Source organism: Patagioenas fasciata, chromosome 2 (assembly GCF_037038585.1).
Source record: "Patagioenas fasciata isolate bPatFas1 chromosome 2, bPatFas1.hap1, whole genome shotgun sequence".
NCBI classification, from domain to species: Eukaryota; Metazoa; Chordata; class Aves; order Columbiformes; family Columbidae; genus Patagioenas; species Patagioenas fasciata.
In genome coordinates this window covers 45,580,844-45,869,201 of record NC_092521.1, presented here as the reverse complement: position 1 = coordinate 45,869,201, position 288,358 = coordinate 45,580,844, and the positions used below count along the sequence as shown (strand labels likewise).

The window sequence follows — 288,358 nt, the reverse complement described above, 5'->3', positions numbered from 1 at the left end:
ATCCAAGTCCCTTGGCTGATCAGTGCAAATAGCTAGTGAATACATGTATAGCCTCTCCTGATTATCATGCAGCTGTACTGTGCAGTAGCTTTCCTCCATTTACTTTGTCATTGCCTGTTCAATGTTCCTCTATCTGCCTCCTTCCAAAAAGGAAATCTTCTTGACCTCAATCAGTGTTTCTTCAAACTCCTTCCTCCCCTGCCCCTATCAAGTTCGTGCTTCTCCAACAGCCTTTAATGCTCATTCACTAGGGCAGATTGTCTTTAATCACCTTCAGTCACTCCCCCATCCTGTCTTCCTATGGTGGGACATTTGCTGTGTCAACATACCAAGCTAATCATCAAGACTGACATCTTATATTCAGGCTAGTAGTCTTAAGTGAGAGCAAGTATTTGCTTTCAGAAGGTGGCCAGAGATGCCAGGATAGTTACTGCCTTCCTGTGATTTAATGCAACAAAGTTTTACACTGGCCTTGAACTCTGACATTCGATTTTCTGTTGTAAAAATGAATGTGTGATGGGGGAAGGTGGGGAGAAAGAGTTACCAGGAAGCATCTGATTGGTTTGTTTTTTCCTGAGATAGCATTTTCTGCTTGGGATCTCTACTTCCCACACAGAGTTGCATGAACCATCACAGGGAACAGCAGATACAGTGAGTAGATCTCCACTTTCTCAGGTTAGTCAAAGGCAAAAAGAGCCCCTCCATTAACACAGAGAAAAGTTCCCTGCTTCCATCTTGCGCCTTAACAACACCTCTGCTGCAGAAAACATCAAACTTTTGAAAACCAGCCTTGCACTACACCATGCAGGCTGTGCTGTTAATAAAGAAAACATGCTTCCTTCAACCAAAGAGGCTTTGGGCACATAGGTGAGAGCTGTGTGGGGTTTTGGATAAACAGTCCTTATGATACTGAAGGGTACTATTTGTGTAAGGGTGGAGAGCTTGAAAAAAATAATATATTTGGTGTTTGCTCTGTGGGGCATGCCTGGAGGGCACTTCTGTAAGTATAGATGTTGCCCAGAATGCTTCCAGAGCAATTAAGAAGACATGCAAGAGGTGTCACAGTGTCACACAAAAAGGGCACAAGGACCTCTGGGCTCACTTTTTGGCAACTTCAGAGTTTCAGAACACTGCAGCTTAGACAGATGCAAGACTCCTTCACCACAAACACACCACAACTCAGTGCTAATGAAGGCATCTTTATTAACTTTGCCAGCATAAGAAGGAAAGGGAATGGCTCTTCTGGAGGCTGGAATTGTACACAGCTGTACATAGCACACAAATTTGCAGAGTGTATGTTGTCCTTTGTGCTACTGTAAAACAGAGCTTCTGCTCTTGCAGTGATGTATCTGGCCAGGCAGTTTCTGATAGGGAAGATCAAAGAACTCAAGACTATATATGCCTGAAGTTACCAATAGCTGAACTGTACTGCAGCCGTAGTAACTTTAAACTCAAAAGTGTGAATGAAGAGCTTTTCTTCTTTGCTGTCAACACACATATTCATTTCATCAGTCGTATTCTCCCCACCCCTTCCAGCACTCATTCACAAGGCACGGGGGCAGAAGTGCCCAGACCCAGACAAGGAGATTTTGTGCTTACTGCCATCTCCTGCTTCAGCTTTATAACCTCATTCTTCTGCAGAGACCAAACTGAGTTTCACCCTTTTCAATATCCCAAATTTCTAAGCATCTTGAAATAGTTATGTCCTATTAGAAAAGCAAACATCACCTTATATTATTCACTGATTACCCCATTGCAAAGCCCCTAGTTAAACAGAACTGAGCTCTCTCTTCCTATGAACTTGTCATTAACCTCCCACTCCCCTGCCACAGCCCAACAAGTCCCCTGTCACTGAATTGGTTTACCCAGCCCACAGTCAAGGATGTCCGGGGAAGTTAACAGTGTTTCCCATTTCCTTCAGCTCCCTTGCTGGCACGGCAGGATCCCCGCACCCTCTCACGCCACTTGTTCTTGTGCCAAAACTGCTCTTTAGCTTTTCCCTTCCTGCTTTGAACTCTTCTGAATTACTTATGAAGAACGATCATATAAGCTCTACAGCCTTTTGCTGAGCTAATTACTCTTGTGTGTATTCCCTCATAGGAGAGTGACTGCCCCCAGCCATCACCTTTGCCTTTGCTCCAGGCTGGCCACATCATTCCTGACTGAGAGTGACTGGTGTTGAGGGATGAGATCTCTCCGGAGATTTCTGTGATAGCATTAATAAGTCTTGCTCTCTCTTGTCTAACAGATTTTGTGGTCACCTTTTTTTCTTCACAGCCAACACATCTCAGTGGCTCATCACCTTGTAAGTAATAAAACCAAGACTTACTCCTCCTCTGTCGTTCCCAGCTGATGAACTCCAAGAAATTTCCATGATCTGTCCTGAAACATGGAGATTATTATTTTGCTGTTAGGTAAATTTCCATTTGTAGCCCACTAGTCCTCATGCTTGTTCATTAGGTCTTCATATAATATTCAAGCTCTTACTCTGTTGGCAGTGCCTCCCCGTCTGGTGTCAACAGTGGCCCGCTTTACCTTCCTTCTTGTGCTTCTACCACTAAAGCACAACAAGGGCAGCGTTAAGTCTAATCCCAGAGCAACTCCATCACTCATTTCCTTCCTTGCTGATAGTTTCTTCTCCAAGAGCACACACGGCCATCACCCTCTCTGGAGCCAGGGGAACAACTGGCCCCAAAACCACAAACCTTCTTCTCTCTCAGACACAATAGCATGAACATGACATATTCTGTAGGTGAAAAAAATTGGCAAATGCCAGATGAGGTGCTCAGGCTTCCCCAGCTGAATTCCAGGCCTGGCTTGACACTTGCCCTGCCTGGTGCTGTCAATAGACATGGCCCTGCCTGCCATGGCCAGACCTTGTGGGCCTGCACCCCATTGCTGAGGGCACAGCTTGGGCTGTGGTTGCCCTCATCTCCCAGCTTGTCCTCATCATGGAGCCACCAGCCCTTGCTGTGCCCTGGCCACTCTGCCAGGAGCTGGGTGTGCTGCTCCTCAGCTTTGAAATACACATGGCATCGCGAGAACCTGAGGCTAGCTTGGTGCCATCTTCTACTTCACCTGCCTTCCTTCTTATAGACAGAAAAGAGGGATCAAAGATTTTGTCTCAGCCACAGTAAATTAATCCCTTGGTTTAAAAGAGTGTTTTTCAGTGATATGAAGAATATCTTTCAAGCAGCCAAGTGAGAAGTCTGTATGAGCATCCACATTTCGAAAGCATCAGTTACATTAGATGTTGGGAGAGCGAGTAGGTTAACTGTCAGATAAGCTTAACACTAAATAAACATTTTATAAATGTATTGGTGTTGAGCATTACTGCAAATTTTTCTGCAGCTTGCTTTCTTTAGTTTGTCCGTAGTAGAAGCATCTCCCATTTTAAGTATATCACAATAATTTGTGATAACTGAGTGCAAATCTTACTCCCTCATTGTCCGTGAAGCTAGAACAAATATTTCTGTGCATTTTTGCATTTTGTATTTGCACACTACTTTGCAGTGGTGTCTTTCCTTGCTCTGTTTAAACTGTCTAGCAGCTTACTCAGACTATTGTTTTTCCCCCTACCCTGTGTTATTTCAAGGTTGACATGATGACAAAAGCCACTTAAGGATGGCAGTTAATAAGACATCTGCTTTCCCCTAGTGAGGGACGGCTTGCAAGGCAGCCGTCAGATGAGGATTGGTAATAGGATGCATTACCTCTTGATTCAGGGTCACTGCTTCACCTCTGATCCTTGTCAAAAGCAACCATAAGTTGTTATCTGGCTGTAAATCACTAACCTAGGAAAAGGAGTTGATGCTTTTGCTTTAAGTCCTGCTGACAACTATCTATACCACAATTCGGCAAAGTAGACAAGATAGAAGGGAGTGAGCTGCCTTGTCAGCCCATGATAGGGGTCCAGTGGGACCAGTGGCCAGGCAGAATCACTGCTTCCAGAGATCGTGTCAGTGTCCAGCACCACCAGTTCCACAGGCACGAGCCACATTTTGATATCAATAAAAACAGCAGTAAAGCAAGGCAAATCTGCACAGGGTTTCACTTTCCTGTTGTTTTCTGGAGTGCTGCTAATAAGAGACATCAGTGCCCATTTAGTAGAGTACACTTTAAGTAAGTGTGGCCTAAAGAAACTGTAGAATAAAATACAGAAATTTTCAGGGATCTTGGAGTCACAGCATAAAGTGATGGTTCACTGTTTGTCTGCAATGTATGCAGCCCTGGGATTTGTGCTGAGTTTGCCTGCTTTGTGATGTGTCTGCAGATACATCATGCCAAAAATACCAGCCAGCTGTGTTATATTTGCAATATAAAACATTATATATTTCATTCTTACTTTCTCTATGCCATTTGTCTCTTAATATAGGGCACAGGTAAGATTTAAGTCAGCAGGAGTTTTAATAACTAGTGCTGTTAATCAGTGAAATGTGCAAAGTTATCAGGAGGTCAACATTAGCCATTTTCACTACATATAATTATCAATATCTTTCTTGATTTGAAACCATCACAATTGCAAGATTATTCATATAGATCACTGGGGTGTTTTTGAAGTCTTTATGGATGTCAAAATGTAACCAGAACTTGATCTCAGTAAAAGGGCATATTGAAACCCTTCATTTGTGGTGATTAAATCACACATTAACCTAAAAGGATAGAAGGTCTGACATCACTACCAGGTAGTTAATGATTATGCTTCCTATTGTCTCCTAATATTATCTTGAAAACAGCCATGTCAGGAGGCCTAGAAATCACTCAGAGCACTTATGCCTTTTTATTTTCAAGTGTCCAATTGTAGTATATGATCAGAGGCACAGAAATATGAATTAATTAAATGATCTATTAAATGTAAAAAATGAAGTAAGAAATCTGCATTTTTAAAGTCAGTTCTCAGGCAAATCCCCAAATACTTCCAGGGCGATCATTTGCTGGATAAATTATTTCAGAGCAAAGCATGAGCAAACAGACAGAAATATCCCACAACTAGTAAAAAGGTATTTATTGCAGGAAGGTATCTCCTGGGCTCTGGTGGGAAGAGCATAGGGACAGCTGATCAGGCTTCCCACTGCTCCTTGCCCTCATCGGGTCACAGCAGATGCTTCGGGGGCAGTACCAGCAAGGGGCAAACACAGCAGGAGTGTTTCTGCTCCCTTAGTGACTGGCAAACTAAGGCCTCCAGGAGAAAAGGCATCTGTAGTCAGCTTACAGATGAATGTTTTTCAATCTTACTGGTGCTACAGGAAAAGATGTGGGGTTTTTTTTTGCCCACACCTGATTGGTGTAGTGACTATTGTTCAGGTGCTGGCCATCTGCATGTGCCTGTCCATGCCATAGCCCAGCTCCTTGGGGCTTTATACGAACAACAGGCTTATGCAGATGCTTCACTAGTCGTGGAGATGGTAAAGGCTGAGGGCCTGAAAACTTGGGTCTTAAGGCTTTGCCCATCAGCCAAGACGTTTACAGGGAAACTGGGAGAATTGTGTGCTACCCACCTGACTAAGGCTATTTGTAAGAATGAGCAGAAACGGTGTTTTGAAGCTTTTATGGGCTGGGAGTTTTGTGCTTGGGAATCAATCTGTTTTCTTAAAAAAAAAAAAAAAAAAAGGTAGTTCTTTTAGTCATGACTCCAAGACATATTCATTTTTGTGAGAAACTCTTGCGAGGGGTGCATGGTTAGCTGCTGGGTGCCCTGGATGCAGCAAGGCTCTGCTGGGGTGCGGGAGTGCACCAGGAGCCCTCCCTGTCCTGGGGGCATGCCCACAGTGTCAAATAAAGCCAGCAGGGTGGCTGGGGGGCTTGGGCCTTGGAGCACTCATAATGCGATGCAGTGGGGCCAGGCAGCCATTGGCACAGGGTGGGGAGGATTGGACGGAGGCAGGGGAAAGAGCATCAGAGAAAGTGTTCCCTGGGACCAAGCTGCTTCCCCTCCTCTCCCTCCAGATGATTTTACAAATAATATGGGAGTGAGGATAACGGGGAGCTGCAGATGCTGCCTAGCCTCGAACGTCTCCTCTTTAACCTGAGCAGCCTGCCCTAATTTCACTGTGTGCCGAGTCCCATCTGTACCCACTGCCTCACACACAGGCGTGCATGGGTGTTACGACATTGCACATACATTACACAGGAATATCTATTTTATACCTGTACACAAAATGAATTATGCCAATTGACAACTAGGTGTACCTGCTCCAAAATAAGAGTGTCTACTCAGGAAATTAATTGAAGGTAGTTAATTGTGGACAACTCCCAGTGCAGCAAAGCCCTTAGCATAGAAGTGGGCATGAAGCTACCTGCTGTGCTCCCGCCTCTGGCTCCTCTGTGGAGAGTGTGTGAGAATTTGTTCTCAGGCTCCCAGGGAAGAGAAGACATCACCACATCACTGTGGCTCATCTTTGGTTTGGCCACTTGTACAGAATTTAAGCTGTTGTTTAATCAAGGTGTTTAAAAAAATGGATATCATTTGATAAAGGGATGATTAATCTTCATTACACTCCTCTGTGATCATCACAGCAAAGAGCTGCACTTGTGTGTCTGCTTATCATCTCTTCTGAAAATTTTACTGGTAAAGACTTGATTGGAGATTAGATTTTGTCATCAAATCCCATTTTTGTTCACATGCAGAAAAAGAAAAAAAAAAAAAGAAGGACTTGCTTTTGAGGGAAAACGGAAGTAAAAGGAAAGCACAAGCACTGGGCAGTTATCCCTGACATTCATGTAATGTTGTGTATGTCCTTGTGAGACACTTACGCAAGAGAAAAAGAAAGGCGTTGATTGAAAAAGGTTACAGGAGTTCTTCAGGCATGAAGCCATCTCCAGGCAGCAGAATTGCTGCAGTGTATGAACAGGTTCTGCTCTCACTCGTCTGTGTTCGCAGGCTTAGGGCACCATTTAACCTATTTGCTTGCTGACACTTTAATTCCCAGCTTTGATTTTCCTTTCTAACAATAGCACAAAACTAGAAAATTAGACCAACTGCTGGGTTCAGGAAAGATGTTTACAGTCACTGCCCTTGCCATTCAGTCTTTCACAGAGGAGAAGGGCACTGCGCTGAGGAGGTGGGCATTGGCTTTGGGAACTTTGCCTCTGTTTGCTGGGAAAGCATGGCTGGCACTCACGAGGGGCCTTCTCTCATCCCTGGGCATGACCTTCTGCAAAACTAGGAAGTCAGACAGATGGACAGAGGATGCAGAGGCAGGCAGAACTGGCAGGATAAGGACCACTGCTTGAATTCTGTTCCAGTTTTAACTCCATGAAGAAGAAAATCCAAAGCCTTACCTCAAAAAAACCCACCCACACACCCAAGAAAACAACCAACCAACCAAAAAAAACCCATAAAACCATTGCATCATCTATGTCAGCAGCAACCACTTTGCTTTCAGTTTATCTCTGGTTTCTAAGCACTGGGATTGGCGCAGGGCATGTCTTCAGGGTCCTTTTTCTACAGGCTGGGCACCTACAATATTATTTCCATTCAGCTCAGAGCATATCATCCTGCAAAAATGTGTGCAGACATCCTCACAGTCCCTAGGTCTGGCAGATCTTGCACAGCCATGGTTTCTGAAGATTGAAGTCCACATACAGAAACATAGCCAAAGAGCTGTGGAAGAACTGGCATTATATTGATGTGAAATTGCAGCAGAGAGTTGGAGGTGTCTCTTGTTTCCCTGCCCTTGCAGTGCTAACTTGCCTGAGGTGGCCTGGGGCATCAGGTGATCCCACTTCATGGCTTGCAGTGGAAAACTGCTATTGTTTAGAGAACACAACACTCCTGAGCAAGGGTGGCCATGTAGCAGGGTTGGAGCTGCTCCTGCAATTTCTGGGCATTGGCATGAGCTTGCCAAGAGCACAAAAGGTCTGGGAGTGAAGCCGCCTCCTCTTTGTACTCATAGGCATAGTCTGTCCTGTAATTCTTGCAGACGAAATTGTCTCTGTCACAAGATATTAAAGATGCATGATAACATTAGCATCTTTCAGCATATTGAGCTGATTATGAATCTAAAAAAAATGGTAACCATGTAAACACAGTCTGGATGCTTTTACAAGGCACATAGGCAATATAGAGACAACTTACTCGCCAGGGAAGGTAGCAATGAAATGCAGTTGTTGTGGGCTCATGAAGTTGTCTAATATTACTTTGCAGCATGTGATGAAGCATTACTTGACCAGAGTAACCACTGTCCTGCCTGCACATGTGGGAGCATTGCCATCCATAACATCTTTCCTCTCAGAGAGAGTGTCTTCTGTGCAATTTTATTATAGTTAGAATCTAGAATAAGAAAAGCTTTATATCCCTCACACCTGAAAAGAAAATAATATACTGTGCATTGTGTAAAGCTGCGTTTAATTACAGTTGTATGACATAGCATTGGCTACTGCAGAGAGCAGCACAAGTATTTGTTGCTGCATTGCTATTTGAACCCAGCTGTTCTCACATTTTTATTGGAAATCTTATTTATTTCCTCCTGCAGTGTTTTTTTTCCATGATCTTTCAAAAGCATTCCTATTTCTCTGTCTTTCATTCCTGAACTGAGCACATTACCTTCCACTTGCTGAAACTAAAGATGTGTAACACTTCTCGCACACTCTGGGCAGCCTACTCCTGTCTTCTTTAATTCCAGGAATTTCTTTAAAAAGAAAGCACCCAGGTTCCAGGGAAATTCTTTGTGAAACTCAGGATTATGAGCAAGCATGGCAGGACTGTGTCTAATGACTCACAGGTGCAAAAAATGTACAGCCACTTAAGAACGGCTTAAAAGCCACTTGTGCGTGTGTGAGAAAGTCTTAAGCTAAACGCTCATCTGACTCTGCAGCTAAGAGCTTTGCGGGTCTGAGGAGAGGTTTAAGAAAAGCTCCGGGGTATGTGCAGATATCTGCTCCCTCTCCTGGTAAAAAAGGCAAAGCACCGGGGGCGGGAATCCCTTCGCGCCCGCCTCAGCCCGGGGGGTCCTGCTCTCCTGCCTCCTCCTGCGAGGCTTCGTGGTGGAAGATGAAGGTGAGAGAAGCAGAGATGAGAGGGTTCGGGTTAAGACTCAAGGGGTATCGCTGCAAAGCGGCGGCACTGAGCTGTGCTGGGCTCCTGAGGGATGGAGGGCAGGCGGCGCGGCAGGAGAAAGGGGTTTGTGCGGCTGCTGGGAATGCACGCTGAGGTAAGTGGGAACCAGGAATTAATGTTTCAGGTATTCTTCTTTATCTCTCGTAAAAGAGATCAGTCGGAGCTAGTAGTGGAATGATATTTCACCCTTAATGTGCACAGATAGGTGTCAAAGAATTTCCTTTTTCCTGGGTTTCCCCCTAGCAGAGACTCAGATATACATTTCAGAAATTCTTCTAAAATAAATAGTTTATTTGCAAAGTACAGCGTTGTGCAGCTTGAGCTGTGTGCCTCCTGGAGAGGGACCCTCAGCAGAAAAAACCTCAGACCATTATATTCCTCCAATCCAAGTCTCCACCCCCTGTGCATCACTCCAGGACAATTGCAGAATTACAACCTGGGATCACTCCGTTCTTCCTCTTTCTTTACAAAGCTTTCTTCTTACAGGACTTTTGGAGGCTTCTGAGTTTGGGAGCCTAGCCTGGCTAGGTGTCTGCACACAAGATCTCATGTGTCTCAGGAGCTGATTGAATCAATTTAATGTCCTACATGTGATAAGCCCGCATCAGCTGATCACTGGGAGAATAATTCCATGTATATGTAAACATCAGAGGTACAACTTTTACAGTGATTTCCAGAGCACCTACTGCTTTAGCATATGAATTTGAGGAGGGAACTAGCAACTAGACAACAATTTATTACCACAAATTCTAAAGGATAATTTAGATAAATTCCAAAAATTAATCAAAGCTGGGAAGACAAAAGTAACTGCAGGAACTACAAGGAAATGTTCAGTACTGTATCTGTAATGCTGGAATTCATACAAAGATTCAAGTTACATGAATGAGAAACCACACTCTAAAAATAATAATTAAACCCAAACATTAAAGGGATATATTTTGGGGAAGATACACTTGGCTGGATAAAACTTCTGGTCAGTGCCACAGCAGTCATCAGGAGATTTTGTGGTGAGCCCCTGTGCTTCTCAGACATGCTCACACCCTCAGACACCTAGTTGGCATCTCTCATGTAACATCACCTTCTGCATGCATGGGCAAGACATCTGTCTGGGAGTCTGTGTGCCCTCTCTTCACGGGCTGCCTGACTCCTAGTCGGAGCTTCATTGGAAACACACAAGTGAAAGAAGTCCGGGGAAATAGAGGCATGTTTAATATAAAAATAAGTATAGCTGATTTTCAGAAATACCACTCAAAGATTATTCTTATTCATGAATTTCAGTATAGGAGGCTGAGTTCTGTCTTGGTTGTTATGTGTTAAAGATGATATGACTGACTTGGTACCATAACAGTGTGTCAAAATATGTTATCGTGGTAAGAAACAGAAAATGATTTATTGTTGAGACCAATGTTCAGCAGTCTAGCTGCATTTGGCAAAGTGCTTAAATGTTTGTTTAAAATTAGATTTATGTCCTACTGATTTCAGTGGGACTGAAATAAAACCCAAATGCTTCACTTTGCTGAGAATTCAGGCTCAGTCTCATAAGCATTCTCCATCGCTACTGAATTCAGTAAAAGCTGAGGGAGCTTGTCAGCCAGTAGAAAAGAAATAGCATTTTACAAGGTATGAACTCAATGCAAAAAATGATATACCTTTTCCAACATGAGTGAAAGGGAGAAGCACAAAGCCATACTATGTTTAGCTGAATACAAGAAAGGCACACTGGAACACAGGGGTTGTATTAGGAAGGCCTCCAAATGTTTTATATCACTAATATACAACATTATTGTAAGATGTAATTTCTGGAGGTTGGGAACTGATCTAAGTTAAAAGAGGAAAATGAATAAACAGAGCAAAGAAAGCACCAATGTTGGTTTGGTATATTATATTTAGTAGTAGTTGCATGTTACGCAATACATAAATTCAGAAACAATTCAGGAACAGCTATATTTCAGAGAGCTAAGGGACTGGAAGTCTAACACTCCTATTTGTTCACTGGCTTAGCCGGCTGCAGACAGCTGTAGAATGTGTATTCACCTTACAGGTGACCTTCTTTTTAATTGGGGTTAACCATTGTGCTTGTTCAACCCTGGTCATTTCCTCCACAGGGCCTGGTTCTGCTGGACAGTTTTTGCACTTACGTCTGGAAGAAACTCAGCTGAAACCGCAGTTCTTATTATATTGAGAGTGTCGAGCTGGACAGGAACCATGACACCAGTGTTAGCCCTACAGCCATCCTGAGGCACTTACTTTCTATTTCGGACTGACCTGTTATGACTATGCCTATGCCCTCCCCAGTGTGGAAAGGAGAATTTAATGTGCCAAGATATCAGGAAGATATTCTGAGTGTGATCCCACTGCTAAGCATTTCTATTGCCTGAATTTTTATCATTACGGACCATAGTTTTAGCTCATGTGTGAAAGATACATTGTGAAACTGCATAAATTATTGATTTGAGGAATATTAACTGCTCACCTCTACAGATCACTAGGTAAAGGTAACCAATGGGAAGGAAACCAGCAAGACTCTACTCAGGGTTTGGCTGGGGGGGGAGTGTGTGTTTGTTTTTATTGCTTGTTGTTTTGTTTTGGATTTTTATGTTTCTTGTGGATGGAAGTTATATGCCAGTTTATAGTTGGGGTACTGCCTTGTTTCTGTTCCTGTTGCCTTATAAAATTAATTAAAAACATCACCTGGATGGAGCATCCCAGGTGAGTCCCAGACCATAAAATGAGTCTGTGTCCTGAGGAAGAGAAGGGAGGTTCAGGTGCTTGTGAGTTTCTGTGAAATGAGCTATTACCTACTCAGGTCCCTAGGAATCTAGATTTATATAAGGTAAAACTACCATTGAGACTGGCCTTTAATGACTAGCTTGATTTTGCTAGTTGGTTGAACAGGTGGAGGTATAAAGGAGTGTCATGAGTTACATTCCACATGGTGCTTTCACTTTTAACAACAGAAAACTTTGGCTCCCCTTTTGTGCTTTGGGCAGGATGATCCTCCCTGCAGCCATCCAGGACTCACCAGCCTAAAACCTGCCCTGGGTCTGCTGAGCTGGAGGAGAAGGGTGACCAAAGGGGGCTTTAGCCTGTACATTAGCAACACCTGATACAGTATATCTCTTCTGGGGCAGGATGGAGAAGATGCCACAGAGCGTGACCATCACAGCTGTATCCAGCTGCATCCAGCTGTATCCATCCAACAAACCCCAGTGAAGAGCAGGGCTGCAGAGAAACACAAATCCTTCAGCAACCTGAGACACACATTTTCTGAGCACAGTCCCTGAGCACTTCATTTCCCAATGCTCTTGGTCACAAAAGTTGTCATCCTGATTTAAGAAACTGCTATCTATGGCTATATATAGGCTGTTCTGTGTGTGGTTCAACACTGAGCTCTTCACATACATTAATATCTCATGGTGTCATGCAGGAAATGTTATCATTACCCATGGGTAATCCAGCACACAAGTTAGGGCCACAGCCCTGCAAACAATGCTACACCTGCTTCACTGCCTTAGAAAAACAGTCTCACAAAATCAGTAGGACTTGTCACAGTTATATCCCCAAGGGCCACTGCATTCACAGGACTGCAGCATTTGCGCCTTGCCGGGAGGACCCGTCATGCTGCAGGCAGGGACAAACTGCAGTTGCCAACAGAGGGGAACTGGATGAAGCTTGGGTGTGTTTTTTGTGAATGAAGGTTATGTCCTGGTGACCCTCTCTAGCAGAGGGGCAGTGTTGCTAAACGTGCAGTCCCAGAGGTGAGCAGAGTGCAAACTCATCTCTCCCCACAGAACACACATGCGCAGAGCGGCCCGGAGAGCACCAGACGCTGCTTGTTAAAAACTGGCACCTCTTCAACACAGCTACCAGTGATTTTTCCATAAAACACATTAAGATTCAGTATAAATGCCTTTATGGATTTCACACCACATTAAAAGGAGTTAGTGATTGACTACATTCCCAGTAGCTTATTTTTCATCCTTTGACAGCTGTTAACCAGACAGAAGCATTATTAGTTCAGTTTCTCATGCTGTAAAATATTTGGATATAGGACTTTGGCCAAATTTTTCCTTCTTGTTTCTGGTTTCCTATCAGAGTTGGTTAGATTGTTTTGACAAATCTAGAGTGTAACTGACACAGCATCTTAACAAGAATGCTGGGTTTAGAGCCAAGCCTCCAGGTTTGCTAAGCAGATTTGAACCTCAAAGTAAAGAGCCACAAGCTCTAATTTTAGCACTCCTGAGCAAAGTTTCAGGGTCACCAGGACCTGAATTTGGTTTTGCTCTTCAGAAAAATAAGAGCTGCTTGCAGAATGTGGGTATCTGATTCAAAAGTAGGATTGTCCCTGCCACGGTCAATAGATGGCATATGAAAAATAGATTTTATGCTAATGCTGAGGCAAATCTGTTTTTTCCTGATGTAGAATACAGACAGGACAATATCCTTCCTGTTCATCAGTCTTTATTATTAATTGCTTTGGAAAACTTCAGTGCTATCTGTGTGTCTCCTGGAATTTGCAGTCTTCAAAAGCAAACTCTCTTGCAACCAGGTATCAAAGTTCTTTAAGTTTTAAGTGTTAAGTATAGAAATAAAATAATTTTCCAGATGCCTCAATAGCACTGGCAGAGTTGACAGTGTCTGCTGTGGCACCCAAGGAATTTACATTACTCAGGCATTATTCACAATTTCAAGCAAAATGATTGCACAAAATCAGCAAGGGGACGATTGCACAGAACCCAGTCATGCTCTTAGTCAGTCAGAGGCCATGCAAGGCAAGAGCATCAAAGTCAATGAGTTGCTCTGCATTTAATTCAGAGGAACCAACAGCAGAGCCTGAGCGTTTCCGAGACGTTCAGGTGTTAAAACAGTGACAGTTCCCTCCTGGGGGCTCTGGGTTCCACCAGCCCTGCAATGGTAAGTGGAGGGGCTTGCTAAACCCAGCTGTGTCTGAAAGAATTTCTTGTGGTGTGGGAAGCAAACACCTGAACCCTTCTATTGTATTTGTCTGACTATGAATTACACAGGCTTGTCAAGCATGCAGAAAGTTTTGGACTGAACACAGAAGCAATTTTAACACTTACTTTCCTGGAATATGGTCATTTTCAAATCAAGTCTGACTTTTGAAATATAAATGTTACTAGTCATAGCTAAATTACAAAGTAAGTTCTGTTTTTCAAATGCTTAAATGCCTTTTTTTTTAATAGGCACACTGGAAATAGGCATACTGCAGGAGCATAAAGCATTCACTGGTGAACAGCATAAAATAACTATTGCAACTATTATATTAAGTATGCAATTTTAGCATTCTTAAACAATACTAAGTACTCATTTCTTGTTCCAACTAAATATTTGTGATTTTATATGCAGATATATAATGTTCTAAGTAAGCTAGTGGCAAATAAACTGTACATTTACCTTCCCCTCTTAGAGCCAAGGTAAGCTTATAAGATTCACGTGTTTGTTTTCCATGCCATGGGAAGGAGTGTCAATAAGGAAGTTCTTCCTGTAGCTAAAAATCCTGGTGAGGCCTCGTAAAATGAGCAAACAACAACCAATCAAGGACAAAACAAAGCTGTCATGTCCGTGTCAATCACAAAGAACGTTAGCTCTGCATTCGCATTTCCATTTGCTGGAATGTCTCAGACTCCGAGGCTCCCCACCCTGTGCCCCCCACACCCATTTCCCCCTGTCCTCAAAAGCAGCAGAAACTTCTGGACTGATGGACCACTGTGGTCATGTACAAGTCCCTTGGCTGACAGACAGGGCCCTTGACCAATGAAACTCCTTGGCTGTGAAGTTTCTGGACCACTACCATAAATGACCACAGGTCAGATTTAACTGGGGTATAAATGGAGCCCAGTGGAGATCACATTGTGAGCTGGTCTTCCTTGGAGCAGTGGATCTGCAGTGGAAGACTCCTCCTTAGACTGGCCACCTAGGGAAAGTTCCTTGAGGACTGAATCACTTTGTCTTATTGGTAAGCGGTTCTCTGGGTACCCTTGAGAGTCTTCACTTTTTAGCGTGGGAAGATGCACATTTTGAATCATCATTCTAGAGCTTCGGGATCCCTTGAGTCTGTATCTGCTCTGTAGTAATTAAACTCCTAACCAGTACCTGAATCTGTGCTTTATATTGATGTAGTCAGAGTGCTGAATGATTTTTCAATAAGCCTCGTTTCTAGTTGGGTCTCTGCTAAACAGTTCTGGTTAGAATAAAGTCTGTTGGGAGCTTATCACCTGCATAAATTGATTTTTGGGTTGTCTTTGTGACACTCCTCACTTGTCCAAAGGCTTTCTGCCAGGCTCTGGTGTGTGTGGGACACAGCGACACCAGGCAGAGCAGGGCAGATGTCCCCCAACAATCACCTAATGAGTGAGCCCTGAGCAGAAAGCGAGGTGGCAGCGTTAGAGCACTAAGCCCAGTCTAACTGACTCTTGCAAAGCCAGGCTCAATTAACCCCAGAGCAGCACTGCACGAAGAGGGTGACGTGAGGCCAGGACCTGAGGGGGTACCTGTGCCCACCACAGCCCTGGTCCCTCCACGGCGCTCGGCAGGAGCTGGTTGATCATCACATCATGCACATCACACTCGTGTCTCTCCTCCCTGTGCAACTCAGTGTCTTCCCTGCAGCTGTCCCCGCTGGGATGGGACAGTATGGGGTGGTGGAGGTCACACAGCAAAGTGACCGCTGGTGAGATCCACGTATGAGGCATTAGCGCCCATTACTCACACGAATTAAGAGAGAAATCTATTTTTGTTTTCCTAGGCTTATTCATATAATTAATTAATATCTCAATAAGCCAAGAACAGGCAAAGACATAACAGTATTTCAGTGTGTTCCTTGGGGAAACACTACACAGAGGCAGCACAATTAATTTAGACAAGATCAATTTAGATAGCAAGTTCATTTTAATGGATAGAAGCAGAGACAGGAGCACCATTTTTCAGAAAACTATGAGAAAGTAAAATTTCCTTTCCCCTTACCTGTTGTCTGCCTCCATCAAACATATATTTTGTTTCAAGGCAAAGATATGCATAAAGCACGGCAAAACCTCTGTTGAAATTCTGCAGATTTCTGGGACATTCAAGCCAGGTAACAGTGATAACTGAACAACTCATTGGTGCTTTACTGTGTAAGGAAATTTTTCCCCCAGCTCATCTACACATTGAAATTGCATCAAAGCCTGAAATAACATGTCTGGCTTAACAATTTTAAAATCAGTTCTTTAAAGTTTTGTTGACATTAGAAATACAGCTTCCCAGAGAGAAGCCAATTAATTAATAAATTATTTTGCATGCCTTGCAATTACCTGACTGAAGACAGGAAGGAAAAAAAAGTGGCAAATAATCCTCATCCAATTTATAAGCAAAGTAGGTTACTGTAAAGTTGTCCTTGTCACCGAGTGCCAAAGTGCAGTATGCAGTTCTCGCCTCCTTGTGGGTTGCCATCTGCCATTGCATCTCCCTCTCCTTCCTCTGTCACCCTGTTGGGGTAAAGTTGGACCGTCAGGGGCTTTGGCAGGCAGTGGAAAAAAAGAGAAACAACACTGAGTTTCCTATAGGCCAGTGCAGTCTGCTTCTAATAGTGTTTCAGCCTCTGCCTGCAGGAAATAAAGTTAAACACACCTTGTGCTGCTCCTGGGCTCAGTCCCCAAATTGCTGTAAAACAAGTGCATCTCTGTTCAGCCTGGGAGATTGCATTTTTGCAGTGAAATATTCTGCATTCTCGCACAGCACTGCAACATTCAGTGACCACACCACATTGTAGAGAAACAGGGCTTTTGAAGTTTGAATAATGCATCTTCGGGGATTTAAAATTTGCTTCCAGTGTTTGTTTTCAACAGACTGCATCTCTTAACAGCTCATGGGAGGCTATTTATTGCAGTGTGAAATTCTGCCTGTGTTTTTTTTACAGTTTAGGCTCCACTCAAGGAGAATTTCACTTCAAAATCGTAAGGCAAAATGTAATCCACTGATTGCCATGCAACAACCATCATGTCAGATACGGAGAAATATCTGCTTTCTGCCTCAAGAGTTTACTTGCATCCCGGGCTGGTTTTGCAGCACACACTACAAGAAAGTCCCAAGTGTTACTGACCAAGATCATGCATTCTCTGAAATACAGAGCAGATTTTAACAACTGTTATAGCTATAGGGTTTCAAGGAGAGGAAAACCGACTGATCATGAATAAAGAGCAGATCCATGTTTGCCCAGGAAAAATCTCCTGTAGCTATTTTAAACCCTCTTTGCATCCAGATGGGTATTTGCATTCCTGGCTTTTTAGGAAAATTAAGCAGGACATCGTGTAGACTTACTAGTTTATGAAGTGTTAGTTATAATGTATTTTTGTGCTCATACAAGACAAAGCTTGAACCTTTTGGACAGACTATTCTGTGAAGACCATGACATCATTAATGTCAAATATAAGGCCTGAATACTGGGCAAAGGGAATGTTCAGGAGAGGGTCTTTTATACATGTGATTCCGTATCTGCCATAATTTCTTTCTCACATCACATTATAACATGGGGGAATGAAGTCTAATGAGTTTTTAGGCAACTCTTGCTGTAACCTATATTTTATTCTATTTTAAGTCTGTGAAAACGTAAGTATAAATGAAATAGCCATGTCTGGCTCTTTGGAGTTAAGTAGGCAATTAATAGAAACCAGTGCAATCTAAGCACCCTGACTCACGCTCCCTGAGGCGAAGAGCTGCTGTGGTTTAGGATGCTCTGTTTTGCAGATTAGCTCTCTCACAGCAGTGTCAGCAGTAAAATGTTTGCACCTCAGCCGCTGCAATGCCAGAGCAGATGTATCGCTGTAAATTCATCTTCATCAGAGGTTTAAACCAGTATGCCCATGCCAGACCATGAACAAATGTTTTCTTCTTCCAACTCCTCTACAGAAGTGCTGTTTCTAGGTGCTGGGGCAAGGCTGATATCTGGGGATGACAGGACTGGATTTGCCAGAGCTTCTCTGGGTGCTGTGCAGTCAGTGGGTGCAGGACTGCGTGTCATTATCCATGGCAGGATGTTTCTGCTGGAACCTGGCTCGATATTTTTGGCAAAGCAGGGATTAGCAAAAGGACAGGTTTTTCTCTGCAGTCCACTAAACAACTGCCCATCTTTTCCACGCAAAAGCCACTTAGCCCCATTGGTGCACTGAAAGGGAATATCCTTGCATCACCCCTCCCACAAAAGTGGCTTATTTTACATGAGATGTAAAAAAAATTCACACTGAGATGAATTAACAATTTTTTGCCATGATGTGATGCAGCAGCCTTCCCCTTTCAGTCATTCATGCAGTTTTACCCAGGACAGCATATATAGATCTATCTGTCCAATGGCCTTAAGATTTCACACAAATCTGCTAGGCATTCAGCTCTAATACCCTTCACATGAGGTTACTGGTTCAGCTTGTATCTATTGCTTAATCAATGACTAATAAAAATCTAGCCACCACCAAACTGCTGCTTCAGCTAATAAAGGCTTAGTCTGCTTTGCCTGAGTATCCTAATTAATAATAATGAAATAATGTAAGTAGATCTGATATATTTGGAAGTAGTTTTTTTTTTTTTTCTTTTACCAAAATGGGAACTCAGTAATGCCTGGAGTTTTATTCGTCACTAGATTACTTGTTAATTGGAACTGATTGCCTGAGCCGCTATTTGTAACTGCAGCTCTCCCTCTGCCCAGTTTAGGAAAAAACCTTCAACATCACCACCAACAGGGTTGAAATGTTTGCTGTAGTAGACAGATTTCAGTGAGATACTGAAATCTGTCCTGGGTAGAAACAGATTTAATATCCTTCCTCTTGCCCTAGTGGGTTAGAAACACTGACTGACAGTGTCGTGCCTTCTGCAGACCGATAAAGATAATAGCAGCAGGCTTGGTTTGTGCCAGTAGCAGGCTGTAAAGGGAGCCAGCAGCCTTACAAACACAACACCAAATAACAAATACCAGTAATTTGCTGTGTATTTCTGTTGCCTGTACCTCTGCCCCACGGAGAGTGCTGAGCTGCTGCATGCTGTGGAAATCTCTGCCTGGGTTGTAAAAAGTCAGTGGACCTTAGCACACAATAGGAAGATTAACAGAGACAATTTTGGGAATCTACTCTGTAACAGCTAGATTCCTGTCTCCTATGGGCCCAAGGATTAAATGGCTACTGGACAACCAGAAATGCTGGAGGTCTGTTGAGACAGGTAAGTGTACTTCTACCTGCCCTGCAAGCAGTGGTTTCTAAATGAGTTTCCAGAAGGGTTTAGATGGAAAGGACTGCAGTGACACAGAGGTAAGGGCTCTTACAGAAACATTGCTCTGTGGCCAAAGGGAACAGATTGATCTCCCAATGATCTAGCAGTGAAAGATCTTATGTTGCCTGATGTTTCCATGGTTTGAAAATACGCAAGAAGCTATAATGCCTTATGACAAAAACAAATTACTCAGAGTAACACCCTTGATAGTTATAGTGTAGGAAATGTATTTACTAGAATTTTCCTGCATTGGTCCCTAGAACAGTTTTATCCTGCTGCCTTTCTGGGAAGAGATCTGTCTGCAGTATGTAAAACATGCACGTCTTTTAAAAAGCCTGATAGGAACCCTTGTAATTGGTAGCTGAGTTGTATCCTTTCTAATATGGTATGCAAATGTTAGGATACTTTTCAAGTGACTTCTAGTCATGCTCATTAGAACAACTTTATTCAGGAATGCCTGTTTCTTCCTCTGCAGAGATCTGTTGTTCTCTTGCCAATGGGGTAAATGAAGAAAAAGTTAGAAAAAGTGCATATGTGGCATATATGCAGGTCAAGGGTGATCTTTTTCCAGATTGTGTTTTTCACAGAATACAGTAGCAGAATGAGTCTCAGTCATGCACTCAAGTGCTCTCTCTACTATCTTTCTTGTGCATATGAAACTCCACTGAGTTATAAAAATTGCTGACAGTACTTCCTATTATTTTAGATTTTCTTTTCCTCCTAAAGGTTATGTAAGCTGCACAAACCAAACTGACCTGATGTATAAAAAGGGCATTTGGCTGGAGGTTCACTGCTTGGGTATGGCCTGCTCAAACTGATATTTCAAGCCCAAGCAGAGGAAGCAGGCAGAAAAAGAGCAGCCTGGAAAACCTCCCCGATACATGTTTCTGAAGGTTCAAACACAAATGAGGCCATATTCCCATCCTGAGCTCTCACACATGAAGAGGCATGGCCAGCTCTAGGCAAAGGGAGCTGTTGCTAGTGATTGCAAAATACATGTGAACTACAGGCTTTGGACCTGGTGCAGGTGCAGCTAGGGGAGGCAGAAGGATGCCTGAGGCAGTAGTTACTGCTTGAGATATAAAGGGAGGGGAGAGGATAAACCCAGAAGCTGCTCTATCCTTCCCCCTACCCCACATGCTGCATTTTGATCACGGTCCTTCCCCGTTTTCTTTTTGAGGAGGGTGCTGGCCAAGGCAAACTGTCACTTTCCAGCCCCGAGCTGATAAATTCAGTTTGGCCCGTTCTGCTGGGAAACCTTGAGTTTGCTCTATAAGGAAACCTTCCATTCTCCTGGTAACATTTGATGGAATCACCTTAAATTCCTCAAACTTTGCTCCTACATACTTCCCCTGCATTCTGTTTCCCTTCTTTTCTTGTTCTTCTATGCTATTCTGGCTATGGCACAGTTCAGTTCTCCTTTTTCCCCCTAATCAGCTAAGTAGCTTTAATATCAAGTCTTCTTTCAGGATGGATTAGGACTTTCCTGAACAGTAAGAGACCAAATAAAATTTGCAGTGCAGCTCCATTACCACAAAGTTAAAAGGTATTCATGGTTATATATCAAAGGAGAGGATTATAGGTAAATCTTGAGTTAAGATGATTATGCATGGTTTGGGTAGGAGCCACACCTGGAATTATGAGCAGTTCCAAGTCAGACAGTAAAAATCTGTGCACCCATAAAAAAGAACACCCCAAAAATAAAGTCCATGGCAACATAAATTATTTTAGACCTCAAAAATAAGTTGTACTACATGGTAAAACTATAACGTAAATTTTGTATTGTCTAGTGTAGTGAAAACTCAAGAGAGAAACAAGCAGGATTTGTAAATACTATCAAGCCAACAGCATAAATGAAAGAAGGGAATTACTTAGTCTCAGAAAATAACAGGTCAAGAAGAAAGGGCCTCAAGCTAAGAACAGGAGATCTTAGATTACAAAAAGCTCTTCATGGAGCAATTAGATGGTTATATATGTACCTAAAAAATAGTTGGGAAAGATGTGTTTCCATTTTTAAAAAGTTCCTATTAAAGTAACAATATCAAAGCAAAGCTCCACTGAAAATTGACTGCACTAGCGTAGAATGGGTCTTGCTCTTAGTTCACTGAATGAATAAAGGCAGCTAATTGGGAAATACCTCTGGTGCCCACATCAGCCTGTACTTGCTATACTACACCTCTTGCAAAGTAGGTATAAAATGATAATATACAGTCAGAATAAAATGCTGCAGTGAGCTGCATGCTTATTCTACTGATTTGTAAATTTCTGCATATGGCAATAGCAAATCCTCTTCTCTTGCTATAGATGTTTAAGTACAATTTAAAGAAATCAGTCAGAAAAATTGTCTTTTTCAGAAGGCAAGACTGTCCTTTAAATATAAGGGAAAAGGCTGAGTGACCTCAGTTATGACACTGTTATCTATTCTTTCAAGCACCTAATTCCTCTTCCCAGTAAAATCAATAGGAATAATGTTTTCTCCTTCTACTCTTTGTATGGACAATGTGCCAAAAGCATATGATGAGGTTTACTTTGAGGTTTTCATGATTATCTGCAATGTAATCAGTAAAGTCAACAGTAGTCTGGAAATAGGATGTGCAGACTCATTTAAACGTCTTTAGTCATCAACAAAATAAAGAATTTGACTGGATTCTCATTTGTTAATTTGTTTTCTCCACATGGATAGCACATCTCTTTGTGACAGCGCTTCAAAAAGAATGCATTTAAGTGGTTACTCTGTTAGAGTTTATTCTATTTTCTTTCAGAGAGAAAGTAGCAGATATTCTTTAAAAAAAAAAAAAAGGAAAAAGGAGGTTAGAACATTATTTTAAAATGAAAACCACATTTCTTGCCATAGCAAAATATTTTTAAGGCAGGTCAAGTTTTGAGTTTAAACTAATTGGTAATATTCCTTCAAATTAGTTACAGATTGTCACAGTCAAAAGCTGTTTCTTTACAATAGCATGACATTTTCTATCCCTTAAGTTCTCAAAGGAACATGTAAATTCTGTTGACAGTTTTTCACAAAATCTGTAAAATACATACCTGAACAGGTCAGAAATGTGGATATAACCTTAAACTATTTATCAGAAATAGAAAATAAAAAATGTCAAATTAGGCCATTGACTTTAAGCTAGCAGTGCCAATTGGAAAAAAAAGGCATTCCAAGAGCTTTGGAACTGGGAATTATAAGGATTGATTAACCTAATTGGCTCCAGAAATCTCCTGAAGGCTTTCATATGTTTCTTATGTGAAAGAAATAAAACACTTGCAACTAACCCTACTATGCTACGTTTGTTAAATATGTCTAGAGTCCCTTCTGCTCTGGAAATGTTTCTAGAGAGTGTATTCTACAGATGGAAACATAAAGTACCTGATACTGCACTTACTCCAAGTTGATGCTGATATGAATAAAACCTTAGAGAACCTCCTTAGCATAAAGCCTGTCTAAATGAAACCTGGAATAGAGCCTCAAGAAAGTCATTCTTCCCATGTAACCTACTAGGACAATTCTCTATTAGCATTCAGTTCAGATTAGTCAGTGTATTGTTCTAATAACTTATTTCTTAATTGCACTCATTAAAAATCATCACAACTTTACAACATTGTATGAAAGACTGAAAGTTAATACATATTTGAGTCACATGGAGTTCAAAAATAAGAACATCCTAGAGACACTCTAGGCATCCATCAAATGAGTGAAGAAAGATAAATGATGCCATGTAACATTATCCACTTAAGCGCCACTACCCCACCTGTAAACTAATGAGAATTCATTACAAAGATACCAGAGAAAAGCAGATTACCTTGGATTTATGGCACGGTAAATCTGGTTTTGCTTATTGTCTGTTTGTTGTTTTCAAAGTTCTCACAAAACAGCTATTACCTTATTTGTTGTGCTTTTATAGTTTTTCTCTCTCCCTGAAGCTGAAAAGCTTAGTATTAAAAGCCTGATTCATATCTGATCCAGTTTATCAGTCTGCTTTTTGAAACACCTGAGCTTGAAGCAGGGATGCTTCTTCATCTGCATTTTCACACCACCTCTTGCAAGCATCAACTGGTCACACAGGCGAAGATTTTAAAAAGTGACAACTGATTATATATTTCCTTTAAAATTTACGATTTTTCAGGAAGTATTTAGCACTGACCTGCAAATGGTAAAGAAGAGCTGGAAGAGACTGTGGACAACTGGACAACCAGGAGTGATAGTCTGGGGAAGGAGAGGAGGAGGAAAACATATGGCAGCTTGGGAAGAGATGAAAGAAGAGGTGAGTTAAGAGTCTAGTGTAAGATGGTATAGAATCATTTTGGTTGGAAGAGACCCTCAAGATCATCAAGTCCAACCATTAACCATGCATCAACCAGGACAGACAGCTCACAAACAGATTAACATTGGAAAAAAAATCATTAACCACAGGACAGAAAAAATGGGGTGTTAACTATTTTGGGTTAGAATTCCACCTTCAGTAAGCAGCTTCAAGAAGCCTCTTCCTAAATAACTGTGCCCTTGCCCACCAGTTAATGCATATAGTACCAGCACTTCTCAGACCAGGCTAAATAACGAGTAGTTTCACAGTGAAAATTCCAAGTCTCCATTTGATCACGTATTGGAAAAGTACAAATAAATGTATAACATAAGGATGTGGGAGAAAGTGTGTGAGTGAAGAGGGGAGATGTAAGGAAAAGTATTTCCATCTTTTTCCTGCCCCCTCAAGGCTCACATATTTACGTTAATCATTGTAATGAAAAATTAGTTTCTTTTCAGAGAGATTGTTTGAAGTCTTTATGGCTTGTTTTGGTGGCTCAGGCCAGGAAGAGGAGTGTGATGTCCTCTGAGGCACATTGCTGGATGTGTTTCTATGGGAAACTGCCAGCCTACAGACGATGTTTGAAGTCAGAAAGCTTGACTGCTGACCTCTGTGCTGGTAAGGCATATGTAGGTTGTGTGTCCACACAAGAGCTCCCTGTCAGACAGGAGCTCCTTACTCTTGTCGGCATTCTACCACTTAGATGCTATAAGGTGTCCATCAAGGTCTTTCAGAGTAAAGCTCATTTCAGTAATCCCTGTGGATGCACAGTTAAGAACTTTAAAGCAATGCCGTAAAATGCAGTGGTCTGGCAGCTGCTGTAAATTGTATCTAAGTTGGGCTGGATCAATAAGATGCAAAGTCTTCTCATATTCTGCTCTTCCTTACACCAGGAAGAGGCTCTAATACATTTTATTATTCTTCTGTCTTAAACAAAGATATATCATGGCACAGAGAAATAGGACATTATTCCTTCCACATAAAGCATGGAAACCCTTACCCACAGCATAATTATCCAGTCAAGTCTAAGCCTGTAAATGTTCCCTGCTTGGTGATGACTGCAGCCAGTCCCCTCATCTCCAACCCACACTGAGGTGTCCTGTTAAGAAAGAGCAGTTTAAGTTCTCACTGATGAATAGAAATCTAGCTGTTCCCTAAGGTTTATAGTACATGAGGAATAAATTCTCTTGCCTGTAATATTCTGGCAAGGAGTACTTTTTGGAGATTGATGAAATGCTTCAGCTTTGCTCAGTCTATTAATCTCAGCAGCCATTTATTGCTTCGTATACTACAGTGCATTGGGGATTATCCCTTAAGCATTGTGTGTAGGAAGCATGTAGCAGTGAGATACAAATCTTGTGCCTTGGAAATGCTTCTCTGGAAATGAAGAAAAGGAGCTGTCAGTAAAAGCCAGGATAGTCTATACTGGGACTGGATGCCTCAACCTTTTTTCATCAGTACGGCAAGCTCCCATTTTCCTACATCAAATAAGTGATACTAACTCAGAACCTGTGGTGTAACCTAGTGTACCACTGCTGCTACACCCTTACTTGTCTGATAACTCCTGGTGATACCTGAGCCAGTGGAAACAGGATTGAAAACACTGCAGGTTTCTTAGAACAATATGAGCAATTGCTGCTGCATATTGGCTGGAACATTCAGCCTCTTAACCCAGGGAACTGTTACCAGCACCTGCAAATTTTGCAGGTATTATTATTCTGCATATTAAGCATATACTTAAAGGTATTATAATACGTGCATCCTAGTGGACTAAGCAAACGTATATTAACTACGGTAGCACTGAGACTACCAACATGAATAAACCAAACCATAAGAAGCCTCTTACTGTGTCTTTGACTACTTATTTTTTCCTTCGTCTTGCAAAAATTGATGTTTAGCTGACAACATTAGTTTCAGTGGAGCTATGCTGGTCTGCAGTAGCAGAGGGGTGGACTCTTTGCTTCTCAGCCTCTGTTGCTGACTTTGAGAAATCATCTCAGGACTGTCACTATCTAAATCCTTTACTTGGTTGGCTGCTTAATACTGGATTGTCTTTCATGTCAATCAAAATAGGCATAATGCATCAGGAATTAATTCCCTCTGCACTGAGTTTACAGTATAGTTAACCAGGTTGTATTCACCTTTCCAGTTATTTGGATGAGTTTTTACAGTACTTGTTTGAGAGAGCTTGATAGTGAGCAACGAGGCACGTGAACAGAGAGAGAAAAAACAATGTGACCAGAGCCTTTTGATGTTCCTTGCTTTCTGTCTTCTGTTTATCCTGCTCTAACATGTTGGCTTTTAGATGTTCCTGTCTATTTATGCTCATCTGTTCTCCCTTTGTATGCTCCTAAATCTTTGAATCATTGCCCTGCTAGCCCACCAGAGTGTTTTGCCCACCCTGCTTCTAGACCATGCTTCTGACGGGACACATCTTCCAGACTTGAACCCTCTTGACTTAAGGGAAAAGGTGATGTAGAAGACAGAATAATTCTGAAGCACGAGAAGGATGATTTACAGGCCTGTATGAAGTAATTGGATTTGAAGTCCCCTGGAAATTGCACAGATAAGACCAGCAGTTCTCAGGGCACCTGGACAGGCTACAGAGGTAGTTTCCTGACGTGCTACCCTGGCAGTGACATGGCAAGAGTTTGGGACATTAAGGAGACTGTGATGCCTTCCAAGAGCACATAGAGGAATTCTCTGTCTCACAGGTGACCTGCTTTCCTCTCACACCAACCTGGCACTCAGCCCTACATCTCTGCTGCCTGAACATTCAGGTCACCAAAAGCCCAGACAAGGGTTCTGTTTCTCCCCAGTTCCTTGCCATCCACATGTTACTGCATCCCTTCGAGTCTTCAAAATGCTTCTTGACTTCAATCAAGAAAATCCCTGCTTTGCTTCTGTTTCCCTGACCAAATAAGCCCCAAATCCATATTCAATCACATATGTATTTGCCACTCAGCTGGCTTCTCTTTTTCAATAGTGAAGGCTGCCCTTGATCTCAGTCCCTGATTCTGGTCCTCATTGTATGAAATTATTTTCTAGGCTCCTTAACTAAAATTCAAGTTTATCAAGAACAACTCATGTATGATTATCCAATGTATGATTTGATGAGGAGAGTATTGATGCCAAAAATTAGTGCTGGATTCTTACATCATTGTGTTAATTTTGAGTAATGTTTTGGGAGCGATTTTATAGCAACAGAAATCAGTCTTCCATTTTATTATCATTAATTTTCTTTTTTTACACCCATTAGTTCAGTGATGACAAAGGGTTCAATTTAAGTTTTTTAGCAGCTTTCTTTCTTGTACCAAATTTATGATTGCATTTGTTTTAAAAATGGTTTTGTTCTTTTATTTGAGAACAGCCAAAATGATTTTTTTTCCTTCCTTTTCCTTTCTTAGATGAGCAGGAGTCTTCAGCAGCTGGTGGTTTCTGCAGTAGCCAAGCCTTCACCAGTGCATTTTAGAGTTTCATGTTGTGGTCACATCCAAAACAGAAGCAACCAATACACTGCACAAGTGCAAAGCACCAACCTCCCATGATCATTCCCAAGAGCAAAACAGACAGAGTGACACATCAAAGAGCAAGTGCTGCAGTGAAGTTCCTCATGGAGGGCTAGGGTCACATTTTCCCTGTTCACATACCAGTGACCCAGCACACATCTCAGTAGTTCTATGGGTCAGAGAAGAGTATCTGTGCTAAGAAACCTCAGACAGAAGCTGGAGAAAGACATATCTCCAAAATTTCCCAAGATTTCACGCAGCACCACAGGTCATTGAAAATTAAGGGACAAAACCAAACACACAAACAAACAAAACCACACATGAACCAGGCTTTTAGTTTTGCCAGTTCAGCACCCGTGACATCCCTCAGAGGCATCAGGCTTAACCATCACACTGTTTTCGTTTAACTGAAAAGTAAAAAGTGAAACAAAATTCAGATATCTCATTGGAGTCTCCAGCTCGCTGACACACAGAGAGTTTCTCAGACTAGAGAAAGTGAAGGACAAGTAAAAGTGATAAGAACAAAGAAAGGAATGTGTAGAAGTGCTAGAGAAAGAAAGAAGATTTCAATCTGACCTGGCAGCTACCAAAAAACAGCCTCAAGATAACAGAGCACAGTCTGGCCATAACAGAGAGGGCTAGTAGTGGCCATTGAGACAGTGTGGCAGTGCAGGGCATTATCAGTAAGCCATTATCACTATTGTAAAGAAGAGCCCACCTAAGCTGCCATCTCTTTGCCTCCCTTTACCTCTTTGAGATATATCACAAAAGTTTGTAAGCCCAGATCCTACTAGTCCCTGGTACTTACGCTACCAGGAAAACGCGGTTGGCTACCCTGAGCTACAACATAGCTCAGTCTGTCAGAGACCAAACTGCTCCCAAAGATGCTCTGAATCTGATACAGACCCTCAATATATAGGTGATCCCCAATAAGAAAGACTGTTCACCAAGACCCTAAGCATTCCCACAAAAAGTTCTTGCATTAAATTTAAACTCATCTTTAACTGCAACACTGTATTCCTACCACTTACCCCCTTAATTTCCCTCTGCATAGTTCAAAATGGTCTCAAAAATGTGTGTATGCACATTTGGCGATATTTGTTTTGATGCACATCAAGGACTACGGAGTGTTATTTTATTTACTTAGTGAAACCACATCTTGTTTACTGATTAAGCATCTTATACTTTATTCTCATCATCTGTTTCTAAAATTCACAACAAATCTATATAGTTAATGAAGCTGCTAATTCTGAAAGGCAAAGTATTCACACCGAGTATGCAGCTTGAAATAAAAATGTAAAATCTTACTGAGGGAAACATTTTGGACAATGCACAGAAAACCTTACTGGAGTTGTCAGCGAAGGCTCTCACATAGATCATCCACTCTGTGCTACAGGTAAATAACGATCAACATTTATGAACACACACACACACACACACATAGGCTGCAAAACGGTGCCTCCCACCCATCACACAGACCCCCTGGCGCCTGGTGGGCTGGTATGCGCTGTCCCGTTTTAACACTCGCATGGATATGCAGAGCACGCAAAAGGAATGCTTCACAACTTCAGATTTCCAAGCAGTATTTCAAAACCACCAATGTGTTCCCTCTCCAGAGCAGGTGCGCCAGGCATTTCAGGTTACCTGCTGCTGGCAGCTCTTGTTAAGGAGAGGAGCTTGTGGGCTCTTCAGCCCATCCCAAAATTTTCAAAACCTCTGTTGGGTGACCTCAAGCTCTAACCATTGATCTCAGTGTTATGCAGGGCACAGCACCCAATTATAATTCCTAAAGAGAAAGCCTACTGTCATGCTGCAGATGCTTCAATAATTGTGACACAGGGGTTATTTTTTTTCTATCCAAGGGAAGGTTTCGTCAGCCATGACTCTAGATGGATAAGAAGACAAATGCTAATAGCATTTATCTGCAGACTAGTAACCACACTGGAAAACTTTTTGGGTTTTTGGGTTCTTTTAGTTTCCATTAGGGAAAATAGATTGCAGTTTATTAATATTCACTCACAGTCTTTCACAAACAGATCCACATTGCTGTTGCTATCAGACACAAGAGTTAGCAGAGAAATATTCATTTTGTTTCTAACCTCAGTGGGTTGGTATGGAGACAAACAGTATGTACTGAAAGCATGGAACAGCATTTTCGCAGAGCTGTCTCTAACTCCCCATAGCTGGACAACCCTTACGATGGGCAGAGAAGATACCTCTTCATGGCAGCATGCAACACAGCCACAGTGGTCCATTCAGCATCAATCTCTTTGTAATTAATTAGAAGCAGCTAGACATTGTGAGTTTCCCATGTGCATGTTTCCAGGAAAATATCCTTTGACAGTCTGAAATAATTCAGCCATCACTGGTTGTCCCAATTCTGCTGCAAAATCCCTTCCGACCAATCTTCACTTCTGCCTGCACAAGCTAAATTAGTAGAAACTAAGATAATGAATACATTTAACAGACATAAAGCCAAAATATGTCACACTGGGAAAAGGCTGAGATGCTTATTACAAATGGAATTTTTACAAGTTTATTAGGACCTGTTTAGAAATCAATGAACATATAAATAAGTGATTTATTTGATATAGTGTACTTTGCCAAAGTTTCAATAAGCTTCTCAAAGAAGCTAAGCCTCTTGAGAAGGGAGAAGGTGTCCTAATAGACTGTCACACACACACATAGCCCAGTTAATAGATGGGAAATAAGAGACAGGAATAAATGGCCAGGTTTTGCAGCAGAGGTTTGTTCCCAGATACTACCATGGAAATCTATGCTAGGGCTTGTGCTATACCAGATGTTTACAAGTTATATAGCAAAAGAGTTAAGGGTGAAGTTGCAATGTCTTCAGATGGTACAGATGTTCAGAGCGAAGCTGACTGCAAAGATGTGCAAAAAGAATTCTTGCTGTATTTTATTAACTGGTGGCAAAATAGCAGATGAAATTCAGTGTGAATACATACAATACATGGGAAAAATAATATTAACTACATGTATGTGTCGATGGAGCATAAATTAGCTATTACCACTCAGGAATGTGGACACGGAACAATTTTTGGTGGTCCAAAAAAGCAAATTGCATATTAAACATTGTTAGGAAAGCAGCAGAGGAAAATAACAGAAAAAATGATCATACCACTGTAAAAGCCTATCATCCATTCCCATCTTGAATCCAGCAGATGTTTCTGATCACCCGCTTTCACAAAGAGCATAGAAACAAAGGAGAAAGCTGTCAAAACCATAAATGCATAGAGTAGCTCCCATATGATGGCAGAATATGTGGGAATCTTCAGCTTCCAAATGCTTTGTAAAAGGTGAGCATGGAACAGTCTTTCACTATTTTTCATTATTCAATAGAGCTTCAGGGCTGTAATTTCAAATAAAGAAAATGAAGGATTTTTTCCATGTAGGCCAGAATGGAATGATGAACCTTAATGGCACAGGACATTATGCCCGTTAAAAGCATCAACAGTTTTTAAAAGGAATTACAAAGGATGCAAAATAGACCTATTGATGTTATGAAGCAAGATGGTCTGAATACAGTCTTCAGGCAATAAATTAATTCTTTTTAAAGTCTTTTTCAACATACGTGCCCCATTTTAGACACAGTATTGAGCCAGCCAGACCTCTAACCTGGCCTACCTGTGCCTAACCTGTGCTTCTGTTCTTGCAATTCCTGATCCTGGAAAGAGCCAGACCCAATGCAGAGCTTTTCAGAGATAAGTGATGCTTCTTGCTCTTCGTTTTCTTTGCTGCTATGGAGTTTTCCCCAGCACAGGTCTCTGAAAGGCTTGAGTCAAGACTGAAATAGGACAGTTGAACCTGGGAGCGAGGGGATTGCTCAGATGAACTTTGAGGTGCTTTCCAGACTTTTGATTTGGTAAACTCCATTGCAGATAAGCTAGGAGATGCTGCTGCTGCTTTCTGACTGCTCAGGAACAGGGTACCTAGAAGAAGTATGTCCACATCAACCACTATTTTATCCTGAGCCACAGATTCACAGTCAGCCAGCAACGAACTCTCGTGGCAAAAGTCAAATCGTGGTATTTTTAAATTTATGTCAGAAGATATAGAAAATGTAGATTTACAATGACCATCAACAAAGTATGCTTCCAGTTCCAGTGGCACAATCTCAAAATACACTGGGTCCCCCATCAGCCCCAAGGAGCACAAAATTCTGAGGGAGTACCTTGAAAGAAATCATGATCACTATGAAACAATGACTTACAGCAAGATAAAAGCCCACTGCTTCTTCAACTCTACCTATTCCAGAGCAGATAGTGTGAACAGTTAAAGAGAAACATCTCATTTCAGTGGAAATCCTCTCATGTGGAGCAGTTCTGAGTGTGAAATTAGCTTGCACTGCTTTTATAATTCCAAAATTTTCCCTATCAGATAGTCCCCCACAAAACTTAAGGCCATCTAATTGCTTTTCTTAACATCACACAGTTAGTATAATATTGAAGAGGCAACTAGAGGCTCCCATTAGAAAATATATCCCCTATGTAGGTGCCAGGACTGTACAAAGCCAAGGTCCATACTGTACTAAACTTGTATGTTAGGAAGACATGAGGCAGAGTTTTTTATCCAGGATGGCAAATCTAGTCAAGTCTTCAAAGACAGACTAATCATACTGCAGCAAAAGGGGACAGGCTACAAAACAGACATCAAATTACTTTGGGGAACTTTCTAACTATTCTTCTGTGTAAGTGAAGTGATTTGCTGTCTTGCTATTCCTCCTCGTATCTCAGCAGATCTCGTGGCTGACAATTACATTTTGTTCTTCATTAAAATGGCATCCCTTTGCTAAAGTCTTTGCTGGGTTAACGAGTTAGGCAGTCAACATTTGGCGGGATTAATCACTCCAGAGTATTCAAAAGCATCTTCGGTATTGCCCAAGGAGGCTGTTTTGGGCTCGGAAAGCAGGACACATGGAGGAAGAATTTGTGCAATCCAAGCTGGAGTCCATCTTTCTGCTGGCATTATCTGAGCTGTTCTGTTATAAACCCCAAGTACTTGGCTAAAGCTACTTACCTCCACACTGTTGTGTTCATGTCCCTCAGGTGACATGGTCATATATATTCATGCCAATAATGCCAATTCAGCAAACCAGCAGGTACTGCTGCCTGTAACTGAAAGCACCTAAACCCCTTATTTACCCATGGGCTCAGTTTTGCTGCCTTAAATCCACCAGGCAATATAATAGCTGCTGCTTTACTGTAAGTGAGACAGTTTAAAAGTGGTTAATTTGATGAATGTGGTACAAACCCGAATAACCTTTTGCCAGTTGTTTACTGCACTTAGTTGTTTAAAGTAATAGCTGATAGAAAGGCTTGGATAGCTGAAGAACAGGGAACCAAAACTGATTTAAGTACGTGCCCTGGTTTTGGCTGGGATAGAGTTAATTTTCTTTGTAGTAGCTGGCATAGAGCTGTGGTTTGGATTTAGTATGAGAATAATGTTGATAATAAATACACTGAAGTTTTGTTTGTTGCTAAGCAATGTTTATATCAAGTCAAGGACTTTTCAGCTTGTTATGTCTTGCCAGTGAGAAGGCTGAAGATGCACAAGGAGCTCAGAGGGGACACAGCCAGGACAGATGACTCAAACTGGCCACAGCGATATTCCATACCATATGACATCATGCTCAGTGTGTAAACTTGGGCAGTTGGCCAGTGGGCAGTGATCACTGCTTGGGAACTGGTTGGGTATCAGGTGATGAGTGCTGAGCAATTGCATTTGCATCACGTGTTTTATATATATTCGTATACATATATATATATATATATATAAAAATTTTTCCCCCTTTCTCTCCTATTAAACTGTCTTTATCTTAACGTATGAGGTTCACCTTTTCTTTCTGTTCTCTCCTCCATCCTGCTCAGGGGGAGGAGTGAGCAAGGAGCTGTGTGGTATTTGGCTGCCTGCTGGGTTAAACCACAACAGCATGTATCTGTACAAAGTAGATGAGTGCATAGACACATTGTCACTACCCTTAGGCTGAGAGCCCGGACAGTAGCACTCTTCTGGCCCCAGCTTTGTCACTTGAAGAAGTTATTGTGTCTCCTCATGTGCGACAACCCACTGGCAGGAGGGTTGCATGCAGCTCATCACGAGGCACAATCAAATACATGAGCACTTCTCAGTCCTCTTTGGTGTAAAATCACCAAGGTTAGGACAGTCCAGCTTCAAAACAGCTGCACACAGACACTTGTGCATGTGTGAATCTGAGGGGACCCTTTGCTAGTTTTGCTGTCAGGTAGAAACCCCCAGCACAGGACTAGTGGTGTCGTGGTGAAGAGAGTCATCTGCAGAGAGAGTGTGGCTGAGCCCTGCCTGCAAATCCTGTGGCCTCCAAAAGATGCAGCAGTGGTGCACTATCTTCATTTAGATAAGAGAGCATTTAGGAGCAGGCAAGCATGACCAAAATGGTGCATTGCATTAATGCAGAAACTGGACAAATCCCTGGAAAACTGTGTGTGCACCAGAAGATTCTCACAGCTTTCCGTGAGGTCTGCCTTTTCTGCCAAGTCTGTCACTCTTGGTTATTCCTGATTTAAGTCAGCAGTGTTTATTCAATTATACAAGAGGTGGATGGGGTGAGGAAGTGTATGCTTTGCATGAATGCTAAATGCAATCTACCTGTACTCAAGAATTAACATTCCTATTTAAGCAGATCAGTCTTTAAATCAGTTTTGTTAGTCTATTCAAGTTCTGATGCTTTAAGAAGCACCTTACTTGTGTCAGCATGTTGAAGACTCTGATAGTTATATTTTTATAGGGAGAACACAGGGTGATGTGACTTAAACAATGTTCTGGAGTCTATGTTCCCATGTAGCTCAACTTACTCAAGTAAGCCATGCTAAGGGTTTGTCGTTGTGTTAATATGATTCTAATAAGAAGTGGACTAATACTATAATAGCTTCGGCCTAATATTATTAAAGCCTGTTATTTCTTTGCTTTTGCTATTACCTAATTTGTAACTCACACTGGGTAGTAACCAAAGTGCCTGCTGGGAGACTTTTTAAGTAGGTTTTCTTTGCAGCCCATTTGCTTTCTTGTAATTGAACAAGGTGGGGCTGAATCTGCCAGTCAATTTTAAAAGGCTTTTTATAAGAATGTTATGAGCTACCACCTCATGTTTAGAGCTGTGATTGCTTTTGAAAAGGACTGTCTTTTCAAAAGAGATCTCACTTCATCAAACAGTGGAAAAGTTTACTTGTTTTCTTGAGATACAATTATCCCTGGGGTCCTAGAAGGGGTAATGGTGAAAAGGCTAAATGAAGCTGAAATAATTTATATCATTTATGTCAATTGATCAACTGACACAAACAGTTGCAGCCTTATTTCACCACATCACAGAATTGAAACTACTGTGCCCAAATTCCTTTGTGATTTCTGATGGGCTGTTATATACTCATTTGTTAAGGTTCCCTAATACGTTTGCTGTCTGTAAGTCTCTGGTTCCATGTTATTAATATTGGACCACTACAGCACTTGGGAAAAGAAAGCTGATGAGGATCAGGGAGGAAATTACATTTCTCCCCAGTTAGCTGGAGCACCCAAAACATGATTCACCCTGATGATGCTATATTCTGCATCTCTGAGTTATTCCTCATCCAGTACCAGCACTACGAGGAGAGTAAATGCCTGATCTGGTATAGAGTCTGAACAAAGTTATCCCTTCAAGATTTCTAGAAGAAATGCAAAGCAGCGAGGTGAGTTGTACTACTTCAGTGCCTCTCATCATTCAGCTGCAGCACTTCAGTTCCTCATGGCAAGGTACCTAAAGCCTCCCGTGATTTCTCTTGGAAGCACAACATAAGACAGTAAGTCCCCGATTATTTAAAATCCATCTGCTTTGCTATTAAACTGATAAACTATCAAGTCTTATCCTGTTGCATATAATCTCCCTCCTTTAGAGCAGTTCAGCAGATGGACCAGGGAGGCTGCCCAGCAGCAAGTTGTCCATGCTCCCACTGTGAAATACAAGATGTGTGTCCTCCCTGACCCACTGCCACCGGGCCTGACCCTGGCTGCCGTGCATGTGTGAATAATACAGGAGTTCACAGACAAGCAGGGCTTTGTAAATAACATAAGGCCACTGCTGCTGGTGATAATGTTCTCCCAGTAGAAGCAAAACTCTGTGCCACAGGTCTGCTATCTCAAGCATTATGTCTCTGTGAGACATGAAAATATCGCAGGGGTTGTTTTATAAGTTTTAGCAAACAGGTTTAAACATTAGCTGGGTCTTACTTTCATGTCATCACTGCCACTAGTAACAGCAGGTATCTCATTAGTGGCATTGTTTTCTAGCTGACACACCAAATATCATGGCATTGCCACAAAACTTATTACTAGTCATGTTTGAACTGACAGCTTGTGGAACCAACATATCTGTAGGTTGAAAACACATAATTATATGAATATCTGAAGATATCCTTCTCCTATGGCACGGTGTTAAGGGTACACGGTGTCTTCTCCCCACAAGAGGCAATGGTCACCATAAAGTGCAGCCTCACCTATTCAATCTGTCCCACAATGGCTTAGGAAAATGAACCCCGATCCAGCTGCAAGGCTGTCAGCACAGTTTACTTACACCTGCCTGCTCTCTTATCACTAAATGGGGTTCTCTCTTTACTTCTCTCCGCTGCAAATAAGACACAGAATAATTAGTGTTCTAACAGTGTCCTGTGAACACCTGAGGGCTGAAATTAAACACATTTTTTTTCTCAGAAATATGCATGGACTGGTGGACAATTTGTCATGTATATGTGTTCTTTTCTTTCTACTAATGCTATTTCCAAGTTTTTTGTTGACATTATTTGCTGATTGTCCTTTTCTTTTAACACCATTACGTGGCTAGGACAGGTGCTAGGACAAGTCCATGGAAGATTTTCCTGTGAGTTTGCTGCTGCACGAACACCCAGATGATACCACCTCAGCACCACAGATGCCAATGTGTAAGACCTTTAGCAACCTAGACACCATTGACGCTATACGGAAACCTTTGACATCTACACATATGCTGCCAACTCTTCATCACCCAAGTACTGTGAGGTTAGGAAAAATCAGAAAATGGAAGAATCCAACCTCTATGTCTTGCTGATAACACCAGATATAACACTGCTGCTTCCAGATCTGTCCTTCACTCTAGCAAGTTCAGCTCAGCTGTCTAGGCAACATCAAAGTGCTGCTATCAAGGAAGAAACATTCTGTGCATTCACTTCTCGTCCTGCTCCCCTGCTATCAAATATCCTGTTTGATTTGTTGTCACTAATTTCTTAAAGTATAATTATTATCTGACTTTATTTCATACTTTGTCATTTCTGTTCAGTTCTCAGAAAAGACTGGCAGTTGAATGTTACGCAACTTTCTGGCCTAAATTATAATTAGAACAAACTCTGCCTTTAGTGACAATTTTTCCACACAGAACGAAAGAACAATAGTCACCGTAATTTGTCACGGGACTGATACAGAGTTCAACAAAATAAATGCGCTATATACTAAGTATTTGAACTAGTTGCTGGGTAATTCAAAAAAATTGGGATATTATAGGCAGTTTTTAAACAGAAATATAACATTCTTCAATTTTGTCAGCTTTTCAAATGTTTCTGTTCCACAAACTGAAGAGCTGAACAGGAAAGAGCTTTCAGATGAAAGGCACAGATACAGCTACAGAAGAGATATAAAAATAATTTATTTGATTCATAGTCTCTTCCTACTTCTTTGTCTTCTAGTAGCTTGAAAAATGCTTGGCTGAGTGAAGTTTTATGGTTCTTTATTTTGAAGAAATACTTATTTTGTTTTAATAAATCAGGGCTTTCCTATTTCCCCTATAAATCAGGGAAGTGAAGCAATCCTATTACTTTTCTTCCACGTACAGTCAGATGACAGAGTCTCTACTTGTCTTAGTGTTACAACTAAAGTCAACAGTATTACCCATGAAAAAGTTGCTCTCTGAGATGAGCCCACAGGCCAGGTCGCTTCTGTGGCCAAGTAGGTGTGCACTCAGGGTCACACAGCATAAAACAGGAGGGGCTGGGATTGCCACTCCAGGGGCAGATGAACACTGACCAGCTCCTGCTGATTAACTAGTTGTTAACCTCTGTGCTTGTTCCTTCTGCTGTCAGGCACTAACACTACCTAGCCCCTGGAGCTCCATTTATCTGTTTTGTCTCTGTTTTCACAAGAGGAAATATAAAATGCCATGCACTTCAGCTGACCTTGACTTTGTAAGATACTGAATGTATCCTTGTGCCCTGCAGCCTGTTCTGTTGTAATCTAAATGTAATTTATTAGAGAAAATGGAGCCTTCTTTCCACTACCTACCTGTACTGCACACCTGGCACTAGCATTAGATGAGGAATACTTTAACCACATCTCAGACCAGATAAAACTATACAGTCTTTCCCCTGGTGAACAGTTCTGTGTCTCCATCAAAAACAATCTTTTCATGAAATTAAATCCACTTTGTTCAGTCGCTGAGCCAACTGCTCTTCAAAGCCAAGTAGCTGTTGATACTAGACTCTGACATCTTACTGCTCTTCTCTTTCTTCTGCAGTTTCAGAATTAAAGTTCAGATGACTTTTCTCTTAGATACTGTATGATTGTAATGGATATAAGGCTTGGTCAGAAGATTGGATAAGCAGATCTACAACAGCACTTACAACCTGTGCTTAGCCAGATTTAACTTTCAAGACTACAGTAAATAAGAAGGTCAGGATTAAAGAAAAGAAGCAGAAGACTGAAGAGGCAGAGGCAGGGTTGAAGATAGCCCCAAGGTACCAACCCCAGGCTGCAGAATGGACTGGGGTGGAGGTTTGCTGTGAAAATATGAGGAGAGACATTAGAAAAGGAAGCTGAGACCTAGGCTCCAAAAGGGCCAGCACCTTGGCCGTCCTTTTTGCTCGTGTCCACACAGCTCCCTCTGACAGCTGCTGTTTCAGGGTTAGAGAAAGGGTGTGTTAAGGTTTAAGGCATTGTGGCTGCAGCAAACTCGGTTCGAATCGAGTCGCAGCACCAATAGAACCTGTCACAGTTTCTCTTATCCCCATACACTCTCTCTCTCTGTATGGTCTTGTTCCCCATATGGTTCTTTTTTCCTGTACGGTCTCGTTTCTCCCCATATGGTCAGTTCTAGTCACCTGTTCCATCTACCACTCCTCAAACACACCCCTCTCTCAACGGAACGTGGGAAAACTTATCAGTCTTTCTTGGCTACCATAGTAATAAATCTAAACACGAGCTTCTTCAGCATTCTGTTGGTCTCTTATCAGCACCAAGTACAGCATCCTGGGAAAAATATGCAGGCTAAAACTCAGAAAAGTACAGTCACCTAGAAAAACTTAGCTGAAAGAAAAATCACTAAAAGAGAACTGGTCTTGTTTTTAACAAAACCAGGACAGGGTGTGAGGTAAAGCCCAGGTTCCTGCAGGATTTTGGGTGACCTGTGGAGCTAACTGCAGGCTTCTGCTCAGAAGGGACTGGTCTTTTCTCATTTGCAGAGCCCTTGTGGCCACTGTCCCAAATCCAACCCCTGCTCCATAAGGCTAGGAGAAACTCAAGCCTGAGCTCTGGGCTCTTTCCAGCCACCCTCATGTTAACGCTCCTTCCCAGTCAGCTTTGTCTGGAGAAGCTGGGTTCTGCTACGCGTCCTTCCCTGAAGTCCAGCCCAGCCCTCCCAGGCTTAGCTGTTCCCCAGACAACAAATTCCACAGCAGAGAACTCTTTTTGCAAGACTCAGCTTCCTTTGGTAGCTGCCTCCCAGCCCCACCTCAACTATCACTCTCTTCCTTGTCTTCTTCTCTAACCCAAATTCTAATCCTACTGCCACAGCCTCTGCCTAGCTCTCCTCACTGAAGGAGGTAGCTCAGTGCTTTTCTCTGCCTGAACCTGGAACCTAAAACCCTAACCCTAGAGTGACCCCTCAGCCAGGTAACTAGCCATGGCCCAGACTACCTCAAAGAATTGATTTTGCAGCTCTCAGTTTCTGTCCCTAAATCTCTTTCTCATGTGCTAAACTTACCCTCAGGAAAGATTCTCAGGTCTTTTCCATCTGAAGCTTCCTCAGTGGAGGAGAAAGGGTAAAAATTAAACTTAAAATGAGAACAAGGCTTCATACTGATCCAACAGAGCAGATTCTCTGGACTTGCCCCTAGCCCAATACTCTGCATAACTGACTGGAAAACTCAAATCTCTGCAGAGGTCTCCAGAGACCTCAAATGTGTCTTGGTACACTCACCCGATCTCCAAAACCAAATAGCTGGCAATAGAAAAAGGAGAAACCAAGCAGTGAATGAAGAAGCAGCATGTCATCGCAGCTTGCACGATTTTACAGGATTTCTTCTACTTTAAAGTCAAGGACTCTGGGAATAGAAGAAGGCAAAACGCTAGAACAGAGTGTACACGTCAAAAATAAATTGCGTCCTTCCGTGATGCTATTATCAGAGCTGCAAAACAGTACTCCAGAGATGCTACAGGCCAGATCCTCAGCTGCTGCAGCCTGAGCGAGTCCTGTACCCAGCAGGGCTGTGCAGAGCAGGGCGAGCTGCCACCCCAGCCCTCCTCGCATGCTCTCGGCACGGCACCGCTCTGCACGGCAGCAGCCAGCACCAGTCATGCAAGTGCAAAAGCAAGTGTTCATAGCATTTCTTTTCACACATGGAGTTGGGTCAAGATTTGGTTTTAGATGGGCTCAATCCACAAATACCGGTGAAAACAAGCCAACGACGAGTTGCACTAAGGGAAGGTTCAAACTGGATATTAGGAAAAATTTCTTCATGAAAAGGGTTGTCAGGCATTGGAACAGGCTGCCCAGGAAGTGGTTGAGTCACCAAGCCTTGAGTTGATTAAAAGACGTGTAGATGAGGCTCTAAGGGACATTGTTTAGTGCTAGAGATAGGTTATGTTGGACTCAATGATCATGAGTGTCTCTTCCAACCAAAATGAGTCTATGATTCTACATATCACCAGGTTGATAAATGTTTTTGCTCTCTGCACACTGGTAATATGTAAAGAAGCCAAATCCTTCAATTTTATACAGATCTGAGTAGCTTTTTTGGCCTGAGTAAAAGTACCATAATTGTACAAAGACATTTGTGAAGATTCTTAGGACTGGGCCCTTTGGTAGAAGAAGCTGTGCCGTAACAAAATACTATGGTATTATAGCTTTTTGGTTCTGTATTGGCTACACACTTTAATATTAAATTGCAGAATTAGATTATTAAGAATTATGTTATCCCTTGTGATTTAAGCTGTTTGTTAGACAAAAATCATGGGTACATAAGGTTGGAAGAAACATAGTTCTGTCTCCTTGGAGAAAGCATCAGTTCTGTGTAGCATATTCCTGAAAGAAATTTGCCTGTCCTTCTAAAACTTTGACAATGGAAATTCTTTAAGAAACCTCTTCAAAAGCTGAGATATGCTGAGAAAAAGATCATCTAACATATATCTCTTGCTGCAAATCAATTCTCACCTTACTTTTTGTTGATATGGAGATGACTTGTTTTTCTTTGCAAGTCTTTTACACAGTTGAAGAATGCTACCAGGTCATCACTCAGTTTCCTTTTTTTTTTCTTGTTTAAATAAATCTCATCACTCCTTTGGCTCTTCTTTGGTCATCCTTGCATTATTTTTTCCTAATAGTGTTCCAAACTGGGCACACAACCCTAGTAATTAGTGCTAAGTAGAGCAGAGTAATTATCGTTATATTCACCAGAATCACATTTGCTTGGCTTGTAGGGCAGTAAAGTCACTGTGGAGGCAAATGGTTTTTTTTAGCAGCAATACACTGTTGACTCATCCTCGGTTCAGGATTCACTGTAGGACCCAGGGTCTTGCCTCCAGTAGCGCTGCCCAGCCAGCTGTTCTCCACTTTGCACCTCTGCACTTGACTTCTTCCCCGCTAAAAGGAGTCCTTTGCATTCTTTATTGAATTCGATCTTATTGATTTCAGAGCATTTCACTGGTGAGGCAAGACTATTTTAAATTCTAATTCTGTTCGCCAAAGCGCTCACAAATCCTTCCATCTTGATGTCATCCACAAATTTTACTCTCTGTTCAAATCATTGCTCTCCTCCAAGTCATTAATGAAAGCACTGAGTAAAACTGACCCCAGACAGACCCTTGTGGGACCTCACTTACAACGTTCCCCTGATTTGACAGTGATTCATTGATAATTACTCTGGACAAGTGGTATTTCAACCACTCATGCACCTACCAGATTGCAGAGTGATTTCAACCTGGTCTCATTTCTGCTTTTTTTTTAGTTCAGCATATAACAACATCATGTGCGACTACATAAAAAGATTTTTAAAAGCCTTACATCTGACGTTTGCAATATACCAGCTAGGCCAGGGTTGCCCAACATACACAGCCTATGGACTGTATCCTCCAAGTTAGTTCATGTAGCCCATGCCCAACTGGCAGGCATCTGCCTTTCCTACATAGGCAGCAAATTACCTTGTCCTAACAACACAGCAGCAGGGCTTCAGCTGACCATTTTCCCCAAACACGGTCAGAGGGTAGGGAGGAATTCACCTGTGTGCAGGATCTTTGTAGTTCTGGCCCATTAAATCCAGCACCCATGGAAAAAGAATCGACTTTTGCAGACATGAAGTGTTTTGTGAGTATGAAGTTTCCCTATGAGGTGGGAAAAGCGACACAGCTCCTGTGTGCCTCCCAGAGACACCATGTCACCAGCAGCACTAGGAATAGGTGCCTATGGCACTAGGCTGCCCTAAAGAAGAGATTAGATTCATTTAATAGGATTTATTCTTCAAAAGCCTTTGTTGCCTGACTGTATTCTACATGCTTAGGAACAAACTGTATTTGTTTTAAAGTGTTTCTCACTGACAGTCCTAGCCTGGCTCCCCTGAAAGTCCCTATTTTCTTCATCTTCTCCTTTTTAATGACAGGTAGTATGTTTATCCACTGGGATTTTTCTTCTAGCAGCTGTCAAAGATTATTGTTAGCACTTCTGAGACTGCTCCAGCGATTTAAATTTGCCAGCATAGACCTCAGCAGACCTGGCTGAATGCAATGTATCTACATTTCTTAGATGTTTAAAATGTATTCTGTCCTTTATTTTGGACTTTTCTATACAACTATTAAAATGAAGTATGCTAAGCTTCTGGGTACCAGCACATTGTTTGTGACGAAAAACCATCGAATAAGTCAACCTTGGCGTCACCTGTTGTTGCCCACTGAGCAGCAGACCTTTGTTCAGCCTTCTGTTTCCATCATCCTTTCAAACTTGCCATTACAATTTGTCTTTGTGTGACTCATTTGGTGCCTTATCCTGTGTCCTTCCCATCCAGGCGCCCTTTTCTCCCTGTATCCCCTTCTGTACAGTTGTTTTTGTGTGATCCCAGCATTATTTACAAGGTGAGCCTGGCAGTGCAGTAGGGTATTTTGATGGTGCCAGGGCTCATTGCAGTCACAAGGACAGAAGGGAGGCTGTGCAGCCACACAGTACATCCCTGTCATGCCACATAGTGTGTACAGAACTGACAAAGCGGCTTTGGCTACTTTAGAGCCAATTCATGGACATGTTATGCTCTCAAGATCTTACAGCTTCATATTCATGTCCTGCACGTGCCTACATTTAAAGTACAGGTCACCATTGTTTTGAGTGTCTGTTCCCTTAAAGAACTTGCCTTTTAACTGTTTTAGATGGTGGGTATGGATACACTTAGTTGCCATAAGGATAACTCCCGTTTTTCCTTTGCAGATCTTCAAGTATTTACAGGGGACCCTATCCTTTCCTTTTGCAGGTGGAAGAACAGGAAGGAAAGGGCTGTGCCACACTCTGCACAGGCTGGGTTAGGAAATTAAACCGGGTTGCCAAATCCCATCCCACATTCCTGCAACAGCATCACGTTATCTCCACAGATAAACAACTGACTTCCCTCGATGTGCATAAAGGTCTTGATGATACACATTTAACTTCGCTTCCTGTTTTAAAATGCTGTATGCTCTCTAGCTGTTTGGCACAGACAGCAGCAATGTGCTAATGAAATTTAAGTCTCTATAAAGTCCTATATTGCTACAAAGCATCATTACAATATCCACCTTCCAAACTCTTTGAAGTTAGAGCTTTTGCATTTGCAAGATGTAGAGCACAACAGTAATACACCATACTCTACATTAATGCAAGTAACAGTCATAAACTTGCATATATCAGCTGACAATAACTGTGTAGCACAATGTTTTCACTCTTTCAAAAGATGACTGCCACTGCTAGAGTTTATTATTTATTGAAGATAAAAACTAAAAGGGAATGAAATATTTTACTGTTGTACCTGACGACCTCTATTGTTTTAATCCTCTCAGACAAGCTGAAATGCGATTGTTTGAAAGAATGCTATCTGGTGACAAAGCACTCTTGCTTCCCCACAGTACATATTTGTCCATCTTTCTCTTTCAAACAGTTGTGTCCCTCTCAGATTCCCTTCAAGCCCATTATTTTCTCTGGTAGCCCGGCTGGACTCCCCTGGCAAAGGTGGGAGCCCACTGGGGCTCAGCTGAGAAGCAGTGACACAATGGCAGCATTAAACCGAGGAAAGGCAGAACCTCTGGGTTTCAGCAAGTACGAGTAAAGACCCATAACACTCGCCGCTAAAAATTTTTAAATTCCTCTTGGAGTAGAATAAGCAATGCTCCCAGAATGTCTGTTGCAATGTATTTCTGGTATGACATGACCTCTCTGGGACTGCCACTGTATTCTGCATAAAACTCATGCAAAACACTTTAAAACAAACCTACTAATTTAGTAAAAGACTTAATCACAATTCTAACTTCCAGGTCACTAAATGAGACCAGAGTCACACGTGCAATCTGGTGCTAAACAGTTGACACAGTTTCCTGCTTCTAAGGAGCAAATAAATAAAATTATTAATAAGAAAATTACAAAACCACAGTGCAGAAGGTGTTTTGTATTTCTCTGCCAGCACATTACCCACTAAAATATTTTCTTTCTATAGAGCAGAGATCCTATTTCTTACTGTGACATTTCAGTGTTAAGCGCTGCATTTTTCCAGATTGAAGTACGGACCTTATTCTCTGCCCTGTAATGAGTGAAGTAAACCACCAACATAACAGTATCAGTATTTTTACTGTTATTATCTGTATCCTGGCACTGACGACAAGTTAAAGATCATAGTAATGATGATGTATCTGAAAGTCCAGTTTGGATAATGTACCCAAATGGAACAAATTCAGTTTATTATTTGATTTCACAGGCACTTAATCATTTAAAACGATGCCTAGTTGGCACAGTGATAGATGAACGAGGGAAAGATTAGATTTGTTAGCAGTGACATTAAGATCAGCACAGTCTGGTGTGATTCCTGCTCTCTTCACATTCTCTTATATATAGGAGGTGTGACCTCTCATTCTTCAGCAACAAGGAGGTGTCAAATTAGGAACCCCAGAAGCTGACACCAAATGGTGGGAGGGCTGCTTGGTCAAAACATGTGGTTATCATGTCTGTCATCTTCATTGTCAGAGAGCCATTTATGTTATCCGAGAGGAAATCAGCTACGTCTGGAAAACTTGAGAGAACTGTCACAGAGTTCATAGGTCTTCATGTTACTAAGTGGAGAATGTAGGAAAGACAGTAAAGGGTTTGTAAACTGCTTCATGAATTGCTGGCTAGAAAGAAGAGCTGGTCAATGTGTGATCGAGCACCTTGCTTAGAAGGTGTGACAGAAAGGTCAGGAACTACTTTGAACTTCAAACAAAACCACAGCTGGCCACACCTGGGACACTTCCTTTGTGCTGGAAGGGAACAAGACAAGGCACATAGTACAGGTGCAAATTAGACTCCTGTTTTTTTAAGGATGAGACATCTTAAAAAACTCAAGGTGAAATATAATAGGACAGCTAAGGAAATGACTCCTGGTCATTCTCATTGTCCAGCCTTGTAATTAGGGGCTTAACCTTATGCCTGAATGGGATGAATCTTGAGTTTGATTAATGTTTGCACTTGACTAGTGTTGGTGACAAGCCTAGGTGAAGCTAACAAATTTCAGAGTATTTTCTATTTTGTGAAATAATCCAAGTGCATCCACATAAAGGGGCATGAAAAGGCAGCTTCTGGAGGAACTGCTCCCAAAGATATGTATAAAGGATCAGCAAATTGTGTTGCTTTGCAGGTACAAGAATTAATGAGGGGACAAGAGTTTTCAGGTGTTTGATTGCAGTAAGAAGCTTGCTTTGGCAGACACACACCGATGCCTCTCCTGCAAGGAACAGATTTCTGAAGGATACCTCACAGTCACAGGCAACACTCACACTGCCCTGTAACAAATCAGGATTTGTATTTGTACCATCAGCATCTCAATGAGACTGGCCAAGAAGTGAGCTTTTCACTTAGCAGAAGCTTCCACTTTCAGTTTGGTTTTCATTTAGTTTTTGTCCATGTTAAGCAAACACAGTGAACACATTGTTTTCCTGCAAACAGGACATTTGAGGGAAACTTCACTTAGAATATGCTGATGTATGGTGTGCCCTAAACAAAATAACCTTCCTGATGTGGTAGCAGCTCAGGCAGGCAGGCACGCTTGTCTGTCCCAAGGCTGCTAACAAGACCTAGAGCAGCAAGAAGACCTGATGTCCCATTCCTGCAGAGCCCTGCCAGGAATCAATGCACTTTTCTATGGGAATTTTTCTTGCAGAATTCTGCCACCTTCTATGTGACAATAGTTTGTTGAAAACTAGCCTGCTAACTCGTGTCTCAGTCCCCCTTGAAAACATTACCTCTCCTGCCATGCAAATAGTGTCACAGCCAGGTCTGTGACCCATAGAGAGGGCAGTCCTTTGGCCACTTAGCCTTGGAAGGGCATGTTCTAGAGAATGAAATGTTATGGTTTATCATGGTGAAACTGCCTCTAAGTGCAAATAATTTAGCACAGAGTTAAAACAGTGTTGAGTTTAGCCCATAATTTCAAGAAATGAAGCAACACTCCCTGACAAAGTCTCAGCAGCTGTAATTTATAGCAGCCTTCCCCATCAGCAGCCCAGAGAGCTATGAACATCCTCAGGCCCATTAATATCTTAACTGGATCCCTACTGCGCATGAAAGTCTCCTGGTATATTCTCTTGTGAGCTGGAAATGGAGTTTTTAAGCACAGGTTCTCCTGTGGTCTGATCTCCATTACGTGTCCTTCAGTAAGGTTACTGTCACTTAAATGTCCCTGTTGAGATGCAAGCCTTCCCTTACCTTGTCATTACAGTGGCAGAATCCCGTGTTGCAGGCTCACTCATTTCATCCTCTGTGACGCTGTCTATTCCCAGCATTTTTTCTACTGCATTCTAGTAATAATAATAAACTTCCATAACTCATCTTCAGACACACAGCCTTCTCTGCTGGCTCTCCATCACCTACCGCACATCATTTCAAGCTCCCATTTCAACCTCCATATCCTCCACAACCTCACACCTTACTTCAGCTGTTTTGTCACCTCTTAGCACTCCATCTTTCTCACATTCCCAGTGTTTCTTACCAAGCCAGAGGGTACTATTGGGCCACTCTCTCTAGTATCTACTATGCTTGAGTCACATTCCTGTCCTCCTCTCACCTTTCCCACTGCTTCAGCAAATAACTGCAAAGTGGTGTAACAGAGCATTTATGTGAGAATCCAGTGTTGTCTGTGCAATGCCCTTCTCCTGTGCTCAACTCCTCAGGCAGCTTTTTAATAAGGATTATCAAATTCCTAAGTATTTGCATGCAGTTGGATAGTGTAATGCTCTAGCTAACAAGGCACATTTTAGCTTCTAGCATGATCAAACCTCCTACCTTTTCACTTTTCTGCTTCTTTCCTCCAGTCAGAGCTGGGGTCTCCTTGTATTGCTTGTGGATTAGTCAAAGCATCAGCACTAACAAGGGACAAATGTAGCAGCACCCCAAAAGCCTTCAGCCCTCCTGACACCATGATGATGAGTGGCATACAGACCTCTAAGCATTATCTGAGCTCAAGGTTAAGTACTGTAGCTAAAAACTTATAAGTACTGCTAATTATTTTCATAAGGATATGGGAAAATCTATGAAAGCTGAACAGAATAAACCCCACCCAATTTCCAAATTGTGTTGCTTTAAAGACTCTACATTGCATTTCTAATGCAGATAGCTGTGGCTGATTTTAGGGTGATACACATGGATGAAAGGAAACACGAGGCTACTTCTCTGGAAGGGGCTGGATTTTCTTCTCCGGTACCAGTGTGTTAAACCTACATGGTTAATCCCTCTGGTTTCCCAGACCATAGTTAGAAAAAAAAAAGTGGGTCACAGAACTTTGGCATTAGATACAATTCAGTTCCTTCACCCAATCTAAATGTGTTGATTTCGAGAACCGCAGGATCAGCAGAAGCTTTTGTTGTCCATCACTTTCTACAGCCGGGCTACCTCTTGCGCACGGAAGGCTTCTTGCACGCTAAACCTCTGCTCTTCAGCAGTGAGCCATGTTAAAGCTGAGCCTGTACACACAGCGTCCGACACCTGCACAGCCCAAACCCAGAGGAAAGGCTTTAACCGCGGCTTAGATAATGTGTTCTCTCCCCAGTACGTCACTGCGCTCTGTGAGATGCTGCGAAAGTTGCGGTCCGCTCTGCGATCTGCCGCCCAGGCGCTGGGCTGGCGGGGACCGAGCGTGGGGGGCTCCCCCCGCCTAAGGGCACCCGGCTCGGGAGAGCTCCCCCGGCTTCGGGATCCTTTCTGCCAGCGGCTGCCCGGCCCGAACGCGCCCGTCGCTGCGGCACGGCCGGAGCGATCGCTCCCCCGCAGCGGGCACGGCGGCGCCCCCCGGCCCGGGCAGCGCGTCTCAAAGTGCGCCAGGTCCGCACCGTGCGAGGTTTAAATCGTGCCGGTCCCGGGGGCTGCCGCGTCGCGCCCCCCTTCTCCCGCCCGCCCCGCCTCTCCAGGGGAAAAGAGGATGACATCATCCCTCTCCCTCGCCCGTCCCGCCGCTCCCCCAGCCGCCCCCACACCCTGGAAGGGAGGAGGGGGTCGCACCCGCAAGCCCTCACGGCACCGCACCCCAGCGGGGTCTGCAGGAGGGCTGCAGGAGGGCTGCAGGAGGGCTGCAGGAGAGCTGCCGCCCCGCCGCCCCGGGCCCCCGCCTGGCTTCGCCCCTGCCCCACACCCCACTACGTCATCCCTCCCGCCGCCCCCTCCCCCCCTGCGTGCGCGGCGGTGCTGGCGGGGAAGCGTCCCCCGAGGGGAGAGCCGGGGCCGGGCAGCGGCTTCGCGGCGGCTTCAGCCACTGCAGGGCGCCGGCGCAGAAGCATCGCGCCGGCGCGGTGGGGCGGCCGCGCATGCGCAGCGTGCGGGGGGCGGGCGCGGCGGCCGGGCGGCGGGGCAGCTCCTGCGCTGACACCTGCAGCATGTGCCAGGAGCTGCAGCGGCAGCGGCCGCCTCTGCCTCTGCGCGGCGCGGCCGCCCCGCTCCGGCGCCGTGCGCGGCGGCGGCGGTGGTGGCAGCGGAGGAGCAGCAGCAACTCCCGCTCCCGGCGTTCCTCCTGCCTGGCACCGTGTGCCGGCGGGTGCACGGTGACCTTACGGAGCGTGCATTACCTCACAGGTAAATATCAGCTGATCCGCCCCACCAGCAGCGGTGGCGGCGGGAGCGCACCGAGCCGTCCGGAGGTAGCGATGCCGGTTGGGGCAGCGGGTGCGTGGTGCCGGGCGGAGCGGGGAGGGGGGCGCGTCGCCTGTTGCCGTCTATCTGTGTGGGGCAGCGGTTGCCCGGGGTTTCCCCCCTCAGCGCCGCGGTGTCCGGGGGCGGGGGGCGGCCTCGGCGAGGTGGGGAGGGCGGGGGGTGCTGGGCCGGGCCACTCCGCCGAGGCCGCCCCCGGTGGGGTCGCACCGCGCTCCTGCTTGTACTCAGGGCTGGTTGGCGCTACCTGCCGAGGTGCTCCCGCCCTGGCAGGTGAGTGTGCTCGGGCATACGGCACGGCCGGGCTGGCTCCCAGTGACCCACCCAGCCACTCCATGCAGCAGGTCCTTCGGTCCCCTGCCCTGGAGAGGGGACTTGGTGGCTTCTTGGCTGTCTCTGCTGGGTTGCTGTCACGTCTTGCGGCAGACTGAGGTAAAAGGGGTGAAAGGATAGCACCCCGTAACACGGCAGCCCTACCTTTACCTGTGTGTTCACCGACTCATTGGAAACTTTGGTGACTGGTGGTGGAAATCTTAGTCATTGCGACCAAGCTAGGTTGTCCTACAGTCCCATGCTGTGCAATAACTACCACCTAAAATGGGATTTTGCTGGTGACTATGATGAATCTCATCCTTGTGCACTGAATCTCATGTTCACTGGATCCACTTGCCAGCATGGGCGATGTTCGAGGTTAAACACATTGGTGGTAATCAGTGTTGTCTGATAATCCTTGATAGTTACTGGTGACTCAGAAGATATTAAAAGGGGAGGTTCACCAAGGAAGAAGCAATATCACAAACTTGGTGCTTGTAGGCTTTAAATGTATTGGTTTGTGTTCAAAGTTTTGTGAGTTACTGTTCACTTCTGAATGCTGTACCTCTGCTCCTCCCCTTGTTGTTGGGACAGAGAAGTAGTTGTATAATATTGGGAGGTAAAGGCACGGATTCTGAGGTTTAATCCTATCATAGCTGTGGAGCTGTTTCCTTAACTTTTACCCAATGCCAGGTTGTCTCTCACACCTATAAATGCACACATGAGTGGGCACCTACTCACTAATCAACGATGGCAACTAGTGAGTAGTGAGTGCTAGATGTTTAAGTCATGCTGGTTTCTGGTTGTCGAAGGGTAAGTGAGCATGAGATAAAAGCCAATGCAATGTCAATTTTAAGTTTGTGTCTTTATGTTGCTCCTCAAAAGGGAATTATCCTTCTGACACATTTTTAGTTTTCACTCTCCTATTGCAGTCACCAGCCAAGTTCCTGTAGGTAATCCAAGTTGGTATTTAATGTGTTAGAGGTTTTTGTGGTCTTCTGTGGATTTTATTTTTTATTTATCACAAGTTAAAATTCGTATAACTGAATGCCTCAACATAAATCTTTCCTTCCTTTAAGAATTCACACATGGAATATTAACACCTGACCAGACCTCTCAATGAGATATAACTGTAGTCAGAATGACGTGCTATAGCCTTGCAGTGGTAGTAGTAAATACAAAATTACACGTGTGCACACTGTGATAATGGGCAAGTGGATAATTCATGCGTGTATTGCCCAGGATACGTGGCTCCCCAATGGTGTGTGATCATTTCCACAAGCAGTTTTTGCTGTGTTACTGGTTGTGTGCACTAGTGCCCACCATGGCTAAACTGTGCAAGCTCAGCCATGGTAGATTCAGCTCTTACTGGGAAGTCCCTCAGGTCCCACTCATGAAAACAAATGTGTGGCTGTGATCTCTGCATGTGAGGGGAACCTACCGATTCCACAATGAGGGGGGAAAAAAAAAAACAAAAACAAAGTACATTATGGTAAGCTGCTGGATAGCAATCTATTAAGGTTTAGAGGAAGGCGAAGGATGGATTTTTTTTGTTTGGCGTATGAAGATTTAGTCCTTTTTTAATGACTTCCTTGATTTCTACAGTTGTATGCTGTTGTATGCTCTCAGAGACTGTAGAATAGATTACCTCCTCCTATCAATTTTGCCTAGCATAAGTCTATTCAGAATTGCCTATAAGGGTCAGCACTGATCTGTCTAACTTCCATGCCAGGCAAATAATCAGATATCATTGCACTGAAATCAATGAATATATACTGACATGAAACTGTGAGAAGAAAATTTGCCTCATGATGTTTTATGTTTGTATAGCTGAAAGCCAAAAATAGCTGTCATAAACACAGTGTGTCCTTTCAGAAGAAATAGTCAATGCCTATCTTACAGTTGTCCAAAAAGTTTCTTTCTTCTACTTTAGCAGCTTTGGGTTAGGAAAGTGAAGGCAGAGATCTTGGAATGAGAACTATTCTGGAGAAACTTTTTGTTCCAGTGGCTAATCTCCTCCTTAATTCTCTGCTGTTAATCTCAGCTCGCACATATTCACACTATTATTGTTGGTCAAGGACTGTTTTCTTAAACAGGGCTCCTTAAGTGTGTTGCCAGGTGTCACAAGGTTAATTCGAATGACTTGTGTTTCAAACTAGTGTTCTTTACATTAATTATATTTGTTTCTATGTCTAGGCATAACAGCAGAATGTAAGTGGTATGGAATGTTCCATTCCAATTAGTTTCACCATGCAAACGGGTATTATAGTTGATGGGTAAGTCTGACATGTACTGCATGACTTGTCATGTTTTTCCTGGAGAAAGGGGAGTCTTGGGACTGAGTCACCATGGAAGAACATAGAGCCCCGAAGGCACAAAACTAGTGCAATGGAGTGATGAGTCAGTCCTCTTATCTTTGAATTGGGTATTATGTGGTATTCATGCACGGGGTGCATTGTGTTCATTGTGCACCTAGCCAAGTAACTAGCAGGCGAAAAACTCACTGAATCAGTCCTCTGACTCTGGGATGCCTTTTCTTTGCAGAGTTGGTCCGGCTTCTATTGAAATGAAAAACTGTTGGTTGGGATCATGTGGGAAATCACAGTGTATTAACTTGCCAAGCAAATCAGGTCTGCCAGGCTGTTCATTTCTTACATTGTTTCAAATCCAATAGTAGTATGACCTAATACATTTTCACTTTCTGCGTTGTAGATTGCACCAGCTTTTTCAGGCTGCTGAAATCAGATAAATAGTAGAAGAGCAAGAGCAGTGTTGCATCTTTATAGGCCCCAATATTTGTCTAAATTGAATTACGTGTGTTGCTGTGGAATGGCAGCATTGTTTCTGATTCCAGGGGAAGCTGATGTTATTGCTAAGCTAATGAAAATAATTGAAATTTCTTAGAGGTGGTAGCCTCAGAAATATGTTAAGCAGTGAGAGTGAAGACTGCTCACTCAGCTGTTTTCAGAAAGAAAACAAAGCCTTACATCAGAGATGTCTTCACTTAGACACTTACTCTGAACTTCTTCGAATAGCAATCATTAATAACACAATCTTCTCAAGCTAATAGAGCATGAAAGTTCCTTGATTTATAACCAGTTGGGAGCAGATGCTTGAAATTCTGTCCACTTTCACAAACAGCACAAGAATGACACATTTTTGAAAATAGCAGGGTGGGATACGCGGGGGGGAAATTGTGTGTGGGGCAATCAGAATAGCCTGGAAGAGTGTAATGCAACGGCTCCCTCTCTTAATTCATTACAAAAGCTACTAGAGGGACTGTTTAGAAAAAAAATACACGAGGTTTTTATTTTAAAGTTGTAGCAGAACATTATTGATCTGTATATTTCTAAATCTCATAAATGTAACTAGTCACCATTTTGTGATCACAAGACATTAATACATGAACAGGAAAGATGTGCCAATTTAGCTGTTAATAATAACAATTCCAATTGAAGCGTAAATGCTTTATTTATTTCTAAGTTAGATACACCTGTTGTATTCTCTAGATGTATAGATATCTAGAATGTCACATGGAGAAATCAACGCTGGGAGGGTTTAGCAGTCTCAGCAACTGAGATGAAATGCCAAGCCACTTGCAAGAACTTGGAAATTTCAATGGTCTTTGTGCCCTGGTGTGGAAATCAACAAATCTCAGACTAGTTGCACTGATAAAGAAAGTGATAACAGAACTAAAAATCTCCAAAGAAACCCATCTCAACTCTAGGCAGATGGAGATCTAAGAAAAACCTTCGAATACCTCTTTGGGTTTAGGTACCGTGGAATTGGAACACCATGAAGTCACAAGTTAATATCAATCCCCCTGGAAATCAATAGCATTTTTTTATTGACTTCAGTAGAGCCACGTTTTTTCCTTGCTTCTTAAGATAACCAGGACTGAAACGTATGAAGCTAAATCCTGTTCTCATTTACAACAACATAAATCCAGTCCTGGTGTATTTTCTTCCTCCCAGCAAAGAGAGAAAGAGATCACAACTGTATTGCCTATCCACGGCATATCCACAACTGCTGCAAGGGAATATAATTATTTTGTGCTGTTTCTGTGTGCTATGCAAAACCTTTACCGTTAACTGTGTGACGTAATCTTCTGCTCCTGTATCCACTATATTTATACTGATTATGTGAGAAGTACCACTGACTGTTCAGACCTGTGCATGTGCCATAAGGACCCAGAGGGAAATCCTGAGCTGCATCTTTTCTTGTACAGAGGCTGCATTTGTGTAAAGGATGCTCTGTATAACCAGAACAGCCTGTAAAGGGAAATACAGAGATTTTTGTAATTTTTCAAAAGAGATTACAACTTCACAGAATTCCATACTATAATGTACAAAGTACAAAAATAAAGGCGCTTTTCAGTTAAATCCTCTACCAGATTGATGCCAAGAAGCAATGCAATATCTCCAATGATTTGGGCTTTTTTAATCTTCTTAGCTGGAAGAGATGTCAGAAGTGCCACGGGTGGAGCTCTACAAAAAAAATGAAGTAGAAGATTCATGTGGAATTTTCTCATGTGGTGGTCTGGATGCCTCTGCTTATTTTGCTTAAAATGAAATGCAAATTTCAGAAGCACACTTGACTTTCTTTTCTCTTAGTGCCGACAAGCTCTGCCTTGGCTTTGTTGTCTCAAGTGGTAACAGCAATTAAAATGTGATGTGACAGTGACTTCTATAAACTGCTTTGTGATGTAAGACTCATAATGTAGGATTTGTCTGACATGATGAAAATTAGCAGGGGAAAGGAAATCCTTCAGTGTTACCCGCGGCTTTTCAAAAATTCAGCTCGAACTTCCTCCTGATCACCAACTCCTCGCAAGTGGGTGTGGGTGAAGGCTCCTTTAACTGCTGAAACTCCTCTATAGTGAAGTTTGACCATCTTGGTTTAAGTGAAAGTCTGCTATAATTTTGCCCTTGGGCCTTCCTGGGGAACAGAGGAGCTGGTGGTTTAGTGCCAAAATTTGCTCGTGATACTGATGGGTGAATAGATCCACTGAGCAGGGAGAGCACGTGGAACTGTTCATCTTGGGTTGTGCGGGAAGGTGGAACCGTGTTGGTACCACACTTTGTACCAGGCAGGATGGCTGAGCTGGTTCCATCCAGAAGGAAGAACCAAGTTGAGTGGCCCCAAAGCAGACTTCTTATGGCTACTGGAGGAAAAGAAAAGCAAAAGACAATGCAACATTTCCTGGAACGTAATTATTACCATTAAAAGATTAAAACCTAAAAGTAAACCATGACCTACCTCTGTCTTCAAGTGATAAAGATGAAATCCAGTGCAAGGAGAAAAGGAAAGAGCAGCTTTAATCAGAAATGTAAGAGGGACCTGTGTGAGCAACATGGTATTATAGCGCGATCTTCTGGAAGAATTTGAGCTGAAGTTCTGATCCATGTTGTTCTGATCTTGCCCCTGGTTCCTGGGCAACTCTAGTTCTTCAGCAAGTCTGCACACGTGTGAAAGGAGCTGCCTTTTGTTGACCATTTGTACATGCCCTTATGCTTTGCAGAATTGCCCTGTATAGTGGCTATTTATGTCTATTGAGCCTTCTCACAGTTGTGCTGTTGTATTTGGTTGATGCCAGAGTTAAAGTTAAATGATGGTTGGCCTGTGCTTAGCCACAGCAGCATTGTCCACAGTAATCACCGCCACAAAGTAGGTCTTGATCACAGTCTGAAGTACCAGTCAGCTCCCCTCTTTTCTTTCCTTCTTTGCTTTGGCATGCCTGTCAATGAGCGTGGCCATGTGGTGTGCAGCACAAACTGGAGTTTGCGCTGGGAGGTTTGCCTCCCTGGAACGAGAAGGGCTCTTGGCTGCCCACCAGAGCCCATCACGGCTTGACAGTTACACTTTGGTGAAACGGACCGACCAACTTCTCGGTGGGCAGAGCGCCAGCCTCACAGATGGGCCTGAATGTGGGCAGCCAGCAAAGCACACACATACGTGTAGACGTAGATAATTATATGTATGGGCATAATAAATAGGGATCTTTGTGATTTGAAAAAAAACTTGCTAAAGCAAAACGCTGAGTACTAAAGCAATGAGGCTGAAGAGGGACTTCTTTTGGAGCAGGGGCATGTCAGCATGCTCAGAGAAAGGATCTGTGCTTTCCTTGTTGCTCTCTCTGCTGGCTGTTTTGCAGATTATATAATAAACAAAGGAGGCTGTTTAGTCTTTTGAATTCAGGCACTCTTGTTACTACAACTGGGAAGGTGGAAAATGACACTTTACTGCAGTGAATCCCCTTAAAAACTGCTTGAAGCTTGCTACCAACTCAGATTCTACCAACATGTTCACTAGTACAGCTTGAATCTCAAGTTTCTCAGTGGAAATACGTGCATGCCACGCTTTTCACTTTGAATTACATTTTGAAGTATGAAATACTTCACTAAGCAAGAGTTGCACAGAAGTCAGTTACCGGTACAGAACATAAAACTTTCTCTACAGGTCGTAGTTTCCAAAGTCTTTGTGTGTAGTTAGCTAGTGAGTAAATGCTCCATGGGTGGCAGTCGGCTAACAGATGCATGTAGACCGTATAATAACTGATAATTAAACACTCTTTAAGTCTTTCGAAGAGCTAAATGTTAGTTGTATCTCTACAGATGGGACACAGGAAAGCTAAATGACTTGCCTGCAGAGGGATTTGATTGGAGAGGCCTATTTCCCTTGAGCCTGTTTCCCTAATTTTATCAATGTGGTGCTGGAGAATTGCCTGGCCTTGCTGTCTCAGGGCACACAAGTATCTTGCTTGAAGGTCCAGCTCTCCTTACAAGGAGAGAGCACTAGTGGATCGCATCACACACCCAGTTAGGAGTTGCCTCGGGCTCCTCTTAAAATTCTGGAAGGTATGTGGACACAGTTTTCCTGGTGCTGATAGGGCAAACCAGCGACCTGTGATTTTTGGCAAAATCTGCAATGACCTCTGGATAACCTCAGTATAAAAGCAGAGATTCAGCTTTCTGTTTCTAGGACCCTTAATTTAGATTAGCAGGAATTACTGGGATAAGAAAAATCTTTTCTCAAATCCTGGAAATAAATTATATTTACCCGATCTAAAGTAGTAATCTCTTTGCGCTTAACCTGAAGACGTGGCAGCTGTGTGACTCCTGAATCAAGCGCTGTGGTCACGGCCTTCCTAAGTGCACACAGTGCATGGGGAAATTTTGTAAACCAGTACTGAATGGGCCGGCAGGCCGAGGGAGTATGTTCCTAGGGAGTACGTTAAAAGGATGAGACCAGGCTTTTGGGGGGGGCTGACTTACCTGGCAAGGTGTCCAAAATGAGTATGACAAAGGGATTATTTTGGAGAGGGGAAATAATGAAGTAATTTCTTGGAGTGTAGATTTCAGAAGACATTTAAAGACTCCTGTAGGTTTCAGAGGCAAGTATTTGCTCCTGTAATGGAAATGACAGGAGTACGCTTGGTGCATTCTGAATTTCGAATAGAAGAAGGTCTTCTGGTCTCAGTATAATGTCTGATGTGCACATGCTTTTATTAACTTTTTATTCTTCTTTTAGTCTTTCAGATGTGTTTACCATGTGAATCTGTTAATTTTTTCACTTCTTAAATAATAATCAGAGCAAACAGTTTAATGGTGGCATGCATTAGTTAATGTGAACTACAGAAATTTAAATCCCCTGTGTGGGAATTCTGCAAGTTTCGACTCATTTAATCCCCATCTCCTTAGCCCACATCTACAACTCCCCTTTGTGCAGGCTAGAGGGAACACAGCCCTTAAGTCTCAAGTGATTTTTATCAGTTCTCTTATCACCTGCATTCAGCTGCTTCTGGTGGGACTATTAGAAAAACACTGGTGCTGTCCTCCAAAGGACTGGGAAAGGGCAAAGTGAAAGAAAAACAGGATGGAGGGAGAAGGGTTGTTAAGAGGGGAAAAGTGTGATGGAGAAAAATAAGCTGGAAAAGGGGAAGTAAAGCAAGGCAAAAGGGAAGGGTAGAAAGAAAATACCTGAAGCCAGTAGAAAAGAAAGAGGGAGAGGAAAAGAGAAAAAAACCCACCAGGTTATCAGATGAAGACTATACTGTCTTAATGAAAATTAGTATGTGCTCCAGCTAAGTTCCTTTTCTCTTAATGTGACAGAGCCAAACTCATTTTGCAACAGTGTCTTTGGGTAAAGGGTCTCATATGACCTTATGGGACTACTTACACGAGGAGCTAACCCCAGGAGGCCTTTATGGGGTAAAGACCAATGTTAGCAGTAGCAGGGTCACGCTGTATTTGTTTATGCCAGCAGACAAGGCACTGATTTCCTTTTTATTACTAATTCTGCTGAGGTAGGAATGTATTTGTTCTCAACTAAGTACTGGCACTGAAGAGGGGAAAGTAGGTTGCTGTGTGTTTTAAGCCTGCAGATGGGCACACTGGATGTTGAACCGAGTCACATTGTGCTCTGTATAACCTTCTGCAAAGTAAGGTGATACATACTGTAATATTAGAGGTATTACTTTTGTAGTCTCTGTTTCTCTAGACAGATACTGAAGATTTAAAAGCAATCAGTGTTCGTGAACACTGCATCAGTTTACCCTACAAGGCACTTTGCTAATTTTTCCTTCCTGACTCCTGTTTAATTTAACCATATTAAGACTGATACTATTATGGACAACTGCATGGAACTTGTTTGCACAGAAGAGATAAACAATAACTGTTGTATAAGATTAGTAACTTAAAACGCAGCTACTAAGTACATTTCTCTGCACCATGGATAGCCAGTCATCCTTCTTAGGTAGAAGAATAGGCAGAATACCTTCACATTTTGGTGAAGGGTCTATTTAATTTGTCTCATTGTAGTGTTCTTTCATATTTCCACGGGGAATGCTTCATTTTTTATACACTAAGAGCTCCAAATTGTCATTGTTATTTGCATTTACACTTAAATGTTGCCATCTTACTTTTAAAAACAAGCTAGCAGAAAGGTAATGATTCCTGTGCAATTTGTGACTTTTTTTTTCTTTTTTTTTTTTTTTTCTGTTAACACATGAAAGTGTGTAGTTGGGCATTATAAAACTCTCTTGATTTGTTGTAGGCATCAGACTTTTCGTGGTGTGCTTGACTATCAGAACAAATGGCCACGACTTCTTTACCATAGGCTCTGTTCCAAAAAATTAATGTAATGTTAGTGGGCTTAGTGAAGCAGTGGGCTATATTACACTGACTGCAAAGCATGGAAACCTACTGTGTCTTTCTGTCATAAAAAGGCCCTGCCTGTGCTGTAGATCCTATGAAGAATTTCTAGAGATACTTGAAAGGATAAAGCACTGTATAAATTCCTAAAGTTCAAAGAGAAAATACCACTCAGGATAAAAAAGGGAGCTTAGCCCAGCAGCAGCTTAACCATATATGACAGATCTAGTGCTAAGTCCTGTGCCATCAATGCAAATGCCTCTGGAGTTCACCAAGTAGCCAGATGGAAGGACTAGAAGAAAGACTTTGAGAATACTGGCCTTGGGGGGGTGGGCAGGGACAAAAGGCATCTGCTTCCCAATAAATGGCTCTCATTCTTTAGGCAGGATATAAAAAGGGAAGGTTTGAGACGTGTACAGCTAGATCTGTCTTGCGTTTCCTTTGAAAACTACTTTTAAAGGCATTAATATGTATTTATCAGTATTACTGTGTGAATATTATGCCATAAATAAAATCAGCAATTACACAAGTTGGCAACCTTGTTATGCTAACAGAGGGGTAGGTTACACCAGGCCTGAACCATGCTTTTGGGAGCTGAGACTTACAAAAATCATTAGGACAAAACTGTCCTTCTTCCTATGGCCTATGATCAGATGAACATTGGATCAAAGTTGATCACCTTCAGGCCATGAGGGTAATCAAAAGTTCAGCAAAAAGGCTGGTTTAGAGGTGATGCTTCCTTGCAAGTAGTTCTCTGTGACATTCAGTCATCTCTACACGTGCCCTGGACCCGACTGCTTGGTTGTCTTGCCATCCCTTAACCTTCCCTGCTCCCCAGAGAGACGTTCCATGGACCAGTCAGCCCCGTGGTGCCTCAAGCTGGCCTCCCTCCCTCCCTCCCCAGCACAGAGCTGCTCTTGTGTGCGCTCTCCCCTCCAAGCCCAAGCGTCTCCTCTCCCTTTCTGCCAGTGGTGCTTGGATTTAAGCAGCTCTGTCTTATCTCAGCCGCTGCTGCTCGTTGACCACGCATGGCGTATGAGCATGCAAATTATCTCACTAAATAATTTGCGCGAGTTGTCACACAGAACAATGCAAACCTTGGTGGCTGTGGCAGGCTGCTGTTGCTGTAGGAGATGTGCAGGGACAGCTTTTACGAGCGCTGGAGGAAAGGAATGACACAACAGCATTTTAGCAGCCGTACTGACACTGGATGCTGTTTCAGGCGCCCTAACCAGTGATCACAGTCTGTGAACATCTGGAATGTAGGAAGTTATGTTGTATTCAGAACGCCCAAATGTTAAATAAAATGAATACAGACACATAGCTGTAAGTGCAGTCCTAGGAAAGTACATGTGAGACTGCGGTCCCTGCTTGTTGGAGGCCATATTGTGGCTTTTTGACCCTTGCTGATGACCACAGGCGTAGAAATTATTTGTGTGGCTTTTATATATAGAAAAAGGAAGAAACATGGAGCTGCATCTCTGTTTTGAAGCTGAAGTATAGATTTAAGCTATTCTCTCCCCCCCCCCCCCTTTTTTTTTCTTTTTTTAGGAGACTGCAGCAATGTATTCTAAGCAGTCACAGGAGCTTTAATGACAGCTGTTTTGCTTGAACGCCTGTATCTGTCAGTGTCTGTAACATGATTTGATGTAATCCTTTGGATTTCCTCATGTTTAAAAAAGCTGCAGAGTCTTCTTTGCCTACCAAAACACATTTAACAGTTGAAATTTTAGCAGGGAATATTTCTCAAATCTACCATTTTGCATATGCTCTGTTTGATGCATATACTCTGTTTTAATGTTTATGTATTTTTAATGCATCTTTCACATTAGTCTAAATATCCAATTAAGGACATGGCTCAGGAAATACAGGAATTTGGACCAAAAAAGAAAAGGTAGAAATAAAATAACACTAGCAGAAACCTTAGTAGTCCCATATCCCTATGCCATTTGCTGTTCAAAACTGAGGAAAAATATTTAAAAACTAAGTTGTCTTTCACAGCAGACTCTATGCCTATGAGTCAATCTCATCTTACTACTCAGCTGTCGAGAAGATTTGTCCTTGAAACCCAGATTTCCCTTACATACACTGACATGTGTTTTGCAAGACCTTGAAATTACACAATGGAAGGAGAGCTGGCAACTGCTGCCAAATGTACGAGGTGGTCACAGAAACCTGGAGCTGACCGGAAGCTTTAGTTTCATGCACTACTAGGGCACTGCAGATGGAAGCCATGTGGTGTCTGCACCTTGGGCCAGGTGGGGAAATGCAGATTTACCGCAGAGGGCAGGATGCAGGTGAACTGTTCCTTTGATAGCAGCAGGCGGGCTGTTGATTTGCTTCTGTTTGATTTGCTCAAAATGCTTTTTCTCAAGCACCGGTGCTGGAAAGGGGAAGGTATGGACTGATGCAGGGGGCCCTGTGGCACGCTGCCTTGCTCAGAATGCAGAGAGTGGGGATACAGAGCCTGATTTTAACATTCCTGAGCGAGCTTTTTGAAACCAAGCAAGCCTGGGCCACTAGAATTTGGTACTGTTTTTTTCCAGGGGACTCTCTTGTGGCCTTAACTAACACAGAGAAATAAGTGGTGGTCGTCCCATTGGCATTACGATTTACATCCCAGTTGATACCAACACGCTTTTGTAAGCTACAAACAAACTTGTTTCATGTGATCCAGTTATCCAAAATAACCAGCATTCAGGTGGATGACTCCCATGGGGCTTTGGGAGGGGGGAAAAGGGTGGGTGTTTTTTCATGGTGGTGTTTTTCCTTTCTTTGCTTTTCTTTCTATCAGCTTCTTTTTACCGAAATACCAGCAGAGCTTGCATGTTGTTGTACTTAGCTCTTCATGCAAATATTTTCATTTAAGGACTACAAGATACTGGGCCAATCTACATTTTTTTCTAGCAGTCTTCAAATGCAGAATTAAGAACAATTTATTGCTTTGTTCGCAAAGCCCCAAACCAAAAGGAGAGGCTTTTTTTTAACGCTTTGGCAGACTCCCAGCAGTGCAACTTCTTGGGCCTCTTGCTGTCTGTGTGGCTGAGTCCAATGAATCTTCTGTTAACAAGGGGTTAAAGATTCAGTAGGAATCTATTTGCTCTTTATGCTTTACCTCATACTTCTAGTGTTTGGGTAGAACATACCAGCGACTGAAACATTAGTTATGAAATGTTGCTAGATGTTGTTAATAGGTTTAAATTGAAGCTCCAGCGTACTCTCATACACAGTCCTTGAGTATCAAAATATTTGTTAGTGTATGTTATGTGAACAGTTAGGCCGGAAGCTCGGACCTTGAGAGGGCCTTTTTTCACAGCTTATTTTTCACAATTGATTCCTTTTCTCTTCTCTCTCTCTTTTTTTTTTTTTTTTTTTTTTCAATAAGACAATCCTCCCCTACCTTGATGTGGCTTTGTTCTGGAAAGTGGTAGCACCCACTTGCATACTATTTGTGAATCATCAATGTTATTAGATATTAAGGTGCTTAGCTGAATTTTGATATATAAGGCCCTGCTCCATGTTGTCTATGCATCTGTATTAACTAGCTTCTTAACTATTGCATTTTTATACTTGGCAAGTATTCTCAGCAGAAGCACCTACAGAAGTTGTTTCTAAAACTGCAGCATTTGTAACTGGTAACTGTAATGTTACCACTGGGTTTTTTTTTTAATATTCTTTTTTTAAATCTCCCCTTTGAAAAGAAAATACATGGAACAGTTATCAAGAAGCACAGCAAAAAAACTACCACAATCCAGAAGCTTTTACAGCAAAATACAAAGCAGCACAGCTAATCTGTGCCTTCTTGTACACAAGAAGTGTGTAATGCACAATGAGAGCAGTAGGTTCCTAGCTCCACTGAAGCCACTTCTGAGGACATCTGTCCTGACTCTGAGTGTCTTCCTTGTGAAGCTATTGATGATGGAGCACCCAGGACATACACCGGAGCAGGATCAAACTACATATGTATCAGGGAAGGGAAATAAATGCCTGAATATATACACACATCAGTGTCTGCAAGGTGGGGTGACTGCATTTCTTAGCTTACTGGGGGAGGGGAGGAAGGAGACAATGATAATGTAAAAAAAAAAAGGTAAGGAATCAATATCCAAGAAGCTTTTTAAAAATTATTTGTACAGTGCATCACAAAACCACAGCAACAAAGAGAAGGTCAAAGTCCATAAGAACATGGATTGCAATGATCAGAGGCCCTTTCAGATGGTGTAGAGTCCATGCCTGTGTTAATCCCAAAGTGACTTGTTTCAGGAAGAAGGAGCATTTTGAACACCAGCAGTCGTTCTTTTCTTCTCAATGACATGACTGAGGATGAACATGTTCCACACTTATAATTAGATTAGTATTAAGTCAGCCCATTTCTCACTTTGGGACTTCATGTCCCAAACAAGTGGGAGTTCATAGATTGTTATATTTACCAGTCATGTAACTTTGTCTCCTTTGATATTTTAACTACTGCACCCCTGATAACACTGGCCACTGCTCAAAGTAATGACTTGGTTTTGTCAGATTTAGATCTATTTAAGAACACCGTCAAATAGCAAATGTTTCTGTCAATAGACCTCCATTATAACTTTTTCAACATAAGTAGGAAGAAATGGCATCACAAAAATTTTTGGAGCTGACACAAGAATTGACTTCCCATGGCAACCTCTGTGTGCAATCCCAGCTGCTTTAGTGTGATCCAAGTGCTATGTTAGTCCCTGGTTGCAGGGGGAAGGCTTCTCAAGGCTGAATGATAATAAGTTATGACCTTCCATGTTTTATACACTTATTTCCTCTTTTATTTTCCTATCTGAGCACTTTGGAGGATGAAAAATAACTGCCAAACATTTTTAGCTTGTTTGTTTTTAAGTAGGCTTTTGAACTGACAAGACATGAAATCCTTAGACCAAAGGACAGCATTTTTCAGTAGTTTACAAATGTCTGAAAGTAGAGACGCTGAATATATTTACCTCAGCCATGATTTTACTGTCATAATAAGATTTTTTTGCTTTGCTGCACACACCAGGACTTTAAGATTACGTTAGCTTATGCGGAGCTAAATCCAGATATGGGATTTGGTTGTAAAATATACAAGGAGAGGTTTGTGGCTGCAGAAAGTCTCTACAATCCCCTTTCCATTAGAAGATATTAGCAGGGTTGAAAGGGTTCCGTTGCCGTAGTGCTTTCATGCAATCCCAGCTGAAGTCATGTTGACCCCCTCGTTCACACCCCTGCCAGGCTCCCGATGGACTTCTTCCAGATAGCAAGGCCCTTGCACAGAATCAGTGAATGTCAGGGATTGGAAGGGACCTCGAAAGATCATGTAGTCCAATCCCCCTGCTGGAGCAGGAACACCTACATGAGGTTACACAGGAATGTGTCCAGGTGAGTTTTGAATGTCTCCAGAGAAGGAGACTCCACAACCTCCCTGGGCAGCCTGTTCCAGTGTTCTGTCACCTTCACTGTGAAGAAGTTTCTTCTCATATTTAAGTGGAACCTCCTGTGTTCCAGTTTGAACCCCTTGCCCCTTGTCCTGTCATTGGTTGTCACCAAGAAGAGCCTGGCTCCATCCTTGTGACATTCACCCTTTACATGTTTATTAACATTAATGAGGTCACCCCTCAGTCTCCTCCAGGCTAAAGAGACCAAGCTCCCTCAGCCTTTCCTCATAAGGGAGATGCTCCACTCCCTTAATCATCTTTGTTGCCCTGTGCTGGACTCTCTCCAGCAGTTCCCGGTCCTTCTGGAACTGAGGGGCCCAGAACGGGACACAATATTCCAGATGTGGTCTGACCAGGGCAGAGTAGAGGGGAAGAAGAACCTCTCTGGACCTACTAACCACCCCCCTTCTAATACACCCCAGGATGCCATTGGCCTTCTTGGCCACAAGGGCACAGTGCTGGCTCATGGTCATCCTGCTGTCCACCAGGACCCCTAGTTCACTTTCCCCTACACCGCTCTCTAACAGGTCATTCACCAACTTATGCTGGAACCGGGGATTTTTCTTGCCCAGATGTAGGACTCTACACTTTCCCTTGTTATATTTAATTAAATTTTCCGCTGCCCAACCCTCCAGCCTGTCCAGGTCTTGTTGGATGGATTTCCAGCGATGGCTTGTCTTGACCAAAAGGACATGAACTCGATGAGTGGTGCTCACCTGCGCTTTGTACAGCCCTCCAGTCCCTGCTCCTGACCTGCAGGAACCGGAATGGGCACCTCCTGAGCGCACACAGCCCCTGCCAAGGGTCGCCCACCCACGCAGTACCAGTGTCTGAGTAAACCCCCGTGCTCCCCCTCAGCAGGATCATCCACAATGGCTGGGGCTTAACTACTATCATTTGATGATTCATTTGCAGTGCTTATTTTTCTAAAAATTGCGTAGAGTGTTCTCAAAAGCGAGGCAAAGAAAAAAGCAGCTGTTATGAAAAGAGAGGAAGAAAAAACCTCACACGTACAAAACACAGAGCTTTAAAGCGCCAAACCCACATTGTTAGGGTAGGGAAAAAAACCCCAACAATTTGCCACATCTTATCTTTGAAAAGATCAGAAATAGAGTTATATTTTAAGGTACTATTCATATTTTAGACAATTAACAGTGACATTTGTGAGTTTAAGAACATACGTATTTGAATTCAGTCCTGACTTGCATTTCTTACTTTTGTGAGGCTTCATAGAAAATTAACCAGGGAATTTTTCCCTCTTGTAAGAAGACATGCTTTTCTATTCAGTACTAGTGAATTTTAGGCATGTAATATTGATACTGAAATAAATACACAGCTTTTTGAGTGTAAGAAGCATCAGAACTAACCAGTCCAAATTTTACTCTGTCTTATCACTGAGTACGAAGATGGACTTTGTTGTGCTTCTCTTTATACTAGCATAGCTTATATAGAATTTTATTCAAAAAGCAGAAAATTGATGTGACTGAAAAAAAATAATTTTTCAGTGCTGTGTAATGTTTTACAAAAAGTATTTGCTCTCTGTAGAAACAACTGACCAATAGAAACTGTAACTGAAACTTCCCATTCAGAAATTTCTTAACATTTTGTTTAAAAATTCATTATTGAAATGAAGCATTTCAGCATCTCCAAATCAGTAGATTTCTTTCACCTCATCCTGAACTTTAATTCTTTTCTTCCTGAGCTACTGCAGCAGTTTGTCCCTTCCCTCGTGTCTCCAGTCAGTCAGGCTGTCCAGCCCAGAGATATTATGATGCATCACCAGTGTGCAGCTTCTGTGTCCGGTGGGGAGGTTGCATTTACTGCCGAGGTGGCGCTTTGCCCAAAAGCAGCCCCATAGACCAGTCCACAAGCACCAAAATTAGGAGACCAGTGAGGCACCCCAGCATCCCACGGAGATGCAGTTTAGTCCCAGAACAAAGCATTCCGTCTGCTTTGGAAGTGATTTTTTTTCTTTCTTCATGACTTAAACTTGGCTTTTAATGAAGTACTTCATTTGGATTTTGCTAATGGAAGATTTCAGTTTTCAGCTCAAGTTAAAGCACTTTCACGCTGAAACGCCCGCTGTTTGGTTTTGTTCTGCTGACCAGTGCTTTTCTGAGATTCTCTTATTCTTTGTTTGTCTGGGTTGTAACTGGGAAGTATCCTTATTGTGAAGCCTTCTCCTGAGACATATTTCCTGTTGTTGCAAGTAGGGAACTATGGAACCAGTGCTCTCTCTGAAAGTGGAAGAGAGACGTCAAGGTCAGATGATAAATTTTATTTCAGACTCATAGACACATTTATGTTGAAGGTCCCGACCAACTTGGAGCCCAGAGAAACACAAAATTCCTGCCTCTGTGTGTGTATTTAAGGAAATAACCCACAGATGAGTCACGAATGCGGCATTAGTAATGACCCGACCCACACCACAGCTGCTGAACCTTCCTGCAAAGAAGAATGAGCTACAGACCTCCCCCAGATGCCAAGAACATCTCATCAGTACTCCCTGGAGCTGACGGTCTCTGACAGGCTTTCAGACCTGGCACCCACCTTCTAGCTTAGGAGCCTGTGCAGAGAATCCCAGAAAAAAGATCTGTTCCCTGCCCCACATGTGAGGTGACCTTCCCACATCCTTTCCATGGCCTTACCTCCTGTGGGATGGAATCTCCCCGCCCCTGGTAGTTGTAGCACTGAATTTACCTTTAAGCCATGAAGCTGCTGGAAAGAATCATGCTGGATGAGTGAATGCATGCAAATAAATGTAAACCCCAGAGAATGTGGTAATTTCTGCAATCTTAATATTCTGGCTATATGTGTATTAGCATTTTCTTTGATGGACTAGCTTTCCTTTGACATAGGACATAATTTATTTTTTAAATGACCTTTGCAAAGGCAATTCATGAAAAAAAGGGTAGAAATAGTGCGGTGTTGTTTCAGAACGGACTAAAAATCCTTTTGTGACTCTTCTTGTTAAGCAAGCAATGTTTCTTCCAGAGCAACACAAAATATGAGTTGAAAGTGGGATGAGAACAATTAAGATCCAATAAAGGGCATGTAGAAGGCTAGGATTAATGCAAGCTGAAAAGCGAAATTTCAGCTGAAGAAGAAAAGACTGATAAATATATTGAAAGCTTTCGATGGCTGCAAAATATATGGAAGGGCTGCTCATTTCATTTTGGATTCTGCTTTTAACTGTCAGTTTACTACAACTGAGTTTTTGTTTTCATTCTAAAGAACGTTTCGCAGAATGGCATTTCTTCTGTTCCTGAGTGTGATCTGCAAAATAAATTTGAAAGATTTGCAGTATGAAGGTGAGTTCTCTCAGTGTTTTCATTAAACCTAGCTTTAATTGATTTTTCTTTTTGAGTTGAGATCTATCATGCTTTTTTCTCCTTTGTATTGTGCTTTTCTGGTTTGCTACTGTTTTGTCTTCTTCTGGACCAGTGCAAGCCTGTGTATTGAAAATAAGCTGTTTTCATAAGAATCAGTGAATGTTAGGGATTGGAAGGGACCTCGAAAGATCATCCAGTCCAATCCCCCTGCCGGAGCAGGAACACCTAGATGAGGTTACACAGGAAGGCGTCCAGGCGGGTTTTGAATGTCTCCAGAGGAGAAGACTCCACAAGCTCCCTGGGCAGCCTGTTCCAGTGTTCTGTCACCCTCACTGAGAAGAAGTTTCTTCTCAAATTTAAGTGCAACCTCTTGTGTTCCAGTTTGAACCCAGTGCCCCTTGTTCTACCATTGGTTGTCACCGAGAAGAGCCTGGCTCCATCCTTGTGACACTCACCCTTTACATATTTATCAACATTATTGAGGCCACCCCTCAGTCTCCTCTTCTCCAGGCTTAAGAGCCCCAGCTCCCTCAGCCTTTCCTCATAAGGGAGATACTCCACTCCCTTAATCACCTTTGTGGCTCTGTGCTGGACTCTTTCCTTCAGTTCCCTGGCACTTCACATTTGGAAGCGCATTCATGAGTCCTGCTGTCTTCTTAAGCTGTGTGCTGTCTTGCAGTGGAGCCAGGGTAAGAGCTTGCTGCTGGATTGCTCCCACTCTCACTGCTACGAGCTATTCATCTCTCTAAACGGGAGGTATGTGAACCTTGCCAAGAGTTGCCTTTCCATGGTTCTTCTTGTGGATACTTGACCTGACAGATGCTTCTTAAGAGTCACTCAGTGTGCTGCTGTGTATTTGGAAACGTGTTTTGTTTTTTGACAAAACTCCTTTGTGTTTGCAGGCTTTAGCAAGCCTTTCTGACTAACAGCCATTCCTACTCTCTTACGGTTTCTTTGATCCCAGGTGCTGTTGCTGGTCTTAAGTTGTAAGAAGAACGGTGATCCTGACTCCAACACAAGTGGTGCCAAGCAGATGGGCTGCTTTTATGCATGGCTCTGTTCCCCTTTCCATTGTCAGTGTCAGCTGTAAGAAAACATACCGCTTCATGTGCTTTAAAGAAGCATCTTCACTGGCTCTTGGTCCTAGACCAGGGGTGTCAAACTCATTTTCTCTGGGGGCCACATCAGCCTCACGGTTGCCCTCAAAGGGCCAAATGTAATTTTAGCATGGTATAAACGTAGGAGTAGTTACATTTATACCATCCTAAAATTACATTTGGCCCTTTGAAAGCAACTACGAGGCTGATGTCGGCCCCAGTGAATATGAGTTTGACACCGCTGTCCTAGACTGTCACCTCAGAGGAATGTCCAGAACGAGAGAGCAGCCACACATCTCACTTGATGTTCCTGGTACCGGAGGAATGTGAGTTGCTGGTGAAGTCTGCTCTCTTGAGTGGCTGGATCCAAAAGCTTTTGACCTTAAAATCAAGGAGAGAGGCTCCGTGGCAGTGCTGGTAACAGTTCCCAGCCTGCTGAGATGTGGTTTGGGGAGGGAATGTGAGGCTTTTCAGGTTCTAGGGAGACCAGCTGGAATAAAAATGGTCCTTTGTTGCACTGCTGCCATGTGAATAAACAGTCTCTGTGAATGTTTTAGTGATGAATTTGGGCTATGAATTCAGAAAGTTTAGGCTTTATTATCTTGCTGGCTTCTCCACAAGGGAGCTGTAGTTCTCAGGCCAGGTTGCAACACTACCAACCCTCACAATACTTGGCTTTTTTTTAGCATAAGACTTCTAGATGGTACAATGCATTCAACTAGATCGTTATCCTTTATGGTATCACAGAAAACCTTGGAAATGAAGTAAAAAAACATAAACATTGAAAACCACCATTTTTGAGCTAGTACTATGATTTCAGGGTGATTTGTGTTGTTATTCTCCATTTTCTTTTGAAAATACAATTAGTATCAAACACATTTTTTATCTGGAATTAGATCAAGCATGAAACAAGTAGCTAATCTAGACTATTTAAGTACTGCTATACCAGAGACCTATTTGAAGTCTAAGGCTTAATAAAGTAATTTTTAGAAGTTAGAAATAGCAGTTTGGATTAGAGTTGCATACGTAGCAGTATCCCTTAATCTGAATTAATTGATTCTAGGAAGTGAAAGTGCACAAATCTACTTTATGAGCAAAGATAATGGATTTTCAGGTGGAGTGTAGGAGTGATTTACATCAGCATACACTTATTGGTATTTTTCATACTTTTGTTGAGGAAATTATTGCATTATTTTATTCCTTCCTCTTCTTCTAGATTGTGTGTCTGAAAATGGGAAACATGTTGGTTTTCAAGGATCACTGGATGTTTGCTGAGCATCTAAAACCAAAAAAGTAATAATTGTATTTTAGAAGGCAAGTGAAAATGACTTCTAATTCTTCACTGTGAGTTGTGTTGAGAATAAGGTAGTTTGCATTGCAGAGAATTATCATAAAGTGTGTTTGGAAAATTTATTCAAGGAAGAAAAGCTGAAAACAGGCTCAGTCAGCTGATGTGTTACGTTTCATTCTACCTTTATCCTTAGCTCCCGCAGCAGAAGAAAGCGTAATTTCTAATTAATGACATTCTTCAGTATTTGACACAATATGAATCTACTGTGCCTTCCAGACTTTGCTGAGGATGGATGAGTTAAAAATATACCATATATTGACAAGGTATCCTAGCAGAGGCTTTCAATTAAAAAAAAAATTCTAATTTCTTTTGGAAATACTTTTAAGAGGTGATAGTTATCATTGTTCTATCAACTGTAATTAATTATATTCATTAAGATAACAGAAATATATACTTGAGGAATGTGAGCAAGACAAACAACCTATGGCAGCAGTAACTTTATGCCAAGAGCCGTGCTGTGCAACCCAGTGGAGTTTCTTGTAGTGTGTGAGGTTCAGTGCATGTGTGTGTCTCCCTGGCTTAGAGCCTGGGATAAATACCTTGATCTTCTCTTTTGGGCACATAAAGTGACACTAAGAAATGGTTTTTGTGACATCCTTCAGGAGAAAATCTAATACCAAATTGTTTCTGCTGTGCTTCATTAGAGGTACTTGCAACTGAATTGCTATTGATTGTGTTTTAAATCTGATTCTGCATTTTAAGAAGTTGTAACAGAAAAATGACAGTGATATATGTGCACCTCAGAAGCCCTCTGTCAGATGTGAACAAAACTGCAGTTTATCAATGACCTGTTAATGGCAGAGAAGCCAATGACTGTTCACAACCCGAAGGCCCTGATCCTACAATCACTTCGGAATTGTGTGTCCTTATTGAAGTAGGGAACTGCGCTGAACATCATGGGATTACTCACATGGATAAACGAAGTGAGTTTGAGGGACCTGGATTCAGCACCTGTGGGAAGCTGTTCATGGAGGAAAAAGCTATGATCAGATAATCAAAATCAGAAATGTAAGTATGAGAAAGGTGCCAGTGCTCGTGATGCTAAAAGGTTCCCTGTGCCTTCCACTCACAACAGCAAAATATGCAAGGTTAATAATGTAGAAATAATACTGTTTGTGGTGTAAATTGATAAGAATTGTTTTGCCACTTTTGTGACCAGCTCATGCAGGTGGCTGAAGTCAGAGGGTTTCGCCACTCAGGTGAGGCTGAGCTTTCGCTCATTTTCACCATTCTGTACTTTGCCTTTGCTTTGCGTGGGCACTGTGTTTTTAGGCATGTGGCATTTCCTTATCTTTAGCACAATAATGACATGAGACACACTATTAGGAAATGCTGAGACATCTTCAGGTCCTGCTACGACAAAGGAATTAAAGGGGTGTTTAGATCTTGTAGAGGCACTTGGCGTCTTGCATAGATGAAGTTGTCCTGAAACGCTTGTGTGTGCAGCAGAATTCCACAGCTCAGTTGGAGATGGGCCTTTAAGGACTCACCGGCTGGTGCGAGAGCCTCTAATAATCCCACCTCCTCATCCTCACCTTCCTTTTCACCCATCCTGCCTCACTCTGCCTTCTTCCTCTTTTCCCCTTCAGGACCACCCTATGGATTTGGTCACCAGCCCAGCAACCCAGGGCACTGGCTCCCTGTGCTGGAGGAAAACAACAAAACACTCTCTTCAGCACTTACTGCCAGTCAGCCATCGCTTTTCTTCTGTGATTAAGGTTTTTCAGAGAGTTTAGCACTCCCTGTTTGCAGGGATAGGACATTAAAAAATGAGGTTTTTAAGTTTGTGTCTTTCCAGACTTTTTCCTTTTTTTTCCCCCTCCATCTTCCTTTATTTTAATTTTACCCCTTCTTCAGTCACAGTAGTTAAAAAGAGGAAAAAGCCACAAGGTATGTTTTGAAGGCAAATATTTTGAAAACTGACAAAAATAAGAACAATTCATACAGTTTTCACTAAAAATAGAAGTATTTTCAGAGAGTAGTAATATTTATAGCTTCATTGACTGTGCTGTGCACACATGTTGAAATGGTCCTTCAAATTATTTTCTCCCAAAGTAGGTAGTTGCATCAAACCTAAATTCTCCATGCCACTGCTTTTTTGTTTTAATTGGATGAAAGACCCAGATCCACTTTGGCCAGTGCCCTGGGTGAGAACTCATTGTGATCTGGAAGCGTTTGAATTATGAATCTGTGTCCACTGATCAAAATGGTTTGAAGGTCCCCTAATGGATTTAATTTCTAAATGTTACTAAACATGAATTTTTTAAGACATGTAAATACAGTCCCATGGCAGTGCTATCCCAACTCTAATGATGTGTCTATTCTCTGTTAATCTCAAAGTAAATTAATAGCTACTCTATTTTCTTTTTGTTTTCCTGGTGACAATATCAAGTGTTTAAAAAAACAAAGAAACAAACAAAAAACCAGCAACAAAAACCCAACTATATAAAAAAAGAGCCAGATGGGATCCGGATCAAGGTGAATTACTTTTTCAGACCTGCCTGCCTAAACTTCTGTCCCACTTTGCATTGAGGTGGATTTCCACCAAAGTTGTAAGAAAGAAAACGTGGGTAAATATCCTTAGTATAGTGGTGATTTTCATGTTTTTTTTTTTCAGTTTTCTTGTGTTACTGCGAGAGCAGAACAAAGGAAAGACTATTATTTAGTTATTATGTGCTTGTATGTGTTTTCCTGTGAGAAAGAAAACAAACAATTTTGTGGTTTATCCTATATTGCATCCACAGCAATGTCTATGCAGCACTATCTAGCTGAATTCAGTACCAGGCTTGAATGTATCATTTTCTGATCATGAAATTGTTTGAACAGTGACACCCAGAAATAGCCTGTCAAAGTGGTTGAAAAATAATACCCCATAGAGACCATAGACTCTTTGGGAAGAAACTTGAAATACAAAATAGCCTGCTGGCAAGGAAAACATATTGTTTCCAAAGCACAACAAGCAGCACTTGTTGCTCCTCTTCTCCTGAGTGTTAAGCTACTTTCTATGATGACATCAGGTATGATGAACCATCCTCAGCCTACTCCGATGACATCATCTTTCAAGAAGCATGGATTTTTTTTCCCAAAACTGGTGAAATGCAAAGCGTAAAATTTTTGAACGTATTGTCCTACTCTCCCTAATTTCTAGACAGTTTGAGGAAAATTACTACCTTTTTCTTTGATATGTTGTTTGCAAATTTGTAGCTGGAGGTGATTGTTTCAGAAAAAAAGCTGAATATACAGCACAGTAAGTTTCACTTTCTATGGTCATTGACAAAAAGCGCCTTTGTTTTGGCCAATCTTGCTTTTCAACAAAATTAAGTCACATCATGTTCAGCTTTATCCAACTTACCATCCTGTATGTAGTTTAAAGTGTTACTTCTACGCTCTTTTGATTTATAAGTACTGCTGTGGGGGTCAGTGTTGAAATACATTGCTTTTATTGTTTAGGGGAGAGGTGACTGTAAGTAAAGCTTCACTACATGAAGTCTCTGTAGGGTTTAGGCAGACACTCTAATAACATGTGTATTAATTGCTTTTTGCATATGAAGAATTGGTTCCTCCAGCCATTACCAACTAGTACCATGTGCAAGTCTGTCTGTTTGCTTTACCATCCATGCACAGAAACTCCAGTGTCAAGCCACTGCGTGCTTGTATGATTCATAGTTGCTAGAAAGAAAGACTTATTAGTCATCTGCTGCATTGCCCTTCCTATATAGAATTATTCTGTATTGCGCTGTACATTTACTACTTTTTTTTTGTTGGTCTTATTTTAAATTATCAGAGTAATGGAGCTCCCACCACTTCCCTCGGGAAAAATGTTCCAGAGCATAACAGATCTACTGTCAAGAAATAGATTAATTTCGTGATATTCGTTTTTCCTTTATTAACAAATTTTCTTTGCACCGGCTACTGTCTTCTGTGCATTTTCCTGTGATCTCACTTCAAAACTTAGGCTTTGCACCCTTCGGATAGGTCTTGTTTATTTTCACCTACTACATGTGCATATGAAGGGGTACAAATTGACCTCCACAAGCTTAGAAATTTGGCCTGTGTTTAGTAGACGTAAACCAATAAAATTGCTAAAAATAATTGGTTCATTTTAGAGCAACACATCTTTGTAACAGCTTCAGAAGTAATTACAAACAATAGGTAAAAAATTCATGTGATCTGAAAGCTGATCTCCTAGGCCACTTTTTAGAAAGGCTAGTTGCAGTATCTAATGTAAGCAGGCAGAGTTAAATTAAGGTAAAACCCTGTGTGGGCGTTGATTTTGATTTGAGTTTTGCAGTGTTATCTAGAGGAGTGGTAGGATACTTCAGACAGCTGAAGAATTTATAGTTTCCCAGCAGAGATACACTCCTGTGTGAGCCTCCCCAGGCTGTTTCAGTGCAAACTTTCATAGAACCATAGAATCATTTCAGTTGGAAGAGACCCTCAGGATCATCAAGTCCAAACATAACCTAACCTAACTCTGGCACTAAATCATGTCCCTAAGAACCTCGTCTAAATGCCTTTTAAACACTTCCAGGGATGGTGACTCCACCACTTCCCTGAAAACCAAAGTCAGTGTTAGCTGGTGGTACCTGTTACTTCTACCCTGAACTGGATGAAGAGTGCTTACTACTCATCACAAATCCATGGCACAAGGTGTTGCTTTAAGATTTGCCTTTCTGCTTTGCATTCAAATGAGCTTTGTTACCTCAGGTAAGGGGCAGTAGCTTAGCACAAGATATGTCAAAATACATCAGATGCTCACCTGACTACACATTAAACCTATTTTGAATGGGTATCAGTTGAACAAAAAAAAATTCTTAAGTGGAAATAAAGCATCAAGTTTGCGTTAGCTGGATTCTGTGTGCAAGAATAGAATCTGACTTAAACAGTGCAACCTTACAACGTCTAGTAAATGCATATGTACTTCAGTGGCTCGACTTGACAGAATGCTGAGCAAGTCTGGTTTCCCTCCTTCTGCTTTGAAATTTGCCATCATGAATTTCTTTTGCAATCTTTAGATTGCATGAATGACTTCCAGGTGGCTTACGTGCTTTTAGCATCCATTTGTTTTCCCTCTGTCCTGGTCTTGGACAAGTTGATTTCGCACTGGTCTTGCCCTAACTGCCAGCCCTTTTTCTGCTGAATTTCCTATGGAATTCCAGGTCACAACAATCGCTCTTCTGCTTTGAACAAAGATTAAGCCATGATGCCGTAGCCTGGATGTGAGCTGGTATAGCAGGTTAGAACAGAGACCTTGTTCCTAAATCTGTAAAGTTCATCTGTTTTATTAAGGATATACCATTCTTTTCACAGGAAGTGACTATGTTTTGTAGGATAATATTTCCTTAGAAAATGCTTACAGTAGAACTCAAGGATTTTGAAAAGGAAATGTTTTCTAACTGAGGTTAAATGTGAGCATGAGCAGAAAGAAAACTTGATTTTACAGAATCTATTCTGTAGTCACAGCATCTGCTTTATGGAGGATGAAATAAATACCTGCAATGCAGAGAATAAGACAGCAGACATGACTCTGCCCTTTGCTCAACAATATCTCCCACTTCTTGAAATATTTGAATCCTAAATGGCCAGCTTATCAGTTGTTTGAAGTCAATGAGAAGACTCCAAATGACATCTCATGTTTTGGTGTATTCAGTGTTCCTGTCTAAATATCCAAGGAAGCCATACCAGGGCAACAAGAGAAGATCATACAGTTAAGAAAAACCGAGCATCCAAACTCCTTCAGTCTTTAACAGGTTACTCGCAAAAGCTGGGTAATAGAAAGGAGACACTGTCTTCTCAGATAACAAATCTTAATGTATGTTTTTAAGCTCCTTTTAAAGAGCCAGTGTGCTGTTTTATTCTGTAAAGTGGAATAAAATGAAAGTCAAAACTGAACTGGTCTTTTGGGTTTTGTCCCAATATTTGCTCTAATTGGCATTGCTGTGAATATATTGCAAAAACTACAATCAAAAGTTGAGTGTTTGAACAGGCTTTTCCATAGCTTAGCTGCTCAGGCTGTCTTTACCTAGAATATGATCTTATTGTCACTGAATGATCAGACTGTCCCTTTTGTTAACTCAAACTTTTTTAAAAGGTAGTTGTTTTTAAATTTTAATTCGATCTGTAGACTTTATCTGATAAAGCTGACTGTGCAACATGCCTGAAACGGCATTGGGGTTATTTTATGTAGTATAACTGACCATGCATAAAATTAATGTAGTAAATTAAGCCCTGACAAATTAGTCTTTATTCTCATTGAAGTCTGGGTGGGCAGAGCATATGGAAATTCCATATATTTAACAGTCTTTACAGGATCGATGCTGAAAAGGTAAAAATACTCATCAGGTATTTTGGGCGTATTTAGTTGTCTCACTCAGATCTGTAGACTTCTTAACCAAGAGGTAGGTCCAGGTTAAATGTCGTTGAAAATACCAGGTATGAAGTAGCTGCTCTGTATGGAAAGCAAATATTAGTACAGAGAAAGTAAGTTTTCTAAGGCCCTATAATACATACGTTTGTTGAAGTGAACCCTTTTGGAATTTTATCAACTGAGGCAAGAAGCAGGAATTGGCTTTGCAAATCCAAATGGAAGCCTTACCTTAAAAAGTAAGTTGGCAGAGAGCAGGCTGGAATCCTGCTCTACTAAGCATTTGCATTCAACTTAAGTCCTGCCGCATACTACCACTGTTGTGGTATATTGTATATTTTGCTATTCAGGTTTAATTATCTATATAATTTTCTATCTGAAAATGGTGACTTTGCAGATTTATATGATGAACTCTGCATTTATGTTGGCAGATGAATGATTTAATAGCTCAGAGAAAACAGCAAGGAGTCAACAAGGGCAGCAGAAATATGTCTGTAAGAGTGTACAGAGCTGCGATGTCTAACCAGGTAATGTAGCTGTTGTGTTCTGATATCATGTCTTGATCCTCGGATAGATCTGGTGGTGAAGTCAAATGATAAAAAATTTGTGACCTCACTGCAGTAAGAAATTAAGATACAGGACAACTGACATCACTGGAGGTGTATGGGAAAGGTTCCTGTTGAGGACAGCAATTGTGAAGACATGTTTATCTACAAACTAAAGTGCAAAATGTTTCAAAGAAAAACTGCTTATAAAGTAATTTGCTCTCTTAGTTTACCACAGGAAAATTCTTCTTAAGATATTGTAGAACAGCTTAGTAGAACAATAAAAGCAATTGCTATCCTGAGTGTATACAGAAAGGCAAGCCTTTTTTAGCAAAGGTAGAAATTAATTCTGTCACATACTAATGAAGTGCCAGATTTTCAGACAGAAAATACAATTTCATTACCTACTCATCTGTCTTTTCTAAACTATTCTGAACTCTTAGTAGTAAGTTAACATACAAGTTCTTGATAGTTGTATGGCAGCGTATAGACCACAGATACAGAGTTTGACAAGCTATTTTAGTTTGACAATTTGGTTATTTTACGTGCAAATAGCCTATACAAGTAAGTGTATGTGACTCCTTCTGCTCGTACTTCTGTCATGTCATCAATGTAGTGACCTTCAACAAATGAGGTTAATGGCTTTTGTGTCCCGATGCTGTTTGTCCAACAGAGATGTAAATCACAGCACTAAAGGGCTGGATTTACAGTGTTCTTTGGCTTGTTCAAAACATTTTTTAAAAAATGGCAGCTAAGAAGGTTTTAGGATATAGGATACAGATAAACCTCTAATTGCCATCTTCATTATCTTTGAAGTGAAAAATACTTGCGTTCTAGTGAAAAGAACCTGGTTTAATCATATGAAAAGTATTTTCAGAGTCATTTAAGGGTAAGTAAATATTTATTACTGGTGAGGAATCGTAGTAAGCCAGAGCAGAATTTTATTAAGAAATGACCTTATACTTAATGATTATGTCATAAACTTGAACTGCAATAATCTACTTTCAAAAGACGGGTCAGTGACTCTTATCACACTGCAGTAAAGGCTGTCACAGAGGAAGATGTGGAGTAGGCTAAAGAGGATGCTCCTGGGACCTGGCAATTAACACCTTCTGAGCACACAGTGTTAACAACAGTGCTTACTCTGCATGTGGCAGAAGCATTAGGAAAACTTGTCTTGTTTCATGGTTGTTTTGTTGGGTTTTTTTTCAGTAACAAAATTCACAGTCACTGAAGTTTAATTTATGTATGGATTAGGTGAAAAAACTCCAGGCATTTGTGCATAAGACTATAGGAAGTACGTTAACCGTTCCTCCTACCCTTAGCGTGAAATTTTCAGAGGGTCACAACTGCTGTGTGACAGATGTGTGCACGGTAAGACTGAGTAGATCACTGACCAAAGGCTAGAAGAGATTTAACACTTCAGGCTGACTCTTCCACCACTGCTTTTCACGATGGAGTCAGGTGCTATTGGGAATGCTGTGTGTTCAGGCCCAAGAACTGCTGTGATCCTTTCACCTCAACCTGCTAAATCTTCCTATACAAGAGCCTCTTTGCAGCTGGCAAACATCTCAGAGTGCTGTGTGAAAGACTGCAGAGAAGTCCCCCTGGGTACCTCCTCTGTCCTTCATACTCCTCCTTTGCACATTCGTCTGCTGCGAAGCGAAGGGCCTTTGTGCTGGAGCTGGGAACCAGGGGGGAATCTCACTTCACCTCTTAATCCAGTAACATTGATGGAAATGGTACACATACATTTCTTGTAGCATTTGCTGTCATTGTTATATGAGTGTTCTATAGAGAAAACCCTTAAATATCAGGGACTGAAGATATTCTTGAATATAAAGCATTCAAATTAAATAAGCTAAACCACCAAATTCCTATACAGATTGTCACCTTCCCCCCTTTTTTGTTTATCCCCAGTTACCTGCATCTCAGATCTGACAATGATTTAAGATATGTAGATAAATATTTTTGTGCATTTTGGAAACTGAACAGTGAGCGCAGGCTCACACATCTTAGGGACCAGCTGAGTAGTCCTGTTAGCTAAGTATTACTTGTGGACAATTTTTTTCCTTCTGCTAGTATTACTGCACTATTTGCTTAAAATGAATTATTGCACAGAGTGAGATGTTAATATGATGCTAAAGATGTTAGTATGACACCTTTAGTCCCTTGGGTTTTTAAAGCTCAGATTAACATTTCCAGTTTTGCAGAGACCTGATTCATGCCCATTGGTTTTGAAAAAGAATTAGTTGTATCAAATAGATGTCAGCAGTATAAGTCATGTCCTGTTCTTTTGCTAGTTCCTGTATGTCTTGAGGTGCAGACTTCCAGTGTCTTGTATGGTAGGAAAGGAGTGAGCAACTGTGGATATTGCTACTACTCTCAACTCATGGGAGAGTCAAAATTAAAAAATAACAACCTGTATTAGGTTTACAGTAAACCTCCTATTAATTGAGGAGCCTTCTCAACAAAATGGACCCAAATGATGCTTGGCTGGCATCACCATGGAAAAGGGCTGCCAACAAGATGGAACTGCAAAGCAGATTATCAGCTCCTGCAACCAAATGGCCTGAGGATTGAAAGGACAGGCATGGGTTTTGGCACTTACACAGTGACTTGCCTCTTGATAAACCTTTTCTCAGGGCAAAATCTGGTATAAGGATCCCAGGCAGAGCTGCAGCCTCAATATAGGAGGGAAGGAGCGAGCCTGCAGTCATGGAGGTTCTATTTTACTGCCCTGTTAAATGCGATGCCTTATTGCTATTTTTAATTCAATGCTTTTGTGAGAGTGGAGGCGATAAAACAAATTGTTTCTATGCTTCATTCACACACCTAATGGAAGAACAGTGCAAGGGAGCTGCAAACTGTAATTTGCATGAGGTACAGCAAGAAGAATTTCCAAATGCACATGCTTGGAGTATGCTGAAAAGCTGACATTTGCTAATGAAGCCACTTTCATCCCCATTTCTTATTGTATCTAATTATAATTTACAACAACGCCTTACATCTTGAACCCCAGGTTCATTTATGCTGTCCCGTGGTTCTCATTGTAAAGTCAAAGAACACTTGACTAAGGATATATGCGTGACCTTGTAGAAGGCTTTTTGCTGTTTCAGCAGAGGTAAGAAAGACCACCAGTGAGATGAAAGATTCTTATCATGGACTAGAAAGAGAGACAAGGAGTTGTGCAAATTGTGGTGCAGTCTACCTGTGGCCATCCAAATAGAAACCTAAGGGATTAAAGAGCTCTGCAAGTTGAGAGCTAAGAACTCGAGTTGCAGGGCCACGGGGAGTGATCAACAGTGTGAGAGAGATTTAATAAGCCAAGCAGAGGACTGATGGATTTTATTTCCCTTCTGATTTTTTCATTGAGAGTAGGAGAAGGAGGCCTGGGTAATGTGAGACTCTGCTGCAAGAGCTGAAGGAGAAGGCAGACTACCAAACTACCAAAAGTATCTGAACCTCTTGATAGGCAATGAAAGAAATTACATATGCTTGTTATGGATGCCCAATATTGTACTTAAGATTGTGTACAAGTGGTATCAGTGAGCCACATGGGTCCTCCACTGCTGTTCCAAGAGAGGAAACTAAGGCAAGAGATAAGTGATCTCTTAATGTAAATTGACCTTTCTACATATTAAGTTTATGTTTGTTCATATAGCCGCCTCATAATTAGTTCTGCCAGGTCTTGGTTTCCATATGTCTTAAGGAATGACAGTATATTCTCAGATTTACTTCTGTTCATATTAATTCAATACAAGTAAACCTGTCTACCCAAAGGACAAATTATAAATCATCTTTTCCTCAGCTCTGTGTTGGACTTCTCTATATTCCTAACTATTAAAGCTGCTTGATTTTGTATATTCTTCTGTCTTACAAACAGTTATGTAAGTTTATAGTTCTGCATAATTTAGCTATGTACTTCTTACATTCAATTCATACGGAGGAAATAATGACAAATAATGTAGGAGGATTTCCAGTTTTTCAAGGCCTGAAGTGATGAAATTGTATAGAGATTTATATTTTTAGTAAGCAAAATCATGGTGTCTCAAGAACGTCTCCCTTGCATATGAGCTTGAATATACATGAAAAAAATCATTATCAAGATTATGTACCTGAATTTCTTCTAAAAAAATTATTATACAGGATTGGAAAATAACATTTAGAACTATAGCTGGAGGAACCTATAGTAGAAAGGTAATACCTGACCATGTGGAAGGTCCTTAAAGCAGACTGTGTCTTGTCCACAGCCAGTGTAAAGGGAAAGGAGAAGCATTTTTCAAGTAAATAAAACAGCTGGGATATCATCCTTAAGAATCTGGAGCGATAGAATTTCTAGTTCTGCGGGATGCTCATTATTAGTAACTGTGCTCTGTGGCTGCATCCCTGTCCTGCTGCACCACATGACTCATGGTTTTATGGGGAAGGCGGAAGGTGTATCAGCCCGCGATCCAGGTTTTGCAGTCAGCAGCAGAGAACACTGAATTATTGTCTTCCTCTCCTTTCCAAACCTATGGACTCAATCAATTTTGTAGTTTCCTGCCATTCCCAGTGAGCAGGGAGAGGGTTCCTGCCAGGGCTCTGCGGGCAAAGAGCTTGTGCAATGATCTATTACCTAACCAGGGGAACTACAAATAAAGTTGCTTTCCTTGTAGCTATACAGATTAATCCAGGGAGGGCTCCCCTGTGGTCAGCCATGGCACAAGAACTCAGTGATAATCCTGAAACATAAAGGAGCCTTCAGGTTCTGAGGGTTATGTGCCCATTTACCTTGTGCCACCGAGGCTTCCAGCTGACTCTGACTAAGTAGATTCCTGCTCAGACACATGTCTTAGCGAGGAACACTGAGCACGTTTTGTAAGTCTAGCTGTAAGGCAGAAGGTAAGAAGCACTATTGCCTGCTCAGTTGTGTCTCTGAAGCAATGATACAGTAGCGAAAATTTAGCAGAGGGGGTTACCGTGCCAGGTACTCCATGACCTCATGGTCCTTCATGCTGAGGAATCCTCAGTTTCTTAGAAGGGTTGTATCTTATTCTACAAAATTGCGTGAATGGTGCTGTAGAAATGAAGTATTTTTAACATACTGTAGCTAGAAAGGGCTTGGCATTGTCACCAATTAGTTTCAGTTACCTCACAACGCAAGGCAAGATGTCCCTGCATGCCTGTGGGGGAGAAACATGGGGCTAGTTTTGCCCTGGATAGGCAGAAATCCAAAAGTCCAAATTAGAAACGCGGGTGAATGTACATTTTAATACCCCCTGCTATCTTTAAAAGAGCTTCACTTTTGCCTCCCTCGTGCCTTTGTAGTCTTACTTCAGTCTCTCCTGGTAGCTCAGTTCCATTCCCAGAGGCATGAAATGAATAAATCCAAACATGCTCTATTTAGACTTCTACCCCATGGCCAGCACACCCGATACGGCATTTTGGAGACGGAGGGAAGTGAGCCACATTTGCTCGTGGAAAAAAAGAACTAACTGCAGCAATACAATGACGTAAGGTTTATCCTCCAGGTTCACCTCAGGTTACAACCGGATCTAATTCAGCATGCGCTTGTCAGTACAGCTTAGTTCAGCTAAACCAAGGAAATACAGTTCAATTCTGCATACAGCTAACTCCCACATAAAGCATCAAAACCTTTCCAAACTCATTTTTTATTGCAGGTGGGTTTTTTTTCTTTCTTTTTTCTTTTTTTTTTTAATTTGAAGGGCTGTTGGGCCTGAATAATGTGGATTTTTTTATCTGTCTGGTACCAAGTTGAAGTAATTCTATGAATTTAAAGAACCATCTCAAAGTAAGCAGGAGAATCACACATTTAAAGAAGATGTTCCCACGCATCAGATGCTAATGGGGTCACCCAGGAGAACGTTGATGTTTGGGGCCTCTGCTCATCCTCGGGGCTCATTTTCTCACTGGGAAAAGGTCCTGCTATGCAATCTTAATCTAGAGCATGTTTTGAAATAGCTCTTTCAGCTAGAGATGTGCTAAACTGCTTCTTTGTTTTCGTCTTAGTAGACTCTGAGAAATGAACTGCATAAATTTCACAGCAGTGAGGTTTTTTTGATATCTGTAATGATTTTACAATTTGACTGTTATATCACAGTGTAGCGGCAAGTTTCATCAGCCAGAAGACCCCTGCAACTCCCAGAACTCGCACACTAGAAGTCCAGTTTGTATTTAACGTGTCAAGCAACTCAAAGAACTGAAATGATGTATCTTGGCCCGAATCTAGGCCAAAGTGGTTTTACACACCAAAACAAGTAGAGTTTGATGTATGCTTGCTGCTTTCATCTTCAAGTGCTGCTAGCTACTGGCAGTCAGAGCAAAAAATGGTTTAAAAAGCAAAGTTTTCTGGTGCACTCCCACGGCTGTAATCTTTTTTTCCTTAAACAAAAGTGTCAGACAGAAATCTCTTGATTGAACTTCAGTGGTAACCAAACATTGGTGTGTTGGATCTGACCCAGCACATTGTTCCTGACAGTGCTCAGGAGCTGGCCAGTCGACAGTTGTGGAATAATGTGACAAAAGGGGGATTTTCTTAATCCTTGGGGATTCCCCTTAAGGGGAATGTCTTAATCCTTGACATTTAATCATTGCTTGTGTCAGGAAGTATAAATGTTTGTCTTCTATTGCTTAAAAAAAAGCAAGGTTCATTAAGGATTATATTAGTTCTTTTTAAAACAAATGAGCTTCTAATGGGAACATGCAGGAATTCATTAACAATCTAATGAATATTTTTTTTATGGTCCTTTTTGGTCCCAATTATATTATGCTGCACACAGCTCCACGGGGTAAACTATGCTTTAAGTTTAAAAGGTAGAACAGAGTTTTCCGTAATCTCTTTTAAATTTGCCTGTCAGTTTTAAACTTCCTGTTTAACTTTTCTTCCATATCTCATTAATTATTTTATCTTTTAGCTGCAATGTATTCTTTTTCTTCTGTTATGAGAAAATAAGTAAAAATGTTTCATTTCTCTTCTTTTTACTATTTATAATTTTCATACAATTATTGTACATAAATCATCTCCTCATTTGCCTCCACCCCGAACAAAAATGGGTCTTTCTTCATACAGCTGATATCCCGAGTCTCCTGGTTGTTTATGTTCCCAGGGTCTGAACCATTTCTGTGGCTGCATTTTACGCAGCCACGTGGCCAGCACTGCCTGTAGCCGTCCCGATTTACAGCTCTTTCGTTTTGTTTGCTTAGGTGGAGGGAGTTTCCACGTACCCCCTTGAATTTTGAGCGATAGGCTTTTGACATTGCCAGTGTCATCAGAAGTGGTACGAGCCGGATTTCAAACAGGTGGCAGCGTTGTGCTGCTGTCACAGGGGATGAGATCATACATCCATTCTGTTGCCATGATGGATTTGTCTAACTCTCTCCAACTCAGGCTGACTTTGATCCCATATAATGAAAAGCCTTAAAATAGAAAGTGGAAGGGAACAGAGAGGAGCTTTAATTATTTACTGGCTAGGTTGAATCCATACCTTTCGTAAAGAGACTTCTTTTGTTGTTTTCTGGTCTATTCAGTTTTCATTAAGCCAAATTTAAATCTTTGTGCTCAGCCTCAATTCAGATTATGGATCTGAATCAAGAGGCTTCTGAAGGAAGATGTGTTTTTTCTTTGACTTAGTTATTTTTTCCGGTTTTCCATTTAGTAAATGGAATAAAAATGTTCCCTAAACACTTTTCAGAATTTTAGCCGCAGTAGTGCTAGGAGGTCCCAGCTCAAAGTATTAGTTGCTCTAAGCACCTTGTGAGGTGACACCCATGATAAAGCCCCTGAAGGCTGGGTAGACAAAACAGATGAGAAGTGAGAAGGAGGAAGTAAATTTGTAAATTCCCAAACTCCCCAAACAAATCTGGGGCAGAGCTGAGACCTGATCACATCTCGTGCCACTAGTAGTGTGGTGTTTAACCACGAGCCCACGCTGCCCCTGGCGTGTTCACCCCTTGGGTACTGCGACTCTCTGCATTTCGGGCCGGTATTCACAGGATGTCGGGGATTGGAAGGGACCTCGACCATCTAGTCTAATCCCTCTGCCGGAGCAGGAACACCTAGATGAGGTTACACAGGAAGGCGTCCAGGCGGGTTTTGAATGTCTCCAGAGAAGGAGACTCCACAACCCCCCTGGGCAGCCTGTTCCAGTGCCCCGTCACCCTCACTGTGAAGAAGTTTCTTCTCATATTTAAGTGGAACCTCCTGTATTCCAGCTTGTACCCGTTGCCCCTTGTCCTATCATTGGTTGTCACCGAGAAGAGCCTTGCTCCATCCTCATGACACTCACCCTTTACATATTTATAAACATTAATGAGGTCACCCCTCAGCCTCCTCTTCTCCAAGCTACAGAGACCCAGCTCCCTCAGCCTTTCCTCAGACTAGAGATGCTTCACTCCCTTAACCATCTTTGTGGCTCCCAGGTACAAAAGCAGGTCCCCATCATCCTTAACATTTTGATAATGCATCTGTGCCGTCCTCTGGAAACACCAGAGGTGTCACCTCCATCATTGCACAGGAGGAGTTAATGCAGGGGTGAGTACAGCTCCTTGGTGAGCCTTGTGCCCTGGCAGGTGGTGCAGAGGGACACCAGGTGCCATCCCAAACCCTTCCCTTTCTCAGGAGGCTGGATTGTGCCTCCCGAGGGCACGAGGAGGGCAGGGCAGACGGGCTTTTGGTGCGCTGCTTCCTTGCATCATTGCACTTGCAACCAGCAGCAACCTTGCAGTTACCTCTGTAGTCTTAAGCAAAAAACCTGCTTGATTTATTTTGGAAGTCAGTGTCTTCATAGTGTGCGTGGCTGGGAAATCTGCATGCTTGAGTTGAAAAGCACGAGGAACCCCAGCGCCTATCAATATCACTGCGTCCACCGCTCCTTCACAGACATAGACAGTAATGTGAAAGATAGTGGTGGTTCAGAGAAATGTCCTTGCTTTATCCTCACCCTCTCAGTGCCTGTGGATACATTACCAGACTACTGTACATAGGGGAAAACATGCCTTTAATAGTTCTGTCTCAGCTGCTGTTAATTTGATTTCCCTCAGGTAGTCAGTGTTTAGTAACAAGGTCCCGGAACAAGACTTTTAGTAGCAAGAAATACAAATAATTTGCACTGTAATGTGCATACGCTGTACTGTATGTGCAGCATACGCTGCTCCTAAAAAAGCAAGGAAATAATTTCTCTTATTTGGGGATAAACGTGATGAATTCAGAGGGATGGGAAGAAGTGCTATAGTAAGGAGCATGTTTATTCAAAGCAGTTTTGTGATATCTGACAGCAAGTAGATTACGCTCAGGCTTGTGCTCAGTCTCTGTGCCACACACATTCTGTATTTGTGGCCTGTTTGTCATGACACTTCACAGGACAATGTCAAAATAATTTGTAATGTTATTGGATTACTACAGATAAAATATTTCTGAATATCTCAGCTTTCCTGTGGAAGTTGTTAGTTTAGTTTATATTTTCAACTCCATTCCAGCTTCTTCCAGGTAAACTGAGCAAGTATGAATTAGGTACATTGTGTCAGTCCTGAGGCCCAACTATATTTGTTTGGATTTATGTAAGTCTACAATAGTGCCTTTGAAAAGATGCCCTAAATCATCAGGTCCCATTGTATTCCTGGAGCAATTTAGGGGTGGGATGTTTCAGCAGGACTCAATACTGCTCTAGCATTCATTCTAATACTACTGTAGTATTGCATGGCCAATGTGGCTTTGCAAAAACTGAAGTTGAACAATTTAGAGCAGAATTAGGTCATGACCAAGTGCATTTGAAAATGCCATGCTAATTGTTCACAACTTGAAAATTACTGAATGAGTTTCTTCCAAGTTTGCTCTGTTCCATAGATCCCATTGACATTTAAATGTAATTCACTTTATCACCATGTTATATCATAAATTCCAGTTTCCGGTATTTTAATTAGCTGGTAGATGTTCTGTAATATAGAAGGAAATTATACTTGGGGCATGGAGGAAAAAAGGGAATGCGGTTACTCTGTTAACATTGCCTTTCTGGAATTGACTGATTAATTTTTTAAATTTTATATTGTATTAGGAAGGTGTTGGGGTTTTTTGTTTGTTTGTTTTCCTAGTAAAAATTGTCTAAACTTCCTGAAATTCTCCAGAAGGTTAAAGATGAGTATATGACTAGTCTTTCAAAGACTTAATGTTGCATTCCAGGCTTTCAGGCTTTCATCACCTCTTTTATTATGGAAAGTGTCCGCTTTTCCTGAAGGTGCTGATTCTCCTCATCATTCCTCCTTATTCTGATGAGTGTGCACTTTCTCAGGGTAAGTGCTTGAGAGAGATTTCTTCCTTTGAGATGTTTTCTACTTTAGTTTGGATTTCCATAAATCAGTGCTAAAAGCAAAATGTGGAGTAACTGAAATATTTCTCTGAAGGTTGCAAAACGCACATTGTAATGTTTGAGCATTTGAAAACTATGCATTTTTCTTGAGGTACAAGTTTTCCTTATGTTCAAATAAATGTTTTCATGGCAGCTGTGAATGTCTCTTGTAGGTGGTACCCAGTGCTGCCAATTTCTCAGCCCTCAGAAATAGCGTACATAGCGTGATTATTAAGTGGAGTTGTGTTTGAGTGGTCATGGCTTAAAAAATCCCCATTCTCTCCAACAATCAGATTGTTAATTCCCACATGATTAATTGACTCCATAAGCTATTTTTACCCTTTCCCCTTCTTTTGCCTGTGTCTTATGTTGTTGAAGTTGAGTGTGTTTTCCCGAGGGTGTTTTCCCTCCCTGGTGCTGCCTGCATTGCCTGCAGCCAGCAGCCCTGCTTGGAGAGCTTCTCGGGCCTTCCTCTGCAGCTCGTCCTGACACTCATCCATCTCATAAGATGAGATCATTATCTAAATACGTGTTACGAAGCGAGACGATCGTGTGCAAGAAGAAGTGTTATTTTTCTGTACCGTTCCGGAAGCGTAAGGATAACACTGATGGGTACAGAGCACAAGAGATTTGATATGTTAAATGCACAAAGGCCCATGTTGTGCCATCTCCTCAGTGTGGTGGTGGTTTATCACTTGCCAGCCTCGACTTCATCACTTTCCCAGGTCCGTCTGGGTCTGTGTTATCTGCAGATCCCTTGCAGAAAGCTGCCATCCATCCCTTATCCCAGCTTCTCGCGCAGACATTTGGGATTTCTCCACAGGATGGGTACAGCAGAGGGAGCAGTAGGACAAGCTTCTCCCAGGCTCTCTCACCCTGTGTACTCTTACCCGCCTGATCTAATCTCCCCTTCTGCCTCTACCCATACCCCCAGCAGCACTGAGACCCCCCAAGCCTGAGGGGTCTGTGTGCCCGTGGGACCAGGACAGAGGGAGAAGGACAGGGGCTGTGTGGCAGAGACGCCCCCAGCCCCTGCAGAGCACTGATGCGTTTGAGAGAGCAAGTCAGACGCTGCTTGCTTTTACATAACTGACCTGGTGGGATTTGTGTTGTTGGCCTATATGCTAATGTTCCAGCTCTCATTAGCAGTTTCTGAGACTTCTAGGCCTCCTGCATTCTTGCTGTTTATTTTTTTCTTAAAGAAAAAAGGAATTCCTGGTTTTTTCCACCAAGGTTTTCATCTGGAGGGTTGAATAAAGTGAGTTTTATTTTAGAGCAGAAGGGTTTTTTGGTGGGACGTGCGATGAATGAAAGGGGACTGTTCCTACCTTTGGCTCAACTGAGCAGAGAATCTATCTTATAGATTATCCTTTTCCAGTTCTGACAAAAGTGTGTGTGTCAGTCCAGCCACATTCATGTCTGCCTGCACGCGAACTTCTGGCACTGCCCAAATTTCCGCGAAAGGCCAGTGGTTCTCTGTCCAGGCAAATATAACTACATAATGTTTGTGGCATATTTATGAAATAACTTACTGTAAACCTTCTTTGGTGCAGAGTAGAACGCTGCAATGAAACCATGGTGTTGGAATGAGACAGGATAACAGAGCCATTTCCATAACAAGAATCTTCAATTCATGTCATAATTTCAGGAATAAGGACATTAATTTCAGGAGAAAATTGTGACAAGACAAATTTTGATGTTGCAGTCTTTATTTTCACAAACATTTCAATTATTCTTTTTGGGAACAGGCTGCAATGAGCTCTCTTAATTAGCAGTCTTTGCTACCTTTTGTATTCTCAGTGAAGCCTTCAAAGCAGTAGAGCAGGGGTGTCCAACTCATTTTCACCAGGAGCCGCATTAGCCTCACGGTTGCCTTCAAAGGGCCGAATGTAATTTTAGGACTGTATAAATGTAACTACTCCTACATTTATACATTTGGCCCTTTGAAGGCCACTGTGAGGCTGATGTGGCTTCTGGTGAAAATGAGTTGGACACCCCTGCAGTAGGGGGTTCTTACCACTGAGAAGACAAAGAGCATCTAATGCTGGAGCAAAGGTTGTGTTGGGAACCTTTGTAGCTGGCATGTGGGGTGTTTGTTTTCTTTCTGAGTTCGGCTTTGTAAGGAACATTATGTTTGTTTGTCTCTCACACTTCTGGCTACAGCCAATAGTTTTGGACTCATCAAACAACTTTTCTGAATTTAATATAGGGAAAGAAATCTCAGCTATACCAATTCTCTTTGACTCTGGGGAAGTGGGATTCCAGGTAGCACCCCAATAAGGATGGGACAGACCATATTCGCACCTTTCAGCAGCTCCCACATGTGCTGGCTGGTCAGTCTGGACCAGTTGCACCACCTGCTCGCTGCTTTTTCCTCAGGCAGGGAGAAAGTACAAACCGGCGTGTGGAAGGGAGCGGGAGTACTGGTTTGCACAGCACCTGGAAGAAGGACAGCCGTGGGGGGCTGGTGAAATTAAAATGATTATTGTGGAGGTGGTGGTGCAGGTTGGTTGTGTGGTACATGAAAGGAAGCTGAAAGTGCAGGTGGGCAACACTCACGTCCTGTGGGGTAGGAGTGGTTGTGCAAGTTGAGAGGAAAGGGGGATTACTGTCATTTGGAACAGTAAATAACAAAGAACAGTAAATCCTTAGGAAAACAATCTTCATTAGATGTACTGCTCACCAGGCAACTTTAATGAACTGTAGCTGTCATTTCAAACCTTTCAAGTTCAGCCTGTTTTCAGATAGGGAACTAACAGTGAATGATACAGCCTTTTTATTTATCTGTGAGCGCCATCAGGCAAGGAAAACCTTCCAGTTTTCAACACTATGTGGGATTAGGTTTACCAGCCTTTTTTTTATTTTTAATTATTTTTAGAAAAAATATTTTTCCTTTCAATGTAGTAAAATTAAACCATTTACCTACAAAACTTAATTTTGCTGGTCAATTTGGACATCTAACAAAAAGAGTAGTCTCTTTCCTGTATTTAGTGTTTGTGTTAAAGATGAATTGAAGCAGAATTGTTCTAATTCTCTTCTAAGGTATTTTTCAAGTAAACTTGAAAATGTATCTGGTAGATAATGATTTGATTTTACAGAGAACAAGGCAAGTGCACAGAGTTCTTCATAAGTTGCTTAATTGCTGATAATTAGTGTTCATACTTTATATGTAGAAAAATAAAGCCAAAGTCTTTATATCCTGGATCTTGTAGATGTCACGTGCTTACATATATAGGGATGAACACCTATTCGAACTATGGGTTTGTCCACAAAACTCTAGCAAACTATAAATACAAGACACACAAAACAGGAAATATAAATGTTTATTTTCTTTATTCAGTGAAATGGGTTGACTGAAAATACGGTTTGTTTCTGAAGCTTAGGTGCATGACCATGGACATTCTCCCTTCTTCCCATGTAGGATGGATCACAGAAACATAGAAAATAAAACCAGAAAAGACAGCACAGAAAATCCTCTGTTGCTGCAAAACTGCTCACCAAGTGTGTACCAAATGCATTCCGCATTTACTTAATGCTTAACAAGAATTCAAGCAATTTGGATATATTTTGCTAATAGTGGAGCTAACCCATCTGAATGTTTTTAGTGACTGAGCTTCCTGCCATTATCCAGCGAGCCTCCTGAAAACAGCAGGAAGATTAGACTCGGCGAGGAGGGTGTTGGAATAAATGTCTCAGGAGCAGTTGGGCTCAGTGTTGGGGGGCCAGGGCAGTGTTTGCTCTGCGTGAGCCCACCTCAGTCCCCTGGGTTTCCTTCCAGAGCAAACATACCCCGCTGTGCTGGAGGCTGCGCTGTGGGGACAGCAGGGCAGGGGATGCTGGGGACTGCAACCAGGAGCCCCCAAACCTGCCAGCTACAGCAGCTGTTCCCAGTCTCTCCCAGGAAAAAAAAAGTGGTAAATGGGAGAGAAGCAACTCGTGGGTCAACGCTTGGACAATCCCTGTCTGTTGGACCATGCTGGAGAGGGCTCGTGGTGTAACCACACAGCTGAGGAGCCATGGCTGGAGGAAGGCTGAGGGGATAACGGGTGTGTAGATTGAGTAATGCTGAATAAAGTCAGTGTGCTGCATCCACTGTGACAGGCGGGAACTGCCTGCCTGCAATGCCTTGGTAGTCTCCAACAAATCCATGCTGAAATCATCTGCAGAGGTTGATGAGATCATTCCTAAGGGCAGGAAAGGCCAATGGCACCTTGGGGTGTATTAGAAGGGGGCTGGTTAGTAGGTCCAGAGAGGTTCTCCTTCCCTTCTACTCTGCCCTGGTGAGACCACATCTGGAATATTGTGTCCAGTTCTGGGCCCCTCAGTTCCAGAAGGACAGGAAACTGCTGGAGAGAGTCCAGCAAAGAGCAACCAAGATGATTAAGGGAGTGGAGCATCTCCCTTATGAGGAAAGGCTGAGGGAGCTGGGTCTCTTTAGCTTGGAGATGAGAAGACTGAGGGGTGACCTCATTAATGTTTATAAATATGTAAAGGATGAGTGTCACAAGCATGGAGCCAGGCTCTTCTCGGTGACAACCAATGATAGGACATGGGGCAATGAGTACAAGCTGGAACACAGGAGGTTCCACTTAAATATGAGAAGAAACTTCTTCACAGTGAGGGTGACGGGGCACTCGAACAGGCTGCCCAGGGCGGGTTGTGGAGTCTCCTTCTCTGGAGACATTCAAAACCCGCCTGGACACCTTCCTGTGTAACCTCATCTGGGTGTTCCTGCTCTGGCAGGGGGATTGGACTGGATGATCTTTCGAGGTCCCTTCCAATCCCTAACATTCTGTGATTCTGTGAAATATTCTGAGTAAGAGCTAGAAGGACTGAGCCCATACCGTAGAAGACATTGCCTGTCCCAGTAAGTCCAAATGTTGAGAATGCCAAGACAGATGAGTTCAAGACACTGACAGACAAGTGAAAACAAAGAGCAAATTCTGTGCGCTTTAAAAATAGCTGAACGTGAAGGGACAGACCATGCCTCTAAGGCACTGGGCTAAATTGGGAATGGGTAGGAAGTCACATGTCCTCAAACATGTTACATATTTACACTTGTCACTGGTACCAAATTACTCTCCCCTCTCCCCTGCTCCCTTCTCCTTTCCACTCTCATGCCAGCTCCACCTCCTCAACAACTTGCTGTTAATACGTATTCATAGATCTCGAATGTAATGCCACACAGGTCCCTGATCTATTACATTTGGTGATCGGTTTTGAACAACAGACCCTGCTGAGAAAGAATAGTATTCCCTCTCACAGCTGTAGTAAATTTCTCTTAGCTGTACACTTTGCATTGCATGTTAGACACTGATACTATAGCACATCTCTTCATCTGAGGAAACTGGACACCTCTCTTCTTTTTTGGCTTGTGTGATCCAGTTTTTGGACATATGACCTCTGGCTGTTCCATTCATGGGAATGGGATCATGCTGCCCATGTTGACATGCAAAGTTACCCAGTAATTTCCAGAATCCTGTTCTCCAAAGCTCCACCCCCCCACTTACTCTTAAATTTATAAATAACCTCCTAAGAGACATGGGGAAGTAAATACTTTAAGTGTTCTTTTAGAGGATCCAAACCCCAGTCTCTTTTTCCCCCATACCTAGTAAGGGAAATACACAAGTTTACATAAAATTGTGGATGTGCTTCTGTGGATTTCCCTGCCTTTGTTTTTCCCCACACTTAAGCACTCTCTAGAGGTAGGCTGGAGTCCTAGAAACAGCTCAGTCTTAATCCTTCCTGTTCATGACTTCACTTCTGAATCACCACATTTGTCCATCACACCTTCTTCCATGGGGAGCTTCTTCCTTCCTTCCTTCCTTGTTGCCCTAATTAAAAAGGAGCCCTCAGCCACAAAAGCACAACTTTTCTTTGTTCTTTTCCTTTTGTTCTCTGAGCAACTCAAACACTGCACTTTTTAAGACCTAATGTTAACACTGGGTCTCTGTTTCTAGTGATTATCTGCCCTTCAAGCCTGACATCATTACAAAACAATTGAAAAAAACCCACATAACAACAACCCGATCTGAGGCATAATATTCTCATTGCATTATATGAAGTTTCTGTACTTGAATGGGAGACACTGTGGCCCAGTGACTTTCTCTGCTTCGAGGGATCTGTAAGCTGGCAGTGTTAGAGGTGGCTCTATTGGGAAGCAGTTCCAGGCAGCCTTCTTGCAGTTCACTGCAGCTCCTAAAACCGAGTAACAAACACGTTCCTTGAACCGCTGTATCAGCAATACAGAGTTTTACGACCTGAGGCAAAGGAGAGGTGAAGTGACTTCTTCCCTGTCTGGTAGGAAATCCATAGCATGTTTTTCTCTTGCTGTAGTTTTTAAAGTGCTCTGGAAGGCAGACATTAAATATACTGAGGTCTGGCTCTGCTAATAGTAGCAAAGGTTTGTGATTCAAAAGAAACCTTTTGACTTTTCAGGAGTTGTCAGCTGGTTTATTCTTCAATATTCGTATCTTTAATATTTGTGTGTTGCTGGCAACTTTTCCAGGTCCACGAACCTGAGCTGACTTCAGGTTAAGAGGAGCTCTTGCCTTCCTGCCTGTGGGACTGACCATGAAAATGGCTGTGGAGTTACTGTTTTTATCAAAGTTTATATATATTTATATTTTTTTAAATGTGTTCCCAAACACTATTTATATGTATGCTATCAAATAGCATCATGAAGAGTAGCTGGCAAGCAGTGAAATGCAGGATTACTCCATGTGCACTGAGACACAGCCCTTTGGATCATTCTTGTATCCCCCTTTAGGCCTTTCCAAGTTTAAGCCATTTCCTATGTTAGCCTGAATTAAATGCATTATTACTTTTACTACTAAACCAGTGCAGCCTCTCAACACTGGAGCTCTAAAAAGTGTAATGCCTCATCAAACAGGGCATTGGCAAGGCATTTATAAACCATGTTTTTAGCTGAAGGATTCTGGGCACAGCTGGACCTGTCCCCCTTCGCCCCCCCTCCATCTCTGGGTACAAACCGCTCTCAGCAGCAGCTCAAAGACTGAAGACTGTAGACCAGAGACATTTACCATGTTATTCTCTTTGAATTGGTGTGACTGTCAATTGATGCTTTCCGTTTTCAGTTGAAAGTGTTCAATAATTCATATGTTTTACATACGGTCTTGTGGCTTGTCCCATTCCCACCCATGTCTGAGATGAGGCAGTCTTGATGGCGAGCAGCTTTCAACTGAATGTGCATTTAGAAATAACAAACAGGGCTGCTTCAAAAGGCTGATATTAGGAGCCAGGTGTTTGTGTCAACCCTAAAAAGACTCCTGAAGTCTCTGGCAGTAATACTGACTTTCTGGGTTACATGGAAGGACTTTTGTTTTTCTCCAATCACCTCAAATGCTGCCATTAATCAGTAGTCTAGTTATTTCAGACTCTGACTTCTGAGCAACAATGCATTGTTATTGTAAGGAGCCACAGATTTATTAAGAGTGGATGCTAAGAAGCTTTGTGTTTAAGATCTGGTAAAATCTTTTTTTTGTTTGTTTGTTTTATATGCCATTCCTCAGTAAAGCCCTCTGCACAAGTGCTGTAAACATCCAAATATGAGTCTCTGTGGAAGCTTGATAGGACAGGTGAAATGCTTCTTTGCTCCTTCCCCCCGCAGCCCTCACTCCTCTCAGGCTGGTTTCCTTTGGACTCCCCCTGTTCCCAAGGTGACTCAGTCGGTGACTCCGGGATTCAGACCCACAGCACTTTGCCTACTTGGGCTCAAGCACTAATTTCGGGTGCCTCGGCACCCACCATCAGCAGTCCCTGCCGGAGCCGTTTGGCCAAGGCGACCGCAACGAGCCGCCCGCAGGGTTCCGGCGGGGACGGGGGGCTGCTGGCGGGGACGGGGGGGCTGCCGGCGGGGACGGGGGGGCTGCCGGGAAGCCGCGGTGGGAAGTCGGTGAAATCCCGCCTGCCAAAGCCTCTGTGTGCGTGTCCGTGGCTGTGCCTGGCAGAGAGGGGAGGTGGGGATGGGGGAGATGGGGGCGGAGTGGCAAGGCTTGAGGGAGAGGGAGGGAGGGAAGTAGAAGGGGAGGGTTCCCGGGTGCCTGCGATTGGTAAAGCTCCGCGAAGGCATCTGCCAGCGGGACTTCAGAGGAATGTGAAACCAAATCATTTACAAGTTAAAGATAGACACAGAACACGCAACGTCTTGAGCCAGGGTTTAAATTCGTCCCTCTCCCCTTGGCTTCTCGCAAAGCTCTGCTTGTCAGCTTGCCTCTGTCTCCTCTTAGCGGCTCTAATATTCCCTTAAAAATAACACCATTCTGGATTCTTTGGAATTACTGAAGTGGCAAAAGAGATCATGGTGCAGACTATAGGGTAAGTAGGAAGCTTGCTTTTGCAGACATTTGCTAGGCTGGTTCCTCTGGGCTTTTTTCTGCTTTCAGGGCACTCGGCAGTTCCTGTAGGATCGGGTAGATGCTCACATAGTGCTTTCCTCTTGTGATTTATACCCTTCTCTTTTCCCCATACGGATTATTTGAACTTGATTCCTCAGTGAAGTGTTAACTCACAAGTTTACTTGTATTGGTGTACCTATGAGTCTTGAGTTTTACCGATCTTATCGTTGCAGTTTTGAGTACTGTTTTCCTGGCAGCTGAATTTTGTTATATACCTTTGCTCTTCATTAGTAGGATAGTACAAAGTCGAAAAGCGAGTTGTTTTTCACATTGGAGAAGATGTAATGGATGTTTTTGCTTGCCTGTTTGGCCATGGTTTCACTCACCTGCTGTTTCCTCATGTGTGAATTTGATTACAGCACAGGGTTAATTAAATTTAGCCTTTTTGTTTGTTTGTTCCCAAATGGTGCTGTTACTTGGTATTTGGTTTTGATTTTTTTTTTAAACCTTTTGACACTTTTTTCCTCTGAACAAAGTCTTTTTAGCAGTAATTAAAACACGTGCACATTCCTCTGATAGTCTTCACTTTAGAACAGTGAGTTTGTGAGTAAAAAGAAGATTCAGGCTGTCATGTTCTTCCTACAACTTAGCAGAAGTAATTTCAATATCTAGAAGATATATCACGTCATTGATCAATGGTATTTTCAAACTCTTTATTATTGCTGGTGAAGTCGTGGTGTTCCTGTGACCAAAAGGATTTTGAAGTATCAGAAACTGAGTGGAAAGTTAGCTGTAATATTTGTGATATAGAGAGAACTTGTATTCGTAGAGTTTTATCTAAATCTGTGCTTTGAATGAGAATTGCCTAAATGCCAGTATCGTTTTTACCATTTATTCTGGGCACACGTGTTTTACGCTCATAGTAGAGGAGCTCCTTATTTTGGATTTGGTGGCAGTTCACCCAGACATGCTCAGAATTCCTGACATGTTAGTACTGCCTGTAATAGCCATAGGAAGTAGGTGCTGTCGGAGGATAACTAAAACGCTTAACATTTTTGGTTATAGATATCAGTGCCGAAGAGACTCGCCTAATGTCAGTCTGTGTGTTGCAAAGTATGTGGAGCTAGATGAACTAAAATAGAAATGTGTCCTCTGTTTGAAGGGAAGATGGTGCATCAGGTGTTTTGTTGCCTTTCTTCCATTTGTTTGAGCTCACCCCTATTGATCAGCTTACCCAAATTGTACAAAACATCTGGTTAAATTTGGGTGTGCAAATCTGCTGTGAAGTGTTTTCTGCGTGTTTAAACGTCAGGGATGGAAAGAAGGAAATATATAACCTTTAAGGTAAATCTGGAGAAAAACAACTACAGGAGTGAGAAATTACATTCAAGCCAATTCTCTTACAGTTTGTACTAGTCGGGTGTTATTTTAATGAGCTCAGACTAGCTAAGCAATTCAGTCCCGTGCTAGATTTCCAGGCCAACAGTTACTTACGTTAAGGTATCACTGTAATATTTGTTTTGATGTTGAAGTGGAAGAGCTTAGAGGATGAAATGTATCACGATGAACAAAAAAATTGCAGAGGGGCTTAGCAGAGCTGGGGTTGGTTTCTGGCTCTCACAAAGGATCCTGTGCAGCTTCAGGCAAGTTGTGTGACCTCTCAGGGGCCCTGCAAACCTGAAGGGGGTGGAAATACCTTTATTACTTTTCTGTGTTAGATAGCAAGATAGCAGTTCCTCCGGCTAGGCATCACCTCTGATAAGGCTTGGTACAATAGGCTTCTGTTTTCAGATGACACTCACCCTCCCCAGGACTACGGCAAAAGGCAGGAGGGAGGAAGAATCCACGGATTTGGAATCAGAGGTTGGCTACACCTTTTATAAGCTTCCTAAACTGAAAGAGAAAAATACACTGATGTTCAGAGGTGAGCAGAAAATAGAATTAATGTTCCATGGGAAATTCCTGAGTCAGTTCAAAGTTAAATTGCATTTCCCTACCACAGTGTATTGCTTTTCAGAAGTTATAGTTCAGGAGCATGATGTTCCCATTTCATTATCTGAGACCTTCTCCCATAATTAAATGTCCAAGAGGCACTGAAGAGCTTTGTCAGAAGGAAACCTGCTTTATATTCTGGGAAGTGAAGCTGCCTGAAAAACCTTGTTCCTGGAGGGGAATGAGCATCTGACCCAGGAGCATGGAGTTCCCAGGGTAAGGAACTACACTGTGGTATTGGAATGACTTTAAAAAAATATATGTTCCGGTGTATCTAATCCACCTGAAATAACATCTTCCAACTGTCCTAGCAGTAAATGGAAAATCTTCAACAAACTGATATTTTAATGCAGAAGACATTGCTGTAGTTGACACAGTTTGTATATTATTATAATGTTGCCATATTTTCTGAAACAAAAAAATCTTTGTCCAGCTGTTAGGGTGAATTTTGCAGTGTTGGTGTGAATATGGTACCACATGGGTTCAGTGATGAGGGTATCACACAGCAGCACAATACTGCTGAGGCTTTGGGTAAAGGTGTGGTAGCTTTGTCAGGGCAGGAGATCTCCCCTCTCCCCTCTCCCCTCTCCCCTCTCCCCTCTCCCCTCTCCCCTCTCCCCTCTCCCCTCTCCCCTCTCCCCTCTCCCCTCTCCCCTCTCCCCTCTCCCCTCTCCCCTCTCCCCTCTCCCCTCTCCCCTCTCCCCTCTCCCCTCCTTTTGTAACAAGGTGTTCCTGGAGGTGGTAACACCCTCTTCTCCTTGATCTCCTGGACTTCTAGCCTCACTGCAGCCTTCCCTTCACTCTCTTGCATTTCCCAGGACCCTCACTAACCCCACACTGCGGGGAGATGGAGAAGTGCTGCTGGGACAGAAGGGATGGAAGGGTGAAAAACACCTACCCCCAGCTCTTGCCTCTTGCTGCTGCAGAGATAAGGAAGCCCTGGTCTTCAGGGAGATCAAGCAGGGGACAGATCAGTGATGAGGGGAGCACAGTCCTACAGCTGAAGCATTGGTGCCCCCTGGTTTTGGGTGCTGTTTGAATGTTTGAGGTGCTGCTCTGCTGCTGGAGCAGTGTCCATCACCAGTGTGCGCCACGCTTTCCTGCCCCAAGGAGCTGACTGTTGGGTGTCGCTTAGGAACAAACCCTGCTTCGTCATGGCTAGTAACACGTCTGCTTCTGGATCAGGCAGGTCACAGTCCCTCCCTTTCCATTACCATTAAGCTGTAAGTGACTTAGTCACAAGAGCTCAGAGGAATCGTGATTTTCAAGGTGAAAATAGGTTTGCAAATTTTTTCCTTTAATAAACCTTGCACTTCTTTCTCTGTAAACTCTGCTAAAACCAGTGGCAGGGATACACATATGGATGTTATAATCCTTTATAGTTAATGAATGTAGTTCTTTCCCTCTTTCCCTCTTTCCCTCTCTTTCTCTCTTTCCCTCTTTCCCTCTCTTTCTCTCTTTTTCTCCTTCTCTCTTTCTCTCTCTCCTTCTCTCTCTCTCCTTCTCTCTTTCTCTCCCTCCCTTCCTTTCTGTCATGATCATTTTTTCCTTTGCAAATCTCTGTTTCTAGCCTCATTTTCAAGCTTTTTGCAGTGATCATTCTGCCAAGAATAAGAAAACGGGGGTGTCATCAGGAACCAGTTGGTAAAGAGTTTAAGGACTGTTTCCCCATGGTTCCCTGACAATGTGCTGGCATTTTTTCTGAGCTCAAAAGAACCTAGAAACAGCTCACGGTGACATGATTTCCTTTGGGTCCTAATGAATCTGCTCCCAGCGACAACAGCTGATTTGTTTTGGCAGAGTATGACAGTCAATGCCTTATACAATACAGCATGCTGTAGAAAGCCTCAAGTCTGTAATTTTGTAATTCTATAATAAAAAGAACCCTCCAAAACACCCACAGCCAAAACTAATGCAATTAAGATGTCCTATGCATTTGTGTTATCAACCCTGAGTCCACCATTGGAAACCCAGGGAAGTTGCCAGTCCGAGCGGTGTCCAACCTCCTGTACTTATTATTGATTCTGGCTCCTGGTGCATCGGGCAACAAAGTACTTCCTGAGCTAATTATTACTGTATGAAGTGACTTTACCTGGAAACACAACGGTACTTCCCACTAATAGGATGCTTAAAAATGCATGTAATTGCAGCTGCGGTAGTTGAGAGAATGCCTGATACCTCATAGTCTCGGGAAAATCATCCTCCCTGCCCAGGGGGTATTGCAGCAAGCCAAGTTTTACGGTATCTTTCCTGTGTCTGAACCAATTGCGTGGCCTCTTGCTGCATTTGGCTACAAAACGTGAATTGGGAATTGTACTCTGAGTAATAAAGAAGAGATCGGAAGGCAGTGGAAATAATGAATCTTTATTTATTAATCTATTTCTTGTCATGGCGGTAGCTGTTTGCTGAACATAACCTTCCCTTGGGAGATGGGGGGAGCAGGTCGGTGTCTGTGCCCATGATCTTTGACAAGCCGTGCAGGGGGCTCTGGTGTCCTTTTCTGAGAGCAGGGATGGCGATACTTGCCCAGTTCTGTGAAGTACTTTGAGATCAAGGGATGAAAAGAGGTACTTAAGTGCTGCATTCTGATTTTTTTTATATGTTCTCTAAGGATAAGACTACTCTGGTTTGAAATAACCTCCTTGTAAATTTGTAAGAACATTTGTACTTGGTGGAACTTAAAGGAACAAAAAAAAGAGAGAAATTAAGCAGAGATGGAAAAGTGTGTGAGCAAGTAGGCTTTAAAAACAATTTATTGACAACTTGTGACTAGTTCTTTTAAACATAATGAAACTAAGTACAGGCAAAGCACAGAATAACATGCTTGGAGTGAAGTTGTCCTTGAGTACTCATTACAGTTGTGGATAGAATTAGTCAGTAGTCTTAGGCTTTCCTGCTACATTTTTAAAATACACCATTCAACAAGAATATATGCTTTCTAATAATTACTACCTTTTCAGTCTATGTGCATTTGTAATGTGGCATTCTTCTTTGAACAAGATCAGGAAATGCCTTTGATTCTTTCCAGATTTATAAAGCAATGATAGTTGGACTATCATATGTTTCTGCCTTCCCCCTCTGTTTTGTACACAGCTCATTTATATTGGATTAAGAGAGCCACTGTATCATTTTAGTGATATGGAAATATAATCCATTCCCTGGTTTTACATTATTCTTTTTTCCTTGTAAATTGAGTCCAGAATCACTAACTTTACATCTAAAAAATGCTTTAAATTGCAAGGACTATACGATGGTTAAAACATTTTTAACTTTTGAGTTGATACTTTTGAAATCTTAGCACTGTTTTAACATGGAGTCCTGACTAATTTGTGTAACTGAAAACTTTTTCACCTGCTTGAAAAATTAAATTTAATCTTGGAGAGCTGGCCAGACTCTTACTGATTAGAATGTAGGGAAAAAGGCACATCATAGATCCAAGTTTGAAAGCGTTTATCATGGTATTTGATGTGTATTTTTAATTACACTTACAAATATTTCACTTTTCTTTGAATGCACACAAACAAAACGTGTTTCCAAACGGATCAAACAGATTTCCAAAAAGATCAAACAAAATGCGAAGTGTTTTATTGTTTTATTTTTGTCCTTAAAAGTTTGATCAATTGCATGTCTTATTAGGGAAAACAAATCACATCAGTTTAATGCAGGTACAAATTGTATTATGCTGCTACAGGAATGCAAGGAGAGCTTAACAGAGCTGAGAGTCAGGCCATGTACTCTGCCAGGCTATTCTGTAAACAGGTCACAGAATCAGAGAATGTCAGGGATTGGAAGGGACCTCAAAAGATCATCCAGTCCAATCCCCCTGCCGGAGCAGGAACACCTAGATGAGGTTACACAGGAAGGCGTCCAGGCGGGTTTTGAATGTCTCCAGAGAAGGAGACTCCACAACCCGCCCTGGGCAGCCTGTTCCAGTGCCCCGTCACCCTCACTGTGAAGAAGTTTCTTCTCATATTTAAGTGGAACCTCCTGTGTTCCAGCTTGTACTCATTGCCCCATGTCCTATCATTGGTTGTCACCGAGAAGAGCCTGGCTCCATCCTCGTGACACTCACCCTTTACATATTTATAAACATTCATGAGGTCACCCCTCAGTCTCCTCCAGGCTTAAGAGCCCCAGCTCCCCCAGCCTTTCCTCATAAGGGAGATACTCCACTCCCTTAGTCATCTAATCAACATGGCTTCACCAAGGGGAAGTCATGCTTAACCAACCTCATAGCCTTTTATAACCAGGTAGATAGATAATGGCAAAGCAGTGGATGTCATGTGTTTCTTTTAAAAAACAAAAAAACATTTCTGGTAAAGCCAACTATCACGTTACTTCCCGTACAACCGATTCTGCATCGTGGCTTCCCACCTCCCTCTGCCACCTGCCAGGCTGTTGGTATTGCTCTTTACCCCAACCTCCAAGTTGTCTTCCCTCTAATTCCGGCCATAGAGTTGGGTGAATTTTTGGCTGACCCATGGAACACACGGTTACAGCGACCAGGGCAGGCTGGCAGCTCACCCAGAAGTGGTGATTCTGCAGAAGTGCTGGCTCCATCTCCTGCATTTGCCCACAGAGTCTCAGCTGGGGAGGAAATTTCTGGAGGAGACACATGTTCAAGTACAAACAATTGCGTGTGGTTTGCAAGCAACCCCCTGAGCACATCTCCCATAGACCCATGTCAAGTCAAAACAGAAGTCATCAGTGAGGTGGAGACCTTTCTGTCCTTTGCCCGCCAGAGCAGTTGCTTCCACTCATAAGCTCTGAAGCTCCCTGTGAACCAGCAGTGGAGGTGGATGAAGTATACCTTTTATTAATAAGTTCAATGGCTGTTTGCCGATAGCAGCAGAAAGATATCACTTGTACTTGCTTGCCAGATTTCAAGGTTTTGTGTGAAAGCATGGGAAAATGAATGCTTTTCAATAAAAGAATGATAAAAGATTTTTTTTAGCACAGGTAAAACTATTTCTTTTCAATAACCTTAGCTTTGAAAATTGCTGAAAATGTTTAAATAATACATTCAGCTTGACTGTAATGTCTGGTATGTAAAATTTCAGGTCAAGCATGAAATTTAGCAGAACAACTGAAAAAAGTTTTATAGTAGGAAGTGGGTGTAAGCGGAGGAAACTTGCTAAGATGATGATGGCAAGAAGGAATTGTGTGAGTCTAGGAGATAGTAAATACAATTTCAGAAATCATACAGCTAAATAAATAAACTAGATAGCTGATGGTTGAAAAGAATCCAGGCAAATATAAGTTCTTCATCTACATTAAATCTGTTGATGTATTCCTAAATAGAATGAAAAGTGTTAGAGTTTAAGCCCTTTTTAAAAAGTAGTTTTCAGGCTTAGGTGAGCTCTTGGCAAGACGATGCATTTTCACTGAAAAGTGAATAAGTGTCTGCTGAGAGTCACACAGTTACTCATAGCTTGGTGGTAACTTGGACTGAATGGGCCTAATCTTTGCTATTACGCCATTTGATATCCATTCACATTGAAACAACGTATTCTCTACAAAAAAAGGCATGAAGTAAGTAGATAGACTGATTATTTTTCAAGCCACTCACTTTTCGTGAAAGTAGAAATAAATGCCTTGTGTACAAAGCCTCGGCTTTTGTAACTGTGCACGTGAAGTACTAAATAAGTCATCCCTGTGTTACGTCCAAGAGAAACCAAGCTTTGCCAGGAAGCAGCCTTAGACTAGTCAGGTCTGGCCATATCTATTTCACAGGTCATTAGTCCTGTCCTTTCTCTGTTGTATACCACTGTAGATGGCTGCTTGGGCTTGTATTAGGCCTGACTACATCTACTGACAGACTCAAAATAGAGCAAGGAAATAAAATTAGATATCTCAGCCTTGGAATAAATAATCTTAATTGTTTTTCCACTCTGCCCCTGGCAGATAGAGCAGGCAAATAAAAAGAAGAGAAGGTTATGTAAATATTGGCCCGGTCCTTGCTGGATTTGCGGTATTTTTCTCTGTGTGCTAATTAAGAACTACACACAACGCGGTGCCTTCCGTGAGGCGGCGTTGCCAGGGCACACCTGGCATGAGCGGTGAGGTGAGCAGTGGTGGTGTGGAGCTCCAGAGGGTTCACCGAGCTGTGGGAACAACTGGTGGGACAGCAACCTTTCAGGAAGGAGTGCGCGCTACGTGGACCTCCAGTTGAACGTGAGTTGGTGATGTTGAGCTGTTGCACAGCAGAAAGGAAACAAAGCAAAGCACAGTACTGGGATGCTTATGGGAGTACAGCGTTCGGGGAGTAATCTCCACGCTGGTGAGCGCTCAGCTGGAGCCCTGTGTTCGGTTTGAAGTGCTGCCGTTCAAGAAAGCCCCATCCACTTTGGAAATGGAGAGGAGGGAAGTCAAAATGACGAGAGATCCAGAGGACATGCCCCCAGGGATAAAACTTGAAGGTTGCTTTGCCTGCAGAAGAGCAGCCTGCTGGGGAGCTGGTGAGAGACAGGCAGATTTTCAAGCACAGGTAGCACTGAACAGGCTGTTGTGAAGAGGAGGTCAGTAATCTCTTTTCTGTGCAATAGACAAAGAGAAACGGGTCTCAAGTGAAGCAAGAAAGATGAGGTGAACCCTGGGAAAATGTTATCCCTGAAATACACTGCCAGTGGATCTTGTGGAGTCTACATCACTGTGGGTGTTAGGAATGGCTTTAATAAACACAAGTGAAGGTTATCTGACTATCTCACCGTGGGAGGTGGACTGCATATCTTTTCTGCCATCCTTAGCATTTGGTGATACTGGTGATAGTGCTGCACATGGAATTATTTTTCTTAATAAAAGATGTGTTGTCTAAATTCTGGTTGGAAAGATCTCTCTGCAGTGTGGGATACATTTTGCTGAGGTGCAGAAGCACTTAATCATCATGTAATTTCCTCATTTTGAAATGTTCCTTAGGTAAGTGGTTAAAGCAAAAACAGCTGGCTTTGCATTTCAGCTCTGATATTGTTGTCCTGAAATACTTGGGGACATCACTCTGTCAGCTGGCACTTGACAGTCCATCCTAAATTTGAAACGCGTAATTGGATTCTTAGGATGAAATCCGAGTCCCCTTTGAAGTCATGGGGTTTTATACGGTAAAAATTTCACACTGAGGACAAGAGAGGCGCCCACTTGTATGTGCTTAGCTTTGCTGTCCTAGGCAGGCCTGTTGTTTTCAGGGTGAGGATATGAGGAGTGGGTTGTAAGAGTGTGTAACCTTTGCTACGGCAAACATTTGCTTGCAGAAGGGGCCTTTGGAGTGGTTGTGTGGGTGAGTGAGAGTTTACAATGGGCATTACGTGAGATGAATTAATTATTTGTTCCTTTTTTCAGATAATGTCAACAAAACTAAGTTACACCATCTGTTCTAAAATAGAGAGAGGCGGTCAGTAAAAAAGCAAGACCTATTTTGGTTTTAAAATTTCATTTTCTAAGACTTTAGGCATTGTGTATTTTCTTTTGTGTAGTATAGTTTTTTCCCTTTCTCTGTTTTGGGGAAGGCAGTTCTCCTATGAAATACATTTTTTTGTTGCCAATGGTCTTTAATTTGCATTGAGTGTTCAGATAGCTAGAACTACAAGTTAAATGTTTCTCTAGCTGCTGGTTAATCCGTATCAATGAAATGCAGGCAGAGAAGTCTCCAGGTGCTGTGAACTGTAATAGTTCCACTGAAAATACTCTGGCTTTGTTTATCCCAGTATTAATTCAAAGCAAGTTCACTGTTCACAGTGTAGCTGCTTTAGATTTAGAGTAGATGATAGTCAGAATTTCGTCCTCAAAAAGAGATCACATTGGTGCAAAAGCTCGATGTCAGTCTCAGAGCTGAGAGTTAAAATTTTGTGCCTCGTAATGTGTTGTTGCATTTCACATCCAGATTTCTTTGCAGGCTTGTCTTACCTGTGCAGTGACGTGCCCTGTGTGGGAACTGCATGCATGTACCCAAGGCTAGAATAAACCCGCAAGGAAGCACGAAGCCCAGAGTTGAGGACCACCAATATATCAGTTGTTAATAACCTTACAAGTTTATTATATCTAACACTAGAAACATAATTAAATTGGAATGATTTGAAACTGCCATTAGGAGGAAGAGGGTGGAGGAAAACAGATTCATCCTCACAACATCATGTCTTCATTGACCTACTTACAGTAGGTAAGAAAATGTGTCCCTTCCCGTTAGAGCGGAATAGGTTTATTCAGCAATTTTATAATGCAACTGCACAAGGGAAGACTGGCTTTCCTAACCACTCCAGGAGGATTTGGAAAGGAGAGTAATGTTATTTCACACACTTAGTACTAAGATGTATAAGTTCCTGTCCAAAGTATAATGTTATCAATCGATTTGGCAGAAAGTGCTATGACTGGAAAAAACAACAAAAAAAAAAAGACGGAAAAATGAGACTTGTGTTCAGAGGTGAGAGGAAGAGGGCTGTGCCTGGGCTGCAGCTGTGCAGAGGAAGCATCTTCATCTTCCCTGATGCTAAGTCCCTGCTGTCCCCGAGACTGCCAGGTCCCCTGCCTGGCATCCCCTGCATCTGAGCAGCCCTGCCGTTGGCACGCTGAAGGGAATGGCCGCAGCCTGCTTTCGCTTCAGCAGGAGTTCCTGGTGTGTTTCGCATCAGACACTTACTGAGGTGCATGAAGGGATGGCAAAGGGCCTGGCCCCGTTGAGCTGCACAAACCAGCACTGACACCGAGCCTCTGGCACCGCACGAGTGTGAGTGTGCAGCCCTCAGGGCTGCCGGGCTGGAAGGCACAGAATCACAGAACGATTGGGGTTGGAAGGGGCCTCTGGAGATCATCTAGTCCAACCCACCTGCTAAAGCAGGTTCACCTAGAGCAGATCACACAGGAATGTTTCCAGGTGGGGTTTGGATGTCTCCAGAGAAGGAGATTCCACAGCCTCTCTGGGCAGCCTGTTCCAGTGCGCTGGCACCCTCACAGTAAAGAAGTTTCTCCTCATATTCAGATGGAACCTCCTGTGCTTCAGTCTGTGCCCATTGTCTCTCATCCTGTCGCCAGGCAGCACTGAAAGGAGTCTGGTCCCATCCTCTTGACACCCACCCTTGAGGTATTTATAAACATTGATTAGATCCCCTCTCAGCCTTCTCTTCTCCGGGCTGAACAGACCCAGCTCTCTCAGTCTCTTCTTATAAGCAAGATGCTCCAGACCTCAGATCATCTTCATAGCCTGCCACTGGACTCCCTCCAGTAATTCCTTTTCCTTCTTGAACTGGGGAGCCCAGAACGAGACACAGTACTCCAGATGTGGCTTCACCAGGGCAGAGAAGAGGGTGAGGATAACCCCCCCTTGACCTGCTGGTCACACTTTTCCTAATGCACCCCAGGATACCATTGGCCTTCTTGTCCGCAGGGCACATCGCTGCAGAGGAGTCCTGAATGTGTGGGCATGTGGTACAGCACTGACTCTGCGCATCCAGTGCTGTGCAAAGTCACTGAGCAGGGGGACATGGCTGCAGAGCCCACAGCACCTAAAATACCGCCAGAGAGAAATCCCAGATGCTCTCGCTTTCCACATCTGTCCAATGCGCAAACATAATGGGACGCAGGTGCCTGGGTTACTCTGGCCATGGGGCACAGTGGTGCCCACAGTGTTGGCAGCACATGGGGCTTGTGGTGCAGCCCTCCTCCTTCGCCAGACCTGCACTTGTGGTATTTCATGTTTGTTGTCTTATGCCTGGGTTAATAAATCATCTTTATCTGAAAATAAACACCTGCAGCTAGTCATTTCTAGGCCGCTTAGTTCACATTCATCCACAAGGTGTTGTTGGTAATTTAGTATTGTCTGAGGCATTAGTCACTGCCATAGTAGCTTAATAATGTGCGGTAAGAGCCAGCTGGTAATTAACAAATTAAAGATATTATAAACGTTTTCCTCAAATATTTCATATGTAGAAAAAATAATTAGAAGCAGAGCACTTTGTGTGTTTAAAGCTGTCACATATATTTAAAACATCTCACTGTGTTAGGAAATTATTCATTCTTTTAAAGGTCAGCTAGGCCCAATTTTGCCGCTATCCCAGGATTTGTAAATACGCATGTAAGAGTTGTGAAGCAGGGAAGAGCCAGAGTCTTGTGGGTTTTTTAACCCTTTAATTCCAACTTGTTTTTCATATTCATCCCAATGCTATCTTCTGTGCCTGTTTTTATGAGTGGCACAACTTTGTGGGTCTCAGCTGCAATTTTGCACTTGTTAACAACTTCCTTTCATGTTAGAAGTGTCTTCAATTGGAAGGTTAGGTGCACATGCATGTGCAATGCAATCTGTTGGAAACATGAAGTCAGCTTGTGATTGAGGCAAAGGAAAGACAAAGCTGACACAAACTGTATTGAACTGAAAAAGTGGGAAAGACACGACTGTGGATGGAGATGACAATAGGTTTCACTATGTCAGTGTAAGTAAAATCCCCTGCTATGCACAAGCTTGCTTTAACTCACTTGGTGTCTCCTTATTTCATCACCAGATGGTGACCAGTGGTTTCAAATTAAGATGCTCTCAGTTACCTGTGTGTGATGGTTGAGCGATAGCGTGCTTTGATATGTCTCCCTTCCAAGCTGCTTCAGCCCAGTACTCCTTGGTCCTCCATCAGCCTGACTCCAGGACTCCGCTCTGAGTATCCCAAGCCTTTGACTCTGCTTTTTCTCTGGGGCAGGATCTGATCTGAGCACTCTGAGGCAGAAGAAGCAGGGAACAGAGCAAGCGGTCGGAGGAGCATCATTGCTACGGGTAGGGTGTGGTTAACTGTCTTCGTGGGGAGCGCTTGGGCACTCGCAGTGGCTTTGAGAGATATGATTTATGTTTGAAAACTTTCTTCTTGGAGAGAAAAAGATACTGTTGTAAATGTGAATGAGTGCTTTTTGATACAGAGTGCAAAGTCTTTGTCAGACAGTGACAGACTTTCTGTTCAGACTTAGAACTTGTGTGTGGCTGTACAATGCAATGAAAGGCAGAGAAGAATCTGCTGCATAATGCTTTTGCTCTTTGCTGTGTTTATTCACCTCCACATTGTTTGATGGAAGAGCACTGGGGATTTTGAAGAATGTGTTTCTGAAGCTTGTGAAAGAAAAGGAATTCCATGTGCAATTTCTGCTCAGATTTTTAGCCTCTTAGGGTCAGGCTCAGGCCTTTGGAGTGCTTCTTAAAACCTTTTGGTATTACCGCCCAAAGGGTACATGTAGAAAAGGGCATTAAGTTACTCGCACAATGCTGTTAACACCGTAAATCTGCTTTGTGCACTCTGAATTCTCTTTTGTTGTTGGGGTTGGCTTTTGCTTGGGGGTTTTCTGGTAGCGCTTTGTGCTGACTGTTGTCTCAGCAAAAAACCTTCACTGTTTTTACTGTACAACAGCAGAGCATGAAAGCCCAGGCAACACTGGAGTCACACAGCGTGCGGACACGGTGAGAGAGCGATGCTGCTGACTGCGCTCGGGTGGGTGAGAGCAGCCGTCCGAGTGGGCAGGCAGAAATACGGGAACATGCCACCCTTTACCTGCAGTCCCACAGCAGTGGGGAGAACAGGCCCCGCATCCCCTGGCCCGGGTGCAAGCAGCACAGCGGGTACTTTTGCAGTGCTGCCAACAATCCTGGTCCCTCCACTGTCCAGACAGGGGAGCCTGTTGGATGCACCGGCCTTCTCTTTTTGCTGGTGTTTCTGGATTTTCCCGCAGTGCAGCCCAAGGGCAGGGTGTGGGGATTGTCCCACCTGGTTCAGCCCCCGGCACACACCCAGAGACCCGCCAGGGCTCTTGGCATCCACAGCCGAGATGTAGCTGGATGGTCTTGCCGATGTATCTCTCCCAGTGACAGAACAGCATTTCCTAGTGTGGGAGCTGGTCCCCCAGGCAGAGCCTTGCAGGATGTCCAAGGTTTAATTTTACTGCTGTCAACTTCAGAGAAAATCTTTCACGTTTTCCATTCCCCTGAAGCCCTTTGTGTACACAATTACACAGACTTCATAATGATGACGTTCTTTTAAACTACTATATTAATATTGGTACTAGATTTTTTAAATTAATTTTTTAGCCTTTCAGTTAATTCAGTTCATGACCTTCACACTTCAAATTTTGAAGTGCCGTTATATCCCATGGAAGACTAGATTGCTGCTGGGAGGAACAAAAATAAGTATCATGACAGGGGGGAAAAAACAAGTTTTCTTTCGTCAATCTGATAATTCATGTAATTGGGGAAGGTAGGGAGTGTCTTTAATACCTGTCACTCCCTTGCACTAATGCTTTCGAAATACTAGGACACAAGTCATGAAGCTTTCTGTTCACATGGGAATGAAGACATTCAGTCTGAATCTCCTTAGTTGTTACTTCTCTCACGTTACATTACAGGTTAGCATTTCTGCTAAGATGCTATACAGAAGTCTCAGACCAATTAAAACCACAAAGATTTCTGTGTTCTCAGTTTATTTTGGCAAAATAAGATCCATATAGCTCTGGATCAAAAGAGCATTGTGATATTTGGATGTGGCCTTCAAAGCATTGCATTTTAATACATTTACTCAAAAATAAACTTTGTATAGGTTAAATATGTTATTTGCCGCATTTCTTTTATTCTGAACAAATCTATAATTTTTATTCTAGCTGTCTAATTTCCTGGAAAAAAACCCTTCTGACTTGTTTATTCTGTGTTCATTGCCTCAATTGTTTAAGTCAGACTTAGGCTGTCCTCTTCATTTTTTATTTGATATTTGGGAAGCAATAAGCTAACCTGTGTGTTCTGTGATCAGCCTGGATGACTGAGTAATTCCACAAAGACTACTGCTCACCCGCTGCTCGCTGCACTTGCAATTTACTTTTACTAAGATAAATGCGAAAGCCTGACAGCTGAACAATTTGGTTTGGAATGCAGATGGCTAAGCTGGAATCCCGTTTATTTGGTAGTTTTTAGCACTGCCAGGTGAAATTCACGGTCCCTGCCAGGGCTGTGCAGGCAGCAGAAGTCACTATGAGGAATTTTGCTTGAACTTGCGTGTGCGCTGCTCTGAGAGTTGTTGTGCGCTCTGCTCACCGCATGCTGGCACAAAGTGTTTGCCTTTTATTTCAAACAACCAAGCAAAATGTCATTCCCAGCCGCTGCCTCCATGTCTTCCCTCACCAAAGCAAAACAACAGGTGGCTGGATCCTGATGTGCCGTATCTGGCACTTTTTGCAGTTGTTTTCTCCTTCTTGATAGTGCTGGGACATGAACTTGAGGTCATCCCAGCTGCTCTGGCTGCCTCTCTGCTTACTGAAGTAAAGTTTGGTTTAGTCACTACTATTTGCTGAGGCTGCTTTTACCCGAGTGTTCGCTCTGTTTATAGGATCCCAAATACTACGTGTAAAGATCTGCATTGACATCTTGTAGTGAGAGTCTTACTGCTGATGGGAACCCAGGCACATATATGTGTATGTTTTTGAAGCAAGTGGTTGTGGTGGTAAGTTATAGCATATCTGCTCAGCCTGTTCATTTGAATGAAGCCTTCCACAATGAATTGCTAGGACAGAAAATTCAGTCCATCCTGTTTAGAATTACGTGTGTTTATTCAGTCCATTGTTAAAGCTGGTGCTGTTATTCATGCATGATTTTTGCTTCCATCTAAGTTCTATTATACTTTGATCTTCTTCTGTAGCACCCAACATACTTTTAAAAATCACTTCCCCAGAAAATGTTATTTCACTGTAATTATAAAAGAACTTGTATATGAATCACCAGTGAGAATATTACCCAACTAGATGTTCCTAGAAACAGGAGAGCACTTACGTGCAATACAATACATTAATCATTTATAAGGAGCCAGCTATTAAAATGATTATTTTTTTAATACTGTACACTGAGTACAAGATGATGTGAAAAGCCTTTTCACTGAAGATGTTTGTGGGCTTTTGAAAACTTCTTATGTTTCCATCATCGTGATCTTTCAGAGATTTGAAAGGGAAAAGCTCAAATACGCTAGTTTGGGTGACTCCAGGTTAAGGTACCTCTAGAGTGTGAGTATGAGAGCACAAGTCTGATGAGGAGCAGCTGAGGGAACTGGGGCTGTTCAGCCTGGAGAAAAGGAGGCTGAGGGGAGACCTTATCGCTGTCTGCAACTACCTGAAAGGAGGTTGTAGTGTGGAGGGGGTTGGTCTCTTCTCCCAAGTAGCAAGTGATAGGACAAGAGGAAATGGCCTCAAGTTGCACCAGGGGAGGGTTTAGATTGAATATTAGGAAAAAGTTCTTCACAGAAAGGGTTGTCAGGCATTGGAACAGGCTGCCCAGGGAAGCGGTGGAGTCAGCATCCCTGGAGGTGTTTAAAAGGCATTCAGATGAGGTTCTTAGGGACATGGTTTAGTGCCAGAGTTAGGTTGGTTATGGTTGGACTCAATGATCCTGAGGGTCTCTTCGAACCAAAATGATTCTATGATTCTATATATGTATGCATGTGTATATACACACATGTACATATACGGATGTGTATCTGTACACATATAGGAGTGTATATTTTGGCCTCATTTTTGCAAGCTTTTGTCTTTAAGGCAAGTCCACAGTGTGTTTGGTGCTTATTAATTTCAATAGAACTTCTCGTGAGCGAGAGGTTTGCCTGCTTAGATACTTTCACAGGCAGGATCTGTGGTCATTGTAAGCAGGTTTCTCAAATGAACAAAACTGATAAATCTGGCTGAGCTATTGTTTCTTCACAAGGCTTTATCCCTGGGTTGGCTTCAGACTTATGTGTTCGTGTCACTGCTAACAGAAAAAGAAAGAAAGGAATAAAGAAAGCTTCAGGCAATCTTGTTCCGAATTGCCTGTGTGAAGGTGTAGTGTCCTCACTCCCCATTCGGACACAGGACACGTGCCTGTAGATGGCAGGACGAGGTCCCCTCAGTCCCTTCCCCAGGCTGTGGGATGGGCTCCAGCACCCACCATGAGTTGCAGAGGTCACTTGGCACCGTGCTGTGCTCAGTGATGTGGGACCAGTTCAGAGCTGCCTTCTACCTGGACAGCTTAGGGACGAAGCGGAGAAGTTGGGGTCTGTCCTTAGTGGCCCCTGGATGGTGCTCGTTGGAGGTGACAGGACAGGAGACCCTTGAAGCACTTCTTGGAATGTGAGGCTAGCAAGGTCTGGTCTCACTCCTGCTTTTGGAGCAGGATTATTATTATTAAGAGGCCTCTGACCATGGGACAGTGATGCAGAGCACTGTTCTGATTCCCTGGGCATCTCTCCCTTAGCTCCCTTGCTTTGGGGTGATAACTGGCTGAGGGAAAGGACCTGTTGGTGAACCACAGTTGTTTTGAAGGGACTTTGCACCTCCTTAGTAGAATGGAGGTACAGACTGGATCACTTTAAATTCCCTTGTTGATGTAGACAACAAATTGGAAGGGAGGGGTGGTTTGAGGTTTTAATAGCCATGCCTGATAACTTAGCTTTTAAATAAAGAGCAGGATTTTCCAGATATTGCAGGAAGTGACAAAAGCAGCAGGAGAGAACAGATTTAACGCTTGTATTAATGAATTATCTTATTTTTAAAATGCTAAAATTTGAGCAAAAGAGATTGCAGTTCTCCTAGGAAGAAAAGTGTGTGTCATGAATCGTTAGTTCCCACCTAAATCCCTTCCACTCTTCATACTGGAAGATACAGCAGTTGTGATTCCTACAGCAGTATTTAAGATGAGAGGCGTATTTAAATTTGAGTTCATCTAGTGAAACTTTGCTAAAACTATCATACCAGCTTGATGATACTATAAGAGCTTTATGATTTAAACCAAATCTTCTTTTGGCTCTGATGCCATCCTGAGCCCCGCTGTGGTGAAAATCCCAGGTGGTTCATGCTCTGTGCTTCCAGATCAACCTGTTTTTCCCTTTTCCATGGCCCCCTCTGTAGACCGAGGTGCTGTGCACATATGTGCCCTTCACAACCTCTTTGATTGAGGAGTGATGAAAGGAGTGGCATTCCCTCTCTTTTCTCGTGGCCAGCAGCAATCTTGAATTAACTGGATGCATGTGGCTGGGGGGCGGGAGGGGGACATGGTTTTTGATGGAGACCAAAGTGAAGGTAAGCCAAGACTGCATTGTGCTTTAGCTTTTCTTAAAGGAACCTCAAAGGAGATCAGACTGTCAGAGGGTGAGAAAAAGAAACCCCCACCTTTCTGATACACTACTACCCACTGCTCTTATGGCTTTTTGGGAAAGGACATCCATTCATTTATAAATTCATTCATTTTTCATTCATAAAATAACCCTGTTTCATGCTCTAGAAATATTGGTGGTGGTGGGCAGTGCATTGCACACGTATACTTTCCATAGCTTTAAATGCAATATTACCATTTGTGTCTGATTTTTGAGACACCGAGCAGCTGTAACTCAGAATGAAGTCCGTGGAAAGTGTACATGGGAATCTCACTGTTAGAATGTAGCTCTCTGCAACAAGTTTCTCCTGTTTTGCTTTCAGCGCCAGATCTTAGTATGTGCAATTCAGTGAACTCCTTGTCTTTTGACTCCTATTTATCAAATGTTGTACTTGTAATTTGTCCTTTTTTTATGCTGTCATATACAATTCACGATCCAGAACAACAGTTCTTCTGACCCTATAGAAAATTGATGGGTAGAACTGCTTGGAAAATAATCTCCACTGGAAATCTTATTAAACGTAAAATTCAACGAGATATTACAAAATTGACAGTCCGATTCATTCACCTGCCCGGTGCAGAATGGAAGGTCAACTAAAAGTTGAACCCTCGGTAAAGAAGTGTCACTTCATATTAAGGTAGCAGGCAGTCCAAAGATACGATCACACATTACTAAAGGTAAGAGGTGCAAAAACCCACTTACAAATTTAAAAGCAACATCCTCTACAAGTATTATTATTGAGTAGGACATTCGTATTATAATCTTCCAAATGACAGCTTGGACTGTAATTCATCATGAAGTAAAGAGTTTCTGGTGTACCAGGAATTCTCTTGACCTGATGCGAGAACTTTATAGCTGAAGTTTATGACCCCAGGAAGTTAAATATATTATTGCAATTCTAAATCCTGTCTTTCCTGCCTGAAGATACTAAAATTTCTGCACTACCCACTATTTATTACACAATGGACACTTAAAAATTCTAAAACTTCATAGCTCGCACACACACAACTGCACTGAAGCGGCTAAGAACATGTTCTTCGCTATTTGTTTGTTGGTTTTAATTTTGGAGTTAGCAGAAAATAAAAGTCAAGCTGTTAAACCTCCACCAGTTTTCACTTCATTTGAGCTGTTTTGAGAACTGCAGACCATACATTCAGAGACTGGCTTCTAGGCGTGATCTTTTGTGCCCTACATGTGTCATGGCAGAAACATTTTAAATTCACCTGGTGAATTAGAGATGGAGACTTGAGTGCCAAGAGCCCCTTGTAGTGCCACAGATAGGTCTGAGGTAGAGTTCTGACTGTACCAAATAACCTGGCTGTGCTATAATACAGTTTTCTTTGGGCTGGCTGTAGAGACAGGAATTAGTTCACTTGGCTCGTCGAGAATCCCGACTGACTCAGATCCCCTCGGAGCATTGTCACAGTAACGTGCAAAAATGTTGCAATCAGTGCTTAAAGTACCTGCGGTGTCTGCAGATAATAGTCAAATCAACCTGGGTGTAAATGTTATAAAGAGCTTGGGACACCGTGATCTGAAAAGGTGTGCTGTCCCTGTGCCACAGTGTATGTAAGAGAGAGTGATAGGCAAAGAGACTGAGCCTCAATCCCTTTTCTTTTTCAGACAGAGGAAACTGAGACAAGGCCCAGCAAGCTTCCATGGAATTTGCCCCGTCCATAAACAGTGACCTTGCATCCTGACACATGTCAACACATCTTGAAACCTGCCTCTCCCTAAGTGCTCTCTTATTCCCACAAAAAAGTGTTCTCTTATTCCCTAAGTGCTCTCTTATTCCCATTCTCTTAATGTGGCTCTGGAAATACTCGTTTATTGCCTGGGAAGAAGGAATTGTTTTGCTCCTCTTTCTCTAAAGGTTGTTTTGTGTGAAAACTACTCCAGTTTTCCTTTTGGCACACAAATAGGATCGCCTGTTGCTCATCCAGGTATTCTCTTTCTTGCATCTAATCCAAGCGCGCATCTCAGGTTTCTTTTTCATCTGCTGGAATATGACTGTGATAATTTTATCTCAGCAGCCTGTGCGGCTCCACTCGCCTTCAAGCGGCAGCCTGACTGGCTCTGGGCTCCAGGCACACGACCTTGGGAGCGATACAGAGCGTTCAGGTGGTGAAAGCCAGCTCCGTCAGAGCGATGTGCACGTGTCTGGGGTAGCTTTGTAAGACCACTGCAGACACAAGAAACTGGCCTTTGGTGTCTTGCACTGCCAAGCCATCCATGGGACTTTTTTTTTTTCTGGGCTCATCCAAGCTCATCCAGCAGTGGTCCCTCCTTTTTGTGTCCCTCCTCTATCTTTCTGCTTATTGTCAGCTTACTGGAGGGTAGTTGATAATGTAGTCTGTGATAAGCAAAACACATGAAGTCCTGACTGTGTAATAGTTTGGTAGCACCGCCATTTAGGAACGCTGCTCAGTAGTTGCCATTATAGTACCCTGGTTTTCAGGGTATTTGTGAAACTTTTAATGTTTGAGCTGAAGTTTTTCAGGCCAGCTGTTTTCCTCAGCCTGAGTATTTTTGGAATAATTTCAGCTCAAGTGATTCAGTAAGACTGAGAACAAGGCTAGCATAAAAACAAGTTGTTTTCTTCACCTTAGAAGAGAACCTCTGATAATTTCTTCAGTGTGCTTTAGTGTTCTCGTACTTTGGAGGAAGGATGTAAACTTAAGCACAGCACACGACCTTTGCAGGAGGAGCACTTCTGTTATTTTCCTCTGTGCAAATCTGCCTGCACATTTGGCCTATATGTTATACCTTAGGGAAAAATAAATCCAGAGCTGAGAACTGGCTGGTCTTTGATGGAGTGAGGAGGTGGTTGTGGAAAGAAATGTGTAAGTGAAGAGTCACAGACTGTACCCCTAAGTGTTACACACAGGGGTGATGCTGTGGTCTCAAGGGCAGCCTGAACTTTGGCATCTCCTGTCTCTTAAATGCTAAGGCTGCTAAAGCAAACAAACATTGTACCGTTCTGGTTACCTAATTCCTCTGGTGTAATTCTGCATATAATGTGCCTTCGCTCCTCATTTTGTGGAACGGATGTGCCAGAACCTCCAGTGCTTTGTAGTAGTTACACTGCTTAGCATTCTAACCAACCTTGGTCGAGGATCCCAAAGTACTTTGGGGCTTCCATGTATTACCCACGTGGGGACACGTGGCACACACACTTGTGGCTGCTCTCCAGCAGGACAGGCTGGGGAAGGGAGAGGGATGCTTCTTGTTCACAAGCAGCACCATCTCAGGGCACAGAAAGTGGCTTCCATTCAAAGTTAATTTCCATTTTGGTTTATGAACAAATGCTTTTCAAAACTTCCAGGATTCTACCATATGTCCAACCCTTAGCTATACAGATCTCAGAGGGAAAAAAACAAAAACAAAACAACAAACCACAAACAGAAGGAAAATAAATTCGTGAACAGTTTGAAACCTTGGTTATGGAGCGTTGGCCAGTATTGAGTAGAAAATAATCCTGCTGTCATCAGTCTGTCTGATGTTAGGATTATACCTCTCTTCAGCTCTGCAGCTTTTGTTGTTGCTGTTGTCTTCTAGCAATCTCCCTTTTCTTCAGGAAGAGCCTTTTGATTCAATTTCTGTTTTATTCATTGTGGTCAGATGAGTGTTGTTTCCCGCTTATTAAATTCCCCATGCTTACTGTTTTTTATCCCAGTGAATAGGTTTGCTTGAGAGCCATGTGGAAGTTGTGTGATGGCGGGAGCAAAACATTAGTATATTTTACTCAGCTACATAATACTTTTGGATACATTTCTCTGTTGATCCCCCAATCCTCTTATGTCTGCCTAAATACATTCTTTATCATGGAAAATAACTTTGCAATTTATAACACTGTGAGATCACTTTCCCCTCAGAAGATCTTATTTATATAGTCCTTTCTTGCTTTCAAACTTACTGCTTCTGCTCCAGTGTCCTCTCTGGTAGTAATGGTTTAAGGATAAATAATAGGCAAAGTTTGAAAGAAATATTCAACTTGTACCTGTTGAAAACATGACCAAAATTCTGGTAGATGGGAGTAGTGGCATCCTAAAGAGATACACAAATCATCAAGTCCTCCCCCCAGTTTTCTGTAATAAAACGGTTTTAGAATTTTTTCTGATCTCTTTCTCATGATTTTCTGTGCTTGCTTTTCCTGCCTTTCACCTCACTGGACCTCATGTTTCTTGACTGTTCGATGGGAAATACTCTGACCAAGGCATAAAGAACATGGAGAGGATATGAATACATCTCAGTGACTCCACCCCTACAAACAGGTTCCAGAATTATAAAATAACTCATCAGCTGGACAGCTCTATAAAAATCCCTTGTTAAGTGGTTTATTAAAGACATGGCCTTCTATTAATGCAAGGCAGATTATCCCACTGTGGGGAAATACATGTTTGGAGACAAAGAAAAAGAAGAAATCCCACATCCCAGCGATTTACTCCAGACAAAGGTGGCCTTCCTGACTTCTTCATGGAAAAAATCCATTTCATGTGCGGTAATTTGTGTGTTAAACCACAGACCGTGGTGTTGCGATGTATTGAGGGATTCAGAAAGCTATAATGAACTCAGTCGTTATTTAAATGCACTCTGGGCTTTCCCACCTCGATAAATGGATTACCACCTGCTCAGACAAAAATAATCAAGACAAGAGTAACCGGTAAGTTCCGTGGACAAACATATTTCCCAGGTTTTAGATAATGCAAGAAAATCGGGAACATCATGTTACAGAAGGGAAAGATGCTGAACGGAACGAGCTGATATGCAGATACAAGCAGTTATGAGCTTATGTTGCTGTTGCAAGTGGTTTTGTGCGTACGGAAATAACTGCTGCGGAGGCCAGGCTGGCTGCCAGAGTCGTCTTCTCTGCTCGTGTGGTGCCGAGGTTTCCAGCGCTTACCCAAAACTGACGTAGCTGTTGGCATAAGCCTGGACTAGCAGTGATCGCTTTGATGTCTGGAATATGATACAGCGTATAGGCGAGTTCTTTACAAAAAAAGAGCAACAGAGATGCGAATCCCTCTGTGTCCATGATGAGAAGGAACAGATGGGCAAGGAAAGTGCAGAGCACAAGCACAACTTCCCTGTGGCTCTCCTGCTACATACCAGGTGCTCTGACCAGAGCTCTACCACGGCATTTTGTTTGCAAACAAAATTCAGGTTTCTGTGTACAGGTAGGGTTAGAAACAAAGGCTTAAGAGAAAGAAAAAAAGAAAAAGCCAAAACGATTTCAAGTTTTTGCTGCATAATTGCAAGTAAAGCTGTGTGACAGCTGCTCTCCAGTCATATGAATCAAGCGACCTTTAAAGAACAAAACTGTTTGGATGATCAGCTGGGAAGTGGATTTAGGATGTCAGCTCAAGTGGGCTTACTCCACAGACATTAAACATAGCATTGGAGATGAAACTTTGCCACTGGCTGCATGCTAAAGGAAGTAAACTCCTACTTTCAGATAAAATACGTAGTTCACATGATACACGATACCATGTTCTGCTCATCCTGGGAATTCACGCCTTATGCAGCAGAACAGGAAAAAACATTGTAGGCACTGCACGAAGAGATAGATGCGGCTCATTCACAAAAAGCACCATTGCTAATGTCATCAGTTAATAGGCAGCACAACTTACACCAAAACTACTACATTGAAAAATATCGTGTTGTTTGAGGTTTTTCTTTCTAGCTAGAAGGATGCAGTGCTGTCAGTCCTGTGCTCTGGAACAGATGCTAAAACTTCTGAGAGCGTCTTTGTTTCCATACTCACCTAGGATTTTTCCTACCAGAGTGCCACCTCTATTTATTTAATGACCTCTATTGGAATTAAGGATACTTGAACATAAAATATTGATTCTTAGAGAAACTGTTAAACCTGAAGTATCTTTTGTGAGGCGCCTCAGCTTTTTGAGTTCTGTTTATGCACAGTCTAGGCTTGCCAAAGTTTTGTTTGTACATAACCCAGAGCATGGCAGTTTCTTAGAAAGGGATGATTTTTATTTTTTGCTTCCAATATATGGTCATTGCTAGACAAGAGGACCAGACTCTAACAGAGTCAGATTCTGGCTGCTGAGAGCACCTTAGTGTGCATTTCATTTGAAAAACAAAACTAAACCAGCCAAAAAAACCCCCACAGGAACAGTGAGTATAAAGGATATGATCTTTATCAAAGTAGCTTTAGGTCTGAACAACCTCTGTCAGAATTCTTTCTCATGACTACGGAGGACATGTATTTAAGACCGCAAGGAAAGTTGCTGTTCTTTCAGATATATCAGCTGGTCTGATTACCATTAATACTATTCTTTTAGAAGGAAAAGGCTGATTTTGAAACACGAACTTTTTTAAGCAATGTGTGAGTTTTAATATGATCTTGGAAAGAGCTCTGGCATTCAGTTTCATATATCTAGCTGAAGAGGTAGAAACCTCACCATGCTAAATAGCTCACTGAATGAGACACTGAGGCTATGTTGGTTCTAGTGAATGCCGCAGAGATGCTTCTGGCACTGAGACAAACTCCGACAGCACAGCATGTGTCCATAGCACCAAACTCAGTCTCCAGAGCGGGGTGGCCACAAGCAAACAGCCTGCTGGTAGTGTCCCTGGCTCCTGCCAGAAGCCCTGTGAAGGAATGGGAGCTGCTCAGGGCCAAAACCGTGTGTAGGCAACAGCTCCAGCTCCCAGGAACATCCCTTGCCCAGCTTCTCTTACTAATATAGACACAGTCTTATCATGGAGGTGAAACCAAATAAAGAAGAAGCGGCGGTTTGGTTGCCATCATGTTGCAAGGCATCAGTTATAAACCCCATTGCACGCTGTAACAGATTATTGAATAAACTCTGGGCAAGCTGCCTCCCTAACAGCTCCCAAGTTAGGTTGGAAGAAATCTGCCCTGGGAAATGCCAGGGCCCAGCTTGACTGCTTGTCTTTTGCTGGGCAGGATCTTGCTATCAGCAGATTTTTCAAGAGACATTGCACATTTGCTTTCAAAAGCGATGAAAATATTTGTGGGGAAATATTGCCATTGGATACAAAGAAGTTTGTCTCCTGGGTCCAGCACTGTAGGCAGTGTGCTGCAGTAAATCACTGATGCCCCAATTTCTGCTTTTTTTTTTTTTAATTCCTCTGTATCTGGCATTGTGTTTTCTTCTGTTTATAAAGAAGTATTTGTAAAGGTGCCTTTTATTGGTACCTCACTGCACATAGCATGGTGATGTTACTGTGATTTAAGTAGCAACGTAGCTCTGCTGTCCCGGATATGCCCGGTATCATGGGTGCCTGAGTGCAAATAGCTAAACAATCTGCATGGGAAAATTTGTTCTCAGAATGATACTGAGCTTCCAGAATTTGTCAGTGTCAGTCCAAATTGATCCAAATTGTGTTGGGATGTGGTTGTCTGTAGGGGCGAGAGGAATCACAGGGAGGAAGTGAACTAAAGGAGTTAAACAATTCCGATTCCTTGTCAGAGGAAACTTTTCCTGAGTCGTGGCTATAAAGGAAGCATTTGTTCATGTGCACAATACTAAGTAGATGATTAATTCTGCACAAACGCTTAAGTGCATAAAGTTTGTGTCCATTTCTAACTGTTATGTGAAGATCTGTTTGCTGGTTGCCCAACTTGTTCAAGTAGCTATATTCAAATACCATAATAATGGGCATTGTGGGAAAGCTTAAATGAAGTAGAACTGCCCAGTGTTCTGTTTCTACCTGATTCACTAATGCCATCCACAATATACAAAGGCATGGGTGGAAAAAAACCCCAACAGTGCTGCGTAGGCCAGCCGAAAACTGCTGAGCTCTCTGCAGTTTAATAATAAAAATAAACATACTGACATTTTTAGGGAGGTAGATTTATTTATTTTCTTAGAAATAAGTTCTGTGCTGAGTAAGCAGGCTGGTTCTGTAGTTTCCTTAGTATAAATTAAAAAAAAATGATTTGACATATAGATATATATATATATATGAGATTCATGCTTAGGGCTAAAGTTTCTAGCTTAATTTATGAATATTTTCATTTTCCTTAGAGACAAGAGTCTTTCTGCTCATCCTCCTTCGATCTTGTAATATGAGCGCTTTGGTTTCCAGTTCAGTGTTCACGGTTTCATGCTTCTATAGCTAGTACTCCCACAGTGTGATCAAATGCATCTTAACGTGTTCTCATAGTGGCGATTCTGTGTGTAAATTACCATCGTTGGGTTTTTGAAGTCTCAGGCAGAGCAGGACTGATAAATCCAGCTCAGGACTTGATCCACAGCCTAATATGGATGTAGAATGTCTCTGGCCTCAGCCTCTCTGAGCACGTTCGGAGCCTGCCAGGATCTCACTTTGGACCATTTGCATGATGAATTCATCCTAAGCAGTAAACAAAATGTGGTTAATGCTCTAAATAGACTGCCCCATTTCCTGGGTTCTCTGTGCTTCAACTGTTATTTAACATCAATAACAAGGTTTTTTTCAAAACAGGCAGTTCACATTTCAGCTTTTTGTTTCGTCCATACATAGCCATATAACAGAACTCTGTAACAGTGTGAAATGGCTGTTTTGCTTAAAAACTAAGCTTTGAAGATCAGTTTAACTCTTTGTTAATGTTGCTGTTTGTCCCAGCATTTGCAAATTCCCTCCCTTTAAAGTCTACCCTGAGAATGATTTCGTAAATACAGTTCTACCATGCTAGAAAGAGCTGAGCGGTTCCTGGGTAGAACACCTGTGGTCCTGAGCGAGCAGCTCCGGGTGGCCCTGCTTGAGGAGGGGGTTGGAGCCGGTGACCTCCAGGTGTCCCTTCCATCCCCAACCACCCTGTGAGTCTGTGACGCAGTTCATTTGCCATCTCCTTGAGAACAGCCGCCTGAACATGGATGTTAACCACCAGAATCAAACTATTTCATTTTTCCTTTGTTTATAGTTGGCAAGAAAGTTGATTAAAAATCAAACTCTGTCCTCGGTGTCACTCCAGGCATGCATGATGACGCTATCTCCTTAGGAAGCCTTAAGTCTGTATTGTCTGACCACGGCATGTGGCCATATGGCTTAGCTGGTAGTTGGAGATCTGGACATTACACACCAGCCCACCTCAGTGGTTTAGACAAGTAGTAACATCTGTAGGAAAAGTCCAGCAGGCCCTAGGAAATGAAGCAGTGCTTTCTGCTTGCTATAAATATATAGTTCAGGAAGAAAAAAAAAAGGCATTCCCTCTGCAATGTTATTTCTGGCCCTTGTTTGTTTGTTCATTTTAAATGGCAGGTCTAGAGGGAAGAGTCTGGTTTCTCTGTCTCACCCAATGCCCTTCAACAGGAGGGATTCTCTTTCTAAGTTTTGTCTCTGACAACCAGAGCTAGTAACCAGCTCACCGGGTCTCCCCTGCCCTGCTCCAGTTCATTGAACCTGAGAGTCACTGGAGAATTATACAAGGTGTGATTTTCTGGAGGGCTGAATTACCTCTAGAGAATTACCAGACCCTCCCAGGTACTAAGAAACTCCTCTATAGCTTCATGTGGGTGATCTCTGCCATGAAGCATGTGTTTAAGCGTTGTAGTTGCTTTCCACTGTGGTCCCATGTCATGGGATTATTGACCACTAAACCCTGTTGGTGTCCTCAGCATTTCATTTGTAATGGCACGGTGGTCATTACCTAATCTGCCTAATTGCTAGGAAGGCCAAATATGGGGGGCATGGAGGGAGACATCTACTCACCCAGCCGTCCCCCTGAGTGTAAGAGCTCAGACTGGAAAAATGTACGTACATTGTTATGATTGAGAGACAAAATGTGTTATTTCTGCTTCTATCCCCAACAGAATTCCCAAAGTTAATTGTTTTGGAGATGTGGGAATGAAATTTTTTTATATGAAGCTTCATAATCTTCTATAAGAAAGTAGTTAATTAACCCTTGAAGAGTAAATTATTTGGGGGAATGCACTGCATTTAGGATTTTTGTGAAACTTAATGGAACTTAGATGGATCTAACTTCAATCTTAGACTGCTTCTGTCATCATTTCATTCTATTTCTGGTGTACTTTCACCTCCAGTCTGGACACGGGTGAACATACTGCGTTACTAGTAGATAAATACTTTGGAGTGGGACCTAGTTTACTGTGAAGATTGTGAAACACTACAGAAAACTAGCAGGAAAAAGATGGATCGGGGGGAAGAGGGTTTTTTTTTAAAAAAAGTGGTAAAATTTGTCTGTATAGTCCTTGAAAATAGCAATGTAGTTATTCATTTTGTCCAACCATTACTGATGTCTTCTGTAGCACCAGGGGTACCCGTAGTGTTGTAGGTAAGTATTTCATTTTTCTCATGTTCTCACGGATGGTCTTGTTAAACACGTAGGCATGTGCTTTACTCTGTTCAGGTAATTAACTCTGCCTGGTAAAGTGGTGTGTAAAGGCATTTCATAAACATCGTGTTTCCTTCACAGATTCCTTGAATTAGAAGATACGTATTAGGTACCTTCATTCACTAATACCTCTGTACACGGTCATTTATTCATCTTGCAAGATAACAAAGCAAATGATCAAAAATATTCATCCACAGATACCAGTCTTCACCGTGTCACAGTGGAAAGATGCAGTACACAATAACTAAAGAATGCTAGAACTATCATTTTCATTTAACTGAAGTTGTTAATGATGAAATTTGATGGAATACTACCTTTATAGGTGATTAAATTCATAGTTGTTCTAACGCACCAGAAAAAAATCCAAAGATGGGCTACAAAGTAAGTAATTACTAAGAAGACAGAAGAGGTGAATATCCTGTACCTGCTGTCATGATTTTGACTCTTGGTACAGTTTAGTTTTCTAAATACTTACAAGTAGCTTTCAAGCTATGGCAAGTAAGCCCAAAGGTTTATTGTTTCATTTATTATTATTACTATTATTATTACTGTTATGCAGTAAAGCTTAGCATCAAAGTTCAATAAATCTATTTTCTTTAATTCTTAACTAGTTGGAATAAAAATAATTTATTTGTTCATTTTTAACATCAACTTAGAAGAATTTTCATAGGCTAGTACACAAGCTTTAGGTTTGGGGCTCTAGCACAGCCTTAGATGTGCTTAGGTGGTTTTAGGGATGAAACGGTTAGTTGCATATTCAGGATGTAAAGCTAAATTTACCACTCCCTTAAGCAGTCTGATGTATTTGAAAAACATAGATAAGGTTTTTTTGTAATTCAGCCTTTTCTCTTGACAGAGTAATTTTAAAAGACAAAATAGGCCAGCGTTTGGCTCAGAAAGCTTCTTACTCCCTTGCCTATGAATTGGGAGTGCAAGGGGGTTTATCTGCTCCGGCCGTACGCATGGCACTGCCTCCACCTCCTCATAAATCCTCTGCCCGTACATCGGCCCGTGAGCAGCCCCGGGGAGCCTGATTCGCCTGTGGGGCTGGCAGTGCTGTGCCGTGGCCATGGTGGCCTGGCCGTCCCTCCTCACAGCTTGTGTCCTGCCTTCACCCGTCCTCCCCTCCCTCCGTGAAGGGGAATGCTGGAGATCTCCTAGCTGGGATTTTAAGACGCTTTGATCATGGCTGGGTTAATGCCCTTTGTTTTGGGCCAGATCCTGTAATAAGCCAGGGCAAGCCCACAGCTGTCCCCAGCTCCCCTCACTGCCCTGGGCCCTGCGGGTGAGAAGGCAGATGCTCCTTGAATCGATCATCAGGAGACTCCCCTGCAGTATTTCAGCACAAAGAATCCACCCTCAGCCACACTGCCGTGCTGGAAACAGCTTTAAAACACCATTTTGCATACAAATGAGACTTTATTGATTGGGAAAGACACATCTGGTGTAGGCTGATTGCTGGGCTGAGTTGCTGGGGCTGGTTGCCTAGTGCAGGGTCCAGCTTTGGCCACTGCAAAATGTATTGTGGGGACCTGCCCACTGCCTTTTTGGGTAAGGGAGGGCTGTGTTGGATCATACAGCATCTCCGCTTCTGGATGTGTGTGAAGAGCAGGGTGGGCATGGTGTGGAGAGAGGGAAGCCTTGCCTGTGCAAGATCACAGAATGGTTGGGGTTAGAAGGGACCTCTGGAGATCATCCAGTCCAACCCACCTGCTAAAGCAGGTTCACCAGAGCAGGTTCCATAGGATTGTGTCCGAGTGAGTTTTGAATATCTCCAGAGAAGGAGACTCCACAGCCTCTCTGGGCAGCCTGTTCCAGTGCTCTGGCACCATCAAAGTAGAGAAGTTTCTCCTCATATTCAGATGGAACCTCCTGTGCTTCAGTCTGTGCCCATTGCCCCTCATCCTGGAGCTGGGCACCACTGAAAGGAGTCTGGTCACATCCTCTTGACACCCACCCTTGAGATATTTATAAACATCGATGAGATCCCCTCTCAGCCTTCTCCAGGCTAAACAGACCCAGCTCTCTCAGCTTGTCATCATAAGAAAGGTGCTGGGGCACAAGCAAAATGTGTTCCAGAGTCCTGGAGCTGGGTGTCTTTTCTGTGTCCAGTAATATAACATGTAGCAAAAGTTATTTGTTGATTTGAGAGGGATCATATTTTCCGTAGGAGACCAGTACCCAAGCCAGTCTTTTTTAACTTTCTGCAACAATTGCCAAGGACAGAAGATAAATTGGAGGGAATGATGGGTTGTAGCACGAAGCAGTGAAACACTGTCTCAAGTAACTCTTTGAAGGCTTGTTTTAGCATCTTGAAAGGAAGAAGGAATTCGTGTGTTTTATTTTTAGCTTGCAAGGGAAGAGTTATTTAATGTTCCTTTATATCTCATCTCTGAAAATGTTCTCACTGAGGCAGGATCTGCAGTCTTACAGCTAGTTGACCCAAGACTTGCCTGCGTCTGAAAATTTATTTTTACAAAGGGGAATTACTGAAATTGTTTTTCACCTATAAAATTCTAAGTAGAACTGATTGCAAACTCCAAAATCAGTAGAGTGTTAAAATACTTTCTGCTGCTGGCAGTGATTTGTGATTCACGGTGTACAGACGGTTGCGTTTTACTTTCAGGAAGTCATAAGCATTTCCAGATTTTTATTGCAGGGTTGCTTTTGTTGCCATTTGCTTTGATTTTGGCTGCCATTAAATTATATGCAGTTTGTTTACTTAATTTTTTTAAAGTAGTATTTTCATCCAGGATTTTAATAATATTGCTGTGACTGGACCTTAAATTTCTAAGGAGAGATGGGATAAGCCACTCATTTATAGTTAGTGCTGAGAAAACATCTCTTACATTTCCCTCTCCCCGCCTCCTTGGTCTCTGTACTTCAGTACCATGGCTCATTCTTTAGCTTCCTGAAGATCAATGAAATATTTATAATACTTCATTTTCCAGCAGTTGGGTAATGAATGGTGATGCAAGATGTCACTGGTCAATACTCACACCTCTTGCCCAGTACTTTTGGGTCAACAAACATCTCTGATGCATCTTTAACCTCCTTGTGAGCCGCCTGCTCTTAATTATCTTGCATTTCGTCCCTGTGAGGTAGCAGAACAGTGATAGCAGCCATAAAATGAGAGCTATCACCTTCCCAAATGGGTAAGACAGTCTGCAAAGCATGTATTAAAAATAAAACAGGAAGTCAGTGATTATCAATTTTTAGCAAACATCTTTCTACTGATCTTCAGACTCTGCTGCCTAATTATGACAAAAGGAGAAGCTCTGTATCTGGGCAGTGTAATTTCTAGTTATTAGTAGGATCTTTTCCTCTCATTATGGCATGAGCTGTTTTCCTTTTAAGACCCAAGACCGGCAAGAATAATAATGGAGGCCTAATGTCATTGCTTGTTAACAGTGCATGTTGATCAGTGTGGCTGGGATAAATAGGTATCAGGTTAAAATAAAAAAGGAGTGGCCTTTTTTGTGCATTTACAGTTAGCTGAAGTAAAAGGCAGCATATGGCAATGCTAGCAAGGAAGAAGTCATGCCTCTCAGAGACTCTTGCCTTGCTTAAGGAGTTAGTAATTGCTTCCCACCCTCATAAAAGAGAATTACTGGCATCCCTGTGCCAAGCGGCGTGCGTGTGGGTGACGGGAAATAAGGCTTCCTCCAGACCTGGCCACCTGCTTGAGGAGCAGCGATGGCGGTGGGAGGGAAATCCACCCGCCAGCGAGCCAAGAGTGTTGATTGATGCCTGTTTTCACTGCCGGAGGGGAACCAACGCCGCTCTGCTGCACGCTGAACTTCTCCTTTCTGTGTCTCTTTTCCCCTGGAGAAGAACCAGGAGTGTTTATTTGGGCCCCGCTGCGGAGGAGAAGGAACAGCCTACACACCTGCCAGGAAAGGGAATCCTAAACAACTGCTCCCGCTCAGAAGAGATTGGGAGCTGGGCCAAACATTTCGTACGTGGATGATTAAAATTAGACTCCTGCATCCATATGTACGTTCTCATTTTAAAAACACTGACTGGCTTACTTCTTTTTTCTCCTGCCTTTTATGTAGTCCCTTAATGGGCTAATGCTTCCCCCTTTCCTGGACCTCTGACAGTGGCCCTTGTGCTCCCTGAAAGTACATTTATCTTTCCTCTCCGTAATCATACCTGATCACACACATAGGAGCACAGCTTCTCTCTTTCATTTTCCACTAGTATTCCCTTGATGAGTATCTTTTTGAAAGGGAAAAAAAAAGTGGTAATCTCTCCTTTGGAAAAAGAGCCATATGTGGAAACAGACTTGGCTTTCTGCCTCTCCTTCTGTGCTGCTTCTGCCTGAGCAAACCGAGACCTTCCTGCAACCCGCACTCACTCATCCAGAGAGGTCCAGGTCTGGCTGGAAATGCGTCCCAGGAGGAAGGGGAGAAGGAAGGCAGACCAGCAGAGCCCTCGGCTACCATGTGCCTGTCTGCAGCCTTTTGTGTTCACAAGCACCAAAACCACCCAAGGATAAAGAAGCAAGAAGACAGGGAGGGCATGGCTGCGTGACCTCTGATTGCGAAGGATGGAGACTTGCAGTGAGCCATGCAAAATGGTTGGTGCAGGAGGACTTTGTGCCAAATTTCAGCTTTCTGTGTCCTGTCAGTCGGATAAGCACACAGAGATGCTGATCATCATTAGACAGTGATCTGTTCCCCAGAGCTCTGAAGCATTCAGAGACCCCAGAATTTCCACAAAGAAATCCTTATGTTTCAGAAGACTTTGAGTTATTTTTTGATGTTCCCCTCTTAACAGCTCTTCTTAGGAAAACGAGGAGACTTTGTGGAATTAGCACCTGCTAGGAAGGCCCTGTTAACACTGCTGTTTTATAAGCAGCCAGGTGTCTGCATCCTTCTGCTTCACACCGTGTACACTCTGCAGAGTCTAAGGGCCACAGTAGGGAGAGAGCAGGGGGCAGCCGCACTGCCCCATGGGGGCTGATCAGTCGGGCCATGATTCTGCTTCAAAGAGAAAAATCCTTCCTTGGATAGACTCCTCTGGGTGAGGAGGCAGCACAGCCTCCACTGCACACTCTCTGCTGGGCTGGAGTGGGCTTGCTTGTCACCCTGATAACTGGGGGGCTGTTCTGGTCCTGGCCCTTGCACTTGCACCACCATACAGGTGAGCAGCCACCTCTGTGCCTTTCCTGGGGAAAAACCTGCTCATGCAGGAATGCTGGACTATTTTCCCAGCAGGAGCACATCTTGGATGGCACATACAGTCTTGGGTCCTCCCACATGGTCCCAGCTGGGGCCTGGTGAGGGTGTACGGGGGCTCCCCGTGCCAGGTTTCCTTTCCTCTGGAAAAGCTACAGGCTACTGGGTACAGGCCAAGGCAGAGAGAGGAGACAGCTGATGCAGAACCCATTCTTGCCCTAACATGGAGCGAGGACATGGCTTCAGGGCACACACAGATACAAAAGCTGCTTTTTTTTTTTTTTTAATATATCAAAACCAAGAACAAAGCACCTTGTATAGCAAAGTGAATTCTATAGCTTGCTTCAGCCTGGGAAAAGACTTCTCAGAGCAAATAGCACTGGCATTGTCTCCTAACAACCCTGCAATGTTTACTGGAGGTTGTTTATCTCAAACTGGTTTTTCATTCCTGCATATTTTAAACTGTCCTCCCAGACCCCTGAAATTAAACAAAAGCAGTGACTTCATAATGAAATATCTTAATAAAAAATGAACTGGAATTCATACATTTTTAAAGAGCAGCTCCTAAAAGCCTGCCAGTCATTGCAGTTTTAAGACGACTTGCAATTTTTGCATTGCATCCAAGCATCTCCCTCCATTGATAAGAGTCCAGGGATATATCTGAGGTGTAGTAAATAGAATTGTTAACATTACAGATGCAAACATTCATTGTACACAAGCAAGAGGGCAAAGTAGGCGTAAAAGAGATTTCCAGAATTGTTAAACTCCGATTACTGTCATAAAAATGTTTGAGCAGTGAGGAGAAGTCAGAATATGTGCCCCAGAGAGCAGAAGGGGAGCAGGACTGAGCAGGTACATGTTGTTGGTCATGTGAGCTGAGCTGTCCCCATGTGTGTAGCCTCTGAGAAGCCCCTACACATGGTGGCTCATGCCTGGGAAGGCTGTTGCACACAACGGCAAGTGCAAGAGTCATCGCATTGACGAGAGAGGAAGCTGGAAATGCTACACAAAAGAAGGAAGTCTTTTGATAATCAGGGTTCACTGTTTCACCTGCTTAAGGAATAATTTGTCTGTAATAATGTACTGTTCATGGGAGGCATGCGTCTGTGTAGGTGTGTGTATATATGCACACGACATAGGTATTTGAGGAGAAGGAGCTTTCACTGTGGTCTGTCAGCCATAAGTACATTGCTTCTATTTCTTCTGAAACCCCAACTTCATTAAAACAAACAAACAAACAAAACATTAAGAAGAGTGCATGCAAGGGTGTGTGTGTGCGCAAAGGAGTATGAGTAACTTATCTTCACATTTAGCTGGAGCCTTGGTATTGTCAAAGCAGCTGAATCACTGCCTATGAGCTGCCATCTCTGCCATGGTGATAATTTGACAGCGTGCCAACCGTGCTGCCTACCCTCTCTGAGAGCCGACCTTGTAACAACATCAACACTCTTTCTTTGGCTTTTGCTGACATACTCTAGGCTCTGGAAGCTGTTTTCAAAACAAATGTATAATGAAGTATTGTGCTTGTAAAAGCAATTGTGTTTCCGTCCATCAGATTATTTTAGGGTGTCTCGCCCGCCAAAGGGCAAAGCAAGGGAACAGGCAGGGCGGACGTGGCTCTTCAAATACAGTGAGAGGCTCTCGCTGCACTGGAACGATGGGAGTCAAAGGTAACCTTCACAAAATCTGAAGTTAGCAGTGAAGTGGCAACTTATCAACTCCTTGTGCTGTTCCATCATACACCAGATTGTTTCTGAAAGTCACGACCAAACCAAGGACAAGTGAGCAGAGCTTTACAAACAACACGAAGAACACATGGGCCAAAAGCAAGGGAACCTCTTGAGATAGTGCTTGCTGCACACTGTTGTATATCTTTCTTCATGGAGACAGGAAAGAATCACCGTCTAAAATCCCAATTCATACTTTCCATTTAGAGATTTGTTACTGAGAAATTGTGAGAGACTTGGCTTAGCAGGTGCGGTAGAAGCATTATCGGTATCTGAGTGTTATCAGTCGTGTTGGCCCAAGGGTTAGGCTACTCTCTACTGAGTGACCTGACACATTCAGGTGTTCCCCGGTCATAGAGGATTGCCTGAGCACTTTGTATTCCCACTGCCTGCATACATGTTCCAAACTTTACATGCCCTCTATGTGTCCAGTTTGTTTGCCAGGACCCAGCTTGCAAAGGAAGCAGAACAAACCCAACACGGGACTCACCCCACACTTGCTACCACTTTGATGATGGGGACCAGTGTTACTGATTTTTGTCTTCTTGCTATCCTTTCTAAACTTAATGAATATGGCAATTACTGGTGTCCTAAATGACATTTCATGGAAAGTTTTTGTGATATCGGGGTCTGTATGATGGATACATGACAGGCTTTCCTTAAAAGCTGCCACGCAGTGCACGAAATACGTACATATGGTTAAGTAACAGCAATTTTAATTTTAGATATGGGGTAGGAAAATGCAGTTAGATTACACTTAGGACTCTGTAGGTTAAGACTAGAATGAAAGACGTAGCTAACAAAGTCTGGAGGCAACATCTTCATGAGCCACCCCAGTTTTCACTCCCCCTCAGAGATCTATTTTCAGGTGTTGCCAGAAAGGAGAACACTGTAATTTATACCAAGACATTTCTCTTGGATCCTTCTTAAAGTGCAGTCTTTGAGATTTATTGAAGTCAGGTGAATTATTTTATATACCTGAAGTTCCACTTTTACTTCTCCATGTAGAAGTAAAAGGTATTCTTGATTTTGCATAGTTGAGGATAAAAATTTTATTGTTTGCCCTCTTTCTAACTTACCTACTTCAAAAGCATCTGTCAGATAAAGCACTCTGACTTCAGCTCCTTCTGACACTTGGAGGAGCTTTAAGCTTAAATGAAATTTGGCTAGCATGTATCAATGCATTACTCTGCCTTCATGTATAGTTTGTATATGGCCAGCAAAACTTCGACTGCTGCAGAAAAACGTATTCAAGAGAAAAAGCAAGCAAATTATATTGAACTTGGCATTGTTTTCAGTGTGTTTCTTTTTGGAATTCAGTGCTGGATCTTAACCTGCAAGTTTCTGTTTGGGCTGCATTTTCTTTGGGGACCACGTTTTCCCTGTGTTGCTAGCACTTCAATTGTTGGGCCAAGCTGACAAGCAGGAAAAGGCTGCAAACAGGATTTTTGATATGAAAATAACTTGCCATGGGACCTATTTTCAAACCTGTAGGCCCTTTGCAAAGAGGAAGGCTGAGTCTGTTACTCTTCAGGACATCTGAATGATGCAGCATCCCCAGCTGCAAAGAGTGTTGCTTGAAGTTGCTGGGCCTGTGTATGTTGTCTAGGTAGGGTATTCAGGTTTAGCTTTGAAAGGAGCATTTGTACCTGAAATAAAAAGAGTTTTTATTGCCTTAACCAGTGGCATAGCTAGAAATGGAAATCTGAATGTTCTCCAAGCTGTGGTGGACAGGCGCTGACCAAATCTTTTTAAACCTGGCCACGATAGAGGTTCAGATTTGGGAAGTTTTAGGACCTAGTTGGGTGGGCCATGTCTATAATGTTTGCCCAAACCAAGCTTGTAACAGAAATTTGGTGCACATTTACCTCCTGAGATATTCCTGAAAGCTCAGCTTTCCATGCAATGGAAATATGCATTTTTTATGACAGTGAGAAAATTCAGTCTTTTAGTGCCTGAAATTAGTTCACAAGCCTCATGGTTTATAATTCATTCAGCTTTATACTATACAGCTTTGGTGCCTTTTTTTACAGTAAAATGTTAACCCCCTGTACAGCAGAAGCCTACTTCTTACAGGCTTGGCTTCTTCTGGATGGATGGCAAGAAGCACTTCCAGAATTACTTTCCAGGGGACTGTGAGCTGTTACTGGTAGTACATAATTTTAACTAATGGATTTATTAGCTTATTGTAGTTTTTTCCTGTTTGTGTGAGTGTGATCACAGAGCAGAGACCTTCTCAGTGTGCAACTTTTTAATAGTAGGTAAGGGAGATTGTTCTGTCAAAGGATAACACGAGAAATTGTTCCTTGTGAGAAAGCTGGTTTGACACTATCCAAGGCAGACCTGTTAGGATGTACACTGACTGGTACCTAAAAAAATGCAAATTGCTTTTAAAAATGCGTATTACTTGAGTCTTTGCTTTTGAAACAAAGGGAGCTGTGCATTAGCTGCTTACTGAGCAGAATATCGAACTGGACCATAGAAGGAGAAGAGGAGAGTGCCATGGAAAATGAAGCTGTAGGCTGAGCCAGATTTTTTCCTGGTTTTGTGCACAAAACGGTTTTGTTACAGCCATATCCTTTAAGCCCCGAGGAGACAAGATCCATTGCCAAGAAAGGCTTTTGCATCTCAGATTGCATGCTGCCTCCTCCATCAGCCTGTATTTTTCTAAAAATAATCCTGATTTCATACCTTAGCTGATGGACCTCCTAGCAGCCACAATAGACACAACCTCCCTAGAAAACATGCAGAAATATGTAAAAGCATTGGCTGCACTCTCTAAGAGAGGTCGTACACAACTTTTGAAGAGGCATCCTTTATATTTTGAACTGTGCTGAAATGTACTAAGCTCATCCTGAGCCCTTTCCACTTCCCCCAGAACAAACAAGTGGCTGCTGAATACCAGGTATCTTGTTCAGCAGAAGAACAAGAATTCTTTTTTTTTTTTCTTCTTCTTCTTTAAGAAAACAAGAAGTGACTTGGCATGGGGGCGTAAAAGGATTTGTTGGGCTGCACAGGCTGAAACGTCTGCTCAGGGTGTGGTGGTTGCTAAGAGTGGAGGGAGCATCCAGAGACAAGTGTCATATTCTCCATTTGATAAGCAGGCAGAGAAGCTTCCCTGCCCTGGCAGCACATCTTTGGAGGCGGTGTGTGTGTGTCACAGCACTGTTGGTGGCAGATGCCTTCCCCACCCCATGCTCGTCGTCCTTCCTTATCGTGACGGGGTCATCATGCTCAGAGCTGTGATAGGTGATAGGTGATAGCTGTGATAGGTGACCTCCTATACCCATCCAGCCCCCAGGTTGGTCCCACACCAGATCTGCTGCCAGAGAAACAGTAGCGTACACCTGTGCCCTTCGTAGATGTGACCTTGCAAACAGTCCTGGGGTGTCACACCTGTATCCATCAGAGGTAGGGAAAATACACTGATGACCATCCAAAATATTTTCCCAGCATAGAGACGTCTGTGGCTGGAGGACTTCCAGAGACAGAGGTGAGGTCTCCATGTTTAGCAGCTTGAGGGTATGATCAGGTAGCGTTGTAAACATCCCCAGGCTTTGTGCCCTGAGCCAGCCTTGCTGGTTTGTGCTGTGTCACTTCTGCTCTCCATTTTGTCTCTCCAGCAAAATGCAAAGATGCTGCTGGAGTTTGATACCAACCTTCTACTCACACTGCACCCAGGACTGCCGAGGTCTGGCTGAGAAAAGTTCTACCTTAAAATGCTTGTTGGATGTACCTGTACCTGTAACGTTTCCCAGGCTGCAGCCAGGTGGCACCAGAACAGGCTACAGCTGTGCAAACACGGACTTGGGAGGGAGCACCTCCATCACCAAGACTTGTCTTCGGCCATTTCCAGTGGTTGGGAAGCAAGGAACAGAAAAGCCTCTTCCTGTCACTGGCCGCAGACAATTTCTGTTGCTGCAAAACATGTGTGGATCAAGAGGAAAAAGCAAAAAGCCACAGCTGTGGTGTGCCGAAGAAAGCAAGTGGCATCAGTGGCATACTTTGGGTGTTGGCCGCCTTCTCCCCAGTTACAGTCTGACCGCACACCGTATCAGGCACTCAGCTCCCAGAGCCAGCCTCGGGGTGCCTGACACCAGTGCCAGGGGATGGGGTGACAAAACACCCATCCCCGCTCTGCAGGCTCAGAGCTGCTGGAGAAGCACTGAGGGGGTGACCTCCTGTGCATGGTGTCAAAACCAACATGGGCTGCACGTTGTATGCTGAGGCAGGTCTGACACCAATGTGCTTGTGTGACAGTCCTGGCTGCAGGTCAGGTTTGTGTTGCTGAGTGACCTGTCAGTCACCGGCTGCTTTAATGGTCGTGGCATCATCCTGGCTTCAGCTTGGCCATCGGGGGAGTGCTTTTCAGTGCTCTGTGTACACATGAGAGTATCAAATGGATTGACAGGGAGGAAAAAACACCAAGTGAAAACCTTTTCCTTCTTCTTGTCCTGGTTCTTTCAGCCATCACAGAAATGCAAGAACTCCATTTAAAGATTTTTTTGTCTGATATAGGAATCCTAATCTTCAGCATTACGCATAATTCAGCGTGTCTCAATACTGCTGTCATAATAGTACACATTTTTACAGTGTATCAGTGGGTTTTTTTCTCTCTCCATTCCTCATTTGTAAGGCTTTTGCCCACAAAGTTAATTGCCCATTCTAATAAATAAAGATATTTTTAATCTGACTTTCTTTATCTTGAGAAAAACCTCACTTTGGAAGGTGGCAGCCAGTTGGCTCAGTCCTGCTGGTCCAGAAGCATCCAGCAGCAAAATCAGTGAAATCACTGTGTTTACATTGCTGTGAATAAAGAGCCAGGTCCACTTGCCTCTCGGTGTGCCCAGTAGGTCCTGCAGCCAAGCACCGTCTGAATTTTGGAGAATTGTAGTTTTGGTTTCACTCTGTGGACAGAGATTAGTATAATTGTGAGGCTTTAGTGGAAATAACAAGAGCATAATAACAGGTCTCTGAACAGTACTCTTTGCAACTCAGGGGGCTGGGCGAAAGGGAGGCCTGGTCTGTAAAAATGTCAATGAGTGCTACTTGCTGTACATTTGAAGTACTGAGGTATTCAGTAGTTGGTGAAAAACTCAACCATCCATGAAGAACCAAATAAAACTATTGACAATGCGCAAAGATTATCCCTATGGCTTTTTCAGCTGCTCCATTTAGAAATTTGACCCAAAGGGCTCTGATGGGTGAAATGGCTGACAATTCGTGTCTTACCATTTTGTTTTCAAGGTGGGTGGATTGGAAATTGTGATAAGACACTAGAAATTACTACCAGACCATGTACTGTTCAAAGGTCCTGTACAACAATGTCAGTGCTATATTGAGTAAATAATATTTTCAATCTGTCAAGGTAAACAAGAAAGAGTACCTGTAACTGTGCATTTGTAACTAGTGGCGATAGCGCTTACCTGGGTGAATTCCTTGGGAAATCCTTGCCTTCATCAGAAGATCATGCCTTTCATGTCGCTTGAGTGAGGGTTAAGCGCTATTAACCAGAAGAATGAAAGCTGGTGCAGTTGCTTGAGGGAGCCAGAGGGATGTTTAGGCTTTTGGCTCACCTGATTTATTGCTTAATTATTAGACTGCATTGTAACAGTGGTGTGTGAGAGGCAGGGAGAGCTATACGTTTCTGCCTGATTTCTATTAACAGACTCCCAAATAACAGCCTGTGTGAGCAGCTGCTTTTTCCTTTTCAGGGCCAGGGAAGAAGTGTTTGAAAGCTTTTACACTGTCTGAGTGAGTTGGGGCGAGAAAGAAGGTGCCCTCATCTCCAGCTTGGCCCCTACATCCGGTTATTCATGTTTTCACAAAGAGCAGTGAAATCCAAGGCATGTTGCAATACTTGTTGCAGTTTTCTTGTCTTCTTATTTATGTGGTAGTTTAGAGAGAAGCTAACAGGCGTGTAACTGATGAAATATTAAGGGCTGAGTGTTCAGAACATCTGGTGTATCACAGAAGTGATGGGTGAAAATCAACTGATCAGTTGTTTTCCCTCACACTCTTCACAGCTGATATTCATGTTGATCTTGCTGGAGGGAGTGATGCCCTTGGTTAAGAAGGAAAGGTATTTGGCACTGTGCAGCTACGCTGCAGGGAGATGTAGCATGCGTGTCTGCTGTGGGATAAGTTCATTGTCCTTTTGCATGTTTGCATGGTGTGAGAAATGTGAAATACTCAGGCTTGACGCTACAGATGTTGTTACAAGACACAAGGAACATATAAACTGAAACTTCTGAGAAAACCTGCATTAAAACTGGAACCAACTCCAGCTGGGTTTCCCAAGCAACTCCAGAAACTACTGACGGGTTCATATGAGCATCAATATATGATAGTTAATCCTTTTATGATTCATAGGTGAGGCACACGTCCCTTGAGCGAGAAAGTTTCCTTTTTAGCTGCTTACACCTTCGCCTCTCTATGTTCACCATCATTCGCCTCCACTGTGTCCCCTCTCTCCTGCTCTGATCCTGTCTTTCTTCATGTCTTTACTCTGAGGGTGCCAGAACACTGGAACAGGCTGCCCAGAAGCATTGTGGAGTCTCCTTCTCTGGTCTGGCTCACTCGCTCTCCTCCCCGGTGTAACAAACACGGACCTGGGGCTCAGGGGGACGGGTATTTAGTCCTTCTCTTCAGTGTAAGGCTGATGCTGCGCCTGTTTGGTTATAGTCCAGAGAGTGCCAGCAGGAGTGATCTGGCAAAGGTCCGTCTTGGATATTTCTAAGCTACTTGTCGATGTGATTGTCTTATCACATCAGGCTTGTAAACATCTGAGTCCGCAGAAAAATGCTGTGAGATAGGATGCGCTATTAATCCTGTTTTATAGACAGGGGACTGAGATCAGAACAAGTAGGGAATTAAGCCAGAGTCTCCTGAATTCCAAATTAATATGATAATGCCATCTTTCTGGATATGCTCTTTGTTTCAATTTCCTGGACAATTTTTAAGTATGATTGCAAAACAATGTGAAAAGTGGAGGTTAACCAACATACGTACAAGGCTGTTCAGGTTTGGAGAGGATGACTACAGCAGGAGGTAGGAAGGAGTTAGGGAATTACAATATTACCAGAAGTGTACTCAGTATTGTCCTCATGTTGGAGTCTGTCAGTGTTGATAGTATTGGGGGTTTTGTTTGTTTGTTTGTTTTGTTTTTCCATTAACCATTGATTTAAAGCTGTTTTTAAAATATTGTACAGAGTGTGTTCCTGCACACATCCATTGTAACAGCCCAGAAGTTAGGAGGATGGCTTTTCCTGGTGGCATTCCAGCTTCAAGGCTCCTGAGCAATGGTGACAGAGCTAGGGACCCAAGCATCTGTCTTCTCAGTCATCAGTGGAGCCCTAACTGCTGGATGCAGATGAGCCTCTTTCGGGCTTTTAATGCAAATTCTACCTTAGACCTGAGCAACCTTCCCAGCAAAACTCTTATCAAAACTACGGCATGCAGATGATAGGTGTTGTGTTTGATAAATCAGCATTTTCTTTTTACAAATTCCTGTTGGAAAAAATCCCAGCCAGCTTGGCTTTTCACACTATATTGTAACAAATGTTCACATATTTTGTTGCAAGTTTTGAACTCTGTTAGCAATGCTTGCTGCAGTGTTTGAGCAGATAAGCTGATTCCAATTATCTTTCATTTGATTGCTTTCTATTTTGTTTTCAGCTCAGTGTTGTCACTAAACCAACATTTATTTAAGGTACCAGTACTGAATTTAGCTGTAGCAAAGGTAAATGAAGTTAATGCTGAGGAGAATACGGGTCTAAATTCTGACCTCATAGGACAATAAATTAGGAGTTGAACAAAGATTTTGAGGTGCTCTCAAGGGAAACAGAGGTTGCAGTACTGAGATCCTAATAGTGCCAGGAATGGGCTGACTATGCAATGAGGAGAGTAGTCCTGGTTCTCCTTCTTTCATTCGATTCATCCTCCTTCCTCCCAACTACACTAAGCAAGAACCATGGACCAAAAAGAACATGTAGTGGAGTTTCCCATTTGGAAAACCAGACCTGTGTGGGCTTTCTGATGGATGCTCTGTGAGGTGTTTAAACTCTGCGGACTAGGCAAGGTAACCCAGTGCCTGGTGTTTGCTCTGAAACTCACCCTTGTTTTGTGTCTATGAGGTGAGAATCGGGAGGCTGTAAACAAGTCTCAGGTGCACCTCCCCGCTCACTGCTCAGCCTCAAAAGAGTTTGAGCCCAGGATCCCCCTGTTTATCTGTTGAAATTGTAGGCCAGCACGGATGAAGAATGGCACCAGACCTGTGAAGTTTCCCCCAGACTCAGCTACTAGTTTTAAGTATTTATTGCAAATACTGTTGAATACAAATTATTTCTAACATAAGTGTCCTTGTGCGATTTTTTTTTTTCCAAAACCAATTTCCTGCTCTAAGCTAAAAGTAATGTGTGGAGTTATGAATGATGTAGGTTTTATTGTGTTCCTTAAGACAGCTTGCCTCTCATCCCTCTCCAGAACAGTTTTTAAAGTAAAATGTTTTCAGTGATATTAAAATATAAATAATAATTGGTTTTAATGTAAAAGCCACATTTCATTTTGAAGTATTTATGCAAAGTGTCTGGTATGTTTTACTATTAAAATAATTTCCTTACTGAGACCAACCCCGTTGCTACTAAACTGAAGACAAACAACAGGCTTGGTGTCAGATGGGGCAAGTTCAGGAAGAGTGGTCAAAAGAGAAGGTGAAAAAGAGAAATCCACAGCTTTGCCTGAACATCAGTAGCTTTGATTTTTAACTAACTAGGTGAATATGTTATTTTCAAGCTAAATGCAGGCCCGGCTCACATACAGATCCTTTGAAAACTAATTTTAGATTATTGCATCTCTGAAAAGTTTGCCTAGTAAGAATACATTGTAGGCAACGTAAACATGTCTGTTGGGCTGATGCTACCTGACGACAGTCAGGATGGACGTAGGTTGACATACCTTACACAATGGGGCAGGAGCAACTTGATGCCCTTTATATTTGTCCCCTCTCATACGGTATAATGAGGTAAACATATTGCTCTAGATCATCTGCATTTTGAGCACTGCTTCCCCCACCCCGCAAAGCTTTCGTTCTAAAATGCAGGAGTCTGTATCTGTTTTGTTAAGCATCTTTTTACCGCAGTTGAAAGGCCTGTCGCACTCAGGTTAGCTGTGGTTGCTTTACGATCTGTGTGTATTTCAGCAGGGCTGCGGGTTCTGTTGTGACTGGTGCCCTGGCTGCACAGGTGGGATGCCCAGGAGACCAGGGATGCCCAGATGTCCCACCATGCCCAGGAGTTCTAGCTCTTCAGTCTCTCAGATCAGCAAACACTTTTAGTTTGCATTCTTGCTCCCAGGTGCTGACTGCCTCTCTCAGTACTAGTTAAATTAAAACTCTTTTAATCAGCTGCAGCCGTATTCAACTTGATTGCTTTGAAGGCAAATTCCTGGCTATTTTCCCCCAACATTTATCTTCAGATATATTAATAACACCTGTAAAGAAAGATAGATGAGGATAATGTCAACATTATCTATATTTACACAAGTGCTTCATTTGGAGGTCCGCAGTGTAATTCATCAGTCATTTCTATGTGCTTGGATCCTAAGAGGGCAGTGTCACCTCCGTCTCCTGGGCCACAGTGCACTTAACTCATCAGCTTGTAGAGGATTTTCTATGGCATTGCTTGATGTGCAGAATCGTCCCTGAGAATGGGTAGCTGTTAGTCAGCTGAAAGGCTCCGTCCTTTCCGCTTGCAGGTCGAGATACAACAGGATTCCTGCGCATTATGAACATCCTCTCCCCCTTATACAAACATCCAGTGACGCAGGTTTTCTTCTGTCTGAAGAGATGCTTTAGGCAGAAGAACGAGGTGCAGTTCCACAGCGGGATGAGGACAGAGGCTACGTTTAAGATGTTCAAAGCTGGCTAAAGAGAAATCAGTCCCACAAAGCTCGGGATAAGTATGAGATTTAGGGGGTACTTCAGGGGCACTTTAGAGCTTCCATTGTGGGTGAATAGTAGCAGAGAGAAATCCTTCCTATCATGCCTGATGTTTTGTTGGTTTACATCTGGAAGAAAGGCGAGATTAGGGGTTCTTGCATGAACAGAGGGAGGAATTTCACATTGCAGCGATGCCCCATGGGCAGAATTCTCACTGTGCCTTGTACATCTATGTGCCTAGGAAGCAGGAGTTGAGCTGCTGGCCTCTCATCCCACATGCAAGGCACACATGAAATAAAAAGGTGATTTCTCAGAGCAAAGGCAGAAGGGGAGACTTTTCATGGGTTTTGGTAGTGTGTGCAATATTGTGGAGTTCTTTTCCAGGGGTTCACACTGGCATGCATCTTTTGGTAAAACTGGAGTGGGAAATTTGAGGATGCAGATGAAGTGAGACGTGATTAGATATAGTTCTTTTACCAGATGATTGACAGTCAATGAAAGAAGATAGTGGCATACAGTGGTATGTTTTAGGACAGCTATAGGTGAAAAGCGTCATGTCACCAGAAGATCCAGCTTCTCAGATGTCTCTGCTCATCTTTCATAAGCAGTCAAATCAAAACCTATTTTATCATTTTTGTGCTGTGTCACCTTTGTAGTATGGATGGCAGTCCTGTCTGTTTTTCTTAGCTCAAAATGTGAAGACGGAGGGAGCACACTCCCATGTGAAATGCTGAGTTTTAGCTTGATTTGGGGGGTCTTGATGGAAGGGGTGAGTGGGGTTGGTCAGCTATGTTTTGAACCTTCTCCATAACTTAAGCAAGAAATTAATTTCCAATTATTTTTCTTTCAGTGGAAGGTATGGGCCTGAGTATTGGTATATGTGGCGTTTTATAAATTGTCAAATATTGTTTCTAAAACTATTTTGATAAGACTCAGTTCTGTTGGGTTCATAGTTACAGATGCTCTTTGCTATGGTGATTGTCTGGTACAAATACCAAATACTGCTGTTGAAAGAAAAAAAGCTGTAGTTAAATTTAGGTAAAAGCAAAAGAAATAAAACATTGCCAAAACAAAGATGATAAACTGCTTTTAAGAAAATGCTTTTCAACGTTCCAGCTGTTATTGAAAGTAGAGCTTAAATTAACAACAGTGAAATAGCTGAAAGTTATTTGAGCACATACTTTAAAATTTAATGAAGAAATGTCCTTATTCAGTGAAAATTAGTTAAAACTGCTGTTTCACTTAGCATGAATGCAGTCTGGTTTGATACTATATTTTTAACATGCTCAGGAACACAATTCAGAGGCTTCCCACCTGAGAGCCACCCATGTCTGAAGCAGCAGGGTTCTCAGTGTGGTTGGTGTGCGGATTGTGCAGGATTGTGCAGGTCTCCACAGGAAGGCAGAGACTGTTTTGCCTCTTTTCTAATCAACATCACTCCTTTGCTTTCCTGCATTGGCCCCTCCAGAGCAAAAGGCTGCTTATCTACTCAAATGGAGTGGGAACTTCTTTTTATTGTGGAGAAGCAAGGGGAGAAGGTTGAATTTATTTTTGTTTGCGATATAAGCAGGAAACTAATCCAGCCTGCCAGAGCTGGAAACGGAATGTATTAACTCTTTACAGACTTCCCTGCCAGAACGCCTTAGGCCAAAACTCCTCCTGGGATGTTTTTAAGGGAAATCAGTTGGATAAATGTCAGGAGAAGGCAAACCAGACGGCTTCAGCAGTATCTGCATTCCTCAGAGGCCTGACTCCATCCTAGGAGCCCAGACGGATTCCACAGTGACCCAGCTCATGGGTGATACCTCTCCTGGGGGCTTCAGTTCCTCCTCTCACCCTCTTGCTGCCTTTAGTTGGGGTTGTACGTCTTTCCATGCAGTGACAAGGGGGCATCTGTGGGCGCTGCCCTTGCAGCCTTTCCAGGGACATCCCCCCCGCAGATCCACAGGGTGGGCACAAGGAAGGGTCTGCCAGGCATGCCCACCACATGCTGGTTGAAGACACACCTGTGGAAACAGTTGCCCATTTCAGGTTGGGAACAGGGTTGCTGCAGTAATTCTGAACTCCGTTCCAGGCTTTGTGCCTGAAGGTTGCAGCAAACTGGTTCCCCATGGAAGTTGGGAGCCCGTTCAACCTTCTGAGCTGATTTCAGCCAGGATGCACTTCCATTTCTCATGCAACGTTTCATACATAAGCACGTCCTTGTGAGAGAAGTTGTGGATATTATGAACGAGGTCTTGACTTGCAAACTTGGAGCTGTTTGGACATTGGTATGTGTAGCAATTAATCATATGGCCAGATGAAGGGATTCAGAGGTCCTGTTGCAGTGCCCTAAGTTGGACCCTGGAGAGTGTTTCGTGCACTGCACGATGACAGAGGTCACTGAAACATGATCGTTAGTTTAACAGTTAATGATTTCAGATCACCTGTGTCATTCTTCTTTCTTCCAGTTTTTCTTTTGTTCCATATATAACTTTGTACTTTACCATACTCCCAACAGGAAAGTTGGGCTTGTTTTGGTTAAACTCATGTGAAAACCAGCACTGTGGTTTACCCACTATTTGTAATCACATTTTCCTTAAAGGCTTCTCTAGAAAGGCTTTTACATTCGTCACAGTGCTATTCCTCATACTTACCTTTCATGCTAATAGCAGACAGACGTGGTTATACTTACACATTATTGTAATTATGGCTGATGGTGCTGTATTTAGTTAATGTCACTTCTTTCTGCGTATTATATTTGCTGAATCTGTCAGTTTTTACTTTTGTTAAACTAAATGAAAAGACACATTAACACATTAACGAAGACAAGTTTGGAAGAGATTTGGGGAGAGGGAAACCACTACATCCCAGTGCATTAAAACAAACAAACAAACAAACACTACTAGGCCCATAAATGAAAATCAAGAGTCATTTTTATTTAATCGTTGCATCTCTGTCAATGCAAGATTTATTGGTTTCCCATCCTCCTGAGGCTTAGGAATGTGCTTAATTGGACTAATTGGGCTCAAAAGCAGGGTTTGTTCCGCACTGTGGAGCAGGGGCGCAGGAGCTGGCTGTTTCAGGACATCCTGAGAGTCTCACTGGTGTTCACAGCACCAGCTTTGGCTTCCCACAGTGGCCTCCTGCAGCGTGTCTCTTCAGAAGTGTTTGATTTGCTAGATGTGATGCTGGGCCTCTTGAAGAGGGAGTTTACATCTGATTTGCCCGCTTGAAGTCAGCCAGGTGATGGAGGTGTGCTCTGCAAAACGTGATGGGTTAAATGGCAGAAGATTTGGGCAGATACACGTGGCCTCACCTGCTCTTGGCTTGTTCTTGCTGTGTTGGAACAAACACGGAGAGAAGCGGTTGGCTCTGTGAAAGCAGTGAGCAGATGGAAGGATCTCCTGATTTTGCGAACTTAGTAAGGCAAGTTGCTAAAATGGGCAGAAAATGCCTACTGGCAAAGCACTAAAAGTAAAAGCACTTGGGGTAAGAGAATAAAGAAATACATAAAACCGCAGCAAAATCTTGCACTTTTTCTTCCTTCAAAAATGAAGTGTAAACAAATATTAAAGTAAGAGCTAAAAATAGTTTCACTTAGTGTACTTCCCTTAATCTCTTGGCCATGCTTTTATTTCAAGATAACTTTTACTCTGTTACTGCTTTCTCTCACCTCTGCTATTATGTTGAAACGCTGCACAAACAAAAGTACAAAGCGCTGTTCAAATGGCAAAGCAAACGAAAGAAATAAAAAAATATTTCTCTGTAGAGTTGTTTTATTTGAAATCATTTTAAGTATCACCTAATAATAGCATATTTGAAAGTCAGAGGAGGAAAAAAAAAAAACTTGATTGTATCATTTAAGGACTGTTCATATAAATATTGTGGTTCTTTATAGTGAGAAGCAAACAAACAGAACCCTGTGCAGATTACTGTTGCCTGAGGGCAAAATAACTTCCATAGCATTCAGGGAGGCAGTTGCAGCCCTATAGCAGAACACACGTGCTGCCTGGCAGCAGGGTAACGCAGCAGCAAGCTTGAGAGGACATGTATAAAAGCACATAGGTAGGAATGTGTTCTCGTTGCCATGGTGTTTGGACGCTGTTTACTTCACCTATCGGCCAAGTACAGTACTTTCTCTCGCTTCTGTAACCTGCAGCCCTGACCTGTAGCCAGATGGGCCCAGATGGGCACTCAGGTCCCAGTAGCATATGCACATCATTTTTATTGATTTTTTGTTGTTGTTTTAAATAACATTTCTGGCAATTGTGGAGGAAAACTCCAGACAGTGAAGTGTGCATTATCTGTTCAGTGTTGCTCCAGGTAGCCTAAACCCCCCTTAAGCACACTGCCAGCGCACAGCTCCAGTTTGGCAGCAGGAGCCCTGCAGAGATGGGCGCTGCTCCCTGCCCCGTCCTGGCATCCCTCAGAGTCGGTGACACCACTGCTTCTGCCTCTGTCCCCCAGGAGCTGCTCCATCCCATAATGAGATTCTCTGCTCCTGCAGGTTGGTAAAAAGAGATCAGGGATGCTCCTAGGGTCTCACCTGGCTGGTGGCATCTTTGCCCCCATCCGGCTCTATCTGCCTGCCCGCAGGATTGCTCTCAAATGGAGATGCTTAGCTGTTCTAAAATCCATGGCAGCTTAATGATTACCTAAGATAAGGGGTGGGATGAGCTCTCCACATCAGTTTCTCTTGTAGTTTGTACCAAGCTGTGAATATAAAATGCCAGGTTCTGGTTATAAAAGCACTCTGTCTGATATATATGGCACACTTTCCTTGATACCCTTAAACTAACTGCAACAAAACAGACCAGACATACATATCAGTTTTAGCTTTTCGACTACTAATGTCATGGTACTATTTTCAGTGACTTTGCTTTTATCATGGTGCCATTACTGCCAGTGAACTGCTGTAGTTGAAAGGTTGTTGGCATATCCTTCGTAATTTTGAAAATAAAATATCCTTGTCTCCCTCTGGCTGAGTGGTTAAATCATACTACAGTGGCCCTGCTTGATAATTTTCTCATGAAAGACTCAAATCCTAGGGTTAATTAAAGCATGGAAGAAATATCTAGGGAGGCATACATAAATGCAAACAGGATTCCTACCACATATCTACAGAGGCAAAAATCACCATGTATAGTTTATGCTAAAGCTGAGGACAGAAAATCCTTAGATCTCTTGCAAGGCAGAATTTTTATATTTTGTGACAGACGTAGCCAAAAAAAAAAAAAAAACCAAACCAAAAAGAACAAAACCACACCAAATTTTATAACAATGATATGTAAATATATCCCTAATAATCAAAGGGATTAAACCTTCAGGGAGATTGTATAAAGCTTTGTATTTACAGGAATCTTAATATCCATTCCCATTGGAAGAACCTGGATCTAGAGTCAGAAAGCGAGGGAGACTGCTGTGTCTGAAACCGCCAAGGAGACTGCAGCAACCAATTACGCACTGATAACATAATCTGGCCAGTGCTGTAGGCCAGAATATTATGAAGAAGAATTGCTTGATCTGTAATGATAGGTGAGCAGAAATATTGTTTGGCTTCTCGCCTAAAAGCCTCAGTTTTGAGAACATCCCCTGGCACTCCCCATCTACCGCAGGCATTGGCTCGGAGGGAAGGTGGCCACCTCCTCCTCTGCTGGCCTCTGTTTTCCCCCTGAGGTTTGTTTTTCTGTGCTTGCCTGACCCTCTCAAGTTTATGCTGGTTAGCTGAGGTAAGGGGAAATAAATGGATGGAGTAATCTAGAGCTCTTGGCAGAAGCCTTCATTGCTCTTCTGAGGCAGCTGTTTGGACCATAAGGGGATTCTGCAGAGGGTCTCTCTGCTCCCCAGATCACCTGGATTTAGGTCCGCACTCCTGTAACTGCTTTTGCTCATTTTTTAAAGAGATGAGGGTTTGTCTACTTGAAGCAGAGCCTTAGGAGATGTACTGATACCATCTGCTCTAAGCATCCAACTTGGATGCAATTCAGAGGACAGTGTTAGGAGCAGCAATTCCCTGTAACTTCATTGTGGAGAGGCAGGTGTCTCTAGGCGGGCAATTCAGGTCATTCATATTAGATGCTTAGAATAGAAGATACGCAAATGCAGATCGTCTGCTCTCTTCACCTAGTCCATTGCTTACATCTATTTATGTCTTAAATGGGATTTATCATTGAGCCTCTGAAAGAAATCTTGCACTTTTAAAATTGCCTGCCCAATGTAAGAAAAAAAAAAGCCTCTACATGAGATCATGACTGTGTGCCCATTACAACACGTGTTCCCCCAGCACACACTTCACACCCGAGTTGCCTGGGAGGTGGTACAGCAGGATTGCGGGGTAGCTGCTGGGGAGGGTGAGGGAGCAGGAGGTTGTGGGGCAGGACCGGCAGCAGCCACTCAGCTTTTGGGTGAGTGATGAGAGGCTGGTGGTTGGGCTCAACCAGCACGGACGGTTTCTGAGGTGATTTGGGCTATCACCTTTGTAGAAACATGTTAAAATACAAATAAAGAAATATGTTCCAAATAAAATGCTCTCTACAGGAGTGTAGGAGTGACCATAGTGGTGGGGAACCTAATTGCTAATTTAGTTGGAGATGTTTTTTTAAATGCATCCTTTTGCAAAACATTAGAAAAAGCCTATTTCATCAAACTGTTCTCTGACCTGTTGTGTTTGCGTGGTTGTTCCCATACTTTGGAAGTGCTTGAGCAGTCACTCTGCTGCGTAATCGTGGTCCAGCCTTCAAACATTTGTTCTCCCCAGAATTGTAGTTCTGATTCATATGGCCATCCCTGGCCTTGCATTCAGTGCCATAGTAACCGCTCCCTGAAAGGGCAGCAGGACAAGGCAAGGAACATATCAAGCACCCGAAAGAGAGAGAAAATGTGAAGCCAGACCTGACAAAGTCTTGACATGGATGGCAAATATTTGACAATGCTTTGTGTTAGCCGGTGAGTTCTCCTTAATGAAAGAGAAGTAAATAAGCAACGCCGAATAGCGAGCAAAACATTATGAGCAGCTCACCCGGATTGCACAGACCAGTCCTGTGTGGAAAGGGGTGCTTGTGGCAGCAAGGGGAATATGGGCCAAACCTCCCATTTCCTAGGTGATTTACAGCCGGCGCATTCACCTTGCGGAAGAGGTAGGAATTATGACAAAGAGGCTGGAAATGTTGTATATCCTTCTCGCTTGCTTGCTTTCTTCCTCTCTGCAGCCACAGAGGTGTGCACAGGCGTGGTCTCTGAATCTCCTCTCTGCCAAAGTATAGTTCCCCTTGTGGCTCGGTGTGAGGGCATATCCAGGTGTCTCATCTCTCCTCTGGGCCACCCCATGGGCTCATGGCTGGTAGGTGAAATGCAAGGCTGAGCTCAGTCTCCAGATGGCAGACTGTTCGTTCATTTGGACCTGTTGTGGTTAAAGTATTTTATTTTGCATTCAGAGTCTAATTCCAACCAGAGGCATGCACCAAGCATGCACTCGCTCATCAAGTAATGAAAATATCTTTTGGGGCACTGTGGGTTCTTGCACTGTAGGGCTTGACTGGCCTTTTGGCTGCCAGTGGTGTGCACTGCTGGCTGTGGGACAGTCAGATTACCAGGGAGGAGGGAACAGGGGGAAGAAGGCGCTGTAAAGATTTCAGTTGTCACAACCCCCTTTTTTGGCTATTAGGAAATTAAGGCTGCGGTTTTGTAACAAACTCTCTGATCACCCACCTCAGTGCAAGGTCTCCCACCATGCCAAGTCACAGCTGGTCACTCCCATCTCTCTGTGCCACCTCCCCAGCACTGCCAGAACAAATCATTTGCAGTGCCCTGAAGTGGCTCAGCCATGGGGATGTTTCCACGTTGTATTCCCACTACCCTGGCCAGAAGCATTGTTAATTTGAGAAGGGCATCCGAGCCAGCTTGCGTCCAGATGGGCTTGTTAGCACCAATGCAGCTGCAAGTAGAGTCTCGGCTGCCTCTGCCCTCCTGTGTTCCAGCTTGTGGGGAGCTCCTGGGTTCTCCAAACCCATGAGCTGGACCCATGCAGCTGGGGCTTGCAGGACTCAGATCTCTGAGGAGCAGCTGCTGGCGCCAGGGCTGGGGTGCTGCTGGGACAGGGCACAGGAGGTGACACTGTCTGTTGGGCGAGTGGAGGTGGTGAGAAGAGACGCAACTTCCTGTGCTGGTCCCTGCTGGGCTTTGGAAGTGCTGGAGCAGTGCTGGAGCAGTGCTGGAGTAGTGCTGCTGCTCTGTCCCTTGTGCTCATACTGCATTTTAAAGGGAGAGTCAATTCTTGATGGCTGCTGCAGGCCAAGTTCTCATAGGAGCCAGGCTTTATCTGTTTTGCATGCCATGGGTATTGTGTGAGAGGATCAGAAAGATCCTCGGCAGTAGGAACAGAGGCCTCTAGAAGGCTCAGTAGCATTTCTGATGAGAAAATATTTTGATGTGAAAGTGGCCATTCATCTTACAAGTCCAAATGGGCTTGATGCCATCTGTGTAAGGCAGCCCTGGCCAACAGGTGTTTGAAGAAAGGCAGAGTAACCTTTCTTTGAGTGCATTTGACATTGGCTCAGTCTCCTGCTGCATTTTCCAGGTAGTGTATTAACTGACTCTGTTCCAGAACAGTAAGCACAGGACGATGCTTCAAGCCATGCCCGACCCTTTCCATACAAAAGTAAGTGCCACCTGGGAGCTCGTTCCACCTTCCTTAGAGACGTGGTCCAGATGCCTACCTGTGTTAAAAAACCTGATGAGTCCAGGGCTATCCCCCATTACTGACAAGGACAGTCTCTAAAACTGGCTTGCTTTTCCTTCGTGTCCCCTGAAGTTCGCTGCAAACCCATAGGAGTGAAGGAGAACTGGGTTTGGCGGGGAGCAGAGCAGAAGAGAGACAGACTGCGGAAGTGTGAAACCGTGAGTGACACAGGAGGCTGCTTTTAGCCTTGGGACACCAGAGCAGACATGAATTATTGAAAGAATGGCTCTGTAGCTCTTTGTGTTGTCAGCCCTTGTACAAACAGTGAGCAGGTGCTGTACGTCCACAAGTCCTGCTGAGGGGGAAGGTCCTCTCATTGGGGAGCCGGGAGATTTCTGGGGCCCCAGCCTGCACCCTCAGCTGCCTGACCATCATCATTTGTTGGTTCGGACCAAGGGGATACTCCTCTCTGCAAAAGCCTGTGTTCCTTTCTTTTAAAACAGGTGGTGTTCTTCAATAGTCCATTAGGCTCCCTCAATAGGTTTTCTTTTCTTTCTTGTTTACAATTAGAGTGAAGTCACTAAAAGTATGCAAGACAGACAGTAACATTAAAAGATGTGCATGGAAAGTTCACTTGCCTTTCAGCATTTGGGTTTTTTGCAACTGTGTGTAAAGTACTTATCACAGAGTTTGCAAATGACTGTGTAACAACTGAAAATCACATTACACAACTTCAGGATGTGCTTTATGGCCTATCTGTTCTCCTGGTTGCCAGCATTTGGGGAAGAAAATTAGCCATGTAGTAACAATTAAGAAGATAGGTGTTGAGTAATTGTAGAAAATGTTCTGAGGGGAATCCTCTTGCACTGTGTATTTAGAATGCCAGACAGAATTGTAGAAGGCAATAAATAAACCACGTAATCACGTGGTTACCTACTTCAAGGCAAAGTAAGGTGACTCGTCCAGAAGGCTACATTGCTGTTTTCCATGCTCAGAGGTCTCTTTGAACAGCTGCAGCTCTGAACATCTACAAAACTGGAGAGCTGTGAACTCCAAAGCCAGGCTTTGTGGCACTTACAGTAAGATACAGATTCCACAAACAGCTTTGGCAGGTCCTTTATGAAAATAGGGTAAAAATATTATGAATTGACTTGGAAAGAGTTTAACTCTACTCATAAAGCAGTAACAGCAAATGAATTAGTAGTTATAATTTTATTTTTAGTTTGATCTCTCTTAACAGGGTGGGTCTAGATCCATGATAGTAGAGGCTGGTTTTTCTGCATCTTCTATCACACTCAGAAAAAGGGAAAACCGAGTGGAAAATTAACCTTTCCATGATGCAGTTGCAGGACAACAGTCTTACTTTAAACGTTTCTGGAACAATGCTATCTTTCACACCTTGAACAGACTTTTTATCTTGGAAACAAGAAGCAGTTATTCCAACTCAAAATGCCTAGCAGGTTTTGGGGAAGGCTGGTTGCTGGGAAAACACCTTTAGCACCACTTCAGAAAAGCCTGGCGTAGTTCATACGGCAGGTATCAGGTTGCTGCCAGTTCAGTTCCTGCTCCTGAAGAAGCTTCCTACAGGTGAAAGGCTCCACTGCACATTCAGTCCTTTTCTGGCTACTGAAGCTGTTGGAGGAAGACTGTGGCCCTACTTTGCAGGAATCACTTGTTCTCAAAGATGCAGTTGCAAGTCTGAGACCCTAGAGATGATGAATTAATGTATTCTAGTACACTTCTCAATACAGACTGGAATGGGATTATTAGTAAGATGTTTCAGCAGTGCAAGAATTCATTTGAAGCAGTAAAGCATCAATGTTTAACTCAAAAGGCTCTGCTATGGTTAGCACTTATGCTTAATCTAGTAGGGCAGTGTTAATAATGATTATTTAGCATTTTCCAGATAAATATAATTCTGTTCATAAGCAAACGGTTTTGTAAAACTGTTTTCCAGGCCAAGAGGGTGGAAGTGCATGGCTGGTTTGTTTCTGAAGGTATAAATCTGGTGTTTGTCACCTGTACTGGCTCTACAGCTATGCCATTGCATTTCTGTCTGCTGAGTGTGATTATGTGGTTGCAATTGCTACGGAGATAGGGACCTAAACTTTGAAACCGGTGAATGGCAGGAGGAGAAAAATAATGATCAGCTGTTAAAGGGATCAGTGGTGATTTCATACTATTAACTCATTAGTTTTCTTAAAAATAAAACCCAGGTTCCCTAAAGCAAAACTTCTAGTTTAATTATGTCTTTCTTTTTAGAGTTTGCCACAACTTAGCTCTCACAGGTAGCATGACTCTAGCTGGCTTGATTAGCTGCACAAGAAAACCGCCCTGACTTTTACCAGGTGGGTGGACAGCAAAAAAAACCCAACCAAACAAAACCCAAAAACTTCTTGTCAGTCTTTTGTGTTGCAGCAGCTGGATTCATTGGTGCTATGGCAACACACCACATGATGAGGTGTATTAGATTGCTCTGAGCGGAACACGAGGAGGAACACAGGCAAAGCTCCTTGCTGAAAGTAAAGGTTACGCTGGAGTTTCTGCTGGAGAGCTGGGGAAGGTCAAACGCTCCAGTTCCCAGCACATGTTGTGCTCAGAGCAAAGGAGTAGGGGCGCATGGTGGTATTAAACTGCAGAACCAGGTAAGGCACAACTGCGTCGATTCATATGAGATTTACCCTCCTCGTGTGGCAGCACAACTTCCCAGAGAGTTTTCTCTTAGCTTTTCCAAGTATGGTTTTTTGTTTTGTTTTGTTTTGTTTTTAAAGTTACTTTGCTAATGTGACAATGTGAAAACATTGACAGTGGTTCAGACTTTTAGAGAGACTCTTACTGCAGAGGGACCAGTCTTACAGATTAGGAGGTGATTGCCCTCAAATGCAAAAGTGTATGTATGTTTTTGGTGTTATTTCAGCTTTACTTCAAGGTGTTGAACAAGTGTTGGTTTTGTTACTGTGTGCACAGTGGTGCAGAACATCTCTTTTGTCAGTCAGAATCCCGGGCTTTACCTACTTACTGGTTTTTATTATCGGTACTTTTTGATGATCTGCTGTCTTGAGCGTGTATTAACATTTCTTCCTGCCTTCCTCCCGATCAGATGCATCAGAGTGCCGGGGTCTTCTTGGAAATTAATTTTCCTGTCATTTCCTGCTTCAGATTTTGTGCTGCCTCCTTAAGTCTGGCAGTTTGTTAGTGCAGTTAAGCAAACTTCAGTGCACCTGTAAGGATGTGAAAGTGGAAATAGTGCCACAGGATATTACAGTTTTACTCTGTTAGCCATTCATCCACATACAGGTAAAAAGAAATAATTAATGTCAACTTTGAATTTATCAGTTTATTCAGACCCATATCAAATTCAAAAAGCTATTTATTCTGCCACATTCTCTCTGCACCATTTTTTTTTCTTTTACACATCAGTAGGTTAAATGTGACAGGCTTTCAGGCAGCATCCATTAGATGGAGGAAGACAACTACTTGAGAAAGGGAAGACTACGGGACCAAAACAGTAATGGTGGGATGGAGGGCATGCTTGAAACACAAGTTAGATGGTTCAGTACTTTTCCTGCTTCCTTTGCGACATCTCCAACATTTTTAAGACTTCATATGATCTGCAACTCAGAACATATTTCTTCCTTACCACTGGGTTCCTGCTTGTTTCACCAAATAGTTGCTTTTCTCTCCTCACAGTATAAGAGTTGATTACGAGCCTCACACCTTTGCTCCATAGACGGTTGTGCGTATGCAGACAGCAAGACTCAGAAGCAAAAATCCAAGTGCTGTTTGGACCTGTTTAGGAATGGTGGTGAGGCTAAAGACTCATCCACTCCCTGGTTCTGTCAGAAAGCATAAGACACAGTGTGGTTGTGTGTGCAAAGCCAGTCCACGGGAAAGGCTCCAATGCGTTTCGTGGTAGACAAGTATAAAATATAAGGAAAAAATGGCCTGGCCCACTGCTTTCCCATAGGGCATTGCAAGGGTGTGCAAATGTGCTGTCTTTCTGCACTGCTCTAAGTAAAAGATTTCAAGCAACCTTTCTGCTTCTCCAGATATATTTATATCCCTGGTGGTGTTTAAAAGCCCTCATTGCCACTGCAGGCAAACAGGAATCATTCCTGTGGAACGTGGGGGCTGGTGTGAAGGTCAGCCTTCCCCCATCACCCCTGTTAGAGGCAAGAAGCAACAACCTGAGTTACGGTGCAGCTAAAACCAGTCTGAGCAGTAGGCAACTGTGCCACAAGCAAAGAGCAAGTGTGCTTTACGCTGTAGGTGCTGCCTGATCAGAGCTCGGATTTAAACGAAGCTCCTCTACCTATAATGAGGCAACTTTAACAGAGGTGAAGAACAAAACAGGTGTCCTGCCCGTCAGCTCCCAGGAGAGAATTTGTGAAATAAAGAAAGGCATAAGCAAGCAGCCTGTTTATGATCCCAGAATGAGACAGGTTTGAAAGGAATTTGGTCAGGATTCTTGAAAATGAGAATTTGCGAAGGGCGGAAATCTTCTAAGGGGCAGATTAGCTGTACAAGGAAAAAGTCAAGTGAAGTGGAACCGTGATTTACCTCTGAGTCCACCAGTTCAAGCAGAGCAAGGAAAATCCAGATAAAATTATCTAGGCAATCAAAGAAGCTTAATCTGTCTAGATTTAGGGACCTTATTCAGTTGGGTGAATGAGGAATCTGATTCAAACACCCAAGAGCTCTTTATCACTAATACAGCACATCCATTGTGGCCCAAAGGACAAGGCACTAGGGTTGCAAGTGACTCAAAGCATAGGATCACTAAGACACTCATCTAACTGACTGTCACAGAGGTGCACTAAGGGTGAGTTTGTCCAGGGAGTTAAAAAATTAAGGAATCTAGATAAAAAGAGACAAAAGCATCCTCTAATAAGTACTTACATCTCCATGAGTTTCATTTGTCGTTGGAATCACAGCAGTGAAAGTTTATTGCAAGGAGGTGAGAGTCTTAGGACCTTCATTATTAAGCACCAACAGCAAAACAAGATAGAAAATAGTGTCTAGCTAGTCATCTTTGCTAGAGTAGCCAAAAGGTAAGAGATTATGGAAATACGGGTACAGTGAACCAAAGGAACATGAGCACTGTCACCAGAGGTGTTTGCCTTCACCAAAGGGTGTTCATTTGCATGGTTTCTCTAGAATCATGTTGTTCTCTACAAATGTTGCTAAAGTGGCAGTCCTGGTCATGATTTGGTGAAGAATACTATGTTTTCAGGTATAGATTTTGTCAATTTTTAGGATCTGTGAGTAAATATGAACCTTCCCTGTTGGATTTTTGTTCTACTGACTTTCTACTGTTTCATTAATCGCATTGAGTCTTTAATGAAACCTTCAAAACAAAGGACAGTGCCTTACATGTCTATAGACTGCACAATGTATTAATACCCACTGCTAACTGAAACCTCTTAAAGGTGCAGCAAAACACATAATTATTCCTTATACCATACGAGTGTCTCTTGTACATGGACCAGCTGGGAAAGTCATGAATTACTGCTAAAATGTACTATTGTACCATCAGAATAATTTCACTGCACAATTGTGCTATTCAGATTTTACTCACCATTAAAACTATAACTCACTAATCACATCAATAAATTTGTAAGAGATCTCATCTGCCTTGCTCCTACAGATTAAAATCACAAAATATATTGATATAATAACTTTTTTACTAGCTTTTGGATTCATGGAAAACATCAGAAAAAACAAACTGACTCCACTGAAAAGAAAATAATTAATCCATTGGACTGACATGGCTTCTCTGAGAAGAAAGAAATCTGGGATCTTGATGACTAACTAGGAAGCAAAACAGACACAAAATTTTAAGACTACATAATATGATGTGTATATACCTTGTATGCAAATAATAACATGGGCAAAATTCCAGTACGGAACAACTTGCAGTGACTAATCAATGTAGGAAAAAAAACAGTAGGAGCAGGCCAGTCCCTCACTCAGCCATCAGATGGCTGAGATGTTTTTCTATGGATAAATATGCACAAGGATGATTAGAGTAGCAGATGCTAACACTAGGAGCTTGGGCCTCACATCCAAGTGTGCATCTGGCTCAAATCAGAACGGGCGAAAGCATTTCCAAAGGGAGAGCTAACACCTCCCGGGCCACATCTCAGATCAAGAGTAGGTGTATTGACAGCAGTCCATGGTGTCTTCTTCACAAGAAGGAAATATGCTCTCAGTGCCAGTTATTTCTAGAAGGTCCAGCCACTTAAAGCTTTCCACATGGACAATTAAGGAAATCTGTTCTCTTTGGAAGGAAATCTGCTATGAAACCATCCCAGGAGAAGTTGATTCAGTTCTTTGTAGAGCACAAGAAGTTGTGGCAATAGGATGTTTGTCTTGGATGTGTGTAGGGCTAGCTCCAGTACCCATTTTGGTTTTACGGGTGTGCTAAAACAGGTCAAACATGCAAAACAAAAAATGAGGCTTTGGCTCCCTGGCTGCAGTGGCCACTGAGCAAGGAAGGGAGTGTTGTATACAGTTGCCTCAGGGATAGATGTAAAGCTGCCACCTGGCCTTGTTTGCCTGTGGTCAGACTATCTACAGTTCTTCCTCCGAGGAACTTGCAGTCAATATTGCCAAGTCCTAAGTGCTCACAGATCACGAGTCTGCGCTACAGAACAGTCATGAGACGTTAGAGCTGCTCTACTTTCTGCCTCGTTGCATGTTCTTTTCTGCAGCCATGAACCGTGGAGAACTTTTTATATTCACTGCAGAGCAAAGGAGTCTGTTCAGCCTCCTGCTCCCAGTAGCGTAGTCTCTTAAGGAAAAAATGCCAAATGCTGTGATACGCTGAGGAGAAAAGAAAAAAGAAAAGCTCTCTGGGGTGGGTAAGGTGGGCATGTAGTGCAGGAACCCTAAAACTTAGAGATTCGTTTGGGAATATGTGCAGGTAATTGCTTTCAGTGAGGAATTAACATCCTGTGAAAGAAGGAGAAAACAGCATCTTTATCCAACAGCCCAGGGCACGTGGTGGCTCTTGAAGAAGTTACATTTTTGACTGGAAAGAGAGCATAGCTTCTTCCTACAAATTTGTCCCCCAATAAGCCTGCGCTGAGATAGTTCCTGGATCTGAACATCTAAGACTAAAGCTTTTATCCAGATCTGTGCTAAGGAAGAGCTCCTTTCTGTGATTCTACTACAGTGTCTGTCAGCTTCAGGCTCTACTAATTATTTCATCTACTTCAAGACTCCTTTCCCCTCCCTGTCTGTCCCATGGAATGTAGCCCTCATACACATGCTTTTGTTTGTGTGTATACACACAGATGCATACACAGACACATAAGTTATTGAGTTCCTTTGGTTTTCATGATTTCCAAAAAGAAAAAAGACTGAAGGAAAGATTAAAAGCCACAGGCTATTTTAATAAAACGGTAAGTGACAGAAGTGCTATAACATTGGGTCAAGGAGAGTAAAACGGGCATGAAGTGCAAGTCTCCCCTTCCTTTTCGTGAGCAGGTAGCCTACTAATTGTGCCAAATTGGCATCCTGATCTCCTGAGATGCTGAAGCAACGCTGGCTGCCTCTGGGGCTGACCGTCCTACACTGATTATTGTGTTGACACCAAACATCATTGCACTGAAAGCAACTGGATTTTGCGGGGCTGAGAGGCACAGTGCCACCTACCTACTATCTGTAATTAAGAATGTTATTTCTCACACATTTATGTCACAAGGTGAAGACTAAAAGCCCTTAGCTGTCTTCAGTTCTGGGTATTTTTGTGTGGAGTGCTGCTTAGAATGAAAAGTGGCAGATTAGACTTTCAAGCACCTTTTGACAACGCCAACGGAGCTGAGAGTGCACTGAAGAATGCTAATACTGGAAACTAGGAACATCTTGATTGTTAATTCTGCTGAAGTTAGCCGAGCAAAGCAGAAAAAAGAAGGGTAAAAGGTTTTTTTTTTCCTTTTCATAACCCCTAGGCTTCATAAATGCATCACACTTCCTTATTGTCAATTTGCTTGGGAAATCACTGCTGACATCTCACCTAAGAATTTATTGTCATTCCAGTCAGGCTATCTTTCACCTAAATTGAAGATTTCTTGGATTTTTACCAGCTTTAAATGATATTGAAAGTAGGCAGATGAACATTTAAATTGAAAGGTTAATTGAAACTGAAATATTGCACTGGCACAGTTAATTTGTTCCAGTTAAAATTTTTATTAGCTTAATTGAATATTTACAGAACCAAGTAAAAAAAAAGTTGTGCATATGTTTACACACACACAAAAGTAAAGGTAGTTGTATTCAAAAGGTAAATAGCCACTAATAACTCTTAAAATCAATAGTCTATAAGAGTATATTTCCAAAACAATAAATGGGGTTTTTTTTGAAGCCAAGGGCCTAATTTCTTATGGTTTCCTATCAGTCACCAGTTTCTTATATGACTCTTTAGGATTTATGAGCACACTGAAGTCTTTAAAAGTGTCAGGAGAAAGAGGTTATGTTGTACAAACGCTTGAGCAAGCAAACACTGGCAAGGTGTTCTACATGGCAGAAGGTGACTAAAATATATGATTCTCTTGTCTTCTTTGTGGACTTTTTGAGACTGGCCGGCAAGATCCTCATGAAGAAGAGCTGTTAGAGAAATCTGTCTGCTTTTCTTGCCCCTGATTGGAGAGGGCTCAGGCTCTGCTGGTGGCAGGAAAAGGAAAAAGTGATTCCTTCCGGTTTTCCTGGAAGAAAACAGATTTCAGTTAGTTGCCTTTTCTAGGGTGCCTAATTTAACAGAATAGTCAAATGAAGATTTTTTTTTTTTTTCCTTTGAAAGGACTGTGTTCCCAATCTAGGGGGCAGATTCAACAGCAATAGTAACATCAAAATTAAACTAATCAGATTATGTCTGGATGAACCCAAATGTTTTTTTAGACAGAACAGGTGCTCACAGTATGTGCCAAAATGAGGAGTAACACATGTTATTTGGAATATGTTTAACCAAGAAAAATGTGCTGTAATTGGAGTATTTTAAAGAAGTTTATGTTTGAAACCATCTAATTTTAATAAAAATGATATTGTGTAATTTCCTATTCAGAAAAATGTTATGCCCGTAAAAAGCAACACAAATGGATTTTTTTTAATATCTAATAAATGGAGTATTTTAAATTCTATTTTATGCTCTATATGAGTTTTCTGACAGGATTTCCATCATCAGGCTTTAGGGAATACACTTAAGCACTGATATCTTGAAACAGTGGTCATTTTTAATCTTTAGCAAGTAGCCAGTTAGACCTTGTTGACTTTATGGCATTCAAACCTCTCTTCAGATTTCACTAGGTGTTTTGCCCATTATAGCAGGGGTGTCAAAGTCATTTTCCCAGGGGGCCATATCAGCCTCGTGGTTGCCTTCAAAGGGCTGAATGTCGTTTTAGGACTGTATAAATGTAGGAGTAGTTACATTTACAAAATGTAGTTACATTTACGAAATGATATTTGGCCCTTTGAAGGCAATCGCGAGGCCGTTGTGGCCCCCAGGGAATATGACTTTGACACCATTGCATTATAGCATCTGCCTCAGTTATACAGATGGATAAGCTGGGATAGTATCACACCAAAACCACCAGTTTGTGACATAGTTTTGTGAGTTTCTGCATCTCGGAGGCACTGCAGGAGAGGAGACAGGGCAGCCTTGGGCAGTGAGGTGGACATGAAGGCCAGGGTGCCTCCTGTTTCACTGGGAGTATGGCCATAGCTCTCTTCAGAGAGTTATTATCCCACCCCATAACGAACTGTGTCAGTTCTGAGCAACTTAAGTGTGCTGCCTTGTGTGGCTTGAGAGTCCTTTGACCTCTAATCAGAAGATTTGGATCATTTGTTTGTCAGCCATTCTTTGTTTTCCTCATGCGGGGCACACACAGCTCCCACCTCACTGGTCACCCAGCACCTGAGAGGTGCCCAAATACAGGCTGAGCAAAACCACCTGTTGTTCAGGTTTTATTCCATGAGCCTAGTGTGTTTATTCCATGTTAGAAATCTAACCATTGATCTCTGAAAACTGTGTGCAAAGGTACTATTCAGTGTTTTCAGCAGGCATTGAAAATACTTCTAACACTTCGGTGTGAGGGGCACTGATAGGCTCCCTGTAGCTTCTAGGCCATACGTGTGTTTCCCTTCTCCTCTGGTATTCTCACTGCCTTCACTTGTTGGCATTGCCATTCCCTTTTCTCCCATCTGTCCTATTCCTCCTCCATCCTCACTACATATATGTGCCTCTTTGCCTCTGTTATACTATTCCTTGGAGTAGACTCACGTTTTCAAACAACCACATGCTCTTCCTTCAAATCTGGCCTTTAACATTATGCAAGGAGTCTCTTTTCCTAGCTCTCATCGCTGATAATCCTCACTCCTTTTCATTGCTTTTAATTGTTTCCACACATCTTCTGTTTGTCCTGTCTTTGGTGGCAAGTTTTTCCTGTGTTCATGAAGCACTGGTTACCTGTACGATTCTTGTGGAATGTTTGTCATCAGCATTCTGGCTGCAATTATTTTTACACTTCATAGAGGGCCAATTGTTGATGTTATTGAGATATATTAATTGGTCTTTTATATTGTTGCTTTGTGCCAGGTAACACAACCTATTTGGTGTCCCCCATATGGGATTGAAATGAGGCACTGCTAAAGCCCAGCACCTACTTGTTTTCAGTGAGGGGAAAAGTACTGAAAGCAAGAGCTTTCCCTCTGGTAGACCTTTCCCATAATGAAGCCCACACCACTCCTGAAGAGATGCTGCCCTCAGGAGAGGCTGTGAGAGTGAAGTGTGCTCCTTGATCCACCTACTTCTAGTTTACAAGGTTGCCTTGTGTGCGCAGCTGGGTAACAGCTTCTCCAGGTGTCCCACCAGACACCAAGCGAGTTTTGAGCTGTCACCATTGCTGGCCTTCCATTCTGGTCTGGAAGGTGATCTTTGGAGGTGCTGGGAGCTGTGGCACCAGGTCTGGGCCCTGGTCAGAGTCTTGTCTAGGGGGCAGCCTCAGTAAGGCTGTCAAAGGGTGGTAGAGACATACCCTAAAAATACATAATACTTCTTTTTGAAGTACTCCTATATGCTCGTGTGCTAAAGACTTGGAAACTCCTTCCCTAACTGCTGAGATAACGTGCAATAGAGACACAGATCTGGGTTCTGCATGTTGATCACTCAACAGTGACCTTTGGAAAGGAAATTCTGTGGGGGAATGAGAGAAGGTGATGGTGGGGGATGGCGAGCACAGAGACAGGGGCCTGCGTGCCTGCAGATGAGGAAATCCATTACAGCTGCACCATTGTAAGGACATGAAACCAGCTCCTGCTGTGCCTTGCTTTTCATGTTGTTGCTGCACCTCACTGCTGAGTCTCCATTTCAGAGTGATTTTATTATAGTGATATATTAAATACAGGAAAATAGCATAATCCTGAGCCGTGATTAGAAGCTGAAGAAGGCGGATGTTTTAAGCTAGCCATTAGTACAGCGGATTTTTCTCCCAGTTGGCAATGTAAAAATCTGTAAATCATATAAATAAGCTAAAAGACTAAAAGCAAAATTAAATAATTATTCATTTTGGGTCAGGCTTTGCTTTTTAAGAGCCTAAGTGTAATTATTCTGGCACAAGGGACCTTCTAATGGTTTTAAAGCAAAAAGAGCTGGCTGCAACAGGAAACCTTGTGCCTTCGAAGCAGTGAGCACACTGGGCTGGGCAAAGCAGTGAGACAGAGTCCCATCAGCTGGAGCATCACCAGCTTAGACTTGTGCTGGGGCTGCGTGATTGCAAGCTTGGGTAAGCTGGGAGCTTCTTTTGAGGAGAAACTGAGCGAGCTGGGTGTGTTCAGCCTGAAGAAGAGAAGGCTGAGAGGGGATCTCATAGATGTTTATAAATATCTCAAAGGTGGGTGTCAAGAGGATGGGACCAGGCTCCTTTCAGTGGTGCCCAAAGATAGGATGAGAGGCAACAGGCAAAGACTGAAGAATAGGAGGTTCCATCTAAACATGAGGAGAAGCTCTTTACTTTGAGGGTGCCAGAGCACTGGAACAGGCTGCCCAGAGAGGCTGTGGAGTCTCCTTCTCTGGAGACATTCAGACCCCACCTGGACACATTCCTGTGTGATCTGCTCTAGGTGAACCTGCTTTAGCAGGTGGGATGGACTAGATGATCTCCAGAGGTCCCTTCCAACTCAACCATTCTGTGATTCCGTGAAGTGTAACAGCCTTCCAACTATCAGGCAAAAAAGATTATTCACCTCCCTTTTCCTTAATTGTCTGGGCTTATGATGAATATACTCTGAATCACCATGTGTTACAACAGAAGTAAGAGTTTTAAGTCAAAAGCTTGAGAAGGGGGATATTCCTTTCAGGAGAAATTGTGGCTCAACACGCTTGGACCGTGTGTGGCCAACAGTGAAGCGTGTTCTTTGCGGGGCTTTTTTTCCAGCCTGCTCTCTGCTCCATCTCAGTTAAACAAGTGGCACATCTCAGCACATTTAACTGAGCTGGGTGGAGAAAGAGAAGTGATTTTAAACTACCGAAATTGTATGAGTAATATTTTTTGTAAGGCAGCAAATATATCAAGTAGGTGAAGAAATAGATCTTGCAGTTCAGAAATAGGTTTTGAATAGCAGAACATCCCAGGCCCTTAGGTTTTGGGTGAAGTTCAAATGAATCCTTCCAGAAAGCCAGTTCAGAATTTAGCCAAGCCATTCTGTTCCCATTTGTCTCTCTAAAGCCTAGGAAATAAGGAGTTTATTCAGCAGTCCACCAGCACAATTAATATTAGCTCAGAAAATGTTCCTCTGTTTGGGGTACGACTTCGCAATGTAGAGAACAGATCTGAAAATACTGGGACAAAGAGCAGAAAGTCCTTTTACTCCCTTTTACTAAGCTCACATCTCTACATTTTGAATTCTGGCCAAAATCCAGGGTAACACAAAGTTGTAAATAGAATGAAGACAACATTGCAATGGCCTCAACAGTTTGTTAAAAGAGAAAAAAAAAAAAAATTAAAAAAATCTATTTGCCTGCAATGTCCTGCCCTTGTCCATAAAACTGAAGTTTTATGTGCAAATTTTAATTTCTAGTAGAAATAAAATACCCTACGCAGTGTATTTTAAATTGAGTGGTACCACATGAGAGAATGTGTCTTCATAATGAAATTTCTCATCTTAAGTTAACTGTCGACCCAAGACATTAATATTGTGCAATTGTAACTGTTGGAAGGGGATAGTAAAAATCTGAAGTCCCATTCCAGTTTCTGCAACTCTGATCTTTCAGGGAAGTAACACCACGGGCTGTAAGTGCATTGTACCTGGGAAAATGCTAATCCATCTTCCCTTCCACCATGGCTGGTCAGACGTGAACAGAAAGGTCCCATGGGTGTGCTGGGGACAGAAGAGACTGTGACTCTGACATCTGCAACACGCTCCATCTGGCTTTTGCAGCTCCTTGCAAAGGGCACGACTGCTAATTAGAGTCCTGTCCCTTTAAATTCCTGTTGTATGCAATGAAAAATTGATATGTGAAAACACCTGCAGACTGGGAAGAAGAGTTTAAGTGCTTATGCCTGCATTTTAAAATAACTGGTTTTTCCCCGACCATGATTTATTGCATAAAAATAACCAATATTTCAAACCTCTCTCTTCCAGGAGTGTCTCATGTGATCTCTGTGCATTTGCATCCTCTCTTTTCTGTTTGGTATTTACACTTTTCCTATTAAAATTCTGGACAGCTGAGGGATAGATTACTTTCATTGGAATCAGTGACTGAAATTATTACATCAAGGTCATCAGGTTAATCTCCTGTCTTTATAAAACAGCATATAATTTTAGATCCAAAATTATCTAAAGTGGATAAAGATGTGGGAGAAATGAGCTGATATAATGATGCATAAAATCTGCCATCAGCGGGTATTTCATATCTGCCACTTAAGGATGAAAAAATTGTGTCGTTCATAACAAATTCCACCTTTTTCATTGAGAATTTTGCAGTAATTAAAGAACAGAGGTGACTGTTGCTCCACATGTTGCTGTCAGTCATTCCTTATCAGTTTTTATTTCCGATGTTGCTGTTCTGTTGTCTTGGCTCCCCCTTGATTGTGAATCTATTCACATTACAATTTAACCTTGCAGCATTCTAATTTTAACACCGCAACACTACAAAATAGATAAACACACAGACTAGACTCTGTTTTCAAATGATGATGTTTATTTTCGTTGCCCTGCTTCATTTTTGTGGGGAGAATGAGAACTCTCGCTTTGTGAAAGGCAGACACCTAATGGACATCTAACAGTGTATCTAGAAATAGAGGTATCCTAAATCACAGGTCACATTTGAAAACACAAGCCATTATGGCTAAAATTAAACATAGGTAAACTCCTGGCAGGCACATGTTGGCTTTGCCCTTTCTGTATGTGGCAGGTCTGTCTTGTTCCAGCTGTCGATGCTAAGGGAGATTGCCTGGGAGCCTGCAAGTGGCAGAGCGAGTACTGTTACATTTTACGGTGGACGTCCTTAAGGAAGAAGCAGGGCTTGTACTAGGATGCCATGTTTTCAAAATAAAATTCACAGTGTTTGTTCCAGCCAAGAGAAATTCGCCACAATATTTTGCTCCAGTGGTCATGGTAACTCTGGCCAGGAGCCTTCAAACGTAAATCTCCCTAAGTGTCTGCTCTTCATCATTGAGGGCAAAACTTTGGCCCAGACCCTGAAAAATCCTGAAACGTTTATTTTAAAGGGCAAGCATTTACTTTCCCACATGATTACCTGCTGAGAAAAAGTAATTAAAAAAAAAAAAAAATGACATTTTTCTTTTTTAAAGGCACTCTGTGAAAAGGATGAGAAGTGTAAGCTACGGTCCCATGCTTTCCAAGTCTGTATTTTTCTTCATAAATAACAGCATAAACTAATGCATATACTGAAGTCTGCGTTTGTTGCAGACAGATCCATGACTTCCAAGAGCAAGTAAAACACCTTTGTACCAGGACAGAGATAGTCCAGATGCTGTATCTTGCCTGGAAGAGCAGGAAGTCTGTGTAGGAATCTCTTTTGTGCATAGGGATATAGCAGAAAAGATTGTTCTGAAGAGCTGTTGCCCGCGGGAAGCTTTAAAAGTTCATTTTTAAAAGGTTTTCTATTCCATATATATTCAGGTGTTACCTGTTTTGCAGTCAGTGTTTGCAATGCTAGGGAAACAAATATAAAAGAAACTCGCCTTTATCCTGATGTAACCAAATGTGTGCAGATGTGATCTCTGTTTGTTTGGTGTGCATGAGGAGAATGGGAACATCTTTTATTTGGACATTTGAGAGAGTACTGTATTTGTTTTTTTCCTAATCCTTTGCCATATCAAAAACTGAGCGGTCAGGACAAAGATTATGTGATGTGTCTTTTTGATCCTAGCAAATACATTATTCAGGTCTGATAAGGTGCCCTTTGTTTGAAATGTTTGTACCCAGCTTTTCTGTTGCAGTTTCAGAGGTGAACAGAAAGCATTCACATATGAAGCACGGGATTTGGTGCTCAGCATTCTCCCTGTTCAGAGTAGCTCACCTGAAACTGTTCCAAGATCTGAGTTTTTGGCACTGTTCAAGAATTCAGCTGATGTCATGAACTGTTGCTGGCAGATGCAGCAACTTCCAGGGGCTAAGAAATGTTGATTCTCCAACGCTTTGGTTTTTTAAGTGCATCAGTTTATCATTTTTATGTGTATGTATTTTTACAGTTTTATAAATATATTATCTTACAAAATTCTAAAGCTTTTAAATTATTTCTAGTCTCCCCCTCAAAACAGGGACACCATTTCAGTCAGTACAATTTTAGCAGATGATTCCCCCTCATTATTTTGAACTTATTAATTATGCAGGTTGTTTAGAGCTTTATGATTGCAATGTGTAAACTTTCACAGACAGACTGACTCTTGTCAGAAACTGTGCATTTGAAAGACTTCCAGGGTTGCTCCTACTTCGGAGTGGGATCTGCTCCACCTGGCCTCTTGTGGACCCTTTGGGGCTTCTGCTTTGGGAAGCCCTGCTGATGGAGCCAGCTCATGTGGCTGATGTACAAATGATACCCCCAGAAGTGCTACCCTGCAGTATTTTTCTACCTCACCCAAATCTTTGTGATGTTGTGCATGAGATGAAGCAGCCTGTTGCTGAGATAGTGAGGAATGACTGGCACTTGATACAAACAAATCTCCAGATGTCAGAGATGGCCAGTGGAAATCCTTTCAGTCCTTCTCCTCAGCTGCGGAAAAATGAGGTGTGTGCAAGGAACACCACCAAAACTCCTTTCTTTACCAAATATTTCAACGCTTTACAGCATGTAAGTTTTTTCCAAGCAAAGATATTTGTTCTCTCTGGCTGCTATACAAATAAGATTGGGTGGCAAAATTGAAAATAAAATAAATAAGTAAAATAAAATTGTGAGCAACTGGAGAAAAAGCCTCTCTGGCATTTTCAAGTCCCTTTTTCCACTTGTTTGTGTTGTAAAATCACGCTTCCACAGGCTTGCTTAGAACCAGGCCTACAGCTAAATATTTACCCAATAGATTTTGTTAAGTCTGTTTCAGTGCCTCTGGAAATGAATTCGCACCACTAATACCTAAGTACCCTTTGCCTCTGGGCATCTGTAGTCAAATGCAGGTGTTAGAACAGCTGAAATAGAGATAACTGATAACCGATAACCTGAGTCAATAAGCAATGGATTGAGAAGGCAAAATGATCCTTTGTCTCTCCAGGGTTTGGAAATTTTTGAGTTGAAAAGCCAAACTGGACTGAGATATTTCAAGTCCTTCAGATGATGCTTGAGAAGGATTTTCAGTTGTGTTGTCTGGCTTCCTGTGCCCTCCAGGCCAGCTCCAGCCCTTCTTAAGTTGGGTCTCTTGGCAGTGCACATGGAGAGGTGCCACCACCCACTGCACCGGTGGGAGGGGAAGGGGAAGGACAAGCCCTTCTGGGGGAAAGCATGGCGACAGCCTGCATGGTGACAGCCTGCATGGCTGGGCCTACAGCTGGAAGGACACTGTCTTCCTGGAAGTGCCTTGGTCAAGGGACAACAAAAAGCCCTGGTCAGCTGAGACAGAGCCTCTCCAAGACCCTCAGCCCTGCAAGAGGTTGTATTCAGTCTCCTTAGCAGAACAGGCCAGACACAGGAGCTAAGGATTGGCCACTCTCCCCACCTATAAAAAAGCTATACGAGGTAATCTCACCAGTTTTTCTTGGCTGCTTGGCGAATATGATCAGAGGGATGGAACATCTCTCCTATGAGGACAGGCTGAGAGAGTTGGGGTTGTTCAGCCTGAAGAAGAGAAGGCTCCAGGGAGACCTTATTGCAGCTTTTCAATGCTTAAAAGGGGACTATAAGAAAGATGTGGACAGTCTTTTTGGCAGGGCCTGTGACGATAGGACAAGGCATAATGGTTTTAAACAAAAGGAGGGGAGATTCAGGTTAGACATGACGAAGAAATTTTTTACACTGAGGGTGGTGAAACACCGGCACAGGTTGCCCAGAGAGGTGGTAGATGCCCCATCCCTGGAGACATTCCAGGCCAGGCTGGATGGGGCTCTGAGCAACTCGATCTAGTTGAAGAAATCCCTGCTCATTGCAGGGGATTGGACTAAATGACCTTTGAAGGTTCCTTCCAACCCAAACTATTATATGATTCTATGATTATGCTGTGTTAATGCATCTCACTTTTTAGTCCTGCCCCTTTTCTGCATACACCTGGTTCTCCTCTGCTGAAATGCTTTTGTTCTTCCCAGTGACTTTGCTGCAACTCGCTCTTGCCCAGGATCCTGCCAGAACTTCTTTTAGTAGAAGGTGAAGAACATCTGAGGACGGACTTGTGCCAAAAGTCTTTATCTGCTCCCTTTTCTAAGGGAGGGTCAGCTTCTTCACAACACTAGCACTGCTCCTAGTCACCTTCTGTCTTTGATACACTGCACTGATGTATAGGGTGCTGTGTTATTGTCATCTTTCTCAGAAGTGAAAAGGGAGTTTGGCAATTCTTTTGTCTTTCGTGTTTTAGCCTTTGATGTCTGTTCAACACAAGGGAGAGACCAGAGCCCAGTGCCCAGCATCCAGCTGTGTGGTTCGCTCCCTTCCTTTGCTCCGTTCACACTGGAGGCTGAAGCAAGAAGCAAAGTGATAAGCTGTAGCTCAGCAGTCTGCTGTACAACATCACAGCTCCTTGGTACAACACACGCGGAACTCTGAGAAATCAGAAGTCAGTAGAGGCAAATGGATGGTTTGGGAAAGAAGAGGCAAAAGAAAGGTAACAGTGCAGGCAGAAAGCACTGAGGAAATAGGATGTGGCTGCTGAGCTAGTCTGTTTTAAAGGCTGTGTGTCTAAGAAACTAGACTATGAAATATGTAGGAGGAAAAAAATATATACAACTGGGGAATGGAAGATGATCCTTTGCTGATAAAACTCTATTACCTGCTATTTTATACCATCTGGGAGTCTGGCCCAGAAACACTTCTGGACTCCCCCTTTCTCCTTGTTGAAAATACAGTGTTGGACCTACAGTATATATTTTGGAGATTTTAAAAGCCACAGTCTGTAGGACATTCACCACATCTCTCAAGAGACTGTCCACAACCTCATACATCTTTCACTTCAGAGTTCTGCTGTTGAGATCAGACATTTTCCATTTTTAAATATCATTCCTTTTATTCCTAATTAAACCCTGTGTATCACACCTAATAATTATCTCCTCAACATGAACAGCAGATACCTATTTTATTCCCAGTTAATCAGCTTTTAATAAAACTGTATAGTTTTGTCATTTTTCTCTTCCCAGAAATCAAAGCCACCTGTCTCCACCCTCTGAGTATTTCCCCATCTCTCCTCCTCACTCCTTCCACTCTGTCAATAGCTCCCAGACAACTTGGTGCCTAAACCTGAATGTGATATTAAGTGTGGTTGAACCAGAGCCAAACGAAGGAAGAAGGTCTCTTGCTTCCTGCTCTGATGTGATACATTTGATAAGGCAGACCAAAAATGCACCACCGTTTGGTTTTTTTTTTTCCAAAATACTCAGAAAAATGGTAGACATGGTCTCAGAATTAAGCAAATGACACCTGAGGTGCAAATGCACTTATTCTTGTTTGCAAATATCATTAAGCAGCTTAACTCAAATCTGCTTATCATCAGCTATTTCAATTTACATGCCTCTGGACCAATTTAAGGATTGTCTCTGTCTACCAGCAGAGCTCAAAGTGGACATGGCTTTGTTTGAGCAATGGTGTGGCACTTCTAACATGGACTTCTCAGTTTTAGTTTCTGTTGCTCTCTGAAGTTAACTGGTCGCTGGAGTGAAAGCGGCTGTGTGGAGCATCCCACCGGCGAGCTGGCTGCTGGCTGGGGGGGGCTGGTTATACACCGTGCCCCCAAGGGTGGAACTGGTCTGTAGCTACCTGCTGGTCCTAAGTACCTTGGTAAATGTGCCTCTCACCTGTGACAGTCAATTCAAGCACATTTTCTTGTCAAAATCCAAGCCTAGCGAGATTACCGCTCTACCAGAGGTTCCGTGTAGTGCTCTCACTCATGTGGCCCAGTTTCCAGTGCCCCTGCAGTGGCCACTGATACCTCAGTGGCTCTGGCTGGAGTGCAGCTGCTGGGCTGCTGTGGTACCCATAATCATAGAATCATAAAATCATCTTGGTTGGAAGAGACCCTCAGGTTCATTGAGTCTAACCATAACCTAACACTGTCATTAACCATGTCCCTAAGAACCTCATCTATGCTGTAAATGGTTACAGGTACCTGATGCTTAAAGTGTCTGTACAATGTTTTATCTGCTCAAAACCAGAGTATTTCACATAAAAATTGTTTTGTAAGAGTTCGCATTGCTATTCTCTCTCCCAGAGTATGTTGTGCCTTGCAAGCTGCTGGAGGCCTTCATGCCCTGTGCATTAATGTAGAGTGTCTCTTTGTTTTCACACTGACTGTCCACTCCCCTTCTGTTGGCAGTGAGCATTTCTCATGGTTGATGGACACGCATTTTTGGCGACTGGTCTTTGTGAAATACTTGTGTAAGTGTGTTGGATCTTGAAAACAGCCCCTTTACAGCTGGGAGTTCAGTGACTGGGGTTGCTCCACGGAGCAAGATTTGAGGCAGTTCTCCTAGAACTGCGGTGTTGTGTGGTTTATGCAAAAAGCTAAACGCAAATATGATGTAAGGGTGGGTAAATTCTCATTTATTCATTGAAAAGCCTCACTGACATCCACATTAGTTCTCCCAGGGTGAAAAACTATCCTGCGCAGGTGAGGATGTTGGCATGAGACCAGTAATTCCTCCTGGCAATGGGGGACATACAGCATGTAAAACATTCATCTTCTCTTACAGCCTTACACCTGCATTTAAATGTAAACTGTTGGGTTTGTACTAAATGTATGTAGAATAATAGTAGAAATAGAAGGAAAATGAGATCTTTGCAAAGAAAGGAAGTATTGAAAAATTAATTTGAGAAAGTTTAGTCTTTGGTGGAACATGACAGAAACACATGCAGACATAAAGTGCTGTGTGAGTGTGTCTTGACTGTTTTGGCACCTCTTGTAACCTGTCATTAACGTTACAAAAGTCATTTTTCTGCAAAAGTTGATGCATTCTGTGCATTGTAGAGCAATTCTTGGTAGGAGCCTGTCTTCCATCTTGACTACCCTTAGATGAGTTTGTCTAAGAAGCTATATACTTCATTTTACATGAAGAAGAATCTCTTCTAACCATCACTTGGGGATTTCAAAGCACACCAGGAAATTTTGCAGCCATAGGTGCCAGTTTGATTAGCTGAGCTGCTTCTGGGCTTTCCTGTGCTCCCCTTGGCTTTCTTCACATTCTCTCCTTTCTGTGGGAAAGGTGAATTCAGGACACTGAAATTTCTCCAGATGAACGTCTGCTTACAAGCATATTTCTTAACAGCTGAAATGTTTATGCTACATTGGAGAGATTTTTATAACCTAAATGTTCTTTCCTGGTATAATTAATATTGTTTTATTAAAAATGTTCCTCTTCAAATATATTTTGTGTGTACACCCGTAACTCAAGTTTAGCAGGATCCAACCAGTGTTAGAGGTAATGTGCATGTCCGAGAGGAAGGAACAGGATTAGTGAATCATGTGCAGCACCCTGTTTCTACCAAGTCCATTTACAAGCATCACCAGCCATTATCTTTGCATTCGATATTTCAGGCATTAGTTTGCTGTTCTGGCTTAGTGTATGAGACTATTTGCTACATAATTATATTGTATTTCATTTTCTTCTGTATGCTATTGTAATAATGGTTATGCCTAATAAAATAATGTCAGATTTTAATTAGGTTTAAAATAATTTGTTATATTAGGGTTTTTATTTGAGAAAATAAAGTAGCCAATAGAGCTTATCAAGCTGTCCATTTTTGTTTGTTTGCATTTTCTTTTATTTCCTGTCATCCTTTACCTGTTGAAACAAGTGTCTGTGTTTTCCTGTATTGTTTTAAGTTATTACAGCCCTCCACAGCCTTGTGTCTGACATGTTGACGTTGTAGTGAGGCCATAAGATGCCTAACTTCTTAGTATTTATTAAATAGATACAAAAATTCCTGCTCCTAAAAATAGTTGCACGTTATTAATCACTCAAATTAATTAACTAGACTAACGTGAAAGGGTATGGTAATATCATATGAGAATAGTCCAGCAATAGGAGGCAAAGACAGAATGTATTTGCATCGAAGATGTTTTCGTAACAGACTAACCTCCTGAGGAGGGATACTTCAGGAATAACCAGTGATGTATGAACGGACATAAAATGTAGTTGTCTTCACAGTTTACTTTTAGTAGAGTGTCCTGAGTGGCATCTCAGCATACATCTGAATAATGAAGAGGAGAAGGATGAAAGGGGGAAAGATTCTTGTGTTTCTTACACTCTTCTCTTCAATTCTTTAATTCCTTTTGCTTTCCAGGTGACCTCAATACTCTATAAACTTCCACATCACGTGCAGAGGAGGTATGTTCTCTATTAGATACATCTCTGCACATGACTAAAGCTTGTATTGTGTTAGGAGATATTCTGGCTCCTCCTTGAAGTGCCATTTCCAAATACATTCCCTTTTATATACACTGCTTGTAGGCTGTCCTTTTTCTTTGACATTTATTGGGGACTAAATAGAAAGCCCTTTGAACTTGGTTCAGCAGTCCATTCCTCTTCAGCTAAGTACTCGGTCAGCACAATGGAATTCGAGCATACGCTTGGAGTTCAGTGTGTGTGTGTAAAGGCTTTGCAGAATAAGGACAGATTAACGAAAGCTTTTGTTGAACTGGAGCCCATCTCAGTTTGCTTTTCCTATGCATTCACCATTAGAAGACTCAAAAATGTTTGTATTGGCCTGTAATGTCACTTAAATTTTTACAAATTTGGACATCTCATTGCTTAGATTTTTTTTTCTGCTGTTTCTTCTGATACCACAATGTAGGGCCAGCCTACCTGTTCCATTTCTGTTGGATGTAGTGAATGTATTGCTGTACTGCTTGTGTGGTGATTCATGAGTATGCAGGTAGGCAGTTATGGAATGAGAGTGCACAGACACTTATTTTAATCATTTTGCTTTGGGATAGTTAGTATCTTAACTGAATATGTTGTGGACTAAACTATTATGGCCAGGATTGCCAAGTGAAATCATGTTAACAATGCACTTGAAACTTGTTTTCCCACCACAAACTTCGAGACTTAGATGTGTGTCCTTCAGTGTGACCTGGTACTTCAAAATAGAAGTAAAAGGACAGGTTGGTGTCTGCTCTAAAGGAATCTTCAGCTGAATGCAGCCACTGAAATATCAAGTCATCTCACTTTTACCCAAGTCACCAGGCCACTCATAGAAGGGATATGGCCAGGTAAAAAAGAGAAAATCTCACATTTCCTTATTCCCTGACAATGGTTAATTGCTAAAAATTCCTTCTTCAGATATTAATTAGATCAGCCTGTAGGCTGCTCATACTTGCATTAAGAATCTGATTTCTCTCTGCATGAGATTTGTACAGACTCGGTAATCAAAGCTTTTTTTGTCTCAGAAGGCATACTTAACCCAAATCTGCTCATAAATTTGTTAATTCCCATCCTAGCGCCGTTCTTCTGTCCTAGTGCCCACTTTCCCTGAACTTCAAGACAGATTGACAGCTACCACTGTGAAAGAATATATGTGAACAATTTCATCAGTGCCTCATCATTCTTTCCTTTGGAATTTTTTCCCCACCTTTTCCTCATTTAGATCTGGAGAGGCTTGGATTTTCAGGGAAAGGTTTTTAAAGATTCTTCTTTTAGCTGTGTTGTTTATATATAATTTAGACTACTTTTCCTTGAATCTATTTCTTATAATATTTCAGAAAATTAAAAAGAGGAAAAAGGCCAAAGGGGTCCATTTCAGGCATAAAGATGAAAAAAAAAATCTTCTTGGTTGTCAGTTGAATAATGGAAAAGATCTCTTAATTGATAAGGGTTTTTAAAACTTCTCTGAATCAGTTGCTATTCAATTAATTGTTTGGATGCCAAAACTTTTGATCAGGTAAGGTGACAAAAGTCGGCAGCCTGTCTATTAACTAATTTGTTTGACTACCCAACAATACTTAATTTTAGTGAAAGATTTTCACAATACACGCGAAGGAGCTCAAGAATTTCAACTGCCTAGGAATGTATCTTCTCCCACAGCTACCATTTGGTTTATTTAGATGTTTTTATAATTCTAAGGAGATGGAAGTACCTACTGTCCTACAGAAAATAACCATCAAATCCCTAATTACAGAAACTGACAACTTGTATTACTAAAATTGGCAGAATCCAGGCAATGCTTCCCAACACGGTTGTATCACTGACAGCTTACTCAAATGAATTTGGGTTTAATTATGGCAGCACAAGAAGAACTGAAAAGTCCCTTTGACTAAGTAAGAGTTTAATTATGTGTGAAATCCTGCAGCCTCCTTTGTGTGTCTACAATGGCAAATAAAAAGACCTCAGAGAAGACCAGGATACCAAAGTATCAGAGTATCAATTACGTGCTTCCTGTGATAAATCCTTATCCCTTGAGTTTCATTACAGTTTTCCCTATGAATTATTCCTCGCTTAACCAACTGAAAGAAGTAGAATCGCAGATTTGAGTGTTTAAAGGTGATCAATGCTTTATTGATCCTGTTCTTTCAGAAAAATAGTTTTTAAAAAAAACCTGTGTGGAAGGAAAAACTAGCGTTTGGGTGAAATCCAGCTCCATGAGGAAGGAGTGGCAAAACTACATTAAAAAATTAATACATCAGACAAGCAGATTCTATATCATCAGCTTTTGTGTCTGAGTTTCGGGGTTTTCTTCTGTTTCTGGAATGTGTTTTGAATGTAACACAGAAGAAGGACTGTTAGCAGAGATTGTTTCTAACTGCCCCTCAGCTGATCTAATGCTCTGAAACATCATGCCTGAGTGTAAAGGAAATCAATATCTGCTTTATTTGTTTCAAAATATTTAATAAAATTTAGATGAAATATTATTTTAAGATAGCATTTGAATAGGACTTTGCAAAGCTGTATTTAAATCTGTACCAGTTAGCTAAAATCAATCCCTACTCTATCAGAACTGTTTATCAGAAGTGATGGCAATGATGCATGGGAGAGAGGTTTTTTGGAGCTGACCTAAATGACTTTATTGGATAATTTTATACTCTCAAAGGGTGAAAACGTATCTGAAGCACTGAACGTTAGCTTTCTTTCCGTGTTTCATTCAGCAGACAAGTTTCTTGTAGTGCCAGGAAGGCTGACTCTAAAAGAGCATGGCTGGAAAAATATATCTAAGCTACTCTTTTAAGACAGTTCTTAAAGTTTCATATATATTGTCAGTCTCAAGTACTATTTCTTTAAAATGTTTTTCATATCTGAATTCTGTGTTCTACAAGAGAAGTCCTCCTTTGTGTCGCACAGAGAAGCTGAAAATTATACTCTATAAGCACCCATAAAAAAGCAGGAAAACAATGATTTTGGGATGTATTTTGGCCCAGTTTAATAGCAGTTTAAATTCCTAAACTCGATAATGCCCAGTGTACATGGAAAATGACTGACGGTTCCTTTGTTCCCTGAAGCCAAACAGTCACAGCATCCTCTGTCAAAGTTCTGGTTCTGTACAGTATTAAATACGAAATTAGGCTATGTTGACTCTCATGTTTTCTGTCTCCAAATTGCCCTTTCTTTCTTCAGTGATGAACCTCTTTGCAGTTTGTTTTTCAGACCTCACAGATGAGATTTGCATAGCGTTCAGACTTGCGTGAAGACTGAGCATTATGAAAATGAGTTGCAGTAGGTGCCTTTTTAGGCATTTTTGACAGTTTTCTACTAAGGATACGAAGCTCACAAAAGGGGAACTGATGAAAAATCTGCTGGAAAATGCTTTATTAAAAACAAGAGACAAATTTCACTAAAGAAATAAATCAAGAGAGAATTTCAATTTTTTTGTAATATTAAAATTGCAAAATATAACAAAAATAATAGGCAGACAAACATGTTGGAGGTGAGCTTAGCAGCAGCTTTTCTTTTCCTCCTTCACTGTAAATGCTCATCTAGATAAAATGCAAACAAGCACTGTAAGTGCAATGCAATTATACCTCGCCTCAGGAAAGAGCATTGAACAATTTTATTATAGTGCCAGAGATTAGTCCTGGAATGTAAAGCAGAGGGAGACCTATTAGGGACCTGCTTCATTAAAAGATGTGGAACAAGCCATTCATAAGGCACCAATAAATCCATTAAGGGGAAGAGGGCTCTGAAATGGCCTTTCGTGATTCTCGTTACTAACTTAAAGGATTGCTGACTTTGGTGACTTTGCAAATACGGTTTTAGCTGGCAGTCACTTTTAACTCTCTATTCTCCAGTCCGAATTCACTTTGAAATAAGCAGCTGTAACTCTGCTCTGGTTAGCTGAGCAGCATCCACCTACCGGGCTGAATTTCAAGAAAATGGGATGCAAGGAAAAAAATCTGTGGAAAATCTTCTCTCTCATATTGCTGTGAATCCTGCTTGCACAGCACTCCAAACCTACCTATTAATACAGCTTTTGAGTTCTTCATGAAGTCACTGTAAGCTAGACCCCAGCAGGCTCTTTCATTTTCATAAATCAAAATTTCCAATGCAGATAAATCCTGAAAAGGAATAGGAGTTTGTTATGTATGGAGGGCATTTTGATAAAAGTGCACTGAGCAATGGCAGACAAGAAGCCTGTGCAGCTGAAAAATTTTACTGTTGTCTGCTCAAAGCTGGCTCTAACTATTGACCAGTTGCATAGAAAATAGCATCTGATTTGTCAACAGCATGAAAAATGACCACTGAGAAACCAGCACATTTTTTCCGCATCCTGATGCTTCCAATTCCCAGAGACACCAAAGTGAATATCTAACATTTGACATTTCATGGAAGTTAAGATTTCCTCACTAGGGAAATAGAGACTGCTCAGAATGAAGGATGCTTGAGCCTGGTCAATATTTTCTACCAAATAATGATGCTCTTTCCAAAAGTGATCTCGAGGTGCTCACTATGGGTTTTACCACTCTTCTGAAGCAGACCTTCCAGCTAGAGGTTGCATTCCAGCACACTCCTAAGCACTTCAGAGACAAAACAAGCATGACTGGATAAGACTCAGGCAGAGACAAGTGTTTCTCTTTTTCCTCTCTGTCTGCTGCAATGGAAAAGAACGACTTTTACCCAGCCCAAAAGACGATCGGGAATGTCAGGTCAGGATTCAGAGCCTCTTTTTGTTAGCAGCTGAAGGAGCTGGGGCTGTTCAGCCTGGAGAGAAGGAGGCTGAGGGGAGACCTTATTGCTGTCTGCAACTACCTGAAAGGAGGTTGTAGCATGGAGGGGGTTGGTCTCTTCTCCCAAGTATCAAGTGATAGGACAAGAGGAAATGGCCTCAAGTTGCACCAGGGGAAGTTCAGATTGGATATTAGGAAAAAATTCTCCACAGAAGGGGTTGTCAGGCATTGGAAAAGGCTGCCCAGGGAAGTGGTGGAGTCACCATCTCTGGAGGTGTTTAAAGGACATACAGAGGATATTCTTAGGGACATGGTTTAGTGGTGGACTTGGCAGTGCTAGGTTAATGGTTGGACTCAATAATCTGAAAGGCCTTTTTCAACCAAAATGATTCTGTGAAATTTTTTGTGCCACAGTTAATGGATTTTAGCAGACAATTTTCCTCGCTGGTGCACTTCCCACCTTGCTGAGACACTTCATCCATCACACATGAACGGGATGGGAGTTTGTGGAAGTGTTAATGGGATGGCTTTTCTCAGAGCCATCAAACTGTGTGTATGTGTGTGTGCCAGGTTGGGAATCTTTTACCGTCTCTGGGGGAGTGTATGGAACTCTCCAGAGGGGAGCTACTTCTCCAGGTGTACAGGCAATTAGTTCTTTTGATGATTTTTTGGAAGCTAATGATTTAATTGTGGCAGGCAGTGCTTTTACTGTGCATAGAGCTCATAAGTCAAAGCAGCACAACAGGAAAGGAAAGAAAAATGAGGCGTTTAGTTCTTGCCCTATGTATATTATATGATATACCCTCCTAGATTTTATAAACAAATAAAGTATATTAAAAAATAGACCACCTATGCTTCTGATACATGGTAAGCATGAAGATGAAATTGTAATCAAAAGAGTTCAAATCAAACTAAATAATTTCTTTATTATTTTTCTACAAGCACTACTAATATCATAAAAGTTTTCAGCTTGAAACACTTGTAGAAATGAAGCATTAATGGTATCTTTTTCAGAGGCTGGAAACCTTATGCTTGGAATGATTTCTGCTCTGGAATGTCTGTAATGGATTGAAGCCTTAATACCTTGCTAATTAGTACCTTACTAATTAGCCCGTGACAAGAATTTTAATTAGATGCACAGTAAGTGTTCTCGCCCCCTGCAGTGGAGGAGCTAATTCCTGGGGAGAAAAGTGAAGGGAAAAAGATAGTTGAAGGAATCAATAGAAGAAAAATATAATCTAAACCCTACTATGTGAAGAGTATACAACAATTAACATTTTTCAAAATTACGTCTCTGATAATTTATTCTGTTTGTAAAGTACATTAAAGTTCACTTTGTGATTTGTGCTGTTCCCCTGTAGAACGAATTGTACTTTTTCTTTTCTGTGACTTGACACGTGTTGTAAGCAAAGTGAGAAATACTGGAACATGAGTGTAGTCAGTTCTGCTCACGGCCAGCCCCAGGGACTGAACGAGAGCATCCCAGGCTCAAAGCGTGAGTCTCTGTAATCTGAGTTAAAGAGCTGAGCTCTGTACCTGTGAGCTGGATCAAGGTGAACAAGGCTGTAAAGGGAGATGCCCAACACCCATGACCCATGGCATTAGTTGAGCCTGGGCTGTAGCACATGCTAGAGTTAAAAATGCATACAAAAAGCTTGGAAGACACAGTTGAGTGAATTCTTATCAATGGCGACTCAAAAATAACAATATTGATGAGCATCGTGTGCCATTTTTCTTGTATCAGGAAAAGATGTGAAGGAGGGATAGAAGATATCTATCTGAAAATACTGCCACTGCTGATGTTCTCATTAGCTTAATGGAATATATCCCATTGCAGAGGATTTTAGGATCGTTATTTGGGATGGAGGCTATCGTAAAATCTGCAAAATATCTAGTGCAGTGAGAGTCTTAAATATATAAATACAAAGTTTCTTCCATCTCCAAGGAAGTCTGAGTTGTGTGTGTATAAATATAAAGTTATTTGTCAGGCCTGGTAATCCCCATAAGCCCCAGCAGTGAAGAGGGTGATTGACTTTCAGTAGATAATGGGACATTCTGAAAAATGATGATCGGGTCCAGGGAACATTTTATATAAAGAGATATAAACATCAATAAAAGTAAGGGGAAGATGAATTGCACAAAAGGGAAAACCAGTTAATGAAAGGACACTTTAGGAATGGGCTCTCTGAAGGAAACAGAGAACTTGCTCTACAATTTGCATTATTTGAAAAATACCTTTTTAAAATTAATTTTGAGTGGGAAAGTTCTTCAACATGGTGAATAAGGTCACAGGTGAGCCATGTCCCAGTGGATGTGCTGTAGATATTTAAAAGCGGTAGCTAAGGAATATTTTTATCCAAGAGGTGGTATGGGAAGGGAGAATAAACTTGCATCTCTTCTGTTTTTTATTGTTTGCAGCAATCATCGTGAGACAAATGGTTATTTCACATATGTTGGAGAGCATTGATGGAATGAAAACAGCCAATTAATAAACGGAGAAAAATCTGTAAGATTTAAGTGTAAATTGTATTAATATCAAGAAACTTAGAGAGGATGATGTAATCTATGTGCCAAAATCAAAGTAACCCAATCTCAGTCCATTAATGTGAACAGTATGTAGTCTGAAAACCAGTTGCACATTGTTTGTAGAATAATTCTGAATGCAGAAATCAGAGAAAATTATGATGGCCTGTGAACCACTTTACAAATAATAAAAGTTAATCTAAAGTTGTATTTACTCTGAAATGTTCACTCAACTGCTCTACTAAGCAAAAGACACTATCTTTTCAAAGGGCTTTATTAACACACCTGTCTTACGTGATCTAGTCGTTCCCCCTGGCAAATTTGTCTCCTGGTGTGAGTTTGATTAGAAACAGAACAGAGTGGGGAACTCAAGCTGAGGTTAGTGAGCTTACGTAGTTTTTTCATCTTTTATGGACAGAGATATAAGGCTGATCCAGGTACAACAGATATTATACTACTACTTACTGTCCAGTTAGGGTGCAGGTTGGTGTATCCTGTTTTGCAGGTGGGTGTGAGCCTTCCCTGACGCCTCTAAGCAGGCGAGACACCAACTACCCCCAGATCAGAGGGGTTGTGGCCACTTCTTGGGGGCGCTACACTGAAAGCTGGTATCTCTGCAGAGAGGTGGGATGTGTTAGCTCAGGGTTAATGCTGTGCTACACACATGTGTGTCAGGCCTGGCCAAATGAGAGCATAAGGGTGAACTGGAGTACTCGTGCAAACAGGCTGCAGCCTCACCCTTTGTCCGCTCCCTAGTAGGACTGCTGCTTACATCACTAAGTGTACACCATAGATAGCACTTTAGTGGAGCCTTTGTCAATATCCTGAGGATTTAATATGATCTTTGGAAAAGGCAGTTATAATATACCAGCACTTCATTTGAACAGCACATTTTTGAAGGAGAAAAAAAACCAAACAAACAAAAACACAACAAAACACCTTTTATGTGCTTGCCTTTCTTTCTCTGAGCCACAAAGATGATTAAGGGAGTGGAGCATCTCCCTTATGAGTAAAAGCTGAGGGAGCTGGGTCTCTTTAGCTTGGAGAAGAGGAGACTACAGGGTGACCTCATTAATGTTTATAAATATGTAAAGGGTGAGTGTCACCAGGATGGAGCCAGGCTCTTCTCGGTGACAACCAATGATAGGACATGGAGCAAGGGGTATAAACTGGAACACAGGAGGTTCCACTTAAATATGAGAAGAAACTTCTTCTCAGTGAGGGTGACAGAGCACTGGAACAGGCTGCCCAGGGAGGTTGTGGAGTCTCCTTCTCTGGAGACATTCAAAACCCGCCTGGACGCCTTCCTGTGTAACCTCATCTGGGTGTTCCTGCTCTGGCAGGGGGACTGGACTGGATGATCTTTTGAGGTCCCTTCCAATCCCGAACATTCTGTAATTCTGTGAGAAATAAAAGGAAACCGATTTTCTATGCTGAATCCTTCAGTGATGATAGACTTCAGCATCCAATACTTTTATGCATCCTGTTATATACATATGTGGGTTTGCTATGGGATACAGTGGAATATTTTGGATTGCGAGCCTCTACAAAGCATGTTGTTTATATCCCAGGTGGTCCAATGTTATTTTATGCAGTCTAGTTGAGATAAGAATGTAGATTACAACACAGGTCAGAAACCCTAGCCAGACTGGCAGGGAGGAAAGGATATTGGTTTGCCAGAGTAATAACCCGTAGGAAGTGGTGATGCTGCCGCTGGTTTCACTTTTTGAGTGCTGCTAAAGATGTTAATCTTTACTCTGAAGGCTCTAGTGGTTTGAGTGCTATATGGTTTGAATGCTGGCTGTGAAGGAAGCTGTGGCTTTTCTCTATGCTCTATCCAGCAGTAGCACTCTTCAAAATATTCTGAAGATTTTTATATCTGAAAACTGAAGGAAAATGTATTCTAACTCCTGAGCCTTTTACTGGAACTCATTTAATCAGAGACGTACGGTCCTGAATTTGAATGAATTTTTGGAGTGTATTTGCTTGAGTAAATAGAGGGTATTATGTTGTGGAGTAGAGATTTAGTTGCTGTTGTGTTATTTTTTTTTCTGTTTCTTCCACCCAAAATTGGCTAGAAAGACATTTGCTAAACCATAAAATAATATCTGAATCTTTTATGATTTCTTCTCGCTTACATAATTCGAACTGAAGATTCCTTATTTAAGAAAACCTAAAATGAATTTCAGAGCTTGTGTTATGTAAGTCAGTTACATCAAGCAGAAAAACTGAACATTGCCTTTGGGGGAGAGAGAGAGGGAGAAAACAAATGCTTGAAAGCAGAGTCTGGGGAATGGAGGACAATTTGGGGACCAGCTTCTCCGCAAACCGTGCCACAGAGAGGCTGGCAAAAGGTGTTGGGTACATGTGGAGCAGCAATCAGCCTCAAAGGTTCTCAGGGATCGATTATGGATGCTTATGTACGTATATTCAGTCTAGGAACAACACTCAATATTTTCACACGATTTTGTCTTCCAGAATGATTGAAGATTGTGGGAAAAGAGGAAATACCATGGCAGAAAGAAGGCAGCTGTTTGCAGAAATGCGTAAGTACTTCCTAGAAATGTTTTGCTGTGATAGACTGAGCCAGTTGCAATGCAGTGTCAGGAGAATTTATGCAAGCTTTCCACCTCAAGTAACTGATATCTCCATTTCACAAGTGGTTTAATGTTGTGGGACCAAGAGTACAGGAAAATGGGCTGATTTGACCAAAAGGCAGGAGAGAGGGATTTTCTACACCAGATGTTGTGATTGTACTATTTTAATCAATAGCTTCTTGAGACAGAAATGCTGTAATACACAGCTAACCATGAAGAGGGATAGAGGTCTCCAAAAGACATCTTTTAGGGGGGGTGTCCACAGTGGGTTTACCCCATCCAGCTGCAAAGCACTCACAGAACCAACCAGCCCCCAGTGGGATGGGAGAGAATACAAGGAAAGCAAAAGCAATAAAACTCATGAATCGTGATAAAGACAGTTGAATAAGTGAAGGAAAGAGCAAAGAAAAAGACACGAACGACAACAAAAAACAAGTGATGCAAAGGTGGTCCCTCACCACCTCCCAAAGGCAGGCCTATGCCCAGCCAATCTCTGAGCAATGTCCACCTTGGAAGACAAAATTTCCCATCCCCTTTTTTCCCTACACCAGTTTTATTGCTGGGCATGACATTATAAGGAATGGACTACCCTTTTGGCCAGGTGGGGTTGTCTGTCCCAGCTGTACCCTCTCCCAGCCTCTCGCCGTCCCTCAGCCAATTCTCTGGAGGGGCACAGAGTAGGAAACAAAGGCCTGGATGCTGTGCCAGTGCTGTTCAGCAACAGCTAAAACATCGGTGTGTTATCAACACTTCTGTAGCCACAAATCAAAACACATCACCCTGCAGGCTGCTATAAATAAAGTTAACTCCATCCCAGCCAGACACAGCACAGGGACTCATATACTACATACCCCACTTTGTTGTGAAGCTTTATGTTCCCTGCAGAATAGTATGTCAGGGATGTACTATACTAGCACTGTTCCTGCAGTTCTCGTGGCAGTCATCTCTTATTTCTCCTAGAAACAAACCACCATTTCTCAAGGAAGTTCTATTAGGTATGAAGTTTGAGACTGTCACACTGTTAATAGATTCACCTATGTTCAGTCTGTAATTACTCAGCTTCCTATTATTTGTCCCCTGCAACGTAGTAAAAAGTGACAGAACATCTCCGCTGTCTTCTGGAGGAGACTAAGATGAGCATTGCTGGGACTTGGGCACCTGTGCACACTGAAAGTTCAGGCGTCTGATGGTAAATTAAATGTGCTGGGGACTGTTATCCACGTCTGACCAGATGCCCTACGACTGCACTCCTGAGCTCTCCAAATTAAGGACTTCTCGTTCAGATGGCCTGTGGAGAATGGTCTTGTGTTCAGTAGCTTTGTTGTGCCCTGTAACTATTTCAATATCAAACAAGGCTTGAGAGAATTATTACAATTATAATAATAATTATTAGAATAATTACTATAATAATATTTATAATATTGATATTATTGATCTTGATAATTCTAATAATTACTATTAGAATTGTTAGAATTATTGAGCTTCTATCAGCTAAAGTCAATAGCACAACTTCCAATAACTTCAGTTAGTTTTAAATATTCCAAAACCGGAACATAATTGCTTAAAACTTTGCTGTGAGGATTTATGGTCTGTTCCCACAGTTCTGAAGGCTGTTTTGCTGTTGGGTTGTTTTGGAGGAGTTAAGTGGGTGTTGGGAAAGTTTACAATCATCAGTTGAGGTGAAGGAGGGATTATTTTCCCATACTGTACACAAATAGTTGTTGTCTACTCTTTTTTTCTTTCACATTTTAGTATTTTTGCCGTATTTACTTGTGACTGCTTTATCTCACATTTGCTTCCCTTTTCTGTTTGCCTGCTTCCCTTTCTCTTCCTACTACACATGCACACAGAGAACTGAGTTCCAACAAGGTAAAAAGAGACAAAAATACTAAACTTTTGTGAAGAATTATATATGTTTTAGGCAAAGAAATGTCCAGATTGATATAAAGTGCTCAGTTTTGCATTCGAAGAGTCCCTTGGATTCCTGTGTGTATAAAGGGTGTGCTTCATTGAAACAGAAACTCGTCCTTCTGTCCTTGCATTCAGGTGCCCTCAGCTATGTGCAAGCCCACACAGTCCATGTTTAATAAAAAACCTGCCCCACACACCCTACATACTGTGGGCCATGTGAAACTTCTAAACATTATAACAAACTTAAGCTTCTTGTAAAAAAACTCCACAATATGCTGATGTTAGAGGAAATAAATTCATAATATGGAGGGCTTTGCCAGTGTTCTGGGTTCTTGCAGTCACATCTGCGAGTCTGTGATTGAAACTCCACAATGCTTTTAGAAAGTGGGTCATGTTCCAGACTACACAAGACAGCAAAAAAACCAAAACAAACCCAAGTTTTCCTACCTTTTAAATAGGAAACTTGTTCTGAAAAGAAGCATAAGTGGACTTGACTTTAGATTTGGGCCCCTATGTGATTTTCCCTGTATTTGGAGAAGTTTAGTTTGACTTTTTTTTCCTTTCCTTCAGAACAGGCATCTTTCTTGTTCCAAATTACAAACCTTTGTGAATTAGTATTGTAATAGGTATAATCTTCCATAGACCCCTGTACTTAAAGCTTAAATTGTGTCTTATACCTCAAAATGCATCGCTGAATGTCCAGTCACAAGACTATGCTTAGTCTGACCTGACATGCTCAGGTAAATCCAGACTGTAAGAGAGTCCAAAACGTACGTCACTGTTGTGCTGCCAGCACGTATTATCCAGCAAGAAAACAGCAGCCAAAGCATGCTATGTATCCCGTTTTGTTTTTGCAAGCTGCCAGTGTGTTACATGAGGTGAGCATATGCAACGGAAACAGGTGAAGCTGCCAGAAGGAAGCAGAGGCCGCTGGCCATTCTGCAGGCAGATTATAAATTCACAGTCTCTTTTGCCGTGCTCAGTCCTGCACATCTTTCCACTTGTTCATCAGGACTCTCTATGTACATGAAGTCACTTTTCTACAGAAGTTATTTAACAAATAGATCTCTGACTGCATCAAAATGTGAATCATGGTAAAAGTAAATTGGGATTTATCGGCAAAAACACCTTTTCCCAAAATGCTACCAAATTAATACCATCCACTATGTGTGTAAATAGTAAAGAAAGAAAAAAAAAAAGCAACATTACTGCCTACAGATTTTTGTATTTAGGATTAATACTGCAACATAGGAAGCTCAATGAACCAGACTCTCACTTTGCTTTGGATCTTTACACCTTGTTAAAAGGCCAAAGTTTTATTAAGGAGCACTGGAAGCTTTTATTAGTAGCTTTCACTAAAGTTAAGAGGGGAAAAAGCTAAATTCATTTTACTCATTGATTCAATTAAAAAAGACTTAGTGTTACAAGCATTATCCTCCCTTTTACCAGTAAAGAAGTTTTCCCAAAGCTGTCAATGAGATACTAATGGACAAGAGAAAAAGCTCTGTAATCCAACAATAAAGCATATAATGAAAAAAAAAAAAAACCACACAACTTTCCAGACATGGTGTTAAATAGTTATGGGTAGCTTCTCCCACGAACATTTTCTGTTAAGAGAGCCCACTGGCAAAAGGCAGTAACTAGAAGCCCTGGGAAGATGGTGTGAGAGAATCCGGTCAGAAAAAGAGCAGAGTGTGGGGAGAGGGGAGCTCAGAGCACATCTGAAAAATTTGGGTGCAAAGCATGGCATATTGCTTAAGAAAGTGAGGGTGAATGGTGCCGACATGGCCATATGAACAACAGTGCAGCTGAGTGGCCAGTCTAATAACGTCAAGGTGAATCTTAAAGCATTCGGCAAGCATGTGTAAAAGCAGAAAAGGACCATATTCCACTATGCTTCTCTTACAGCCTGATTGTACCTTCTTTGGGTATGTTTCATGCAGACAGTTCCTTCAGAAACTCTGTTTTTTGTGACTTGGTACCTTGCCCAAGTGAATAGAACAGATTTTACTCCTGTTACAGGGCCAACCACAGTGCAAAAGCAAATGCGCAAAAACTTGAGTATATTTCCATGAAATGTGTGGTGAAATTAATAAGCAGTCTTGTACTTCATAGACCATATTGTAGCTATGAGGCAATACTTCTTCATATAAGACATACCAGCCAAGGAGAACAATTTAAATCATGATCTCCTCATCTACGTTTAGAGGTTTTGGGAGGTGTTATGAGTAGCACAGAGCAGCAGGAGGCCTGAAGACCCTGTGCCAGGTTCTGCCCCCATCCTGGTCCCTCTCTGCTGCACTCGAGTGTGGAGTTGCCACCGGTCGGTTTATCCCCATCTCCTGGGCAGCTGCTTTGGAAATGTTGCCAGATGGCTAAGTTGGGGCAGCCAGGGCCAAGCCATGCGTGAAGCAGAGACCTGACCCTTTGAGGTCTCTGTTGCAGAGAACACACCGCCGCAAAATGGAGAAAGGCCTCACAGACTTTGTGGTATTTTTGTCCCCTTCTGCAGACTGCTATCAGTCTTTTCATTATGGCATGATATTGTTTCTAATTTGGTTTGCTGGCAATACCTTGTTCTGATCTGGCATGTCAGCCACAGATATTTGTTATGAGCTTTGTTGTTAAACATTAAAATTAGATGGAGTTTTTTCCCTGCTGTTGGAGCCTGGCCAGAGTGTCTTTTAGCCTGCAGCTTGACCAGATTGCTCTTCAAAGTGACAGACACAGTGGGCTGACTATTCCTTGCCTTCCTTCATAAAAGTCTTTTAACACTGTAGCTTCTGCCATTCCCTTTTTTTCTCCTCACACTTCTCTGCTCTCTCTGCAAAGGAGAGAGCCTCGAAAATTATTAAACAGAGTCAGCTCATGTGTCCTCTTTGTTCTCTGGCTCCCCCGCTAGCAAAGACACGCACAGGTCATATTCCATACAAATATCGCTGTTATTCTCTTCCACTAGGGGCTCAGGATCTGGATCGTATTCGTTTGTCCACCTACCGAACAGCATGCAAGCTTAGATTTGTTCAGAAGAAATGCAACTGTAAGTATGTCAGTGATTCTTTCTTACCTTTCCACTGCACTGCCCGGTCTGTCCTTCACAAATGGGGACTGTTTGATTTGACATTGCACAGAGCATTAATCAGAGTGCCTGGGCAGATTGTAAATATTAACCTCTTTATATAAAGAACTCGTCTCGAACATGCCAGTGGTTCAGTCATATAAAGGTGAGTCATGATGCAGGCCACAGCTTTATTTAATATGTATGTTAACTACATTATCGGATTTTCTTGTAAAATAACATTTGGGGGTTCCAGCAGGATCCTGCAAACGAAATGCTTTCATTGCAGCTCCATGGAGAAGAAGTGGTGGTTCCAGTCCATGTCTGTTTGGGGTGCAGCAAAGTGCCTACAATGTCAGTCAGCCCACTTTGTGCCAGGCTGGCTAGAGACATCTCTTCTAAGAGGGTGATCTTGCTCATAATCTCTGCATGGCTGTCTTCCTCCGTCTAGGCTTCATTCTTAAAATGTCTCCCTCTTGATTAGTGACTTTCTTAACATTTCTTTCGAGATTCAGTCTTTCTTCCTTTACAGCTGCAGTTTCTGTTAGCACATGCATGAAAAAAGCTGTGAACTTTAAAAGGGAAATACATATAAAATCTGTAATGGATCGTATCCTTTCTTCTCCAACCAAAATACTTAGAATGATGGGGCTTGATTTATATGTTTTACCAGACCTTCCCAAACTATGCTAAAAAAACCCCAAAACTAACCAGGAGAAGCCTTGCCAGCAGTAGCAGTAAGGAGAGGACTAATGCAAAGAAAACGAGTTTTTTAGTCGTCACATGTAAACTAGCATGACAGTGTGGCTACACTTGTGCTATGCACAGTGATAAGTACTTTGTAAAATGCTCACTGCAAATAGAGATTAACCGCCGGGGAGAGAGTTCCTAGTTTTGCGGCTATATGTATCTGCATTACATAAATGTTTAGCTTATGCTGTCCAAACGTAGCGGAGAGGCCAAGCTGTGTCAGGAAATACTTTGGAGAGTATTTATTGTGTTTTTAGCTACGGAGCTAGCCTTTCAATCACTTCTGCAGCACTTTTCTCATGTTTTTAAATATAAAGTATGAATGGAGAGATTAGTATCACATTATAAGCAGGCTGCCAGACACAAAGCCCAAGAGGGGTTTAGTACCTGCCCAGCAGCCGGCTTCTCGCATTCAGAAGAAAATGCGTTGAAAGACACTATTATGTTGCATTCAGCTGTTTGTTAGTTTGTTTTTAATTTTATGTTTGAGAAGCTAAAATGTTCGCTTCACTTTTTCCTGGTAGCTGAATACAATAGTTCGAGGTGACAAAAGTATCCAATTAAGCTGACAGTGGTAGCAAAGTCATAACACTAATTGCTTTGATAACCATTTACAAAGCAAATGAAAAAGCCTAAGGGTGCAAGAGCCTCATTGTTGGGAGTGACTGGCTGGCTAAAAATACTGCTTTTAATCTTAACTTTATTCCTCTTATTTAACAGCTGTGATCTGCTTTTGTGGACCTATTGGTTCTCCTCACAGAGAACCAAAACACGTGTCCTTCAGTTTTCAGTTTGCCAGGTTGTGCCAAGTCGCTCATGAACAGTGCTTGCCTTCTGGTTGGAGAAGTGATTTGCCGATCTTAGATCAAGAGTTACACTATATCAGTCTCTTCTGAAGGAAAAAAATGGAGGGTACCTAAACAAAAATGTCCTCCAAAGAATTAGGTTCTGTGCAACGTAAGAAACAATACGTGTTGATCTGGAGTGGGCTGAATTGCGTGTGTCTTTTCACTGTCAAGTACAGTTTTCTTTTGGTTCTTTCTGGAAGACTGCCGCTCTCCCAGGTGGCTTTCTCTTATTAGTGGGAAAAGAAGTAATTCGTTCACGTGATGTGTTTTCAAGCAATGACTGTCCAAAGCAGAGCTTCTAAACATAGAGCCACTGAACTGCACACTGCCCCAAAATGGTTAATATCAGATGTCCAGCTCATGTCAATGACTTTTTTTTTCCTACAGAAATTTCCATTATGCATCACCCAAGAGTAAGTTCAGGAGGAAAAAAAGAAAAAAAATAAAAAAAGGACATGGGGAAAAAAACCCACAACTTTCTGCTGCATCTGAGCTCTTTCATTTAGGGGATAGTATAAAAAGAAAAGGCTCAAAGGCATTTCTGCTCCACTCCCAGTGCATAGGACCTTCTGTCACTCAGGCCATACTTGGCTTCTTTCAGCTGTGCTCTCCTGCCCTGCCCTGGCACACAGGCCCAGACTTACTAGGAGAAAATTGCTTGCAAAGAGTGTGTTTAAGGTCTTCTTTTAAAGAGCTGATTTAATAAATTTCAGGGAGCTGCTCTTGGCTCCAGGCAGAAGGTGCATGAGGGTGGAAGCAGAGAGCTGCCAGAAGTGGCTGTTCCAAGAAAAGCAGAGGTTTTATTAACACCATCTTTTTTACCCAAAGGTGTCCATTAGCATAGACGGTCATGGGATATCATTTAACAGGGCGCTGTGCTTATCACAAGCAGGGCACTGTTTGTTTCTGCTGTTGTGAATGCAGACACACAGGTTCATCTCCCCGCCTCTCTTTGTGAATTCTTCTCTTGCTACAAGAGGATGTTTTGCTGGAACCTTCAGCAGCTGTCTGGGTTTTACTGGTGAAGAAGGCAGTGTGCAGTGGGCAAAGGTGCCTTCTCATTCTAAGAGCCATTCTCTCTTGCAGCATTTCTCCTTAACCTGGCTAAACTATCTGACCAAAGATTACAGAGGAGGCGACGGCTTACCACCATTTGCCAGAATACTACTACGTACGTGTGGCACTTTGAGTGCTAACGTAGCCAGTCAAATTAATTGCTCCATGGGATTATTTCATTTTCAGAAGAGAAAAGCTGCTTTAAAGACATTTAAGTAAACAGTCTTCAAAATTGCAAATATATGTCTTTCTGATAATTCTATAAAACTTTAGGAAAGCTAGTATGCATTTGGAAAGTATTTTGTTTATCAAAATCTCTCTAGGCATTTAAACCAACAGGCAATTTAAATAAAATCAGCAAAGGGAGAAGAATCAATTATTTGTCAAACAGGATAGAATTTAATCCAGTCCAGCTTCATTCTTCAGAAAAGCAAGAAATTCTTCTGAAGAACTTAGAAAATGATAAGTAGATAAATTTGGAAAGGCTGTCATGTTATTTTTCAAAGACAAATTCCTTCAAATTTAAGCATTTCCCTTTGCCTATGTTAATGCTACAAATAAATAAAAATAACATTTACAAATAATTGTTGGCACACCTGTGAATCTGCTAAGTGGTCAAATGTGGGATGCAACATGTGACAAAAATCCCAAAAGGAAGAGATGCACGAAATTCTACATTCAGGAATCCTAAATGCTGGGAAGCTTTGTTAGCATACCATGAATATAAACTCGTTTTATGCTTCTCTGTTTCTGCTGACAATTTCTAAAATTGGAAATAATGAAAAGAGAAACTCTGTAGGTAATGTGGGTACCTTTGAGGATGTGGTAGTTTTAGAAAGAGATGATTGCAGGCTGCTTTCTTATTGTGTTACAGAACTGTAGCAGTAGACCTGCTGCAATAGCAGTAGTCTTCTTTTAGTCATAAATGCTAATACAAGATGTAGATACCTTTTCTGTAAAAACAAACAAACAAAAAAACCTAAAGAAGTCTTGAGAAGGTGTTGAGATTTGGACACAAATAATTCCAAATGAATGCCAAGAGTCCTAGACAGACAGACCAAAGAGAAAATATCATCTTCGGAACGTAAAGCAGGAGTGTATGAGCTGACTGTGGCTGCTCTACTGGATCATGGTGTTGGATATAGTCTCGGAAATAGCAGCACCCTAATCATTCAAGGTTAAATTTCATTATTTGGGATAATAAAAGCAGATAGGAAGCAGGTGCAGAAACCTGATCAAACACGTGACATGTTTATTCCAGTCTGTACTGTACAAACTGTGCAAAATGCAAGTAGCTGACTTGTTCATCATCTAAATTTTCTAAATGTGCTCTAAAGGTGGCCCTAAAAAGTGCACATTGCAAGAATCAAGGAGGGAGATGGAAAAACTACAGATGAGCACCGTGAGGTCCACGTCAGTCCTAGAACTTGAAAACCCTACAAACTGGTGTTGCTCTGACAAAGTCAAACATTAGGGTATTGTCCTTTACTTCACCTCCAGTGCCAACTGGAGCAGGTTTTGGAATATACATTCTCACCATACAGACTCCTGCTCAGCTCCCCTTACTGCCAGGAAAATGCCATCTTGACACGGTTGCTTTACAGCTGTTTATCTGTAGCATTCAAACACAGACGCATAATAGGCTTTCGTAAAACAAGGCATGAAGGACCGATGACAGCAGTTGCACATGTCTCTCAACATTCATCAGTATTCAGAAACTACCAAAAAGCACTATTTATAGTTATCCCCAGTGATCAGTGTGTGGTTGGTTTATTTTCATATTTGGTTTTCGGTGGATTTATTAAACCCAAACTGTTTATACAGAAAACCAAGATGAAATATCATGTTCACATGCAAATTCCCTCTGGGCTATGGTGGCAGCAGGAGTAGAACATAACAACATATCGTAATCAAAACCATTATACAATTAAACATCACTCACTAATATAGAACTGTACAGCTGGAAAACTACTGCTGTCCTTGATGAACTTTTCCTGAATGTGTTATGAGATTATATGCTATGACTCTGGCTGCAAAAAGCAGATTTGCTTGATTTCCCTAGATCGGAATATATCATGGGCAGTTGACAGCTTGAATCTAAAGCCATGCTGGTGATAGCAATATGGGGCTTAATTACTACAGGCAAAAAGGGAGCTTGTTTCTCTGGCACTTTAATCCTAGCACCTTAGGGTTTCAGCGTCTTTGTTTCTCCCTTCGATATTCTTCTGCATGAGTGTTTTAGTTTTTCAGGGTTTTTTTTGCGTTGTTTTGTCTTATCCGAGTTGTAGCGCAGCTGTTTCCACGTAGGGAGCACAGCTGCCATGACTGTGATGGAGACCTTGTGAATGTCCGAGGCAGCCTCCTTCTCTTCCTCCTCCTCTTCCTCCTCCTCTTCCTCCTCCTCTTCCTCCTCCTCCTCCTGCTGCCTCCTCTGGGCTTCAGTAGTCACAGCTGAGGCATGTAGGCATGTCAGCTTAATTTCCATACACGCTTTTGGGTACCTCCCTGATCTGATCTGCCTTTCTACATTTAAGTTAGAATAATTTCTCACCCTCCTGAAAGAGAATAATTTCCCGCTGAGAATGAATGACAGTTATTGTAAACACACTATTTTTAGATTATTTTCTTAAAGCTTTTTCCTGTCTGTGCTCTTATACCTCCTGTAATGCTATAGCAAGCTGCTGAAACTCGTCTAGAAGCTGACAATTTGGGTATCAAATGATGAGGTCAGCCCATGTGGGCTAGCATGACAAAGCATGTGGGCTAGCATGGCAAATCATGTGGGCTAGCACACTAACATGGCAAGCACATGTTAAAAATTATTTTATTAGACCTAAATAAAATTAGTAGGATTTGAGTTTGGGGTTTGTTTGTTTGTTAGATTTTTTGGTTTTGGTTTGCTTTGGTTTGGTTTTTTTCTATAATGGGCTTACACTTAAAATATCATTTTATCCCATCCTGTTCAACATGCCATTCACCACAAAATTAAAAGTCCCAGTATCTGGCACTTGTAGTAAAAGGAAAGGATATGAAAGTCTTGATTCCACACGGGAAATGGTGCTGTGACCTTTGTGTTACGCAGTGCCTGAGGAAGTCAACAGGTACCGGTGCAGCTTTCTCTTCTGCATAACAAAGTCTGTGCTGATCTTAAATATCCAGAAGAGTTCCCTAAACACGAAGCTAGAGGATATTCAAAAGTGTGTCTGTCCTGTTGATGCTTAAGCATCAAGTCTTTCATCTTTATATGTTAATTGATTTAGGAACTGACAACTGCTTCTCTGCTTCAGTGAGACCTCTTGCCGCCACAGTATAAAGCCATTCTTTCTTTGACTCAGCGAGTGTTTATTTTCTCTAAAGTGAAGCAGACTGCACAAGAAATGCTTGATGGCAGTATCCTCAGTGTGCAAGAGTCCCGTTAAGGTCCCTGCCAGGGGAGGAAGCATTCATTCTCAATCCGGCCTTTTACATTTCAAGCACTGTATAGCCTGTGCAATTTTGTGCTTGCCCCTCATTCTTTTGTTCTCAGGATGACCATCAGAAACAGAGCCACCAAATTATCGTGATTACAGAATTGTTTAGAATAAAAAACTTAATCCGTCATCACTATAGGTCTCCATGGTTGGTGCTCTGTTCTCATTGTTGATTTTCATCATGGTTTTTTTATCCATCTTGGAAGCAAGAAAGCGCAGGGTAGATTCAGGCTGGGTCACAGAGCAATCAAACTGAGTGACAAGCCATGTTGCCTACTCAAGAAGTAAAAAAGGTCTGCTTGGCTGCAATTTGAAACAATCTGCCTCTTGAATTTGTGATCGTGGCATTCTTGTGTTCTTCTAAACCCTCTGAGTTTTACTTTAAAATCCATTAATTTTGAAAAAACAAACAAACAAACATTTTGACTTAATCTGATGACCATCTTGGATACTCTATGATCTACTTAATATTGTTACATAAAGATAGAGGCTGGAAATATTAGGTGTGTTCTTTGTTTACTATTTTAACGGGAGCTGAGTCTTATAGCTCGCTTACAGTGAATTACCTTATTCACATGGCTCCAAGAGATACAGCTTTAAAAAAAGCAAAAGCACTTTGTATTATAGGAGTCATGGTACCATAGTGTAAGTTACTAATTTTGGTATCCTGCAGTACTTGAATAATGGAAAGAGAGATGAGTTAATGGTTTTTAAAACTTTTCTGTTCCTTTGTCTTTACCAATGACTTAGAGACGAAATACCCCTGGAACTGCTAGTACTGTTCCATATGGGTTTCCAGGCAACTATGGGGAAAGGATGCATATATTATACATTCTGCATTATGCATCAATTATTTAATCAAAAGTTCAAAAGGGCTTGATTTAGCATATTCCCTGCAGACAAATCCTTCATAAGGATTTTAGTCCGTAAGTGTTCACTCACAGCACAATATGCTGGAAATGGGTTCAGATTTTCTTTTCCTTTTAACTATGAAAGTTTATTAATAGGCTTGACAGATCATCACAGCTGTTAGAGGGCTGACATATAGCCTGTATGTTGGCCATATTCATTGAGGGACTTTTCTTCAATGTTAGCGCGAGGTGGATTGGTGGATTGTTACTACATAAAGGGGTTGTGGTATCTCAGATGTCCCTGGGTATTTGCTCATAAAGGCCACCACTGCAAGTCTGTCTCCTACAAGATTGATACGAGAACTATCAGTGGGCATTTGGAATTCATTTTACTGTGAAAAAGAGTGAACCAAACAAGGCTATAGATCTTAAACTCTCAATTTTCATTTTCTTTAGAGATGGATTTTTCAAACACACTCATGATTCCAAGTGGTTCCTGATAAAAAATGAGTTACAGAAATTTGTCAGCTAGTGTTATTTTGGCTTTTACAGAGGAAACTGAATGGACTTCCTTTGAGTTGGAAGTTGACAGCCACGTAGACTAGGCCACGTCCCAAGTATACCGACATGCTGCCCTCTGCTACACAGGTGGCTCAGCCCTGCCTTGATGCAGACAGCTTTTGTAATTGAATCATCGCTGAAAATCTCTTCTTGCTGACTTCCTGAACTCTGCTGTAACTGCCATTCACTGCGCTATTTCTGATGGCTTTTGTGATGCAGGTTTAAGGTTGGACAGTCTGTTAAGTTTGCCACTGATGTCTCTGAACATCTCCTACGGGTAACAGGCATCAGTCACCTTTGGTCTGGCACGCTTTTGACTAGTTACCCAAAATTGTCATGATTTGTGCATCTTATTTCACGTTGGTCCTCCTAATGAACACTTCAGACAAAATAAAATAAAATAAATCATTACTAGCTTAATAATCTTCTAGACTGTCTAAAAATCGCAAAATATATGCAGACATATAGTCTTATACAAACAAACTGATACCTTGGTGATAACAGGATCACTGTTTCTTCTGAGGGATGCTGCTTCTTCACATGAGAGTGTTTTCTTCTTTCACCTTCTCGTTTTTCCCCACAAACTGTAGCTGTGTTTTTAAGTCTCTTTCATCATTTCCCTACCCCTTCTTCAGCTTCATGTCATTATCTGTGGCATTTGCATTATGTTTGACTTCTCTGCAACCCTCATTCTCTTAGCTGCTGTCTCCTGTTATCCTCTTGGCTCCAAGCACCTTTCTTCAGGCAAACCCTCTCTTACATTTGAGTCTTTGTTCCCTTTCCCTGGGCTGTTCTGGTCTGTCCCGTTCAGGTATTTGCTGGGTGTCACATGAGCACCACCCTGATACGCCGGAGCATTAAGCATGTTGCACTCACATAAATAACATATTTGTGTGAAAAAGAGGGGGAGAAAAAAAGACAAGAAGTCATCCTTGGAGCAGGTGTCAGTGAGCATGGTGATCATGGTCCTTTGTTCCTAGGGAGCTTCAGTCAACTGTCTTGAACCAGCCCTGCCTCTATCTTGGACTCAGTACAATAAATCTTGAGGAGTTATACATAAGTTCAGTCCATACGTGATTTCTGTACAAAGTAAAGGACTGTTTTGATGTCCTTGCAGAAAATTGTTTTCCTGAGAAGGTAAGCTGCAGCATTTTGCCCTGTGTGCTGCAGCATGCATTCAAAGCGTCCTTCTCCAGTGCATCTGCTGAGTTGGAATTTTTGCTGAGGATTTTTTCCTTTTTCCTGTTTTTGATGCTGTCACTCAGCTCTGGAGAACGAGCAGGCACGATGCAGATTTCCTCCACCGTAACTGCCCAGTCTGCAGCATCTTCCTGCTGAAACAGTGATCTCTGCTACAGCCTCCCAGAGATGGTCCCAACTGTCTCAGCCTTTCCTTGTCCCCTTTCAGTATCCATTTCCAGTAACTTTTACAAATAAAACTGCAAGGGTGCTGGGTGTCCACGTTCTCAGCAAATGTGGGCTTCTTCAGGTTGAAGACAGCAAGTAGTCCACAGAAGGACAGTCAGACGTAATTTTTACTGTAATTCTCTCCTTCTATAATTCTCTTCTCCTGTAATTTCCAAAGAGTGGGGTTTTTTTTCCGTGTTCATTTGTTTTCAGAGTTATATCAAAAGTCAGTCTGTGTACGTCTAACAGTATAGATCAACTTCATAACACCCAGAATATTCAAAGAGAAGCTTAACTGTTAATGTCATATTTTTACCCACCAGCTGCACCCAGGCTCATTTTCTGTAAGTCTTGGTGGAAGATATCATACGGTGTGTATCTGGTATGCTAGGACAAATTGTGAGAACAGAAGACATTGGCCATAAAAATAATTTCCTGCTTTTATGAGTGTGAAAAGACTGCACAATATAATGTCCTCAGTGTGCATTGTTATTAATATAGTTCTGGAACTCTATACAAGGAACGTTCAGCTTCTTGCTGTTAATGTTTGTGATATACAGTGGCTTTACAGATGCAGTTTTCTGTGTGCTGAATTAAGGCATCGCTAGGCTGAATTCAGGCTGAATTATATCTGTGATGTGGTTGTTGGCTGCAATGGATTTCTAGCAGGATATTTGCAAGCAGTCTTTGGCCCTTTACTGTACAAAGTGTATGCTAATTCCAGGAGAAGTTCTGTGTATGCTCAGCCTTTGCTTCAGTCCGCATGGATGGATAGATGGATGTCTCCTTTCCTGACAGAAAGTAAATTGAAAGTAACTCTGTTGAACTCAGTGACATTACTATGGCATGGAGGAAGGAATGAATCGGTGTCGGTGTATATTGTTTGAGGAGGTTGAACTCAATTTCTGATAAATGAAGCCAACACTAGTATCATGCTGCATCTCTTGTAAAGGTGCTGATCTTCCCCGAGTTTAATTTTCCACCTTTCATTCATCTATATTTTGCCCTGAAACTCTTATTTTGTCTTGGATTTGCAGGATATCTCTAAGGATTGTATGTGTAAAATAAAGGATGACAGATAAGCGGCCGTGTACATTGAGACTCTTACTCCATCTAGGGACCCTGACAACATCATTAAAGAGCTTCTGTTGCACAGAGGAAGGACAGATGTGTGGGACTTCACATAAATCCCATTTATCTGTCATTTCACATTCTTCACTCTTGTTTTGTTTCTCATTGTTGCTGATTGTCGAGCTATGTTTGTGCCAGTTGGAGCTTTTCTCCTTTTCTTGACGTATTCCTCGTACCTGTTTCCTCAAGAGAGGTGATGTTTTAGTGGATGGTATTGCAGGTTGCTGCCATGGGGAGCCACTCCAGCTGCCTCCTGGTACTGGTGTTCTGGTTACTGGGCAAATCAGGCGGGAACTGAAGCCGTGAGCAGCTCTTGCACAAGACATTGCTTTGAATGTGAGTCATGTCAGGAGGGCGAATGTGGAACGATTGTGTCAACACAAAGCCAGAGTTTAGTCAAATATTCTCTGCAGTTTGTCTGAGTGAGAGATTCTCTACTCGAATGAATTTGATGTGAAAAAAATGGATCTTCCAGGTGCCGGGATCCATCTCTTCCTATCTCAAAGCTGATTGTAGCTCAGATCCCAAAAGATTTTTTGGCAAATAAATCCTTCTGTTTACAAATGTAATAGGTGTTTAAATACCTGTGAAAGTTTGAATCTGTGGCAGTAGTTAGCTCCTCCATTACCAATCTCAGCAAAAGGTTAGATAATATTAGAGTCTGAACTGTCCTTATGACTTCAGGCATAAGATGCTTTTTCACCGATGTCCTAGGTGTCACATGGATGTCTTACTTCATAGTAATGCTGTCACTCTCTCAACAGCTGAAGTTGATATTAAGATTTTGTCCCAGAAATGCTCTGTATTGACCCAGACTCTTCAGAAGGGAGGAACATATGCCATCACTCTTTAGCGTCTCTCTTGGGTTCTGGGACTGAGAAGTGGAATACTGGTATCAGACAGTTTACCCAAGTGTTAAGTTAAGCTTAAATATTTCTCTAATTATTTTTAATAGATGAAAATGTTGTGGGCCAAATTCAATCCACACTGCTTAAGAAATTATTTAAGTTAATAGAATAAAGATTGGGTTAAGAATATGCATATATGTAAAATATTAATTTTTATATAAAAGGAAATACACAATTCCTATTTCATTAGTATTCTGTACCTTGTGTTGCTGATTACATTCTTGACAACCCTACATGATTTTTAAAAATTACAGTAGAAAAAATAACCATGGGTCAAACTGTGAAAAACAGGAGATGGGCCAAGGAGCTTTTTTGTCTTCAAGCAGTTTGAAATAGGTGATCATTCTTTTTCATTGACCTTTGTGATATGACTGAACCTTAAGGGCTAAGGTTGCAATCTCAACCTTTTTTCTATAGCCATGAAGGAAGAAATTGTTATAAAGAGTGGTTAAACTGTATATTCTCATCGTCACAAGCCTCTAGTATCAGGGATTTCAAAGAAAACAGCAGTTAACATGAGAATGGGGATAACAGCCTCTATCTTTTGAGCTGGTAACGCATACTAACTACTTCCCATGAATTTAAAATATAAATAACCCCATTTGTTAACATTTACATTCACTTTACACTTGCTTTTTGCTGGAAACAGTGCCAAAGCAAGCCATAGTCCTTTTGCAGCACAGGAAGTTCTTAGTGGGGATTAGGGGAACTGGCAGTGGTTGCATCAAAGGAAAAAAAATGAAGTTATTTAAGAAAAATATGTAGTATTAGACTTGGCATTCAAAGAAACACACTTCTAGTGGAGATTTTATCACTGTAATAAGGACATTCAACAGAAAAATGTTCTGCCATTTCCTGCTCATGGCTTTATTATCGTTTGCCTATCACGTGTGATCACCTGTATAGGACACCCACAATACCAGATCTCCCAGCAGATAATCTTTACTCCACCAAATACATAACCATGGCCCCTTTCTGGAGACAGTGGCGGGGATGCACACCCTTTGATTTGTGTTGGCTCTCCTGACGTTGTGCCAGTAGAGAGTTAAAATATAACAGCAGACGTGTGCTGCCTTTACTAAAATACACCCAGTAGTGCCATCCTGTGGTCAGGATCACAGCTACCACAAAGCTTGTGCAACGTGTCCCACCTGTTTTCTCTTGGATTGCTACACAGGATCCGAGTTGTGCCAGGCTCTAAAATTATGGTTTTCTTCTCATATGTTCAGTCATTTCTGAACTTCTGGTTTAATCTCCTACATGGGAGGGCTGGAATGTGGCTTTCTCTGTTTTGTTTTGTTTTGTTTTTTCTGTAAGTCTCCATAATTCAGTTTCTGTCACCAGATTTACAGTAGAGATGGCGCTTTGAAATGCAACTCCATATACAACCTTGGAGACTTTTTTGCCACCTTTTGGGAGTGCAGGAGCTTTTTCCTACTATATTGTTTGCTGTAGTATAGTACAGAAGTGTTATATTTGATTAAAAATTTGAAATGCTGTAGTTTTACCAGTTGAAATATGAACTCAGATGTATGGTAAATTAACCTTATTTTAAGAAAATTGAGAAAGCTGTTGTGTGTCATACATATTCACTCATCAAGTTTTGTTGCCACATGTATTCTTTGGCTAATTTAGAGCTGACGCTTGCAAAACCCCTTTGAAGGAACTATTTAGTGAGACTGAGTCGTGATCACATACTGCCTCGAATAAAGCCTTTCTCATTAAAATATTATTATGGTGGGATAGCAAGAATAGTAGAGATGCATAGGCTAGGAATACCATTGCCTGTTTGGGGGAGGGAGATTTGTAAAGTTTCTGGCTATAGAATACATATAGCAAAGGGTCTGCTATTTAAATCTGGATCTTTAATTCATAAATATTTTTAGGTCTTAAAACAGGAATAATATGTATTATCAATGGATTTAAGCTATGTAACTTGTTAACAACAGTGCAGAGTTTTAATTGAGTGGTCTTTCCTGGTTATCATCAAAATATTAAGAAGCTTAGAGTTAGATTTTTTCATTATTTTATTTTATACATGTCATGCTTCATTTGACATTTCAGATAAATGATTGCAAAGCATGTTTAAGAAAAGGAAACACTTTCCCAGCATCTGAGTGACAAGTAGATGACAGCAGTTTCCCAGCCCAGCACTGCAGGGTGCATCACCCACCATTCTCTGTTGCAGGATCGACTGTCATTAGTGCTGCTCCTTGGGGAGCCTGATGGCCTCTTCTGCCACCCACAGAGAGCCCTTCAGACTTCAGTTAAATATAGGTGAGATAAAATGGGCAGGAACTGACAACAGGAGGAAAAGGAACCTTTATTATAAATTAAATTAATATGAAAGAGAATAATTTTACTGGAGATCTTTACATACTCTTACACCTTGGTGGATTTGTCAGGTACCATATTAAAAATAAAAAGACCACATTTCCATGTATCATTATCCTTATTGTTATTCCTCATTAATAGCACTTGGCCAAGTTGACAGGCAGTTCCAACAGGCTGTAGTGATCCAAATCTCAGAAGGTTTTAGAATAATTTATTTTTCCTTCCGAGCAGAACAGTAGGTGAGGATACAAGGATGCATGCCTGGATGCACAGACAGGAGAACCTTTAAAACTTTTCCCCAAAATTTTCAGTGCCTCAGTTGTACACTTCACGTCCTGAGGATTTCCAGACACCCAGCAGACAGGTTTGGCAGCCTCTCAGAAATGTCTCCTGTGCACACAACGTGCAGCTGGCCAGCATGTGCCCAGAGAATCCAGCTCCCGATGACTGGGACATCGCTTGTCCCATGGGGTACCAAACAGACAGTTGATCTGCATGAATTCGGTGAGTCCAAACGCAGCCGACTGACTCAATGCACACAGCAGTTCAGAACAAAGATGCTTGCTGGTCTGAACATTTAGTTTCATATCCAGGCATTCTACACTCTGGGTGTCCATCCTTGGGGTGGGCAGGTAGAAGCACATAACCTCACTCCAGCTTTCAGCTGAGCCAGTGCATACCACACACCTGTGCACTCTCACAGCAGAGTCAAAGAGGTGAGGAGGAGGAGGAGTAGGGATGCGTGTGGCTGAGAGGGGGTTAAATGAAACCATGAGCTCCCATGGAGATACCTGGGCATTCAAGGGAAAGCTTGAGGGAATGTTGGAGCACTCAGAGTGCTGTGAAGGCCCTTTCTACACCTCACACAAAACCTCTTGAGGATGTGGAATACTCTCCCAAGCATTCAAGAGGCCTCAGGACAGGCTCTATGTCTTTTTGTTTATTGTGTGTGTCAGAGAAGGGACTTGGAGCACAGCTTACTCGAGCAATGGCTTTAGAGAAAAATCAGTGGGGCAACACTGATTCCTCTCCAGTAAGAATTATTATATGTTCTTGCAGTATAAATTTGTGGTTAGACAAGGACGTCACAGAATCACAGAACCACTGAGGTTGGCAGGGACCTCTGGAGAGAACAGGATCAGCTAGAGCAGATTGCTCAGGGCTGTGTCCAGTTCAGGTCTGCATACCTTCAAGGATGGAGACTCCACAGCCTCTCTGGGCAACCTGTCACAGTGTTCAACAACCCTCACAGGGAAGTTATTTTTCTTATATTTAAATGCTTTTCTGTATTTTAATTTGTGCCCATTTCCTTCTGTCCTCTCCCTGCAAGGAGTCTGGCTCTATCTTCTTGACTCCCTCAAATCAGATGTTTATCCACGCTTATGACAGTTACTCCAATCCCTTTGTCATCTTTGTGACCTTTTGCTGGACTTTGGACCCAGCACTCCAGATGTGTCACCAGGGCTGCGTAGAGGGGAAAGGTCACCTGCCTCCTCCTGCTGGCAACACACTGCCCAATGCAGCCCATCAGGATGCCAGCTACTTTTGCTGAAAAAGCTCATTGCTGGTCGGCACCCAGCCTGTGCTGGTACATGAGGTTATTTCTTTTCGTGTTCAAGACTATGTTTCCCTTTGTTGCACTTTATGAGGTTCCTGTCAGCCTGTTTCTCCAGTCTGTTGAAGTTCCTCTGAATGGCAGCACAGCCCTCTGGTGTATCAGCCACCGTTTCTCATTTTGTATCAGCTGAAAACTTGCTGAGGGTGCACTCTGTCCCGTCATCCAGGCCATTAATGAATGTGTTTAACAGTACTGGCCCCAGTATCAAGCCTGGTTGTATACCACTAGTGACTGGCCTCCAGCTGGACTCAATGCCGCTGATCACAAGATCTTCAGCTCATCTCTTTCAGTCCACGTCACTGGCCACTTATCCAACCCATACTTATTAGTTTGCCAGTGATGATGTTATAGGTCACAGTGTTGAAAGCCTCGCTAAAGTCAGAATAAGGAATATCTAACACATTTTCTTGTCTCGTGAGCTAGTCATTTCATTGTGGACGGCAAAGAGATTGATCGAGCATGATTTTCCTGTCATAATTCCATGCTGACTTCTCCCAGTCACCTTCTATTCTTTAATGTGCTTGGAAATTTCAGGAGGATTCACTCCTTGCCCTTTCCAGGGACTGAGGTAAGGTTTTAGTTCACTGGAACCTTCTTCTTGCTATTCTTGGAAACAGAGTGACAGTGGCTTTCTCGCAGCCCTCAGGAACCTCCCCTGATTACCACGAGCTTTTGAAGACAATCGAGTGGCCTCACATTGACACCAGCCAGCTCCCTCAGCACTCGTGGGTGCTTCCCCACCAGGTCCTGCGGAGCTGATTATGCCAGTCTGTTTACACATCCCCTAACTGGATCTTCCTCCACCTCTGTAGTCTTCCTTGCTCCAGACTGTTCCACTTGTTTCAGGGGCCTTCATCTTAAAGATGAAGTTTACAAGTAAGACTTACCAAATTCCATCCCAGGTGGGCAGACTTTGACAAGACTCTGATTTTTCTGAAGAAACAAGTAAATGTCTTTGGTTACTCTTGGTTATCAATATATCGTTCTCTTACAACTTTTCATGCTATTGTATGGGTCTAATACACACATCTCTGAAAATTAAAGCATTTGGGGGTAAGAATAACATGGCAGTAAATATTTTGAATACTTCATTAATTTTTTCTTGAAGCTAATAGTATTTACCAATCACTGCATCTACAAAACGTAGGAATCAAGTGAAATAGCAAGAAGATGCAACAAAATACATTTTGACATCAACACATTCAAATGTGTGCTGGCAAGCTAGAAGTCCATGACTCTCACTTTTGGAAAACAGCGATGACCAGCCCAAGAGCTGTCGATGGCCTGCAGAGCGTTCGGAAGTGGCCCAACACACACCAGGCTTATTGGATTGACTGCCTAGCAGGTACCCAGCTGTGCTGGAGATCACTGGGCTGTATAAGCAGCAGAGTTAGGTGAGGGAAGTAGATGAGGAGCCTGAGAGACCTGGGAGCAGGAATATGAACATACAGGACATGTCCAGGTATAGTCTGAGTGGAGGTTCAGATATCTGGGCAATGAGTAGCCTAGGTGTGCCAGGCCATGTAGGGTGACAGCTGTCACCAGATGTACCCAGCCAAAGAGTCATTAAAATCATTTTGGCTGAAAGAGACCCTCAGGATCATCAAGTCCAACCATAACCTAACCTAACTCTGGCACTACACCACATCTCTAAGAACCTCTTATAAACACCTTCTAAACCCCTCCAGGGATGGTAGCTCCACCACTTCCCTGGGCAGCCTGTTCCAATGCCTGACAGCCCTTTCTGTGAAGAATTTTTTTCCTAGTACCCAATCTAAACCTCCCCTCATGCAACTTGAGGCCGTTTCCTCTTGTTCAACTCGCTACTTGGTAGAAGAGACCAACCCCCTCCATGCTACAACCTCCTGTCAGGTAGTTGTAGAGAGCAATAAGGTCTCCCCTCAGTCAGATACCTCATTTGAGCCCTGAGCAGAAGCAACACCCTCGTACATTTTCTCTGTCATGTAATTTGGCATCGGACAATGTAAAAGACTGCAAATCATAGCTGACACGTTGCTCTGCATAGTACCAGACGTGCAGGTAAAGCTTTTGGTGATCATGCTACAGCTGACTGATTTGAGGGGCAGCTTGGCCCCAAACTGGTGTAGTTTAGCAGGAAAACGCTTCCCTGAGTCCTCCCTTACCCTCCTGGCAGCAGGTGAGAGAGAGCCAAACAGAAAGAGTGAGCGACTTCCCAGGGCTTCCTAGCAATGATGGTGACAGATGGTTCCAATATCCTGATTTGTGATGGGTTCATTCCAATGAAACAAGAATTGTCTAACATATTTTCTAATATTTTTAGGATTTGTTAGACAAGCATAAATCTTTCCCTTTTAATGAAATCCACCTGAAATATCTGACATACGTTCAAGTGCCATTGATTTCTAATGACAATACTAGTATGTTTAAACTCAAGCGTGTCTGTAAGAGCTTTACTGGACTAAAATCTTCACAGAATCACAGAACATTCGGGATTGGAAGGGACCTGGAAAGATCATCCAGTCCAATCCCCCCACCAGAGCAGGAACACCTAGATGAGGTTACACAGGAAGGCGTCCAGGCGGATCAAGTGTGTACTAAAAGTTTGGAAATAATTTAAATTAATACTTCTTTAAGAGTTTTTCCTGTATTCACCAATAAAGGAAAATCTTTCAAGGAGGAAGTCTGTCCTAACTGTCAACTGGATATTTTTAACCTAGATTTAGTTAGACCTACTGTATGTTAGGTAAATTTGCATCGATTATTAAAGCCCTAATTTAGTCGCTTTCCTTGTTTGATTAAACGTGATCTCCTCTTCCATGTTCATTTAGTAATAAATGGAAAGATAACATTGTAGAGTTCATGGTTCAGGTGGAATACAAAAAATGCAGTAGAACAGATAGGGATTTTTGCATAAGTAGATCTGTTTAATGGTAAGAAAGCTTAATGACACAGACATATTAATTTATTTTTTTTTACTACTTAGTAGATAAACTTGCACTACAGTTTTCTTTTTTATACTTGCTTAGGGCAACATCATTTCTTGACAACTGATGTTTGAAATAATCTGCCTCCTTTAAGATTAGTGATATATCCAAGATTATCTGTATCTCACAGCCTTTCCCTAATTCTAAGTAAACTGCATGATAAAAAGAAGATTTCATTTTTCACTGCATAAATAAATGTTAATTTATTTGCTTTGAGTTGAAAAAGAATAAGTGTAGTACATGTCTTCTCTTCCATTTTGGCTATTAAAATACCTTTATGTACTGAACAGAAAATTACTATTTGCAAGTAAATTAAAGTTACTAATTACAATAAATAAAAAATACACTGGTTTCCTGCTAATTAAGAGACTAGAAAACGATTGAAGAGGGAGGATCAAGATCAATAAAATTGACATATGCATATATAGAAAGCAAAGTAATTTTATCCTAAATTCTGTATTCTCCAAATGTATCCAGAGTACACCTTTTCTACAAATTAACCTGTTGACAACATTGTAGGTGATGGAGTTCTGCAGTATAACTACTAATTACTCTTTTTGATCAGCAAAGTAGGAAAAGATGTGCTGAACCACAGATAAAGGCAGAAGGGCAGGATGTAAAACTTCAAGGGTGTCTGAAAACTTTTTAGTTTGAGGAAAATGAAAAACTCCTTTCAAACCGAGGCAACCGCCTCTGCGGAGAGGGACTGAACAGTTCAGTTACAATGTACTGGCAAAAGGCACTCTACAAATGTTGTTTTAACAGATAAAGGAGTCCACTGAAGGAAATGACATCTGTTATTTGGAGTATATTTTCGTGCATTAATCGTATGTCTCTGCAGTTCAGCCAGGGTCTCCTCAAAGTGTGCGTTTGCTGGGGAGTGAATGGCAGCCATCTGTAATGCTGCTCATCTGCGTCGTCCCTCTTCTGTCCGGATACTGAACGTTATTTACAGTGACTAATTGCTATCCATTAGAGAACATGCTCAAATATTAAACCCTCTATGACAGTGTGTAAATATTACTTAGTCTCATGAAAGTTAAATTAGCAGACATTGTTTGCTGTAGAAGATCTAATAATGCAGGCGTTTAGCTTACCTGTGACTTCAGAAATCACTTAACAGGAAATCTGAGGGGAAATGTATAGTTTAACAATTGCTCTTGGACATCATTACTTTTTTTTCAGACATCAGGCAAATGAGGGAGAGGTTCTACACCTGGATAGCTGTGCTGTTTACAGACTGTGAGGCCTTTGAAGGGTCTGTGCTGCACAGGCCAGGCTGCACAATTTTGGGTTGCTTAATACCATGCAGGTGCTAGATACAAGCAGCTTTTGCTCCTCCTACCTAGTGATCATCTGCTGACACTGAAGAAACAACCAGCGGATTTCTGTAGCTTTAAAGGTCCGTTTCAGAAAGGGCATCTTTCTCATGTTGAGGGATAATTCCGTTTTCAGAGGGAAACATGGCTAAGGCAACAAAAGCAGCAACGGCAATAAGACATTAAAACAAGCTTGCAGAGTTTGACTTCATTGAGCGAATTTAAGGCAGATTTTAGGAGAGAGAAAGCTGTCATGTATCTGTAGCTGGTTCGTTACACTGTGAACTCTTCTTGTTAGCATCACTGTAGTATATAGAAATCAGATTCAGGTTTTATGGCACTGACATGCTGTACAAAGTAAGGAGACATGCTTTCTTCAGTGAGATTAAAACAATCTCATGGATGCATAAATAAATAAATGGGCATAGCAGGTATTATAGAAAATGGGTAGCAGAGAGGATTAAAATGAAAATGAGAGGAATCTAAGCTTATGCAGTTTGCAAGGTTGACCTTCTGTTATTACATTGAAAAGTAATTTCTAATAGTACAAATGAACACAGTGGAGCTTGCAGCAGCCTCTGTTTTTCTCTGCTGTTTCCCAATATGGATAGATTGAGTTAGCAGCATGATATAATATGAGAGAGTCTGCTTACTATGTGAGTAAACTTAGAAAAAAATAGGATTCGAAGTGATCAGAGGGCAGTACACACAGATTTAACTGCACAAGGTTAAGCAATGCAGTGTAAGAGGCTGTGACTATGTCAGGGTCTGGTAGCTGTTCATACAGATTAAAATATTTATTATTCATATTTTATATAAAACCTGAATTAATCTAAGCCATGTAGTAGTCAGAACAGAGAATATATCTTAATGTTTAAAGAGCAAGGTGTGGGATTCATCTCAGTTAATGTTACCCACTCTGAGGTTACATGTCTCATGTAAACTTGCTGCTTTAGACTTTGTCTGTAGTCAGTGAAGACTATATATATATATATTTATACACATATGTACATATATTTATGATTATGTTTGTGTTTATGTTTATAAAGCGCCTATCACCATATCGATAAACAGTTTGTAACCATTCTGACAGTGGAGATAAGAACAGGAGTTCAGTCTGTTAGTACCTCAGCACTTGTTTCCAACTAATTTAAAAAGAAAAAAGCCACAAGACACTGCTGCCAGCCTGACTGGCTGGTGTTTAATACTGCTACTCCATCAGTGTTGGAGGGAGACCTGTTGGGAATGGCAACAGTTTGCGCTGACTTTTCCGACTGCACCTTCAAAGCACTGTTCATCCCACCTGCCTCCAGACGGCTACTTTGAGGTGCCTTTTTCTTCCACTGACGTTAGAGGGAGCTTCAATCACCAGCTGACAGCAGACACCTAATTTTTGGCATCGAAATTTAGCTGCGTGAATAGTTGTCCATAACAACTGACTTGAATAAAGGCCAGAGGCTTCAGTCCTCTATACAACAGTCTAGCAAACTCTCCTTGTGATTTTGAGTCAGACATTTCGACAAATATTTTCAAAATTAGCAGATCTTGTTAAAAAGTCTGGCTCATGTCCATATTCCATTTCCTCCTCCAGGAAGTATTACTTTCCAGCCTCTGTAGAGAGCTTTGAAATTCATGAATAAAATGCAAAGTAAAATGGTGCAGTAGGATTGCTGTTTATTCAGCTTCAAGTGGAACCAAAGTGTCTCCGGAAAAAAAAAAGCCCAAGTAAAATTATTTAAAGTACAAATGCACAGCAGTTCCTTAAGACTAATATTTTATGGTGGGTGGGGGACTGTTACTGCTGTGTAATTTCCAGTAAGTCATTTTCTTAGTCTTGTGCCCTATGTTTCTGGCATACCAATGAATATCAGGATAGTTTATGAGGCCTTCAGGTTAGAATTAACACTAAAACAAATATTTTTCTCTTGCATGTCTTAATGGACTGATATTATTAGTTCCAGGTCTGCTAGCCTCTGGATATTTCCCTTCCCAGGACCATAATCAAAACTAACTCTGGATATGACTGTGTTATGGAAAATATAGTGTGGTTGGGGGCGGGGAACCCACCATGAAAATCTGATAACTACATATTATAGTATCAGTACTGGATCATGTAATGAATAGAGAGACCAGGCCCCATTTCAGCCTCATTCCTTGTGCCAGCTGTTTTCCTCCGTGCTCCCTTTCTCAAGAGTTTTCCACTACTAGGCTATAGCAACTGAAGTTAAATTGCTGTGTAAAATTTACACTGTTAGGGAGTCCAGGTGTCTGGTTCATCCTCTCTGGATGTCCTTTTCTCGGTGCTAGGGAGACATTTGTGGTTCCCCACAACTGCAGAAGTACACTAGGTAGATGTATGGTCAAAACAAAGGGCTTATTGCTGTGTTCGTTCCTCTGTGCTGATCAGGTGCAGAACTGCTTCAGCAGTAGCCACACACAGCTGACAGGATCTGTTGCCCTTTGTATTCCCTTTTCCACCCCCATGCTTTTTCCCCCACCATGCCCATGCACTCCCAAATAATCTGCCTTCCCCTGTTTGTTCTTTTCCCACTACCTTGCATATGGCTGATTTTACATCCTTATTCAGTACTTATCATAGGGTCGCCCTAGTAACTTCTGGCTCAGCCAGCAGTGCTGTCAAGCCAGTACCCCTTTGTGTGCTGTTCCTTGGGTTGCTAGTTGTTAGTGTAGCCTCAAGTTAAGGTTAGCAATCTGCATATGCACAACTCCCTTTCTGCTGTTTGTTATCACGGTGATTTCTCGTGTTTTTACCTTGTTAGTGTAGCTACAGTTCAGGTTCATCAGTGTGCACACATGCCCTTGCACCCAGAAACCAGCCCGGTGAAACTGCTGGTGGAAGCACCTTCTCCTTCATCTACTCAATCTGAATTACCGGGGACAGACCTCATGGCTGGTGACAGCCATCGCACTTAACCTTCTGCTTTCTGCCTGCCCTTCTCTTCTTAATAATGCCACAAAATACATGCACATGGTACAGGCATCTTCTGATGTATTGCTCTGTATTTCTTCCTTGGCTGACTGATAGTGATGAGCTGGAGTGGGAAATGCTCATTAACCCTTCTGTTCTGAACCAGCCCATGGCCTGCTTCCTGGTGGCTTCTTCCTTTCTCTGCCTAGTCTGGCCTCTGAGCCAGGTCTTTTATGGGCAAGATGCTCTTCGCTCAGCTAGAAGACAAAAAGGAAGAGCTCAGAGAGGTAGTGTGCTCCACCCACCTGGCTTAATTCAGAATGACGGTCTGAGGACATCCTACCAGCATACAAATTCACCTGTAGATGTTTCCTTTTAATATAAAGGCCAAATAAATATTTAGGTGTCACGATGGAACTGCATTTTTCAGTTTTTCCAAATTATTTGCTATGGAACAGCAAGAAGAAGTGGAAAAGTGTCTTACCTGGTGCCTGAAGTAGTTGCTGCTGTGGCTGCTCACCTGTGTGGTGTATCTTCCTGCTTGGGTTTACAGATGCAGGAGCAGGGCATTAGAGATTCTTTTTTTCCTGAGGCAGAAGGAAAAGAAACCTAATCATAGGGAAAAATTCTAGACCAAGTAAAATGACAGTATATCTGGTTTCATTTATCTATCTAGTATTAGTTTACATTTCCCTGCCATCAGACCATCATGTCACATTGCAATCTGAGACAGCACCTGCAAACCAAGCAAGTAAAAATATAATGATGAGATTTAGAATTACATTTCTCTATCCACAAAAAAAAATGCATCTCCTTCCATATACAGATGGCTCTTGACATGTCGTAAGAGATATCGCCATGCTAAGTAATGAAAACTATACAGTAGTTTCTCTGGTTAAAAAAAAAAAAAAAAGATAATTTTCACTGTGAACCTCATTATTTATACGTTACTGATGGTTCAGTAAGACAGTAGATAATGCCTAAGATAAAAAAAAGGATGATTCTTTGCGTTCAGGTTTGAACTAAATCCAAATTTTGAATGAATGTAGGGGGGTTGTAAATTTTTGGCATGCTCCACCACTTCTGGAAATGCCAATCTGCTGCAAGCTGATCATACTGCCACAATAACAGTGCTATGCAAACAAAATTTCTGTCTGGGTATAATATGAAGGGTGAGCAGAGATTGTCCATTAAGCTGTCCTGTAGGTAAAAACAGCCCCCATGAAATTCAGCTTGGACTGGGACTTTAGCAAAGAGAGAGATTTATCACATCATTAGGCAAATATATTTAAAAGATGCAAAATACAACTTTGGGATCACTTCATTACGTGTTCTGTGTTTAAATGTAGCTTGTCTACCCTGACTCAATTGCAATTCTGCTTTTGTAAAATATTTTGCTTTCTGTACAAATTGCTGAAAAGAATTTTCAAAATGTCAGTATGTGTTAAGCACTTAGTAGTCGCAGGATCTTCCGAAAAGCCCATCTGCTATGCAAATTAATATCTAAAAGTAATTTCTGAATGGGGATTCGTAGAGGAATGGTTCAGAAAAACACTTAGCATATGTTTACCTTTCAGTGATTTCCATAAAATACAGATTTTGACTTGAATACTTTATACAATGAGGAATGATTTCCAGAGCTGAGGTTGTACTCATTACAACTAATAATATATTGTTTGCTTATTAACAGATTTGAATTCTATTTGCTCTTTCTGCTACCAAGTTCGTTTCTCAGTGATGGAAAATACATTTGTTTAATTATTCGTGACGCGTGTCCCGTGTGATTGTGGTATTCCCCACCCCATGGGATGAGGTGACTTTTTTTCTCAGTTACTTTCAGGAGCGCATGTCCCTGTTGACTCTTTCTGTCCTGTGCCCTAGTGCACCTGGTGGACATCTGGAACGTGATAGAAGCCTTGCGGGAAAACGCACTGAACAACCTGGACCCCAACATTGAACTGAACGTGGCTCGCCTGGAAGCTGTGATCTCCACCATCTTCTACCAGCTCAACAAACGGATGCCGACGACCCACCAGATCAACGTGGAGCAGTCCATCAGCTTGCTGCTCAACTTCTTGCTAGCGGCCTTTGATCCGTAAGTCTGCCTTTCTTCCACTCCCTCCTGACTGGTGAAAGGACTTTGCTTAGTCCGGAAATATCTTTGGAAATCAATCGAACAAGGTAAATTCTGACCCAAATAATGGGCATTCGAATAGTGCTAACTAGGGAGAGAACCTAAATTAAGCACTTCTGCTTTTGTTTCTCTCGAGCCAAAATGAGCACAACTGTGTTTTCATCCAGTACTCAGACTCGTTCCAGTTTATATGAAAGAAGAATTATCTAATGAAACAAATTTACATCCACTTTTAATTTGCCTCGTTATTTATTGACACACCAGTGGCTGACACCACTGCAATGCCTCTGCAGCCGTGACATGGGTTAATAGCTCATTATTTTGAAAGAGCTCATTTTCCTGCAAGTTCTTGCAGCTGTAAGCAATTTTTTTTTCTGGCTTATGCCAGCGCAGTATGATTTTGTGACCATGACAGAAATAGGATAAAGACCTGGAAGTGATGCTGAAATTCATGTTGCTTATTGCTGCATGGAGCCTGTACTACAAAAAGGACAAGTCTGAGACAGAGCGAACCACTTACTTTTATGAGTATACTGTGTATACATAATACGGTTTCTGAATACATAGTCGTCAACCTATACCACAATATTTGCAATACTCAAACCTGGATTATTTGAGAACAGTGGTTAAGTCTGTCAGATGCAGATAACCTATTGCCTCTTTATGCATTATATTTTGAGAATTCACCAGTTGAAAACACTGGCCATGACACATTAAAAGAAGGATGCTGCTTCTATGTCCCTCCCTCTTTCTCATCCTCCTGCTCAAAGGTCCTGGTGTTGGGCACCATGCACCTTTTGGAGCCAGACCAACCAGCGGCTCAGTCACCATGGCAACAGGGAGAAAAAGTAGATGTTCCACATGACAAGGCTGCACCCAACCTCTTCTCTGGTCCCTCCAAGAGGAAAAAACAGAAGCCAATCCGTTTTGAAACCGTAGCCTTCAGGAATACTCGAGGAGAGGATTTTACTCCCCCGTAGGGAAACAGAGATTGTGCTTAAAGGGGCAAGGTTTTGCTTTCCCTGAAAACATCCCACATGCTGTGGATCACAACCTGTTTCTGGGCTCCTGTGAGGACCTCCTAGGGGTGAGGAGCCTGTGACCCACATTCCCTTTGCCAAGCAACAGTTCAGTCTGTCATGCTACCTCCAAGCAGGGTGCCCAGGATGTGCTTCCCAGAAGGACAGAGACACGCAAAGGACCCCCAGGATGAGGCTTCCAGCTCTAGGGTCTCAGATAGGGACTGGCTGCCTATAACCCTGTTTTAAATGCATCAAATATCAGGTATGATGTTCAGGTGCAGTCTGAGTTATTGAAGTTCAGGTTTCATGGGGATGTGTGTCAACTAGATCTCTCTTTACTGTGGTGGAAGTTTGGACACCTGTCACAGATACAGACATACAAGTTAAGCATTTGATTCTCAAAATGTGCCATACCCATTAGTGTGGTTTAGATTATTGAAGTTTTGGGCAGTGGAAATGTTTTTCTCTGCTGAAGGCTACAGGTTTGTGGAAGGAGGAGCAAAGTCTTTGCTCATGGTCTCATGGTCACAGAGATGCAATACACTGCATGTAAGGGGAACAGGAGGGGAACTGTGAGGCAGGAGGAGTTATTTTTCTCACTCACCCCCCATTTGTAGAAACTGGACTGTTAAACTGAATTGCCTGCAGTCTTCTCCAATGAAAAAAATGAGTCTTACTAGGTACATGGATCATACTGAACTCACAACAGTCACCCATAAAATAATCCTGTTATCTTTGAGCTGGGTTTACTCCTCTGTTTCTTAGCCTTGTTTTAAGGAAATGGTTGACCTGCAGAAATGCCATCCAGACTTCTAGATGGTTACTAATAAATTGTTTTTGTTTATTGATTAATGTTAATGTGATCACATTTGATTCTATGAACACAGACAATAACCAAAAAAACCCCCAAACCCTAAAAAACCCAAAATAGCTTTCTAAGACCAAAACAGTAGACCAAGACCAAATAGCTCTTTGGTATAAACGAGTAGACTGTTTTAATTGATCATAGATATTTTTGGTATTTGTGGCTACAGAAGGCAATGACTACTCCTGCTGTATTGTGGGTACAGAAAAGGTTGTGCAGTTTCTCATGCTCCATTTGAAATGCAAAGAAAGAGAGTGCAGAAGTGGAGTCTGCAATTCAACGTATATGAGAGGACCACAAGGGACAAGTTAATGTGTGATTTAAAATCTAGTAGGCCTACCACTGCCTCATTTATTTAGTTCTAGTTAATATATACTGCCCTGTGTCTGCTGTGCTGGCTGCCTTCAGCCAGCAAGCTTTAAATGGAGCTGCTTCTTTCATTTATAGCTGCTGAAAACCCGGCAGGTTTCTCTGCCTTCTGGCAGGGAGTATTTCTCTAGACCTGCAATACAGATGTCTTCTTGGGAGCTAGAAACTTAAGAGGAACCATGGTGCAGTGCTGTGGCATGTGGACCAGCTTGCCCACTGCCTGTGCTGAACATTCATCCCAATTTTTTGATGATTTTTTCACTTCCTTAGGGATTTGTTAGGCCTACAGATAATTATATTTTCCTGCTGCTCAACCCTGAATGGAAAAAAAGTGAGGAAAAATTATCATGTGTAAGATTTCATGTGACACTGACTGCAGTGCTTCTTCATGCTAAGCCAAAAGCAAAGTGCAAATTTAGAAAACTACACGTTAACAAATTCAGAATTCATGAGTAGAAATAGAATTCAGATTAATTGGCTGTTAGTGTGTGAAAGTCAGCATCACGTGGTAGTGGACCCCAGCAGACCAAAACCAGTGAGCAGAATGAGGCGGCTGGGCTTTAAAGAACTAGGACAAAAACATGCCTGATTTGTGTTTTTAAGTGCACATGAAAATTGGGCAATAGCTTTTACTTCAAGGTCTACAGTGATTAACTGGCTTTATGAAATAAAAGCATACATCCTACACTGGCACACAGTACTTTATAAAAAGATGACAAGTTCAAACCTCTCTGAAAAATTCATCCCAGGCCAGTGCCAAAGCCTGCACAGGCAGCCAGGTGGAACATCAGCCTCATTCAATCGAGCCGTTCCCAAAAAGACTCCTTCTAAACAGACTGTAAAATATTCTGTGCTAGATCATCTTCAGCACTGATTCAGGATTGCAATGCAGATATTCCAGCTGCAGAACTTAACTGACAAGATCATAGCTGATTTTCCTCTGTCCCTTGACGTACCTGTCCTACGAATGGAGCTGTGAGCTCTGGGCTATTGGAACAGACCCAGTCTACCCAGAGGAGCTTGAAATATTCATGCCCTTGCTTAATCAAATGCACATTTGAATCATACTGAGTTCAATACATAAAGATGTTCAGTATCTTTTTTGAAAGTATAAATTCTTGCTCATCCATCTATTCAGAGCTGTGTTTAATTCCTTCTCTTTTCCCCCTTTGCTAATCACTGAAAGCCATACAGGCCAGCTAGCTTGTATAAGGGAAGTCCAGCAAAAAATGCATTTCATAGATTTGGTCATTATGAATTTTGCCCTCTTAAATGAAATAATTTTGCTTGATTCCAAGAAAATTTATTCTCTGAAACCTGTTTGTGAAAATGGGAATTTATTATTATAACGTTATAACATTGGCTGGCCGATTAAAGTGGTTACAAGTAAAAAAAAAAAAAGAAATTTTGTTACATTTGAAAAATAAATTTTAAAGCTTTGGGGAGGCACCACTTCATGATTAGTTAATGAAAAGAATTGTATTTTCTCGATGTCCATTTTGCAGGACACATTCGCTGTTTCTAAAGATGTGGTGTTACTTCTTCACAGCTTTCTCCAGCATATGGCTATCTCAGTAGGAATATTGCTAGAGACATCCTGACAAATGTCACTGTTGTCCATTTGGTACCATGCTCCTTGCTGACGCAAAAGGCAAATTCAGGCCCTGGAGCTGGACTTGGCCTTGTATGGTCTGTGGGTGTTGTCAGGCGGTCCTTGCACTGGGGAGGAGGCTCTCTCTCTGCAGCCACATGTTTGAAGAAGAAACCTTCTGCTCTGGTGTCTAAAAGCACGTCACTTGCAAGTGAGGTGATTCTGCCCCTCTACTTTGCTCTGGTGAGACCCCACCCCGACGTCCAGCTCTGGAGTTGTCAGCACAGGGAAGACATGGACCTGTTTGAGAGGATCCAGAGGAGGCCATCAAGATGGAACACCTCTCCTATGAGGACAGGCTGAGAGAGTTGGGATTGTTCAACCTGGAGAAGAGAAGTCTCCAGGGAGACCTTATTGCGGCCTTTCAGTACTTAAAAGGGCCTTAATAGGAAAGATGGGGACAGAATTTTTAGCAGGTCCTGTTGCAATAGGGCAAGAGGTAATGTTTTTAAACTAAATTACGGAAGATTCAGACTAGATTCAAGGAAGAAATTTTTTACACTGAGAGTGGTGAAACACTGGCACAGGTTGCCCAGAGAGGTGGGAGATGCCCCATCCCTGGAGACATTCCAGGCCAGGCTGGATGGGGCTCTGAGCAACCTGATCTAATTGAAGATGTCCCTGCTTATTGCATGGGGTTGGACTAAATGACCTTTGAACATCCCTTCCAACCCAAATCATTCTGTGATTTTTTGCACTTTTTTCCCCAAGCAGTAGGAGACAACCTTAAGCCCTTGCCATCATTCCCTTTCTTCCATCCTGTGTTGTTACTAAGTCCACATCAGCTTCATTGTTTGCCTTTGCCATCATTTATGCTTCTAGTGCTTTTCTTTAGGGACCTGAAGAATAACCTCATTAAGAGAGATGCTATATAAAATGACGATATTCTCTGTCCCCTCCTATTTCTGCTAGTAAAATTTATATCTCTTTGCATTAGCCAGCTTAAACCTTCTGTCAGGGAGCTCCGATTTCGGTAGAGATCTCTGTGCTCCTGCTTCAGCATTTGCTTTTATACAGTGAACACTGAGGCCCCAGCACTGCCAGTCAAAGGTGTCTGTAGTGCTCAGACATAGCTTAGGGCACTTCTGGATCCAAGTGATATTGGCGAGTCTTAGGCCGATTATCCTGTCCGTTATTCAGTCATATTTATTTATATATGCATGTGCGTATATTTATGCACACACACACACATATATATTTGGAGGGCAAATTGAATTTATACTAGCTCTAGTGCTGCTTTTATGAATAAAAATGACTGATGCAAAATACAGTGTCAAAACTAATCAACTCAAACAAGAGATTTAAGAGATAAATGGAATATTCTCTTTTTCTGTTCCTCTGTTTCATAACCATCTGAGTATGGGAAAAGCCGATGGCTCTGGGATGGAAAATTGAAGGCAAGTTGATATGTGTCTGCCACTCAAGAATATAATCCTATTAGTAAATGTAACTAAACCTACCGGGAAAAATAATCTTAATCTGAAGCACTTCCACATGGGCTTCATTTTTTCCTCTAGTTCTTCCATTGCTTCTAAATAACACTGCTGCTTCCACTTAGCATTTTTTTTTCTTAAGTATAACAAGTCTTTTAAAGGCAGGTGAAAACCTCATGATGAAACAGTGTAGAAAAAGTCTGAAAGGTCTAAAGACAAAACACAAAAAGAATATGAAATTAACAATTTCTCAGCCGTAACAGTGCTAGGTCCTGGTTTACACAAATTGGAATCCAGTCAACAAAGGATGGAAATACAGAAGTCTGGAAATTCCTATACTATTATTTAATCTTATGAAGCCAGTGAAAGAGAACACAATGTAATGAAAATGTGCATGAAAGCCAGTATTAAAGAATATAGTAAAGATTTATTTCTTAATTATTGAAGTAGTGAATTTATTTCTTTTTGTCTGAATATCTAGTTGATTTTCTGACAAAAAGTATAATTTTAAATGAGTCTAAAGGATATTTAGAATTAATATTTAGAATCGTGGGTTACACTGATATAAACTAAATCTAGTTCATCGAACTTTAAAGATTATTAGCCAGCCAAGCTTAGGGTACTGACTCATTTTCTAAAACCTGACTGACTTAATGAACATAGCAGTGAAGCACGTAGCATGTGTTAATGTACTGACATGAGTATACCATTCATGCCTATTACATTTGTATATGTTACGTATATGTTACTAATATGTTATTAGTCTGGTCTGGGGTTAGCAGAGAGACAGACGTAGTCACAAGCTCTATGTCTTTCCAGAATCAGTTTATCTTCTAGTTCTGATCAGACACAATCTTCTTCAGTGGCAATTGGCAATTTCAGAAATATTCATGAAGACCTGAATTTCTATTGCCAATGCAGTTAGACTATCTTATGTAAGACATAATTTTATATATTTTAACAGGAAATCTCTTATAAACATAATGTTCCCTGATAAGGACTGAAGGTCGCAGAAACGCCATCTCCAGAAAATGACTCAAAACTTTATTATCTGGTTTCATCATTAGTCCTATCAGTAGAATTTAGCAGATGTGGATACCACTTTGCTAATCTCATAAATATTGGCTGACTGTCTCTTTTTTGAAGCATAATGGCAGCATGTTCTCAGTGATGTCATTAAACAAGCTATTACTGTTAAGTAATGCTAAGGATTTTGGATGACAGATAGAAGTTGCTTCAGTACAATTGTGGACTCTTAATGCCTTACAGTAAGACTCTGAGAATTCCAAGAACAACCACATTTCACTGTTTGGATTCCAAAAAACCCCATTAAAAAGCAAAGGAACTTAGGAGAGTGTGGTCATTCTCATTGTAGGAAAGGGACCGAACATCACAGCATATTTTTTTCTGCCATTCCTGTCAACACTGGACTTAGTTTAGTGTTTTAGGATCTCAGAGTGTGTTGCAGTGTGTGAAGTTGTGTGTTACTCATGCAGCTCGAATACACCAAGGTTTCCATAGTGGTGGGTAATCAGTAGGGACCATCACGACTGCAGAGGGATAAAGGGGACAGCACGAGGAGCATTACAGTTAAGGCATTGCGTGCTTCAAGACAGTCGAAGGAAGAGCTGGCAACATACCAAAGGTGAACACAGCATCCTGAGAGTGCAGTATATGGTCTGATCCTCCCTGGGAGTAAAAGAAAAAAAAAAGGTCTTCTATTTTTACCTGAAAATGGCTAGATTTACAGAAAAAACTATGCCTTTTTGCCCCAAGGCATATTCCTGTGTGCATTTGAGATTTAATAGTATTACGCGTTTTAAGTTGGAAATAGAGAGCCAGGCATAGCCTCAGCTTGAACAAACCAGGGACAAGACTTTTCTATATGTCACAACAAATGTCTTTTGTTCATTCTGGACGAAGGTATGTTCCCCATTTTGCAGCAAAGTCCTTCTTAAAGGTTCATGGCGGTCAGGTGTATCATTTAAAAGGCAATTGTTGGAACTTATTAACAGGTACAATATGCAACCTGTGCAATTGTGTGAAGCCTTTTTGTTTTTTCACTTTAATTCCCAGTGTTGATTTTTGCATTTATTTGCACTCTTCTGGAGACAGAAGATACATAGTGCACTTAGGATAGGGAGACTGTGAGTGTGATAGATGCCTTCCAGTGCTCCTGTAGCACTAATAGCAGTAATAATCATCACCTTAGTGTATTATAAGGAGTTTAATACTGAGCTTCTTATACATAATAAATCTGTTCCCAGATCTTTACAGAACAATGCACTGGTGTGTCTTCCCACAAAATAAACTTTGATTTTAAAAGTCATATTTCTTTGTATGGGAATCCACTTACAGTGTACACTATAATATGTCATGTCAATGATACACATTTTAAGTGGAAAGAGGTTCATATTATATAATATGTCTACTTTCTACTTCTGAACAGGGAAGGACATGGTAAAATTTCCGTTTTTGCTGTCAAAATGGCCTTGGCAACTCTTTGTGGAGGAAAGATCATGGACAAATTAAGATGTAAGTCTCTTGGGTGACATTTCTTACCTGTTAATCATTTTTGTACTTGGAGAGATAACAGTGAAGGTAGGAAAAGACAGAAGTAGGATAAGTTATAGTTTCGTGGCTGGGTTTGGGATTTGCACTATATATATCTCCAAGTAAATCCCACTAAATGTTTAGCTGAACTTCACAGCTGACTTCATATTTTTAAGCCAAATTGCATATATTGAGGTTCTGATTGATGGATTTTATTTTCTTGGGGGGGTGGGATGGTTGAATTCAGAATATAGGTAAGTGCCTCAAATGTTCAACGTCATGAGGTATCATTTAGCAATTTATTTAGACTGTTTTTAATAACATCTCTCTCATTTCACACTTAGAAGTACAATATATTTATGCACTATTTATATTTCTTCCCATAGGGCACATACTAATTCCATCTGTTTTAGAGAACTGATTCCCATTTCACAGGATTTATTCCCAGTTCCCCAATAGCCAAGGCATAGTTTACTTGTAGCTGTAGTCAAAAACGTTCTGTTCAGTGCTATGATGTCTGCACCTCAGGTCCAGAACACAACTTTTCAGACTTTTTGACCAAAGGATTAATGTCAACCTTCAGTTTCTTCTGAGCCTTCTACCACAGCCAAAGATAACTGAGTTTACAAATTGTTGTTGATTAGATATGTAGAAATCCCAGGCGCTAGTTCAGTCTTCTATATTTAGTGCCATTTTTAATATATTTTTTCTACATAGAAACTCACATACAGACCGAATTAAATTATAAATTATAAATAATAAATTGAACACTGTTTGTTCCTTAGTCTGCTTTAAGAATAGGAGCAGGGTCCATCCAGCGGAAGGCTGGAGAATGATGCTGATTTTTTGGATCAGCAGTCCTGTTGTCAGAATTTCCCTTCTAGGTTCATGGAAATGAAGCAGCTGACATGACAGCCTGAAAACTGATAAATGTTCCTTAGTCTGTGATCCCCTGCTAAGCTTCGGATAATTTTAAACACGGAGGAAAGTAAAGGCTGAGAAAAATGCATTTCTGGAATAATAAAACTGTGATATTTTTATACATGAACAGACAAAGAAAAAAATGTAGAAGAGTGAAAAGCAGTGCATTTGAAAGACTTTCAGTTCTTTCTGTGTCCAAAATAATAATAACTGACTTAATGAACTCATTGTCAAGATTTCAATTTGACATGGTAGGCTGGCAGTAAGCAAAAAGCTGATGTTGTGCATCTTGTCAAATTAGATCCTTCTTATCTGATTAAATTACTGCCTCATGCCATGCATCAGACTTTGCATAAAAAACGACCACACGCAATGAAAAAAAAGAGCAGGAATATTTTAATGTCAAAATCAGCTACTTTTTACATATGTAAATCATTCTCTTTGTTTTCTGTTGAGAGGGATTATAATTAAAGATGTAGCAGTAGTAGGGGATTCCATAAGCAGAACATCTTGTTTAGCACTTCTGGTTGAAGTCAGATGATACAGAATTCAGAGCACATCTGTAGCTCTCTCTGAAGTTGCTGTGTCCTTGTCTTTTGCCCCTTCAGATATTTTCTCAATGATTTCCGACTCCAGTGGCATGATGGTTTATGGCAGATACGACATGTTTCTGCGGGAGGTTCTCAAGCTGCCCACGGCTGTGTTCGAAGGGCCTTCATTTGGTTATACTGAGCAGTCAGCAAAATCCTGCTTCTCACAACAGGTAACTGAAAAGTGAGCATCTTAGACGTGGGATCTCAATCACCTTTCAGAGCAGGCTAAGACATATTCCATTCTTACGCACCTGTGCATATTTGCCCAGAAAACACCCGGCTGGGCGGAAGAAAGGTCCACTTTGCTGATTTAAGGGCATGTAGGTTAAGTGCCTTCAATAGGAAGCGAGTCTCTATAGCTTCCCCATCTAGCCACGGAGAAGAGTAATTACTCAAAAAGTAATTCAGAGCAGGATCTTAGCCTATGTGTTCCTAAATTAGGGATCCTGAGGAGACCAACATCCTAATTGAAACATCTATGTTAGATTCTTATATTTAGGTGATATGAATATCCAAGACATGCAATTCTCCACTCCAGTTAGTTGTTGTTACTGTATGTGAGACTTTAGCTTTTCTATACAAAGCTCAAGTCCCACTGAAAAAATCAAACTACATGTTTTCCGAGTGTTGACGTACACACCCAAGAAGATTACAAGTGAGGAGAAAATTGCCTTACACCGTTATTGAAAATGGGAGTCAGTACATATTAGAAAATCCCTAGTCTCTTACAGATAACATCAGTGAGATAGGGTCAGGAAGGCAATGAATTTATCCTGAAGAAAATATGAGATTTTTTCTCAACTCACTGGGCTCTGATGGTGCACTGAGTTCAGTTACGTTGCCTGCAGCTAATACCTGCACTTCCAAAGATCTCGTAATCAGGGCTGGTTGTCCACATCTCCAGTGAGGAATGAGAGAATCCCTCTAACTCTTGCTGCACATCACACTGTAGAATTCCATAAGTATAAAGTAAGGGAAGATGCTGAAACTGGGAAAATGTTAGAAATAAAATAGTATTTTCCTTCTCTTTATCCTTCCATTCACTAACTGAATATTGTTCAACAAATACGCTGAATGGAGCAGGAATAGTGTTATTTGCATGCAAAACAGAGTCTTTTTTTTTGTTTTCCCTCAGTTTGATCACTAATCAATGGTCACTCCAGTCAGCTGAAAGGCATTATTAAAATTCATTTACAGAGTCATCTCCCAAATAATTTTAAATGGTAATGTGTGCAATATGTGAAACTAGTCATGTTTCACACAGAGAGGCTTAAGACAGCACTTCATCTTCTATTGAAGAGTTTACATAGTAAAGTGACTTTTTGTAGTTTTGTGTTAAAATAATAGAAGAGTGCTCTTGTATGGCAGCAGAACATTCAAGCTTTGCATGTTGGACGTGCTATATTAAAGATTAAAAAAAAAAAAGCCCTATTGAAAAAATGTCATTCAGGCCTCATTTTCTATGTAAGTGGCCATCAAAAATGGCACTTTCATTGACTTTGCATCCAAATCAGTGGACCAGGGTGCTTTAAGAAACAAAGTCTTCAAACAGGCATCAGATCCTTTAGTTTACAGTTGCCACTTAAAACTAGTAAGAGTGTGGTCTCTGGCTGGTGTGGGTGCACAGCAGATCTACAAAGCTGCTGTTTTGCATCTGTAGGCAGCCAAGTGCTCTTATAGATCTAGTCTGATATTTCACTTGAGTTTACTTTATGTTGTTCTCATTACATCCTCACTAGGGATGAACCAAAGTTTTGTAATGAGACTCAAAACAACATATCCCTATGACACTATGATAAATGGTGTTTACAGTCTTAGTTACACCATTGGTCATTCTTTCACTCTTTCATATTACCCTTAGTGTTATCAAAAGTGCTGCTTTGGGGTAAGTTTGGCACTCTCTCTGTTGTTCTCAGTGTGGATCACTTCTACTTACCAGAAGCCATTCATTCCCCTGATACATAGATTCTTCAGTTTCATGGAAAGAAAAATTTCTGGGAATCATCTTCTGCTCACAGTGTCAAATCTGTTTCAGTTTGCATCTGAAAGGATTTCTCCTATTGCAAAAATGTTTTATTATTCCCCATTGTATTGGTTTACTTGATCAAACCATGTATTTTCCTCCATCTGTGAACCAGTAGTAGATTGAATAGCTATTCAAAATAGAAACAACAGTGCTTCCTCATCAGCAAATTTATGGACAGAAATGCCAGAACAAATGACTTACTGTTTCAGAATACAAATCTGTGGATCAAAAAGGAGTTTTATCACCACTGCTTTCCACCATAGGTAGGATTAATGTGAAGTTATTCTGTATTTGTATTAAAAAGTGTTGTTATTATTATAAAAAACACCTTTTATTTCTCTTTTTTTATCCAAACTAAAAAGACAGACAGTAACTTCATTTTCTTAGCACTTCGCTAAGTGTTACTCCACAAACCTAGACTCCATATGCATGTAGCATATATTTAGGAAACAGATTTCAGTTTCAACTTTCCCAGCAGCTGAAAAAAAAAACTGCAGGAGGAAAATGTGCATTTAAAATGTATGGAAATTGTTCTTCAGGTGTCCTTTTAAGGGACACCGCTCTCTCTAATCCATAAAATCAGTGACCCACGGCAGAGTTCAGCCATAAAGCTGTCAGTGAAGCTAAGTTGCTTTAGTTGGTGCAGCTCAGGTTTTAAATTATAGCTGCATTCAATAGCCTGTTCCTTTGTGGAAGAGCTGTTCTTGTCTCCCCGTCTGTTTGCTGCCTTAGAGGGGTTGTGTGTTTGCTGCCAACTTATCTGCTTTGAGATCAGAGGGAAGACTTAGGGCTGCTCAGCTCTGCAGTACGGGGCACTGGAGGACTCTTCTTTTCCTAGACTGAGTTCTGCCTTTTCCCCTTGGTTCTGCTGCAGACAGCACAGACATTTTCTGGCAGTGCTGGTCAGCAAAGCCACACCAAACATCCACAGCAGGTGTCCAAAAGAAAGAAACTGTTCTATGAGCTGATGCTTGTAGCATAGGATGCCTGTTTGGGAAGCGGTTATCCGCCCTCCATGGCTGGGAAGATCATTCGTACAACTATCAGGTGGCATCTGCTTGATTGGACCTTCATACTGTAGATATTGTGGGAAAAGGTGGTATTTCAGTGAGATTTAGAGCTCATATTCTGTCTGTTTCCATTTGTTAAAGAATCAAGACAATTTTCACAACTAGCCCAAAGTCTTTTCTCCTAGGGACAAATGCTTTTATATATTCCCCAATATCTGGCAATATTTCAGCCCTGAGACTGTTAAAGACTGAGCTGTTTTCCACTGATCACTCAATGCAGAAGAGAAATAATGGTTTTCTTTACATCTGGTGGCAATTGTATGTACATGCAGCATAAACACTCCATTTGGAAACCTCAGCTGTTAAAAGCACTCCACAACATGCAGAGATGATACACGTCACTGCATAGCTGCTGTTCTGCCTCCTCATGGGGTAACCACAGTTCTTTAGCAAGTTAAAGCAGTAGCTTATGCAATCAGATATGAAAATTTAGCAATCCCTTTGGATATGGGGATGCTACTTAAATATGTATGTCTCTGAATTAAGTCTGTGTACATTCTCAACAGTGCTCAATATTTTTGCATCTTAATTTGCTGATTTCTTAAGGACTGTCTCGTGGGTTGGACTGGATGATCTCCACAGGTCGCTTCCAACCCTAAACATTCTCTGATTCTGTCCTTGACTACCCAGTAGGTGCGTGCTTTGGTACACGCTATGTAGACAGTGTATGACATAGGAAAGAGCAAGTATTTATGGTGGAGATATCTCAAGCTGATATGTCACCTATAGGTCTGAAAAAAATAAATGAACTAAGATTTGTGATGACTTTTTCCAGACACCTAAGAAACTTAAGGCCCTGTATTACTGTTTTAAAATCAACAGGGATATTTTAGAGTTTAAATCTCTTTGAAAGATAGAGTGTAGATCTTTAAGTTCTTAGAGATGTGGAGAGTTTAGGAACAGTCGCAGTCGCTGAGTGTGTGCAGACACAACATCCCACAATCAGAGCTCACCCATAACTAGTACCATCACTCAACAACAGACAAGCATAATTTCTTAGATTATAGTAACGCAGTTGCCTGTGATGGTCTCTTCTTACCCTGTATTTGTTTTGAAATTATACTCCCTTGTCATTATTTTCTTTCAGTTTCTTTGTTGGAGTACTTTCAGTGACTTTTCATGTGAAAATTCGTAAAACATAGTGATACCCTGCATGCATTCATCCTTGTTACGGGGTACTCAAAACACATGAGAACATGAAGAGTTGAATGCCAGTCTTATTCACAAAGTATCTTCAGGCAAAGACTTTAGAAGAGAGTCTTGAAGTGAACAGGAGATGAGTGTCTCCAGCCCAGCCTTGTGAAAAGAACTGCTAGTCATCCATAGTTTACACTGTAAAACTAAAAATAGTCCAGAAAAATCTTTGCTAGTATTGCTTGTTCTTTTTTGTAAACCAGGGCTACAAGTAGACAGTGTCTGAAACTTGTTTCCAGGTGTTTCTATAAGGGCAAGATAAAAATTAGTTTGATATGTCTAATTACTGATTCTTTGTGCATGTTTGTTTGCTTGTTTGAGCAGAAGAAAGTCACATTAAACACTTTCTTGGATACTCTCATGTCTGATCCACCACCACAGTGTCTAGTGTGGTTGCCACTTCTGCATCGACTGGCGAATGTTGAAAATGGTAAGTAAGAGATGTTCTAAAAAGAGTTACAAGAGTAAACCTTTGCATGGTGATTTTCTCAGTCTGTGGATGGTTTTGTAGGAGCTATTGTTCTGGGTTCATTAACTACATGTGCTCTTTTTACAGTTGCTGATAGAATATTTAAAGAATACTGTTGGTGATTCAGCCAGGAATGTAGCTTGATTTTTGCTATGCTCAGGAAGTTATCCTGGTCAGGAAATTATCCTGGTCATGTCCTCTCCTCCTGTGCTTCGGATAAGCGAAGAGTGACAGGACTTGATCTGTTCCCACACTTACATTTGGTAAACTATTGAGGCCACAACTTTTATTAGGTATGACATATGGCATCAGAGAAGGAACAGCTTGGCCATTTCTGTTCATGCAATATTCTTGGCAGAAGATGTCCGGTGCAGTGCAAAACGCCAGCCAAAAGGTCCTTATGAAGGATGTCCTCCTAAGCCTGCACTGCCAGACAGTATACTCTGGAAAGGAAGTTCCAGGTTCATCCTTATCTTTTGCTTGTGTGGAAGATGAGGATTTAACTGTGAGATGCTTCTTTCTCTTCAAGGGTTGCCTTTCCCCAAAATTATCAGATCACATATTTTAAGACAGGAAGGGATCATGAAGATCAACTCATTTGATTATCGCACAGTGCATGTTGCCTGTCCCTGGACAGTAACATCTTCCTCAGCTTTCCAACGTCTTGAGCACCTGGGGGAGAGTTCACAGACTCTCAGATGTAGTCCTCCAGCCAAACTCTTCATGTTCTCTTTTTGTAGAAGGTGCTGCCACACTGAAAGTGCAGTGGCTTGTGCATCTCATCTCACTGTGAGCACCACCAAATTGTAGCCCACGAACTCTTTACAGTTTCTCATGTAGTTCTGGAGGAGTTCTTCAGCTCCAATGCAGCTGGCTTCTGCTGTCCAGAACGATCAGCACTGCCAGTATTAAACAGAAAAAGAAAACCCATGAGACAAGAAATGCCTTTTTACTGCCTTGTTTATCTGCATGTACTTGCTCCTAATGGGGCATTTCTCGTTCATGATCATCAGGAGGCAATGATGCTGACAGTCATTATTCCAACACTTTAAATCTAGAACAAAGGAAGATTTAAAAAAGGAGGAAGTTTATTAAAAAAAAAAAATCATTTAGCGAGATAAATAGATTTTTGTAAACAGTTTTCCAGACCAATATTTTGCCTCAGAGATTGTTCTGTAAGAGGCTTGTTGAATATTCCTGTGTTGTTGCTGCCTTGAAGGTTTGCCTCTAGCATAACTGAAGCTTTGGGACACTGCACAGAAAAAGAATTGAGGGGGACAGGAGGAAAAGATCATATATACTCACCCTGTTGGACAATAAATGTATTTATACCATATTTCCAACAAGAAAATGAGGCTGGCGGAAGGGGAGGTATGCAGCCATTTTGGTGATAAAAGGAGAAGAAAGTTGTATGTGTTCTTGTACGTAATAAATCCCTCTTCCACTGAAAGGCACCAAGGTGGGTAAGGTGATGTTCCCAAGTCCTTTTTGGCTACAGAGCCACCAATCTACCCCACCTTTCTCAAGCTCTTGTCATCCATCCCTGTCCCTTACCAGCTTCACATCGTTTCCCAGAGTAGAACACTAAGCCTTCCTGCTGTGAAGTTCTGGCAAGGATTAAAACCTTGATGCATTTAGCACTGATCCAAATCCTCCCAGACTGAACCTTGTGACAGAAGAGCAGAAGGTGTCTGGGAACAAGGAGGTGTTCAGTACCCCGTGGTAAACTGGGTACATGCTGTAGAGAGGAGAAAAGAACAGAAATAACACTGTTGCCAGGAAGGGGCTTCCAAATGTGTGCTCGGTGACTTGAATCCTCATTACTATCTGCTTCTGCATGGAACAGAGAACAGGACCACACAGAGGCCTTCAATGGCCAGCTTTCCAGATCCAGGCATCCAAAGCTAAGTGTTCAACTCCATATGTAGATGCTTAAATGATACAAGTTGTACAGATGTGACAGCAGTAATTAAGAGACAATGACATGCCTATGGACATTTTTGTGCTTCCAGTAATCAGACAGCCGAGTTTGACTTTTCCTTTAGCTCCTCACAGCACAGCAGAACATCCAGCTTCCCCCGGTAATGCAGCTGAAGGTTGCCGTGGATTTGCCCACACATGAATTTCCTCTACCAGGTATTCTGTTAGACACTGAACACATTTTTCACTGCTGTGAGCAGCAGGTGCAGGCGTCAGCTCAGCGGTGATGAAGGCTTTGGGGCCCAGCATAGGAAGCGTTGCCTGTGACTCAGCACAGGTTGAAACTCAAGTTTTCATGGGCCACAGCTGTGGGCAGCATCCAATGCTGCAGATCGCCAGAAACAAGGAAGGGACTTGCCCTTCAGTTTGAGTCTTTGTCCTTAAACTTCTGCTGGGGGTTTCTCTGCTTTGGTTGATGGTTCAGCGTTTCTCTCTCTTGCACAGTCTTCCACCCCGTCGAGTGTTCCTACTGCCACAGCGAGAGCATGATGGGGTTTCGCTACCGCTGCCAGCAGTGTCACAATTACCAGCTCTGTCAGGACTGCTTCTGGAGGGGCCATGCCAGCGGTTCCCACAGCAACCAGCACCAAATGAAAGAGTACACGTCATGGGTAAGGGAAGGCTTGCGCCTCACTGCAGACTGCTTCACCCTCCAGCCGAGGGAGAAGCCCCTGGCCACAGCTCCGTGCAGCCCTCCGGCGTGGGGAGGCCGGGAGCCAGGCTGCTGGTTCGGATCAGCGACTCTGTCAGGGGGGCTCAGGCCCTGGGAGCCATCAGGAGAGCGCAGAGGTGGGAATGGTCTTTTTGGGGTGAGGTTCTGGGGTGCCTGTGACGGTGCGTGCCGGGGCGGGGGGCAGTGCAGGAGGCTGGCAGCAGGGCGCCAGGTGCAGGGCAGCTTCTCCCATCCCCACAGGACTCACGGTAAAATCGTCATGGGCTTGCTCTGTTTGACACGCTGTTGGCTACGTGTAAATGAAATGGTGAATACTTAATGCTCATTCATCAATATTTTCAGTCGAGTGGCTGCGGCATATGTGTAGCATTTGGGATGGTCCTGGCACTGTAGGTTTGAGCGTGGTCACAGGCTTAGATCCGCAGTAGCATTTACTGTAGAGAAAAACACACTTCACACTTTTTGTTGTTAAGCAAAATGATTTTATGCCTTTTCTAAGCTGGAAGAGAAGTGTCAACAGCTACATGAACCTTCTCTAAGGGGCATCAGACCCGGGGACTAGGCTCTCCATGGACTGGAGCAAAGCCCCAACAGAAGTGCTTGATCACAGAGCATCCCCATCTTCCAGGGGTCAAATCCAGAGACCAGCAGAAAAATGCTAACTGCTCTCAAATATTACAAAAGCATATTATTATAAAAAGAAAAGAAAACAGAATTATGTGTATGCCAATGGCTTGTGTTTGTACATCACTTTGTGTGTATTTTTAACAAAGTTCTGAAGCTTAACGCTTATAAAATATCTGGTTTTCTATGGATGGAGCAGGCAAGGGTTAAATTTTATGTAGTTTGCTCTGTATGCCAGTCACAGGGCCCTGCCATGCCTCCCAGCAGATCTGGGTCTGTAATTGTTTTTGTGGGTCCTAATTGCTGCTTGTTGCTTAGACAGAAATGGCTAGAGTTTAGTCTCTGAATAGGAGAGTGCCCACTATGTAGCTCTGACTCCATTCCTAATAGCAATTTGTGCTATAAAATCTTTTTTTTTGCAGTAGCCGGTGAGCTGTAATTGTAGGTAGGAAGCAATTTGAAAATTTAAGAATTCTGCTTAGCAGAAGACAAAACGTGACTACATGCCTGGTGGTTTTAAATGTTTCCTTGTCAGAAACAAATGTTTTCTTTCAAGTTTGCAATTGCCTTTCTGTAGCATTCATTAGCATTTGTTCAAACCAGGTTAGCACTCTCTATTATGCATCTGTATCGAGCTCCACATACAGATTAAAGTTGTTCATGGGCACAGTGGAACTCAACTCATCTGAATTCAGAGTGAAATCACATTCATAATGAAAGAGAAAAAGCCCAAACTTTATATATTTAGGTTGTAATTCCGTAATAGAAATATTTCATTATTATCTTGATTAGTCATAACTTGATGTTTGTGCGCATATATAATACCACTCCTGTTAAGTTCCAAAAAGATTTTTATATTTCAGTGTGTTGAGCTGTGTTTCGGAGGAGGAGAATAGTGCAAGGATCACTACCCCTGTTTACAGGCAGAGAAGCTGAATCACACAGCAGTGGGTTGGATTCCCTTAGAATCTCTCACACTGCCTAAAAGACACCAAAGATCTCTGAGCCACTCCTTAGAAAAGTGTTCAGCTACAAAAAGTGTCCAAACAGAAGCAGAAAATACTGATCATCTTTTTTTAGACTTACTGATGGGATCTCAGAGTGAAAAGTGTGCTTCTTGCACAGAGCCTCTGCATCTTTTGGTGACAGTGACATCTTTTGGTGTCAGCCTCTTCTGGTGCACTGTCACCATGATGGGGCAATTCCCACCATGCGTGTTTCTGACATTTCCCGCTCCCTGGTGCGTCAGGGGCTGCAGTGGCCATGGGACGTGGAAGAGGAGCTTTATAACAGCAGCTAAGCAGTGCAGGGTGCTGATGCTGAGGAGATAAATTCTATCAAGGAGAAAGAATACAGCAGTCTTCTGTCTTGCCCACAACTTAGGAAGGAGATGGTGTCCCATATGGTATATCTGTATGGACAGGCATACACAGATTTGTTCTGCTTGCACTCCCAGCTGGAGAGGTACAAGCCAACTCCAGTCGAGGCCACGATGATTTTGTGCTGTCCTTCATTCCATACTGTCTGAGTGCAGCATTGCCAAGATCCTAGCCATGACAACTGCACCTGTCCGTATAGATATATGCTGCCAACTGCAGCTGTCCATATACATGTACTCCCCCGAGCCCACTCTAGAGGCCCGCAAAAATAAGGGTAATCTTTCCTCTGAACTGAGCTCTCTTTGCCTTACCAGACTCTCAGGGTGGGAGGGGGGTAAGGGGGTTGTCAGTCAATACGTATGTAAGCTGTAGAGCTTCCTGTTGTTTTGTGCTTCCTATAGCAGAAACAGTATGCACCTTACTTGTCCAGATTACCTCTACCTTCCTTGTTCCTCCCAGAAATCACCTGCTAAGAAGCTAACTAATGCACTTAGCAAGTCTTTAAGCTGTGCTTCCAGCCGTGAACCTTTGCACCCAATGTTCCCTGACCAGCCTGAAAAACCTCTAAACCTGGCTCATATTGTGTAAGTATCTGTGTGCTGTAGCAAAACTAAGCTTCATTGTAGGAGTTGCCTACACCAAGTGTAGATGCTATGTCTCTGAACAAAACGAGAGGCAGCTGTGACATATCAAGCTTGATGCATCACAAGTACAAATACAGCAGAAAACTTTTTCAAGGCGTAAAAGAGCGCTTTGCTCTTCAGACACGAGGTGTCTCTGACAGATATATAGAGCCAAATCCCTGTTATGCTTGACTGTCAGTTAAAACCTCTTTGTGGAGGTGTCATGGGAAGGATGATGTTCTTTGGAATGAATCACCCAGAGTTGGATCTGCTGAGCTGCCCCGCTGCAGTGTGTGGTGTAAAAGCCTGGCTCTGCTGGTGGGGCAGCCATCATTTCCCAGGGCAGATTTTGGCCATCCTTAAGAGAAATGGCTTCCCACAGAGAGTGTGAAACTGAAAGAGAATCCTCTGTTCCCTGTTGGCTGGAGGCCCTCGAGGGCCTGGGGGTATGGCAGAGGATAATGGGTAGTGAAAACTGGGCTACTGTGTATGGATTAAATGCATTTAGGCAAGGCAAGGGGAAGGTATCGTAATTGAGTAGGATCCGTTCCAAAGCTTTGCTGTGAAATTAACACCTTTCCTTCTTCCTAACTATACAGGCAGCATGTAGAGTGATTGGATGTGAGAATGACCAACCATCTATTTTGTTTTATGATACAGTTTCTCTTTATTCATAGATTAAAGGCAATATAACTTGGCAATATGTATTGGCTATAATGATACGTGAGTGAAAAACCTGTAAGTTGGGGAGGTAGCATGATCTACAGCATAATTCACATAAATTAACTGAGGGGAGAGGTATGCTATAGTACCTCCTGGGGAATGTCTTCTCACTGATCTGATTTTTATTTTTAAACATAATAGAAGTTGAGGGAAACAGCTCTGGGCAGGAATCCAGGCAAAAGGGGGTTTATGTGTGCATTTAATGGAAGAATTTTGGCAACAAAACAATATCCTTTTATTAGCTTCCAGCTTAAGTGGGAACAAGTATTCTCTGCATTATTATACAGCCTTTCCTTTTCATCATTCTTCCACCTTTGAATAGTACCAGACAGAAAGACTGCCTGGTTTTTCTGCTTTACTGGTGCCACACAAAATTTTCAGCTAAGTGAGAAACACATATAAGGCTCATCTAGTGAAGTAGTTATCAAGGTGTCATTAACCTGATGGAGTAAGTCCTCCCCTCCCCCAATGGAGAAGTCATTTTTCCTTTCTGTACTTAAGATAATCAACAAAAAAGAAACACCAGACTGTGGAGATGACAAATGGCATGGCCAGTACATCATGGAGGGATTTTTAGAGGCGTTCTGCACTGGTCTGACTTCATTTCCTTCTAAGCCTATAGGACCATTATTTTTGAAGTGTGAAGAGGTTAGACCAGCATGGAACACTCTGGAAAATTCCTCTTGTGTAATTTGGTTTATTACTGTGGGTACGTGTTATGCCGTAACGTGCATTTATTATCTAGCGTATTTCAATAGTATTGAATGTTTTCTGCCCCCTTGACAAAAGTTGATCAACTCTGAAGTTTAGAAATAACCTCAGAAAATATACATTTATAGTCAATAGCTAAGTTTTCCTTTGCTTTACCATCAAATCTGTTCTTGTCTTATCACACAATTGTATATGTGTGTTTGGACATCCCTTTGATATTCAAACTGAACCTGAGAAATGTGACCATGGGCATCAGCCTCTAAGGAACTTACCTTGGGAAAGCTCAGATTAGTTTAATAGTAGTTTTCTTCATATAAGAATTGGCAAAGTAATGCTAATCACAAACCTTCACAAAGCCTTGGAGTTTGTAGACATTTGTACACAAGAGTAACTTTGCATATTTAAACAACATCAGTCACCTTTTATACATACAGGCTCTCATGCTTTTTGCAGAATCAGGGTCATAAGAATGGAGTATGGCCAATGCACTACTTAGACCATATACATATTAAACTGACTATTTAATTAATGATCTCTTTTCCATTTCATTTTGGCTGCATAAGAGATACTTGGTGAGTATTCTTCTTCTTTAATATACTTATTGGAGGAAAACAGCTTGGAAAAAAGTGTGATAATCTTACTATTACCAATCCTCGACTTTTTATCAGAGTCCAGAACCAAATAAATAATTGTCTTTGCATACAGAGATGGTGAAAGAGAAGACCTCTTTTAGGGGTTAGAGACTTTCCCTCACACCCTTATTGTGAGATAAAGCCTAGAGAAGACATTAACCTGCAGTGTGTCTGTGGTGTTCTACTGAGATCCATGGGTGCCACGTACCCACTTCCTCTTCCCTAAGCAGAGGTGGGGTGGCTGCAAGACAGAGCAGAGCCTGAGCTCTGCCACGAGATCACTCCTCCTGCCTCCTTCCCTGGGACAGCGTTGAGAACCAGCTGCTCCTCCCTTTGCCTCTTTTGTTTAGGACTCCACAGCCCAGGGTTGGACCCATCTTTCAGAAACCACGGCATGTGCCCAGTTTGTTTTTGAATGTGTTCACAGCCCAGCGATTGCATTGAGAAAAGGAAAAATACAGCAGTCGCATGTAGTTGGTATGAACTGTTTCTCCTGCATCAATTACCAGCTTACAGTTCCCAGGCAACAAAATTCCAGTTGCTTACCCATGAAATAAAACTAGTTTCTAAGTATTCTCTTGAAGTTTATTTTCAAATCTCTATATTTCAAGACTCATGCCACACTGACCTTTCCAGTGAATTGGCTCTGATCAAGGCCTCATCCAAGCTCTTCCTGCCTCTGATGAAGGAGTCCGTGAAAAATAATATTAAACACTTCTCCATAAGTACATAGAGCACAAGGTGCTGCTTCTCAGATTTGTGACTGACCAGAACTGAAGTTCTTCATGTGGGTCTACAGGCACATTGTTAGGCTAAAACTATATTTTCATATAAAGAAATAACATGCCAAATCCTAGATGTTTCTCTTCCAAGTTTTAAACTTCTTATAATTGGTGTATTTTCATGCAGAGGAATCTATTTGGACTTGTCAAAGACCACATTTATGCAGTTTTCTAACAGTTACAAAATAAAGAAAACATCTTAATCGTTCACTTCTGTGCAGAAACGGCTTTCTTCATTTCTTACAAATGGCTTGAATGACCGGTTGTCTTGCACAATTAGAGCCCACTGAATATTTTGCAGATGACTACGGTATTTTGATTTGCACATTTGCGGAATTGAGAAAGCAACACAGATCTTTCACAGAGCTTAAAGGGGATATTAGCCAACTTGAAATCTAGGCAATTTGAAATGTGAATTATATGTGGCTTCAGGTTCTGCTCTTATCTGATTGAAAACACTGTGATTTTTAATAACATATTTTTTAGTTTTTCCAGAGTGTCTATATCTTTTGCCCCATGTTGCATAAGACACACATTAAGAAGGGGATACAGAAGAAAAAAATTATGCACAAAATATTTTTTAAGAGTAGACAATAGAAAAAAGCATAGGAAATATTCCATCTCCTTTCATTTTTAGTAAGAGCAGGAAATAAAGAATGTAATAATAAAACCATCATTATTAATGGGTCCTCTTAAACTAGATACTTACTTTAAATTTTGATTTGGGGGTTGAAAAGCTTTGCAGTTAAACCAGTTTAGTAATACGTGTATTTTATGGGACACTTTGGTCACTATGTGGATGTGGTAGCCTGGAGTTCCCACCAGGGATAACCTCATGAAAAGCTGTGTAACTTACTGGCGGTGACCCCCTGCAGACCTCCTTGCTGCTGCAGCGCTCAGCCTCACTGGCTGGAAGCAGCAGCTACACCCTGGGCTACAGGCTCCGGAAAGGAAAAATGGCATCGTGGTTGTTTTGCTAAATCAGGGGGAAAAAAATGAAGCAAAATGCTTCAAACTCCCCTCAGAAAACAAAAAAACGTTTTTTCCTTTCAGCATGTTTTTATTAACTTCTGCTTAGAAACACAGCATCTTTAATTCAGAGCTGTTGCTACTTAAAGCAGAAGATGCCAGTAGTAATTTTACTTTAAGCAAGAAGCTGATTTCATTCTCTGTAAATGTTGTTGCTGATGAGTTTTCTTTTGTCCAACATGAATGCAACTGGATATTTTGCCTTCTTCTAGGCCCCCCCGACCTGTAACCAGCATGAACGACACACTCTTCTCCCACTCCGTTCCCTCAGGAAGCCCTTTTGCAAACAGAAGGTGAGTTCTTACTGTAGTTCAAGTGAAACCCTTATGAGGGTGATGGAGGTTTCAGTTTTCAATTCCACGCCCCCTCCCAGGAAAAAAAAAAAAATAATCAAAACAAACACCACACAACCAAAACAAAATTGAACGACATGAGCAGAAAATGCCTTGGTTAGTTTGGACTGATAATATTTGGAGAGCTGACATTAGGGCACCCCAGACTCCTCATGAAATTCAGTTCTCATTTGATCCATTACATCCCACTAAATGTGTTCACATGCAACCCAGGCAGCCTCCCCTAGGGTCTGAGAATGGGCTGTTGATGAGAAGCCGTTTTGTAGCAGCACTGTGGGAACAGAAACTGGGACGTGCCGTTGCCTACTGGGAATGCCTTCATCGTTCTGCAAGATATGATAGGAACACAGAGAAAATGTCTTCATCCTTGCAAGATAGAGCAAGACATCCTTACTACTGTTAAACCACTCAGATTTTCATTAAAGGTTACAAGAGAAAAGGAGCTGATTTTGCCATTTGGTGACAAACCAAAGAAGAGTGGTCAAAAACATTAATCCCAAAGAAAAGGTGCTTGCAGCTGAGTGTGTATATTTTGGCTCAGTATTTTGGCTCATACGGCCAAAATATTTGTGTAACATTTACTAGCTGTTTCACCCCATCTATGTAAGCGTACTAATGCACATAGATGAGAAGGTGGCAGAAAAATAACATTCTGCTGTATGGGGGAAGATGAGAGATAAGTTTTCCTTGAGTGCATTTTATTGCTTGGTTCCTGCTGCACATGGCAGTGCTTCAACCTTCCCAAATAACCAAACACAATCTTGGGATATGCATGGCTGCATTTTTTAACACCAAATTCAAACCTACAGTGTAGCACACTGCAATGTCAGAGTCAGGAGGTTTTACTATTACTTCAATTTATTGTTATCTTAGTGCAAGTAGCTGCTGGATGTGACTGAAGTGCATTTTGAAAGCCAGTCCCAAAGCAGCCTCTATGGCCAGATCTGCTGCCTGTACAGACAGTGAGACCGCAAATGCAAATTGATTTCTGTTGTTAGGGTATATGGGATTTTATGTGCCAAGGCAAGGCAGGATAATCTATTTTGGCCTCTATAGGACAGGTCGTTAAGAGCAATGTGTTTTAAGAATGTAGCTGTTGCTTTTGTTTATCCCCAAGAAGTCCCTGTGTTCATTCAACAAAAGTATGCTTTGCCATTTAGACCAGGGACCTGCAGTAATAATCACAGCACTATCACTGTGCTGCTTGTTTTTCTTTATGTATGAAAAACTCCTGATTATTTTACTTCCATGTTCTTTACTTATTCAACTGTCTGTCTTTAACTGTCAGGATTAAACGTACATGATTCCTAAGCCATTAGAATTCCTTGTCTCCCAGCAGAAGAACTCCTTGATGGAGAATCCCCCAAAAGCAGGAGACAATAAAACCCACCCAACCATAGGTACCCAGACTTCCTTGTAAGTGGATAGTATGACATCTTTATGCAGCAAAAAGTTCCCACGATGCAGCAGGCAGTCCTGGCTTTTTTAGGGTTAACAGTACCCTGATCTGTGAAGCAATTCTATTGCTTGTATATTTAAAGTTTTGTTACTTTTGTTTAATTGATCTGGCAGGATTTTAAGTGCTTGATACCTTACTCTCGTTATTTTTATTTTCATATCATATAAATTTAATTTGTGTCTTTTTATTCAAAAGTAACAGCACCCTACAAACTGTCAAGTCAGTATTATTTCTAAATCGTTGCAAATTGCATTCGTTGTAATGAACCCACTCTGAACACGCTGCTTTCTGTATATATTTTGGGGGGTATTAACAAAGTTTCATTGTTTGAATCATTCAGGTTACTTGGGGGTATAAATACAGCCAGTCCTGTGGCTGATGAGCATTCTCTTATAAAGCTGTATGTAAATCAACTTCACAACAACTCACGGTCAGTATGAGAGCACTAACCCACTAATCGCCGTAGTTCTGTAGCTCATGCACTAAATCTTTAGTGATTCTGCTAAACTACTAAAGATATACTTTAAGGAAGGCTGTGATGGGCTAGAGGGTTTCTGTGGCTCTCATTAGTCTTTTGAACAGACTTCCTGCTGGCTCTGGGCTTTGCCAACTCCTCTCGCTTCTGCACAGCACAGATCTTCCATTTTACCCTTTCACACGGGATTAATATTAATGTATCTAGGGGACATCTGAAACATTGTTTTTGAAGACTGAAAAAGCTACACCTTTATGGTTCATCATCAGTGTATGGCTGGCCTAGTGTGTTCTTGACCAAAGAACAGAAGAGGCTTGTACGAGAGCCTGGAAACAACTCCAGGTCTCACATCCAGCCTCCTCTTCCTCCGCCGTGGCTCTCGCTGCTGGGGGTTACTGTTCTGCCGATAACCTGCCCAGAGCCCTTTACTTTGCTTTTCAAAATGACCACAGAAAATGCCAGTCTAAATCCTACTGAAACTAATAAAGATTTCCCATTTATGTAGCAAGCGCTGGATTTGGATGGATGTCTCTAGTTGCTGCACCTGTTTTCTAGCAGTCTCTCTCATGTTAGTGACCTGAAGGAAGAGCCTATTTCATTCTGCATAAAAGAAATATACAGTTAGATAAGAACAGTTTCCTCAGTTTTTTTACTGTGGAGTGTAATGACCTTTCATTTTTTTCTTTTTTGATTAGTTCATGAGCATTAGTAATAATTCAGTAAGAAAGTACTGAGACCCAAGGTATTTTTCTGCTAAATACCGAGTCCTTCGGTCTGCATTAGACTAATAACAGTATCTTCATTCGTTCTTTTAGGTTTTACTGTTATTATTGCCCTGGGAAAATCTGGCCTCATTAGTGGAAGCTCATCCTCTCATACATCAGAGAAACAGACTTTGACAGCTGTGTTTGCAGTTGTCCTGATTTTATATTAAATGCTCCATGATTCATATTATAATAAAAATTGTACATACTCAGGGTAAAATTTCTAGCTGAACATAATCAAAGCTAAAAGCTTGGCTAGCTGGGTTGCCACTGCAGACAACTTATGGTTACTTTAATTTGTGTTGCAATCTAGTCCAGAGGTTTTAGATAGCTTTTAAAAAAAAAGTTTTTATGTAATTAAAATATTTATGCACAGACTGTCATTTGTAGCATTCCCATGGTATTTGTTTTGGCTACTTGTGTTCACAGAAGAACATAATGATTCGCAAACAGTTTCTCCCTGTAACAGCAAATGCTGAATTCAGCACACTGACTTATTCTACTGCTGGAAATGTATATAGTATCGTATGTTTGGCACAAAATCATCTTTACTTCTGGGGAAAAGGGGAAATGAACTGGCAAGAAGAAGAATTTTGTTAGAAAAATGATCTTTGCTAGCTAGTAAATACAATGACAAATTGCGGGGAACAGCTGAAAATACAGCATTATATGTTCTTTGCTATTTAATTGCATCTGAAGCACTGATCTTGGGTGGCTGCATGATTATTCCAAAGCTCAAAGGAGGTTGGATTCACACGTTTCCTGAGGTGCTTCTTAGTTTCTTCAATCCACTTCAGAATCGAAATCCCTTTAAAATTTCTCTGCTTGCCTTGCTTAGTTTGAGCCACCGTGTCCACAAGAGAGGTGTCATGAGGAGTTTGTCAAATTACAAGCACCTTTCTTCCAAATATATGTAGCATGCAAATTGATATCAACAAGATTCTCATACAGCCCAAGAACAACTTTAAAGCACTTACGTTAGAAAAGATGAAACAAAAAATCCATTATCTTCTCCAAATTACCAAATCAATCATTTGCTGCACTACCAGCTAATATGTGATTAAAACTGCAAGATCTGTAATTTTTTACTGTAGCTAATATTCAGGTTTTAATGTCACTCTTTTTTTTTGTCATCACCGATTACCTAGAGGGCAGCAGAACAAGGGAATATTGTTGGAGAGGAGGTAATACCCTTGCAAACCCAATGAATTGGATATGTTATATCAAAGCAGGTAAAATGAGCATTATGGAAAGTTCTGTCCAGTCAAGAGGAATAGCTCTATACCCTGAATTAATGTTTTCTTCCTTATTTGGATTCTTTTGTTCCCCAGCTGCAGTCTGTCAGTGCTGCCTTAAGGAACATAGCTACCATAGTAATGAATGCGATCTCTTTCTTAATAAAAGTCTTCTTTAAGCTATTGAATTATAGGGCTAAGGTGGGATAAGATGAAACAGAATGGTTTTTCTCTCATTTTTTTCTCAGTCTCCCCCCTCACAGTTAATATATTTAGTTCTTCTAAAGGAGTAATAAATTGGAATAAATGGAGTGATGCAACACATTCTGATGAACTTGAAATTACTTGGCAATTCTGTGGTAGATGGAAAGAATGCACTACGGTACCAAATTCCCATAGCCAAGGAGAAGTTGAGTCTTACCTAATGCTGAGTCAGAGTAGCTGATGCCTTTTTTTGATCTCCACATAAAAGCTGAAAAGAATTGGATATTCTATCTGGGCATAGCGAGCGATTGGACCAATTTCTCCACAACAGCTAACTTTGGGCAAAACATACTAGTTGCTGCTCTTGTCCATGTTTCTCTCTCTAAGGAGTGTGATCGACTTGAACTGCATGTTGCCTGCTTATATTTTCAGAACATGATGAAAATCCTCCTTATTTCATCAGCAGTAGTCTACTTGCTAAAGGAGAGATTTATATGTCTGATTGTTTTAGTGGCCAGGTAAACACTAAAGAGGTTATAATATTTACACCAGTACTGTTAGGCCTACAACTTTGTAGACATCTGCTCAGAGTTGGAGGTTTTGCCTCTCAATTTAGATGGAGAAGTGTTCTTTGGCATCTTACAGAATGTTTCATGTTAACAGAGATGTATCTTTAGAATATATGTTTGAGTTGGTAGGACCCAGAGAAATTCACTGTGGCCAAAACAATCTCTGAGGTATGAGCTGTGTTTTGGGGAATACATGGAGGATGGCAGAAAAATGTAGAAGAACAAGAAGGACAAATGTCAGCTCTTCCAAAAGAAGGAAGGTTCAAGGCAGAAACAGGGATAGAGTTCAAAAGCATTATGTGCGAGACAGCCTAACCTTGCTCTCCAAAGATACTGAAATTATGAAAGAATTAGTGAGCACCTGGAGGATAATAAACCAATGAGAAATAGCCAGTATGCATTTGTCAAGAAGAAATTATGTCAAACCAAACTAATTTATTTCATTGACAGGATAACTGCTCCAGTGGGTAAAAACGAAGCAGCAGATATGATACAAGCTGATGATACAAGTCCTTAAAAATACTTTTGACACAGACCCTTGTGACACAGAAGGACCCAAAGGAAATATGGACTAGGGAAAATGAGTATAAGAGCAACACCGAAAATCAGTGATTACGTTTTCGAAAGTTTGCTGTTGGTCTAGGAGGGGGACATATCAGCTGACATTCTTGAAAACTATCCTGAGTCAGGCACTCTGGACTATTTCTTGTAATGACCTGAGCAATAGAGTGAGTGTATGCAATTTGTAGGTGTTACAAAGGTTGAAATAGTTCCAGGAAGGAGTGCTTGGAGAGCAGTTTCTAAATTAAAATATTAGTTCAGTTGCAATGGTAGTAATTGATGTCCAAATGATCTGAAATCAGAAGAAACTCAGTAATTATAAGGGGAAAATGCTGTAGCAAGGAAGCAAATAATAAAATAAAAGATGGAGCGTAACTGGATGGACAGAAATATTTTAACAGAAGACCTAGCAGTTGCAGTGAACCATAGACTGACTGGAGTCAGCAATATGATTGTTAGATTGCATCTGACCCTGGGACATCATGTGGACAGCCATTAAAACTCATTCCCTGGAAGAGGAGACATCTGCCTGGAGGTTTGCACTCAGTGTAGGGCAACAGCACAGGGACAGATTTGCCAACCGGCATGAGATAGTCCAGAGACACCCAAAAATCAGACAAGCTTAGAAAACTTAACTCATAAGATGATGTTGAAAGATATAAGTTTACTTAATCAGCTAAGAAGGAAATGAGTGTTGATAGTCATGATATCAATTGCTCAGTGAGTGAAGTTTGCTTGCCTGTCCCTCCACCCGAACTGCGTTGTTTCTGGAGCATGGGAGGGGAGAATTTATGGTTGCAGGGGTGGGTAGGCATGTCACACTGCACTGTTAGAAAGGAAGGCACAAAATCTGATCTGGGGTCTCTGGTCTCCCTTTGTGGCAACGTATTAATATTTACTTAAGAAGAAAACACTATTTTTGGCTGATACGGCACACCCTGTACCCCTCAAATACATTTTCCTTCTGCAACTGGGAAAAAAACATGGTGAAATACCTATCCTTCTAGATGGCATGGAGCATGTTTATCTGTGTGGAAATTGCTTCTGTGGAAACACAACACAGCATGCTGCTGGGCATAGGAATGTGAAGCAAGCATTTTTTTCTTGCTGTGCTGTACTGCATTTCATTCAGCTATCTTCCAGATTTATTATAAATCAATAGGGCTTGGGTTCTTGGGACACACTGTGATACCGTCCTTTTCAGAACCCCACTGCCAGCCTCGACCTCCCAAAGGAAGAGGAATGGCACACACCTCGTCGTACTGAATTCCTTCTTTGTCCTAATAGTAGAGTTTTTGATCTTCAGTCCAGCAGAGCCACATCTGCTCAGATGTTACACGTTTGTGTAACATCGTGTGCCTGTACACACACACGCAGACAGGAATGCAGAGGTGCCCACATGCTCACACACTGGTCTTTTGAACAGACATTTACAGTATCAATAGCCAAACCAAAAAATAAAAGTGAATAATTTTTTAAAAGAAGACAGTGAAATACATTTTTGCTTTGCTTTGTTGTTTTTTAAACAAAAGTGCTGCAGCATGAAAGAAAAACTAGCATTTAAATCTCTCTCTTTTGAGCCAGTGTTACCTTAAGAAATGAGTAACGGATATTTTAGCATGGAAAAAGTTGTGGTTACTGCAATCCATCAAATACTGTAATTAGACAAAGAAGTGGGTTTGATGAACTATGCATTTTTAAAAATCATCAGAACAACAGTACTTCTGAAAATTAAATTAGTGTGTCCCCCATTATTGAATGTAAGTAAAGAACATTTTCGTAGATTATTGAAACTATATTACGGCAAATGTGGACAAAGGCAATTTATGTGTTATGGTGGGTGAAGCTTTGCCAGCTTGAAAGCTGTATTTCAGATGTTTACCTCAGACTCCACCTGGAAGCTACACAAGTCCTCATCTTGTGAGAGAAGCACATTTTGTTGTTCTTTTCTGTAGTGAAGGCTTTATAGTTTGCTTTTGTAGAATGGGAAGGAAAACTCTGATTCCTGACTCTGCATGTCCCGAAGTTTTCTAAAATTTCTTTAAAGAATCTTTTGTTATTTTTATTCAGTTCAGGGTGCTTGAGTGAGTTTCTCCACACTCTGTTCTGTAATGAATTTCAGGCATCACTGTTTACCCTCTTCTTAGTTTTCCTGTCTTATTAACTAGCTCTCCTTCCAAGAATACTGAAGTAGAGCAGAGCAAACTGCTGGCTAGGGCTGCTCCAGCTTTCTTGAAAGGCAAAGGGTAAGTTGAAGACAGAGTATGTTCGTAGCTTGCACTAACAAAGCTAAACCAAAACCTTTTCCTCCATTCCTCCCGCTTTTAGTGTGTTCTGTACAAATACTTCCTAAGAAAATTATAACCAATTAACACAATGAGCTAAGAAGGGCATGTTTAAATACATTTGTCTGCACCTGGATGAGCGAGGTCTTGAGCAGACACTTCCAAACAAATCTAACTTGTGAATTCAGTATGTTAATTATGTGTGTAACACATGTGCATTTAATTTATATATACAATATATAGTATATTAAAATGAAGAGTGCTGACCTCACAATATGCTGTATTTTGAAATAAATGGTTCTGTACAGCTCCAGTCCCTGGCCCAGTCTGGCATCTCGCTGATTTCTGAGGCTGGCTCTGTAATCAAGTGAGATTCTATCATCCTAAGCCATTAAATACTTAACATATAAATTACAGTAATAATGAAATAATTTCTGCACTTTTTTATTCTTCTATTTTACTAAGAACACTTAAGTATTCGTTCCTAATTCCCATTTCACAATCTCACTTGCTCCTGCTTTCTCTGTTTATTTCCCTCTGTCTGTCCGGACTGCACCCTCTCTCCCCCCATCCCCATTCCAGGTTACAGTACAGCCTCGATGTTGCAGACAGGCTGGCCGATGAACATGTACTCATCGGGTTGTATGTCAACATGCTGCAGAGCAACCCCGCACGGTTAGTGCAGGTTTGGCACCTTTGGGGAACCCAGGAAAGGGACGTTGGTCGGCCAAATGCTCTCACTGTTTCCTCCTGGCTACAAGCTGAAGCAGCTCTTTATTGAGCACTAACCTAGAGGGAGTGCGTATGAACACGGGGTATGTCCTCCCAAAGTTGGTGGATTGTGGCGATTGCTGTTGTTCTCTCTAGCAATATTAAGGAGCGAGGTATAGCAAATAGCTGCTTAGTTAAGAACGGCTGTACAAATTGGTTTGAGATACTGTGCTCTAGTCAGTGCAGGACTTGGTGGTGGTACAGAAATCTTCACACAATGGTGACTAACAAGTCCATGTTTTCAAGGTAATAATTTTTGAGGTGATATATAGTTTGTAGCTTCACCTTATCTTGAAAGTAAGAAGGGGTAATAGTATGTGAACAATGATAATAATAGGAATTTGCTTATTAGCCTAGTGAAGGAAACAGTTCATTTCAACTTTTACCTACATTAGGCACTGTTTTAAAATCTGCCTGATTTCTGCTTTGTTTGCATCTTGTATATGAATTTTCCCTTATCTTTCATTTAGACTCAAGTATGACAGGTTTTTAAATGCATGTCTCAAGCACAGTTCATTATTTCTGCTGGAAGGAATACGGAGCTTTATCTACTAAACCCATCTGCTGCCCCAGCACTTGCAGATGGTGACATCGCAGCTGGCCACCCCGGGGGAGGGGAATGCTGGCTCACCTCTCCAAGTGCAACCAAACTCTAGACTTTGCAGCCCTGTACCAGCCATGTGGTGAGCGGTGTAGTATGTGGCTCTAGAAAATGTGGCCCAGAACAGAAAACAACCACTGAGATCTCCTTGTGAATGCCTAGCTTCATCTTTACTATCTTCATCCTCTAAATTTCATTCCAAGCTGTTCCTTCAAGCTTTCGAGCTAGCCTCACCAAGCCATAGTACATCTGTATCCAAATACACACGTATGAATTAAGTGCCACAGCATCCTTCAAATTTAATGTTTTTGAGGGATGAATGAAGAGTGGCTGATAATGGCCTTAATTATTTAAATAACCAATGCAAAGCATAGTACATAACATCTGATTACTGACATTAAGTCACTGCAGTCACGGCATCCTCAATGAGGAACGATCTCAGTTATTTGTATGATACCAATTAGGTTTTGACAGGAACATAACTGAGAGCTGCTGCATTGCCATTTTCCGCTTCGTTGCAATGAGACTGCAAGCAGAGAATGGGAATGCTCGTATTTTGGTAAAGACAAGAAGAAGAAAGTGTTGCCATCCTGAAGCTCCTGTGTGAAGCCCGATTCCAGGAGAGGTAGGTGAGGCCTCTGCAGGAGGCTCAGCCGCTGCATCTCATATTGGCTGGGGTGGCATCTTCAGGCAAAGGTGAACTCCTTCTGCCCATGCCCCAAAGTGACCAGATGCAGTTTGCTACACCCCACGCAGCTGTGTTAGGATGGTGCCAAGTTCAAGTTGTTTCACCCTGCAGCTTAACGAGATTCAGTAGCTTGAGTAAAGCATGTAGTTAACCCATAACTGGGTAGCTTCTAATTTAGAGGAGGCTGCAGGTAGACAGCTCAACTGTTGGATCTGCCTGCAGAATAGCACGTGCACATACCCATATGTGCCATCACATTGTTTTGAGTGCTACTGGTGGCCAAAGATGAAAGAGGAATGATTGTAGCTGGATCTTCATCTGCAAGAAAAACCTACAGAAATACTTTGTGAGCATAATACATAAAATTATCTGAAGAGCTATATAGTAGCATCTCAAACCAAAACAAATTAAGGGGTTTTTTTAGATATGAAGTCAGGCTAATTTATACTAGCTAATGATCAGTCCAGTATAGCCCAGTATACCTTTTTTTTTCGGTTTGAAGCATAGCTAGTATTTCTATTTGGGGTTTTTAAAAATTAATTTAATTAATTTTCACTGTTTATATTTCATCTGCAGTTATTTGATACCGCAAGTAGAAGTACAAGTTTTCCTTTCCAGCTCTCACAGACTAATAAGCTACTTGGGTTTTTTTTAGAATCCAGTGCTCCAGGGCAAAGAAAGAAACAAGAGAAGTACTTAATTAATTATTTATAGTAACTGTATGAGTAGAAAAAGTATCCCTTAGCCAGGTGTTTTATTTAGTTTAATTGCAATGGCTACTTCAGCATGTAAAACCAATACTTGATATTTAATTTAATTCATCTGTAGTGTCCGATTCTATAAAGAACATTTAACTGCGAATAGTTTTCCTTTCTGTTCCCAGAAGTTAGAAACTTTACGTAATTTTTAATATTAATTCCACATATTTCAGTCATTTTCTCTTCAGGTGCAGAAAAAAATAAGATAAAATATATTATAAGAAGTAGGTTATTTTTGTTCCAAAGAAAGTTATTTGTTGATTTTTTTATGCTATACTATGTAGTAGTGATAATTCATATTTCTGTACTGTAAAAGTGCCATGCTATTCTATAGTATTTTGAAAAATGGGTGTGCACAACAACTAACTCTAGCTAGGAAGGCTGGTCTAATCTTCCCTTGAAAGAGGAAAAGCATTCAGAGACCCACTGATTGTAGAGGAAACACTCACTCCCTTGAACGGAGTTAGTTTTTTATGGTGATACTCATATACCTGAGTGTTATTAGCATTTTGGTGGTAAAATCTTGGTGATTCTAAAGTAAATGGCAAATTAACAGTAGCAGAGGGCTCAGGTGACGTGTCTCAGTTTAAAGTGCCTTAAAACGAGGATAATTTTGAAAGAGCCACAGATAAACCACCCTCAGAATACATTGGGTGGGTTGCTGTTAGGACATTGTTCTGATAAGCCCTAAAAGACTTAGAAACCTAGCCCTTAATTTGTCAGTATTTTCTATAGTAAATTACTTATAAAGTGAAGGTTTGTAGAATAAGCAAGTCATGAAGACCACACTGATGCCTCTATTGCAAAAATTTCACGGGAGACTGGCATTTCCGAGACTTTTCTAACCAGTGCTGACACAATTTTAAGGCCATCGGGGGACATCCGTATCACCTATTGCAGGGTGCCTACTGCAGAAACCTGAGAAATTGCAGAGGTCCTTGAGTATCTTTCCTCTGCTCACAGGCTATCATATTTTTCATCCTTTGCCTGGAGGTTTGAGACCCTTTTCTTATGGATCCCCTTTAGACTGTGCAATATTATACAGATCAACTAAAGCCTGAAGAAGAAGTCGTATTGTGCAGACAGTAAGACTGGATGTTCACTCTGCATCTGAATGATTATAATAATTCTGCCAATTATTGCTAATAATTTTAAAGTCTTTAAAAAAAATTGTCAATAATGGAAAAGCAGTATTAAAAGTGTTGTTTAACTTTTTTAGAAAAGAAGGATCAGTAGCAGGATATTTGTATGCAAAATCTTCATTTTCTTTGAAATGGTTGCCTGAATCATTCTCTCGAGGGCCCCAAATTCTGCACACATATTCATTATATTTTAATGTGTGTGTGTATTTCACTGTATCATTGTCCATGAAGTTGCTGAAGTAAAACAGAAGTGAATTATGACAAATCAGAACTCTGAGGCATAAAAGTCTTGACAGTCGAGGCTAATGCTGCTGTGCATAGCTCTCTGCCTAATGATCACATAGCATAGGTACATTCCAGAACTAAATTTATCTCAGACACTGAAATTTAATTTACAAAGCTTTGGAACCAGTGATTTGTGGCCTTCATAGACCAAATCTGACACGCTGCTACATCTATTTTATGACATGCACCTGCATGTAAATATATATCAAAGACATTAAATAGCAAGTAAGAATCAAAAAGCTGCAGTGATTTAGTTCATTCAGTAAAGTCATTGTCTCAGGGGTTAACTCACATCTCAGAACTATGTTGCAGTTTATGTTATGCCAACAAGTTGAACCATAGTAATTATTTTTCCAGGATGGATGATATGGTTGCACATTGCTGCAAAAAGGAGAATTGATGCTGAATCCTTGCTGTTTTCACAGCCATCTGTTAGGATGTGATGTTCTAGTCATGCAAAAATTAAAAATTAATTGTATTGTCATGAAAGTAACCCTTATTACCTGATTTGCGTATTTTATGCGTCTGCAAGAGCTGCTTGCCCCTTTCTTTCTCTGAATGACATATCAGGACAGTAAGCATGAATATGTAAGAAGCAGAACTGCATAAATCTAGAAAAATACCTTTAGCTTGGGTCTTTTCAGAAAGTAAATCAGTTATCCCACAAGAATCTGAGCAAGCATAGAATGCATGTAACATAGAAAATATGTAGCAAAATAAATTAAACATAGCCAAAACCAAAAAGTCAGTTCTGCCACCAGAAGTCTTATGCTCACTCTGCTGCACATGCCCAGCTTATACAGAACCCCCCTGGGCCTAACTTTTCATGGCTTTAGTATTTCTCTAAACTACATGTTTGTGGGCTCACAGGTTATTGTCAGAATGAAAGATGGTGTTTGTCTTTTTTCCCTTACCTCAGCAAGCCATAACAAATCCACATGACTCCCAGCTTTAGTTTAATGATCAATGAATATCAACCACTACTCATCTTTCAAACATCACAACTTCTAAGTCCCAGTGGACTTCATCAAGCCAACCACAAGATGCATGTTGTAATTCCCCGAGATACCTGGGGATATGAACTCAATGAGAAAGATGCCAATTCTTCAAAAGCAGAACTTTTTACGCAAGTGCCATTTTTGTCTGGAAGGTTTTTCAAGTTCAAGACACAATTTCAGACGAAAATCAGAATGACATGCCCATGACCAAAATAAACCTTGTTTCGTGCATTCTTCTGAAACATGAAGCTCATTCTCCAGCAGCCAGTTGTGTACCCTGAAGAGCCCATGGGCAGAGACAGGGATGGGGAAGGGACAGGGGCAGGTGTGTCCCTGTCTCCCTTCAGCCAAAACACAGGACATTGCCAAGGGATAAGAAGAGAGGCTGGGCTTCCCTCTGTCTGGGGTGGTCTGCAGGCTGCCTTGTATTCCACACAGTAAAGCATTCTTCTCATTTCTTCTTAGGATCTTCATTTTTTTTCCTCTGATATATACCGAAAGCAATGCAATATAGGATTCTAAATCCCTGGATCATCCAGGGTCAACAGAGTCCTCATCAAATTTCATTTTTCGTCAGTCTATCAGTTTTGATGGTTCTCTGCAAACTTCTAAATGTTTAGAAATAGTAAAGATTCTCACTATATTACCTTTTTACTGCTCATCTGACTAAATAATAGCCTCCATTTAAAGTAAGGACAGCTGGCAAGCTAGCAATTTCACCTGAGAGAAATAGCTGCCTTTGATATTCTTAGGGGGCAAAACACATAATAAGATTCAATATTTTAAAGGAATTTAGTGTATTTGCTTATACTTATACTTTCTTAGTAATTTTTATGGAGATTCTGTGCATGTGACCAAAGCTCTTCATAGTTGGTGCTAGTGGACTCCTGCGTCCTGGCAGCAGGACTTGGCTCCAAGTTAAAGTGAGTCCAAGCCCGAGATCAGTGGTGATGCAATATTTTAAAGGAATTTGGCATATTTGCTGTTTAGTTCTTACACTTTCTGATCAACATTATGTGATTCTCTGAAATCTTACTCCCAAATATCAAGAAATTGAGAATAAAAGAGAAAGTCTGGTTGTATGTTCCTAGATCAGTGGTTCCAAACTATGGTCTATGAGGCCTTGGTAAGTGCACTGCAAAACTGTCCTAAATATCATTTTCGGTTGCAAATCTGACAAACCTTCTGAAGTTGTTTTTCAACAAATGCTGAGGTTCCTGCTAATCTGCTATCCAAAAAGTAATCACTCTTCTAGATGATATGACACAGCTAAGAAGTAAAACCAGATGCCGACTGGTGTTCCTAACCACCTCCCACCCCTCTTTGGACAGAGCAGTCTGCGAGTTGCATCTTGCATGACCTTGGCCAGGGATTGCAGACCACAGCTGTTGCCCCCAAGGGCGGGTGCTGCCTGGCCCCTTCCAGGGAAATTGCCCTCCCACTTCTCCCCTTTGCTCAATTAACACCTGCCATTGTTAATTTGGTGACACTTTGCTTCTGAATTCTGTAATGGGGGGTGGTGTGAGCAGGCAGTGTGACAGAGCAATGGTCATTTTTATCTCGTGTTAACATCTTCCCTCCTTCCCCTCCAACCCTGAGCAGTGTGCTCGACAGCGCAAGTCGCCTGGATGAAGAACATAAGCTGATCGCCAGGTACGCAGCAAGGCTGGCAGCAGAAACTTCTTCATCAGTAAGTGTTTTAATTAAAGGAAGGAACTTTCCTTCTATCATGTTCCAGGGGCTTGGCAAGATCGGGAAAATTACATCTGACAGTCTTAATGATTAATTTTCCCTATCCTTTTCAACAGATGCTGTTATGCTTTGGTAGTAATACTTTTATGCAGTCCATTTAAACCAAAGCATCCACTTATTAATGCATATAATCTATATACTAATGCAATGGTATTTAAACAACTACAGCAAAGGGAATCCGACATCTTGAACTCAGGAAAGACTAGAAAATATTGTCTGGACTAGCTTTGGTTAAAAATTAATGATTTACTGGAGTGGAAAAATGGGGTGGTGAATCCATTTTACTCTTTAGTTCAAATATCACGACCGCTGGGGCCCTAAGTGCTGAGGATTTTGAAGAATGATCTCCAGCAGGATGACTGTAATGACCCCCTGCATTAGCCCCGGCTCCCATTTTCATTTCAGAGCAATGATTATTCTATTCTATGTATCCCAAGATAAAAGGTGATGACAGGCTAAAACCTCACTAACTATATCCAGGAATAAGAGAGAATGAAGGAGGGACCCAATCGAAGTATATAAAATCTTAAATGGCATAAATAAGGTCAGCCTAGTTACTTTTTTCCTATCTCAGCAAATTTGATAGAACAAGGGACCATAAATGATGGTTAAGTGAAAAGCAGCAGGTCCAGAGTGCCAAGAAGCATATTTTCGCACTGAGATTTACACTGCAGGGTCAGTTGAAAGGGCAAAATCAGGCACCGCTCTTCATGTAAAAGCACTGAGTCACGTTCATCCCAAGGGAAGGAGGTAAGGATAAATCTGTGGTCCCATGCACCCATCCGCTGTGGAGGATTTCACATTGCCTGTGGCTGCAGGGGAAGAGAGGGGCACTCTGGTCTGCCAGCCCAGCCCAAATCAGTCCCTTCCAGAGGTGTGACACAGTGACTCAAATTTAAGGCAACCTGCAAGTGAAGGTCCCATTTCTGAAGGGCAATAATCCTTTATGGAAACAAGTTATCCCATTAATAATGTCTCTGGGTAGAAACTAGTAGAAAACAGTTCTATATAACATGTGTCTGTAATATGGGGGGAAAACTTAGGAAATAATATTTAAGTAACTTTTAGTTAGAGCTGGTTTGAAGGAATATACTGAATTTCTTATTGCCATCCGTCTGTACTATTTAAGCAAAGGAGACAGAAGGAAAAGAGAATGTTTCTGTATACAGAATCTTTCCAATCACAAGAGTTGCACTACATTAGGAGCACAGTGGAAATTTGTAAAGCTTTGCTGATGGCCATTCTGTTTTTTGGGGAACAAAATGTACTAATAACCCTGACCATTCAGAATAAAGGTCTCAATTCCCTCTGTATCAGTCATTATATCCACCAGAATGCATCAGTTTTTCTTTATGCACTGCTCTGCTTCCCTAGGGTTGGAGTGTTAATGGGAAAATGTACCTGTAGCATTAAAAATAAGTCAGTGGTTACAAGCATAATGTGCTGTCCTTTGCCCACAGGCAGTGGTAGCACAGGTTAGCACTGAGATGTATCTTCATCCTTTCTGAGGGTTCCTTCTTGCAAGGTGCCACCTCCTGGAGGAGGAGGTGCCTGGCATCACGTAAAATTGGGCTCCAGAGTTACACTTCACGGGGCTCTTATGGTGAAAAACACTGGGATCAATCACAGCAGTAACACAGCAGAGTATTTTTCAATGTCTGATTCTTTCAGATTGGAGTTAGAAATGAATGGGTATCTTTGATAGCTGTGAAAATGTGTATGTCTTGCTCTGCATTGTCATTGATACAATACTGAAATACAGGAGTGTGAACAAACCAATATTTGGTTGTTGCTGATAAACATGAAAAAAGAGCATAGTCCAATGAAACTGTAGTAAACACTACCTAGTTTGGTAATAGTTTAATTAACACTGAATTTTATTGGGAGGAAAAGGGTTCTGCTCTACCTGCAGGACTGGGGAAAGAGCTTTCCTGAGGTATCACCAGAGCGTGTAGGAAAACTTGGCCTAGTGGGCCACCCAGCCAGACTCAAAACTGAGTCCAGCTTTCAGATGGAAAGTAGAACTTTCAAGAGAAGGAAGCATCACTGCACTGGAAACACATCCCCTTCTTTTTGGAGAGGATCACTGGTTTTTGCTTCATGATATTCCTCTTGACTGTACAATCAAAATGAAGAGCCATATTACAGCAACTGCCTGCAGCAGTGGCATTGCCTTTTACAGTTGGTTCAGAGGAAGCTCCTTGAAGCAATGAATGACAGGATGGTAAACACTGAGTCTTGTTTACACTCGCACTTACCCTGCTTTTACTAGCAATGGAGCCGTACTGGTATGAGCACAACATGGGTGCTCTTTTTTTAGTGTGGGCAAGCCTGGTACTGCGTTTTCTGCATGTAAGGAGGTTTCACAGACCAGATCTGTGTTGAACCCAGGGGTGCACATTGGCTTTTCCTCCTTCAATGCAGCCTTTTCTTTTACAACAGCAGCAGGGTCAGCAGAGAGGGGCGTCAGATATCTCCTTCACCATTGATGCAAACAAGCAACAGAGGCAGCTGATTGCAGAGCTTGAAAATAAAAACCGGTAAGCATCCATAAAGCACCTGGTTTTGTTCAGACCTATCTATTGTATATATTTGTTTTACCACCTACATTTTTACCACCTACTTCTGTGCTATGTGCTAATGCATGTACATATACTTCCTGCTGCAAAAAGCACAGGGCACAAAAAGGCCCACAGAATAGGACAAAGGCTTTGAAATCCACAGCCACCCGGTGTTTTAATGAGTGTACTGCTCAATGGTTTGATATAACCATTGATACTTTACTGTTTGCAGCTGCTTGTTTAGAGTTAAAAAAAAAAAGCCTGTCCTGTTTCAAAAACCAGATTAACTTTGAATTAAAGCCTCTGTAGCTCTAAAACATGAAATGATAAAAGGATCAGTCACACTGGTAATGTTATGCTGCCCTGCTTTTATTTGTGGAAAAGATGATTAAAGCTCTCCAGAACACAGTCTGTCTGGGAAGGGTTTGCAGAAAGGTTAGCAGCAAGTTAGGCTGCTGATCAAATGAGACACTAGGTACAAATGTGACCGAGACTGAGGGAGAGTGTCCAGGAGAAATAGGCCAGCCCACCCCAAAAAGGAGTGACGCTTGTTTGTCAGCAGCAGAGGATCTGCCCTGGGTATCAGACTGCCTGATGCCATGAAACGTGTGGCAGCAGAGCTGTGCTTTTAGTGCCGGACTGTGAAACAGAGGCCAGCCCAGACCAGATGGTTTCCCGCTCCAAACTCTGCTCTGCCTTCTGTCACCGTGTAATGAGCCACCAGCTCCAGTCGCCATTTGTCTTTCATAGTTTGAGGCTGCCTCCTGACCGTCTGCTATCCGGCACGCTCTGAAGAAGAGAAAAAATACACAAAGGTTGAAACCTGCTGCTGCAAAGCTTTTTATTAGCCTTTTGACAGCACTGCAGGGCTGGCAAGCCAGTCATAACAAGTCCTGTTAAAGGGCTTCTCTGCGAATTGTTGGCTTCTCTCAGTTCTCTGGATACACTAAAAGTATATTTTTAAGTGCAGAATATTTTCTCCGATAATCAAGAGGTGCTAGATACTTGAAATGTTCATGGGGAAGAAGTAGAGGGAGCAATATAAGCATTTTCGGGGGTCTTGAAGAAATATTTCACTTCATGGTGAAATCCTAGAAGTTTATTTTAAAAGTCTACAGAGACCTGTCCCAGTGCCAAGGGCTTCTTTTGTTTGTTGGAGCCCAGTCATTAAATCCATGTTGATGAAGAGCTACATACAGTCATACTTTTTCTCCTCTTGCGATGTGCAGTGAGCTGGTTTTGTGGAAAATTACTGACTTGTAGTCTTCTCCCTGTTCTCCTCCCTAAGAGAAATCCTACAGGAGATCCAGAGGCTGCGACTTGAACATGAGCAAGCATCTCAGCCCACACCAGAGAAGGCACAACAAAACCCCACTCTCCTTGCAGAGCTCCGTCTCCTGAGGTAAGTCCACAGTAGTGAAACCTCCAGCCGTGACTGGGGACAGCCAGTTGTTCTCAATAAGAGAAGAAATAAGAGAAGAGCCTAGCTTATGGCTTTGGGGGCTTTTTAAAAGTAAATAACACAATGTGCATTTTTTTCTCCATTTCAGTGCAGACTGTAGTCCTAAAAGTAATTAAAGTTATGCTTTAAACAGCATGCATGAGGAATCTCACATATTAGTCACTTACATTAAATTAAATACGTGCATTATTGTTTGCAGTTAGGCCCTTAGGTCATTTGGAATAGGTTCCCACAGCCCAGTCCAAATACCATTAATTATATGGAGAAAAATGTTCTGTCAGAACAAATGCTTCTGCAAAGACATCTCGTTTATGCTAAAGTAAATACAGAGCTATGTGAAAATACAGCCAGAATTAGAAGCTAATTTTTGGAAATTTCCCCCATGTGTTGAACTCTAAGGAGAGGTCAGTTCTCTTCATGGTGCAAAACCAGGCTGCAGAATGATTCTCCTTGTCACGTGGGAAGCGAGGAGTGATGTCATCTGCAGCAGCTGAAGATTTAGAGGATCATTTCTCCAATTATCTCACCAAGTTAAAAACATTGATATAGATGTGTCTGCATGTTAATTAGGATACTCTGCATGGATATACTATTTGCCATGTGTATCACATTGAAGAACAATTATCATTGGCCCAGATCCGTAGGCTCCCTGCAAGTCCTCAAGTTCATCTTGTGAGAGCCAGACAGAGAATCCAATAAGAACTATTCAAAACACTTCATGCGAATAGAGAACAGAGTATAAGCACTTTCTTTCTAGTGAAACAATGCTAGATTCAATTTTATCCCCCCACCATAGAGCAGTTCTCTCATGAGAAGACTAAAGAGCATTTTTGACCACTTAGCCACTTCTCACACAAGTAATGTTTTAGTGATGTGACTCATAACCAAAGGAAATTACCATAAGAAATTGTGGTAGGTTTTTTTTTTTACAATCGCTGTGTAGATTTATTATTGAATTTTCCACACTAAAATACGTTTCTGTTTCGCAAATAATTACATTTGCTTTCCAATCTGAAGACAAATCAGCCTCTTCAGTTCTATAAGTGATTTTAGTATGTAATTACTCCTAGATATCTACAGGCAAGTGGCATTCTGTGAGAGATATAAAACTGGCTGTGATGAAAATGCGTACACTACATAAAATATACCAATAATGTAGCTCCTGTGCATCAACCCTGAAGTCTATTTTAAGCAGGTTTAGGAGATTAGCTTTGTACATAGTTGAAAAATTTTCAAAAATTCAAATTAATGGACAGTGTTAGAGGACTGAGTACTTAATTTTTTGCTCTTTTCAATTTTGCTACACAGATTAAAAGCATAATAACCTTATTTGAATTTCCTGACATGGGATGTCCTCAGGGCAGTGATGCCGAGTTCCTCAATTATGATATCTTTTCTGATTTAATATGCAGTGTCAGAGTCAGCAGATAACTTCAAATCTGTGGTTCTGCACTGCTTTGCATAGCTTCTAAAACATTCACCATTTAAAAGGCAAAAGATTGGCTTTTGATTTACTGCTGAATTTTGACACCACCTCAAATTCCTAAACACTTAAGATGACATGAGGCTGTTCTTATCATGTGTAAAACAGCAGGACTCAGCAGGACTCAGAACAGCAACTGATTTACAGCTGTTACCCCATAGATTCTTGGACCTTGGAGCATTTAGGGCACTAGAGCAGTTTAGTTTGTTTAAGAAATGCTGGAATCTTATGTTGTGGGTGCCTGTCCGAGCGTCTCTCACTAGCTACTGTAGCGGTGCAGACTCACTGAAATGAGGTTCTGACCACAACCTTCCTTCACATTACCAGTACTGTCTTGGAGACAGGTTGGAAAGCCCATTATCTCCAATAACTTACCCTGGAGTGTAACTGGAGAAACATGGCAGAGCTGTCTGTACATTGCACACTGCTTAGGTTCTCTCTCCTGGTAAAATTAATCTAAACACCAGCAGAGGTCTGTGCTAGGACCTGCCACATTGAATTACATGGATAGGGTATCTTGTTTTTATTAGCAGTTTTCTTAAACTCAGTTGCCTTTGTACAGTTCATGGCATTTCCAGCCATTACGTGCCTGGAAAAGAAAAGCCAGGACAGGCAATTTGTAGCAGAAAATAGAGAAGTCCTCCAGAAGAGTAAATACAACCCAGCAGTGTTACTATATGATCCTATTGAGAGATAGAGGAGAGAGATAGCACACATGAGCAATCCTGTATAAATCACTGGGGTTTTTTATTAGTAACTGCTCAAAATTGGAGTTTCATATTTCCTAAATATCGAAAATGCATTTAGTCTTGTTGACCGTGGTGCTTTTTCGTTTAGGATTAAATTGTTATATTTTACAGGTAGTACAAGACTAACAACATAGTGGTTTTATGTTATTTGCAACACAGGAATATATAAAATATACCTAATATGTGTATTTTTCAACAATAATGTTGTTAATTACGTCATAGTTTCCAGGATGCAACAATTTAGTGATTGAACATGTGCAAGTGCACAGTGGAGCTGTGCAGAATCAAAGCTGTTCCCATTTATGTGGGTACACTCTGGCTGTCACACTTGAGATGGCTCAGTATTCACATTGTCATAGGACCAGCACTGGATTCCGAGTCCAAAGAGCTGTTTTCAAGCAATTCTGTCTCCACTATGTGATAGTCTTACTCTTGCTTTCAGACAAAAAAAATAGGAGCAAAAGCAGATCACTGTGGTTTTCTGGCTGAATTTCTGAACTCTCTTAGCTCCTCTCATGTCTTGCTCTGTTCAGTGCCTCTGCTGTAATTTCCTGTCCTTTAGGCCATGGCTTTAATTTCTTCTGACAGCTAGGGAGGTTATTGATGAGAGAGATCCAAAGAAAAAAACTGCCAGGCATTCCCACAAGGGAATATAACACAAATTTGTTTAAACCTCATTTGCTCTTTGGAGGAGGGTCTGTGTCAGGGTCTATCTTTTTCCTAATCACTATATTCAGCCCCGTGAATATTCTCACAGGGAGCTCCCTGGCTTTCATATACCCATTTCTAAGCACTATACTGAATTCCTACTGTGTGTTTGCTTTCCTGCAGTCTAGAGGCGTATACCTCATAGTCGGGCTGGCGAAATGATGCAGTTAAAAGCTGATCATGCTATGAGGGGTAAGCTCTGATCAGATCTGCTTGTTTCTCAGACAGCGGAAGGATGAGCTGGAACAGAGAATGTCTGCTCTCCAGGAAAGCCGGAGGGAGCTTATGGTTCAGTTAGAAGGCCTCATGAAACTGCTGAAGGTAAGGAGCTCCACCTGATACTACAGAGGAGAACAGGCAGAGTGAAGTGAGAGAGGAGAGGAAGGAGATATGACCAGAGAATTCTTCAGAACTTGACTACTTCCACCCATAAAATTTGGCATTGTTTCATTCCCGTTCTATTTTTTGCCTTGGTCTTTTGATTCGGGGGTTTCAAGTGTCGCTCAGATGATGTTCTTCCTGCAGTAACACTGCATCATCATTGCCACCTACTGCTAAGTGGATGGGACGTTAGAGGCAGGCTTGGAACATGTTGGCCAAAGATAGTTTGCCCAGAGAAGTGGTAGATGCCCCATCCCTGAAGACATTCCAGGCCAGGCTGGACGGGGCTCTGAGCAACCTGGTCTAGTTGAAGATGTCCCTGCTCATTGCAGGGAGTTGGACTAGATGACCTTTGAAGGTCCTTTCCAACCCAAACCATTCTATGATTTTAACTACTGAGGAATTAATACAATCCTTTCAGTAATATTGCAGCATAATGCAGTACAGTCCTGCTTTGCTCTTGCAGAAGGATTTGGCCACATCTCTGGATTTCAGGCTAGCAATCTCTGCATTGGCCATTCAACAACGTCCAAACAGAAAACATATTTTTAGTCCAGTTTCAGCTGGTTTTGGAGTTTTCTCTGTTGAGGACATCAAATACAAAACAAAAGAACAAGAGATTCTGTGATTCTGTGAAAAGAAACAAGATGACATGTAGAACCAGATAACTAATAATTGTGAGAAAAAGAACTCAGCCCTGTATACTGTTATCTACTGTAGCTGACAGTATACAAAATTGCTTTTACTAGTTCCTTTAACTTTGCCCGTTCAGTTGCTAGTTCTGTCATACGTGCCATTTGACAACCACACCTAACTCTGTGATCTTAGAAACACTTTCTGAAAAACACTTGGTCATTTTCAAAAATACATAAATAACAGATAAACAGATGAAATATGCCTCAACAAAGGATCTCAATCAAAAATGAAGGTATCAAAAAGCATGTGCATTTTTAAGACAAACTATGGTAAGATGGAAAATGTGTTTTATTTGCAGAATCCAGCCCTATTTCAACCTGATGTGCCTCAGGACAGGTGATGCCAGAAATTCACATTGGGAGAAAGTGTTCTGAATAGCATAAGAGTTTGGTTTTTTGTTGGCCATGCCAGATAAAATGAGTGCATGGAAATTCAGCCCAACTTGAGCCAAATCTGATAAAAGCAGAAAGAATTTTGCTGAAATCCATTTAGCAACATGTATTTGCATCAAAGGATGAGTTTGACCCCTTATGTCATTTGCAGCTTCTCAGGCACAGACTTCTGCAGCCGCAGTGCAGGAATTGGTGGCATCTTGAGGAGCAGAGCCCAGGGAGTAGCCAGCAGATTTTGTGGGGCTGGGAGTAGACAGGATACTTTTCACTCTACCTATGAAGTGCTGCAGTGCTACAAGTAGCAGTCAGGGCAGCCTGCTCGCATTGCATTGTCTGGACAAAGAGAATTTAGGGTAGGAAATGACAGTAGCTTTCTGCACGCTTTGTGCTGTTCTGGTGTTTCAAAGGGTGCAGAGGAGGAACCATAGCCTATTCACATAGCTTCAACTATCTCAACTATAGCTTTAACCTCATAGTACAAATCTGGCTTTGTTTTCTGTTCTTCACTTACATCCTGGCTAATCTCTGGTGCTGATCCTCTTTTTCTTCAGGAAGAAGAACTGAAACAGGTAGTAAGTTACCTCCTATTGGAGGCCTCACTAACTCCTGAATGTGATTGTGTTCCTGTGATTTATTTTAATTCCCTTGCTTGAAATGTATCTGTTTTCTTTTGACCAAAATAATATTTTGCAATTCTTTCACACATTGTTTTGAAGTATCTTGGAGCAATTTTCTAAACTAAACATCTTCGCCCTCTAGAAAGTGAGTCCTGTCTACAGGGAGTCTTGATCTATTTTCATACTCCTCTAAATAAGAGCACGTTAGATATGGAAACCACCACTCAAATGTAGTGAAACCAACCTAGAAGATGAATTAAGTAATATTTCTACCATAGGTAACATTTTGAAAATGTAATGAGAATTTTGGAACCTTAAGAAAAATATAACTGAGTTTTAGTCAGACCAGGACAATGCGTTTGAAAGCCCACTTTATCCAGAAAAAGTCAGGGCATGTGCACATCTTCTAAAGTTGGCACTTATACTAACTGTCCCATGAGTCTTCAGGAAAATAATGTAGTTGCTAAATGCCTTCTGCAACCTAGAATTAGAGGGCAAGTGTTTATATTACTAATGATAAATTTTAGAAGATTTAATCGGTTTAGAACTTTTTAGGATTGAAATGGATCCTTGAAAGATATTGGGCTAAAAAGAAGCACTTTTCACACAGCAGTCTGATTTATGAGTCCAATAAAAATATTTCATTTTAACAAAATACACTTCATCTTGCTTTCATCAGCAGAAGTACCACCACAAGTCTGATGTGTTCTGTCTATGGTAGAGCATGCAGAGTTTTTGGGTAATGCTCACCTTCATAAAACTAACATTCTGGCTAATTTCAATTTAATCAATCTGTTGTACCAAAAAAAAAAAGTGACCAGACATTGCCTCTGTATAAGGGCCATCTTTATTGTTCTGCATAACTGTATTAAAAGATCTTCCATTCACAAAAGAGAAGTTTCCAATGTGATAAAGAGTTTCCCTACCGTATGAAATGTTAACTGGACAGTGTAAGTGAAAGCACATTTTCAGGTTATTATGAGATAAGATTTTTTTCTTCTGAGAGTAGTAACCTCACTGAATACCAGATGGTAACGCTCAGGAATTACTCTCACAGTTTCCATGAAATGATGCCCATTACACTGTGCCATTTCATGATCTGTTGAGAGAAACAGGGTTAAATTAATTTCTGGACGAATTCAGTTGGAATGAGCAGCCTGGCAATTCATCTAATGCTTATGAACTTTCTATTTCTCTCCTGCCCTTGCTTGGGAAAGGATAATGAGTTCTTCACATCCGTGTGGTTTGATGAGGCTAACTTTCCTGTATTGCCATCCCAGCTGAGTTCGGCAGAGGGAGCAGTGGGCTAAAGCTCTTCTAAAGCCAGCGTTCATTTCAAGCGTTTTATTTTAAGTTGATAGTGGGAAGTCTTTTCTTGTCTAGAAAGGGTTAACTTAAAACTCATAATGGGTTGACTAGGGACGGTGCATGAAACAAAATACATGAAGTTTTCCTAAGAGGCATGAGAACATTGGTAGCTGCAACCAAATACAGTACAAAAGCTGAAGCCACGCATGTGTCCGTGGTGGCTGCGGTAACTCCCCTGTTCTCAACCAGTGGGGCTGCCGAGGTTTGGGAGCAGTTCGGTGCTCCATTTCTTTGCTGAGATTACCAGGAAGTCGCTACTGATTATCTTAGCAGGTTTCAGGCCATTAGCACTAGCCTGTGAAAACCACATTCCTCCTGATAACCACCAAGCAGGAATGCAATCCTAATAGCACTCCATTCCCACAAACTTGGGCTGAGGTGGATCTGGATGAATAAAATACAGAGTCTTTCAAAAAGATGGACCCAATTTCAACAAAATTGGAATTGAAATTGGGTCCATCTTTTTGAAACACCCTGTATAATAAAGTGTTCGCCTCTCTGAAATCAGTCATTCTCTAATATCCTCCTATTTCAACTTGCTGTTCATTAGTTCTGTCTGATATTGCTCTGATAGTATAAAAAAGAGAGGAGTTCTTGCTGGACTGAATTCTCCAAGTGCTTCATCTCCTTGTGCTTCCCAAACAGTTTCTTCTAGCACTGAAAGCTACAGATAAGAGAGCACTGTTTGCCATAAACACAAGATCTCAGTCATAGCTGCAAAGCAGACACAAGGGTAAGCGCTGGTGCACAGCAGCTTTTACATTTCTCTGTGGGAAAATTCAGCAAAGGAGTACTGGCAGGCATCTGTTATTTTTAGTAAATTGAATGCCTATTCTGAAGTTCATTCCTTGAACATGACTTGACTATAGGAAGCAAATTTTGTCCATTTTGTTCTCATCTTCTCTGGAAGTTCCCAGTGTTGTTGGTGTTCCCCCAAGCCAAGATCAGAGGTGAAGGGGAGCTGAGGAAAAAGGGCAAGTGAAAAAAGGAGCTGGGAACCAGAAGTTCTTTTGAAAATTTGTTTCACAGAAGATGAAACTTGCCCCATCAGGGCGTGAAAGGAGATATCTGTAGATCCCAGATCCCCTGCCTCATGTGCAGGAGGTGTGACCTCCAAGGACCTTGAAGCATCTCCAGGTTGCTCTGTGCCTCTAGAGAACCAGAGATCTGCATTTCTGCTGGAGTGGAGACAGGCAGTTCCAGAAACAGGAGAGCATCTGCCCTTTACATATTTGACTTCCCTTTCATCCATCATTTAAATGTTCTAAACCTGATCATTAAAGAAATTATGAGTATTAAATCCTCCATTCTCCCATCAGTAATGTGCTTATTCTTCATAAACTTAATTTGCCCTTGATGTCTCTCTGGTGATAATGTCTCTTAGAAAGGGGTGATAGGAGAGAAGAACAAATAGCTTAGAATTCTAAGCTATATTTGTGGTTCAGAGCAGGAATGTATAAAAATCTCAAGGGCAATGCTGCACTCCTCCTGCAATGGTCTGCTATTGTCTTTTTTAGTACATATTTGCCAAACTGTATCAGGGCTTCAGTGGCAGCCACTGCAGGAATCAAAATAAATACCATAGGACGAGTTAAGAAATCCTCCTGAATTCTCGATACAAAGACAGAGTGAGGGAAACGCAGATCTTCAGGTTACTTTTCACTGTAAAAAAACAGGCGTGTGTGTTGCCGTTCCCCTTTAACAGCACTCAAGCCAGCTCCATCCATCCTTGGCATCTACCAAACACAGGTTTTGAGTCAAAAGCACCATGCAGTTTAGTGTGGGCTCCAGCACTGGTTTTTCCTTATGTGAATGCACATTCCCAGAGGGTTTGAAATAGTCAAGGCAAAGTGCCCTGTGTGTTTTGGTGTCACTCACCCAGCTGCATTTGTAAAAATTACTATTTTGTAAAGTCTGCTTGAATATTCAGCTAAGTGATACTAACTGTGAGGTGCTAACAGCATGACATTTTATATGACTGGTGTTAAAACATTTTCGCTTCCAACAGCTGAACCTGTAGCAGGAATTTATATTGCCCTATCCCCACCATGTTTTGGGAGTGCCCGAGTGTATCCTGTAGAACGAACAATTTAATAATGTGTGATTTAATAGCGGCTCAAAATAGTTCTCCAGCTCTGAGTAAAAAAGCGTAAAGCTATTTTATTTATTGCGAGTGTCAGCCTTTATGTGACTGAGAGGTTGCGTGTGCTGTGAACTTCTCCTGCAGGGAGGCGGAGGCAGGGCTGTGACCGGCTCTCACAGCAGCGCTCGGATGAAAGAGGCTGTTTCAGTCCCGTGCCCCCACCAAAAGCAACCTCAGTGCCAGCATCTTTCCCCTTCTCGCAACCTGAATGGGTTATGTTTTATCAAACATGCAGGCGAACTAGAGGGGGGGAGGTGAGAGAGAAAAGAGGGCAGAGAGAAGGTCTATACTTTGGTGCTTATTAACTTGGACTTTTTTTTTTTAATTTAGCTGACTGACATTTTCCCATGCTTAAAGGAAGTCAGATCTTGACTCATATTTTCCTACTTACTATTTTGTTGCACAGAAGCCTTGCTGTCCACTAACAACCGACTTCAGTATATTTCTTGTAGCAAAATTAACATTACCCAACTGATCTACAAACAGCATGATGCCTTTAAGCTGAGGGATGGGTAACAAGGACTGCAGGCAAGGGCTTTTACAAAGACCTGTTTAACCCCTTGTGATTGTTTTGCAGACCCAAGGAGCAGGTTCTCCACGTTCCTCACCCAGCCACACTATCAGTCGACCGATTCCAATGCCCATCAGGTCTGCCTCTGCCTGCTCTACCCCAACCCACGCACCCCAGGACTCCCTGACTGGGGTGGGAGGAGATGTGCAGGAAGCCTTTGCACAGAGTAAGTCTCATTAGTAGCTTGTCTGAGGTACTCGGAAATTGTTTGAAGAATCTTTATTTCTTGTGGTTAATGACTAAATGACCTTGAACCTTCTGAGTTGCATGCAATGAAACAAAACAAACCAAAAAAAAGCTGCAAAAACTATGTTTGACTGTTGAAAATCAACTTTGTCAGCCACCAGTCTTTGCTGTCAAAGTGAGCAGGTAAGCAGAAACTGGACAATTATGCCAATTAATGGATGTTGTGGTAAGAGGGAATTTTGATGCAGGATGGTCTGACCAGTTATCAGTACTCTGTTACCGAGAAGAAGAATTGCTATTGGCTTCAGCAAGACGTCAGTGTGTTTGGTTTTAAATAAAGACTTTGGTAGGAATAGATAATACAATCACAGAATTAGTTTGGGCGGAAAGGGCTCTTGTGAGTCACCATGTCCTCCTGCTCCAAGAAAGCCAGCTTCAAGGTGATCATTCAGGACATTAGCCAGTTGAGCTCTGGTTGGCTCCCAGTGTGCAGTTTCCACAACCTCTGTTCCAGTGTTTGACCATGCGTATTGTGTAATTTTTTGTCCGTGTATCTGACTGGAACATCCCTTGATGCATCTTGTGACTGTTGTCCATTGTCCTTTTGCTTTGGGCCTCTGGGAAGGATCCACCTAGGCTAGACAGGAATCAAGGCAAGAAGTCTAGGTGAACCCTTCCTTTGCTTTGCCAGAAAACTGCCATCGGCTGCACCATGTTGCTCATTCCTCTTTCCACTGTCTTCTCAAGTAACAACAAATTTTAGACTGGTTTGAATTTCTAAGGCCTCAGATTAAACAATTATGTTGAATACTCAGTAAATAGTCTCTGTGATCTGAATGAAAAAATACTCCTCCTTTTTCTAATCTGCTCTGTCCTGAAGTATTTACGTCACTGCAGTTCTTTCATTTTAATAAATGTTTGCCCTGTTTCAGAAGTACAAACCAAATGTAAGTGGAGCTCTGAAGTTCCTCTGCCACACTGGAAGCGTTTGTTCTCAAAAGCCCGGTTCAATCTCATGCACACTTCCCCTTGATTTGCATGGGGAGGTTGTATCTATAATGCAATCAAGAACTTTCTACTAAAATGCTAGTTAATTCATGTATTGAACATGTCTTACTAAGGCATAATTCCTAGTCCAAATATACCAGGTTGCTGCATACCTCATTTTCTGTGGCAAAGGAAACAGACCAGATATCTTTTCCTTTATACTGTGAAAAAAATTGAGACAGGCAAAAAATATGGACCACTAAACCCTATGCTGTTACAAGACAGTTTCTTCCAGAGCTAAGAATAAGAAATAATGTAGTGGCTACAATAAAATAACCATAAATAATACTCAGGCTGCCTCAGGCAAATGCTTTTTAAGTATATAAATGTGTTCTATTCAAAGGAAAAAGCAATATAAAAGGGCAAGTGATCACATTTAAAAATGGATGCATTTGATAAATATCTAGCTTTATGTCATTATTTACCATATTCTCTAGATGGGAAGGTCAAACCAAAAGAACTTGAAGCCAGCCGCTCTGTCACATCGTGACATACAAATTTGTGAGTGGGGGGGTGGGCTGAGAGATTGCGTCTCGGTTCTGGGCTGCACCAACAGAGATCTGCCTAATGCAGATAAGTTGTGGTTAAAGCACTGTTTCTCATGTGTTTGGTTTGGGTTTTTTTTCATCTTTCATGATGTTTGCAATAGTTCAGAGATACAAAATGGAGACAACTTTAGAGAGGGAGTAGTTGTCTGAGTCTTTGTGTGTGTATGTAAGAGAGAGATTAGCTACTTCAATTTGCATTCCAGTAACAATTTGCTAATGGATGTATAAAAAAAACTCTTTTAAACTCTGGAAATGTTTTTAAATATATTGTTTTACATTCAGGTAGTTTTAAAGAATCTAGAATAGTCAAATCCTGCCAAATCCTCTGAATAATCCAGTCTGGAAGATCAAAGATTCTCTGGGATATATTGATTATTCAGCTACAATAGGAGCTATGTTTGGGATTTGGAGGAGTTAAGCACGTTACCCACAGCCTGCTTCTGGCGAAGGAGTGTTTCATGCAGCTCCCAAGAATATTTCATGATTGATGGTTAAGAGAATATTGCCACGTTCAGCAGGGAAGCACTTCTATATCCATTATTAGAAAGAACTGCCTGGGGCTGTTTAGAGAGGCAATAGTGTTTCTTTTATTAACAACAACAACAACAAAAAAGAGAAAGTAAATTATGGAATATACAAAAAAGTCCTTGATCTACAGGAGAGGCTGAGAGGGAGTGGAGAAGAAAAATCCATATCAGTCTTGATGAGGTCAAGTATGTTTCTTCAACACTTGCCATAATTATCTGGCAAATACCTGGCAATAATGGTGTCATTAAACAGAGCTGTGGGAACTTAGAGAAAACACTTCATTTCTCCCCTCCTCCCCCACAGGCATATTAAATGAGTTCACGCTGGATTTAATCTTCCAGGCCTGGTCTGCTGGTGTCACCACACAAATGCAAGCTGGATGGCAATGAATAATCTCCACATATCTGGCATTGTGATTAAATGAAGCATGAGAGCAGGCTTCTGCTCCTGCATGCAGCAAAAGTAAATGAGGCCATTCTGCTGAGGACTCCTCTGCACGTGTCCCTCGTGAGGACTTTGATACCCTGAAGTATCACAATGGCAGCTTTCAGCAGGGTTAGAACTGTTTTCAACAGGAAAACATGTGTCTGGTGAAGAATATTAACACTGTGTTTTGTCTGTCTCTTGTTTCAGGTGCAAGACGAAACTTGAGAAATGATTTGCTGGTGGCAGCAGATTCAATCACCAACACCATGTCTTCTTTGGTAAAAGAACTAAATTCTGGTGAGTATGGCTAATGAGGGTGGATACTCTCCACATTGACATTTCCCACATATTTGAAAAAATAGGAGGTAGGAAAATATGAACCAACAAAAAAATAGCGTAATGTATCTTCAAAGCTTTTAATGCTTTTAGAAGAAAAAAAAAAAAAAGCCTAAATAACAGCTTCAGGAATACAGCAGTTCTGAAAGCCATGGATGTAGAGGTGCAGCTGGATACGCTGAAAAGCTATGAGAAGCTTGTGCTTCTACATGTAATGAGATTTCACTCTTTAGAAAGTTCGTTCAGTATGGAACATATAGGACCCGTTGTAATGTGCAGTCTGTAGTCTTCTTATAAAAACATCCTACCTAGTAGCCCAGACAAACAAAAGCTTCACTATTCTGGCTTAGCACAAGAAGAAAACTGTCAGCTCTGCAGATATATGTAGAATAATATACAGTTATTCGCTATGAGGAGGTGGCAAATAGGCAAGTATACTTACTCTTGTGAAAGTTAAATGGAACCATGTGTTTCCTTTTGCTTCACAGAAGTGGGCAGCGAGACAGAAAGCAATGTGGATTCTGAATTTGGTCGGACTCACTTTGATGACCTCGTTCCATCCCCCACGTCCGAGAAGGCTTTCCTGGCGCAGATCCATGCCCGGAAGCCAGGGTACGTCCACAGCGCTGCTGCCACCGGCTCCCTCCGCAGTGACATGTGGGTACCTGCTCAATTCGCCACCTTAACCTTATTATTTTCATTGAAAACAATATGCAGCATGTAGTATTTTCTCTTCCTCTCAACTATATTTGATTACCAAAGAAAATGCGTAAATCCAAGCGAGGACAGCATCATGGTTAGATGGTAGCGAGCGCTGTAAACAATAATGGCCAAGACTAGCATTGCCTTCCGGAACAAGGTGTCACATCCAGCCTGGCACACTCGGGCACCAGGAGGCTGTGGGACAGCTGTGCTCCCTCATGTGCCCTGCAGTCTTGTTCCATGCTGATCCAGACAGAGGAGCCTGTTGAAGTCCACTGGAAAAATAGAGTTTTTTAAATGGAAAAGACAATGCTTTTTATTGATCAATTCAGTTGATCAACAAACATTTATTTTTAGAACCTGAATCTTCCTATCAAAGACAGTAGGCATATTTACAGTTATTTTTAGTTCAACCTCTTTGTATCAAGTTGTTGAGAACTTTTCTTACTCATTTCTGTAGGACTGTACTCCCGAAATGCCTTCAGCAGAGTATGGTCTTTGGTCTACATCATCAATACCAGACCAGTGGAGAGGGGAAATAGCAGAAGTGTTTTTCCACTGCCAGGAAAACACTAACCAATGGAGCATGTGGTGTGACTAAAAGTATCCCGCTCTCCTCATAGCTTACAAAGAAGAGAAGTGTTATTGACTCTGAATGTCATTCATCTCAGGAGGCTATTTATTAATAATTGTCTTTAGGGTTACAGAAGATGGAGACCCCTATGTCAGAGCAGATGATGAAAATTATGAAAACGACTCTGTCCGACAGCTGGAGAACGAACTGAAAATGGAGGAGTACCTGAAGCAGAAGCTGCAGGATGAGGCATACCAGGTGGGATAAGGACACCAGCTGCCCATAAATCTCCATGAGTGAGAAACAATAATGCACCATACCTGCCCAGTGCCCTTCTTAACCTCTCCTGAGCTCTGGGGTGTGTTCTCTTCTCAGTTACTAGAGCAGCCACATTCCAAAACCTGCTGTTGTTCTCTTCCACAGACACTCATGCCTTTGTGTGTATCCAGGAAGACTACACTGCCTGAGGCACACAACACTAGCCCATAAGCTTACCAGGGCAGGAGGTGCAACAGAATTGGCCCTGAGCTTCTTGTCCTCTGCCAGCGCCTAACAAGTCACTCAGACCTCATTCCACCATACCACAGAGACTGGTTGGTGGTGTCAAGCTGAGTTCCTGTAATATTTAGATTTTTTTTTTCTCCAGTAGCCAAAAACATTCAGAATGTTTTTTCCATTGTGAACTGAAGCTCAAGTGCAGTCTGTGTGTTATTGTCATTGTCAGAATCTGGAAGGGGAGGAAAAGGTGTGAAATGAATTGTGTCCCAGAAGACTAAGTATTCAACAAGCACCTGGTATAGGAGACTTGTCATTAAACACCCCCAGAAGAAGTTTTCAAACGGCATTTGTTTAAGAGTCTGAGTAAAGCAAATTTGCCAGGGGGAGCTGGAATTCTGTAGATACCCTGTCCTGTCTGTGTAACAGTCTCCACTTCTTTCTGGTGTAATGGACTATCACCAGTATTTTAAGTTATTCTGGCTTGGATCATCCTCATATAAAATCAACTACTTCTCACGATGTTGGTAGTAATGTCAGTAGGAGGGCACAACCAGCTCAGTTATGTGGGAGCAGAGCTGAGGCAAGCAAAAATAACTATCATCTCATATGGTGATCAAATAAAATTTGTAACTCATCGCTACAGAATATAACAGAGACCAAAAGTGTAAATGGGCTAAAAAAGAAGGATTAAACATGTACTGAGAAGGTCAGGTGTATGGAAATGAGGTTTAAAAGCACATTCTGGGCAGGAATTCTTCAAACTGCTGATTGCTGGGAGCTGACAAAATCTGGCCTTTTTTTCTGGTAGTTTTCCTGTAGTGTTCACTGCCAGTCACTTTGGAGACAAGAATCTGGGACTGACAGGCTTGTGATCTAATGAAGAATGGCTGCTCTTTTGGTCTTCTTTTCTGTAAAGCTGCTAAGATAAATTAGTCTTGTGAAAGTTCATAGACTCATAAAAATTGCAGGTGTTTTTGAGGTTGATATATCTTTTTTTGTTGTTTACCTAGATCTGCTTCATGCCCCTGTAGCCCACCAAAAGTCATTTCATTGCAAAGGTCTTTAAGGACATGATGACAGGAACAGAATTGTTGTGGGCTGTCTACTAAGGCAACAGTGGGCAACACGGGTTTATTGGTCACAATTTTTCATCTAAGATAGGAGATGGCAAAAATGACAGCCTTTAAACTTTCGAACAGGATGAGCAGCTGCTGCTGAAGTAATGGAGAGTAATTGTCAGATACAAAAAAGAAGTGCCTCAGTAGTGACAGCTGTCAAGCATCAAATAATATTTGTTATTATTGCTGGTAAGAATTCCATTTTGTCCAAAAGGAATGATAGACAAATTTGACTGTACTTTGTTTACATTATGGAAGTGCAATATATGGCAACAGTGTTCCATGAGTTTCACAAGTTACAACAGAATATTTTACATGCACAAAACTGAGTATGTGTGTGCACTGCAAAATGAGGGCATTCATCATGCAGTAGAAGTTATGCAAGTCCCTCAGTAGAACTGGGTGTTACTCTTGCTTCAGTCAAAATAGAGCTCTTCTACTGACAGCATTCCCAGAGGAAGGGGAGGAAATCTCCCTATTGACGTCACAATAAAACTCCTTTGAATTTAGGTCAGCCAAGACAACACCCAGGTGAACTTTGTTCCCCATTGTTTTATGTGATTGGTTTCCACTGGGAAAAAAAAACACACCGGAAAGAGAGAAAGGCTTTTTTCTTTCAAAAATTTATTCACTGAGGAAACAGGAAGTCCTTGTTCTAGACAAATTTTGTTCATCAGCATTAGCATTTTTCCAAAATAAATTTCCTTATGTACTTTACTGTCTGTGAGATTGTCAGCTCCTATCAGGCAATAATTTTACAGTAGTGACTTGTAAGTGGAAACTATTTTTAGTTGATAACCACAGACCCAAGGCATGCAACGTGTGATAAGTCCTTCCCAGTATGGCTGATGCCCTTTCTATTATGGAATGGGTTTAAAGCAACCAAGAATAGGTTTAAGTTGGAAGACACCACTAGGATAATTAGGAGTTGGTTGGATAGTGTCACATATTGATCCTGAGACATGTGCTTTGGCTATGGCTGGTTCTCTGCACTTTGTAGTTAATTTTTGGTGGTTTGCTAATCTCTTCCTTCTTCTGCTAGTATCACTGACTAGTCTCAAAAGATAAAGATACAACTTTCTACATGCAACAACAGAGAGTAATGGGGAAATTTCTGTTTAGGATATCCATCTGAACAGTGGCCAGATCAGCTATTATCCAACCGCTGGGATTTATTACAGGCTGGTTTACTATTTGTACTCACACGTACACTGCATTCATCTGGATAGCCAAAAAAAAAAAGCTAGTGGCTGCAGATATCATAATGCAATTGTCAGCTGAAAAAATCTCTGAGGAGGAACTCCTACTGAAGTTAGAGAATGGTAACCTCAGTCACAGTATGGTAACCATTTTTATGTTAATAAATGTCTCACTTTGTGTAAAAGCAACACATCTAGAAAATCATGTAGATATAGTGTAGCATGGAAGACTGTTGGTCAAAACCCACTCTCGTTATTTTGTGTCACCTTGTCTCCAAGCAAGATTTTGAAACTAAATTCTAAATTAGTATTAAACTATGAGCAGAAAACCCAAGATACCCAAGGAAATCTGGGACAGGGAACCTCAAAGGAGGCTTCTTTCTCTCTCTCTCTTTTTTTTTTTTTTTGCAGCATGTTGTAAATAACAAATATCTGTACCAGAAAAAAAACACACCTAATACACACATGTAAATGCTAACAGTGCTTATCCTCCCACATCTGCTACTGGTTGTGTTCTTGTTACAGTCCTTTTCTAGATGTGTTGTGTAAGGCACTTTTCACTGGGTTTATTTTCTGGGTCCGTAATTGCTCCCTTTATTTCTAGGCTCATGCATGGCTTTCTTCAGAATAATCCACTGGCTGCTCACTGGCTTAATTTGTCATCTTCTTGTTTTCTATCCTTTGTTATCTACAGGTCAGTTTGCAAAGTTGAGTGCAATATCCTTCTCTCTCTCCTCTCAAGTAAGTATCATTATAATTTAGAAGCATGTTGGGAATTAATCCTTACAGTGTGTATTTCAGTTGCAGTGCATCTTGTGCTGCCCAAGTGTATGTGAAGATACTGTTTCTTCTTTTAACCTGTGTTAGGATGCCTAGCAATGTCTCTGAATCATTTCTAATACTCTGTTTCAAATATGGTCCTACTCCTGACGGTTCTTATTAAGCCACCACCTTTTTTATCTTCTTCCTTTGTTGACTGTAAGAATGAGGATATTGGCTTTACATCCCTGGAGATGATGACAAATATGTTAGCCAGTACAGAGAAACCTTATCCAGTAGATAAGGAATCAGATTACATTTCAGGAGACTTGAGTTCAATTCCTGAGAATGCTTGAATCTTCTGAGGATAACAGAAGTCAATCATTCCTGGTGAGACTGGAACATGTACTCTAGTGTGTGAAACGGGAGCCAGGCAAACATCAAAGAAAGCAATCCACCAGCTGCTTAACCAGAGAGGTGTCCTCAGATGTGTCGTGGAAATTTAAAATGCCCAAATCCAAAGTGCAAGGTACTCAACCGCTAGCTGGAGTCTGGCAATTCGGAGATAAGGCAAGAAGGTCTGTAAACTCACTGCTGGCCCGCGTTCAGGTTGTTCCTCACACATACCAACCTCACAGTTGCAGCACTGAGTTTAATGCCAAGTTCTGCAATTGTGTTTTTCTTCAGGAACACAGACAGCAGCTATTTTTATGAAGTAGCCTGTTATTCTGAACATTTGCCCAGGAAATGGCAGACCACAGGTTTCCTTCTTTCCTTCTGCCTCATCTGAAGCTGCAAAATCTGCATTTCTGACTTCTGGGAGAGTGCAGTGCCCTGCTGCGAAGATGGCAGGGAGACCATACTGTCCATCCCACGGTGACACTGAACCATGGGGCAACAGGGCCAGGAAGGGAGGAGAAATCAAAATAGGGGTCTGACTCTGCTCTGCAAGTGGAGTCTCTCCCTCAAAGCCAGAACTAAAGGCAGCCAGAGGTCTACTGTCAAATGGGCACTTCAAGCTGGGAGCAGGGTCCTGGTCACATAAGCAAAACCAGTGAACTAGTCTGCGCCACCTTTAGCAGGAATTGGTGTTGCTGGATTTTGTATGCCATGTTTTATGCTAGACCACCTTATTTATATGTCAATTTTAATGGTAAAATTTGACCCTGGTTCAAGGGCTTTGCAACTTGTGATGACAGTAGAATTTGGATGTTAAAGTGTGGACCTTGTGAAAGCAGCTGCCAGTCTTCAGGGTTAAAAGCTGTTAGGTGTTTCTGAAGCATCTGTCCCAGTGTCTCTAGTAGCTAAAGCAGAATAAATGGATGTGAAAAGCAAATAAACAGCAATATCCAGAGTACTATAAACAGCAAATAGCTGCTCATAAAAATTCTCCTAACATTGCCCCTCAGGTTACATTCATTTTCTCAATAGCCTTGTTAAAAACTTGAGCCATATAGAGATTCCTAAACACTGACAGCCAGAAAAACAAGTTTTCTTCTTTTTTGTTGCAGTCGTCACTTATAGATAACATCACATGAAAAGAAAAAGTTCTTTCAACAATAATGTATGTGTGTATAACTATGTATATAGTGGAAATGTTATAAGTAGCTAAATTTAATTACAGTTCCGGATAACTATGACTTCAAAGGGTAGTAGCATTCAGACAAACCATTTACAATATTAAGTGGAAAAAAAAATCCTATTCATTGGAATTATAGAGCTCAGGCAATCTTATTTAAGGTTTCTGCTTTTACCAGGACACAGCATTAACCTAGTGATGTGAGGAAAGGCATACTGCTATACAACCTGACTTTCTAGAAAATACATATCCTGTCTCAAATTAGCAGAGATCTGAGACTGAGCTGCTACCTGATCTCCTGGACGCTTTTGAAACATTTTAAAACCCTGTCAAAGATAAATTTTTTTAAGCACTGTGCTCTGGTTAATTCCATAGTGGAACTCTTTTTAGCTCCCAGGGGAACCCTTCAGCCAGTACCAAATACTGAAACATTCCCACCAGTTGTAGAAGACTGGCCCTATAAAAATTAGCAACATAAATCAGTGAACTTAACACTTCACCTATATCAACAAGAACAAACTCTGTTATGGTACATTGTGATAAATACCTCTGCACATGATAAGCGTGGCTTAGTCTTCTTAAGATTCACTCTTTTGTGAATATGAAAGATTAAAGTATCTTGTGCATTTTATTTGGTACTAATATTTCATAGCCTTGGAAAATTAAATCCAAAATCGATCATTCCAGTTGAAATGTCTCAAGTGTTTTTGCTGTTTACGTTGGGTTCTTGCTTGAAGCTTGGCAGTTGCATCAAGACTTTTGCATCGAAGATAATATTATTCAATCAATGATGATACAAATACAGTCAGTATTATATTGTCTAGGTGGCCATATGAGGTAGAAAGCCAACAGACATTCTTATCTCACAACAGTATTATATTTGTGCTTGTTTAAAAAAAAGGTGGGAAAAGTAGAATCAGTTTATTATAGCTTCTTATGAGTGATATTGCCACTGAGGGCTAGCCACAGGGTTTTGTTTATTTCCTCATTCATCAGTTATGGACAAGTGGTGTTGATGTCATTTGATTAAGTTTTTTTGCATTCTGTTTGCACTTGCGTTTTTGAAGGTGCTATGTACAATTCTCTATAATTGATTTTGAAATAACATCTAGTATAACAAATTCCCAAGACACCGAGTGATTCCACTAGTATAAAAAAAGTCATATAGTCATGTTTTCAGTTTTTAAATTAAATGTATTTAAATACCACTTGTTTCACTTTTAATAGAGTAACAGACTGAGTTTGAGCTTGTTTTCAACAGGCTCTAGGCAGATCTTGAAATTCGGTGAGTGTGCAACTTGGACATTATCTTACCTTTATCCCCCTGATGCAGTTGCTTTCTTGCCAAGGATGGCCAATGAGAGCAGAAAGCCTCCCTCTCTGAAAGTGGTTTAAAAGTTGTCATTTTCAGTGAAGAGCTGTTGACTTGTGCAGTGAACTTGTTCCCACGAGACCTACAATTTCCTAGATTTTCTAAAGCAGTGTTTTCTCAGTGCTGGCCCAGCAACATCTTAGCTGATCATGTCTAATTCATTTACATGCATTATTATTACAGAAAAGGTACTGTGATCATATTTTCTCTGTGTTGACAAAAACGTAATAATTTAAATTGAAGACTCAGTTCCATTCGTACTCCAAACCCTTTCACTTCCTCTAAACCTTATCACACAAATTGTGGAGTCTGGAGCTTCGGGTAGCCAGGGGTGACATTTCCATTGCAAAAGTGACTGAATGCTTTGTATTGAAACAAGTGGAAATTTTTCAAACACAGAAACCACAAATTCCTTCAACCTTTTTATATTAGTGCATTGTTAAATTATTATTTATTCAACTTTGCTGTTTTTCCAGCAAACTTTCATGTTTTTCTTGCCTTTTCCCTTTTTTTCCAAATTCTGTTTTCGTATTTACCAGCAGAGATGAGGAATATTGCTAAATGTCAGGTGATAAAACCCGTGGGCCAGAGATGGTGTGACCAGTCCAGTCCGCCCGGTGTGCTGCTGTGTGAAGCTGTTGGTTAAGCTGAAGGGCACAGATGATTCCTTTAAGTGCTGTGAAGATGCATCTGTCCTGCATGGCTGTTTTTTCTGGGAAGATAATAAGATTTTAGAGCTAGTGTGCGCTTCACTGGCCACTAGACATTCTCAACCCTTTGTGACATGAACCTGGCCATTTACCGTTTGGGAAAGATGGGGCGCAGCATCTGTAGCCCAGGATCCAGGTCAGGTTATGAGCCCACAGTGACTGCGTGTCTGGGTTTCAGATTTGCTGTGCCCGCTGCCTGAGGTCCCCTTTCCAGCCATGCCCTGGCCTCCCTTCAGCCGTAGGACCCCAAACTGCTAGTCAGAGTTGACTGACTGCATTTAAAGCTCGTACACCATGGTTCATTCCTAGCGTGGGGTTTCATACCAGGAGATGGGGAGGTCACGGAGGTGTAGGTGCATGGATTGGTTGGATCCCTGGGAGGTCATCTGGTCCATTCTCCCACCTGACGCAGGTCTAGCTCCAACACAGGACCATGTCAGCCATGGCTTTGTCTAGCAAAGGCTGAAAACCTCCACAGATGGAGATTTCACCACCTCTTTGGGCATCCCCCTCTTCTGCAGTGCCACCCTTCTCATGTGGGATTTTTTCTTAATGTCCATCCTGAACCTCCCAAAATGAAGCTTGTCTTTTTTGTCCTTTTTTTGTGCGCCAGCACTACCAAGAAGATTTTGGCTTTGTTACCATTGTAACTACCCCCCAAATAACTGCTAAGTGACCCTCCCTTGCCACCTCTGCCTCAGCAAGCCCAGTTCCTTCAGCCTCTTCCTCCTAAGTCTGTGATGCAGTGGTGAAGCAGGAGGATGGAGGCACTAGATGAGCTGCTTGCATCCAGAAGTCATACTGTACTAGCACAATCGAATTATTCAGCATCTCTTTTTGGTTTGTTTTTGGTTTTGTTTTTTCGGTTGGTTGGTTTGGTTTGGTTTTTCTTCTGAACAAATACATGAAAACCAGCATGATATGGACTATTCCGTTTGAAAATAACAGCAGACTGACAGCACAGTAATTTTCAAAAATGTCTGCTACATTCACTCAGCTCTATTTTGGGTTTCATCTTTATTTTTCTCCTGAAGTCCTCCTCTTCTTAGCATGTAGGCGTAAAAAAAGCTGTAAAAGAACTGTGACTGAGCTAACTGGGAAGAAGCAGCTTTAGTTTTGTGAATTTAATTCTCAAATTACATAAGTGATAGGGATGGTTTTTGAAAATCACTGAATGATAAGTAGCAGAAAATAACCCATGGATTAAGTTACGTAAAAGGTCAAGGAAAAGTTTTGTAGCATGACAAAACATGAGAGTCTTAACTTGGGATTAGTTCTGGCATTTCCAAAATGCTGCAATGAATTTATAGCTCTGAGGTTCATTAGTACTCATTATGTCTTGCATGAAATTCTCTCTATCCCAGTGCTGGCTGAGGAGCAAAGAGAAGCCTTGAGAAAATGTAGAATAACCTCTCCACACTCCACCAAAGAGAAGTGATTTATCCAAAAAATTTGAAACAAACCGAAGTACTTAGCAGAACTGTAAATGCATCTTAATGCATCCAGTATTTCACAAGCCTCTCTTATGTTGATCTCATGGTTTATAATGATACATCAAGAAATGCAAGATGTACCTATATTTACATAATCCCAAAACTAGTTCAATAAAAATCAGTCTCAGGCGGCTGAGAACTGACCTCTTGCATGCCTTTTGTTTACAGTTTTTGGCTGAACAGTGAAGAGCAAAATGTTCCTTTACTAAGATTTTCAAATGAGTTTGCAGACTTAAGTGGTGAAGATGCATGTCTGATTTTTTGAAAATACTCACTTAAAATGTACCTCAAGTTTTTTCTTGAACCTCTCATTAGCCTTGCAGTGCGGGTTTCCTTTCCATTTATCAACAAAATGTTAATGCCAGGTCTTTTGTAACTGCTTGATAGAAGGAGATACTAAATTAAGGTCATCATACCATTTGACATACATAGGTATTAAGGAATCAGATAGAAGCATTTGTGTTTGAATAATTAATACAATCAGATAGTGTCAGGAAGGAGAAGCAGCAAGCTAAACTACCTGACCTTTCTTCATTCATCAGCTTTAATGTAACTCTTTTTTAGTGAAGTAATTTGCATTTCATCTCTCATCTTGTAGACCAGCTTTATGTCTGAAATGAGTACAGAAGATTCTTGTCATTAGGGTTTGGTCTTTTACGGAGTTATTATCACATCTCATGCGATTGGTTTTCTGTCTGAGGTAGTTCAAGAGAAAAAAGATGAGCTCCTTAACTTTGAAAGAATCAAGTTTGTCAACAGTACCTTTACAATAAATATGCCCAAAGCAGAAGTTTGCAATATTACCTGGCTGTAGATCCGGACATATTTCTGAGAAAGAGCAGCAGTCACTTATCAAGCATTTTCCATTACCAACTAAAACTTTGATGCCTCTGGTATAGGAACTTAAGGTACTGACTGATGCTTCAGCAGAGTACAGAAGAGCACCAAGGAGAAAGTGGTGCGCCAGCAGATTAGGCTGTTTATGGGCTGTAGCACCCAGAATCATTCTTTTAAGTAACTACATTTCTTTTTAGTCACAGTAAAACATACCCAGGCAGGTAAATCAAGGGTGAGACGTTTAAACATGAGGGAAGGCTCATGATGGTGACTCTTAACTGAGTGGCTGAACACTGTGCACAAGGGGAATAATTCATGGGCTTGCTACCAATAACCTGTTTATAGAGCAACATGTAAGGGGAAAATGGGAACATCTGCACATCTGTGTCAATGCAGAGTTAGCCCAGGGTCCCACAGCAGAGGGAGCAGCTGCCTTCTCACCCTGGGTAAAAAGAGTTTCCAACATCCACATGCCCTGTCAGTCTCTGTTTATAACTCAAATACCTGTGGCTCCCCTGGGCACAATGGCTTTTTCACATTTTTAACTTTTTCAGAGATAACCACAGGAACTGGCCAGCTCCTCCTTTTTTCTCTCAATAAAGCAGCAGGCAGAGAGGCTTTACTTGCTCTGCCTGTGTGGGTGCAGCATCTGAAACCAGCACTCTTTAAAACCTCTCCCTAAACATTTCTCGGCAGGCAAGCTGCAGTCAGACAGACAACGAGAGCTACGTGAGAACTGATGATGAGGAGAGCTGCTTTCGGACGGACGATGAAGAAAACTCAGCTGCAAACTTCACAGAAGAGTGGAACCAAGAGGTGCAGCGTCTCTTGACAAAAAAATCACATAACTAAGTTCTGAGGACTGTAGCACAGTACTTTTGTTCTAAGAGTTGTAGTTTGTAGATGTGTGTTTTTGACAACAAGACTTTTGTTTAAAGCTAACTTATATTAGCTACATCTTCTGTAACATGGCTCATCACCAGTGAAGAAAACAGACTGACATACGTACCTACTGCTGTTACAAAGGATGGCAGTGTTAATAACTCACATAAACCCTTTGCACATGATATTGAAGCTGTTCAGTTTACAATGACAATACTGTTTATAGATAGAAATTTGATTTCTGAATACTTTGAGATTTGAGTAGATCAGTTTACTATACACTGTACATTTTTTCCACAGAAGAAATAAAAAGCTACAATTATGCATTTAACACTGAATGATTATACTCCTGAGTGTATATATCTAGTAGCCCAAAAAACAAACTACCAGACTATATTTGCAATTTGTTTGCAAGTCTTTAAATTAAGACTTATACAAAATGTACTAAAATAATAATATAATTAATAATAATAATAATAATAAACGTCTCTAATTTAGGGCTAATGTGTAACTTAGGAATGTTTCTTTCAAAATAGTCTAACAAATCAGCCATAGAAGTTAGTGTAAATATTTTTTTTCCAAATAGATATCATATACAAAAGGTGACATTCAAATGATATAGAATCTAGTTTTTAAATCAGCACAGATCTTCTTAAAACTGTGAACTATGTTTTGAAATACTCGTTGCTAAAGCTGTTTATAAACCACAGGTGCCATAAGATCCCTGAACTGACTGATGTTATGTATAATCCTCCATGGTATTGTTTCATCGATGTTTTAGCTTTGGTAAGCATGTGTTCAACCAACCGACTCTTTCCATCTCTCTGCCCCTTCTCCTCCTCCCCTTCACCCCCCATTATGTTATTTTCGAGGCCTTCAGCTTTAAATGTACAGGCTTAAAGTGCGCTTGCAACTGTTTTCTTTTTCTTTCCGAATGTGTATTGCCTTAGCCAGCCACCAGATGTTCTGCATGCACTCTTGGAAATGTGTAGTGAGACTCTTTCGGAGCTGGATGGAGAAATAGCCGTCAGGGAAAAGCACAAGAGAAGCGGTGGATTTTTTTAAAAGGACAGGCAATTGGAGTTTTGTCTAGTTTAGTACTTCTCAAGTATAAAGTTATTTCGGGAGAATGGGGACTTACCTGGCCATTTTGGACGAGGCAGTGGGACTGCTAGCTAAAGAGCGTTTGCTCAGCTGTGACTGCAAACCCACAGATACTCATAAGCAGGGACTGACACTAACCAGCTGGAATGTCCTCCCCACAGCGTATTGCTTGGAAATAAAGGTGACACCGGTCTGGCACAAAACCCTGCCATGCAGAGACATCAGAGCCAGGTCAGGAGCAGCCAGACCAGAAGCTGGGCAGGAGCAGGGGCAATGTTGCGTGCTGGCCGCACAGTCCCCCTGAGAAGCGCAGTGTGATAGCTCGGGGCCACCTCTGCGCTGATGTCATTTTACTGCCCTAATTTTACAGCTTCCAGTATCTGGCTGACCTGAAGTGACACTGTCTAACAGCCCTGAAAACAGCAGTGTTTCATACAGATATTTCACACCAGCACAGTACACCTACAGCAAGTGATGAGATACCCATCTGAAGCAGGTCAACATGGTTTTGCTGTCCTTGCTTTCGTGGTGATGTGGATGTGCACTGCTGCATTGACATGAGATTGACCCAGTAAGTCCACTTGTTTGCATGCATGCTCTCAGCTCGTGGCTGTTTCCCTGGGCGCTGTGTGTCAGGGTATGAGTATCTGTATGAAAGAGCTGCTGCCATTTTTCACTTACATATTGTATAATATTCCTGCGTATGCAGATCTTTCATCCGCATCTCCTTGTGTATCTGGGCTTGGTCTCAGAGATCCAAATGCGTACTAAGGCATCTAGATATCTCCGTGTAAGCTTTTCATTTTTGCAATCACTGGTCTTTGCTCCTGGGGTATGTGCCATCCTGGCAAGGCAGGCACTGTACCCTCCCATGCCCCCTCCTCCAACCTCCTCTCAGGAATGGGTGAGCCTCCACTAGTGCCTAGCACTCCATGTTTAAAGCTACTCCAGTGAAGCTGTAGATGTTGCTGTCAGCTCAGGATTCCAGGCAAGCATTTCCTGAACAGAGAGAAAACAAGCTAGAACACAGCTACATGCAATGGCTGACTAATCCAACCCATGTCATGTTTAACTGTACCCAGAGTAATAGATCCCTCCCATCACCTCAATGTCTACGTGCTCGTTATCGCTGTGCTTAAAATAGATGCAATAGAATAAATCCATTGGAAGGGCTCCCAGACTAGGAGTAGGGAAAAAAATTGATGGATTAAGCGCCTTTCTCTCAGGCTGGTGTCAACAAGGTGATCCCCAGCAGAGCTCTGGGTCCCCTATGCCCTGGACCTCTGAGTTGAAGCACCTCTTACTTGGTTCTCCAAATATCTATTTTAAGCATTTTCCAACTGTTAAGCTGGCTGCGTTTTCACCCAGCTGGTCTTTGTCTGCTTGTCGAATATTATTTTGGTTGTGGTTTGTGGTCATTAAATGAGTTACAGAAGAGGTCCCTGGTGTGGGCCTTTTCGTAGCTGCCAATGACCCACCACAGCAGTCAAAACTCTGGGTGGTTTTACTGTCACTGGAGGGAAACCAGTGGTTTGGAATCAGGAGACAGGGATGTGAAGATGTATAGGGTCCTCGAATGTCCAAAGCGAAGGTAGAGAAGGGGTTGTCTGTAAGTAGTAATGTTAACTAAATTGCATAAAAAGGTGTGTGGCCTTTGTTGTGATATAATATGTATTTTCTTATATGCATGAGCCAAATTGTTGCATCATAATTTATCATAAGTGTGTCCACCTTTACTTTCAATCATCTTCTCCCATCCTTATTGGTTCTTGGCAATTACTGTAGATAGACCTTGTAAATATTGCAACCTCGGGTTGCTGTAATCACGTTGGTTCAATTCAGCAGACGGAGCTGTGAACAACAAGCACTCCACTGTGTCCTGAAGACAAAAGGGCATTTTTACCTTTGAACCAAAAAAAATACCTGTATGAAGAGTTACATCTTGAGGCTACTAACTGTAAGACATTTTTAAAACTACTGTACTTGACACCACTTGAGACAGATACAGAGACACTAAAGATGTCACGATATTCATTGGTATTGTAACAGAACTGCTATTGTATGGGGTTTTTGTATTGCTGTTAAGTATTGTTTTGTGTGTGTGTGTTGGAACCTACTGGGGACATGTTATATTTTGAAGTGATTAAACTATTTAATTGTGTGTCTATATTTTGGAATGGAATTATTTCTTCATTAAAAAGATTTTTAAAAGTAATCTATGGAGCATCGTGTTTGTGGCTTATTTTGGTTTCGGAAGTCCTGTTCCATGGATCCCAAGCATGGGGTCACTTCGAGGAAAAGAAGTAGTGACACACCAAAAATATCCTCTGTCTGCTTACCACATAACCCAGGATCTTGGGAAGCAGATAAAACCCAGTCTACTGCCTCCTCCTTCAATGCTGGCTGCTGTGGTAACCTATAAATCACCAGGGTTTATTTGCCCTAATTCCCCTGTCTGCATGCTGACATTCTTCAATAAAGATGATGATTTTTCACTGCAAATTATTTGCTGGATCTGCTGAACTTTGCCTCCACAATCCCAGTCCAAATTCATATCCAGAGGCTTGTAATATATGATGACATATCATCAGCTGCTGAGGATAACTCTGTTTTATCCATGCATAATCCCAAATTACTGTGTTTCCTCCTAACCCACAGTCAACCTGTGGCCTTTGGGGAACAAAGGAGCCAGTGAAAGCTAATTCATAGGCAAAGGCTGTTTTCCTCTTTAACTCTTGGTTACTGTAGCTACTTTTTGCTCCCTACAAAGCAAATAAATGTGTAAGGGAAGAGCCAAGTCAGTTTCATTTACAAAAATAAACAAAATAAAAATAATAATAAAAGTTAAATATAAAAATAATAAAAATTAATGAAAAAAGTAAGTGGATCTGGGAAGTTGTCACCTTGGCTGCATCAGTGCTGAACTAGGTGACTGAAAACATCTGGAACTTTCTAAAAGCACCTGGGAGTTTCATGCAGCAGCACGTGGATCTATGGCTTCTCTTCCAATGTTTGCGTGGCAGGCCTCTTGCTCAAGAGCTGTGTGTTCCCTTTCAGGCAGCCCTTAGTTTCAGTTGAAACCTTTTAAGAGAACATCACAGGAATACGAAGCCGAGTCTATTGCAGAAATAGGCTAAGTGGTGTGGGAAGAGAAATCTCCTCTATTGTTCCGCAATGAAAAAAATGCACTGAAGAATTTCATATGCTTCGGGATCATCCTGTCTAATACCCCAGATAATCCGCAGATTAAGGATTCCCCTTTGCTTTCTCCTGGGTGATTGCCACCAGTTGAGTTGTCTGAGGATTAGGACAGCCGTCCCACACGGCCAGCACAGCAATAACATGCCTTCGGCTGCAAAAGGCAAAGTGGCAGAATTAAGCTGTGGCTCCAACCACCTTCCAGTTCCCCTGAGAGAGGTACAAGCCAATGGTGAACAGGTCCCAGACTGGAATAAGCTTTCCTGCTGGCCCACAAGTCTGGAGCTTCCTAGAAATGGCTGTTTTGGGGGAGCAACCTCCCAGGATAAGACTGGGGGATGTGCACAGGGTAGCAGAGTAATTGTGTGGTCACATCACGCAAGCTTGGAGACAGGACAGTTAATGCAGCTTGAAGATAATAAAGACTAAAAACACAGGCAATCTGAAAGAGTAGTTGCTTTTCCATGACTTGGAAGGAAATGCAGGAGACCACGGCGCATTTTGTCATCAGTGTGTGACACTGGAAAATGTAGTTCGCTGTTTCATACAACATAATTTACCACCAGCAAATTAATTTCCTTATGACTTAATGTTTTTTACATAATGCTCAGCAGTGGCCAGATGGCAGATGTGGGAGGCCTGCTGCTTGTTATGCAAATTGTCAACCATAAAGGCCTCCCCTAACTTTCTTTTCTTCTTGTTACAGCCCAGCACTGCATGCAGCTTGCATGGCCTCTAGGAAAAGAGGCTTATACACCCTGGGTGTACGTGTTTTGAGTGGTTTTCTTGCTACTGCTGAGTTTGCTTTTGCCTCTTCTCATTGTATTCCTGTGTAAAAAAAAATACGAGTCAAAGCTTTTTCCAATCTGGGGGGTGTAAGCGTGTGTACCTACATTTCTCAGCCTGTGGTCTTTGCATCCCCCAGATCCCTGAAAGTCTCCTCTAACTCCAGCCTGGGGCACAGAGCCTCTCTACTCCTTCTCCTCCTCCTCCTTCTCCTTTTCTTCCTCCTTCTCCCTCCGCCATGGGCACCTCAGTGTGACTGCAGGACCTCACCTGTGCAAACACCTGTCTTCATGCTTCTGTTGTCATCCCAGGCTCATTCCAGCGTGAAACAAGGTGTGCCTGAAACCTCCCCAAAAGCAGGGAGCCATTGGGTACCTCCTCACAGAGCAGCTCCCTGGGAAGCAGGTTTCTCACTCTTGGCGAGCATCTCTCCCTGCCCTCCTGTCCCAGTTGCCACCAGGGCCACCATGGGGCCCAGACTGGAGTGTCTCATGGGTGGGATCCCTCGCTCAGGTCAAAAAGTTTCTTTTGTCAATCCAAAACTCTTCACCAGTTTCACTGAAAGTGTTTATTCCTCCCCCTGCCCCACAGACTTACCTCTCCCCTGCACCCCTCACTGTTGCCTAGTCCAATTACACTCAGTTGTTTTCGTTTTTTGCTTTGTTGTTTTTAACACCACTGACAGTAACCTTAAATCCCCAGCGATGTTGTGTACATAACACTGCTGCTATCAGTAGGAATCAGGTACTTAAAAAGCCTTGAAGATCTACGCTTTTGTCTCCGCACTTCTTTTAGGGCCGTCTCCATGTGAAAAGGGAAGCGCTTACAGGTGCTGTAAGAAGCAGCTTTCATCACCATCTATTATATATGATGTAGGCAGAACTAAACTCACAACTCTGCTGACAGACCTCAGCTCTGAAAAACGACTCTATTGCCTTCTCTACAAAATAGCGAAGTAGTACTCTAGTATTTTTAAATGGCATTACATGCTCTCCAAGGCCAATTTTACGTTTGCTACCCATCAATGCACACTTGCTCTCAGCTCGTTTGCCCAGAGCCCCTCGCAGTTCCGAGTGCCCCAGCAGACGAAAGGGCTCGAGCCCTGTTTGTTTCAGCTGAAAGGCCGATATTGGAGCTACTGCAGATGGTAATTAGTACTCGAGGGAGCACTGCTTCCAGGGAATCCTCATCACTTGCTTTGAGTCACACGCTTATTGGAGAACACTTCACCAGAAACACATTTTCTGCTACATTTTGGATCTAAGCTCTCACAAATTAATTGAGTTCATGTATAAATGCAAGGAGGAGGAATGCAGAACACCCTCCTAAGGTCGCAATTGTGAGAAATGTATGCAGAAAGACATCTGTTAGCCAATTGAAAACTGGTTTTATAGAGGTTATACGAAGTCAGCACAGCTCTAGCAGTGGTTATTTGTCTGGCAAAGTGATCATCAACAGAAAAACTAACTGGGTTTGGCTGCAAATGGGGATTACCAAGACTGATGGCATCTGGAAGCAGAAAACTTAAACCGTCTTATGTTTAGCTGGGGATCTATCACTTAACCTAACAGGAGCAAAAACAGAGGACTAAAACCAAATGAAAACCAGTTCTCTGGTTTAGTAGCTATTTAGTGGCCAGCTACTGCTTGCTTGGGAAGCAATTTGTTATTTCTTATGTGCTGCGCCGCCGGTGGCGACACATCTCATCTGCTCGGCAAACGCTGCCGAGCGGCAAATGCTGCTGCCGTGGCTGGGCCGTGGGGTACGGATGAGGAACAGCAGGCAGAAGTTCACCCCAATAGCTCTCTCCACTAGATAGCAGGACCGCACCTGGTCAAGCCTTTAATAAAACCTGATAAATAAACATGGGATGTTTTTGCTGGCAGCTGAAACCTTCTCCAAGGTGGAAATAGTGTTCATGTCTTCAGCCACCTAACAGATAAGACAGAAAAAAGCTACTGGCCTTCTCCAGAAAGCATGAGCCAGCCTTACTCTGGGGTGAGGTTTCACAACAGGTTGTGTGATAATTCAAAGAGGACGAACTCTTATAACAGTTCCTTCGCACGTCCTTTACCATAGACTGTCTGTACACTGATAATACTTATTCTCTCACTTCTGAATGTAGAACTTGACCAATGGAACTCAAGCCAACACACTTGAAACAAAGCTGGAAAAGGCAAGGCTTGAATTTTGTTGAGTATCTGCATCATGCCTGTTGCCTAGGTGTCTGCATTTAAAATTCAGGGGCTTGTTTCTAAGAGTTATGAGCTAGAGAAATAAACAAGCCTGTTTAAGGATGCAGGAGTGAAGACGACTCAAATTTGGTTTGTTGTATTTACGTCGTTGTGCTGATTTGGGCATTCATTGTCTAATGACGGCCTAGAAACACAGATCCCCTGCAGATGCATTTCCCCTACTCACTTCAGCCAGCTTTACATGCCTGGTTCTGCACAATCCCTAGCGCAGACAGAGGGCACGGATACACCAATGAGTTTGTTCTTGTTATGTTAAATAAGCAGCGACATTCCAGACTGCACAGGGTGAGTCAGACACAGTACGAGGTTATCCTATCCAACTTGCGTGTGTCGGGTTTTTCTCATTTTCACCATACAAGAGGATGAACGCTTGCTCATCAGGCAAAGGTGAGAGCTGTGCTGCACATGTCTCCTGCCAGCCCCCCAAGACAATGCCAGCTGTAGCCCCTGAAGTGGAAGCCCTCTGCACCCCAGGAATTGCCTTTCCTTGGTTCACAGCTCAGGAACCAGCGCTGCTTTCGTGGCACTGTAGCTGTGATATACCACTGGTTTGAGGGCCATGATTTTACCACACAGTGGTCACCAAACCCTCTGGCCTTGGTTTTGCGTCTCCAGAGCGCATAGCTGCTGTGATGGAAGTCAGGTGCCCACCACATCAAACATGAGTGGGTATCTCTCCTCCTGCAGATGTGGAATGCTCCAGACTAAGAGGAAAAACACATAAATAATGCATAAAAAGACAAAGTGACAGGGATATTCACCTGCTGACATGAAGTATCAGTAAACATGATGGGTGGTTCTTCAGGCCAGTTTACTTCTAAGATGTAAACAGATAGTAGCTGTTTGAAGTATGAGCAAGATGTGCTTTCTTGACCAAAGTAGCACTAGTACACATCCCCTGATTGAGAAAGAACTTTTCCTGAAGGTCACAGTAGCAATGAAAATGTTTATTCTTTATGACCTATGAATACATTTCATTACCATTTAGCACTTCCAAATCTGTAACTCCAGGAAAACCTATTTTCAATGTACTGTATGGCTACAGAGATATTTAAGCCTGCTCCAGAATTTCTGGGCTGAATTCTAGCAAGTTTAGCCCAACCCAGCACTTCCCTTCATCTAAATTTCCCACAGAAGCATGCGGACGTGTCTTTAGCTGCACAAACCTAATTATGCTCCCACAGCCCCAAAACTGACAGCTAAATTACTGTTCCAGAATACTTGCAGAACAAAGCTTAACCAGAAATGTTGCAGCTTGATTTGTTGGACCAGCAGTCTGAAAAGAAATATTGTTATGTAAATTTAATTTGGAAATGATTGGCGAGAGCAATTCCATAGAGCAGAATCCTTTTATTTTTTAAAGGGATTCCACCTTTTTATAATTACAATATGTTTCTGGTTACATTAGCATAAGTAAATTGCAGGTATATTTTTGGTAGAGTACACGTGTTTTTGAAGATGAGGTCTTTCTCATACAATGCAATCCTAAAAGAGGTCTTAAATATTCTTAAAAATCTGGTATTGTTTGAAAGTGTGATTTTTTTTTTTTTCCCTCTGTAAAGCTGCAAAATTGTTGTTCTGGAAGCACTTGTTTTCAGCAGAAAGTTGGCAATGTTCATAAATGAAGTCACACTGTGAAAATTAAAGATACCCACCCTGGCCAGTCATAGTCCATATCTTTCTCCCTCCAGTGCAGTTCCTTTTATATTTGCTGCCTGAAGTCAAAGTCAGGCAAGGTCTGAAATCTCATAAAACCTACAATCCATGAAGATCTGGTACTAAATAGGAGTGCTACAACCTGTCATGCAAGAAGTAATCTCTCTCATAGCTGAGACTTAATTTGTGTGCATATCTTTCAAATTTTCAAACTATAGGAGGATAGATACATGTTGTGGAAACCAGGGCAAGGACCTACTGAAGATCTAAGTCTTCTTTATATCAGTTGTTGTGTCTATCAACGAGGTTTAAACTTTCTGTCTCAGTTGAAATTAACACTATTTATATCCTACTGATATTATTTATACTTATTTACATGTGACGTAATACGTCTTGGAAAAATTAATCAATACAAGTCCAGTCTTCATAGAAGAATATTGACCTGATCCATTTTTCACTGATCTAAAAGATAAAGCTCTTATTTTTGGAAGCATGGGATCAAAGCCAGTATGATAGGCTCTTGGGCCATAGAGCATGGAGAATTTTTCAGCTTTTCCTTAGTTTTCTAGAGAATCTAAAAAGTAGCATCTAACAGATGTGACAAACGAAAAATATAATTGATTTTTAAAAAGTGAAATCTGCAGCTGTGGAAGTTAGAGAGGGCAAATGCAAAACCCATTCAAATAACAGTGGAAAATGCAGAAAGACATGATCTTGTATGTATTTCTTTACAGTAGCCATCAGCCCATCTGTCTTCAAAAAAAGCCTGTTACATTTCCACTAACAGCTGTATCCTGGCTTTTTCACCTAGTAAAGCAGAAATTAAGTAGCAAAGTTGTAAAACTGGAGGAATTCAAGAAAAATAAACATGCAGTGAAGTAAACTCAAAAGACTGGGGTTTATTTATTGCAGATAAGGGCTTTCCCGTAGAAAATAATTTTAGGAATGGAAGAGTTGTGTCACATTTTTCGTGACAAACAAAAAAACCCAGCAAGCACAGATTTTTGGCATGACATGAGGCTCAAGATTTTTGAACAGCCCTTTTCACTGCATGTAGAGACAATAATCCTGGCACGATGTGAGACAAGTCCCTGGCACGCAGCACGATTTTCAGCCGTCCTCTCCTTCCACCCTGCAGCCCCAGCTACTGTACGGCTTAGTGTGAAATCTTGGTCCCATGATTTATTCTGTGTCCCTCCAGGTCTTCGGTGGAAACAGGGGAACTAATGAGCAGTGGTGAATGGGAGCAGGAAAGAATAAAAATGACTTGGGAATTATTTCGAAGCATTTCCCGGAGTTTTTTTGTGGGCAAAGTAAAAACAAAGACTTCAGGGATATTTAAAGCATTGTCCTTAAGCACAAAGTCATACCTAAAACCTGACTGTTGACTTATCTTTTCAATTTATGGCCAAAAGGTATCATTATTGCTGCCATTGCTGCATTTCTTCTCCTCCTTCATCCTCCTAACCTAGTGAACTTTTTCTTTTCGAACATCTCCAGTTACAGATCCATTCTTTCTCCATGGTGTTCTCCTCCAGGTCCCACTTAATCCACACCACTTGCATTTTGACCCGTCTCACCTCACCGGTGGGACATGGTAGGGTCAGAACTGCCTCCTCACAGCCCTGGTCCTACGTGGCTGATCCTGCTTCCTTTCAGCAACCAGGAGGCTTGATGTACTCGTATCCATGTGCTGTCTTCAGCTTGAGGCTAAGCATCTGCCTTAAGCGCACCCCGATGAGCTCCCCAGGAGGACATTCTCCACCATAGCTGCAGGAAACCTGGTCCTGAATCACAACCTTCCTCCCCACAGCCAGGTCTACTGCCTTCTCTATCCCCAAGTCTAACTTAATGTTGAAGTTAAGCAGGACTCACAAGACATAGACTGTGACCTCTGAAAGATAAAAGATGCATTGTTTTTTCCCCATGCCTTTTGCTCTTTCTATCGTTCAGTGAAGGCCTTGACTTCCATGGCTTTGAAACTTTTCTTCCTCAAGAGTGTCTTTGTTTTCTGCATGAGATGTTAACCTCTTGTCTAGCCTTGAAAATTTGAGTGTCTGGAAAGCTGGAGAAATTACAACTTCAGAGGAGCCTCAAGACTGAGCAGTGAAGATGGAAAGGAGCTTCCAGGCAGCCTGTAAATTCTTGGGGTTGAGAATGTAACCTTGTCCAAGCTTACAGTCCCCTCCAGCACAAATTGGGGAATAGCATAGGCACAAATGTGAAAAAGTCATTTGTTCATTTATTTTCTCAAATGTCTGATTTAATGCAGGGATAAATTAATGTTTTATGGTGCCTCTGTTTAAGCTTATAGACCACAGCACTCCTGTGACAACTGAGGTTCCCAGCCAACCGGAATCTGCAAAAGCAGAGGGGAACAGATCTGGCTTCACCACTGTTTGAGGTCACAGGAAAGAAAAAATGGCAGACAGATTTTTCTTTTTAAAAAAATTACATTTAAGCTTTTAAGATGCACCAGAAGGAGTGATAACGAAGAGCCACAACACAAAATTATTTGTCCTGGATGGTCATCACTAAAATCTAGTTGAATGACACATATGTTAACACTGTCCAATTTTGTACATCGTTTTAGTAGGAAAATAACGTAGCTTTAAAAAAAATAAATATTTATCTAATTTAATTATTTTATAGATTAAAAGTGGATTCAGATGAAAAACAGTTGTAAGAGAAGATTTCCTTTTCAGAAAGACATTGACATAGATAAAAAGGAAAGACGAATACGCACAATGCTGAAGGAAGTAGCATTAACTGGTTCTGAAGTGAGAGCTTTACAATTACAATATATACTACATTTTTTTAATAAACAGCACTTATATACTTGTAATCAGTCCAAAACTCCACAAACGTCAGACTCAGACAGGGGAGGGGGAGAGGGTGCATGTACATGTGCGCACATGGCTGGGAGGACAACGAAGGGACACTCATGTGCCTTTCGCATTCCAGATTTATTTCAGTTTCAAAGAGGAAACTAATTAACAGATTCGAGTTGCCGTCAAATGTGCTATTTTCTGTCAGTTTCTAATTACCACAGGACAGAAATGAAGCCGAAACACAAATTGCACAATATAACCGTC

The 288,358-nt window shown here is 41.8% G+C and overlaps 1 protein-coding gene across 14 annotated transcripts; it reads left to right on the top strand.

Annotated features, from left to right (window-relative positions):
• The first annotated feature begins 48,549 nt into the window (after window positions 1-48,549).
• On the top strand, window positions 48,550-279,583 carry DTNA (dystrobrevin alpha). Of its 14 annotated transcripts, none has more exons than XM_071804146.1 (24): window positions 48,550-48,705; window positions 107,734-107,807; window positions 180,748-180,815; window positions 185,737-185,817; window positions 209,865-210,078; window positions 217,907-217,992; window positions 219,540-219,694; window positions 224,139-224,244; window positions 226,708-226,874; window positions 229,399-229,523; window positions 233,652-233,732; window positions 235,592-235,681; window positions 241,228-241,305; window positions 241,927-242,019; window positions 248,190-248,277; window positions 250,782-250,879; window positions 252,189-252,302; window positions 255,527-255,623; window positions 257,323-257,340; window positions 261,477-261,636; window positions 264,413-264,502; window positions 265,030-265,198; window positions 265,943-266,075; window positions 276,079-279,583. In XM_071804146.1, exons 3-24 carry the CDS (start codon window positions 180,749-180,751, stop codon window positions 276,232-276,234), a joined length of 2,466 nt encoding a protein of 821 aa, XP_071660247.1. In that variant the 5' UTR covers window positions 48,550-48,705; window positions 107,734-107,807; window position 180,748; the 3' UTR covers window positions 276,235-279,583. The 14 variants fall into 14 exon arrangements, with proteins under 14 accessions (XP_071660247.1, XP_071660255.1, XP_071660249.1 ...); XM_071804148.1 differs by lacking the exons at window positions 48,550-48,705; window positions 107,734-107,807 and adding exons at window positions 94,821-95,051; window positions 178,165-178,252; XM_071804145.1 differs by lacking the exon at window positions 48,550-48,705 and adding an exon at window positions 94,821-95,051.
• Window positions 279,584-288,358: the final 8,775 nt, after the last annotated feature.

Coding starts and splice junctions, on each gene's coding strand:
- DTNA (XM_065830279.2), top strand. Junction 235,682..241,227: donor CAACTTCACAACAACTCACG/GTCAGTATGAGA, acceptor CTTATTAACTAG/CTCTCCTTCCAAGAATACTG. Junction 248,278..250,781: donor CAGCAGAAACTTCTTCATCA/GTAAGTGTTTTA, acceptor CTTTTACAACAG/CAGCAGGGTCAGCAGAGAGG.